This window comes from Ochotona curzoniae, unplaced genomic scaffold, assembly GCF_017591425.1.
Source record: "Ochotona curzoniae isolate NIBS_2020 unplaced genomic scaffold, NIBS_Ocur_1.0 contig_4951, whole genome shotgun sequence".
In the NCBI taxonomy this organism is placed as follows: domain Eukaryota; kingdom Metazoa; phylum Chordata; class Mammalia; order Lagomorpha; family Ochotonidae; genus Ochotona; species Ochotona curzoniae.
In genome coordinates this window covers 40-263,047 of record NW_024466434.1, presented here as the reverse complement: position 1 = coordinate 263,047, position 263,008 = coordinate 40, and the positions used below count along the sequence as shown (strand labels likewise).

Here is a 263,008-nt window from a genome sequence, read left to right as displayed (position 1 = left end):
ACATCCCAACTTACCACCTCGTGCCCTACACTTCAGACCCAATAAATGGAGGGAGTGCTTACAGACAACACAGACACAAATGTGTTTCGTTTTTAGTTTTGTTAAAAAAAAATCTGACAAATCCGGATTCGGGGGTTAGGAGTGGTGGTGATGCAAAAGAGGGAAGCTCGGGTGCGGGGTGGGGGCTGGCAGGGCAGGCGGCAGTAGTGTCTCCTTCACCCCCACGCCTGGTATCCTCCAGAAGACGCTCACATTGCAGAACAGGCGAATCCTCTACCGTGTCTGTTCAACTGAGAGAAACTGGGCATCAGAGCAGGGCATAGAAAGGCAGGGCGCCAACATTACATGCACATGTAAGAGTACTTCAAAGTTTATGACAAAAAAAAAAAAAGGCAGCTTTATTTGGGTGCAAAATGTTTTGAAATTCAGGTAGTTTGTTCTTAATGTGCATTTTCCCAAACTTTTTGAAGACCTCTATGCACAAGCAGGTATCTGCACACTATGCAGCATGGATTTTAAGGCTTAAGTGAAGGAAGAATTTGATAGAAGAGACCACACACAGATGTCACAGTAACCCAACCCCATCATGGCACCAGAGACCAGACAGGAAGAAGTGGCCGGGGCGCTCAGCAGATGCACAGTGGGATTTAAGACAATTCTTCAAGGGAATCCCAAAGCTGGGGGAAGCCACATTACTCACTGTAGGAGGAGATGTCTATCTCATCAGGCAGCTCACTAATGTTGACTTCAAATCGATCCTGTACGTCATTGAGGATTTTTGCATCATTCTCGTCTGACACAAACGTGATGGCTAAACCCTTGGTACCGAACCGGCCTGCTCTGGCCACCTGGAAGATTAAAAAAAATATATATATAAGACTATATGTTATGTATAGGATTATAGGATCCAAACAAGGGGGAAAGACCCAGAGGCAGCAATAGGCACTCTAACAGTGCACTGGTAGCACAGGAAAGGGGCTGTGCTTCCGGGGGCACAGCTTACCCGATGCAGGTAGGTGTCAGAATCCTCAGGCATGTCATAGTTAAAGGCGATGTTCACCCGCTCTATGTCCATACCTCGACCAAACAGGTTGGTAGCCACAAGAATTCGTCGTTGAAAATCTTTAAACTGCTGATACCGAGAAAGCCTTTGTGAGAAAGGAAATAAAAATGTTGAGAGTCCCTCCTCTCAGAGGTGCTGTTCCTCCCGAGGACACCTCCATCTCTAACTCACCTTTCCTCCTGGGGCATCCCACGGTGGATGGCAATGGCTGGGAAGTTCTGCTCCACTAGGAGCTGGGCCAGGGCAATGCACCGCTGCACAGACTTCACAAAGATCACCACCTGTGTGCGTGGGGGTGAGCCAGGGGGGTGGGGGTGTGGTCCAAGGTGCATGAGAAACTACTCATGAGTTCTCTAACTTCACTTCCCAAAGCCCTCCTCCTCCCTGCCACCTGAGGGCAGAGAATAATCACCAAAAGCATCAGACAACGGGTCAACAAGTCAGCTACCTCAAGGAATCCCAAGTCATAAAATCAGGGTTTAAGACTGATATTCCAGGGCCTGACATGATAGCCTAGTGGCTAAATCCTGGCCTCAGATGGGTGCCCGTTGATATTCTGGCTGCTTCCTGCTTGTGGCCTGGGAAAGCAGTAGAGGATGACCCAAAGCCTTGGGACCCTGCAACCACATGTAAGACCCCAAAGAAGCTTCTGCTTCAGCTCGCTCAGCTCTGTCCGTTGCAGCCACTTGGGGAGTAAACAAGTGGACAAAAGATCTCTCCTTCTCTCTGTAAATCTGCCTTTCCAATTAAAAAAAAGTTAAGTCCAGAAAGATTTGTGTGCCAGCAGATCACAACAGTGAAATGAAAAGAGTGCTCCCTGCTTACTATGATTAACTGATAAGAAACCTGTGGTCGTGGGATGCGGCAGTATAGTATGTGGGCCACCACCTGCAGAGTAGGCATGCTATGTAGGAGCCGGTTTGAGTCCCAGCTGCTCCAATGCCTCCCATCTCCTTCCTAATTTGCCTGGGAAAGCTGCAAAATTGGCAAGCTCTTGGGCCTCTGCATCCACATGAGACCCAGAAGCACTTCCAGGCTCCTGCCTTCAGACCAGCTCTGGCCACTGCACACACCAGAGGAATGAATCAGATCTCGGTCTCTCCTCCCTCTGCAAATCTGCCTTTCAAATAAACCTTCAAATGTCAAAACTAAATATCCAGAGCTCTAAAAACTCACTGCAGCTCTTTAAAGGACTATATTTTTAGAGGCCCATTTCACTTAAGGCTTTCATTTGTAATCAACACCCACAGAGGACAGAAACGCCATCCCTTCCCTCAGTCACTGAAGACAATCTCATTATAAAGATGCCTCCAGGGGCCCATCGTGTTAGCCTAGTGGCTACAGTCCTGGCCTTACATGCTTCGAATCTCATATGGGTGTAGGTTAGAATCCCAGATCCTGGCTGCTCCATGCTTGTGGCCTGGGAAAGCAGTAGAGAATGACCCAAAGCCTTGGAATCCAGCACCCACATGGGAGACCCAGACAAAGCTCCTGGCTTTGGATTGGCTCTGCTCTGGCTGTTGCAGCTGCTTGGGGAATGAATTAGCAGACGGAAGATCTTTCCTCTCTCTGTATCTGCCTTTCCAATAAAAATAAACACATCTTTAAAAGCTGCCTCTCTACTTCTCCCCACACCACTTAGGTGGTTTCTTCGATGAGGGCTACTTTAATACACAGGTGTCTGCTACAGCTGGAAATGTATCCAAAGTTCATTCTCCTGCTGGTCTTCTAACAACTAACCTGGTTGAACTCAAGGACATCTAGAAGGTCAAAGAGCTTCCGGTTCTTCTCGTTGTCCTTCAGTTTCACGTAGTACTGCTGCAACCCATGCAGCGTCAACTTCGTCTCATCATCCACGAAGATCTCCATTGGCTGGGGGGGAGGAAGGGGGTAGGGAACGGGAGGAGGGCAGAGTGGGGGGGTTAAACCTGGGGGGGTGGAGGAAGCTGATCTCCAATACACCCCATGGGGGGATGGGGAAAAGAGAGAAGATTGAAAACCCCACCACATCCCCCCAAAAATACCCGTTTTACTGTGGTCTCTTTCACATTAGACCCAAGTTCCTTCCTGTCAGTTGAGTTCATCTTAAGACTACCCAACTGAAAATTGGCATGGGAAAGTAAGTTTGCAAAGGGAGTAAAGGAGCAACAAAACCACCCAATGGCAAGACGCCATTACCTCAAACCGAGGTGGTGGAGGAAAAATGGGAGCCGTTCTCAAGGAGACATGACCCACACACCTGGGAAATGATGGGAAACAGTGACTCGAGGTGAGAAGAACCCTCGGAGCTGGCTTTAAGGACACAAGGCAGAGGACAAGGACTGCTCCGTTTGAGTTTTCTCTCGGCTTAGGCACTCTGATGCACATAAGGCACTTGGGTATCTTTAAGATTGGAATAATGCAAGGCACGCAGTCAAAATGCCATTTAAGGAGAAGCAAAAATCACTCAAGGTAACTTGCCTCATTTCACAAGGGAATAGTTTCAGATGAAACTGACCTCAGAACTAAGGGTCAAATCCCCTACAGGTAAGGCATCAGTGACTGGTGCTAAAAAAACAAATTCAGAGCAATAGACACACAGTTCCCTCTTAAAAACTAAAAAGCACAACCCTTGAAGGGAGTTAAGTAGCATTAAAAGACAGAAACTGACACTAATGCAAAGCCCAACTGCCCTGTCCTAATTCTTCACACTATGCTTGGGAGGAACCCAGAGACCAGGATGGAAGTTAAGTGTGTTTTAAGGGGTAAAAAACAGAAATGTGATCCCTGAAGACAGGCTGTCAAGGCAGAAGGGAAAGCCCCATGACTGCCTTCAGATCTGATCCCATCGCCAAATACAGCTCCAGAGTGAGCCATCCCATGGGAAGGGGCGCACAGGGAGGGGAGAAACCCACTCCACTGCTCTTGCGATGGGCTCTGCCTGGCCTGGCCCCTGGCACCCACCTGGCTACATCCAAGGGGAGCCATCCACTTCACCTTTCCCACTTCCCTCTCCTCTGAACATCAGGGAAAAATCATTTCAAAGAAAAAAAAAATCCACCACCCCACTCAGGACCCCCTTCCCCAAACACATATGGGGGAAAGAGGGCACAGCACGCGTTGGATCCAGGAAAAAAAAAAAAAAAAAAAAAAAACCGGGAACAGAAAAAGAGGCTGGTTTGGTCCTCAGCTTCCTGGTCAGGTTTTCCCCGCGGCCTCCGCTGCCGCCATCCACCGCCGGGTGCCGTCCGCATTCCCGCGTCGCGCCACGGTGCTTCTCTGATGCCGGCTCTCATCAACCGAGGTTCCGACGGGTGCAAGGAGGTTCGGGCAGGAAGGAGTAGGGGATCGGGGACTGAGGTGCCAAAGGCCCCCAGCCCTGGAGGTGGGAAGGGGGCAGATTCCTTTGTGCTGTGTGCTCTTCTTTCGGATGCGCCCTGCCATCTGTCTGTCCCTCTCTGGCTCTCCTGCCACCGGGAGGTGTGCGTTTTGGTGAGCAGAAGGCTCCAGCTGTGTGCTCGATGCCACTGGAGGTGCGTGGCTGTAAGGGGTATGCAGATTTGATGGGTGGGTGGTAGGGCAGAAAATCCTGCCCTCCCCCAAAAGGGAGAAGAGGTTAAAAAATGCTGTGTTTTGTTTTTTAAAAAAGTCGAACACTACCCGCTCTCACGTTATCCCGACCAAGTCTTCCGGAGTTTCCCTAGCACCCGCGCAGACCCTAACGCTAGCTGTCTCTGCCTCGGTGTGTCTCTTCAAGGAGTCATCACTCCCAAATGGGCACGAGCCCCCTTCTTGGTGCTTGATGGACAAGGGAGTCTGGAGGAAGAGGGCGAGGAAGGGGAGGAGGCGGCGGGCGGGGAGTGGAGGGAGAGAAGGTAGAAGGGTATTTACATCTTGCATGAACTTGCGGCAGACTGGGCGGATCTCTTTGCTCAAGGTAGCACTGAACATCATGACCTGCTTCTCGTGGGGGGTCATGCGAAAAATTTCCTGGACATCCCGACGCATGTCTACAATTGTAAAGGAAAATAACAAAGTCTAAGGTGGCCTGCAGGTGAGATGAGGTGAAGACAACTAGAAATAAGGACATTTCAGGACTGTGACCTCAGTTCTACCTCTATAAAGTAACCAAATCCACAATACTGTCATGATGGAAAGAGCTATGCATCTGAAATAGAACAGCTCCAGCTCAAGCTTCCTTTTCCAAACTCCTCCCCCCCCCCCCGAAGCTCCAGCCTCCAGACTACAAATACCAGTAACTCAGCGCATTCCAGCTATCTTTCTGCGACCCCGCTGCATCCCCACATTCCCACTGCCTGAGCCCAGCTTTACAGCTGCCCATCTTGACCAATAAAGATCACAGCTACTTCTCTCAGGATTATGTCCACCCTCCTCGCCCACGTGCAGTGCTTATGCAGATTTTTCTTATTAATCCCACTTACTCACGAGAATCACCCATCCTACAAACTCTCACTCTACATAACATCCGGAAACTTAAATCTAACAGTTTACTCGGATACAAATTTTGACCGCGTATGTTGCGCTAGGGAGGCCAGAGTAGACCATCTCCTTTTTCAGTCAACCATCTCCCCTGACACCCAGTATTAAAAAGTTCTGCTGGTGATACAGTATCATCACAAAACATGTTTTAGAAAGAGAATACATAGCATCTTTCTCGCCCCCAGCTGCCAAAATTGGTGAGAAGACAAAGTCCAGGGAACCCAGAGCCATCAGTCATGGGTGATAGATTAAGAGTCGTCCTCGCACTGACGTGCTCCTCTAACAAACCAACATCATTTGGCTCCTTTAAAGGGCGACTCCCGGGACCACCAGCCCTGCCCCAGTGCTGCCACTCACCGAGTTGTTCAAGCATCTTATCACATTCATCCAAGATAAAATGTTTAATGTGTTTCAGGTTGAGGCTCTTATTTCGTGCCAGAGCTAGGATCCGGCCAGGAGTCCCCACGACAATATGCGGGCAGTTCTTCTTCAGCACCTCTTCATCCTTCTTGATGGACAGACCTCCAAAAAACACCGCGACCTGCCAAGCCACAGGAAAGCAGAGCATCGCAATGAAGCAGACTCCAATCTTCTCAAAACTCCCAGTCACTCAAGTTACTCCAAGTCAAACCTTAGAACATTTCAGAACTAAATTTCTGGGCTCACCTAATCTGAAACATTCATGCAGCCAGTACTGTGGCATAGCAGGTAAAACTGCCACTAACACCCATGTGGGTGCAGGTTTGAGTCCCAACTTCCAATCCGGTTCCCTGCTACGTGTCTGGGAGAGTGCAAGATGACAATGAATCCTGTAGAGCTTCTAGCATTCTGTTGCCACTCTCTCCAGAATTCTCCAAGCACAGGCAAATGAATCAGCGTAAAGCAGCCAGTAATGAAAGCAGTCTTGGGTGGAGCATGTGGTAGTGGTTGGTTAAGTCGTGCCTTGGAAAACACCGACCTCCCACACAGGGAGTGCCTGGTATAATCCTGGCCACTGTATTTCTGTTCCAGCTTCTTACTATAATGCACTCCCTTGAGGCAACCTGTATGAGACGTCCAGACTGAGTTCCAGGAACCTGGCTTCAGCCTACCTGGCTTAGCCTTAGCTGCTTTCGGCATGTGAGAAGTGAAAATCTCCCTCCACATGCTCAAGTAAAAAACCTTGCTGTTAGGGCACACATATTTGCCATTCAAAAAAACAAACAAACAAACAAACAAACAAAACACCCAGCTGGTTAACACTCAAAGCCTGATCATGAGTTCTGCTATGCTAAATAGCATAACAGGTGTATTCACAACGCATTGAGCCAAGCCAAACTAAGGCTTCTACAAAGGTAGGATACAGCAAAACAGCTTAACTTAGAACACATATCCCAATGAACCCTATATTACTAGTAAGATCTCTTGTACACTCAACATCTGCAGGATCATCAATTAAACATATGCCAAGATTCTCACATAAGTATTTAACTTCTGTGAGACTGCTGAGCTCCCAAAATCCAATGCCTCCAACTCCCGACAGCCCTTTTATTCTCCCCAGATCGCGTTACCCTCGCTTACCTTGACATTGGGCATATATTTAGAGAAGCGCTCATATTCCTTGCTAATCTGAAAAGCCAGTTCTCTAGTGTGACACATCACCAGCACAGACACCTGGGTGAGGGATGAAAACATACAATATATATACCTCCCGACTGTCCTCTGGGAGAGTAGCCTCCAAAGCACACCTGGCAGATCACAAATGATTTAACTCTAAGAGATGCCACCACGAGCCCAACCTCACCACAGAAATTCCCCACAGCTGCCAGGGGGAACAGCCTGCATCTTACCAAAGAGCCCCTGGCTCTGAGAGCAACCACACATCTGGGACAGAAACAACCCCCCAGGACGCCTAACCGGAATGCCTTCCCCAGCATTCTCCCCAAGTACCTGCCCAGTAACCGGCTCCAGCTGTTGCAGAGTGGCCAACACAAACACTGCCGTCTTTCCCATGCCTGACTTGGCCTGGCACAGGACATCCATTCCGAGAATGGCCTGAGGGATGCACTCGTGTTGCACTAGACACAGAAAAAAAAAAAAAAAAAAAACACATAAATTTGCACCTCTTTGTTACTCCACAACTCTTCCACCATGCCGAACACAGTTCTCATGCTCAATTCTGAAAGTATTTACCTGGGTTTGGTCAACTACCAGTCACACTTACTCTGAAGTCAAAGCCCTGTGGCTCCTCCTATTCCAGCCTTCTCTAGCTTGTGGCCTCCACACTCACATTACAATCCTCTCGCCCAACAGCTCACCCTCAGTGCTCCTGTCCCTATCCTTACTGACCTTTATCTGTAAGGAATGGCAGCCACAGTCTTTCTCTTACTTAGGCTGCCATGCTTTGGTTTATGTAACTCGGCAACCTTGGATAAAATGAGGGACTTGGCGCCTGACCCAGAAGTCAGCCATCTTTAGACCAAAAAGGTTTCCAGATGCCAGAGTTGGCCTGACACAACAGAGGACAACTAAAGGCACAACCAGGCCCTTTCTGGAAATTTAATGTTAGAGGTCAAAATGACAAAATTAAGAACCAAAACTGCGTAAGAAGGAATAAGAATTACAGGAGTTTACAACAGACCTCTAGTTTACTTCCGAACTACAAGCACTACCAAGCCACCAAAGAGCAGTCTACAGAAGTCCTGCCACTGTTAAATGTTTTCTGTAATTCCTTATTTCCTAGTCTACACTACACACCAATGTTCACCACCTGAAGCAGCCACTTAATGTTTTTTCTTGTCCTAAGGAGCCCAATGAGAACCAAGTGCAACAAAAGTTACCTTCTGATGGATGCTCAAACCCACAATCCACTATGGCACGAAGCAACTCTGGCTTGAGCAGGAAGTCGCGGAAGCCAGAGCTGTGGATGGAGACGTAGGAGCCCTTGACGTCCTTCTTGGCAGGGGCCTCAGCCCCATCTCCCCCAGCTGCCGTCTCCACCTCATCCTCTTCATAGTCCAACAGCTCATTGTCCACGTCGTTTTCTGCCATAACTGGGCCAGCAGGGGGAGAAGGGGAGGGGTCTCGGGGTTGCTTCTTGCAGAATAGGTGTTAACGAGGGGAGAGAGTGAAGGTTTGCAGGAAGACGCTGGTTTCGGAAGAGCTAGGAGAAAACACGCGGGAAATTATCGGTCAGAGACAAAGCCTTCGCCAGCGCTTTCCTCCTCCACCTTTTTGCTGCTTTCCCTATGATACTTATGTGGTGAGAGGGAGAAAAAGATGAGAACTAATTTTTAACAAAAATAAAAAAGCAAACGCATCGGAGAAAAAGGGAAAAGCGGTTTCGGGGGACAAGGTTGAGGACACAGGCTCAAGGTAGCAGAAATCCAGGTATTGGGAAAGGATAAGTACCACTCTCAACAGCGAAGAAACGGGATAGGGGAGCATGGGAGACGACAGGACATGAAGGGCGCTGGAACAGCCTGCGGGACGAACCTGCAGCTTTCCCTGCTAACCTGGCTAGGTGAGGCTCCCTCCCACAGCAGCCATCAGTCCAGGGTGATAGATTCGGGTCGTCACCGCGCAGAGCGCTCGTGTCTCCGAATGCAAACATCATGTGGCTGCCATGCACCCCGCGCACCACCTCCCGAACCACAATGGCTAACGAGGAGGGAAACTAGGGAATGGAGAAAAGAGGCAGGGGCATCCCCGCGCCGGGCCTAACAGCACGTTTACCAAGTGGCATCACGTCACCCCCGCGCTGCTGCTCGGGTAGGAAAGCCTCGCCGAGAAACGCAACGACGCCATCGGAAGAGCGCACCGCACACGGAGGGGCAAGTGGAGGCGAGAAAGTCCGGGCGGGCCCCCCATCAACGGGCTCCTCCTCCCGGTCCCCTGATGGGCTGAGAGCGCCCGGAGAAAAGCCAAGGTGGGAGAACCACGCCCTTCGAGAAGGCCCGGGCCCGGCGGGCGCCCCGCGCCGCCTCTCGCCACCGCCGCAGCCTCAGGGAGGCGAGCGACCCTCCTAAGTGCCGGCAGCCCAGGGCACACAATGGCGCCGGGGCCACCATCTTGGATCGGGCCGCCCTTGTCTCCCCGTCTTCCTGCTCTCCTACCCCTCCCCCCCGCGGAGCTCTCGGCTCTCGAAAAGGCTGAAAGCCATGTAAAGAACAACTCCATCGTGTCCCCGCGACCAGACCGACGCCTATGGAACGGGTATCAGGAGCCGAAACCATAGAACCACCGGGGAGAAGCGCGGATGGAGGCGGATGGTAATGAAGGCCAGAGCTTACCTGAGCAGGGTGAGCGTGTATGGCGGCGGCAACAGCCACGAAGGAGGGAATCTGCCTTCACTTCCGGTTCCCGGCTTCCCTCCACTCCGGCCTCCCCGCCTTCTGCGCCGCCAGCGCGCAGGCGCAGCGGCCGACCGGAAGCAGGACCTGCCGCGGTTCTCGGGTTTCGCGCGCTCAGGGCTTGCCTGGGGAAAATGCCTGCCAGGTGTTTTTTGTTTTTTTGTTTTTTGTTTTTTTTTCAATCTTTTCTAACTCCTCGACTGCCGCCAGCAACAAAACACGTGTCTTTCGCGCTCTTATCTGTTCTGCCCAGTCCTCCCCCGCGGCCATCATCACCCTTTCCTGGGGGTTTGGCCACGCGGGGCTCCGGACACGCCTCTGTGGGAACGAGGTGGCGAGACGGGGCGGGGGCTGCGGTTCCCACGGGTCCTCCTGGGCCCTGGACTCGGGGTGACCTGCGGGCATCGGGGCTCCGGCTGCGGGGAGGCAGCGCTGTGCCCGGAGCCCCTCGCGTGCACAGCGCTGGCCGGCAGCAGTGCTGACCGCTGGAGCCGGCGGCGCCAGGAAAGTCAGGTGTTGTGAATCCGCCGGGCGGAGGCGGCCCTCGGCTGCTGCAAATAAGTAGTAACAGCCTGCGGGTTAAACGGCATTCTGGAAATGTGAATTCAAGAATTGCAGCCGAGTGTCCTCAACCCCGCCCCAGTGCCCCCATTGTTTCGGCTGGACTTTTTTTTCCAGAAGGAAAGGGGTACCGTCCTTCCCTTCTCTATGAGATGTTGGGGGAAGTAACAGGTGCTGCCCTAAGCATAGTGAAGGTCGCGGACCTTGGTGAAATTTTCCTTTTGAAATCTTGTTTCATATTTTTGCCTCCTTTTGAAAAGTTCCTCCTGGCGTCTGGTTTTTATAAGAACACCAGCTAGGCTGTTAGGAGGAACCCCTATTGTAATATGAATTACTGCTTCCCAGAGTTCCAGTTTTATAAGAAATGAAAAATGGTGACAGAGAGGGGAGCGTGATGGCTCAGTGGACTAACCCTCTCCTGCAAGCGCCATGATCCCATTTAGGCACTGGTTCATGTGCAGGCTGCCCCGCTTCCCATCCAGTACCCAGTTAGTGGCCTGAGAAAGTAGTGGAGAATGACCCAAGTCCTTGGACCCCTGCACTTGCGTGGGAGACTGGAAGAAGCTTCTGGCTTTAGACTGGCCCAGCTCTGGCTGTGTGGCCACTGGGGAAGCGAGCCAGGTTTCAGTCTCTTTGTAAATCTGCCTTTCCAATAAAAATAATTAAGTCTTAAAAAAGGAAAATGTATCAAAAAGTGCCATTAAGAGACTTAATCCAAGTGTTGGCCCTATTTCTTTGAATTTTTGTCAGGAGGAAGAAGATGGAGCTTCTGAGTGAGCCAAACAGGATTCTGTTCCACCTGTGACTGTTACCGTCTGTCCTGTTGTTTTGTTTTTTTTTCTTCCAATTGTGCTTAAAAGACCATTTCTACCATTCTCTCGGGTCTTGTAAACTGTCCTCCCCCCCCCGCAGCAGCAGGTGTCTGTATTTAATATCTTTAATAAATCTTTGTGCACTGACATTGTCCGCAGGAAGATTCTTCTCATGTGAGACAAAAACCGAGGTCGCCTTCGTCATCTCCCTGTGAACAACACTGCTGCTTAATAAAACCCGGCAGAGGCGAGGATTTGGGCCTCTCCTTGTTAACACATCTAAGGAGCAGGCAACATCATTTGCACTTTGTGGAAAGGCAAAACAGAAGTAAAGCTGTATATCCAAACACTGCTAGAAAAATGGCAAGCACGGGACCCCTCGGATCCTCGGTCGTGTGCTGTCCCACTGCTTCGGGAACCTAGTAAACAGGGCAGGCCTTTGGCGGGAACCCCTGGCCATGGACAGTGCCTGGACTGGGTGCCGGCTCTGGTCTAAATGCCCAGTTCTTGCTGGAGCGTGCCATGGAAGGCAGCTGATGGGGGCTCCGGTGACTGGGTCCCTGCCACCCACGCAGGACACAGGTTGCGTTCCGACTTTGGCCAGGTCAGCCCTGGCTGTTGCAGGCATCTGGGAAGTGAAACAGTAGGTGAAAATCACCGCCTGTCTCAGGCTGCCAAAGAGTCACGTTGTTTTAAAGAGTCTGGTAAATACACTAAGGATTCAAACTGCTATGGTAAGAGATAGGACTGGTCAGTGTTGTCACTGAAGGACAGTTTTCCCAACCCTAAATATTTAACTGATATCTTCTTAAACATTTTTCTTTTGTATTTATTTATTTGAAAGGGAGAGACAGAGCCCTTCCATCTGCTGGATCACTCCCCCAAATGTCTACAAAGACCAGGGCTAGGTCAGGCCGAAACCTGGAGCCTGAAACTCCAGCTAGGTCTCCCACATGGTGGTAAGGGTCCAAATACTTCAGCCATCTGCTGCTTTCCCAAGTGTTTTAGCAGGGAGCTGGATCAGAAATGAAGTGTCTGGCCCCAACTAGGTTGCTGTTCCCGTTGTGCTTAATGACCAGGTCTGTGGCAGGCTGGGTCGGGCTGGCCCATATCACCCATCACTTTGAATGGGATGTGAGGCCAGGGACAGAACTGACCAGACAACTACAGTCACCAGTGTGTGTGTAAGCTGATGTGTGTGATGGACTGAACCTGACCCTGTACTGGTTGGCACATGCAAAAGGCAGGTCTGGGGTCACCCCCTGTGAAATTTTGTTGGGTGCCCCCCCAACTCAAAACTCTAGCTACAGGGAGAATCATAGGATTTGTAGTCCGACCTTGGAATGCACGTAGTGGGACTGGGCCTCCTCGATTGCTAATGCCTGTACAGTGGATGGCATGCCCAGGTCTAGGTGCATATGGGGGACAAGATGGCCAGCTCATTTAGGCCTGCATACACTGAATGTCAAAGATGGAGAACAGAACAGGTTGGACAAATCTACTGACCAGGATTGGGCAGCAAGTGTCTGAGTGGATGCGGTAGGGTTGGACTCTGTCAGCCAATGGGCTTTGGAAGGATTTCCTCAGCCTTGGAGCAACAGACCAATGGCATCTCAGAGCTGTAAATCACTCAAGCAATACCCTTGGAACATTCCTCTGCACATCAAGGTTTCCAAGATGACATCAAGTAGACACCCCCCACCCATCTCTGGGTACTGATGTAGTTTGGCAGCTTGGAGCAGCCTCCTCCCTGCCCTCCTCCCCCTCCCCACCCATACAGCAGAAAAAGGAAGAAAAGGAAAATTGGACATTTGTCCCACACACTTTTCCCCCCCATGCCTTGACCCTCCCCACCCTAATCAGTAGTCTTCATGGGCCTGCACCCCCATCAACTGTGTAAACAACATCCAAAATACAATTTCAATAAAAGAAAAGCAGTCTGGGGCCAGCATGTGGCACAGCATGTTAAGCTACTGCCTGTGGTGCTGGTATCCCTTATTGACAATGAGTCCTGGCTGCTCCTCTTCAATCAGGCATCCTGGAAGGTAATGGCCTAACTGCTAGCTGCCCGTGTGCAAGGCCACATGAAGTTACAGGCTCCCACTCAAGTCATTTGAGGATTAAAACAGGACATGGAAGGTCTTTTTTTTCTCCTTCCCCTGGGTGAGTCACTCTTTCAAATAAACACATTTTTTCAAAAGGACAGAACAAGGGGGGAGGGGGAGTGAAGCATCTGAAGTGATGGCATTGCAGACAACAGCTTAAACCACTGTGCCACAATATGAGCCCTGATACAATGTAACTTTTTCAACAGTGTTTATCAACTGTGTGCCAATGGTAGTACTGGCTGGGATGCAAAACAAAAGGTTAAGGGAGCAAAGAGCGCTTGTTCCCCGAGGGTGTTAAAGCACAGCCAATTAAGGAACACTTGTATCTTACTGCCAGCTTTACTCTCAGTCCAGCTCCCCATCCCTGGGGAGCAGCCAGTGCTGGGTCCCTACTGCCCATGTGGGAGACTCATCTGGAGCTCTTAGCTCCTCAGCCCAGTCGCCCAATCCACCCCTGCCCAGCTGTTGCGGGCATTTGGGGGAGTGAGCCAGCACACAGAGAAGATACCTATCTCTGTCTCTCTTTTAAACCGTTGAAAGAGTGCTTGTTCCTTCCTGCCAGCTTCTCTCTTGGAGTGACCATGTTACTCCCTAGAGCTTCCCAAACCAGCAGCCACACGGTTCCCATTTTAGAGAAACCCCACAGCGCTATTTGCTGTTGTTTTTCCAGGCATCAAAGGACAGCGTTTTGGAGCATCTGTGGATCTGTGAGCTAGCACGAGGGAATGGAGGGGAATGAGAAAGGAAGCTACCAGAAGCTGTTTTGTCTCACCAGTTGACTCATTTTTATTGACTCAGTTCATTGTTACAAGGGGAATGTAAGATGAGGGTGTGGGAAGGCTGGTCATGCATTTCAAGGGGTGCATCATGGCTGCACACGCGGCAGGAAGCTGCTGAGGCTGGGGAGACAGCTGATGGAGAACACACACGAGCTGCCAAGAGGCTGAGGGGGCAGACTCCACGGGGAGTCATGACGCAGGGACTAAATGAGGCCCCCGTCCCGCCTTTCCTTGGGTCCTAAAATCTTCTGGGAATTAGAGAATTATCAGAGTCGCAGACGGAGTGGGATTAGAGAGCCGCCGACAGACGGGAGGAGACAGCTGAGTTCAGGTTTTGGCAGATGCGCAGTGGGGGAGGACACCATCCCTGGGCTCCTGGCTCTTACAGGCACTTTATAGGACACGGTACAGTGCAGCCTATGGCAGGCAGATGTCACTATGAATCCAGTCCCCTAGGAACCTCAGCTGTACGACCAGCAGGTGGCAGGGCTGGGAGAAGGACCCAAATCCGCCCACTGTGGAGTCAGCACTTTGCACATCCCTGCTTCTCCATGTTCCAATTTGCACTGCGTGTGCCTGGGAAGCTGACAATGTCCCGGGGAAGGTTAAAGAGCAGCAGGGAGATACAGCTTGGGGCAGGATATACATGTTTCACAGGACAATAGTGGATCCTGCCTCCTGCAATATTCAGGGAATGAAAATCAGAGAAGGATTGAGAGGGAATAGGGGGATGCTGTCTTGGGAGACCTCTTTCAGGGAGGAAACTAGGCAGGAGTCGGGCCATATGCCGGGTTCTATGCAGCGATCCGGTAGTTGGGGTGAACCTGGGGCCTGACATCACAGACCATGCCAAGAAGCTGGGCCAGGACACGCTCACGGTTTCTCTGCTGCGAGCTTTGCATGCCCTGCACCTGGCGCCTCGTAGCCTGCTCCACCTCAGCCGACAGGTTCCCCTGGGAGCCCATGGCCTGGGGAGGGGGAGGAAAGGGGGAGGTGGGGAAAGGGGGAGAAGAAAGAAAGGGAAAGCAGAAACAAAGAAGAATCCAGGCACATAGAAGCAAAGGTCCAGTCTGGGAGCTTGCCAACAAGAGAGGACTTCTCAGAAACTACCACTACCCAGCTGGTGGAACCATCCAGGCCCCAAGGATACCCCACCTGGCAAATCCACGCAGGCACCAGAGATCAACATCACCCTTCTGGCCCAAGCCCCAGCAGGCAACTCCATCCTAAAACAGACTGGACATCCTCCCCCTACCTCACTACCGGGGGACCCCAAACGCTCTCCTACTCCCCATAGATAACAATATTACCCCACAGGACATGTCCTTCCAGACTCCCAGACCCTCTGCATCACAGAGCCAGGGTCCCCTGCACCCTCTGACACTTTACGTTCCTAGGGAATCACCTGCACACCCCTGACCCCATGCACCCCTAGATCGGCCACTTCCCCCCAGACCCCTACAACTCACAGCCTGCTGCTTGCTCTGGAACTCCTGCTCACGCTCCCGGCGGTACTGCTCCACCTCCATCTGCGCCTCCTCCTTGGCCTGCTTCAGCCGCCGGGCCTTCCCTGAAGGCAGAGCCAGGGCACAGGGGGTGGGGGTGGATCCCCCAAAATGTGACAGTGAAGGGGTCAGTCCCCACCAACCCAGGGTCACTCCCCTCCGGCCTCGCCTCCAGCCCACTGCCCCCCAGGCCTGGGTTTTCCCACGGACTCCCCTGCCCCGCTTTCCCCCTAGACTCCCGGGGAAGGGAGCGCGGACTCACGCTTCCTGGCATCTGCCACCTTCTCAGCGGCCCGCTTCTCAGCCTGCAGCAGCTGCTGGATACCCTGGGACTGACTGGCCATCTCTGTCCTTGGGGCTGATGCTGCTTCGTCCGCTAACCAAGGTACCTGACGGCTCCCACCGCCGCCTCCAGCTCGCTGCTGCAGTCCTCCACTACGCCCTGGGTCTTAGCGCTCCCCCTTCTCGCTCAGCCTCCCGCACCCGGTGTCTCCCCCATCGGATCACGCCACTGCCGCCCCCGCCTCGCCGCCGGGCAGTACCCCGGAGAGGCCGCCGGGGGGCAGCAGAGACCAGGCGCAGGTAGCCGGTGCAGGCCGGGCCGCCGCTGCGGTCCAGCGATGGGGACTGGGGCGGAGACCCGGGCGGCGCTGGGGTGGGAGGAGGCGCGCTGGAGGACACAGCACGGGGTTGTGGATGGGATGAGAAGGTAGGAATGCCAACGGGCCGTGTGCATTGGGAAGAACATGCTGGGCGTCTCTACTCCCTCTCTCGTGTTCCCATCTCCAGCTTGCCCCCCCCCCCCCCAACGTAGTCCAAATCTGGACTGTTCCCTGTTCCCAAATCCGCACGTCTGCCCCTGTTCCCTCGGCCCTGCCCAGGGCTGTCTCCTCGCGTGCTTGCTCCGAGTCGTCCCTGCTCTGGGCCTCCCCCTGGTTTTGTGTTCTTCCCCATTTTCACTGAGTTTCATCCCTCGTTCTCTCTCTTTAGCATCTCATTTCCTCCTCTGCCATTGAGCCGCAGTCTCGCTCCTCCAGGGTGAGAGACACGCGGAGATCCGCTTCCAGAAAGCCCTCCTCCCTCCGTCCCCCTCCCGCCCTTCGCCCGCTTCGCCCTTCGCCTCTCATTCAAGTCTTTCGGTTTCAAACGGACCGTTCACTTAAGTTCCCTAGTTTCCCCCGGAGGCCCGGCTGAGCAACCACCGGGTCAGGGCGGAAAGACATCCGGGAGTGCGCTCGGCAGTTCATTTCCGCCCTTCGCCTACGACTCCGGCGACTCCATTTCCCCCAGCCCGGCGTGTCTCCGCCCTTCCCGCCTCCCTGCTCGGAGCGTCTGAAACCCGGGCCTGCAGCTCGGGGTGCTGGGCCTGCAGCTCGGGGTGCTGGGCCTGCAGCTCGGGGTGCTGGGACGGGCACAGGCCTGATGAGTAACCCCTCCCCGCAGGTCCCAGGGGGCGAAGCCTCTGCCTCTGTCAGCCGGGTACACGATATTCACTGTCTAGCTCATTATTTAAAATGGTGACTTTGCAAAAATCCAAATTTCTGCTAAAAATTGCCACCCCCATCAGGTCCTATTTCTTTTTTATGTGCTATATGTAAATTTCACTGGGGCTGAGGAACCTGGAAGCTACAAACCACCCTTTCCTCAAAATTTATGTGAAAAAAAAAAATCTGCAACTCCAGTCCCACTCAATTTTTTTCTGACCATCACCTAACGAGGGATGAGGGTTAGGCTAGGCCTTGGGTTTGTTGTTTCCTGAAGATGTGAGAAAAGGGGGACACCCAAAGGAGGGGTCATCCAAGGGAGGAACAAGAAAATATCATCAGCAGCGGGGGAGAGGGCCGGCCAGGCTGGGGTGCTCACTGCTTCCATTCTCTCCTTCCTCAGCCCAAGACTTCCATGGCCTCCACCTCGCGCCGTCAGCGCCGAGAGCGTCGCTTCCGCCGCTACCTGTCTGCAGGCCGGCTGGTCCGGGCCCAGGCCCTCCTCCAGCGCCACCCGGGCCTTGACGTGGACGCTGGGCAGCCCCCGCCACTGCACCGGGCCTGTGCCCGCCACGACGCCCCGGCCCTGTGCCTGCTGCTGCGGCTCGGGGCTGACCCTGCCCACCAGGACCGCCATGGGGACACGGCCCTGCATGCTGCTGCCCGCCAGGGCCCCGACGGTGAGTCCTCCTCACGGGGAAGCAAGGTGGTGAGCAGCTGACCGGCTCTGACGCAAAAGCCAACCAGGAGTTGAGAAATAAGAGGCTTCCTGACATAGTTGACCAAGCTGGCATATGGCTGTGACTTATGCTTTTCCAGTTCTGAGCTGCCATGGTCTGAGAGCCCTCTGGTACCAAAAAGCAGCAGGTCTTTAAATTGCACATTTTCCTAGATTGTCAGTAGCTACTCTGTGTTTTGACTTACTTCTCCGTAGTGGAGAAGGTAGGCTCTGGAAGTTTAGGTGATACTTATTTATTTAGATGGCAGAATGGCAGAGCTGTCTTCCATCCAACGGGTCTCCAAATGGTTCACTCCCCAAACGGCTGCAGCTGGGCCAGCTGAGGCCAGGAGACAGGAACTCCGCCTGGCCTCCCACCTGGTGACAGGGGCTGAATGCTGAAGCTGCCACCCACTGCTTTCCAGGCGCATTAGCAAGGGAGCTGGCTCAGGAGTGGAGTAGCCAGGACTCAAACCTCAGGATAAAGACATCTCAAGGGATGGCTTAACGTGCTGTGCCACAACCCCCACGTATATTATCTGTAAAACTTCTCACAAAGTACTTTTTTTTTTCTTTTAATGCCCTAACAAGCCTGTAAGGTAGACTCGGACATTATCTCCCACTTTCCAGATTAGGAAGCTGGGCAAAGCTGCCTAGGTAGTCACTGCACAGGGCCATCGCCCAGCAGCTCGCTGGAGCATCCACGCTCTGGACGGCTGCGTTGGCCTGTGTGTGCCTGACTGAGCAGCTGTTCACACAGGTTCAGCATGCCCATGCTGTGACATGCGTGGCCCGAGAACCATGTGTGTGCTGATAGTGAATGACACGACAGTCTGCCCTGCAGACCTGCGGACTCTGTATTTGTATTCATGAATCCAAAAGAATCAAAAAGTCTCCAGAAAAGCAAGTTACTTCTGATAGACTTGTCTCTGAACAGTACAACGTAACAACTGTTCACTTCAGGTTTACATGATTGTTTTTTTTTTTAATTCTTGTTTAGGTTTTATTTGTATGAAAGGGAGAGAGACAAAGCCACAGGGACAGGCAGAGAGCTTTCACCACTGCTTCATTCCTGGAATGCCTGCCACAGTCGGGGCTGGCACCAGCTGAAGCCAGAGGCAGTTCTCCCACGTGGATAGCCAGGACCTAGGTCCTCAAACCAGCACCCGCTGCCTCCCAGGATGTGCAATAGCAGGAAGCTGGAATCAAAAGCAGAACCGGGACTTGAACCCAGGCACTCCAGGATGGGGTGGAGGTATCCCAAATGGCTTCTGAACCAGAACGTCCAACTCCACTCCTCGTACCATATATTCTATATAACCTGAAGATGGCACATGCATAGGTTAAATATAAATACCACACCAGTTTATATACAAGACTGTAGCCTCTGCAGACTTTGGGGTCCAGGCCGGGGTGTGTCGTGGATACAGTCCCCTGTGGGTTCCCGGGGATAACTGTAATTGGAGCCACGGCACAGGAGAAGCACTTGCAGCCTCTGACGATGGTTCCTGTTGCAGAGTGACAGAGGGGGTGATGAGGAGAGATCTCTTCTGTGCTGTTTCATTCCCCAGATGGCCACAATGGCTAGGGTTGAACCAGGGCAAAGCCAGGAGCCCAGAACTGCATCCAGGCCTCTTATGTGGGTGGCAGGGCCCCCGGAACTGGGACCATCTGCTGCTGCTTTCCTAAATGCATTAGCAGAGAGTAGCTGGATTAGAAGCAGAGTAGCTAGGACTCATATGAGATGCTGGTGTAACACGCAGTAGCTTAACTGGCTATGCCACAGTGCTGACCCCTTCATTGTCAAAATTCTAAGTAGCAGGTGAGATTGCTGTTACTAGTCTGCCTACAGACAAGGCAAATTGGCCCCAGCAGGTTCCAGAACTTGTCTGAAGTCTCACAGCTGATAGAAGTCCTTTTCCAAAGCAGACACCACTCTCAAAAGCCTGGTGTCCTCTCAGGCCTTTTGTCCCACTGGTCCTCTGTCAGCCCTGCCACCAGATGGCCTTCTAGGTCCTGGGTTAAAAGGGCCAGCGCTTTCAGTTTCCGGCTGCTTTAGAGACCACCCCATCTTGGTAAAAGAAGGTAACTTCTTTAAACAGATTAAATGACCCAGGATCTCCTGCTGGGAGGTTTCCTGCCCCACCCCACCCCTAGTTCCATGTTGGGTCTGAGACAGGTACCAATACCTGCTGGAGTGACTGGGCTGGGTTATCACAGCCAATAAGATGGCAGGAAACAGCCCCACCTTTGGGTTTTGTGGAGAGTTCTTTGCAGAGCCCACCTTGTCACAGGAAAGTGGTGTCAGCTCTCAGATACCGCCATGTAAATACACCTTAGGGGACACTCTCTGTCCAAAGCAAGAGTTAGTAAATATAGAAACAGGGTCGCTTTCTCACAATTTGCCATAAGAAAGCAAGCCAGAGCTGAGCTGACATGGTGGTTAAATGTGGCCTCGGTTGTATTTCAGCTCTGGGCCAGTACCAGGCATTTACACCCATTACGCACTGCAGTCTGCACCCTGGAAGTGGGTGCTAACCCCGTTTTGCAAGGGCTGAGCCCTCCAGCTTGTGTTCCACTCTGCTTTCCAGCCTCGCCTCCCACCTCACACCCACAGACCTGCGACTCCAGCTACGCAGTCTTCTCCTGTGACCCAGACACGCCTTCCACAAGCCTGCTTTCTTGCCTCATCTCATTTCCGCTTTGCAAAGTTACTCTCTCTGCTCCACCTGCTCCCCGGAGCCCTCTCTGACCGCCTCACCTACGGTGACCCTTTCCTCCTCCAAGGCCCAGCAACCACACACAAGCTTCTGATTTTGGCATGTTTAAAAGCCATGTTCTTTTTTTGCCAGTTAGTGTGCCTGTCCCTTTTAAAGTAAAAATCATATCTTATTACAGCTTCGGAAGAGCAGTGCTTCTACCACTAAGACAAAGTGAAGTTTTCCTCCACAAAACTTTTTGATGTTTATTTTTTCCAGTTGAAAAAATGACAGGGTGTGGGGCAATGGAGACGCTGTTTGGGGCACCCAGGTCCCATTGCTGGTTCAAGGGCCTGGCTCTGCTGTCCATTCCCACTTCCTGCTGCCGTGCATCCTGGGAGGCAACAGGAGATGGCCCAAGTCCTTGACTCCCTGCCGCCCGCACAGGACAGACACCTGGATTGTGTTCAGGACTGCTAGTTCCAGCCTGGCTGTTGTGGGCTTTGGGGGGGCATGCACCAGCAGATGGAAAATCTGTCTTTGACTTTCAGATATATATAAAAAAAAAATTTTTAAGCATAACATATGGGAGGTCTTCAAAAAGTTCATAAAAATGCTTTTATGCAAAAAACTGCATGGATTTAAAAATTCCTTTTTTTCACATTTTATTATTATTGCTATCATTTTACGATACCGTTCCATATTCCCCTATCCCCTCCCCAAGTCCCTCCCCCCCTAAAAATTCTTTTACCCCAAAATAAACCTATCTTTTAATTTTTCTGTTAACTTTTTTCAAACAAAACTGTACCAAAAAATAAGTGGAATCACTCATCATTCTGAAACAGTAATTTTGAGAGACACTGTCACCTAGGACCCCGGATTCCTCTGCCACAGCCACGTCCTCTTCCTCTGCCTCGGCCTCTTCCTGCAGCAGCTTCGCTGTTCTTAGACTTTACCTTGAGCTCAACATCCACTAGCAGTGTGTTCAGAGGCAAACCATCTGGTAGAATAAAATATCGGGTGTTATTTCCTCAGATACTCAGCGTTTCCAGCTGCACAGGCTCTCTGTTCTTCCGGGTCACTTTTACAGCTTTCAGATGTATATTCATGATGACATCGACACCCATGACAGTTCCATGGACTTGTGTTCTATTCTTCAGTCCACTGATTACGGTTTCATGACTCAGTTTTGTAAAAAATCTCACAAGTTTCATCCAGGCTGCCTGACTGCCCTTTTCCTAGTCGATAATGCAGAGAATGTACCAACGCTGGGCCGACTAGGGTTGAATGGCCGGAATAGAGGAAACACTGCTTCTAACTTCATGAAGTACATGTATGTCATTAATGAACACTGGGGAAAGTTGATCTGTGTTATTAAACTGATAGTAAAGATGGTATCTCAAACACTAGAGAGGGGAAGAACTAGTTAGTAAACAATACAGGGGTTAGGGTAGGAGGAGCATTTAGCTTAGCAGTTAGGATGCCTACATCAGGATTGGGCTTTGGTTCCCAGCTTTGCCCCTGTCCCCGCCCTGCTCCCTTGCCCCTCTAGATTACTGCTAAAGTAGACCCTGGGAGGCACAGTGATGGTTCAGGTAACTAGATTCCTGCCTCATCTGAACCCACTTCCTGCCCCAGCCCTGGCTATTGTGGCCATTGGGGAACCAGACAGATGGGAGCTGTTATTCTCCATCTCAGTCTCTACTTCTCAAATAGATAAATTTAAAATGTGTAAAATAACGTATCAAAACATTTGGCTCACCTAGGGAAAAAAAGTCCTACCTGACTCAAAAGTAAATTCTATCAGATTGAACATCTGAATATGACAGGAAGCTATACATCAAATTCATGAGCAGGGTTGGCTCTACGGGAAGATAACATTTGAAAGATGGTATCAAAGAAAACTTACGTGTTACCTCTTACAGTTTCATTCTTTTAAAGTAAAATGTGGGGTGAGTATTGGGCCTAACGGTAAAGACGGAAGTTAAGGTGCTCAAGCCCCAAGCTGAAATGCCTGGATTTGATACCCACCTCTTCACCTGACACCAGCCTTCACCTGATACAGACCCTGGGAAGCAGCAGTAATGACTCGGGTACTTGGCCCCGAGAGGCCACACCAGCTCTGGTTTCAGCCCTGGCCATTGCCAGCATTTGGGAAGTAAACCAGCTGATGGAAGAATATTTGTCTCTGTCTTGCTTTCTCAATTAAATAGATAAATAGATATTTAAACCATCACCTACTACTTCCCAGAGTGCATGATAACAAGAAGCTGATTGGAAACAGAATAGCCAGGACAAATTGAGTACTCCTGTGGGATACGGGCATCCCAAGTGGTAACTTAACTGCTGCCTGCCCCTGAATTCCTTTAATTTTTAAAGAATATTTATTATTTTTATTGGAAAAATTTACAGAGAGAAGAAGATATAGAGAGAAAGATCTTCTATCCACTGGTTCACACCGCCCCCCCCCCCAAGTGGCTGCAATGGCCAGAGCTAAGCTAATCCAAAGCCTCTTTCATGTGTTTCCCACATGGGTGCAGAGTCCCAAGGCTTTGGGCTGTCTTCAACTGCTTTCCCAGGTCACCGGCAGGGAGCTGGATGGGAAGTAGAACAGCCAGGACACAAACTGGTACCCATATGGGATCCTGGCATTTGGAAGGTGAGGATTCAGCCAGTAACCTGTGGACCTTTTTTTTAAAAAAAATTTTTTTAATTAAAGAAGCAAGTAGGATTTGGCCCAACAGTTGAGATACCTGCAATCAGAGTGTTTGGATTTCAGTTCCCACCTCACTCCTGATTCTAGCATCCTGCTACTGCACATTCTGGGAGGCAACAAGTGATGTTCAAGCAGCTGGATTCCTGTCACTCACGTGGGAGACCCAGGTTAAGTTTTCAGCCAACAGCTTCACCCTGGCCCAGCCCTGACTCTTGTGGGCATTTGAGAGCAAACTAACAGGTGGGATAGTCCTGTTTCACTGCCTGTAGCTGTCAAATAAAGTAGATTTTTTTAAAGATTTATTTATTTTTATTGCAAAGTCCGATATACAGAAAGGAGGAGAGACAAAGAGGAAGATCTTCCATCCGATGATTCACTCCCCAAGTGGCTGCAACAGCCAGTGCTGAGCCAATCTGAAGCCAGGAGCCAGGAACTTCCTCCAGGTCTCCCATGCAGGTGCAGGGTCCCAAGGTTTTAGGCCATCCTTGACTGCTTTCCCAGGCCACAAGCAGGGAGCTGGATGGGAAGTGGAGCTGCTGGGATTAGAACCAGCGCCCATATGGGATCCTGGAGCGTTCAAGGCGAAGACTTTAGCAGTTAGGCCACAGTGCTTGGCCCAAAGTAGATCTTTAACAAGTTTTAAGGGCCTAGCATAGTGGCCAACTGGATAAATCCTTGCCTTGCACACACCAGGATCCCATGTGGGCACTGGGATCCCACATGGGCACCAATTTTAATCCCAGCTCCACTTATCCAGCCCCCTGCTTGTGACCTGGGAAAGCAGAAGAGGATGGCCCAAAGTATTGGGACCCTGAATTCATATGGGAGACCCAGAAGAATCCACAGGCTTTGGATCAGCTCAGCTGTTGCCATTGCAGCCACTTGAGGAATGAACCAGCAGATGGAAGATCTTTGTCTTTCCTTCTCTCTATAAAATCTGACTTTCCAATAAAAATAAATTTAGCTTTAAAAAAAGATACCTGGCTACATAAAAATTTTAATTAAAGTTTTTTTTTTTCATTGTATTTGAAAGGTAAAGAGATAGAGAAAGCTGCTCCATCCACTTTGTCACTTAGCAGATATCTGCAAACATTGTCATTGGGCCAGCTGGAAGCCAGGAGGTTGAAATTCAGTCCAGATCTCCCACGTGGATGGCAGTGACCCAGGTACCTGAGCTGCCTCCCAGGGTGGACAATATCTGAAAGCTGAAATGAGCAGCAGAGCTGGGACATAACTCCAGGTGTTCCTGTGTGGAACATGGGCATCCCCAACAATGCCTTGACCATTGAGCCAAAATCTGCACCCATCACAACTTTAAAAGATAAATGGGTGGGCGGGGAGACATACTAGGCATAAAATATTTACTTATATAAAAGACACAATTTGAAGAACTCTCCTATATAATAAATATGAAAATTTCCATAGGAAAAGGATATAAATGAGTCATTCACAAGAGAAATGCAAAAAGCACATATGAAAAAGAAAACTCCATTAGTAAAATTATTTTTACACTATCAGATTGGCAAAATCAAAGGGTTGATTATATTTAGTTTTAGTAAAGGAAGCCACAGACATGCTTATATATTCTTGACATAATCTTATTGAAAGCAGTTTAGCAGAAGCGCATATTTTTCTTTGACTCATACGTTCCACTTCTGAAAACACAAACTACACAAACACTGTGCAAGTCCTCAAAGATCTGTGCATGAAGCTGAGCACTTTTGGAAACAAAGTCTGCCAATTGGTGGTGAGGAGTTCTGTTTGTTTTGCACTCACAGTGGAACACTTAACTATGTAGCCATTAAAAAAAAAAAAAACAAAGAAAGTAAAGTGAGTTAGGCTGTATGTATTCCTGTGGAAAAACATAACTGAGGTGTTTGGCCCAGCAGTTCTGATGCCAGTTAAGCTACCCGCGTCCAGCTTCATGGTGCCTGAGTTTGTATCACAGCTCCAGCTCGACCCTTCCTTTCCACTACCTCCGGTGGCAGCAGTGACGGCACAAGTCACCCATATGGGAGCCCTGGATTCAGTTCCTGGCTCCCAGCTGTGTCCTGGCTGGTCCAGTTATTGCAGGTGTTTGAGAGGTAAACTTGTGGATGGGAGCTCTGTGGTGTATCTGTCTCTCTTAACCCAAAATAAGTAAACAACTTTTTAAAAAAGCTTCTGAATAATACATACAGTCTGGTCACATGTCTCTGAATACATGTGTCGTGTGTGTGTCTATGTAAACCTAGACAGCCCTGGAAGAGACCACAGCAAGCTATTGGTTAACAAATTTACTATTCTTTCTTCATAAAGAAAAAAACATAATTCTCTTGGGATGAAAACGTCAGTGAGATAAAACTGGAGGCAAAGTCACTAGTCCTACCACTCAGAAACTATGGTTTGTACTTACTTCTTTCTAGTTTGTGTTTCTTGCAGCATAAGATCTGGACTCTTTTGTTGTTGTTTTAAGATGGCTGTGATTAGATCCTGTATAGCTAGCTGTTCCCCACGCCACATCATTTGTAGAGGCCGTAGAGTGTTTACCCTGGGCCTTATCTTACCCATCACATTTTAGGTTACAGGCCTTGCTCTCTGAAAAGCCTCCCACACATGCTGAGCATCCGTGCACCCTCACAGCTGCCCCGAGCCCTGGTGGGGAATAAGCACTTTTCAAACAGGACCAGGTATTTGCTGCTGTCGACCTGTGACAGGTTCCAGCCCGACTAAGAAGCAGGGCCCCTTCCCCAGATGCTGATGCAATTCAGGTGGGAGGGATAGCGCTGCCAGCCCTATCTTCCTGCCTTTCTGGCTGGGATAAGTCAGCCCTCCCCCCTGGGCCATCCTTCCATACCACCAAATACAGACAAAAACTGCAGGCCCACATCCTCCTCCTGGGGGAGAGAAAGTAGGTCCACAGGAAGGGAGGCTGCCTCCCTCACCTTCCTCTGGGCCCCAAGGGACAGCAGTGGCTGGTGGCCACAGCAGGTGGGCCGGTGTTGGCTGTGAAGTACACAGCCAGGGCAGGAAAGAGCTCAGGAATGTCAGCCGCAGGGGGAGACCCTCTGTCCCTGCCCCTGCCCCTGCCCAGCAGGTCTTCAGGAAGAGCTTGGCCAGCAGGTGCTGGCCACGTTTTTGCGTCTCCCACTCCTGGCCCGCTGACCCGCCACTATCCCCTGGTAAGGCTGGCGGAGAGGAATTCCCGTGAGAGCATATTTTACTCCGTTTGTTGGAAAAGGGTGTAGAGCGCGCAAATTTCTATCTGCGTCTGTGGAGGTACAAAGTGGAGTGTACAGGTATCTCACCGGCCTGGTGTGTACATGTGGGTTAGAAACACAAAGGCTGTGCAGTGACCAAGTTTTTAAACCAAAAACAGAACAGCCAGTGGGTTTTGGTGTTGCCCTAGATGACTTGAGGTAGAACTGGAAAATGTCATTTGGCATGATAGAACTTCCAGGACGCTAAAGCAGTTTGTGATGCATAGGGCGGAATATTTTAAAATGCCACACTGTGTATGTGGTAAGACATCAGGACGTATTTGCCAGGGGTGGTTATTTCCTGGTTCCCGGGAGGGGTCCGTGTGGGCCACCCTTCGTGGGCTACCCTTTCCATTCTCTCACTACCAAGGAAGTAACGGGCGGGATTCAAGATGGCGCGGAAGCCTGTGAGTCCGGGCTGACTTCTCACTGCTCTCCCACCCACAGCCTACACAGACTTCTTCCTGCCACTGCTGAGCCGCTGTCCCTCCGCCATGGGGATCAAGAATAAGGACGGGGAGACCCCTGGGCAAATCCTGGGCTGGGGACCCCCTTGGGATTCCACGGAAGAGGAGGAGGAAGATGAGGCTTCCAGGGAGCGAGAATGGAGACAGAAGCTGCAGGGCGAGCTGGAGGACGAGTGGCAGGAGGTCATCGGGAGGTTTGAAGGTGAGGAGGCCGCTGCCAAGCCCCACTGACCACATGTCATGTGCCCGCCTCGTGAGTGCATCACACTGGGCTCCTCTGCCCTTGTTCCATATTTGCCTACCTCCAGGACCCAGCCTTTTTTTCTCACAGCCCCTCTCCAACCTCCCCTCCCAAACAGATGACGCTTCTGAGACCCAGGAACCCGAGTCCTTCTCTGCCTGGTCAGATCGCCTGGCCCGGGAGCATGCCCAGAAGCGCCAGCAGCAGCGGGAGGCTGCAGGACCCCATCGACCCCCTCGGAGGGCTGAGGGCTGCAGTCACAGCTGGCGACAGCAGGAGGAGGAGCAGCGACTCTTCCGAGAACGGGCTCGGGCCAAGGAGGAAGAACTGCGTGAGAGCCGAGCCCGAAGAGCCCAAGAGGCTCCAGGGGACCGAGGGCCAGAGGCGGCCAGGCCTAAGCCCAGGGCAGAGTCCCCCAGAAGGGCAGGGAGGGGCAGCCTGTGGCGCTTCAGTGATGTGCCCTGGCCCTGCCCTGGGGGCGGGGACCCTGAGGCAATGGCCGCAGCCCTGGTGGCCAGGGGACCTCCGCTGGAGGAGCAGGGGGCCCTGAGGAGATACTTAAGGGTCCAACAGGTACGTTGGCATCCTGACCGCTTCCTACAGCGATTCCGGAACCAGATTGAGACCTTGGAACTGGGCCGCGTGATGGGAACTGTGACTGCCCTTTCTCAGGCCCTGAATCGCCATGCAGAAGCCCTCAAATGAGCCGAAGGAAATGGCGAGAAACTGGGGCGCAATCTTGGGGGCGGGCAGAAGGAAGGATCCGGTGCTCTAGGAAGGAGGCAGATGCTCTGTGGAGAGGATATGGGGTGGAAGCGAAACCTGTCGGAGTGAGGTGTGGGTGCAGGCTCCACCACAGCCCCTTGACTTGTCGTTGCCTAATAAGACCTGGTTCCACATCTCACTCCCAGTGTCTCCACTGCCTTTTCCATTACTGTGGTTTCATCACCCTTAACATCTCCTTTCCTACCCACCAGCTGAGATCCGCCATCCCCACATACCTGTAACACACATGCGCAGGCTAGGGCTACCCTCAGCTGGAGAGAAACCCCTACTTGCCCACTCTAGGGGTCAGACCTAGGACGGCTCTCTCTGCCCTCCAGCCCCCCTCCCTCCCTCCCCTGGGGTCCCATCCATGCTGCAGATGTGAACAGAGGCAAAAAAGGAACAAAGCCAGTTCCCTCCCCTCCCCAGCTCCCCGGGGCAGAACCACATCCTCCTCCCCCATGAACACCCCATCTGCCCCACACAGGGCTTTCCCTTTGCTGAGTCACTGAATGAGATGAGTTGGGGGCAGCTGGGGCTGGTGGACCAGGAGGATGTTAGGGGAGGACAAGGGATAGAGAAAAAGGATGGAGGAAGATCGCTGGTGTGGGGGTGTGGAATTTTAGTTGCTAAAAATAGGAGCAGAGGAAGGAGGTGGAAAGGCCTAGTTATGTAACCTGGATTATCTGTTCTTAGGCAACCAGAGTCTCACACCCAAGGCTAGTCAGACTGCTAGACCCCAGCTGGCCCCGCCTTCAAGCTTATCAGTCCTGTCTCTGCTCCAGGACCAGAGTCTATGTCTCCTGCACAGGTTCTAACCCCCACTCCAAACTCAGGCCTTGACTCTGGGAACCCCAGGCTTGGCCTTCCACATCAACATCTCCTTTTCCAAGCACCAGAGGTGGAGGGAGAGGCCTGGAGCTCACATGGAGCAGGAAGTGGACTTCATTCCTCCCACTCTTCTTGATGGGTTTCCACTACAGCTCCAAGAAAACCAGGATAGGAAGTTGTAAATCACACCCACTGCCATCCGCCAGGCCACACCCTGGAAGAGAAAGGGCAGGCCCTGCTAAGCGGTGTGTGCGCCATCTGTGCACATCTGCATCAGAGAATCCTAGCATCAGAAACTTAGTCTTTAGCTTTGAGCCGTGATCTACACCAGAGAATCCCACCAGTGATAGTGGCAGAAGGTGGTAGGACGGGGTGAGGAAGCCTCTGGAAACCTGGGGACAGGGACCCAGCCTGAGACTGGAGACAAGAGCTCAGAATAGTGAGGAGGCCATGGCCTCCAAGGGACCAGGCAGATGTTCAGGGGCAGAAAGGAGGGCTGGTGAGAAAGATCCTGTGAGAGGAAGCTACTGTGAATCAGAGAAGAGACTTAACGCTGTGAGCAAGCCAGGCGTCCAGTTCCTCTCACAGACTGGAGATTTCGGAAGTGGCATGCAAAAAGCCTGGGCTTGGAGCTGGGGGTGGGGGAGGGAGCTGGCGTTAGCATCCCTAAGTCAGAGGGTTGAGAGGTAAGCAACAGAAAAGCTTAACATCAGATCTGCTCCTCTGCCCAGATCTCTGCGGAGTGAAGCACCTTGTTCCTCTTCCCACAGTGGTTGCCTGAAACCAAAGCAAAACAAGCCCTTGCTCGTGGGCCCCTCGACCTCCCTCTCTTGAGTGTCCCTTCTTGGTGTCTGGCCCCCAGCCCTGATGGGGGTTCCCCCAAGAAGAGGGCTGTTCACTTTCTCTGACCACACGGTTTCCGCTTCTGTGTCTCTTGCTTCCTAGGCTGATAAAAATACTGCGCCCTAGAGGCCCTGGCTTCCTCTGACCCCTGATGCCAGGCAGCAGGCATCCTGTCCACCACAGTAAAGGGGACAGGAAAGGGGCCCAGGGATCCCCAAGGGGTGACTTGGTGCCTCCCGTGAAGCACTAGGGAGGTGCAGGTGTGGGCCTGTCTGCTCTCTAGAGCCAAATCTCAGTGGAGGAAACATTGGGGTTCAGTGTGAGAAACCCAGTTGGTGACATTGAAGAGGCTGGAATGATGATTGGATCAGCAGGAAGGTAGGTTTGAGTCCAGTTAGGAAAAGGATCAGGCGGGATGCTCTCAGAGCAGGTAGGCTGAGCATGATGGAGCCCAAAGAGAACTGCAAACCCTGCTTCAAGTGTGTCTCCCCACCTTACTTGCACAGTCTGATGGTAAGGCACCATGGCTGCAGAGAGGAGGGAGGTGGACACCATTTGCAGGAAGCCCAGGTGTGAGAGCCTGCTGTGCAGAAAGAAAGATAATGTCAAGGTTACAGACAGGCGCTTCATGCTGTAGGCAGTGGTACTGACAAACAATTCAGGAGATCAGGAACATGCTTCAGGACATGCAGGCAGGAAATGAAGAAAACCTGTCATGGAAACCCTACTATGTGTTAGCAATCCCTTTCCCAACGTCTTGTTAGCATTCAGGAAACATGTCCCAAAGTTGGCTTGCTAAGAACTTTAGAGGAGACCAAGAGGCATCAGGAACGCACGCTCTCTCTCTCTCTGTCGCTCTCACTCTATTTTTGTCTTCCGTACTCCCCCTGAAGCAAATCATGGAAGTAACTCCTTTTTCCAAATCAGGACATAGAAACTAAACCTTTTTCCCAAAACCAGCCACAGACTCTAGAAACCTTCTAACCTTCCCCACCTTTTGGTGTAGGAATTGCCCATGAACTGTCTGACTTGCCTATCTGGCAGTTGGTTAGAAGAGTTTCATTCCAGACCAGTCCTACCTGAGTTGCTTCAAAGAGAGGCCAAGAAGAATCCGAACAGACAGGCCACACATTTCCGCCCTCCATCTGTTCCCATTCATTCATTCACACCCTTTTTGTCCAATCACATTTCCATATGCTATCCATTCTTCATCAGATCTAGACATCAAAATGGACAGTTTTCTCTGGGGCCTGGGTCTTCATTTCTGAAGGTTCCTATATCATGTAAAGCTTTGATTAAATAAATTTGTTACACTTTTTTTCTAGCTAACCTGTCTTGTTACTGGAGAATTAACACTAAACTCATCTGACTCTAAAACGTGTGTGCTTTCTATTTAAGCCCTAATAACATCAAATGACATTTTTTAAAAAAAGGGGGTCAGAGTTCACAAACTGTGAGCGAACCTTAGAACATAACAACCAATTGAATGGTCAAAGTGGGGAAAGAAGACTTATTTTTGATCCTAGAAGATTGAAAATATGATGATCCTCTAAACCGAGGCCATTTGGGATATTTATGCCATCATGCAAGAAGCCATACAGAGTTAACAACTTCAAAATTGGCCTGCTATAGAGTGATTGGATTTCGAGTCCCACCTGCAGCTGCCTCGGCAGTCCCAAAGCAGATGATGCCACCGTCTGCAGGCCAGACATGCCCCAGCCTGCTTCGCTCAAGAAGCATAGCTGAAACCAAAGCTAAGTAGCTCAGCTTCAAAGGCATTTACACTTTTCCTTGGCAATTGTTTGGAGCAGGACAGTTATTGCCAGACAACAGATATAAATGCGAATGCCACTGCCCTCCTTGCTCTGCAGTCCAATGAGGCAAACAGCAGCAGCCATACTAGAGATGGAAGGTGCACCTGCTTGGAGGAATCAAGCATGACTCTTGGGAGAATATCTTCAGCAAGTAGGTCTGAAGCTCAAGAGTTTGGACTGGAAGGGTAGATTTAGCCATCATCACCCACACAGGAGAGGTGGTAGAGCGGCCAGAAGAGCCCCGAGAATGATCAAAGGCAAACAAATCCGTAAAGCCGCAAGGCTCGAGGAGCAGTCAGAGAAGTAGGGCAAGCGGGGGTTTTGCAAACAGTCTGGCAGGCACGGCTGGGGCTTCAAAGGGCTTGAGTGGATGAGGGGGAGACATGATTCTTGGGGTTCAGGAACTAGATGATTACAAATTTTGAGAAAATAATTTCCATTGAATAAGGGACAGAAATCACTTTGCATCGGTTGAGGAATGAGTGAGTGGGAGGTGAAGAAAGGGAGGCAGTGAGTACGATGTGACAGAGGGCGAGTACAGAAGATCAACGAGAAACATTGCTCAGTTCTACCCACGGATTTAGCCAACAAGGAAAATGTTACCAGTTCCTGAAAAAGTGGTTAGGTGAGGCGGTTAATCTCCTGAGATCACATACATAGGAAAGGGAGAAGGAGAATGGACAGGGGAAAAAAGTTCAGGGGAATATATTTTGTTTATTTTCAAGAAATAAAACTGAGTACATTGGTAAAAGGGAAGATGCATGAAAAGACATACTAAAAATTTAAGTAAGGAGGAGGAAGGACATAGTAAAGACAACACAGGATAAAGGGCGTGAATAAAAGGACCAGCCTTGGAAAGGAGAGAGATTTCATCTGAACCAAGAGAAAAAGATAACAGGATTGGCACTGTTATCTCGTAGGTGAAGCCTCTGCCTGTGGTGTTGGCATCCCAAATGGGCATGGGCTTGGGCAAATCTCAGCTTCTCTGCTTTTCTTTTCTTTTCTTTTTAAGATTTATTTTTATCGCAGGCCTAGCACAATAGTGTAATGATTAAGGTCCTTTCCTTGAACGTGCTGGCATCCCACATGGACACCAGTTCTAATCCCAGTAGCTTCACTTCCCATCCAGCTCCCTGCTTGTAGCCTGGGAAAGCATTTAAGGACGGCCCAAAGCCTTGGGACCCTGCACCCGTGTAGGAGACCTGGAAAGAAATTCCTGGCTCCTGGCTTTGGATCAGCGTAGCACTGGCCGTTGTGATCACTTGGGGAGTGAATCATCAGACGGAAGATCTTCCTCTCTGTCTCTCTGTACATCCACATTTCCAATAAAATAAATAAATCTTTAAAAAAAAGAAGAAGACTTATTTTTATCTTAAAGTCAGATATATAGAGAGGAGGAGAGACAGAGAGAAAGCTCTTCCATCCGATGATTCACTCCCTAAGTGACTGCAACGGCCAGTGCTGTGCCGATCCAAAGCCAGGAGCCAGGAACTTTCTCCAGGTCTCCTACGGGTGCAGGGTTCCAAGGCTTTGGGACATCCTCTACTGCTTTCCCAGGCCACAAGCAGGGAATTGAATGGGAAGTGGAGCTGCCGGGATTAGAACCGATGCCCATATGGGATCCTGGAGCTTTCAAGGTGAGGACTTTAGCTGCTAGGCCACAGTGCCAGGCCCAGATTCTCCACTTTTAATACAGCCCTCTGGTTATGGCTTGGGAAAACAGCAGAGGCAGGCTCAAGTTCTTGGGCAACCAGAAGCTCCTGGCTCCCAGTTTCAGACCAACTCAGCTCCAACCATTGCAATTATTTGGGGAATAACCAGCAGATGGAAGATCTTTCTGTCTCTTCCTCTCTCTCTGTAACTCTGCCTTTGAGGTAAAAATAAATACATCTTTTTTAAGAAAAAGAAGAAAGGTGAAACATAAATAGCAAAGTGAAGTGAGCAGAAAAAAATTAAAACCCCACCAAGCTATCTTCCTTAGATGACCTTGAACTTGATGTCACCAACTGAGAATGGAGAAGTAAAGTGAAGAACATGGGAGGCAGGAAAATGTATGCCATACCTGCAGGAGTATAATAAGAAGTCAACAGAGTAACTGGCAACTTGATCAAGGAATACAAAGGCCTCTAGGTGGTGGCGGGGTGTCTGTCAGAGTAGGGAGTCTAGTGATGACACGATTCTCTGGAAACGTAGGCAGATTCAAGAAGGGGGCCTTTGGACTTACCTCCATAACGTATTTCAGGATCTTCCTGGCAAAATGTCTGGTAGGCAAGAAATTCTAAAACTGTAGTGAAAATGTAGTTGAAATTGTTATCTGTGCACTATGCTAAGTCACTCCTGGTGGGAGTGAAGAACCAATTCACCGGGAGGAAAAGAGTGGGAGATGCGAAAAGTGGGTGGTTGTGATGAAAGGGAAAATTTCAGAGTTCAATGTCATGAAGGTAGGGCAGACATCAGATACAGCTGCTAAGATGCTGCTTGGGATGCCCCCATTCCCTGTCAGAGGGCCAGGGTTGGCTTTCCAGCTCCACTTCCGATCCCTGCTTCCTGTTAGTGCACACACCAGGAGGCAGTCGTTCAGTTGTTTGAGTTCCTGGTACCTGTACTGGAGACCCAGACTGAATGCAGGTTTCTTAGCCCTGGCTCTTGCTGGCATTTGTAGACTGAACCATCAAATGGAAGATTCTCATATTCATTCTCTCTCTCTCTCTTTTTTTTTTTCTTTCTCTCTCTTTCAAATAAAATTTTAAAAAACAGACCTTAAAGATTTATCCCTTTGAGCCCAGCACAGTAGCCTAGCAGCTAGGGCCCTTGCCTTGAACACACCGGGATCCCATATGGGTGCCAGTTCTAATCCCAGCAGCCCCATTCATATCCAGCTCCCTGTTTGTGGCCTGGAAAAACAGTTGAGAACAGGCTGGGAACTTGGGACCCTGCACCTGGAGGAGGCTCCTGGCTCCTGGCTTCAGATTAGCTCAGATCCGGCTGTTGCAGCCACTTGGGGAGTGAATCAGCAGATGGAAGATCTTTCTCTTTTTCTCTCCTCCTCTCTGTATACCTTTTTTCCCCCCCTCTCTCTGCATATCTGACTTTGCAATAAAAATCTTAAAAGAAAAAGAGAGAGAGATTAAAAAAAGATTTAAAAGAGAGATATCCCTTAATAAGTGATACTGAATTTCAAGGTATGACTTTGCTTAGAACGGCTGCAATGGAGCAGACTCCAGCCTCATGGTGCTGCTGTTTGCTATGGAAGAATCCCATTCTGGAGCTGATTTGAGTCACAGGATCCAAATCCCTGCTTATGCTCCTGGAAAGGCAGCAGATGATGGCCCTGAGTGCCTGGGCCCCTGCCACCCATGTGAGAAACCAGGATAGAGTTCCTGGCTCCTGGCTTCAGACTGCTCGAGCCCTGACTTGTTGCAACCATTTGGGGAATGAACCAGTGAATGGAAGATTTGTTTGTTGTTCTGCCTTTCAAATAAATAAATTCATTTTAAAAATAGAATAAAATAGACAAAGAGGCTGCAGAGATGTTGGAGTGGAGAAAGTTGTAGAATCAAGATGCCAGACTGCAAAACTAATCTAATCTGTATGATTTTTAAAGTCATTGAAGATGGTGGTAGGAGATAAGATGCGGAGAAAAGCAGAGCTAGATCCGCAAGTTATTAAGAGCACAGCGTGGGGCTGAGGGAGGAGACTGATGCGAACACAGACCAGAGTAGCAAATGCAAAAGATTTCAGCCTCTAGAGAGGGGGAGGAGGAAGTTATCAATGGTGCAGGGGTTGGAAGGAGAGAACCGTGACCTCTCTCCCATGCCCTGCCCCCACAGCGATGAGGGTCTCTCTCTGCAGCCTTCACCAAAGCAAAAGCAGCAGCGGAAGGAAAAGGCCGGTGTCAGTGTGCCCAGAGGAAGATCATTCTGAAATCAAAATAGAGGATTTGAATGTGTGAGAGAGATCAAACTTCAGGGAGAAGGCAGGAGGCAAAGATAAAGCCTATAGGGCTTGGGCTGCTTCCAGAACACAGAAAAGGAGATGTGTTACACTCAGTGTGGGGGGAACATACCTGGGGTCTTGGCTTCAATGTAATGAAGAAACAACTGAGCTTTGATTTAGGTTCTTTTTTTTTCCCCCCCACAAAAATAAATTTGTCTTTTAGTTTCTATTCCCTGTGAACTCTATCAAGCCTTCTTTGATACACCTGGAAGAAATGGGGATGCACAAGATAAGGCATCTCTTTCAGTTCGTGGCTTTAAATGCCATTGCCATTGACAACTCCCAGTTTTCATTCTCTCTATCTCCTACTTTAACCTCTGAAATCCAGAAATCACATATCCACCTCCACTTACAATCTAATTTATTTTGATTCAGTACACAGCCCTTCACCAGAATCCCACTGCTCTCCCCATCACCCCTTCCCCTCCCATCTATCTGATCCATCATATAGACCTGTTGCTTCTACTTCTGGAATGGAACCCAAATGTATCCATTTCACTCCATATCTGTGGCTGCCACCATCTGCAGCATTCTTGCCATTGCTTTCCAACAAGTGTCCTTGCTCACTCTTGTACCTGATGAGCCAGGCTCAACTGCAGCTTTCCTAAAACACAAGTCATCTCTCTCTCTCTCTTTCCTCTCTTCTCTCTCCCTCTGCCTTTCTCTTGCTCTCTCTCCCCTCTTCTCTCTCCCTCCATCTCTCTCTTCCTCTCTCTCTCTCTCTCTCTCTCTCTCTCTCACACACACACACATACACACACACTCACAACCCTGCTGAGACCCTCTACAGTTGAATAAAATTAGATGATCTGCCCTGCTTCAGCCTCCTAGACTGACTCCCTGACCTCGTTGGACCCCACGGCCCATCCCTCTCCCAGGCCCTCTGCTTTAGCCCTGCTGATCTTTGCTCTGTTCCTAAGCGCCCCCAATCTGTTAACATCTCCCAGCAGTTGCAGCAGCTCTGCCATTTGCCTGGTGTACTTTGCCCCCAGATCTTCCTGTGTTGATTCTGTCATTGGACCCCAGCTTCCCTGCTACTCCCTTAGGGGAGAACTTGCTGACTTCCCCATCTCAGATGGTTCTTCAGGGGGCCAGTGTTGTGGCATATCAAGTTAAGCCCAGCTGGTAAGCCTCACATCCCATGTTGGAATGCTGCCTGCTTCTGATCCTCCTTCTTGCTCATGAGCCTGGGAAGGCAGAGAATGAATGGGCCAAGGACTTGGTCCCCATCACTCATGTGAGAGACTGAAATAGAATTCCTGGCTCCTGGCCTCGGCCTGACCAGTTCTGGCTGGTGTAGGCACTTGGGTAGTGAACCAACAAATAGATCTCTCTTTTCTTTTACCTCCTTCAGTGTTTCTCTTCCTTTGAAGCGAATAAAATAATTTTTTTTTTTTTTTAAAAGTAGTTCTTGGGCTTGGTGCTATGGCATAGCGATTAAACCCACTGTTTTCAGTGCTGACTTTCCATACAAGCACTGGTTCATGCTTCCGGCTGTTCCACTTTCCACCCAACTTCCTGCTTCTGACCTGGGAAAGCAGTAGTGGATGGCCCAAAGCCTTGGGATCCTACACCCCCGCAGGAGAGATCTAGAAGAGTTTCCTGGCTCCTGGCTCTTGGCTTCAGATCAGCTCAGCTCTGGCCATTGGGGCCACTTGGGGAGTGAAACAGCAGAGAGGAGACCTTTCTCTGTGTCTTTCCTTCTTTCCATAAATATGTCTTTCCAATAAAAACAAACAAATCTTTTTAAAACAAAAGTAGTAAATAAATCTATGTAAGAAAGAAAATGTTGTTTTGTTTTGGAGTTGATTTTTTGGGATGTGTTTTCGATTTTAGAGTTTGAGTCGTGATCTCAGTTGAGGTTAAATATGGGCTAGGGTCAAAGCTGGATTTAAATCCAAATGTAGGTTTTGAGGCTAAGTTCAAGTCTGAGGCTGCCTTTCTGGCCTCTTTGGGAGCTCTCAGAGACTTCCTGAGTTTCTCCTAGAAGTTATGACAAGATTGCATTTGCCTGAGCTGAGGGCACAAGACTGCAGTCATCAGCCCTCCCACCCAAGGAAAGCCCCAGACCAACTGCTGTCTCCCCAAGAAAGAAACTGAATTTCATACAATCTCTGAAACCGAGATTGAAACCAAGATTGGTCCATCTCGAGGAGCAGCCTTCAGCCCTTGCTGGCTCCCGTGACCCTGCACCTCAGCCCGGTTCCTGCCCTTCCTTCCTCTGGTCCCCCACCCGCACTCCTTACCTTCCCCTTTTGGTCTCTCAGTGCCCCTGTCTTCCCCTGTGCTGGAAATTTCTTCCTCTCTGGTCTTCACTGCTAATTGCATCACTTTTCTATTTTACTATGGTTCCGCTGGGTTAGGGTTATCTTATAGCCCATCTGCTCAGACTAGCATCAAAGTTGAAATTAAACCCAGATGTAGGGCCCAGCACAGCAGCCTAGTAGCTAAAGTCTTCGCCTTACACATGCCAAAATCCCAGATGGGCGCCTGTTCTAATCCCAGTGGCCCTGCTTCCCATCCAGCTCCCTGCTCGTGGCCTAGGAAAGCAGTCAAGGACGGCCCAAAGCCTTGGGATCCTGCACCTGTGTGGGAGACCTAGGAGAAGCTCCTGGCTCCTGGTTTCGGATCCTCACAGTTCCAGTCATTGCAGCCACTCAGGAAGTGAGTCAATGGACGGATGATCTTTCCTCTCTGTCTCTCCTCCTCTCTGGATATCTGACTTTCCAATAAAAATTAAAATAAATTATTATTTTTTTCCTTTATTGATTACATTGTATTATGAGACATTGTTCTGTAGATATTGGGATTTCCCCCACCCTCCCCCAATCCTCCCACCATGGTGGATACCTCCACCTTGTTGTGTAACCACAGTTTAAGTTGAGATTCCCTCACTGCGAGCATATAAATTATTTTAAAAAATAAACCCAAACGTAGGTTTTTGAGGCTAAAATAAAAACAACAGAAAAGGAAAAACCTCAAGAGAAAGGGAGACACAAAGAACTGAAAAGGAGCAGGGGGTACGAAGGCAAACACGAGCAACACAAGAGCCAGGAACTCCAGCAGAAAGGAAGAGCTGGTGCTTAGCCCGGGGTTATCACTCCTGTGTCCCCATCAGTACCTGTGTTAGATTCCTGGCCTTGGCTCCTGACTCCGGCATCTTGCTAAAGCAGACTTTGGGAGACCGTGGTGATGGCTCCAGGAACTTGGTCCATGCCAGTCCCGTGGGAGACTTGACCTGAGTTCCCAGCTCGGGTTCCAGACTAGCCCAATTGGTGTGAGCATTTGGAGAGTGGATTTACAGCTGGCAAATCCTTCTCTCTTTCTTTTTCTCCCTCCATCCCTCCCAAATAAATAAATTTACATCTACATTTTTCTATAAAGATCTATTTATATTTATTACAAAGTCAGATATACAGAGAGGAGGAGAGACAGAGAGGAAGATCTTCGCCCGATAATTCACTCCCCAAGTGACTGCAACGGCCGGTACTTCGCCAATCCAAAGCCAGGAACCAGGAACCTCTTCTTCTGGGTCTCCCACACGGGTGCAGGGTCCCAAGGCTTTGGGCCGTCCTCGACTGCTTTCCCAGGCCACAAGCAGGGAGTTGGATGGGAAGTGGAGCTACAGGGATTAGAACTGCCACCCAAATGGGATCCTGGCGCATTCAAGGTGAGGACTTTGGCCACTAGGCCATGCCACCAGGCCCTACATCTACATTTTGAAAAGGGAAAAAGCCAAATGCAAAACAAGGAATTTAAAAGACACATCCCCAACTTCCCTTGTCACACCTGGTCAGCCACCAAGACCCAGTTCTTGGCCAGAAAGTCTTTGTCCTTTCGATTTTCCTGTTGTGGCCTGAGTATAAATGCAGACCCCCTTTACCTTCTTTCCACATGCTCCTCAAACCCTGCTAACTGGGCCTCCACACTGCTGGTTCCCCCTTTAGTCCCCTATCTCAGTACTCCAGTGCCTTCTTCACATAGTTTTCAGATTCATTCTCCTTTGTCTTTAAAGATTTATTTGTTTGTTTGAAAGGTAGAGTGACACGCAGAGAAAGATATTCCACCCATTTCCCAAATGGCCGCAACAGCCAGGACCAGGCCAGGCTGCGGTCAGGAACTAGGAACTCCACATGAATCTCTCGTGTGGGTGACAGGAACCCAAGTTCTTGGGCCACTATCTGATGCCTTCCCGGGTGCAGTAGCAGGATGCTGGGATAGAAGCAGAGAAGCCAGGATTGAACCAACACTCTGATGACATGCAATGTGACCAAAGGCAACTGTGGCTTAACCCACTGCACCACAATGCTGGCCCCCAGGCTCATTTTTTTCTGACAAATCTGTCTGGTGGTTTCCTTTCTCGCTTGATCTTTTAGGTGGCTTTCCACCATATTTAGTGAAATCTAAACTTGGGGTTAAGCCCTCCGAGCTATATTCTGCACTCCCTCCACCCACCCCAGCTGCACCGCTGCTCTTTCTGCACATCTCAGCACTGCTGACTCACTTGTATCCCTTGCACACATGGATCCTTCACCTGGGCTGGCCCTCCCTGTCCATTTCCCTTCATCATTTGCATCTGACTCGCCTGTCCACCAGATCAGGACCCATGGGCTTTCTGTGTTTTTTTAAATATTTATTTTAATTTTTATTGGAAAGTCAGATATACAGAGAGGAAAGATCTTCCATCCATTAATTCACTCCCCAAGTGGCTGCAATGGCTGGAGCTTAGGTGACCTGAAGCCAGAAGCCAGGAGCTTCTTCCGGGTCTCCCATGCATGTGCAGGGTCCCAAGTCCTTGAGCTGCTCTCTACTGCTTCCCCAGGCCACAAGCAGAGAGCTGGATGGGAAGTAGGGCCACTGGGATTAGAATGGATGCCCATATGGGATTCTGGCACATGCAAGATGAAGATTTTAGCTGCTAAACTATCGTGCTGGTCCCAGATTTTCTGTGGTTGGGATTGCCATCATGGGATCACTACATTTGCTCATCCTGGGGCTCCACACATCAGGGGCCCAGCTCACACACTGGTATGCCCAATGGGTGGACAAGGTGCTTGCTACACATTTGTGAAACAGAGGAAAAGCCAAAGAGATGCAATGAGATCTGTTGGATTCCAGAACACTACACCCCAAATTCTAATGCCTGCCAAGTGGAAGGAAGACTGCAAGGCCTCGGGAGTATCCACCTTCTCTGCCTGCCCTCCTTTCTCTTGCTCCCACTCCCCTCCTTACACCTCAAGACAAATCTTGGAACCTAGAACCACTCTTTTCCAAATTCAGCCACAAAACCTAGAAACGTTAGTTGAACTATCCCCTCTGCCTTTCTGTATAAGAACTGGCAATAAGGACATTCCATGATTCAACTTGTATAATCAGCCTTTCTTCACTCCAGTGAAGTGCACCGGGCAGGCTGTTACACAGGGAACAGGTTTACCTTAGCTCATGGCTCTGCAGGGTCACAGAGCAAGGCCGGATGAGACACATCACATGGCAGGAGAGAAGGAGCACACTTCTGCCTGTCTCTCCTTAGATCGATTATGGGGGCTCCACCCAAAAACACTGAACCTAATCTAATCACTTCCCAAAGGTTCTACCTTGAAACACCATAAGTACCATTAACCTCTTCAGGCCCTTCACACAAGGCTTTGGGGACTGAATGTCAAGTCACGTTCAAACCATGGCATAGCTTGTCTGACAATGGGCTATCAGACTTCACTCCAAGAGAGGGATCCTGCCCCACAGCTGGAAAGGAGTGCCATGCAGAACAGAGAAGACTTACTGGTTCTCCTACCCAGTCTATTACCACTAGATTGGCCCCTTTTTGTTCAGTCACATTTCTACACGGATGCCCATTCATCTACTCTTTTTAAAAAAAAATTATTTGGACCCAGTACGGTAGCCTAGCCTCTAAAGTCCTCGCCTTACATGCACCAGGATCCCACATGGGCGCCAGTTCATGTCCCGGCGGCCCTGCTTCCCATCCAGCTCCCTGCTTGTGACATGGGGAAGCAGTCAAGGATGGCCCAAAGCCTTGGGATCTTACAGCTGCATGGGAGACCCAAAAGAAGCTCCAGGCTCCTGGCCTCAGATCAATTCAGCTCCAGCCATTGCAGTCACTTGGGGAGTGAATCAATGGATGGAATCAATGCTCTACCTCTCCTCCTCTCTGTATATCTGATCTTCCAATTTAAAACATATCTTTAAAAATTTTGTTTTGGTTATTTTTATTTGAGAAGCAAAGTTACAGAGAGAGGAGATAGAAAGATCTTCCAACTGCTGGAAGATGGCCCAAATGGCCATTCACTTCCCAAATGACTGCAAGGCTGAAGCTGGGCTGATCCGAAGCCAGGAGCCAAGAACTTCCTCCAGGTCTCCCACATGGGTACACAGGCCCAAGCATTGTGCCATGCTCCATTGCTTTCCCAGGTCATTAGCTGGGAGCTGGATTGGCAGGGGAGTGGCCGGAACTCGAACTGGTGCTCCTGTGAGATGCCTGCACCACAGACAGAGGATTCAGGGTACAACACAGCACCCGCTCTTCTCCACCAATTCTAAGCATAAACAGAGAAAGTTTTCCCTGGGCCTTTGGCTCTTCTGTATCATGCAAAAGTTTCATCAAATAAATGTGTTGTACTTTCTCTTTTGTTAATCTGTTACAATGGGACTGCTTTTCAAGACCTTATGAGAAATGAGGAAAGGGGTCACCTCTTACTGCCCCTGTACTACAGAATGAAAAGGAATGACATCTAGGACTAGGAAAGCTGGGGCCCAGTGGGGAGAGCAATGGGCATAACAGCTCTTGCGTGCACAGGATATGATCTACTACGGCAAGACACACAACCCCTCCTGCACCTGTGCCTGAGAATAATGCAGTGTGCCCAGTACAGTACTTGCACCAGCACCAGCCCCTCCATAACTGTCCATACAAGGCGCACCACAGCAATAGCAACAGCCATAATGATTGAGGTGACCAGTTGGTATTATCTTATATTAAACTTATCTTTAGAACTTTCCTTTCCTAGGGCCAGAAGTGCCAGCATCCTGCCTATATAGGCTTGTTTGGAGTCCTGGCAGCTTCATTTCTGATCCAACTTTCTGCTAGTGGCCAGAGAGGACGTTGGAGGAGGACCCAAGTCCTTGGTTCCCTCTACCCATTGGAGGAAGACTCAAAGGAGGATCCTGGCTCCTGGCTTTGGAACCAGCTCAGCTCTGGCCATTGTGGCCATTTGGGAATGAAGCAAAGAATAGAAGATATTTCTCTCTCTCTGTAACTCTGACTTTCTTTCTTTCTTTCTTTCTTTCTTTCTTTTTCTTTTTCTTTTTTAAGATCTATCTATCTATCTATCTATTGGAAAGGCAGATAAACAGAGAGAAGGAAATACAGAGAGAAAATCTTCCTTCTGTTGGTTCACTCCCCAAACAGCCAAAATGGCTGGAACTGAGCCATTCTGAAACCAGGAGCCAGGAGCTTCTTCCGGGTCTTCCACATGGGTGCAGGGTCCTAAAACTCTGGGCCATCCTTGACTGCTTTCCCAGGCCAGAAGCGGGAAGCTGGATGGAAAATGGAACAGCCAGAATACGGGATCCATATGGGATCCTGGTATGTGCATGCCAAAGACTTTAGCCACTAGGCTATCATGCCAGGCCCAAACTCTGCCCTTCAAATATAAATATTTTAAAATAAATTTTTAAAAATGTAAAAAGAAATTTTCTTAAAACTGATGATTTGCGAGCTAAGAGAAAACTGTTATGCTGGTTCATATCAACAGTTTTCATATCAGGTAAAAACTAATGAGGAAACCCAATGCCCACACACAGACTGGGAAGGGGTCCAGGGGAACCTATTGGGGATCTGAAAGCATATGGAACTGGGTGACAGCTCCAGAGTCACACACATTGGAAAAACTCATCATTACACAGGTAAGAAGCATGCACCTTCCTGACCTAAGTTATCCATCAACAACAGGAAATAAAAAAAACGAGACGTTGGGCCCGGCGCGGTGGCGCAAGTGGTTAAGGTCCTTGCCTTGCACGCCCGGGATCCCATATGGGCGCCGGTTCTATCCCGGCAGCCCTGCTTCCCTTCCAATTCCCTGCCTGTGGCCCGGGAGAGCAGTCGAGGACTGCCCAAGGCTTTGGGACCCTGCACCTGCGTGGGAGACCCGGAAGAGGCTCCTGGCTTTGGATCGGCATAGCATCAGCCGTTGCGCTCACTTAGGGAGTGAATCATCGGATGGAAGATCTTCCTCTCTGTCTCTCCTCTCTGTATATCCGCCTTTCCAATAAAAAAAAATAATAAAAATAAATCTTTTTAAAAAAAGAACGAGACACATTAAAACAGTGCAAATGCTGCCTCCAGGTGATTCCCTTAGCTGTACTACAACTCCTAAACCTCCTGAGGCGGGGCATGGGGCCAGGGGCAGGGTGGCACTGTGGAAGCTTCCTTTATCAGCACAGCAGGGGTCTCCCGCAGCGAGAACCCCGAGGGTGTGTTCACTCAGGATACAGAAATCTGTGAGGGCACCTGGGCTGGGATGAGAGGAAAAGTGCCCTTCTGGGTGTGTGGGAGCTTGTCACACAAGAATGCATGGGCATTCCCTGTGAATCAGGCTGCCCTAAATTCATCTTCAACCCAGGACACTTTGAGCGGGAAAGGAGGCTCCTTTTCCCCAGAAAACAGGTCCACAGCAAAGTGTCCCACACAAGGGGATATGGGAGGGGGTAATGTCGTGATTTGAAACCTGCCAGGAAGTGCCCAACGCTGGGACATGCAAGCACGGAGGCACAGGAGCTTGCATGGTCATCCTGTTAGCAGGAGGGTAGGGGTGCATGCAGTTCAGAGAACCCGGTCTCCAGCCCGCACCTCAGCTGCTCCCCGAATTTCCTGTGCCTTCCCTGGAACTCCTGGGCCTGACCTCACTACTCGGAGGGCCCAGCCCACGGTTCCCCTGACCCCCGCTCCCTTTCCCAGAAATCAGTTGCCCGAGCCCCTCGCCTGTGGTTCCCTCCTAGGCCCCAGCCTTTCCTGCCTTCAACTCAAACAGCAGCATCTTCTACACCCTGGGGGCTTCCCCGGGCCCCAACCCCGACCTAGAACCCGCCCGCCGCCTGCCACGCTGCCACTGCCGCTTCCTCTATAAAGGGACCCGCGCGTCCGGGCCCAGGGTCCCCACACAGCAGGTGAGGTTCTACTGCCCAGCTCCCTGGGCTGCTCCAGGAGCCAGCTCCTCGCCTCCTAGCTGGGCCACCTGGGCCCCTGCCCCTCCTGCGCCTCCTGCCCGGGTTCTCCCCACCCCTCCCACCTGCCTGCTTAAGCCTGGGCCTTGGCGGATTTGCTTTTGGTTTGCCCTTGAGTGTCTGCTCCTCCAGCTGTGAGTCTGTCTCTTCCCCCTCCCCCGACAACCCCGACCCTATCATGTGCATTCTGCTCCCTTCCTGCCTGTCTCTTTCTCTTTCTGCCTCCCTCTGCTCACCTCGGGGCTTCCCTGCCTGTATCTCTGTCTGTTTTCTTCTCTGTCTGTCGCCCTGTCTTTGGGGGTGGCTGTCTCAGCAGGCAGGCGGTCGGGCGGGAGGTCCCTCTTCCGCTGTGGGTCCCGCCCCACTCACTGTCTCTCTCTCTCTCTCCCTCCCTGCAGGTTCTCCCCATGACAGCACCTGGACGTCTCTACCTCCCCCTCCTTCTGGGGCTACTGCTAGCCCTGCTGCCAGGGGCCCAGGTGAGGCGGTTGGGAGGACGGGAGCTGATGGGGTGACCCAGTTGGACCTGAACCCCACAGCTTCCCTCTGCTCTGTTCTCCCCTAGGGGCTCCCAGGTGCTGGTTTCCCGTCCTCAGCTGCCCGGACTGCCCATCAGCACGTCCAGAAGCGCTTCAGCCACAGCACTCTCAAACCTGCTGCTCACCTCGTTGGTAAACATCCACCTGACCCTTAGACACATAGCCCCCGGGTCTCCTGTTACACCCCATCCAGGGACCCAAGTACAACCCATACCCTCCCCAACTCCGCTAAAAATACAAGTAGCCCACCAGCACCGCCTCCTACTCCCTACCCCTAACAATGACCCTGGCTCTCAGTCCTCCAAGCCTACTTCCTCAGGAATGAGTCCACTGACTTAGCCCCTTGACCCTGTATCCCTATCCCCTGTGGCTCTTTCCAGGAGATCCCAACACACATGATTCGCTACGCTGGAGGGCCAACACCGATCGGGCCTTTCTCCGCCATGGCTTCTCCCTGAGCAACAACTCCCTCTTGGTCCCTGTCAGTGGACTCTACTTCGTCTACTCCCAGGTGGTCTTCTCCGGGGAGGGCTGCTCCACCAAGACCGTCCCCAATCCCCTCTACCTGGCCCATGAGGTCCACCTCTTCTCCTCCCAGTACTCCTTCCACGTGCCTCTCCTCAGCGCCCAGAAGTCCGTGTGCCCAGGGCCACAGGGCCCGTGGGTGCGCTCCGTGTACCAGGGCGCCGTGTTCCTGCTCACTAAGGGAGACCAGCTGTCCACCCACACTGACGGCATCTCCCACTTACTCCTCAGCCCCAGCACTGTCTTCTTTGGAGCTTTTGCTCTGTAGACCTTAGAAAGATCCAGAAAGGAAGGGGAAAATTTTTTGTTTCAAGGCCTTCTCCTATGTTGCCTCCATCCTGTGTCAAGGATCATCGCACCTCTCCACCCCGCCCTTTGACGGTTCCAACAGTCTCAAGTCTTCTGCACTCAAGTCATCTGGTGCTGTCAAAGAAGGAATTCCAGGCACCCCAGGGGACCACACCCCCCTGAACCACCCCAATGTTCTGCCTAGAAATTCCCAGCACAGAGCAGCTCTTCCATTCCCACCGGTCTAGTGGGGCCAGGACCTGGATATGGGGCAGCTTGAGTGAAAGACTAGAAGTGGGAAGGGGGACTATTTATAAAGGGGGAAATTTAAGTTATTTATTTATGGAGCATGAAGAGAGAGCATTGAGCAGGCTGAAGGGATGAAAGAGAGTGAGAAGGCATTGGCACAAGGTTCACCTAGAGGGAGAGAGAATAGGTCTGAGGAACTGAGGGGCCTTAGAAGGAAGCGAAAGGCCCTCTAAGCCACCACTGCTTGACCAGACACCCCAGAGGGCGACATCTGCACCCTCGGTGAAGCCCAATAAACCTATTTTCTCTGAAACGCTGTCTGCCTGTGTTGTTTCTTCTTTCTGGGAAGGGAGCATTTCCCAGACCTCTCTGTGGGGTGCAGAGAGGGATGAGGGCCTCAGGGCGGGGCCGGGGGGGTCATGGCTGGTGTGGAGGTGTGTCAGGAGCTGTGTGGCCCCACACAGCTGAAGAGAAGAGACCCCAGGAGAGCCAGGGGTGTGAAGCCAGGTCCCATGGGCGTGGCAGTCAACCTGCTGCAGGGAAACCTAAGGATGAACTGGGAAAGCAGGAATAAGGGTGGCCTGGGGACTTGCAGGGGTGGGAGACGGGAAGGGGTCTCTAAGAGCTATGGACACAAGGAAGGATGGGGGATACAGGAGGTCTCTGGGGAGAAATGATCCCACAAAATGAGAGCTGTCCCGGGAAATGAGGGTGCAGATGAAGGAGTGATTCTTGCACAGGACACTGAGAAGTGTGACAGCCCCCAGGCCCAGGGGTGTGGCATATGGCAGGCTTTTGTGGACCTGCAGGGGATGGTGAAAAAAAAAAAAACTGGATTCCAGAATTCCCTTGGAAGCCAAGATTGAAACCAGTAATGCAGATCCAGGATCAGAATGAAAGGAGAAGCAAGGGCCTGGGGAGCAAGAGATGGGTGTGAATTCCCAGGGCTGATTTCATTCCCTCTGGGGCTGTCCCAGACTTGTCCCTGCTACACGCCCACTCACCAAGCCCTGCCAGGGGCCCCATGCACGCCCTGATCTGCCTGGCCTCCAGCAACCCCCCCCTTCCCCCCCCCCCCCCCCCCCCCCCGCCGCCTCCAGGGACTCAGACACCTGTCTGGGACCCAGCACCACTTTCCTCTCTGCTCTAGCTCCTCCCACTCAAGAACTCAGCCACCTGAAGCCCCTCCTGTTGCAAGTTCTACCACAACACAAGTCCTGTCTGTAAATCAGAGGCCAGCAGCCCACAAACTTGTTCCCCACCAAAGCAAGCATTGTAGGGGGCGGGAGCAGGGAGGACCAGCTCCCCAGACTACGGTGCACACATTGGCAACTGACTCAAGACGTTCCCTCAGAATCCAGGTAGGGAAGGCGAGGAGTATCCCCGATGCCTGGGTGTCCCCAACTTTCCAAACCCCCGCCCCGGAGATGGAGAAGAAACCGAGAGAGAAGGTGCAGAGCCCACTACCGCTTCCTCCAGATGAGCTCATGGGTTTCTCCACCAAGGAAGTTTTCCACTCGCTGAACGAGAGCCTTTCCCCGCCCTCCTCTGGCCCGCGGGCTATAAAGGCAGCCGTCTGCACAGCCAGCCAGAGAAGCTCACTCAGTGAGGACACCGGGGACCAGCTAGAAGGGAGAGAGGCAACTCCAGAAGCCCCACTATCAGTAACTCTTAGACGCTACCCTGCCAGAGCAGCACCAGCTGAAGTTGCTGTCTTCCTCTCTCACACACACAGCCCCCTGGCTCCACCACCTTCCTCGGGAAAGGACACCATGAGCACTGAAAACATGATCCGGGACGTGGAGCTGGCGGAGGGACAGCTCCCCAAGAAGACAGAGGCCTCCCAAGGTTCCAAGCGTTGCCTGTGTCTCAGCCTCTTCTCCTTCTTGCTTGTGGCGGGAGCCACCACGCTCTTCTGCCTGCTGCACTTCGGAGTGATCGGCCCTCAGGGCGAAGAGGTGAGTACTGTGCCGGCCTCTCTTCCACTCAGCCACCCTGACAGAGCTGACGGGAGTTGAGGGTACTGATGGGCGGGAGAAAGGTGCACAGCAAAAAGAGATGTGGGGAGAGCTGGGGACCGAAGACAGGAGGAGGGTGCTCCCTCAACACAGGCTGTGTACAAGCCAATGAATGAATGAATGTGCAAGCAGATATGTTTACAGAATGGAAGATGTGGAGAGAGATGTGGGCTGTGGGCAGAGCAATAAGGAAAAATCAGTTGATATGGACAGAGATGGCAAGATAGAGATAAGCAGAGAGGCGGGGGAATGAAGAGGGATGAAGTACTTCATGAGGGGGTTGTTGAATGGAGGGAAGGGAAGCAGGGAGGAAGGGAGGGAGGATCAAGGAATGGATGAAGAGAGGGCAGAGCACAAAGTTGGATGAGCTGTTGTTCATTTGCAGTGATTCCCCGATGTTAATCCTCCCCCTTTCCCCCAGCAGTTCCCAAAGAACCTCCATCTAGTCAACCCTCTGGCCCAGACCCTCAGTAAGTATCTTCAACACTTTTACAACTCTGGGTTTGTGGAGGAGGGAGAAAAGGGTTTAGGGGACTGGGCGGTGTAGTCCTAGGTGGAAGCAGTTGGGGGATGTGGGGTTTAGAGCTTGGGTTTTAGGAGAGAAGGAACAGAGATAAAAGTAGGAAGGTGTTGTCCAGAAAGGGTAAGGGGATCTAAACTTTCTCTTTCCCTCTTTTCTCTCCAGGATCAGCTTCTCGCACCCCAAGTGACAAGCCCGTAGCCCACGTAGTAGGTAAGAGTCTGGAATGTACATCTTGGACACGAAGGAGCAAGAGAGACTGGGAGGGAGAACTGAGGGCTGAACCAGGCTGAGGGGCAGCTAGATTTGGGGGCCACTGTGAGTCACAACCTTGGGCTGCTCCAAATAGCCAGGGAACATTACAGCTTCCTGGGGGTGCTCAGAACCCCATGGCCAGATGGGATGTGGGAAGGCCTATGGAGGGGCAGGAACCGGATGTGAGGGTGGGCAGAAGTTGGGGGCCAGGATGTGGAGGGCGAACTGTCAGAGTCACACTGACTCACTCCGCCCTCCCTCTCTTTTCCTCCAGCAAACCCACAAAAGGAGGGCCAACTTGAGTGGCTGAGCCAGCGCGCTAACGCCCTCCTGGCCAATGGCCTGAAGCTGATAGACAACCAGCTGGTGGTGCCCAGGGATGGGCTCTACCTCGTCTACTCCCAGGTGCTCTTCAAGGGTCAAGCCTGCCCTTCCTACTTGCTCCTTACTCACACGGTCAGCCGCTTCGCTGTCTCCTACCCGAACAAGGTCAACCTCCTTTCTGCCATCAAGAGCCCCTGCCAGAAGGAGACCCCCGAGGGGACTGAGCCCATGGCCTGGTATGAGCCCATCTACCAGGGTGGAGTCTTCCAGCTGGAGAAGGGAGACCGACTCAGCACCGAAGTCAATCTGCCCGACTATCTTGACCTGGCCGAGTCAGGGCAGGTGTACTTTGGCATCATTGCCTTGTGAGGGGACTGGCCGCGCACCTCTCCCCTGCCCCCTCACGCCATCCTTCAGTCCTTCTGAGCTTCTGGCTTAGAAAGGGAAACAGGGGCTCAGACCTCAAGCTTACAATTTCAAGCACCTGCACCTGGCAGTGAGGATTGTATGGCACTGGCCACACCCAGAATTCAAGCTGAGGCCTCCAGAACTCACTGGGGACTTCAGATTCAGATCCTTGGCTTCAACCTGGGACATCTAGAATGTGGGGGCCAGGGAGCTGTGGGTTCTGGACAGACGCTTCAGAATAGCCCCTGAGAAGTCCTCACCTACAACTTGACACGCACAGAGCCAGGTCTTCCTCTGCTCAGATGTTTCTGCACTCTTCTCTGAGATGTGGAGCCCACCCCTTGCCTGCCCCCTTCTATTTATGATTTCACTTGTGATGATTGACTATTTATTATTTATTGATTATTTATTTATTTACTGATGAATGTATTTATTTGGAAGGACAGAGTGTCCTGGGGTACCCAGGTAGGAGCAGCCTAAGTTCATACATGTTTTCTGTGAAAACAGCTGAACCATAGGGTGATTCCACCTGGTCTCCTGGCCTCTGTGCTTCCATTGGCTTATGTGTTTGAAAAGATATTTATCTAATCAAGTTGTCTACATAATGCTGATTTGGTGACTGACTGTCGCTACATCGCTAAACCTCTGCTCCCCAAGGGAGCTGTGTCAGTAATCGCCCTACTGGTCAGTGGCGAGAAATAAAGACTGCTTTAAAAAAAAAAATCAAGTCTCCTTCCCTCTTTCTTCTGTTTATTTGAAAAGTAGAGAGATAGCTAAAGAAAGAGCTCCTATCCATGGTTTTCTTTTCACATGCTGAAGCAAGGAGTCAGGCACTCAATCCAGGTCTTCCATGTGGGGTGACAAGAGCTCAAACACTGGAGCCCTCACCACTGTATCCCATGATCTGCAGCAGGGAGCTGGACTCAGTGGCGGAACCAGGAATCAAACCCAGGCACTTGAACATGGGACCCACAAGTCTCAACCACAGATTAAATGCCCGTCCCCGAGTCTCTCTTGAAATTGATTCTTCATCTGTCTCTTCTTGGGGGCGGGGCATGAGGGGAAGCCCACTTTCTGAAGCTGGCTCTCTCTACAGGAGTTGAGATCCTGAGGATCCCAGACTCCTGGGGTCCCAGAGACCCTACAGACACATAAATATCCCCTCTGCCCCAGGAAGCAGGAGCCTAAATCTAATTACCTCTCCCTTGGGGCTTGGGAATTTCCCACTCTGGGAATTCCAATCCCTGTTGGGAAAGTCCTGCAGCTCTTTCCTGCTATTGTGGCCTGACAGAGCAGGGGAGGTGCCACATTCTCAGGTACCTGAATCACAGCCAAGGGACTTCCAGAGATTCAGGTGTCTAGGCTCCAGATCAGTGAAGCCCAGGTCTCTTGTTCAGCCCCATCCCAACAACAACCTGCAGTAGTCATCTCCCATAATCTATCAAAGGCAGTAGGAACATCCACCACATAGAGGGTCTGGGCTCAGCACCTGCAAGGGAGACAATCCTTGAATTCTGCCTTTCTTTGGTTAACCACAGCCAATTGTCAGTGGGTGAAATAGAAGAGACTACAGAAAATAAGCAATGAGGAGTAATCCATGGGTGAAATAGCCATGTGCTAGTTCAGTTTCACTGATCATTTTTGGTGAATGATGAATAAAATGGGTGAAGTGAGTAAACTGGGAAGACAAAAGCATTCCTGCTAAAGAAAAATAAAATATTACTTCATGTTCCTCAGTAGGCTTTATCCAGGACCGTCACAATAGGTATAGCGACTACTTTCACAGGGCCTTATTTGCCGGAAGAGAGATGGAGCGCAACTCACAAACAGCCAGGGCAAATGAGACTTAAAAGCCAAGATGCAAGGCAGAAGTATGTGGAGGAGGTGTAGGGATCAGGGAGATTCTGGCTAAACTCACCCAAGAGGAATCTGGATATAGATGGCCCAAGGTGATCAGACATCGTCTGGCAGCTGGTGAGGAACTTGATCAGACATTGAGGATGATCGGGGGACGACAGAGTGGCAGTTAGATACCACTTGGGACATTTTACCCCATTATCAATGTGCCTGCATTCAAGTCCCTGCTGTGCTCCCAATCGCAGCTTCCTGGTAACGTGTACCCTGAGAGGCAGCAGTTGATCATGCCAGAGTTGGGATACCCCCACCTATGTGGGAGAGCTGGATTGAGCTCCTAGCTCCTTGCCACCCCTGGCTTGTTAACGGATATTTGAATGGTGAGTCAGTGGATTACAGAGCACTCTCTTTATGTGCTTTCCCTACCTTTCACATTTTAAAAACAAAATAAAAACGCAGATGATCAGATATGGAGAATAGAATGCAGAGAGTTTTTGCTAAATGGACTTAGCAGTGTTCCTGGCTGAAACTGGACTTAAAGGAGCTGGTGCAATGGCTCAGTGGCTAAATCATTGCCTTGCAAGTGTCTGGTCCCATAGGGGTGCCAATTCATGACCTGGTTGCTCCACTTCCCATCCAGCTCCCTGATTGTGGCCTGGGAAAGCAGTTGAGGATGGCCCAAGGCCTTGGGACTCCACACCCATGTGGGAGACCCAGAAGAAGCTACTGCTTCCAGATCAGCTCAGCTCTGGCCGTGCGGCCACTTGGGAATTAAACCAGCAGACAAAAGATCTTTCTCTCTGTGTCTCCTGTCTATAAATCTGCCTTTCCACTAAAAACAAATGAATCTTTTTAAAGTGGATTAATATATGTATATATATTGGGGCTGGTGTTGTGGTGTCATGGTTAGGCCCCTGCCTACAAAGCCAGCATCCTATATAGCTACTAGTTTGAGTCCTGGCTGCATCACTTCCATTTTTGTTTATTCATTCATTCATTCATTCATTTATTTTGGCTGTATCACTTCCAATGCATCTCCCTGCTAATGAGCCTAAGAAAGCAGTAGCAGATGGCCCAAGAAGTTAGGTCCCTGCATCCATGTGGGAGACCCAAATCAAACTCTGAGATTTGGCCTGGGGCTAGCCCTGCCAATTTAGGGAGTGCATCAGCAGATAGAAGATCTCTCTCTCTCTCCTTCTAACTTTGTCTTCCCAATAAATAAGCTAAGTTTTATCTTAAAACAATTTACTCGAGAGAAAGAAAAACCATCCACGTTCTGATTCACTCTCAAAATGCCTCAATAGCCAGGTCAGGATGAAGCCAGGAGCCGGGAACTCAAAACAGATCTCCCACATGGGTGACAAGCACCCTACTCAAAACAGATCTCCCACATGGGTGACAAGCACCCTACTGAGCCAAGCGAACAATCTTTGCCATCTGTTCCCCTGCAGGGAGATGCTCTGGACACAGATATGCAGTTAAATACGAAGGGCAATGGAGCCCCAAGGAAAGGGAGCCCCCTGTGAGCTCAGAAGTTGGGTTTTTCTTCCACCCAGGTTGCTAGGCAGGGGAAAACCAACTATGTGGCTTACTGCGGAGGTGTTGGGACCCACGGGGTGACCTAGATGGGGACGTGGGTTCTCTTCTGCCTCCTCCAACCAACCGCAGGCTGAAAGTTTGATCATGGGTGGGTCAGTCACGTTGTTTCTCACCCCAGGAGGCCCCACAATTGCCCACTTTGGGGAAAGAGGACCTAAAGTGTGAACCACGGGTGAAGTCTTTCCATCCCACCCAGCACAGGACCCTGGGGCATCAACTTCCCCCTCACACACACACACCCCACCCCGACACACACGCCCTCAGCCTCAGGCTCTCCCTGAGGTCTCAGGGCACCACTGCTTCTTCCCTTTCCCCAGCCCCACTTGGCACCTGACCCTGCTTTCTTTCTTCAGCCTCTTCACACTGCACAAGCCTCGCCCACTACTGGGTGGAGAAGGGTTGCCATGGGGTAGGAACGACTTGATTAGGGGTTCACAGTGCTGCTATCCCCTTCTGAGTGGCACTTGCCTTCCCCTAAGTGACCCTCTCATGATTAGGAGCAATGACAGACCTCGGGGTGGGGAGCCATGCTATAATGACAGTCAGGGCGCTGGCAGATGTTACCGGGTTGTAGCACAGCTCCTTCCTTCTACCCTCCAACCAGACCAACGCTGGGGCCTGGTGGTTCAGAGGCAGGAACGGAGAGGCTGGGCGGGTCACTATCTTTCAGAGCAAAACCCACACCCAACAGGTGGCATGAAAAATTAAGAGAACTTTTAACCAACTCCAGGATGAAGACACGTTAGCGCCTCAAGGTCGGCACAGCAATTTCACACTCTTTATTTCCACTCTCCTCCTGCAGACTGTTCTTACGGTCACGGTGGCGGGGGGGCCAACCTTCACCCCACCATCACGGCCCCGAAGGAGGTCTTCCCTCTCCTGTAGTCCACCATATCCGGGTGACTGATGTTGACGTACACCCTCTCGCCCCTCCGGAGCTGCACCAGGCCGCCGAAGCCCACGCTCGTGTACCACAGCGGCCCGTACTCGCGCCTGCCGTCCCAGTCCACCACGGAGGTCACGGTCTCGGCGCCCTCGAGCAGCAGCTGCGGCGCGCCCGGCCCGTAGGCGCCCCCTGCGCGGTACAGCGAGCTGCGCAGCACCACCACCGAGCGGCCGCGGGGGTCCCCGCCGGCAGGGGGCGCCCGGCCCCGGTAGCCGACGTGACAGTAGAGGTAGTAGAGGCCGTCCTGCGGGAGCGCCAGCCCGGCTGCGCCCGAAAACTGCGTCCCGCTCCGCAGAAAAGCTTCTTCTTTGTTCGCCTCCCAGCCTAGTCCCTGTCCCTTCATCCAAGAGCCTGCGGAGGGACGGGCCGGTGGGAAACGAGCCTTTCAGAGGCGCGGTCCGGGCCTGGGGGCTGCGAGGGCTGGGGCAGAGACCATAGGAGCTTTTGCCCCAGCTCCTGCAGGCCTCAAGGTGGGCTGTGTGGGGTGGAGGTGCTGCCTCTGGACATAGCGCCGAGTAGAGAGTGCAATATGGGGTACGGAGGCTGTGGTGGGACGCTCTGGGCAGGGAGGGGTGGAGAGCTACAACTGTGGGTTGAGCGGAAGAGAAGGGTGGGCGCTGGAGGTATGAGAGGTGGTGGGGTAGATGGGAAACCCCAGTCCTGGATGAGCAGAGCAAAGGGAGCCTAACTGTGGGTGAGTAGTGCTGGCGCTCTTGGGCTATTTCAATTCAGACCTGGGGTCGAGAAATCCTTGCTTACCTATGATGTGGGCAGCGGGCAGCCTAGTGCTGAGGTCCACATCGTCCTCCACCTCCCTGTCCCCTTGCCCTGGCAGCTGCTGAAACCCTGCAAGGGACAAAGAGTCCTCAGGTGGGGTCCAGAGGCCACCCATGCTTGTTCCCCCATTTAATTCCTCCACTCAGGGAGCCCAAGGATGGGGAGGATGGGAAGCTATTTGGTGCTGGGGAGTGGGCATCCCCTCTTATTCCCCAGGAGGGGGTGTCGCAGCATCTAGGAGGCAATGGTTCGCTCTTACCTACTCCTTGTTGGGCCTGGGCCCCAGGATCAGCTGCCTCTGGGACCTGCTTGGGCCGGGTTACCATGTACAGAGTTTAGATTGAGCTGATAATCAGCCCCACCCTCCCAGCAGGGACCCATGCTCCAGGCCTGGGGATGCCAGCACTATCCCCAACACACATTCTCAGGAAGGGAGTGCAAGCGAGACATGCCCTTGGGCAGAGGCGGGCAGAGAAGACACACAGCCAAGAAGGGGCTTGGGGATATGGGGACACAGGGTGTGGCAGAAGGCTGGAAAGCAAGTCAACAGCACAAAAGGCCAGGCATGTTCAAGGGCATGCCCACTGAGGGAAGCTAGCCAGCCAGCTTGACCCCGGCAGGCAGAGGCCTCGGCAAGAGGCAGCCTCCATGGCCTGTTGGAACCACTCACCAGTCCTCCCTGCTCCTGGGGCACCAAGGCCAGCACAGCCAGGATGGTGATAGGCACTGCCAGCAGTAGGGTCACCAAGGAGGTGGCCCCTGCCACAGCCAGCAGGAAGCAGCCCCTCCCCTGGGGCCTCCTCCCCCGGCCCTCCAGCTCCAGGGCCCCCATGCAGACTCTGCCTCAGGGTCAGGGCAGGAGGGCTTTCATACCTCCGTGGTGGGCCCACCCCCACCCCTCCCTGCAGACCCACACACCTGGCTGGGGCTTTCCGCACAGCCGTGCTCCCCTCACCCAGCTTCCTGTTTACCCAGAGCTGGGGTGGGGCACAGCGATGCCTGTGTTCTCTGAACTGGGGGAGGAGTTGGGGTAATGAGACCAGCTTTCAGAGGGCAAACATAGGGACCTGTGACCCAGCAAGGAGGCTCAGGGCAGGCAGGAAAGTGGCAGATCTCTAGGATGGAGTGCATTCTGCAACCTAATTCAGAAGTGAATGGAGGGCGGGCCACATCAACGTCCCTAAGGTCAAGAGCTGTGCAAGAGGTCCTGGGGGCTGAATGGGCTACTCAAAATAAACCACGCCACACCAGACTTATGTCTTCCCACTCCCTTGCTTATCCCAAACCCCTTAGCACCTGGTGAGAAAGGCAGCATTAAGCACGTCCACAGCCACAACCACTGAAGGGGGATGTTGCCTCAGTGCTGTGCGCTCCCCGTCCCGCTCCAGAGGGATGGGAGTGGGGTGTTAACTCCCATGCTGCAAAAGTAGATGTAGATGCAAAGAGAGAGGCTTCACTCCCAGAGAGCTCCACGATCCATAGTGAGCCCATTCCAGCAGGAGAACTAGAGGTTTGTGCATGGATGAGTGAAAGGACGAAGGAACGAATATGCAAAAACACTAACAAGGACCTAATGAGTGCAAGAGGTAGGCAGCAAGTGTCAAGAGCTAAGAAAACAAAGACCAAGTCCAAGGTTACTGGAGGTGGTCCCAGATCATCTCCCTTTCTGTGTTGGGGTCATAACAGAGCTTTTAGTACTGTTATTATTATATAAAACTACTTTAACATTAAATAAAAACTGCTTAGCCTTTGCTGAGCTTTCTTGAGTATTTGCTTGTGAGAAAGGGAGAGGTCCCTTCCTCTGGTTCACTTTCTGAAAGGCCACAGTGGCTGGAGCTGGAAGCCAGGCATGCTCTCCAGGTCTCCCACAGAAGGTGCTGCTTCTTAACATTTGTATTAACAGGCAGCTGGAGTCAAGAGTCAGAGCTGGGACTTGAGCTCAGCTATGCCAAGGTGAGACAGGGGCATCTTTTCTGCCAAGCTAAACGGTCACGTTATAAGTAATTGTTCATTTGAGTCTGACCAAAACACTCAGAAGCAACTGAGACATCAAGAGGCTAAGAAACTTGTGGTTGGGCAGGCATTGTGGCGCAGCAGGTTGGTTAAGCCAGCATGCAGATGTGAGATGCCCACATCTAGTCAGAGTGCTGGTGCAGCCCCTGCTGCTCTGCTTCTGATCCAGCTTCCTGCTAGTATGCCTGAGGGGTGGCAGATGAGGGCCCAATTGCTTGGGCCTCTGCTATCCATGTGGGAAGCTAGGATGGAACTCCTGGCTCTTAACTTCCACCTGGCCCAGCCCTGGAGAGTGAACCAACAGAAGGAAGCTCTGACTCTTCCTCCCTCTGTCTTTCAAATAAATAAATAAATCTTTAAGAAAAGAAAAAGAAGAGAAATGAAACTTGTCACACAGCAAATGACAGTCAGGATTTGAATTCTAGCAGTCTAGCCCCAGAGACTTAACCACAAAGCAATTAAAAAAAAAAAATCCTGACTTTAGACTGACTTTAGATTTGTGCATTTCCCCATATGAAAATTGTGTCTTCCTATAGTCAAAAAAAAGAAGAAGAAGAAATGGGGAAACAAGTACTGAACTGGAGCTAAAGACTAGCATGCAAAAGGGGTTTAGAAATGAAAAGTACTGATGCTTATTTGAAAAAAAAAAAGAGTGATTGACGATAAGTAACAACAAATATGTACAAATTGCTCATTGTAAATCTAAGTGGTAGAGATATGTTCACTCCACTCTTCCCATTTCTATCTGCATTTGAACTTTTTAATAATAACATTTAAAAAAACTAGACTATGTCATACATTAATGTTCTGCAGGGGGAACATGGAGGAGGGGACATGTGTGCAGTGGGGGAAGAAGCAGCAGAAAGCTATTAAATGTAGAGAAGGAAAGGTAAAAACAGATGGACCAGACACCAGAGCTCCTCTTCACCCACTGCCTCCGCATATCTCCCCAGGCCTGGGGGTACATACCTCAGCACCTGGCCACCTCTCCATAGCCATGCCACTAGGAGGTCTTCACCTAGATATCTGTACAGAAGGCCTCAGACCACTGCTCTGACTTATCTGAGTTTACTACCAGAAAATTGCCTTCTGCAGGAAGCCCTTTGGGATGAACCATATCTTCCTTCACCAGCTTCTCATCAACTCTGTTCTAAATCTATCAGAAGTGCTCATCGTGCCTCCTTTCATCAAGCACCCTGATGAATTCAGCTGTAGACCACCAGGCTAAACCTGCTAAAGCTCCCTGTCTCATGTGGGAGCTGGCGGGGTGGGTGGGGGTGGGGTACCATTCACACACTTCCACCAGGATCCTGAGCTCTTGGCAGATTCAGCGCAAAGCAGAAAAGTCCATCAGGAAAGGCACCTGGAAGAGGTGGGCATTCTGATCTCCACGACTCTGGCAGGAGCAAAAATGATGCTGAGTTGGGGTGGGAGCAGGCTGGGGAGAAACTGGAGCCCTTAGTGACCATCCCAAGGGTGTGAAAGGAAAGATGTTGTAACCCCAACTCTCAGAGTGGAACTTCCTCTCCCCACCACACTGGGGAGGCACCCAGGCTCCGGAAGACATTAAAGCCGAAGAAGGGATGGGAACATCTGGATGTCAACACTTCTCATCACCACCTGGGTGGCTCTGGTCATCTGGAGTGTGTCTAAGCCACCAGCTCTGGATAAGCTGGGAATACTGACTAATGGACAGACCCATCACAGAGCCAGATAAGGCTGAGCTGAAGAGAGACTTTGTGTAGGCCGGGGGTTCCTGGGACCCTGTGGGCTCTTGCTGCCCCCACATGGTACACTGTCCACTTAGGGCACTACTGGCCATGAGCCCTTCACACTTCCCCCTCCACCTGCACTCTGCTCCCTACTTCCCACATCCCAGCATTCCTTAGAAACCTGACGGGATCTCCATTTCAGCCCTTAGAGGGTACATTTGGTTCTTGAGGTGATGTCAGTGCCCCCCCATACCACCGTGTGCCCTCAAACAGGAACCCGTGGTTGGAGGGCAGGAAGTTCCTGAGGGGAAGTTGCAGGGGCCCAGACAGTCTTCCACACCCCAGTCTCAGCTCAGACATGCAGTGCCCCACTCTCTTGAGTTGTTTTGGGGCTGGGGGACAGCTCTTAGCTCCTGGGTAGCCATGGACTGCATCCGGTCACCCTCCTTTCCCAATACCCATGCTCACTGCAGACCCCACTCCTCTCCCTCCACCAGCTCTCTTACCAGCCTCTGAAACGTACCTCTGGCTGCAGAGGCTCCCGCAAACTGCCTGGTCAGAGGACAGGTGGGTAGACTCTGGAGCTGGGCAGAGCTAGCCCTGAACCCTGGCCTAGATGTCCTAGCAAAAGTGCAGACTTGAGTTTCGGGTTCCTCAGCCTGCAAATGTGCAACCCCAGTAGCCTGTGTGATTATGGGAATGCCTGGTGACGAATGAGAAGTGCCCAGCCCAGGGACAGCACAATGAAGTGCCTCAGCTAGAAGAATGATTAAAACTGGAGGCCCCTAACTTCAGATGAGGAACTTGGGACACATGACCAGCCCCAGGCCATTTAGCCTCCAGGTCAGTGCTCAGTCCCCAAGCAGCCTAATGCCAGCTTGCAATGGATAACCAGAGTAAGTAAGGGTCCTCCCTCCAGTGCAGGGAGGGTTGTGGGTGCTCAGGGAGTAGTGTGTGGTAACTGAACAGGTATTGGAGCCTTCCAGGAATAAGGAAGTGCCACCTGTACTGGACAGCTTCATATGAGAGACAAGGGAGCTGGTGGCCCTCAGGGAGGAGGGGAGAAAGCAAGAGCTGAACTGAGGAATCTCGGAGAGGACGATTTTCCACCTCTGAGACAGTAAGAGAGGAGAACTGCTGCAGCCAGAAGGCTGGGGCCAGCAGGCGTGAGCAGCGGGCACTCTAACACTAATCCTCTTCCCAGATGATATGAAATTTTACCTCTACGCGGGTTTGGGACTCACGGGGTTCCTGCTCCTGGCCATGGTCATTCTATCTGCCTGTCTGTGTCAGCTCCATAGGAGAGGTGAGATCCACCCGCCTGCCCTCCCTGCTCCCTTAAGCAATGTGCTACACAGCTGTTCCAGAAGTTTTTATCCTGACTGGCTCTGGGTATGATGGAGGAGGAGGGTGGGAAGGGGCAGGACGAAGGAGGGAGGTGTGAGAGAAGAGCATCCAAAGGAAGAAGATGGTGGGAACTGCAGGAAGTGGACGAGTATGTGTGGGGGAGTCAGTGGGGAGAGCAGGGAGGGGCCTGGGCTGAGCTGCTGCTTTTCTTGCAGTGAATCGGCTGGCGCGGAGCTGGGTGAGTCTTGGGGGCAGGGCAGAGGTGGGCCCGGGAGTGGGCAACGCGGGACAATGGCGGTGTGGACTGGGACAGAGGCTGGGGCCAGAAGAAGAAGAGAGAGAAAGAAGGGAATCCAAGAAAAGTGGACAGTAAAATGGAAAGTAAGAAGAGGAGGAAAGGAAAGAAATGACCTGAGGGTAAGAAAATGGGAGAAAAAGAAGGGGAAGAGAGACAGAAGGACAAGAGAGAGACCAGCAAAAAGGAGTAAGGAAATTAAGAGAATCTGTGAGGCCAGGAGAGAGAGCAAGGGAGCAGTGGCAGAGAGGACATGAAAATGGGAAGGTAGGGGCAGTCCTTCCTTACCCCCTCTCATTGCTGCCTTCTGCCCAGGCCCAGGCCCAGCTGTCAGCAGAGCCAGAGCTGCACTATGCGTCTCTGCAGAGGCTGCCTGTACAAAGTGGAAAGGGCACTGACCTTGACCATGGAGAAGAAAAAAGCATCAAGGAGGACCCCAATGCTGACTACGCCTGCATTGCTAAAAGCAAGCCCACCTGAGCACTCACTCATACCCATAGGACACCTGCCTCACCCCCAGCAAGCGAGCAGGGCCACCCTGAGGTTCTCCCAGTAAAGAATATGATCATGTCACCCATGTCTCTCTGGTTTTTGTCAATTCATCGCCAGCCCCCAACACAGTGGTCACCATCAAAGCCCAAGCGACATGCCCCATCTACCCATCCACCCACCAAGTTTGGGTAGCAGGTTGGGGCATGAACTCTCATGCAGGCCAGAAAGGAGTGGGTGTTTGGGCCACAGTGCGCAATGGCTGAGTAGGAATAATTGGGGATCACAATTCTCTCCCGGGTCTGCGACAGGGGTGTCTGAGCTCCACAGCAGGGGTGAGAGGGGCCTCCAGGCACCGCTGCTGGGAACTCTCCTTGGACCATTCCAGGTGAGGATAAAAAGTCAGGGCAACCTGCAGAGAGGCATTCTGGGACATGTGGTCAACAAAAAGTCCTCACAGGAGGTAATGACAGGCCAGAGACAAATTTATTGGGGCCTCTTGAAGAAGCCTGAGGCCAGGGAGCAGTGCGGTGTCTAGAGTCACTCCTCAGAGACCATCCAAGAGCAGCACGGTGTTCCCAGGGGACAGTGGCCTGGTGGAAAAAACAACAGGAGCCACTCAGTACCCTCAGCAGCCCGGAAGCTTGCTCCTTCTGGACGTCTGTCCCTCCCCCAGCTTGCCCCACAGCCCCTGGCTCCAGCACTCACATTTCCTCTGGTAGTAGAATGTGCTGCCCATGGCGACAAGGAGAAAGCTGAAGGCATACAATGCAGCACGGAGGAGGAGTAGGCCCATGCTGGCCTGGTACTGAGAAGGGTCTGGACCTTGGAGAGAAGGGGCTTGGTAAAGGAGGGCTCCTGACTCCGTGGGATGCTGGGCCTTGGGGTTCTTCACTGCCTCACCTTTCTCCACCACCAGCCAAGTCCCGTTCCCTGTACCAACACCCAGGCCCAACACCTCCACCCTACACACGTAGACACCGGTGTCATGGCCTTGCAGGTTCAATATGTAGAGCTCAGCCTGGTGGTCATAGGAGAACCGGGAAGTGGCAAGAGGGCCCAGGCGGCCCCTGAACTCAGGGGATTCATTCTTCATTTCCTTCCCTGGAATCGCCTTATCTCGGTACCACGTGACGGAGCCGATGGCCAGTTTCCCGGGGGTGGCATTGAAGCTGCAGGGCAGGATGGCAGTGGTGCCCTCTTGGGACTGAACCTCACTGGGTTGGGATACCCAGAGAGTACAGCATCCTGGGGCAGAAAGAAGACCAGAGAGACACACACCCAAGTGGGCCAAGGAGGAAAGGCAAGAGAGCTCAGCCTGGAGTTCCCCAGCTGTGCCCACATGTGGCATGGGCACAGGCATCCTACATGCCTCATTAAACCCTTTCCTCCCCACCACTTTAAATCTGTCACAAAGCTGCAATTCAACCTCCACTTTTCTGTATCACTTCTCATGTTCACCCACTCCGTCATTCTCTAGCCACATTCACCAGCAACTTCTTTGGTCCAAACTGAACCTGCCACAGTGAAGTTGAAGCTCACTAATGAAATGTGGAACCTAGCTAGCTAGTATCCTTAATCACATTCTTCCAGTTATTATTTTGATATGATTGGCATTTAGAGCAAATCACTGCCACTTTTTTGTTGTTGTTAAAGCTAATTAGTTAAGTCAATCTCCAGGGAAGACACATTGAGTTTCCAATTTAGCATATCCATATTGACGAATTAAACTGATGATTAAAATCTCTCACAGGGGGCTGGTGCGCTGTGGCATAGCTAGTAAAGCCATCACCTATGATGCTGGCATCTTGATGAGTGTCAGTTCATGTTCTAGCTGCTCCAGTCCTTGCTAATGAGCTGGGAAAGCAGCAGAGGATGGCCCAAGTTCGTGGGATCCTGTACCTATGTGAGAGATTCAGAAGAAGCTCTAGACTCCTGGCTTCAAACTGATCCAACTCCAGCCATTGTGGCCATTTGGGGAGTGAATCAGCAAATGGAACATCTCTCTCTCCTTTCTCTGCAACTCTATCTTTCAAATAAAAATAAACTTTAAAAAATTTTCAGGGACCAGTGCAATAGCCTAGTGACTAAAGTACTTGCCTTACATGTGCCAGGATCCCATTGGACACCAATTCATGACCTGGCTGCTCCACTTCTCATCCAGCTCCCTGCTTGTAGGCTGGGAAAGCAGTTGAGGACAATACAAATCCTTACAAAATCGCACCTGCATGGGAGACCTGGAAGAAGCTCCTGTTTCTTGGCTTTGGATCAGCTCAGCTCTAGCTGTTGCAGCCACTTGGGGAGTGAACCAGCAGACGGAAGCTCTTTCTCTCTGTCTCTCTTCCTCTCTATGGATCTGCCTTTCCAATAAATAAATAAATAAATCTTTTTTTAAAAAATTGTTTATTTATTGGAAAGGCAGATATACAGAGAGGAGGAGAGACAGAGAGGAAGAGCTTCCATCCAATGATTCACTCCCCAAGTGAGCGCAACGGCCGATGCTATACCGATCCAAAGCCAGGATCCAGGAACTTCTTCCGGGTATCCCACACGGGTGCAGGGTCCCAAGGTTTTGGGCCATCCTCAACTGCTTTCCCAGGCCACAAGCAGGGAGCTGGATGGGAAGTGGAGCTGCCGGAATTAGAACCAGGCCCCATATGGGATCCCGGCACATTCAAGGCGAGGACTTTAGCCACTAGGCCACCATGCCGGGCCCTAAATAAATCTTTTTTAAAAATCCCTGGAGGCCAGCACGATGGTTCAATTGGCTAATTCTCTACCTATGCAGACACTGGCATCCCATATGGCACCAGTTTATGTCCCAGTTGCTCCACTTCCCAATCTTTAAAATTTCTTTCTTTTTATTGGAAAGGTAGATTTACAGTGAGAAGGAGAGACAGAAAGAAAGTTTGCTAGTTCACTCCCCAGATGGCTACAATGGCCAGAACTGAGCTGGTCCAAATTCAGGACCCAGGAGCTTCTTCCAGGTCCCCCACTCAGGCACAGGGTCCCAAGGTTTGGGGCCATCCTTCACTGCTTTTCCAGGCTACAAGCACGGAGCTGGATGGGAAGTGGACCAGCCGGACACAAACTGGCACCCTTATGAAATCCTGATGCTCGTGAGGCAAGGATTTAGCTACTGAGCCATCATGCCAGGCCCAATAAATAAATTTTAAAAACAAACAAATATTTAAAAAGCTGGCCCTTTCCTCCCAGCACTTTTACCGATTCTTATATCTTAGTAGGAAAATGGCTGAGGAAAAGGCCCAAGTGTGACCTGACCCTTGTAGCAGGTGACCAAGTGAAGAAACTGACTGGGAGAGTCCACAGCTGTCTTCACTGGCCCCTGCAAACCTGTGCGCCTGGAGCATTTTGAATGCAGTCTCTCCCAATCTTCCCTCCCAGCCCCATACCCTCGAGGTCTTGACAAACACCCTGTCACCTGAGTGGGCCACGATAGAGAGGAGCAACAGCCTCCAGGCCATGTTAGCAGACGTTCCGGTTGGTGAGGTGGAGCTGCAGCAGGTCTAGGGAAGGTGGAACGATCCACTGCACGTGGCCAGGCCTCAGGTCAGCGGCCAGGCCTGGGGAGCTTCTTAGTACCAGCAGGTTTTGTCCATCACTTGCCAAGGACCGCCAGGGATCTCAGGCATTCCATGCCTGCTTTCTCACAGAGCAAAGACACTGTGGGCTGGGCTGTCTGGGGCTCCAGGAAGCTGGGGAGCTTGTTGGCTGGTTGCCCAAGTGTGAGGAGCAGGATACTGCTCAAGTGGTGGAGAAGGTGAGAGGGGTGAGAAGGTAAGTGAGACCAGGATGTGGTTCTCCCACCTTCTGAGGTTTAAGCAGACCAACTCTTGACCCAATGCAAGACTCCAAGAACCCTTGTGTGCCCAAAAGCTCACCTCCTTCCCCTCTCTCTTAGCTCCATTTGCTCTTCTCCCTCCACTCGGCACTCCCTAGCTAAGGGTTCCACAATGAGGGGGACGGGAGAAGCATGCCCACAGGATGGGGGAAGGGGGATTCCTTTCCAGCAACTTTGGAAGCTACATTTGCACAACTTGCTTCACTTACGTAGTGTTTAGTGTTGGTAGGTGGTTTGACAAAGGAGCAAGCTCAGCTGATGGAGAAGTTTGGATTTATTGTTACTCCATAACAGGAAGACACCCTTAGCAGAGGTCACCAGCACATCTACGTGGACTTACCACCCACCAGGAAACACACTCATTTGCTGATTGAGTCACCACTTATCTAACTTTTCTTGAGAATTCACCAAGTGCCCATTCCATGAAATGCACTTAAAAGATTTTTCAAAATTATCATCATTTTATTTGAAAGAGACAGCGAGCTTCCATCCTCTGGTTCACTCTCCAAATGGTCTCAACAGCCAGAGATGGGTCAGATCAAAGCCACGAGCCCAGAACTCTACCCAGGCCTCCCACATGCATGGTGAGGATCCAAGGACTTGAGCATCACCTGCCATTTCCCAGGATGCCATTAGCAGGAAGCTGAAATCAGAAGTGGAGTCAGAAGGGCCTGGCACAGTAGCCTAGCAGCTCAAGTCCTCGCCTTGCACACGTATGGGTGCCGGTTCTAATCCCAGTGGCTCTGCTTCCCATCCAATTTCCCTGCTTGTGGCCTGAGAAAGCAGTCAAGGACAGCTCAAAGCCTTGGGACCCTGCACCCATGTGGGAGACCTGGAAGAGGCTCCTGGCTTCAGATCGGTGCGGATCCAGCCTCTGCGGCTACTTGGGGAATAAATCAGCAGACAGAAGATCTTCCTCTCTGTTTCTCCTTCTCTCTGTATATCTGCCTTTTCAATAAAAATAAATATATCTTTTAAAAAATGGAGCCAGGAGTCAAACTCAGTCCCTTTGATGTGGGTTGGTGATATCCCAAGCAACATCTTAAATGCTGAGCCAAATGCCAGCTCTATAGAGTGGATTTTCTACAGGGCCTAATGTTGCGATGCAGTGGGTTAAGCCACTGCCTGTGACACTGACATCCCATATGAACAGAGTCCTGGTTGCTCCACTTCTGATCCTACTGCCTGCTAATGTGCCTGGGAAGACAGCAGAAAATGGCCCAAGTGCTTGGGCCGCAGGCACCCACATGGGACACCCCAACAAAGTTCCAAGTTCCTGGTTTTAGCTTGGTCCAGCCCTAGCCATTGCAGTTACTTGGGGAGTTATTTGCCTTTCAAATAAAGCAACACATCTTTTTAAAAAAAGATTTATTCATTTTAGTTGAAAAAACAGATTTACAGAGAGATGAGACAGAAAGCTCTTTCATCCACTGATTCACTCCCCAAATGGTCACAATAGCAGAACCGTCATTCATTTCTAGCGAAGGGGCAGTGACTTCCAGGAAATAGGGATCTGCCTACTTTCTCAGCTTGTACCATTACTCCTGTTGGAGCAACAGCAACTGCGAACTGTCACAGTGCAAGGGGAGAGATTTTTACTATGCTAATGTATTACAAGGAGGGCAAAACGAAGGTGGAGGTTGGATAGTGGTTAATCTGGATGCCACGTGGGGTCCAATGATGTGAATCTTGTGTGTTTTTTTTTTAAAGATTTATTTTTATTATTTTTTTTATTGGAAAGGAGGATATACAGAGAGGAGAATCTTCCATCCGATGATTCACTCCGCAAGTGAGCACAACGGTCGATGCTATGCCCATCTGAAGCCAGGAGCCTCTTCCGGGTCTCCCACGCGGATGCAGGGTCCCAAAGCTTTGGGCAGTGCTCGACTGCTTTCCCGGGCCACAGGCAGGGAGCTGGAAGGGAAGTGGGGCTGCCGGGATTAGAACCGGCGCCCATATGGGATCCCGGGCGTGCAAGGCAAGGACCTTAACCACTTGCACCACCGCGCCGGGCCCCGTGAATCTTGTGTTTTTCAGCCCACTTTTGGTGGGTGGAGGGGGACTTGCCACATATGATCCTACTTTCATTGTAGCATGATTTCTGATTTTTACAAATTCAGCTTTCTCTGAAAGAGAAGCAGAGGCAGAGAAAGAAATCTCCCCACTGGTTGATTCCTCAAATGTACCAAGAACAGCTGGGGTTAGGTCAGGCTGAAGCCAGGAGCCAGAAACTCAATCCAGGTTGCCACATGGATGGCAGGGATCCAAGGACTTGAGTCATCACCTTCCAGCTCCCTGGGTGCACATCAGCAAGAAGCTGGAATTCCAAGTGGAGCTGGGCCTGGAACCCACGCCCCAGGAATGGGATTTGAGTGTCTCAATGGCAGCATCAAACAACCGCCCTCACACTTCCTTCTCTTGTGCTTTATTTCTAAGTCTATTTAAAATGTGTCTGAGGCTGGGACAGTTCCCATCATTACAGCATAGGTCCAGACTTCTTTTGAAAAAGCAGTGGTCACAGTTGAGAATGCTGACTTGAGTCAGGTTGGGTTCTAGTGCCAGTTCTCTCATGAACTAATTATGTAATTCTGAACAGATTACTTAACCTCTCTAAACCGCCTGAACACTCATACCCACACCACCCAATTTGGGGAAAAGTGGATTCCGCTGTCCTGCTGTGCCACAGCCCCTCCCTAGAGTCATCTTGCAGGGACAGGGTGATGAGAACCTCGCCCTGCCCTGCTGTGCCACAGCCCCTCCCTAGAGTCATCTTGTAGGGACAGGGTGATGAGAACTCCAGCCAGTGAGCCATATAAGGGCAGCAAAATTATGTAACATAATAAAACTCAAAATTCAGTAAATCTACAGTAGGCTGATTTTCAAGCTGATAACTTTGCATGGCTTGAGAATGATGTCATAAATATCCAAATAATCCTTGGGGTTGGCATGATGGCTCAACTAGCTAATCCTCCACATTCAAGGGCTGGCAGCCAAAAGGGGCAGCCGTTCATGTCCAGCTGTTTCACTTTCCATCCAGCTCCCTACTTGTGACCTGGGAAAGCAGTCATGAACAGCCCAAACCCTTGGGACACTGCACCCACATGGGAGACCTGGAGGAGGCTCCTTGCTTTGAATCAACTCAGTTCTGACCATTGTGGCCATCTGAGGAGTGAACCAGTAGGCAGAAAATCTTTGTCTCTCCTCTTTGTAATATCTGCTTTTCTAATTAAAATAAATAAATCTTTTTTTTTTTTTTAAAAAAAAAAAAGAGTTACTCTATTTTTATTGGAACAGAAGATTTACAGAGAGGAGAGACAGAGAAAAAGATCTGGGTCTCCCATGAAGGTGCAAGGCTTTGGGTCATCCTCTAGTGCTTTCCTAGGCCACAAGCAGGGAGCTGGATGGAAAGTGGAGGAGCCAGGACACGAACTAGCAATCATACGGAATCCCGAGGCAAGTGAGATGAGGATTTAGCCGCTGAACCACTGCACTCCGTCCAAATAATTTTTTTTTCCCCTTAAAAAAAAGTTCTCCACCCTTGAGTGGAGGATCGAGATGCCATAGCAAGGCAACGGGTGCCCTCTGGTGGTCACTGAGTCTGGGGCGGGCTCCAAACCCCAAAAGTAGAATTCTCCATTCCACCTCAATGGCAATTTTTACCCTATCCCCTTCCCTTACCTCCCTCAACAACATTCTGTCTCACCCCCAGAGTCTCAACTTTGGAGAAGTTGTCTCTTCTACCACAAATGTGAGAAGCCCATAGTTAGGGAAGGGTGGACAGGTCACCTCCAGTGGAGACACAGAATGAGCATCAAACCTGAAGATAAAACTGCACTTTCACAGTGCACACTCCATCACGTGGTTCTAGTCCTTGTCCCAGAGCAACACAGCTTCAAATAAAACATTTGTCATTGCTAAACATAACCTAAACTAAGATGGCAATTCATTTTTTTTTCCAGTCCATTAGAAGAAGAAATTCTGACATGAAGCATCCTCAAAAAGTTCAGGGAAGATGCTGATACTGTGGCATATAGCAAAGAACGCCACCATGTTTAACACCAGAATCCCATATGGGCACCAGTTTGAGTACTGGCCACACCATTTCCAACCCAGTTCCCTGCTAATGAACCTGGTAGCAGTAGAAGATAGTCCAAGGCCTTGAACTTTGCACTCGCATGGGAGTCCTGGAAGAAACTCCTGGATCCTGGCTTTGGACTGGCTCAGCTCTAGCAACTGTGGCCATTTGAGCAGCGAACCAGTGGATGGAAGATCCCTCTCTGTAATTCTGCCTTTCAAATAAATAAATAAATATTTTAAAATGCATATTGTGAAAATTATGCCCTGATTTCAAAAACTAAATCAAAATTAAGGGTTTTTAAATCTTATTTTTGATACTTACATCATTAATCAGGGTGGGAAGGGTCTAGGATCAGGGGAAAGGATGAGACCATTGTTTACACATTTCCTTTTTCTTCTTCCTATATCCAGGGGAGAAAAAAATTCAATTTTAAAATTTGTTTTATTTTTATTTTTCTAATTTACTTTATTTTTTGACACTTTTCACACAGTTGGGACTGATATGATGGCTTAGCTGGCTAATCCTTTGCCCATGAGCACCAGATTCCCACATGAGCACCAGTTCACGTCCTGGCTGCTCCACTTCCCATCCAGCTTACTGCTTATGGGCTGGGAAAGCATGGGAGGATGGCTCAATGCCTTGAGCTCCTGAGCTTTGGATCAGCTCAGCTCTGGCCATTGCAGCTTTTCAGGGAGTAAACCAGTGGATGGAAAAACTCTATCTCTGTCTTTCCCTCTCTGTAAATATCCTTTTCCAATAAAAACAAATAAATCTTGGGCCCAGCGTGGTGGCCTAGCCGCTAAATTCCTTGCCTAGAACACACCGGGATCCCATTTGGGTGCTAGTTCTATTCCTGACAGCCCCACTTCCCTTCTAGCTCCCTGCTTGTGGCCTGGGAAAGCAGTGGCCCTGTCCCTGCACCCATGTGGGAGACCCAGAAGAAGTTCCTGGCTCCTGGCTTCAGATCAGCTCAGCACTGGCCATTACAGTCACTTGGGGAGTGAACCAGCAGACAGAAGATCTTCCTCTCTGTCTCTCATCCTCTCTGTATATCTGACTTTGCAATAAAAATAAAATAAATCTTAAAAAAAAAAACTTGTTTACATAGTTGAAAGGGATGCACATCCATGTGGGTCTCTGATTAGGTTGGGGAAGGTGGAGATATGGAGGTATCCGTGGGAGGGGCAAGAGAGGGAACCACTCTTTGCTGTCACACTACATCAGCACCCTGAGATGGGGATCATCCTTTGATGATGCCTTAGAGACCCCAAGGGGGGAAAGAGTATTCTGAGGGTGTTACTAGAGTGGTTTTGATATTTCTGAGATGTTGTCAGCCACACTGCACTAATGTTGAGAAAATCTTTCTTAGGTCTGTTGGCTGCTCAAGTCCTTCTTTTTTTTTTTTTTAAAGATTTATTTTTTATTTTTTTTTTTATTGGAAAGGCGGATATACAGAGAGGAGAGACAGAGAGGAAGATCCTCCATCTGATGATTCACTCCCCAAGTGAGCGCAACGGCCGATGCTATGCCCATCCGAAGCCAGGAGCCTTTTCAGGGTCTCCCACGCGGGTGCAGGGTCCCAAAGCTTTGGGCCGTCCTCGACTGCTTTCCTGGGCCACAGGCAGGGAGCTGGAAGGGAAGCGGGGCTGCCGGGATTAGAACCGGCGCCCATATGGGATCTCGGGCGTGCAAAGCAAGGACCTTAACCACTGCGCCACCACGCCGGGCCCTGATCAAGTCCATCTTAGTGTATCTGCAGGCTAAGGAACACGTTGCAAAGCTTAGCCAGGAGAGTGATCTAACCTGTTCTGTTTTCCGTTAAATGAACTGGCTATCATGTCCCCTATGAGCATGCTGTCCGCTTCACAGATATCAGCAGCTAAAGAGGCCCAGTCCTGAAACATGCACTCCAAGGTCAGACCACAAATATTTTGTGATTTTCCCTGTGGCTGGGGTTTGAGTCCCACCATCTAGTGGGGAAGTCCCACAAGAAACTTTACCTGGGGTGACCTCAGACTTGATTATTGTGTGTGCCATCCAGTGCAGGGTAAGGTTTGGTCTGTCAGCTGCATGAGTCAAAGTACATACCAGTGGATGCAGCTGCCTGGTCAGTTCTACTCCTAGCCACATGTCAGGCAAACTCACAGGAGCAGTGTGGCCTAGCCCAGCTTAGCTCACCACAGGCCCAGCCTTCATGCACACCAGTGAGTGCCATGGCCCAGACAGGGTGACTCCCAAAACCCCCTCCCAGCCCTGGTTTTGCATGTGCTGACTAACACGTGCTGTATTCTAGTCCAGTTCATTTCACATCCCATCTGGCTCTCAAGCACACTCATGGGTTCTTCAGTGTAGCTCAGCTTGGCCCTCCCTAAGACCAGGCCCACACATATGCTGATGAGTGCTGCTCTGGCTCTCTTGTTCACCAGCTGGAGCTACAGCCCAGCAGTGGAGTGTCCACAGTTCCTCCACCAGGTCTGTTTCCAGCCCAGATCTTTTGCCTGACAGCCAAATTTGTTTTTGTTGTTGTTGTTGTTTTAATTTTTGTTTTGTTTTGGGTTATTAAATTTTTTTTTATAAATGTCATTTTTGATGATGTTTACATAGTTGATCTGGGTAGGAAGGATCAAGGATTAGGGGAAAGTGGCTGAGACCATTGTTTCCACATTTTCTTTTTCTTCTTCCTGTGTCTGAGGGGAGGGGGAGGGGAGATAGGGAGGGAAGCTGCACCCTGCCTCCCAGCCGCCTCAGTACCCAGGAACTGCCATCCGAAGTCATCCCAGGGTCCCCGATGTGGAGCTTGCTCCAAGAATTCTGCTCAAGTGATTTTGATAATTCTGAAGTGCTGTCGATCTCACTGATCCAAGGATGAGGAAATCCTTCCAAGGTCCATTGGCTGATATAGTCCACCCTAGAGTCTCCATTCACCCAGATATTTGCTACCAATGCTTGGCTGGAGTAGTTAACCAATTTGTTCTGCCCTCCTTCCTCTGCAATGGAACCAGATGTCCTCTGCAGGCCCGTATAGACTGCCATATCCTCCATGTGCATCTGGGTGTGTCATTCACTGCTCTATCTCAGCCACTGCGGAGACCCACTTCACAGTCAGACCAGAGATACTGCAATTTTCCCCATGGTTGGAGTTCTGAGTCCAGTGGTTCGGTTGGAGGGATCCCCAAACAAACCTTGTCTGCAGTCATCTGAGACCTGACTCACTGTGCTTGTCCATATGGGGCCCAGCTCAGTCAATCACTCACATCAACCTACAAACACAATTGCAATTGCTGGGTAGGTTCTGTCTCCAGCTCCATCTCTTACATAATCCAATGGGTGCTGGGCCCAGTCAAATCCTGCCCACCACACACTCAGCCCTCACGCACACCAGTGAGAACTGCAGCCTTATCAGAGTGGCGAGTCCATAAGATGCTCCCATTCCCAGGGATTCTAGCAGGTCCATTTTCTCCTTAACTGCTTGGCTGGACTCTATCAACCTTGTCCTTGAAAACTTACTTTTCCTTTTTCTGCCTTCCAGGCTAGGAAGCCTTACCACCCACTAACCAGCTGCTGCTGCTTCTCCTCCTCCTCTTTTTAATAAGATTTATTTTATTTTTATTAGAAAGGCAGATATACAGAGAGAAGGAGAGACAGAGAGGAAGATCTTCCATCCGATGGTTCACTCCCCAAATAGTCACAATGTCTAGTACTGAGCAGGAGCCAGGAACATCTTCCAGGTCTCCCAAACAGGCACAGGGTTCCAAGGTTTTGGGTCATCCTTCACAAGGCCACAAACAGGGAGCTGGATGGGAAGTGGACCAGCCAAGATACAAATTAGCAACTATATGAAATCCCTGTGTGTGCAAGGCAATGACTTTAGCCATTAGGCTACTGTGTCGGGCCCATTCTTCTTCTTTTAGCTTAGAAATCAGAGAGACAGATTTAGATGGAGAGAGAGGTCTCCTATCCACTGGCTTACCCTGCAAAAACTTCATTGCAATCTCCCACATGGGTGGCAGGGACCTGAGTACTAGAGTCAACACCTGTGTGCATTAGCAAGAAGGTAGAATCGGGACTCCAGCCAAGGCAGTCAGGAATGGGATGCACGTCTCCCAAATAATGTCTTAATATACCCCATATGCCTGTACTGACTGGTTCTTGTGCTGTGTTAGCACCTTCAGCAATACAGAGCAAGCTTGCAGGTTTGGGGGCTACTCTTTGTTCAGTGCAGTTGCTCTCATGCTCACTATATATCAGAAGCAACTGAAGAGTGGGTGTTGAAAGTCTCTGTAAGATATTTTTATTTGTAAAACAGAGTGATAGCGGTGGAGGGGAGACAGAAGGAGAATCAGAGAGATCATCTACTATTCACTCCCCAAATGACTGTTTATGCAGGGCTGCACCAGGCCAAAACCAGAAGTCTGGAGCTCCATCTGGTCTCCCACCTGGGCAGCAGGGGCCCAGGTACTTGGGCCATCTTCTGCTGGCTTCCTAAGTCCCTTTTCAGAGAGCTGGATCAGCCAGGATTTGAATGAGTTCTCAGGAATGCTGCCTCTTTCCCCACCCCACCTCTGTCCTCAGAAAGTTCCTCTAAGCCTCTAGGTTCGATTCCACCATGGTGGCCATATTTACCATGGATGGCCAAGCCATCCTCAATGGAAAGACCAGGCTGGAAGGCAAAACCCCAGCCAGAGCAAAGGCCCAAAAAGCCCTACCCAAGCTGCCCTTAGCTGTGTCTGGCCTCAGATGCGCAGGCCTCTCTGCTGCTCCACGAATACTCCAGATACCCAGCTTGCCTTTACCTCAATACCCTTATACATGCTGCTCTCTCTGCTGGAAAATTTTTGTGCCAACATAATATTGCCATGCTAAGAATATGTTGGTCTCCATACCACCTCCTGGCTAGGGCTCCTGAAGCCCTTTGGAAATTCCTAAGTGATAAAGATGAAAAGAAAGTCTTCTATTATTCATTAGCAAGCCCCTTTTCAACCACACCTGCATTTATGTGAATCAAGTGACTTCTGGAAAGCCCCTGAGGACGGAAGGCTCATTGCCAAGAGAATCAGTCAAACCATTAGAGGGTTAGGCATTTCAGGTCTGTAACCTGACTTCCAATCTGTGCCTGCAACATGATGTCTTCATAAAACCCCAATCAGATGGGGGTCTGGAGAGCTGCCAGTCCAGTGCTGAGAGGGAGGAATGGCCTGAGAAGGCCCTGGAAGCCCCCTCCCTTTCCCTCATCCTGTGCATCTCTTCCACCTGGCAGCTCCTAAGATGTGACCTCTACAATCAACCAGGATGCCCAAGTAAAGGGTTTCTGAATTCTGGGAGCCATTCACGCAACTTATCAAACTTGAAAAAGGGGTCATAGCATCCCAACTTTATAGCTGGTTGACCGGAAGGACTTATCTTCAGCATCCTATGTGAGGAAAGTCTTGTGGGAGTGTTAAATAGTATCAGAGCTGAATCAGGAAACCCAGCTAGGGGTTCACCAGGGCCTGACACATTGGTTGGTGTGGGAGAAGCCCCACAAGTTTGGTGTCAGAATAAAGTTTTAAAAAACAGGACAAGTATTACGGTGCAGTGATGGGTGCCCACAGTAGATGTGGAGTGTCAGTCCCAGTCCCAACAACTCCACTTCCCATCCAGCTTCGCACTGATGCTCAAGGAAAGGCAGCAGGTGATGTATTAAGTATGTGGGCCTCTGCCACCCTTGTGGGAGACCCAGGTGGAGTTCCTGGCTCTTGGCTTTAGCCTGGTCAAGCTATAGTTGCTACAGTTATTTGGGGGGGATGAATCATTGATGAAAGCAAATAGTTTAAAAAACCTGGAGCATCCATATTCCCTTGTTCCCCACTGTGTGTTGCTCCATCAGCTTAATCACATCTCTTGTGATGTGATCTCTTAAGACGATGGAGAAACAGCCAGTGCGAAGCAGAGAGGGCACATTCCGGAAAATAGGAGAGGACAGAATGACAGCAGAGGGTAACCTAGAGAGGTCAGACACAGGAAAGCAGCAGAGGCAACAGTGAAGTGTTGCAGTGACTGATACCCCAGCAGCATTCAGCAGGTGGCCATCTGAACTGCACTGGCAGCCAGACTTCACCAGCAACAAGGTGGGAAGGGGCATTCACTGGGATCTCAGGAGATGAACCCAAAGAACTGCTCATCCTGTTGGTCTGTTTGATTTGACCAGGAGCAGAGACAGAGCAGCAGGTCCCAGACAGGCAGTTCAGGAACAGGGTGGGTTTCACAACCCACTCTTCCCTCTGGAGCCAAATCAGGCGCCATTTTTAATATGGAGACAAAAGACTATGGACAGTATTGCACATACACTGGACTGAACTTATTTCTGGGAGTGAACTCATTTCTGGCTCAGTGAACTGCAATAAAGTGGCATCCTACAGTTTCCCCCCAAAATAGGTCTGAGCCCTTAGACCTGACAGCTAGCAGATCAAGAAGTTAGTAGGTATGCAGTTTTCTACAGTGTGGGAAAATTTTAAGACTGGAGGGACAACAGTGAGCTGCTCATGCACCGAGTTTGAAGTGAACTCAGTGAGCTCAGTGCATTGCACTGGTCCCACAGGGAAATAATACCGAACTTGGCATTGTACAGGTCAAAACTGGTCTGTGTGGCCCTCAGACCTAATGGCCAACAGCAAGATCAATACCACCAACAATCTAGTTATATAGGACACCTGGTATCTCCCTAATCCTGGGACCTGCTCCAACTGGAAGTGGGAGAAAGATTGTACAGACAATGGTACCGCCTCAGCACGGTATCAGTAAGTGGTGAGCCAGGAGCTGGGACTGTGGAGACCATGGTGGAAGCCTAAACAGAACCCAGGCCTGGAACTCGCTGGAAGGAGTGGCACAAGTGGCTGCAAACAAAGAGCCATGTGCCAACCACAACTAATAAAATTAAATTGTAGACCTGTGGGTTACACAGCTTAGAACTTGCCCCAAGGAGAAGAATCTGGTAACTAGAAGCACAATGACCAAGAGCAAAAGAGGAGACAAAGGCACAATGAAAATTACTGAAGACTCCCTCGTAAAGGAGCAAACATCTTTACCAACCTCAGAGTTAACTAAGGAATACATAAAGAAAATGGAGGATACAGAATTTAAAACACTTGTTATATAAAACTTCTTATCAACAACGAGAAGTACATAAGAGAGGAGTTTAAGAATTTTTTTTATAAAGATTTATTTTTATTATTTTTTCATTGGAAAGGCGGATATACAGAGAGAGGAGAGAGAGAGAGAGGAAGATCTTCCGTCCGATGATTCACTCCCCAAGTGAGCGCAACGGGCCGATACTATGCCGATCCGAAGCCAGGAGCCTCTTCCGGGTCTCCCGCACGGGTGCAGGTTCCCAAAGCTTTGGGCCGTCCTCCACTGCTTTCCCAAGCCACAAGCAGGGAGCTGGAAGGGAAGCGGGGCTGCCGGGATTAGAACCGGTGCCCATATGGGATGCAGGGGTTGCAAGGCGAGGGCTTAACCACTTGCGCCACCGCGCCGGGCCCAAGTTTAAGAATTTTAAGGAACATATCACACAGGAAATGAATCAAATGAAAGCTGATATATTAGAAATTAAGAATACAGTGGAGCAAATTAAAAGTACAGTGGAGAGTCTAAAAAATAGAATAAAGGAGGCAGAAGAAAGAATCTCAGAATTGGAAGATATTTCCTGTCACCAGGAAGAAAGAAACAAAAAGCTGGAAGGAGAGCTGGGTCAAGCTAAAATAAAAAGTATTCGAGAACTGAAAGTCACTATTAAAAGGCCGAATATAAGAGTTATGGTAGGTTCGGCGCAATAACATAGTGGTTGAAGTCCTCGCCATTCACACCCAAGATCCCATATGATTTTCTTTTTCATTTCTGATCCCAGCAGCCCTGCTTCCCATCCAGCTCCCTGCTTGTGGCCTGGCAAAGCAGTCAAGGATGGCCCAAAGCCTTGGGACCCTGCACCCATGTGGGAGACCTGGAGGAAGTTCCTGGCTCCTGGCTTTGGATTGCCACAGCACCGGCTGTTGTGGTCACTTGGGGAATGAGTCATCAGACAGAAGATCTTTCCTCTCTGTCTCTCCTCCTCTCTGTACATCTGCCTTTCCAATAAAAATAAATAAATCTTAAAAAAAAAAGAGTTATGGGAGTCTCAGAAGGTGCAGAAAAAGAAGCTGGGTTTACAAATGTATTTAATGAAATAATAAGGGAAATTTTCCCTAGTCTAGAGAAAGAATTGGAAAACAACATTCAGGAGGGGCACAGAACTCCCAACAGGCTTCACCAAAAGCAATCTTCACGACACATGTTAACCAAGCTCTCTTCAATCGAACATAAGGAAAAGATCCTTAAATGTGCATGTGAAAAAAATCAACTAACATATAAAGCAATGCCAATTAAATACACAGGAAACGCAACAGGCCAGAAGAGAATGGAGTGACAGATTCCATATTCTTTTTTTTTCTTTTTCATTATATTTTAAAGATTAAAATATATCATCCTCAGAAAATCTTAGAAAATCTGATTCTTATAGGCAGGCAAAATATAGCATTTAGAACTTTCATTTAAAAATACAAGTTTTTTTGAAATTTAATTAATTTTAGATGGGAATTATAAAAGTTGATGCTGAAGAAAATCCAGATAATATATACCTTAAAATATTATGAAAAATAATGTCAAAAAAGAATAGCTGAATTCCTGTAAGACCACTAATTCTAGTTTCCAACTAGTGTCTTGGTAGCATCAGAAAGAAAATACATTTACTCGTTAACACTACAATCACCTGTCAAATAATTAGGATAGAATAAAAGTATATTGATTATAATGAGTAATAGGTATATTTTTTAAAACACAGAACTCTTTCACTTATTCTTTAGTCAAATTGGACTACACGTGTAAGTCTTACCACACTGTTCTGAAACAGCTTGGAAACATTTTCCGTATAACTCTGAAAAACCACTCTAACACCTTTGTTAACAGTCAGTAACCAAATGAAATTAGTATTTTGTGGCCTTAACAGTTTATACAACTTAATATATCTGAAAGTGTGATGACGTGGCTCCATCCTTCCATTTGTTGATATGATCTGAAATGACAGTTCTGCACAGCGGGCAGGTTTTCTCTCTGTTAAACCATAAAGCAATACACTCCTCACAAAATATATGCTGACAGATGAGAAGAATTGGTTTCTGAAATTCAGCTTGACAAACTGAACAAATATCATCCACATCTGCATGCTGTCTCTTGCTGGCAGTCAGCCCAAGGTAATGTACACAGCAAAGTTTTCCTTTGTCTTTGAAAATGAAACAAAATTCTTCCACAGTAAAGAAAAGTTAAAACAATATGTCTCTTCCAAACCTGTCCTACAAAGGATACTTAAAGATGTTCTCTTGAGACAGAAGAGAAATAGCTGGATTAAAACAACAAAACCCATCTATTTGTTGCCTATAGGTGACATATCTCATCAACAAAGATCAGCGGAAACTATACCTCATGGATTTTTATTAAAAATTTTTTTTTAGTTTCATCTCTTCAAAACATTTTCTTCCTCATTAAATTCTTCACTGACTCATAGATCATTAGTAACATTATTTTCTTCAAGAAGTTTGATTTTCTTTTTCATTTCCTCAGTGACACATTAGTTATTCACTAGCATGTTATTTACCTTGATGGCATTTTTATTTTCCTTTTTTCTTCCTGTTGTTGATTTTGTTTTGTGGGTTTTCATTTAAGAGGATCTACAGTAACTGTAATGGAGACTATCATATCCAGATGTGGGGATGCATTGCAGTGTGCATCTCTACTTCCAGATCACAGATGGGTTCCCAATGAAATTGTTAACTATATCTTGACAATAGGATGCTGGACTTTTTGCCATTGTCCATGCCCACAATGATGGACATATGACTGTTTATTTAAGAACTATATTATAGGGCCCGGCGCGATAGTGTAGTGGTTAAAGTCCTCACCTTGAACGCACTGGGATCCCATATGGGCACCGGTTCATGTCCCAGCAGCCTCGCTTCCCATCCAGCTCCCTGCTTGTGGCCTGGGAAAGCAGTCAAGGATGACCCAAAGCTTTGGGACCCTGTACCCATGTGGGAGACCTGAAAGAAGATCCTGACTCCTGGTTTTGGATTGGCTCAGCTCCAGCCATTGCGGCCGCTTGGGGAGTGAACCAGCGGATGGAAGATCTTCCTCTCTGTGTCTGCTCCTCTCTGGATATCTGCCTTTCCAATGGAAATAAATAAATAAAAGAACCATACTATAGTAATAATATAGGGGAACTTGGTAGTGGGGGAAGAAATTAATTTGGGGAGGGGGCAAGGGAAATCCCAGGGCCTATGGAACTGAATCATAAAATGATAATAATAATAATGTAAAATAAAATAATTAATAAAATAATCAAATAAATTTAATTTAATTTAATTTTTAAAGATTTACTTATATTTATTACAAAATCAGATATACAGAGAGGAGGAGAGACAGAGAGGAAGATCTTCCATTCGATGATTTACTCCCCAAGTGACCACAACGGCCGGTGCTGTGCCGATCTGAAGCCGGGTACCAGGAACTTCATTCTGGGTCTCCCATGTGGATGCAGGGTCCCAAGGCTTTGGGCTGTCTTTGACTGCTTTGCCAGGCCACAAGCAGGGAGCTGGATGGGAAGTGGAGCTGCCTGGATTAGAACCGGCACCCATATGGGATCTCAGCGCATTCAAGGTGAGGACTTTAGCCACTAGACCACACCACCGGGCCCTAAATTTAAAAAATTTTTTAAAGAATTTTTGTTTGTTTGGCTCAATGGATTGAGAAGCCTGTCTGGCATATAATAAGCACTCAATACTTGTTGACTTACTGCGGCCAGTGTTGTGGCATAGCAATGTAAAGCCACCATCTATGGTACCTGCATCCTATATGGTACTGGCTCAAGTCCTACCTGCTCCACTTCTGTACCAGCTCCTTATTTATACCTTGGGAAAGCAGCAAAGGATGGTCTAAGTCATTAGGATCCTGCACCCACATGGGAAACTCAGAAGCAGCTCCAGGCTTTGACTTAGCCACTGTGGTCATCTGGGGACAGAACCAGCAGATAGAAGATCCTTCTGTCTCTGTCTCTCCCATTCTCTATAATTCAGACTTTCCAAATAAATAAACAAAACTTTAAAAAAAAAGTTGTGGAATGAATGTATGAATAAAGAAATGATTCCACGGGAGTCGCTAAAGTTCTTGCCTTGCGTGCACCGGGATCCCATATGGCTGCTGGTTCTAATCCCAGCAGCCCCATTTTCCATCCAGCTGCCTTGGGACCCTGCACCTGTGTGGGAGACCCAGAAGAAGCTCTTGGTTCCTGGCTCTTGGCTCCGGCTTTGGATTTGCTCAGCTCCGGCCATTTCAGCCACTTGGGGAGTGAGTCGTCGGATGGAAGATTTTTCTGTCTCTCCCCCTCTCTGTATATCTCTGACTTTCCAACAAAAATAAATAAATCTTAAAGAAAGAAAGAAAGAAAGAAAGAAAGAAAGAAAGAAAGAAAGAAAGAAAGAAAGAAAGAAAGAAAGGATTCCATAGCAGGCACTGGGAGCATGGGGAGGACATGGCTGCGGCTGTCCCCTAAGGGAAAGGTAACTGCCAAAAAGGGAAGCCAAGAAGTCAACATCCTCTGCCCCGACCTGCCCAGGTCAGGAAGGGGACAGGGAAAAGTGAAACCTCCCAGATGCAGAAGGAAAAATTTGGGAGGGAGGGAGAAGACATGATCTGCTCGGCAGTGCTGGGCAGGATGGATGGAGAGAGCCATGGGTGGAAGTTGGGACAAGGACATCCCAGCAAATGGAGATGTACTCTCCTTACTTCCTCTAGCAGTGACCAGCCAAATTGTGATAATGGAGATTGAATTCTGCCTAGAGAGGCTGTTTATCAGAACTACCCTCACCTTAGTGAATTCATGGTAACCAGCATGCCCACCCAACGTTTCTCTCTCTCTCTCTCTCTCTCTCTCTCTCTCTCTCACACACACACACACACACACACACACACCCTCCAATGTCGTCAGTGTGAGTGAGCCAGTAACTCCCTCCCTGTCTCTTTGGTTCACAAATCGCAAATACTATCTCTTTCAGTCCCACTTTCAGTTCCTCCAAAGAGTCTATTTCAGTTCTCAAACTCCTGAGCTCTGTCGATCTCACTACAGATTACAAAAGAAGCAAGAAAAGAGGGTGACATCGCACAAAAATAAATAAACAAATTAGAATCCCTCATGAAGCATGTCCAACTCTCAGCGGGTCTCTCTGGATGCAGCTTTTTTCTCTTTATATGGGCCCCACGTGCCTCTCCAACACCCTCTGGCAGCTGCCAAGCAGTGGTGAGACTTTTCCCTCACTCCCAGAGTCAAGAATTTCAGCCAGCCCTTCTTCAGCAGCATGCCCAGTGGCAAGACATCTGACAAAACACAAGCCCTTGGCAAAGGGTCAAAGGCCATATGGCCTGGAGAATAAATAGCCCTGGGGGTTCTTAAAGTCCTCTCCTCACACCTCTAAGGGCTGTCAAAATATCTCCTTTGCAATCCTTTGAGCTATAAGAGGAATTTTGTAGAATTTCTTTGTCCGCTCAATTCTACACCTGTCTCTCCTTTCTGGGGTGCTGGCATCAGCAGAAGCTGATGGGGAAGTTAGGCTGGGGGGTGGGGAGTGGGGTTAGAGGAGGAGGGAATAAGGGGAAAGGGGAAGTCTGGCAGTGAGGCTCCTGGGTGTCTGATGGCACAGGACACCAGGCAGCAGGCAGAGAGACTGACTGGCAGCGTGTGGTTTCTCTCCCTGGGTCTCCCAGCACCTGCTGAGTTATGAGCCACGCCAAGGATTTGCAGGGTAGGGAAGGTGGAATACACAGGGGCATAAGATGGGAGCAAGGGAGTGGGCAGACCTGGGCTGCAGGGCCAGTTCAGCTAAAAAACCCAGGAGCGTTGACTGGGTATGCCAGGGTGTGGTGGGGAGAGGCAAGCAGGGGCCAATGGTGATGATGTTTTCTACCTTGACAGGAGGAAAAGCTTTTGGGCTGCTGAAGGCCCGGCAGGAGGAAGGCCTAGACCAGATCAACAAGGTAGCAGGAAGAAGGGAGGGGGTTGTGCCTGGGGAACAGAGGGAGCATCGCACTGGTCAGGGGGAGGTCCTACCCTTATTCTTATTTGTCTCCAATAGCAATTCCTGGATGATCCCAAATACAGCACGGATGAGGATTTGCCCTCCAAACTGGAAGCCTTCAAAAGTGAGGGTCTCCCATGGGGTGGAGGCAAGGGGGGTGCTCCTTCCCTAAGAAGAAGGCAGAGACAACATGGTGCTAAACTGACCTGTCCAGTAGAAAGAAGGGAACAGGTACTTACCATCTGCCTCCTACATAGTGGTCCCTTTCCTCTCAGCAACTCCTCTAGTGCCCTCCCCTCTTAACAGGGCCCCCCATCCCAATTTCCTCTGTCTCCCCTCCTCCTCCCACCTCTTCTCCCCACCAAGCAGGAGCCAGCAACCTCTACCCTCTACCTCTGACTCTTCAGGCAGCACTTACTCTCTTCTTCCTCCCTCACTTAGGGAAGTACATGGAATTTGACCTGAATGGAAATGGAGATATCGGTGAGAAAAGGGTGCTCCCCTCTCTGTGGTCTGGGAAACAGCCCACCCATACCCATCTGAGTCCGAGGAAGGGGAACATGAGAACAGGGAAGGAGTGGGGGCTTCCTCTGTTTCTCCTTCCCATCCCCTCATCTTTGCCCTCTGCCCTCCAGATATCATGTCCCTGAAGAGAATGCTGGAGAAACTTGGGGCCCCCAAGACTCACCTGGAACTAAAGAAATTAATCAGCGATGTGTCTGGTGGCTCTGGGGAGACATTCAGCTACCCCGACTTCCTCAGGATGATGTTGGGCAAGAGATCTGCCATCCTAAAAATGTGAGTGCCAATCCCAACTACACTTGCTTGCTCCACTCCCCTTAACCCTGCGTTCAGGAAGTACACTTTGCTTGGCATCTATTCTTCTAAGCTTAGGGGCACTCTTCTGAGGCTCTTCAAGGTCCCCACATCCCTCAGCACCTCCATCTCTGTCCAACCTCTTCCTTCCAACCCCACAACCTCATCCCTCCTGGGCTCTCTCAGCAAGCCTTTCTCTGCCTTGAGAGAAGCGTTTCCTGATCCCTGTGTCTCTTCCCCATCTCAACCAGGATTCTAATGTATGAGGAGAAAACAAGAGAACAAGAAAAGGCAACTGGTCCCCCAGCCAAGAAAGCCATCTCTGAGTTGCCTTGATTGGGTGGGTGGAGCTGGAAGGGGCTTCTAATGACCCCAGTGTGGAGACAGAAGACAAAACTGTGAGCCAAATTAAAGATTCCTCCCACTCTAGATCAAGTCAGCTGGGTTTTTATTTGGGGGATATCTTTTGCCTGGGTTTGGAGAAGAGGGATATATCTAAGGGAAGGACAGCAAGGACTTGTTTAGGTGAACAATTCATCAACAATTTTCCAGTTTATATTGCAAGGCACATGACTTTGTGCACGGAGAAGGATTCCAAATGTTTAAGTCAGTTTGGCCTGGGGAATGTGGGAAGGGGCAAAAGCTATGTACAGGTGAAAAACTGTCACCCAGGCCCAAGGTGGCTTTCCTAAGAAATGAGATGCTTTCCTCAAAACCACATTCTCTACTATTGTAAGTTCTGGGCCCTTGACCAATTGGGCAGCCTCCCTGAGCTCTTTTCTGGATAGTGTGATCTCTGCTATCACACCTGACCTATTCAGAGCCCACAGGAACATTTAAACTTAAAGCGAAAGGATGAAAAAGGTGGTGTTATTTAATGAAGTCAAGGATGACAACATCTTAAGGCCCCATAATTGAAGCATTATATGAATCACTGAGGTCCTCTTGGGACATGCTATAGAAAGTGAGTTTATGGGGGAGGGAGAGCAGCGCAACAGATTCATTGACTAATCCTCCACTCACAGGTATCAGGAAGTCATATGGGCATGGGTTTGTGTCCTGGCTGCTCCATTTCCCATCCAGTTCCCTGCTTGTGGACTGGAAAAACAGTAGAGAATGGGTCAAAGCTTTGGGACCCTGCACATGCATGGGAGACCATTAAGAAGCACCTGGCTTTTGGCTTCAGATAAGGTCAGCTCTGGGCATTGTGGCAATCTGGGGAGTGAAGCAATAGATGGAAGACTTTATCTCTCCTTCTCTGTGTAAATCTGTGAAAGAAGAAAGAAAGAAAGAAAGAAAGAAAGAAAGAAAGAAAGAAAGAAAGAAAGAAAGAAAGAAAGAAAGAAAGAAAGAAAGAGAGAGAAAGGGACTTTATATAATGAAGGGTAGAGGAGGTTGTATTGGGAAGCCGCTGGTGGGGTACACATCTGGGATGCAGGGTCTGTAAATGACAGAAGGGAGGGCTGGAGCTTTCGTGGGGATGGCCATATCCTCCTCCATGGGATCGAATGAGTCAACTCTAGCACAACCTCTGGCTGTTGTTTCATATTTCCTGATCACTCCCTCCACCCTAGGAAAGAGAATCTGATTTGCTTATGTGATTCATACCCTGAGGACAAACCCAGTCAATGAGCCAGGGAGGCATCCTAGTGGGTGAGTCCTACACAGGCACATCATGTATTACTATAATGCAGCAATGAGAACAAACCCTATCTGTACACAACTGTATGCATAATCTCATGAACAAAACACTGAGCAAAAGACACAAAAGAACTCTTATTGTACACTTGTGCTTTGTCTTAAATACAAAACAGGTACAATTCACCCACGTTGTTAGAAGTCAGGGTCTGGCATTGTGGTGACCTCACTTGGAACACTGGCTTACCACATCTGAGCATAGGTTCTAGTCTGGGCTTCTGTGCTTCAGATCAGCTTTCTGCTAATTTTCCTGGGGAAGCAGAAGAGGATGGACCAAGTATGTGGGGGACCCTGCCACCCATGTGGGGAGACTTGGATGCAGTTTCACACTCCTGGCTTCAGCCAGGCCCCAGTCCTAGCTATTGTAGCCATGTGAGGATAAAAGCCACCTTTCCTCCAATTCATCTCTGTCACTCTACTTTTCAAATAAATAAATCTTTTTTAAAAAGATATATTTTTTATTTTTATTGGAAAGTCAGATATACAGAGAGGAGGAGAGACAGAGAAATATCTTCCATACGATGATTCACTCCCCAAGTGACCGCAACGGCTGGTGCTATGCCGATCCAAAACCAGGAGCCAGGAACTTTCTCCAGGTCTCCCACACGGGTGCAGGGTCCCAAGGCTTTGGATCATCCTTGACTGCTTTCCCAGGCCACAAGCAGGGAGCTGGATGGGAAGTGGAGCTGCCGGGATTAGAACCAGTGCCCATATGGGATCCCAGCGCGTTCAAGGCAAGAACTTTAACTGCTAGGCTGTCACAAGAAGCCCGGAGATTTCATTTTCTTTTGGGAATTGGTAGAGGAAAAGTATTGACAATAATGAGGTTAATATGTGGTGCTGGGATCCCAAATGGCCACTGAGTTGTTTGTTTGTTTGTTTGTTTGGCTTTTTTGTCCTTTTTTAAAAAATTATATTTTGACAATCCTTACATAGTTAATTAAGGTAAAAAGGGCTACAGGAAAGTGGGTAAGACTATTTTTTTTACATATTGTTTCCTTCATGTTTAAAGGGGGGTATTAAGGGAGAAGGCCCCCCAATTTCCCACCCTCCCCAGGTCCCAGATGTAGGGTATGCTCTGAGGTTCTTGCTCAAGTGGTTCTGATATTTCAACAGTTATGAATCGCTGCCAATCTTGCCACTCCAAGCACTATGAGGTCCTTGAAGAATCCACTGATTGACATAGTCCATCATAGTCTCTGTTTGCCCCGTATTTCTCTGCTAAGATATAGCTGAGATGGTTGGTTGACCTGTTCTGTCTTGTTTTCTTGGTTAGGGTTCTGAGTCCAGCATTTTGATTGGGGAGATCTCCAAAGAAACTTTGTCTGAGGTGTTCTCAAACCAGATTCTTGTATGTGCTAGCAAGTACAGGGCCCAGCACAGTCCATCGCCCCGATCAGCTGGAGGTTGCAATTGCTGGGTTGGTTCTGTTTTCACTTTCGACTTCCACTGAAATCAATGGGTGTTGCAGCCCATCCTGGTTCTGCCCAGCACATACTCGGCCCTTGCATAAACCAGTGGGAGCTGCAGCCTAGTTGGAGCGACCTGCAATAACCCCCACCAGGCCTGCCCCCTACCCTGGTTTGCCAGTATGTGTAGCAGTAGTCCAGTCTGTCCCACACCCCATTCCACCCCAGCTCCTGTCCTAGCTTTATGGCCTCCCGTGGAAGTGGTAACCCAAGAGGGAGGAGCCCACTATTTCCCTCCCAGGCCTCTCCCACTCCCAGATTATACACTCTCCAGATAGTTCTGTGGTTTGACTTGACAGAACTAGCCCCCAGTGCCAGCTTCTTCCAGCTGATGCTGTGGCTAAGCCCAAACAACCCTTACCCACTCTAATTTTGTTTGCACCAGTAGGAATAATCAGCCCAGCCTGGCTAGATCAGGGGATCTAGTCCACATGAGGCCTACTGGTGTTGTAGCCCTGCCTAGTCTGTTCTGCCCCCATCCCAGCCCATGCTCTCCAGTGGGAGTAGCTGTCCAGCAAAGGAACCACCCCTTATTCCCCTGCCGGCTCTGCCCCCTCCCTTCCTTGTTCTCATGCATGCTGGTTGGGCGCTGCAGTCCCTTCCGGTATAGGCAACCTCACCTTGGCATTCTGCATTGTGCACTAGTCTTTGCTGCGACCGAACCTGGCTCGACCCACACTGTTGTGGTGCTTGGATTTATGGGCACTGATTTGTGTCCTGTCTGCTCCACTTCCTATTCAGCTCCCTGTTTGTCAAGACCCAGAAGCTCTTGGCCCCTTCTTTGGACTAGAGATGCTGTGGTTCTTCGGTCATTTGGAGAGTGAACCAGCAGATAAAAGCTCGCTCTCTGTAACTCTTTCAAGTTTAAAAAAAAAAAAAAAACAGAGTGTGTGTTAGGAGAAAAATCAGAAAGTATGAATATCTCTTAAAAATATTTAAAATATTTTTCTCAAAAGTAAAATTGGTGCAAAAACCGTTATCATAACTTGCTAGGTTGAAAGTGTGGGAAATGAACTCTAAATCAGCCTCAGGTTAGAATTCTTAACTGATTTCCTGTTAATTTTTCTGTCTTCATTGCTTCCGAGGGACTGGCCACACCAGATTCACAGCTGATCTCCAAGCCCACACGCCTTTACTCATGTGAGATGTGCACCCTCTCCTCACACTTGACTAGATCCTAACCAGTTCTTCACGCTTCGCTGAGTTCTTGCAGTATTCCTAATCCTCCTCAAGCATGTTATATTGCGTTCCTCTACTTCTTTACCACTCTGGAATGATCAGTTGGAATGGGCACCAGGTCTGATGGAGGCAGAGGGTTCTTCCGTCGCTGAGCAACAAAGGAGATAAACAGCACCACATTTTGTAACATGATCCATTGTTGAGGAAATACAAGCAGCCACTGATATCAAATCCAAGTCTACTCATGAACATTTATATTATGTTCCTTTAGGTCACTAGCTGCCGATATTTCGACCAATGGATAGTTCCCAATCTATTTTTTGTTCGATAATTTGCATATATTATGCAAGCACATCCGACTCCCCCTCGCTGCTGCCATGACAGCCCAGCCCTCGGCGTCCGGCCGTCTACCCACCTCATTTGCATGACGTGATTTAGGAAGTGCAGGCCCACCCCACTGGGGTTTCCACCTCTCGCGTAAAGACGCGTGAGCTCGGGCTCTTCCCAGGCTGCGTTACCCCACCCCCCCCGGCCTCTCCGTTCGTCTCTCGCTCTCTCGGTTTCCACGACTAAAAACTGTACGGTTTCCTTCCACTTAGGGCGTCCCTACGTCTCCGCTCCCCTATTTCCACGAACGCACGACGCACGCCCCGCCTCTTTCTCCCACCCTCCGTCGTGTAAATTCCGCGCCCCAACCGCCCGGCTGGGCAGCGTCGAATTCCCACCCCCTTAGCACGTCTCAACGGCCGACGGCCGACGCCGGTCGCCCGTCTCCTCAGCCAACCGGCGTCCTAGCGTCCGTAAGTCCCTCCTCCTTATGCAAATAGCCGCCGCAAGCTCCGTACGCCCTGCCCCCTCTTTTTTTTAAAAAAGGATAGTCTAGGAAGAAGAGAGCGAGGCTAGCAAGCGCCCCGCCCTTTATGCAAATAGAGGGGCGTGTCTAGTCGCGGAGGGAGGCGGGAGTGGGGGGGCAATCCCGGGGGCGGCGGTTGCCCGGATGGGCCGTTAGTCGGAGCCCAGCCGCGGAGTGAGCGAGGGAGACGGGAGGAGCCGAGCCCGGCGCCATCCGCCGCCATCCGCCCCCGCCCCACCGCCATCCCGCCCCGGGGAGCCCCTAGGCCCCGGTCCCGAACCCCTGCGCACCCGGCCAGGTGAGTCTGGGCGAGCCGAGCGCTGACGCCCTTTTCCGGCGCGGAGCGGCGGTGGCGGCGGCGGCGGCGACGGCGGCGGTGGCGGGCCGGCGGGGGGAGGAGAAGCTGCCATTAGCCGCCGCCATTTTGTCCTCCTGCTGCCGGGCCTGGCTGCCCCTCCCCCTCCGGGACCTCTATTCCCCGGACCGGCATCTCCAGCTCCTGTGCGAGGGTCTGCAGCCTCACCTCACCCACCCAGCGTCCTGGCAGGGAGCGAACCACCCCTCCCCTCGCTCCCGAGCCCGTACCTCCCCACCTTCCACTGCGCTCCTGGCTCTTCACCTCCATCTGGTGACCCTCTCCCCGGCCGCCGTGTCCCTGGGGTGGGCCGCGTCTGAGGGTCCTTCTCTTGCAGGGTCTCCTTTTCACCGCATTGGGTCCCCTTCCATCTCCCGGAGTGTGGGTTCCACCTTCTTGGCACCTCTGCGTCGAGTCACTCCCACCGGAACCCTGTTCTCATCCAGCATCTTTACATTCCTCGATCTTTGCCTTTCCATTTTCCCCATTCCTCGTTCTCTTTCTTCCTCATTTCCCCTTTTCTTCCTGGGTCTCTTGACACTGCCCCCTCACTTTCTACATCCTGTCTGCCATTCCTGTCTCCATCTATGTCCCACCTGCTTGCTTGCTTTTTTTTTTTAGTGCTGCTGTTAGTGTTAGCCTCTTCGCTCTTCGACTCTTCTGTTCCCTTTTCATGTATGTTTCTACAGATGTCCTCAAGCATCTACAAACATGCCCCATCCTCATCTCTTCTACCCTGTCGGAAAGTTCTCTGGTTTGGGCTTGTCTCGTTGCTTTCCCCTGCTTTTCATTTCTTTCTTTTACACTGTTCCCCATAAATGAATGTTTCGTCATTCTGAATGGACTCAGGTTGCAGGGTTTGGCCTGTTTGGAGTGAGGGGTGGGTGATTGGACAAGAATGACTGCCGAGGGGTATTTTTCTGGAGGATAGGAAAATGGAGTTGGTCTGGCCTTGGCCCTCTGGTGTACGGCCAGTGGTAACAGGCTGCTGTTGAGGTGGATCTATAAATGCTTTGTTCTTTTCTGTGTAGGAGAAGTCAGTATTTCTGTGCAGACAAGACTCCCCTCCCCCCCCCTCACATTCACCCCCTGAACCGAGAGGGGTGCAAGTATGGAGAAAGGATAGATTATTACAAAACTTCGGTTACTGTAATCTCGGGCTCTGCAGAACCACTGTTTGTTCCTTGAGGGTTTCTCTGGCACCAGCCCTTAGTCTGCCCAAGCAAGCTCATAAAATCCTGAAACTCCCAGCATGCCTTTCTACAAACCCCCACATGGGAACGTAAGGCTACTGGAGTGGGCCCTAGGGCCTGATTAGGGAGCTGGTGTCTACCAAGTAGGTCTCTAACCTATCTTCCTTGCCTGATGGAATCATGTGCCTCTTTCTGATTTTTTTTTCTGGGACTTGGACTTGCTTGACTTTTTTTTTTCTTTAAGATTTATTTATTTTTATTACAAAGTCAGATAGGAGGGACAGAGAGAAAGATCTTCCATCGGATGATTCACTCCCCAAGGGACCGCAACGGCCGGTACTGCGCCGATCTGAAGCTGGGAGTCAGGAGGTCTTCCAACTTCCAAATCTCTCACATCGGTGCAGGGTCCCAAGGCTTTGGGCAGTCCTCAACTTCTTTCCCAGGCCACAAGCAGGGAGCTGGATGGGAAGTGGGGCAGCTGGGATTAGAACAGGCGACAATATGAGATTTGGCGCTTTCAAGGTGAGGACTTTAGCCGCTAGGCAACCCACTGGGCCCTGCTTGACTCTTTTTATTGTTGGTCTCTGGCATGAGTTTGATTGAGACGGAAGAGATTGTTGTGAGGGGTAATGAAGAAGCCACTGCCCTTTATGGATTACCACATTGTTTATATTAGGAGGATGGGGCAGTTATTTCGACTGCTTTGGTCAGAACAGGCTGGGGGAAAGGGAGCATGGCATTTGGGCTGGGGAGCTGAGTGAGTGAGTGGCTCAGAGGGACTGGGCAGTTTCCATAGGCTGAAAGAAAAGATCCCAGAGGGTCACACATCTGTAAAGAGGAGAGGTTCCTGCTGGGCTTCTGGTGTAGTCATCTATAAGGGGGACAGAGACAGACTCTTGTCTGGTCCACAGGCTCCGGAACGTTTTGGGGGAGGAGCCTGCAGGACCCAACGTACTCAATGAGCTTCCAGCGCAATGTCCGATCGCTCGGGGCCGACTGCCAAGGGGAAGGATGGAAAGAAGTATTCCTCACTCAACCTGTTTGATACGTATAAGGGCAAGTCCTTAGAGATCCAGAAACCTGCTGGTGAGGGTCTTGCTACAAAGATGCTGCTAATGTTTGGAGGCTAGGCGTGGATGGGGCATTATGTTTTAGAGCCCTCTGGGGGGGAACTGTTATAATAGAGATGCCAAAAGATTGGCAGATCACTGGCAATTTTCTGGTGGGTGTTGGGCTCTGGGCAAATACCAATTATCCTCCTACAAAGGCGTGTCTATGGTACCCTGTCTTTGGACACGTAAGAATTGGAGGCAAAGAAATGTGGATTTGGGAAAGTTCTGGAGCCAGCTTGCTCTCCGCAGGTTCAAGACCAACCCTCCCACATTGAAGCATTGAATGAAATATATTTCATTTTAATAGGGATCTTGGTTTATCCAGTGCAGGGGATGGGAATGATGTCTGGGAGCAAGACATTGAGGATGTTTAAGTTGGGCCTGGAGTGAGAGGCTGTCAGATCTCCAGGGGAGGCATGTTTGACCATCTCTACTTTTTCTCCAGTTGCTCCTCGTCATGGCCTGCAGAGTCTTGGGAAAGTTGCCATTGCCCGGCGTATGCCACCCCCAGCCAACCTTCCAAGCCTAAAAGCCGAGAACAAAGGCAATGACCCGAATGTCTCACTAGTGCCGAAAGACGGAACAGGATGGGCAAGCAAACAGGAGCAGTCCGACCCCAAGAGGTAGACAGCTTTGGGGGAACCTGCAGAGATCAGTATTTTAACTTTGAACTAAATGTTAAATTGGAGTGGTCTTGGTCTGTCTCAGCCACATTAAGAGCCAGAGAGAAAGGGAGACGCCTTTGCAACCCTTTCCAAGTTTAGCTGACTAGAATGGTACTTTCAGTTTAATGTTAAATGAAGTGAGAGCTTGAAGAAACAGCATCTCCTGCAGAGTGACAAAATGTTTTGTCCTGATTGTTGGTGGTAGCAGTGCTTCAGGGTTCAGTCCCTTCCCACACCCGTTAGGAGAAGCGGGGTGGGCTTCTTGAGGCTGTGGATAACCTTTCTGTTTTGTTATCCTGTCAGTTCCGATGCCTCAACCGCTCAGCCGCCGGAATCGCAGCCACTGCCGGCTTCACAGACGCCTGCCTCCAACCAGCCGAAACGACCCCCAGCAGCCCCCGAGGTACCAGGAGAACTGGAAGGGTGGGAGGAAAAAAAGGCTCGTGGTACCTCCAGCTGTATCATCGCTTCTCATCTCTCTGCTTCCTCAGAACACTCCTTCGGTTCCAAGCGGGGTAAAGTCCTGGGCGCAAGCCAGCGTCACCCATGGAGCACATGGAGATGGTGAGTGCCATGCTGTCTGGTGAACCATGTGGGTTCCTAGGCAGGAGCCCTACACTGTTTCATTAGTAAAGCATTCTCAGTTCTCTTCACTAAATCTTAGATTCCCTATTTAGTGTTGTGGGACACATGAGCAAATTTTAACTCTCAGTCTCATGTGAGGGTTGAGAGGGTGATGAGATCCCACAACTGACCTTGTGTTTAGGGGAACATGCACTTAGTCCATGGACGGTGTTTGACATCTGTGGGAGCTTTGCACTGCGGTGATGTGTGTTATTGAATATGCTCTTGTCTCTTTTTGTGCACTCCCATCCCAAAAGGTGGAAGGGCATCAAGCCTACTGTCACGATTCTCTCGAGAGGAATTTCCGACCCTGCAGGCGGCTGGCGACCAGGACAAGGCTGCCAAGGAAAGGGAGTCTGCCGAACAGTCGTCTGGGCCCGGACCAAGCCTCCGCCCCCAGAGTAAGTGGCTGCGTTTTGGACTAGACAGTACCTACTCCAAGCTAAGTGTTGGTTTGTTCATCCTGCTCCCCGATTATTATCACTATGCTTACGTGCCCCTGAATTACTAATAATTTCTTTCTGTTTTTTCCAAAATGTAGATTCTACAACTTGGAGGGACGGAGGTGGGCGTGGCCCTGATGAGCTGGAGGGCCCGGACTCCAAACTTCATCATGGTCATGACCCCCGGGGCGGGCTGCAGCCCTCGGGCCCACCCCAGTTCCCTCCCTACCGCGGAATGATGCCGCCCTTTGTGAGTTTGGGGGTTCTTTGTGGATGCACTGGAAGCTAGAGCACCCATGACGTGGAGATAAATTGGGGGGATAGCAAGTTCCCAGAGTTAATGAGCTGCTTGATTCTCCCCTCTGAGCACCTGCTGTTGGTCCCTTTTGCAGATGTATCCTCCATATCTCCCATTCCCTCCGCCCTACGGACCCCAGGGGCCTTACCGATACCCTACACCTGATGGGCCCAGGTGAGCAGTCCAGGTCTGGGGTTGGTTGGGGATGGGAAAAACCTATTGGAGAGAGAATGGTCTTCTTTCTAACCAGTAGGTCTAGTCTTGAATGGGTTTACAACATGTTTTCCTTTTTTTGCCTTCTCCCATTTGTTTTTCTGTATGCAGCCGTTTTCCTCGTGTAGCAGGCCCCCGGGGCTCAGGGCCACCCATGCGCCTGGTAGAGCCTGTAGGTCGGCCTTCTATTCTTAAGGAGGATAATCTCAAAGAATTTGACCAGTTGGACCAGGAGAATGATGATGGTTGGGCAGGTAGGTGAATAGTCAAGGAAGCAATAACTTGGATGTTTAAAGAAAAAGCTTCAATGAGGGAAAAAATGGAGAGGGTGTATGGGAGAAAAGTATGTATCTAAGGGCAGGGACGAAAATATGAGGGCTGAGTTGTGGCAGAATCTTGGCAGTCAGTATGACAGGCATTAGAGTTGGGTCTAAACCTTAGAGGGAAGGAGCTGACCTTAGTGCGGTGTCCCAGCATCATATGGTTCTGAACAGTTCTTTTGTGTCTCAGGAAGACACTGGACTTTAGAGAATAGGTTGCTTCTGTTACTGATCTTAATTTTTTTTCTCAGGGGCCCATGAGGAGGTTGACTACACTGAGAAGCTCAAGTTCAGCGATGAGGAAGATGGGAGAGACTCTGATGAGGAGGGAGCTGAGGGCCAGTGAGTTACAGCTATTGGGATTGAATGGAGACTTATTTTTTTTTTCATGGTAATGTACTAATTTGCAGCTGATTTTAATTCCACTTTGATCTCACAGCAAGGATTCCCAATCCGCTGCTAGTGAAGAGCGGCCCCCTGAAACAGATGGCAAGAAGGGCACCTCTCCTGGGAATGAGCCGCCTCCTCCAAAGACAGCCTGGACAGAGACCTCTCGGCCTACGGAGACAGAGCCAGGGCCTCCTGCCCCAAAGCCTCCCCCACCTCCACCTCACCGAGGCCCTGCTGGGAACTGGGGTCCTCCTGGAGACTACCCAGTGAGTATCTAAAATGAGGGGTTTAGAGGGTCAGTTGTGGGAGTGTCAGCTCAGTAGTTGGAGTGGTGGTGGTAGTAGAGATGGGATGGGTGAAGTCTGAACTTGGCTATGTGAAGTAGAGATCTGCAGGGTATCTGCAAATCTTGGGGACATGGCTTAGTGTTAGAGAAGTCTAAGTGTGATAAATGTGAGAAATTAAAATGGTGGGAAAGAACAAGGTGGCCTTCAGATATGCAGGGGAGAGGGACCAGGAAAAAGCACCAGCGTTAGAGCCTGTCCCCACCCAGTGAGACCATCCACCCCAAGGGCTGGCCCTAAGGTACTGCAACTAAAGACGAATGGTTGATCTGTGAGAGATGGCGGAAAGCATAATGCCTGACAACCCTGGCCCTGCCGGATCTGTCCATTGACAGGATCGTGGAGGCCCTCCCTGCAAGCCCCCAGCACCTGAGGATGAAGATGAGGCCTGGCGGCAGCGGCGAAAACAATCTTCATCTGAGATTTCTCTGGCGGTGGAGCGGGCCCGGCGGCGACGAGAAGAGGAGGAGCGCCGCATGCAGGAGGAGCGTCGGGCAGCCTGCGCAGAGAAACTCAAGCGGCTCGATGAAAAGTTTGGGGCACCTGACAAGCGGCTTAAAGCAGAGCCTGCTGCTCCCCCTGCTGCCCCTCCTGCTGCCCCTGCTCCACCACCTGTAGTTCCCAAAGAACTGCCCACACCTCCAGCTCCTCCACCAGTGCCAACACCAGTTCCAACTCCAACTCCAGAAAAGGAACCTGAAGAGCCAGCACAGACCCCTCCTGCCCAGTCCACCCCCAGTCCAGGTGTGGCTCCAGCTTCCACTCTGGTGAGTGGTGGTGGCACTACCGGTAGCACCAGCAGTGGGAGCTTCGAAGCCAGCCCAGGTACGGAGGAGGGGATAGTTACTTTGAAGTATGGTGGCAGATGTTGGCTTGGTTTTAGGGTGCAGGGTGGTAAGGATGAGGTAAATGAAATAGAAAGCACCTGTTTTTAGTTTGTTGGATAATCAATAGTAGGGAAAATGAATCAAACAGAAGGAAATCTGTATGCTTAGGATAGAGCAAAACTGAGGAGTATTGATACCACTGTCAGTGGGTACTGAGAGGGGTTTAAGTGGGTGAAGCTTTAATAGTATAAATATTCAATAGAACCACCTCTGTTTTGAAAGACTTTGAAGTGGGGCCTGAAGTGCCAGGAATTCTGTTGATAACGTTATGTCATTCTGATCTTTGCACTGCAGTGGAACCCCAGCTGCCTTCAAAAGAGGGCCCAGAACCAACAGAAGAGCTTCCTCCTCCTACCACACCTCCAGCCCCAAAGTTGGAGCCCAAGAGTGATGGGGCTGGTCCTACGCGGCAGCCCCCAAGCCAGGGCTTGGGATATCCCAAGTATCAGAAGTCATTGCCACCTCGTTTCCAGCGCCAGCAGCAGGTGAGGACAAGTTACTCCACTTGTGTTCCTGGCCCTGCTACTTAGCCAGTTCTTGCTCTGCCATGGCACCTAGTTTCCATCTAGTCTAAGTTGTCTCATTTGAACATTCCTTTTGTTGACTGACTGAGATATGTGGCTTTTGGTCCTGTTACCCTCTCTCCTGTCCTCCCCCAGGAGCAGCTCCTGAAGCAACAGCAACAGCAGCAGCAGTGGCAGCAGCATCAACAGGGCTCTGCGCCCCCTGCCCCAGTGCCCCCATCACCACCACAGCCTGTGACCCTGGGGGCTGTGCCAGCTCCACAGGCTCCGCCACCACCCCCTAAGGCCCTGTATCCGGGTGCTCTGGGCCGACCCCCACCCATGCCTCCAATGAACTTTGATCCCCGCTGGATGATGATTCCTCCTTACATGGACCCTCGGCTCCTGCAGGGCCGGCCCCCTCTGGACTTCTACTCTCCTGGTGTGCATCCCTCTGGTAAGGGACTGTGGGAGTGGCAGAGGGCCAGAGTGCCCCTCAGTCCTAGGAGATAAGTGTTAGGGTTTCACCAGTGTGACCCTAGTGAGACTAGTCTTAGTAAGGAAGAAGGGAGGATAAATGCTCAGCCCTGGTGAAGTAGTTTTGTTATGAATATGGGATTGGAGGGAAAAACAGTGATCCCTTATTGGCCAGGATTTATTTGGTAGGGTCAAGGGTTGACTATTCTGTAGGAAAGCTGAGTGTAAGCATGCCTATTTAACAAGAGCAAAACGGCTCAGATTTAGTGGGAACTAGAGATAGGAGCTGATTAGATAGGAAAAACTAGATGGGAAAGACTTTTGGGGGTCTGGAGTGCTTGTGATCAAAGAGTGGGTTTTTTTGTTTTGTTTTAAGGCAGAGTTGGAAGAGAGATCTGATTTCACTCCCTAAATTGCTGGGGCTTGGCCAGGCCAAAGCCAAGCTTCCTTGTCTCCCACTTGGGTGCAGGAGTCCCATTCACTTGGGCTGTCGTCTACTGCTTTGCCAGGTGCATTAACAGGAAGCTGGATCGGAAGTGGAGCAGCTGGGGTTGTTTTGGCACCCTTAGAGGTCGCCAGTGTTGGTAGAGGCTTTACATGCTCTGGCACAACACCCGCCCTGGGTTTTCTTTGTTTCTACAGGCCTCGTTCCCCGAGAACGCTCAGACAGTGGGGGCTCAAGCTCAGAGCCATTTGAACGCCATGCACCCACCCTCTTGCGGGAACGGGGCACTCCACCAGTGGATCCCAAATTGGCCTGGGTTGGAGATGTCTTTACCACTACACCCACTGATCCTCGCCCACTGACCTCCCCTCTGCGCCAGGCTGCGGAAGAGGATGAGAAGGGCATGAGGTGAGTGCTGTAGGAAGACATGGGTGAGCTGTTACTGAAAGGATCTAGGCTTCCATGACAAATAATTTGGGTTACTGGTGAAGTAGTGGCAACGAACGTAGAGTGTTTAGTTAATAAAGTACTCTTCATCCCTACTTAGAGTTTTCTGTATTCTGAGATGCGTATTTCCATTCTTTTCTGTCTCCTTTTTCAGGAGTGAGACTCCTCCAGTGCCTCCCCCACCACCCTATCTGGCCAGTTATCCAGGCTTTCCTGAGAATGGAGCCCCTGGACCCCCGATCTCTCGTTTCTCTCTGGAAGAGTCTGTTCCCCCTGGGCCCCGACCACTTCCTTGGCCCCCAGGCAATGAGGAGGCAGCAAAGACACAAGCTCCACCACCTAAGAAGGAACCCCCGAAAGAGGAGATTCCACAGCTGACGGGGCCAGAAGCAGGTCGAAAACCTGCCCGTGGAGTTGGAGGGAGCCAAGGCCCCCCACCTCCACGCAGGGAAAGCCGCACAGAGACCCGCTGGGGCCCTCGCCCAGGCAGCAGTCGCCGTGGTGTTCCTCCAGAGGAGCAAGGGGCACCTCCCCGCCGGGCAGGGCCTATAAAGAAACCACCACCTGCAAAAGTGGAAGAGCTGCCTTCTAAGCCTGCTGAACAGGGGGATGAAGCAGCTAAGGCCCCGAAACCAGACCCTCTCAAGACAGCCAAGGGCAAAATGGGCCCCAAAGAGACACCATCCAGTGGGAATCTTTCTCCTGCGCCAAGGCTTCGGAGGGACTATTCCTATGAAAGAGTTGGTCCTACATCGTGCCGTGGTCGGGGCCGGGGAGAGTATTTTGCCAGAGGAAGAGGCTTTCGTGGGACCTACGGAGGGCGGGGACGGGGAACCCGAAGCCGAGAATTCCGCAGTTACCGAGAGTTTCGTGGAGAGGATGGGCGAGGAAGTACAGCAGGGGGACCAAACCACTCCTCGGCTCCCCGGGGCCGCACTGCCAGCGAGACAAGAAGTGAAGGTTCCGAGTATGAAGAGATCCCAAAACGGCGCCGACAGCGTGGCTCAGAAACTGGCAGTGAGACCCATGAGAGTGATCTGGCCCCTTCAGACAAGGAGGCCCCACCACCCAAGGAGGGAGTGCTCGCCCAGGTTCCCCTGGCACCTCCACCACCAGGAGCCCCCCCTTCACCTGCCCCAGCCCGTTTCTCCACTGCTCGTGGTGGGCGAGTTTTTACGCCAAGAGGGGTGCCTTCTCGCAGGGGTCGCGGGGGCGGGCGGCCCCCTCCTGCTGTTTGCCCAGGCTGGAGCCCTCCAACCAAGCCCTTGGCTCCCAAAAAGCCTCCAGCAGGTCCTTTGCCGACAAATAAGGAGCCTTTGAAAGAGAAGCTGATTCCAGGGCCTCTGTCTCCCATGGCACGGGGAGGCAGCAGCGGAGGTGGCAACATGGGCATGAGCGTGGAAGACGGAGAAAGACCCCGAAGGAGGCGTCATGGGAGGGCTCAGCAGCAAGATAAACCGCCTCGTTTTCGGAGGCTTAAGCAGGAACGGGAGAATGCTGCCAGAGGGGCTGAGGGCAAACCCTCTCTGCCCCTCCCAGCTCCCACTCCAGGACCTGAGGAGGCACTCGCTGCGGTCATTGTGCCCCCACCACCTCGCCGGGCAGCCGCCAAGTCTCCCGATTTGTCAAACCAGAACTCGGACCAAGCCAATGAGGAATGGGAGACTGCATCAGAGAGCAGCGATTTTGCCAGTGAGCGCCGGGGGGATAAGGAGGTTCCTCCACAAGCACTGATGGCCCCCAAGGCTGTGGGAACTCCTGGGGGCAGTGGAGGTGGAACTGGTCCAGGCATTTCAACTATGTCCCGTGGAGATCTGAGCCAGAGAGCCAAGGATTTGAGCAAACGGAGCTTCTCCAGTCAGCGGCCAGGCATGGATCGCCAGAACCGGCGCCCCGGCCCAGGGGGCAAGGCTGGTGGTGGCGGTGGAGGTGGTGGTGGGGGTCCTGGGGCAAGGACTGGCCCAGGACGAGGAGACAAAAGGAGCTGGCCCTCGCCCAAAAACCGAAGGTAGGTAAACAAGTTTCAGTTCAAACAGTTTTCACCTGTTTAACTTCCAAATACCCACAGTAACTGGGGTTGAGCCAGACTGAAGCCAGGAATCCAGAACTCCATCCAGGTCTGCAATGTGGGTGCCATTAACAGGATTAGAGTCAGAGGCAGGGCTAATAATCCAGGTTCCTCCGATGGAAATTCAGGGATCCCAAGTGGTATCTTAACCTCTAGGCCAAACCTGTATAAGTAGGGGTGAAGGCTATGAATGAGGTAAGGTCTGAGTGTAAGATGTAGGGGCAGGTGAGGTCATGAGGAAGGCATTGGAATTTGTGTGTGTAGAGGGTACAGCTAGAATAGTGACAAGTGGCTTGAGACTGTCCTGTAGACTGTGCAAGTCCTTAGGTGTATGCATGGTTTTGAGGGGGAAGAGGGTAACTTTTTAGAGGAAAAACTGAACATGCTTGACTTAACAGGTAAAGGTGACAATTAGTTAACCCTGGGACTGATGTTCTGTTCCTTTAGCCGTCCTCCAGAGGAGCGTCCTCCGGGGCTTCCCCTGCCTCCCCCGCCGCCAAGCAGTTCTGCTGTCTTCCGTTTGGACCAGGTTATCCACAGCAACCCTGCTGGTATTCAACAGGCACTGGCCCAGCTAAGCAGTCGCCAAGGGAGTGTAACTGCACCAGGCGGGCACCCAAGGCCCAAGCCTGGGCCTCCCCAAGCCCCTCAGGGCCCCTCCTCTCGGCCCCCAAGCCGATATGACCCTCAGAGGGCCAACAACGTCAATTCTGGTAAGCTGGAGGAGATTAGGATGGGAAGGTTTCCCTCCAGAGATCAGGTGCTGGAGAGGGAGGAGAGGGACTTGGGGTCCTTCCTGCTAGCTTAAGTGCAGGGAGCTGGGGTGGGAGGATTGGGAGATATCATGGGGATGAAAAGGTAGGGGGCCTTTGTAAGAGGGAGGCAGATACAGACCGTTTCCCTTTTTCGCAGACTCCCACTTCGAGGAGCCAGGGCCTATGGTGAGAGGAGTGAGTGGGACTCCACGGGATTCTTCTGGAGTTAATGCCTTCCCCTCCAAACGGCGGGAGCGGCCTCCCAGAAAACCAGAGTTGCTGCAGGAGGTGAGGGATGAGGATTGAGATTGTACTTCACTCTTTTATTGAAGGTTTTTCTTGGTTTTGTTTCATTTATCCCTGTTGCTGTCACTGTCTGCTCAGTTCAGTGCGTTCCTGCTTGTATCCCTTCTGTCTTGGCCCTGTACCTCTCATTGTGTCTCCGTGTCCTTTGTTTGCACCCTTATTCATGTTTTGTCTCTGACGTTTGTCACCTTTAGGAATCCTTGGCACCTTCTCACAGCTCTGGGTTCTTGGGCCCCAAGGCTGAGGTCCCAGGCCCTCAAGTGCAGTCTCCAGATACAGGCACTGAAGCCCTCACCCCTCATATCTGGAACCATTTGCATACTGGTGAGTTAAGCTGAATGAAGGGGAAAGGCTGATGGTAGGGTAGAGGGAGGTGGGCTTCAGAGCTGTTTCTCTTTCATTTTCTGTATCCTGGTCGGTGCTCCTCCTTCCAGCCACTAGCCGAAAAAGTTACCGGCCTGGATCCATGGAGCCCTGGATGGAACCACTGAGTCCCTTTGAGGATGTGCCTGGCACAGAGGTGAGTGGGGCATGGGAGAGAACATGAGCTGGGAATAGGTTGAAAACTTCCCTGCCTATTATAGGTCAAGTCGGGCTGATGCTAGCATAGTGACCTTTTCAGTTTTTCTGTCTGTATGTGTGAATCAGAAATTGGGGTGCTTTGTAGAAATTGGGGTGCTTTGTACTCTGGCTTAACCAGCTCCTTCTCCACTCCTCTCAGATGAGTCAGTCTGACAGTGGGGTGGACCTGAGTGGAGATTCTCAGGTGTCATCAGGTCCCTGCAGCCAGCGAAGCTCTCCTGATGGAGGACTCAAGGGAGCAGCAGAGGGACCTCCCAAGCGGCCTGGAGGTCCCTCACCCTTGAATGCTGTTCCTGGTGAGGGTCCACCTGGCTCTGAACCCTCTGAACCTCCTAGGAGACGGCCACCTTCTTCCCATGATGGGGACAGAAAGGTAAACTATGAAAGGTCAAGAGGGACACTTAGGCAGCTTCCTTTGCTTCTTCCTCTGTCTGCCCCTTTCCTTTCCCTGTATTGTGGGGATTCTTTGGCAGAGAGTTCCTTCTCTTTTCTCCAACAGCACTTTATTATGTTCCCTACTGCAGGAGCTGCCCCGGGAGCAGCCTCTGCCCCCTGGTCCCATTGGCACAGAGCGATCTCAGCGTACAGACCGAGGTGCAGAGCCTGGCCCTCTGCGGCCAGCCCATCGAGCTGGCCCCCCAGTCCAGTTTGGCACTAATGACAAGGTCGGCCATGGGCTGGATCGGACTGTGGGTGGAGAGAAGGGAGGGGTAGAAGTAGGACTTGATACATCTGAATTATGGGACAATCTCCATGCCTCATGATCACAGGATTCAGACTTGCGCCTAGTGGTGGGGGACAGTTTAAAAGCAGAGAAGGAGCTAACGGCATCAGTCACTGAGGTGAGAGAGTGTTAAGACTTCATTTTGCTGGTAAAGATCCCTTGGAGTGGCCTGGGCATCTAGGATGCCAGACATACATACCCTTTAACAAGGTCTCTCCTTTTAGGCAATTCCAATAGGCCGAGACTGGGAACTTCTCCCTAGTACTTCAGCCTCAGCTGAGCCACAGTCCAAGAATGCAGGCTCTGGGCACTCTGGTCCAGAGCCCAGCTCCTCAAGCCAGCGTCTGTACCCTGAGGTCTTCTACAGCAGTCCTGGGCCTCCTAATTCACAGGTGGGCCTCACTTCTATCCCCTTGGATCCCTGGAATGGGTAATCATACTAGTGTGCGTGCTGTCCTCCTAGAGCCAAGCCTTCATATGTTTTGAAGTTAAAAAGACTGCCCACCCCCTTGTTTTTTGTTATTCCAGTTTTCTTGCGTTTTATCCAAGTGAGGTGCCAGCTTTTTTTCCACTGCCAGCTTTCTCAACCAGAGGAACTGGGACTATTCCAACTATGCTATTTTCCCCACAGGTCTCTGGTGGAACTATGGACTCTCAGTTACATCCCAACAGTGGTGGCTTCCGCCCAGGGACCCCCTCACTGAATGCCTACAGGTAACACTAGATGTTTGGTGGACCTCATAAGGAAATTGAGAGATACCTCAGGGGCAAGGAAAGACTGAAGTTTACATGAATGGTGTAACGACTCAGACTAAAGGAGTAAATGACTAGCTTAACATCTTTGCTCACCTCAATTTCTTTTTAGATCACAGGCTCTCTACCTGCCTCCAGGCCCAGCCCCTCCCTCGGCACTTCTCTCTGGGGTAGCTCTCAAGGGCCAGTTTCTGGATTTCTCAGCACTGCAAGCAACAGAGCTGGGGAAGTTGCCAGCTGGAGGAGTTCTTTACCCTCCACCTTCCTTCCTCTATTCTCCAGCTTTCTGTCCCAGCCCTCTGCCTGACCCGCCTTTGCTTCAGGTAAGAGGTGGGCATGTACTGCCAGGGTTTAGGAGGTGTAGGGGTGAGGGAGAAGCTTTCAGAGGAGTTGCTCTTTCTTCCTGTTCCTGAGTAGGTACGCCAGGATCTGCCATCCCCTTCGGATTTTTATTCTCCTCTGCAGCCTGGTGGCCAGAGTGGCTTCCTTCCTTCTGGGGCCCCTACCCAGCAGGTACCTTTTCCCTTGACACTCTTCCTTTCACTGTTTCTTTTTGCTTTTGGTTTTGGTCACCCCTTGGTTTTCCAGCATTTCTCCCCTTCCCCAACATGCACACCTGAATTTGTTACAGATGCTTCTACCTGTGGTAGACTCTCAGCTGCCTGTGGTGAACTTCGGCTCCCTGCCGCCAGCGCCACCTCCTGCCCCACCCCTTTCTCTGTTACCTGTGGGCCCTGCTCTACAGCCCCCCAGCCTAGCTGTGCGGCCCCCACCTGCTCCAGCGACTCGGGTGCTGCCTTCACCTGCCAGGCCTTTCCCTCCTAGCTTGGGGCGAGCAGAGGTAAGGTACAGGAACCAGGGTGCCAGAACACTTGCAGAGTTAGGAGTGGGTATCTCAGGTTGAATGGGCATTCATGAATTTTTTGCTTTCAGCTGCACCCAGTGGAGCTAAAGCCGTTCCAGGATTATCGAAAACTGAGCAGCAACCTTGGGGGATCTGGGTCCTCACGTACTCCCCCAGCTGGAAGGTAAAAAGAGAATGGAACATCCCCATCCCATCCTGAAGGGCTTTCTGACTTGGGGACCAGAGATCAGATGTTAGGCTTGCCTTAAATACTCTTCTCCCATTAGGTCCTTCTCTGGTCTCAATTCCCGACTCAAGGCCCCACCTTCAACCTACAGCGGAGTGTTCCGCACCCAGCGCATCGACCTCTATCAGCAGGTGAAGAAGAAATCCTGTGGCCCCAAGTCTGAATTTGTGACTTCCGGTCCTTCCACCACCTACCACTAAGCCTTCTGTTCTACATACCTGTCCCTTAGGCCTCCCCACCTGATGCTCTACGCTGGATGCCGAAGCCTTGGGAACGGACAGGGCCACCTTCCCGAGAGGGACCTTCCCGAAGGCCGGAGGAGCCTGGGTCCCGAGGGGACAAGGAACCTGGGCTACCCCCGCCCCACTGAGGGAGTTCCCCTTGCCCCCCATCCCCGGGGCTTGTATATAGATTATAAATATATAAAGGGGAAAGGGGTGGGTGGGGAGGGGTTGTGGGGCTGGGGCCTCATTTCCCCTCCTCCCTCTTCCTCTGGTCCCCTATCCCTGGGGCTGTTTGTTAAAAAATAATAATAAAAGGATTAAAAAAATATTGCCACAAAACAGTTGTGGGGATGGGTTGGTTGGTTAGTGTTGCAAGAGCATGGTGTTAAGTCATGTTTATGTGGCTCCTGTTTAGTCGGTCTTTTTGAACTACTACAAAAAGTTTGGCCTGGGGCTCACTTGGACAAATCTGTTGGGGCCAATGGACAAGATCATTTGGGAAGTTTGTTGATGGCCCTGCTGACCCTAATATGGTTCCCTTCACATCATGTAGGGTCTTGGTACATCTGAAAGGTGGGCAACCTGCCATGGTCTCCGTGTAGCTCCTCCTGAAGGGTGTTGAAAATGTCACATTGTTGGTCCTTCCTGCAGCAAGCTAGTCGGTAGGAGAGGGTAGAACTGCAGTTGATGGCAGCCAAGAATTAGCAGTCATATGTCATTTTGTTCCGTTGGAAAAAAGTCCTGTTTATAGCTGTGCTGCAAGTGTCTCATTTTGTCAGCACACTAATGGGCTCTTAGAACGCGGTAGGTGAGCCTCAGTGTTGTCAGGCAGAACTCTTTGAGTGCCTCTATGTGTTAATTTTACTTGGGTCTGGAACTGCATTTTCTGTTGTCATGTAAGATGGATGTTCCATCTTGGGGCTAATTTACATACCCAATCATCTGGTGGCAGGCATTGTGAAGCTCAGAATTCTTATACCCTGGGATGGAGTACTCTTTGTCTTAACTTCATGGGTGGAAGTGGTAGTGACCCAAATTCTTGGGTTCCTGCAACCCTTATAGACTAGTTTTGGCTTGACTCATTCTTGGATGCTGTAGTCATTTAGGAAGTGAACCAGTGGATAGAGGTTCTCCCTTCCTTTCCGCCTTTCAAAATGTTAAAGAGATTTGTTTTAGAAGACAAGTTTACAGATTTGTGGAGAGATCTTCCATCCATTATATCAGCAAGTGGCTGCAACAGCCACAGCTGGGAGCTTCTTGTGGGTTTTTTCATGTGGTGGCAGGGCTTCAACAACCTGGGTCATCTTATTGCTTTCCCAGGCATTAACATTAGCAGGGAGCTGGATCATAAGTTGGGACTCATGCTGGCACACAAAGCAGAGGCTTAACTCACAACACTATGGCACCAACCCCTCAGAAAAGTTATGTAAAGTTAACTTAGGTTCACAGAGGAATCATGGTCATAGCTGGTTTCCTAGGGAGTGGCTTTTCCCCCTAATGCCTGCAAGAGCCCAGGACTCCACTTGTATTGTGGGTGTGGTTCAGCCTTGTGTTGCCTACTTTAGGATGCTTTAACAAGGAAGCTAGACCAGAAGTGGGACAGCCAGGACTCGACCAAACACAACACCAACATCACAAGTAGAGTTTGACCTTTTGTCAAATGCCTGGCCCAGGAGATGAAGACCAAGACGCACAAAAGAGCCAGGAAAATCCGACTTTTATTTCTTAAATACTGTGAAGGAAGAGGGGGAAGATGGTCCCCTGGTAAAGAAGGGCCACAGAGCAAAGAACTAGGGATCATCAGCAAAGGCCCGGTGGGCATTAGGGAAGCGCTGGGGGCTGTAGTTTGGATCTTCCTGAAGCCGTTTTTGTATATCAGACCGGAGCTAAAGAGAGAGCAAGCAGGTTGGAGAATCACTGATCAGGGCTATGGGACCCCAACAAGCAAGGGAGGCCATCCCCTTAGGGGCTAACATTCCCCCCACCAGCCACACACTATCCAACAGGGCACTGCAGAGCCTTCTCATGCCACCAGGGAGAAATACTTTTACCATATCTAGTGGCAGTGCAACCCCAGGCTAACCAATTGTCTGAAGGGATTGGGGAGGGGGCCCTATCCCAATCCCTCCCACTGGACCATCCCTATTCTGCTTCAAGGTGGGGGCACCTGCTGCCTGTAGCTCTCCTGAACCTCTGGTGCCTCCAGGTCCCGGCTCAGGCTCTCGGGGCTCGTCAGGGGCCGAGCTCCGGCTGCCTTAGCTGCCCGGCTCACAGCTTCTGAGAGAAGCAGCTGGGGGCCCTCACCCTGCATCGTCTGGGGGACAGGGGAGTGGGGAGGGAAAAGAGGATCACCGTCAGATCCAGTGCCACCACCCAGTGCGCCCTTTCCATCAACCAACCACTGGGTCTCCACACTAGCAGAAAGAAGGGAAATGGTCCACATGTGGTTTGGATAGCAGAAAAGCCTTCCTAATTATGTCTGGCTCTGGCCAGAGACAAGGGGTTTGAATTTACTGAACTTGTTCTTTAAAACAAGAGGGACAGAATGGGTCAAGCCATCTGGATTTCAGAGCTACTAAGCCACAAAAGAAAGGAATGTTAAAGAAAAATGAACACTAGTCATGTGGGAATTAGGTAGCTGAGGGAGTACGACAGACTGCCAGCAAAGTGACAAAGACCAAGTCCTGTGTGGTTTCGTGCAATAACTGAGCAAGAATGGGTCCAAAGGCTTCCTCACTGAACGAGAGGACTGAACTAGAAGAGCTCATTCCAGCTTTAGTTTAATTCTAAACATCAGAAGGGAACAGAGATCTTCAGAGAAGAGGTAAACCAACCTTGCGTCTCTTAGCAGGCATACCACTGAGGTAGGCGTCACTCAGAGGGGGCTGCGGTTTCACCTTCCGCTGGCTCTGAATGTCCTGCTGGATAATAGGAACCCATTCCTGGGGAGGAAAATATTTGAAAGTAGTAATTCCCACCATTTTCAGTGGCCTTAGCTCACTGGATCATCTCCAGACACTTACTGGGGGTACCGCAGCTGCCCAAGGTTCTGTTTCTGCTGAGGTTCCATCCTGTTCCTCCTGGGAGCCTCCATCAGGAGCAGGGGGTGGCCCTCGAGACATGACTTCTTCTGCTGTTGTCCCAGGAGCTGGGGAGGCATTCTCCCGCTGGGATTCAGAGGGCAGTAAGATTAGGCTTCAGAAGTCAAGAGACTGCAATCCTCCAGCCATCTCAGCCCTCCACTTCACATGATCTTGTCTTTCTACTTCTCCCTGTTACCTGAGGCTCAGGGGAGGTCCTTTCTGCTCCCTGAACTTCCATTGGCTCCTCAGGAAGTGGCTATGATGTTTGGTGGAGAAAAAAGAACACAAAAGGCCTCTTAGACCTCTCCAGTTGCCCTACCCTCTGACTTCTCACCTGAGGGGTCAAGCCCCTTACCTGAGGGGGGTCACCAACCCTGCGAACGTATCTCAGGATGGCATCAGGGCCAACGGGCATGTGCTCCAGGACCACCTGAAGTCTCAGTCCCATCATGGTGGTCAGCCAGCTCACCAGAGACGGGTTCACTCCACGAGACATACGTCGCTGAGGGGCAAAAAAATAAAGACGGGGAAGACAAAACCCTCAACCAACTTTTGGAACACAGATCTAGTGTACAAGAAGGAACCTTAAAGAAGACAAATGAAAACTCTCAGGGACATGTGGCTGGGGAGCTGAGGGGGGCAGGCGGTGCTTACAATTCGACCGTTGATGACAGCAGCAAGCTCCATCTGCTGTCCCCCTAGGCAGTGCAAGTTGAGAGCCAGGCATTCAAACAGGCCTTGGTTACACAACTCCAGCAACCTGGCCCCAAATCCACTGTCTATGGGCAAGATACAAAGAGAATGTTGGCACCTGGCAGCTCCGCACATTCACTATGTACCTCTCACCCACCCATGCCTGGCCAGCCCCTGACCTGTGCAGTGCAGCACATGAGCAGCAATACTATTAAACTGCTCTTGGAGAAATTCCAGGTTTGTCCGGATGATGTCCACTCCAGGCTGAACTTGCACCAAAGACTGAGGGACAAGACAAAGACCCCTAATTAGGATCCCCTCTCCGACACTGGTAGTGGAGAAGGCACTAAGGACAGCAGCTGTCCTGACGCAGGAGAGGAAAGGACTGTGGAAGGGTCACTCACAAAACTCTCCCGCACGTACTCCTCCAACCCTGTGATCAATGTGTGTGTCGCCATCTATAAGGAAAACAGCACAGTTTAGTCCCAAACCCTCCATTCTCGGGAGACTTTCTCCTCTGCCCTTCCCGCACCAAAACACATGCAGGTCCAGAACTAGAGCAGTCACAGCTTCAGCTGACAAACAAGCAGAGCCAGAAACAAGGCGCTGAAGGTGCAATGGGGGAGAAGTCTAAGGTGTGTAGCTTTCATTTACCCGGATGTTCCCAGGTGTGGGTTCCTGGCCCCCCAGGTAGTGCTGGTGGAAGAAGGATCGCAGCTGGGGCTGGAGCCGCTGCAGTGGTTGGAAATGCCCATGCAGAAGCATGACCACGTCCACCATGGAGAAGTTCTGGCACAGAAGAGACAAGAGAGCCCCAAAGAATCCTGGAGACAGGGGCAGAAGTTAGTGAAGGCCTTTACCCTTGGCCTGCTCACTCCCCAGCAGCCCATCATCCCCATCCTGTGCTGGCAGCCTCCCTGGCTGTCCCATCCCAGAAAAGGCCAAGGCTCCCCTTTTGGCTCACCCAGGGCTCCGTCAGCCCCAGGTTCAAAGATGTTGCTGGAGCCACTGAGGCGTTGTATGAAGGCGGCAATGCTTTCACTGCTGCCGGCACGAGCTCCCAAAGAGCCGAGCAGCGAGCTCAGCACACCCTGCACCACTGAGGTGAAGAACTCCGGGGAAAGGCTCTCTGGACTCAGGCCTCCAGGACTTGTGGCACCACCAGAAGGGGACCCTGGCGGGGGTGCAGTCTGCTGCTCTGGGGCAGGGGGTGGGGGAGGAGGTGGTGGAGGGGGCGGAGGAGTCGCCTGTGTTGCCTGGGAAATAAACAGAAGATGAAGTGAGACCCAGGTCAAGGGACACAGAAAACCACAGCAGTCTGGGGAGACAGGAGGCCAGGGCTTGACTCCATAGACAAGAACGCTCACAACAGTCAACAGCAGAGCAGGACAAGGCAACTTCTCCCCCTCAAACCAAAGAGCAGGACACTAATCACAACATTTTACTCATTCATTTCCAAAATCAGAGCAGTTCAATTTGTAAGGCCACATAGGCTGGGTCAAGAAGCATAAGGGAACAGGCAAGCCAGCCACTCACCTGCAAGAAGTCAGTCATGCCCTGGAGAAAGGCTGGGACTCCGGGCATCGCCACAGTGATAGTAGGAGAAGCCATGCCAGGCCCTCCAGACCCTGGCCCTGCAGGCCCTAGCAAATTCCCCAGGAGTTGAGAGAACTGCAGATCAGCTGTGGAAGGTTGAGGGGGTGGTGGCTGAGCAGGCCCCCCAGGGGCTGGGCCGGCTGTGGTAGCTGTGTTGGTGGTGCCAGCGCTGGCTGAAGCAGTGGCAGGAGCTGGAGGTGGAGCCATTCCTGGGGTCCCCTGAGCTGTCAGGAACCAAAAGCAAGTGGATATACGGAAAGAAGTCAGACATCACAGTGGCCTCCTGAGGTCTAACAGGAAAGCAAGAACTAAGAGAAAATGGAAAACACCAGAAATAAAGACAGAAAATAGTACCAGGATTGGCATCATAGCACTCTCTGAACTGTGAGATGGGAAAGAGCCAGGACTCACCCACAAGGACAGGCTGCATAAGAAGCTGCCCCACAAGGCCGCTCACCATCTGGGCCAATGAGGCATTGGTACCCAGCCCAGTACCCTGCTGGAGAGAGGAAGAGGAGGGGAGGATTTTAGCCCTGTCCTTTCCTCATACCAGTTTGAGGTTCTTTTCCCAAATTCTTCCCCACGGGAATTCCCCTGTCTACTCACCAGAGTCCCCGAGACTGGAGGCCCCCCAGGATGGGAAGGCCGAGCCTGTGGAGGAGTGGGCCGGGCAATCACCACCCGGGTTGGGGCTGTTGGGAAGCCTGGCACTTGCTGTCCTACGGGTGGCAGAGGAGAAAGACCGGAGCGAGCTGAGGGCTGGGTCCTTGGCCACTAGCTGACAGCACCCGTATGGACTATGCCCCACCATGGACTATGCCCCACCTCCCAGGCCTCCCATTCCAGGTCATTACCTGCTGCCGCGGAGGCAACAGCTGCCACCATGGCCTGATGAGTGATCTGGTGGGCGACGGCGTGCATGAACTCAGGGGGCAGGGAGGGCAGCTGGATGAGGGTGGAGCCTGGGGGGCGGGTCTGATGTAACCTTGAACCTGGACCCCTTTAACCCACCCATTCAGCCCTACCCCTTCTCTACCCAGAGCTTAACCTGCTCTGATGCCCTCACTCTTACCCAGGGTCTGGCCATGACCAGGGGGTCCTAGGGGGCCAGTGGGAGCACTCGGAACACCACCGGTCTGTGTGCCAGAATCTGGGCAGGGAGACAGAGAGAGTGGCCCTGAGATAGGCGGGGCTAAGACCTAACCAAATCCTCCTGTGATCAGCCACCTGCTGGCTCCCATTTTCCCAACGGCAAAGCCTGCCTTGCCATCCATCAAGACAGAGAGTAGGTGCTCCCTTCACCACAGCAACAGATCACTAAGGACACACAGCACCCCATCTTGCCCCTCCCCACACACACCAAGGGGAGCCTCTGCCAGGTTTCTCGGCTGCCGCTGCCAGCAGTCACCTTTCCCTTCCCCAGCGTCGTGTATCACAGCCTAATAGCCAGTCCTACCTCCTTCACAATGCTGCTCTTCTCGGCCATGACTGATTCTAACTCACCTTGAATATTCATGTGCATCATGACCACTGGCTCCACGCTCTGGTGAGAAATTCGGATGACCCTCGGGTGGCTGGCAGCTGGCGGGGGAGCTGGCCCTGGGGGAGAAGCCCCCTCAGCAGAGGACTCAACGGTGGTAGAAGACGGAGCCAGGGACGAGGGCTGCCCAGGACCAGAGGAAGGTGCCTCTGCATTGGGGGTCGGAGGTGGACGAGTCCCATTCCCTGTCATGGTCACAGTGGTCCCCACATTAATCTGGAAACAACAGATGGACGATAGAAATATGAAACACAGAAGCACCTAAAATAATCTACAATATACCTCTGACATTTCCCCACTTTCACCATCATGTTTCCAGAGTTTCCTCCCTTCCTAACCTCCTCCAAGCCCCACAGCTGTTCTAAGTCATTCTCCAACACCTCTCCATTCTCTCAGACCAGTTCTTTCTGACCCACCTGAATGGGAATGGCTGCCTGCTGGAGCACCATAGGTGTGGTGTAGTGAGACATGGGTCGGACCACATGGAGATGTCGTGGGGGTGCACAGGCCAGATTACAACGCAGGTCAGACAGCGCCACAAAGGTGTTGCCCAGCAGTCTCAGGCTCTCCCCCACCAAGTTAATCAACCGCTGGTCTTCTTCACGGCCTTCATGCTGTGCTCCAGGGTCAAACACAGAAAAGCAGAAAGTATCAAGCAGCAATCCACTTCACTAACAAAAGCAGTAAACAGTTGCCTTGACCCCAAAACCTTCAACTATATCCTTGGAAACAAATTCTATCATATACACATTAAAAAATCCCCTGTTCAATAAACTCTACAATGGACCAACAAGTCATTTCCTATGAATATTCTTTCTTTATAAACTTCCTAAATGATTAACTCAGGGATATAAGGTAACTATCCTTGGGTTCTGGTGGTTGGTTGGTTGGTTAGCTGGGTTTGGTTTCTGCATTTCTTAGCACATGAGAGGAGAGTATTATCCGAGTCTCAGCCCACCCGGATTCCAGAGGGAATAGGCCTATCCGAGGACTCACATTGTTGTTGTAGTCTGTGGTGGCAGCTGAGCCCAGGACCTCGTAGTAGCGCTGTAGGAAGGGCTGGAGGCGGCTCTCCAGCCGCTGCAGCTCCTGGAGCACCTCGACATACTCCGCAGGGGAGGGGTGGCTGTGGACAGTCCCAAAGGCAGTGAGCCAAGGCTTTCCTCAGTTCCTAAACAGGCAGTGCACTGCCCATCTGTCCTTGGCCTAATCCCTTCATGCACTAGCACACCCTGTACTTCACTCCCACCATAGGAGGACTAAGGGAAGAAACTGAACTGTTCTCACCCTTCCCACCACAATCCTGCACCCACAGTCACAAGACACTAACTCGAAATAAAGCGCTGGGATCCACAGGAACTTGTGGTGCAGCATCTGATCAGGCTCAGGAGGCATCACTGAGCACGGAGGGTTTCCTTGCTCAAGGGAGAACAGCACCCTCACTCAGCTATCAATCCTAGCTTCACTTACCAGCATTTGCCCCTCAACACTAACCCTATCAGTGAGACCTCCAAGCAACACTTTCATTACCATTGTATCTTTCCTGGCCCTCACACTTCACCCAAGATCCCCCAAGTCCCCTCCACCTCTCACTTGGGTGTGTTTGTCTCCGCAGCAGGTGCCGGGCCCGCTGGGGCTGGACCAGAAGAGGTAAGCTCCGGATTCTGGGATGGAGTCCGCTCCTCAACTTCCTCTGCTTCCATGGGCTCCCGAGCTGGTGCTTCATTTTCAACTGCTTCTGATGTCTGAGAGCTCAGTGTCACTGGCTCCTGGGCCACAGTTGGAGTCTGTGGGGGCGGCTGACTGTGCTGTGCTTGGGGTCCCCCTCGACACTGAAGGTGGGAAGAGTGAGAATACCAAAAGCAGGATGAAACTGTTGTAGAAGACTACTCAGGCCCAAGGATTCTGGGTGCAGAGGATGCCCCGATGAGGCTCCCTAAAGGCAGGGCTGACACTTGTGTGTCTAACAGCCCATATACTGCTGCACAAATAAGGCTACACAATAAGCATATGTAATATTTGTGATTACAAAGAACAGACTGTGGTTTACTAATCTCCAAAAGAATACATAGGCCACAAATTGCAACTGTTTCACATTAGGATATCAAATAATAAGTGAGAAATTTGACAATCGTGGGATCCTTCTTTAATTCAAAAGAAATGCTGAGAACTATCTGGCAAGATTGAAACAAACTCCCCAAATACCAGGCACCAAAGAACTGGCAGGGTCAAGGCATCCCCCAAAGAACAAAAGATGTAGAGAACAGATCAGAGTAGGAAGCTAAAATTTTATGCTTGAATCTAGTCATGCCCCTGAGAAGAGGGAGGGAAGTGCACTAAAGAGATCCTAGCCATACTTGCCCACTTACCTCCATGCGGGAGAGTAAGGTCTGTATATCCCTGATCATGTGCTGGGCCATCACCAGCCGTACCCGAGGCTCACTCTACAACGAGAGAGGAATAATCAGGGCAGGTTGGAGATGAAGCCACGAGTTCCACTGCCTACTATTCCAGGTCCCAGTCATCTCCTCAGCCATGTCCTCCCCCACCTTGTGGTCTCCTTCTCCCAGATCCCCTTCCCTGACCCTCCCAGGCCTCTCAATACCTGAATCGGGGCCTGTTCCATGTTGATGTGAACATCCACAGCAGAGCCGTCACTCTGGGGAAAGGGTAAGGGAAGTTGCTCTGGGAGAAGCCAAACACTAAAGCCTCCACACTTTCAATTCATCCCCTAGCCCCGCCGCCCCTTCCCCTCAAAGATGGAGTCCAATACTAGACCACGGAGTCCTCAAAGCTCGACTTGAAGACTGACACATCTACCTCATGAGCCTCCTGTTGCTATCAAAACCAAAACTACCTGTCCCCACAAAACACCATCATGTGAAACCCATGCTTACAGGAAGATTGAAGGTTCCAACCATGACATAGCTGTTGGCATTCCGGTCATGAACAGTGGCCCCAGGCACTCGAGTCCCAGGCAGGGGACCCCCACCATGGGCAGCTGAGGCAGACCCTGTCCCAGAAGATGCTCCCGAAGGGAGCTGAGTCTGAGGAGGAGCCCGTTCCACCAAGTGGATGACCTTTCCTCCAACATCTGTAGGAAGAAAAACACACAAACACCGAAACGTTTGTATGATCCAGCAAACCCACAGCCTCAGCTCAGCCCTCTGGACAGAAGTCTCAGCCTCCCCAGTGCCTCTTCCACCCCCTTACTATATTCCTGGAGCTTCTTATCATCTTGCAGAACTCGCCCTTGATAGATGAGCCGCTGTTTCTCAGGGGGGATGCTGACAGAGGTGGCAATATGCTCTTTAAACTCCTTTACACTCATCTGAAAGGCAGAAGAACATGCACAAGAATCAGATATTAGAGGGAAGAGGACATATGAACAGGGATACTTGTGGAGAAGAGGCAAAATCACAGAATCACTAGTCAACTGTCTTGACTACGAGGTAGTTATTGTGCAAGGCCCCGAAATCAAAAGGCAAGCAATATGCCCGGCGCGATGGTGCAGTGGTTAAGGTCCTCGCCTTGCACGCCTGGATCCCATATGGGCACCAGTTCTAATCCCGGCAGCCCCGCTTTCCATCCAGCTCCCTGCCTGTGGCCCGAAAAAGCAGTCAAGGACGGCCCAAAGCCTTGGGACCCTGCACCCGCGTGGGAGACCCGGAAGAGGCTCCTGGCTTCGGATTGGCTCAGCTCCAGCCGTTGCGGCCGCCTGGGGAGTGAATCATTGGACGGAAGATCTTCCTCTCTGCCTCTCCTCTCTGTATATCCGCCTTTCCAATAAAAATAAAATAAATCTTAAGAAAAAAAAAAGGCAAGCAATAAACTTAATGACACTCATGATTTAGACCCGAGAGAAGGTGTGGATGAGAAGAAAAAACAGACTGCCATCCCCTTCTCTCCTCCTTTACCTGGTTCCCAAGGGAATGAGCTGAGATATTAGTGACCCTTTCTCAAACACACAAAAAAATCCCAGTTTATTTACCAAGACAACCCTGTAATCGTACAGACAGAAACAACGGCAAGGAAGATGGCTTTAGGAGTCTAGAATACCAGCCAAGGAGGAGGCAAGAATGGAGCAAAACCAGGGAAAACATTTTTCTTAATTAGACAACTGTCTCTTGGGAGTACTAGATTGTTTGCATACATCGAATCACAAAGGCCCATAGGGTTTTCTTAGTAACATAACATTTTTGGAAACTGTAGATCAAGCTGCTTACAATCTTGCCACCAGATAATTTCAGCAATAAAGATAGATAGTTGTGTTCATAGTATTAAGCTCAAGAATTTAAAATTCTGTTCACAAATACAGTAATGCTCTTTACTTGTCTAATAAGATTCTACTTTCATCATGAGTTCTGATGTCTAGTCTTAGGAAAAAAAAAAAAAAAAAAAAGATGGCACAGGAAGTGAGCATTTGGCCCAGCCTCTCAGATGCTCACATCCCACAGTAAGGCCCCTGGTTTCAAGCCCCAGCTCTGGCTCCCAGTTCCAGATTCCTGGGAGACAATGGTGATGGCTCAAGGAAATCAGCACGTGGGCTTCCGGTTCCGGGTCAGTCTCAGGCGCTGCGGGCATTAAACCAACAGATGGGAGCTCTGTCTCTCCTTGTGCCTCTCAGATAAGTTCAGAAACAGTCAAAGAAAGCGGAGCATATGAGGAAGAAAAAAAAAATTGTCCAAAGAGTGTTAATACACTCACGTGACCAATTCTTGTTCATTAGAACACACTTGTTCTTGGAGGAAGTCACTACATTATTTCCAATCCCAAAGCCCGGAGCCATGGCTGCTGCTTTGGGATGGAGTGCACACAGGCTGACAGCACATTCCCCCACCCTCTCTCCTTCCTGCCTTCCTCAACAGAACCCACTGCAATTCATTCGTTTAAAAAAAAATCAAGAAACAGTGCATTAGAAAAACGAACAGAGAAATCAACAAAACTTGAGGACAACACACTCAGGCTGTTCCTCAAGTCTAAGTGGCCCCATAGAAGCCAAGAGATGTCCTCCAGAATTATTGGGGAGTCTCACCTGGGCCCCCACAATAAAGGTCCGCGTCTGGGAATCCAAGGTCTTCACCAGCACCTCCAGGCTGTCGGGCTCCTCCATAGCGGTACTGGCACTATCACTGGGCTCCATGGCCGACACCTCTCTACAGGAAGAACCCAGGGAAGGGAGATCCGCAGTCAACCCATGCGGATTTTATACCTACGAAGCCTCCCTGGGCTAAAACCCCGCCCTCTCCCCCAAAACTAAAAAGTTTCTCCAGCACGAACACACACACTCACATCTGCCCCCAGGCCCCCTTCCGATTCCGGGGCAACCAGAAACACAAAGGGCAGATGGACGGGCCCGGGGAGGGAGGAGGGGCCCAGAACGCCACTCACAATGAGGGCGGGCCGGTCGGGTGAGGGAAACAGAAAAGAAGGAGGCGTGGGGACCCGAGGCCAGTGTCACCCCGGGTCCCCGACGCCGCCGGATCGCGGACAACGCCGAGGGGTCGCGCCGGACTCGGCCGGGGAAGGGGTCTCGCGCACGCGCGCCACGCCCATCGGCCCCGCCGAAATCCCCAGCCCCGAGAGGGCGGACACTCACGAGGGCGTGCCGGGCCGGCTGGCTGATCGCCCCCCAACGTCCACCTTCTCCCGGGCTCCCCAGAGGCCAGCACCACCACCACCTAGCCGCGGCCAGACCCCATATACACAGACACTCCCCACCGACCTTCGGCTCCGCCCCCGGCTTCCCTACGGGACCGTCACTTCCGGGCTCCCCCAACCTGTCTCCGACGATCACTTCCGTTTCCCCGTTCGTCTCTGGGGATCGCGAGGCGGTACTTCCGGCTCCCCCCACCAAGGTCCCCAGCCGTTACTTTTGTGAGGCAGGATGAGAAAGTCCGCAGCCCCAAACAGTGAATTGCTGGGGGCGAGACGGGCCGGGGCCGGCCTAGATGGGAGGGAGCCGACCACCCCGAGAAGCCGCCACCGCCGTCGCCCGGGGGACCGGACTGCGCTTGCGTCAATCATGACGCATGCGTAGATGCCCTTAAGCGCTGCCTACCCAGCCACCTCCGCGGGGGTCGCTTGGCTTATGCGCGCGCCTGAGCGACGGCTGGTGGAGGTGGTCACTATAAATGCCTGGGGGGGGAAAATTTGGCAGATACGATTGCGGCTGGCACAAGAGAGACTCCGGGCAGCTTGTGTATACCTTGGAGTTTAGAGACAGGGACTCTTGCCCCGTGAATCGTATTAAAATTTGGCAGGCGGAGAATCGAAGGCGGCACTTTGCTAGCCACCTAAAGCCCTCTCCGGGCTCTCGCCCTCCCGGCAGCTTCCTTCGGCGTTTCCGGAAGTCGGCCTGGCCGCGGGCGGCTGGCGACGGCTGGCGAGGCGTCGCTGGCCGGAGGGGCGTGGGGGCCTGTGGGCGCAGGGAGGCCTGTGGCCGCGAGGCTCCCGGCGGCCAGCCTGCTCCTCTGTGAGGCCTTGCGTCACCAAGTGTTCTTGGTAGCCGACTGGATTTTGACAGTGGAGAGTTAAACGGCCTCCAGGACTTGGTTTGGGGGTCACTGCTTCCCTGCCTGTGCTTTCTGAGGATTGTTACTGTATGCTTCAGGTCCCGATACTGTTTCAATTTAAAAAAAAAGCAAAAAGTAGCACCTGCTTAGTGTGCCTGCTAATAATACCAAGGATTTGACATTAAGAAACACCTGATATTTGAGATTAATGTTACTATCTTTTATAGATTAGTATTTCTTAAAAGATTTTATTTTTTTATTGGAAAGATATATATACAGAGAGGAGGAGAAACAGGAAGATCTTCCATCTGATGGTTCACTCCCCAAGCTGCCATAATGGCTGGAGCTGAACCGATCCAAAGCCAGGAGCCCAGAGCTGCTTCCGGGTCTCCCACACGATGCAGGGTCCCAAGGCTTTGGGCCGTCCTCGACTGCTTCCCAGGCCACAGGCAGGGAGCTGGATGGGAAGCGGGCTCCCGGGATTAGAACTGGCGCCAACATGAGATCCCAGCACCTTGAAGGCGAGGACTTTAGCTATCACACCCGGCTCTAGATGAGTATGTTTAAGCAAACCTGGGTGACAGAACCAACCAACACCGTTCTACCAGACTCCAGTTCGACTTCTCCAATAAATTGTGGCATTTTACCTTTGTGTGTGTGTGTGTGCTTTTTACCTTTTTACTGCAAGAAGTGTCAAGTATCACCAAAGTAGACTAGTCAATGGACTTGGATTTAAGTTTTGAATTTGGGGGGGGGGGGCGGTAAATCACAAATTCAGAGATCAGAGCAAGCTTCAATGTCCAGAATAAGCCTTCTGGTCTTCATCCATAGGTCGAACTGATTGGGAAGGGAACCTACATCTCATTGCATCTGTAGCTCCTCCCTATGATCTCGTGAAGGCTTCTTTTCATTTCTTTCCTTCCTGCCTATCCCTGTCAGAAATGACCTGCCAGAAGCTAATAAGTGCCTTACAGGTATTTAGCATTAGTAAGTATTTACTTGGGACTTAGCCATTTTCAGTTCTTTGCTAAGGACTTTGTGTACAACATCTCAGTCAAATGAGGCTGATAATTTGCCCATTTTATAGATGGAAAAACAAATATGAAGATGAATCAAATTATCCCAGATCTAATAGAAAAGGGTTAAGAGTTACATTTAGAATTTCAAGGCATGGCTGCCTTGTAGTTATAAAAACATCATGCTAATGGGCCTGATGCCGTGGTGTAAGGGCTAGAGTCCTCGCATTGAACATGCCATGATCCCATATGGGTGCCGGTTCTGATCCTGGCAGCTCCACTTACCATGCAGCTCCCTGCTTGTGGCCTGAAAAAGCAGTTGAGTATGGCCCAAAGTCTTGGAACCCTGTACCCATGTGGGAGACCTGGAAGAAAGTTCCTGGCTTCGGATCGGTTCAGCACCAGTCATTGCAGTCACTTCGGGAGTGAATCATCAGAAGATATTTCTGTCTCTCCCCTCTGTATATCTGACTTCGCAGTGAAAGTAAATATTTTTTTAAAAAATGCAAATAAACACTTGAGTGTCCTCAAGTTTTTCCAGAGTGTATACATACTGTTTCCCCAATTGGAAACTTCAAGAGAAAACTCTGACATGACCCCCCACCAATCATGGACCCCGTGACTGGTCCGTATCTGTTGACACTGATCAGGTTGTACTGCAATGATTTGTGTACTCAGCTAGTTTTCCCTTTACTAACTTCAAGGCCAGGGGCTGTATCTGATTCATTTTTATATCCCCATAGATTAGCTAGTTCCTGGCAAACATCTGGAACTCAAAAAACAGTTTGCTAAGTGAACGACTGAAAATCCCAACGTCTCCTCAGTGCTGCTCCACACAGCAAACATCCAGTTCAGATACGGGTTGAAAGACTATGGGCTCCTACCTGAGGATTCAGCTCTTCTCGTGACTCCAAGAGGCCCTGCACATCCCAGGTTGCATGGTGGAGTGAGTGTGGGCAGAAGAGGGGGAGGAAGGCCCAAACACTAGGTAAGCCAGGCTGGGGTTGGAAAACAAGGTTGAAGTTACTCATTAGCAGGTGAAAGGGTCAAGGGTCAAGGCAAGGGGGCTGGAAGCACAGTGGACAGAGCAGCCAGCAGTGGACCGGTCACACCAAGCAGCAACTCCCTCCTGCCTTGAAGATGTTCCACTGGCTTCGGGCAGCTGTACTCTACCTGTATGGCATTCTTCTTAATTCCATTCATCAGTGCCCAGACAACAGTTCACTGACAACTCTGGAAGTGCATGGGAAAGAGGTATGGACTGAGAAGGGGTCGGGGGAGGGCACCTTATGGTGGAGGTTCAGAGGGACTCGAATGGATGACCTAGCATGACCAGGAGCCAAATTGAGAAGAAAAGTATCAGTCCACTGGCCATCAGTGTGAAGACATGGCCAAACTGAGAGTGGTTAACCAGGTTGACTTGGGGAGGGTTAGAGAGGAAAAGTCATTTAGTGATTGTTTAGTCATTGATTCGACCCCCAGTCAGGAAGAAGGCAGCCAATACCCGACCCCTAATTCTTGCTCTCTCCTGATGATTTACTTCTTTTTTTTTTTTCCAACTATCTCCAGTCACTAGAGCCCTACCTGGGCCAGTGGCACTTTATTGCAGGGGCAGCTCCCACCAAGGTGGAGTTGACGACTTTTGACCCTGTGGACAACATTGTCTTCAACATGGCTGTTGGCTCAACCCCTATGCAGCTCCAGCTTCGCGCTACCATCCGCACGTGAGTGGAGACAGAGGCACTGCTGAGTGCACCCTGCCTCTGTCTGAGCACCCAGCAAGAGCTAGGCTTTTTGCGCTAGTAAGCCAGTGTTCTTGCCCCCCAGTGAATACAGGAGTTCTGTTAGTGTCCTCTGGAGAGAGATGGGTCTAACCACATCTCGGGGTGTACAACCCAAACAGAGCTAGGTTTGAAGAAGGCATCAGGTAGAATAAGTGGAGACTACTGCTGGGTGGTTGAAAGAGCAGCCTAAGGTCCTGTTTGCCACCATTTCTGCAGAAAAGATGGACTCTGTGTGCCACGGAAGTGGACTTACCATCTGACTGAAGGGAGCGCCAATCTGACGACAGAAGGTTGGTTCTCTCCAGCCCTTACCCTCCCCAAGCACCCTCTATTTGGTTTCACATCTCTGACCTCACATGTCCCTCCACCCACACTGACAGGCCGCCCTGACATGAAGACAGAGTTTTTCTCCAGTTCATGCCCAGGTGGAATCATGCTGAAAGAGACGGGGCAGGGATATCAGCGCTTTCTATTCTACAGTGAGTAGGGGACACGAGACAGGAAGGGCCAAGGGGCAACAAGGAGGGGTAAAAGGTCTCACTCTAGGCTCTGTGACATCCTCCAGGCAAGGGCCCGACACTCCAGGTGGCCCTTGCTAGGGGTGGGAGTGAACAGCAGGGACTTTGAGGGACCTGACCCAACTCTGCCCTTGCAGATCGCTCACCACAACCTTCAGAGAAGTGTGTGCAAGAATTCCAGTCTCTGACCTCCTGCCTGAACTCCAGAGCCTTCTTACTGACTCCCAGGAATCAAGGTGAGGGCTTAACGACTCACAGAGGGTTAGAAATCACTGAGCCTTGTAGAGGTGCTGGGCCAAAGAGGCAGGCTTTTGATAGCACCAGAGGGCAACAGCCACAGGCTGCCTCCTACAGAGTGACCACTGCTGGCTCCATTCATCATAGGCTGTGACTGTTTCAGAGGGTTGTGGCTCCCGGAATGGGTTCTGGGCGACTCCAAAGAAAGGTTTCTATGTTTGTATTGGATAAAGAGGGAGGGGAAAAAGTTTCAGGGACCATTTCTTTCTAGGAATGGAAAAATGTATTTTCCCCACATTACCCCCAACCTCATTTCTCTGTCCATCCTCTTATTTTCTCCCTCTTCCCATCACAGAGGCCTGTGAGCTGTCTGTCCAGTAACCGACCTGTGCCCCCTGAGCACTTCTGTGGGAGCCAAGGTCCTGTCGGGGAAGAGAAGCTGGAGACTCCCAGCTGCCTTTCAAGAATAATAAAGTTTCCGTCCTCACCTCTTCGCTGTGTTCGTCTCCACTCTTCAGTCCCACACCTTATATTTCAGTATTCCTGCCAGCCCCTCTGCCACCTAACCCCGCAGTTGGACGGCGTCAGAAAGGACACTTGATTGGGGGTAACTTATTTTGTAGTGGTGTATTTAGGATTTAGTGTGACACAGTCATTTATTGCTAAGTGGTGATGACAAACACCAGCACTTTCCCCAGTGTCTCTGTGAGCTCTCCCTCTGGTCAATACCGCTTCCACTATCTCTATTCCCTGTGGCTCCGTGAATACCAGATTCTGTCACCTAGGGGCCTTGTCCCCTCCAGCCCTCGGGCTCAGCAGCCCCACTATTCCCTAGCTGGCTCAGATCCTAAGACCCAAGCCAGCCTCTTTATGTAGAATTCTGTTCTGCCTCTGGCCTCCTCCACTAGGGAGTTAAAAAGTAGAAAGGACCATTGGTCTTTATTCTTCACCCATGACACTTTTTTTTTTGGCTTTTAAAAAGTGGAGGTGAAAAACAACCACAAAAACAAAAAAAAAAACCAACAAAGTGGGAGAAATGTAAAAGCAAAAAAGTAACGACAGCTGGTGAATCCAAGGGTGATGGCCCCGCTACCCATAAACACAGACTCCAAATAGCTCTGTTCTCTCCTGTGCATGTGACGAGGGGCCCTGAGCCCACATGCTCTATGGTCTCCTCCCCATTCCTGAGGTCCCTGTCCTTGCAATCCCCCGCCCACATACACACACATACCTACTAAATGGCACTCTGTGTTTATCCTTTGCCCCGGCCCACAGTCACAGCCTCTTGCCTGTGTCTCCCCTTTGCTCTTCATCCTTCCTCTCTGACCCCTCACCCTCCAAGTCAGTGGCCTCCTCATCTCCACTGGGCTCCCGGAGGCTGACAGCCAGCACCAGGGCCTGTAAGAGGCCAAAGAGACAGGCAAAGTGCAGGGGATGGGCGGTGAGGAGGCTCAGCACAGCATGGAGCCCATGCAGGGCAGCCAGGAATGACAACAGCCCATGGAGCCAGAGGCCCAGTGGTCCACGTAGGCCCAGCGCATCCAGGGCTGCCCGTAGTGGCCGGGAGCACACTGCCAGCAGGGCTGAGGCTAGCAGCTCCAATAGGTGCAGGGTCAGGTTGGTGGAGATCTGCAGACACTCTTCTGGGCCTCCCAGGTACCGTGGGGAACTCCCTGGCTCCCCCTGCAGCCAACCCAGCAGCTTCTGGTGCCGACTGGGCCTCTCCACTGCAGCTTCAGGCCCAGCAACATTCAGTCCCTCTTCAGCGGACACCCCAGGTCTCCTGTTGCTTCCCGCATCCACAGGCTCTATTCCCAAAGTCCCTCCAACTTCTCGCCGCTCTGACTCTTGTGTGCTGGAGACAGCCGTGTTCCACTTGAGGGACTCCATTCCTTTGCTCCCCAGGTGCTCCGCGTGGAGCTCCTTGCTTGGTTCTGGTGTTGCTTCAGAGCTCCGCAGCATCCCTGGGGCTTTGGCCTTGGGAGGCCCCCCATCTCCCAAGGTTTCTGGAGCACTGTCCCAATCGCTGCCCGAGTTCTCAGAAGAGCTGTCCACCCACCTGGGTTCTGGCACCTCCGAGTCAGGCTTTGTTGGTTTCCGACGGCCCCAGGGGCGAGGCAGCCAACCGCCAAGCCGACGCAGAAACATGGCTGCTGTGTTAGGAGCCTCCAAATCCTGGGGGCAAGTCTTGCCACTACTTAGAATCTCAGGGTCCTCTGGGCAACCAGTCTGTTCAAGCTCAGAACAAGTATTTGCTGGGAAATTGCGTCCTCCTGTGAAGTCAGAAGTGGCTTCTCACTACCCTGAATGGCCATGCAGTCTCAAAGGTGGCCAGCAGCTGATTTCCTTTTTTATGGTTCTTCAGCAAAGAGAAATGTCCCCAATTATTGGCTCCCACACCCCACACAAGATTCCAGGAGTCTAGGGCTATGACAAGGCCTGGGTCACCCCTGCAGTGTCAGTTTCACTCAGGCCACTCCCCAAGGTGCCCCAGAATCTGGGGAGGCAGTGCTCCATCCAAGAAGGAACAGCAGTGGGTGGCCCCGAGGTCCTAGGTCCCCCTGGATCTGAAGAACTCAAACTGCTGCCCTAAGGGAGCTCGAGGAGTAGCAAGTCTCTTCGTTGGGAGGTGGGAAGGAGGTATACAGAAGACTTCCTCCAACGGCGTCAGTCCCTGTCCTTTGATGTAGGGGGCTATGAATCCTACGAAGTAGCTCGACTGTCCCGCGAGCACGCAGTAGAGACGCGGCCTCTGCAAGGTCAGGACAAAATCCTCGGAGAACCCAGCCGCGAGGCAAAGCGCGGGCCTACCTGGGAACCCAGGCGTCCAGACACTGTGTGGGGGCCGCCCTGGGCCCAGCGCCGCAGCCGCGGCCTCGCGGAGCCACCGGAGCCGCGGAGCCCGGAAGCAGCTGCTCCGGGACCGGAGGGACAGGCGGGGGCGGAGCCGGCAGTTTTCGGGGCGGACCCTGTGGATCGACCTCCCCCGTGCCCCTGCGCTGTCACTGCGCACCACAGCGCAGCGCGCAGAGCCCACAGACCTACAGCCCTAGGGACAGGGCAAGCGCATAAGACCCTGGGGCTCCAGGGCCCTGCTAAACTCGCTGCCCCACCGCTGTCCCCTAGAGTTCTCCACATGCTCCAATACTTCTTCATTTCCCGTGCCAGAAAGGTAAAAGGGAATTCTCCAACCTGACTGATCTTTCCCTATCCCTCTGTGCTGGCATTCAACAACAGAGAGTGGTTCGAGTGCTTTAGCACCTGAGATAATGGATCCAAAGGGGCCAAAGGGAGGGAGGATGTGGAAGTGGGGAAAAGAGAAGTGTAAACATATTCTTCCTGTTTTTAGGAATTTCCAGATAGCAGAGAACCCGAACTTAGGAGACTTAGGATGCCAATCCTAATGCCAGCTCAACATATAAGCTGGATAACCTTCGGTTGCCCCTACCACAGTGACTTTTTTCCAGTAAAACCGGACCTTCCCCGACTTCCTTCTTTCACAATAAAGTATTATAAACACCTCTGACTTAAAATTTTTATTTGTCTGAACATACAGTTGGTTGGGTCTGTTCACACATCTTCACCAGCAGCAAGGGTCAAGCACTTGAACTCTGCTTGAAACCATTTTGATAAAATACTTGCTAAAGAGTTTCTCTTGAAAGGCTGCCCTGACCAGGGAAGTTCCAATCTTGTTTCTCAAGATACCACAGCTGGGTTTCTAAGTGTAGTTATGACCTTCCTTGCAGTTTGTCCCAAGTACTTTGTCAAGCCTGGGCTATTTAGAAGGTGTCCAGGACTCTGCCATTGAACTTTAGCAAAATGCCTGGCCTTGCCCTCAGATTTGCTTATAAGCTTACTGTCCTCAACTGCTTTCCAAGGCCACAAGCAGGGAGCTTGATGGGAAATGGGGCTGCTGGAATAAGAGCCAGGATTCATATGGCATCCCAGTGAGTGCAAGGCCACTAGGCTACTGCTCTAGGCCTGCTTTTTTTTTTTTTTTTTTTTAAGATGTTGTTGGTAAGGTAGATTTAGAGACAGCTCTTCCATCCACTGGTTCATTCCCCAAATGGCCACAACGACTGGAGCTGAGCCAATTTAAAGCCAGGAACCAGGAGCTTCCTCTGGGTCTCTCACATGGGTACAGTGTCCCAGTTTATCCTCTACTGCTTTTCCAGGCCACAAGCAGGGGGCAAGATGGAAAGTGGAGTATCCAGGACACAGCCTGGTGCACATACAGGATTCTGGTGCTAGCAAGGTAAGGACAGCCATTGAGCCATCACACTGAGCCCTATGAGTCTTTTTTTAGTGAATGTTCTGTCATTTGTTTTCAAAAAAAAAAAAATTATGGGTTACAAAAAGAGTAGGTACAGAGGCCAATGAACTTGGGCCATTTCCTGCTGTTTTCCCAGGCACATTAGCAGGGAGCTGGATTTGAAGTGACCCAGCCAGGATTCAAACTGGTATATATATGGAATGGTGGCATAACAACAGCTTCGCTTACAACGCCACAATGCCGCCTCTGGCATCTTTCCTATTCATATTGTTGGACAACATTGTGTGATGTTCACAGAGCAGCAGTAACTACCATGATTTGTGGTATTGGGTCACAGAATAGTTCCCCCAAAAAACTGTTAAATTCCTTGTTGGTTGGGGATGTCTTTTACTTGTATTCTTTCGTTGTGATTTATCTGGAAAGCAGAGAAAGATCTTCCATTTGCTGAATTTCTCCTCAAGCGGCTGCAACAGCCCCCTGTGGGCTAGACTCATGCCAGGAGACAGGAACACCATCCTGGTTTCCCACATAGAAAGTAGGGCCCAGATACTGCATCCACTGCCTTCCCAGGCACATCAGCAGAAACTGGGCTGGAAGCAGAACAGCCAAGACTTGAACTAGCAATCCAGTCAAAAACAGGTTAACTTGTTGCAACATAATATTAGCCCATGCTTGTATGACATAATATATGACCTTCTTGTTTGTGAAATCAGTGAATGAAGAGGCTGAAGTGGTCAGAGGATCTATCCTGAGGGAGGTGATCCTTACCATGGAGCTGGGAAGTTCCTGAATCAGGGTTTGAATGAAGAAGTGAGGTAGCATCAGAAGTTATCAGAACATGGAAGTGAACCCAGACGGGAAGTGAAGTCAAGTGTTACTTGAGAAGGCTCTGGATTAGCTGAAATTTGCAGGTGGTGACATTAACTTTTTTTTTACTTCCCCACAACTTTCAGAAAAGTGAATAAACCACAACAGAGGGAGACAAATTTATTTTTCTCAGCTCAGTATTCAAAACCTGAGGTTTTACACCTAGGCAGATCCCAGAATGTGTAAGTCAAACTGCCCCAAGTTGGAGGCCTGGCTCAGATTTCTGCAGCAGACCAGGGCTTGGCCTGCTCAAGGTCAGAACTCAAGGTTCATGTATGTTCTCAGGTCCCTTTCCCAGGCTCTATCCTTCTCCTCCTGCCTTCTAGCCTCCCTTCGGTTCAGTGTAGCCACCCGAGGGCCCCTCACCCTTCCAGCCACAGCCCGGGTATCTCCAGCTAGGAAGTGTGTGACTCGGGGCTGGGGTGCTGATCCGTAGCCAAGTCCTTCCTGGTCCCTCTTGAGGATAGTGGGGATAGGGTTGGCTCGGCCCTCACCTCGGGGTCCCAGCCCCATTCCTGGCTCCCAGCCCCCTCTCAACAGCAGCTGGAAACCTGGGCTGGAGGTGGGCACCCCAAGGCGAAGGTTGGGGGGCTGACAACCCCTAGACAATGATAGCAGGTGAGCAGTGGATGTACGGTGGTTGGAGTCTTGGAAATGAGCATCACAGGTCTCACAGTACTGGGGAGAGGGAGTATGGGACCTGCAAAGAAAAAAAAAAAAAGGTTAAAAGGGAAGGGAAAAGAGAAGAGGGGAGGAATTGAGGCCTTAGTTGGGTCAGATGGAATCATTTCAGTTTAAGGAACAAATTGCCTTCTTCCCCATGCAGCAATGTGGAACTCAGAGAGGAATCATTGGGAGGAGAGATGGTATCCTGGCTCACAAAGCCCTGAGCCAGGGCGGAATAACTCTGATTGATATTTATACCTTGTAAACTGTGTGGGACACACTGTTCCAGTGCGTCACATGTGTTAACCTGTCAATCCTAACCATAACTCTGGGAAAAAGGGTGCTGTTATATAGCCCCTTTCTCAGAAACTAAGAAGCAACATGTGAACATCAGATTACATGCAAGTAAGCAGAATCAGGACTGAAACCCAGGGAATTCATGTTTATAAGCACTCTACTACACTACAGTATCAGCTTAAATTGGATAGAACCTCCCCTTCGGTTCTTTTCTGGAGCCTCTGCTGGGGAGGCTTGAGATGGACAGTGCACAGAAACGAGTTTTATATGGGCCTCTTACCGATTCTCGGGGGTCCTTGTCTCTCCAGGGCTCTCTCTGACTATGCGGGCCACCTCGGAGAAGCCAGCCTCTTCAGCCAGCTGAGCAGCGTCCTTGCCACTGAGCTCACAGACACCCACCCAGGCAGCCCCACGGCCCAGGAGGTATCGCACAGCTGCCTCTTGACCCGCACGGGCAGCACACATCAAAGGAGTCCACCAAAAGGCATCCCGGGCGTTGATATTCCCCCCAGCCCCCCCCGCCTCATGGGGTTCCAACAGCTTTCGCAGTTCTGCCAAGTTTCCCTCCTGGGCGGCCCTCAGGATCTTCTGGGTCATCTTGTCCTCAGCCTCAGGAGATCTCCACTGTTCGTGTCTTCCTGACACTCCTGTTGATGCTGTTTGTGCCACAGTCTCTCTCATCGTTCTTCTCTTCTTCCGCTTTCTTGCCAGTGCAGGTTCAGGGTGAGGTGTCTGCGGTTCCAGGGCACTGCTGTCATCCCTAATGAGGGCCTCGTAGAAAGCTCGGGCGGCAGTCCCATCCAGGATGGCCTTCGGTTCCTCAGGCTGGGACTGCTGTTGCCCATCCTTCCAGAGGTCACTGGGGTCTGTGGCTGGGGTGAAGGTGATCAGGGAGGGCTTGGACATAGCTCTTGGCAAGGACTGAGAAGACTAGGCCAGGGAAGGATACGACAAGTCAACTTCCTAGTGGCTACTACGGTGCCACACCATCTCCAGGGACCTGCTGGAAAAGGAAAAGTAGCTTTAAAGCCAAAAAACAGACAAAAACAAAACAAAACAGAAATACCACCCTCTCACCCCAAACTGACCCTACAACTTCACAGCCCAAGGACTACGGGTCTCAAAACCTTGCAATAACAGACATTCCCTTTTGTTAAAAGCTAACAGGAAAACTTAAAGAGACAGTTGTCCAACAAATAACATCAGTCAGTTTCCTTCCCAGTAAGACACATCAGTAAGAAATGTCAGCCTGGCCCTTTAAATGTCCCTTGATCCTATTTTGGGATTTCCTTGTCCCAAACAGAAACAGTCGTGACGATTCTCGGGAATATTTCCAAAAGATGCAGTCTGCGCTGCTTCCGTACAGCAAAATGGCGCTATCCTAATCAAAAGTTGCTACCATCAGATAGCCACACACAGCACGAGCACGCATGCGTAGCAGCACCACCACGGCAGCCCAGCCTTACCTGAGCGCACTGGTGCACCCCAAGGCGCTGGGTCCGGATGCTTACCCCGGACTCTTCCCCACGCGAGCCCCGGTGCTGCAGCCCAGGGACGATCCGTCGGCTGGGGGGAGGGTCTGCTTTTACATCACGCCCCTCAAGGCCCTTTGCCTCCCGCAATGCGGCCCCCATTCCAAGATCATCTTCAGAAGCTGGGGAACCTCTCTCCGAGTTGATAAAGTCCCTGAGGAGCCGGAGGGAACCCTGTGGAGTGCTGTGACACTAAATAACGCCACGGTGCCCCTCATCACCCTGTGATCAGGCTAGAAGGGCTCACCTAGGGTCCTCAGCTTCAGACCCACCCAAGCGCCCTATGAGCACATGGAGAAGTGCCAGGGGATGCACAGCGCAGTGGCTGGCGCCGCCTCAGGCAGCGGCCCTGGGGCCGTCCTAGTCAGCGCCACCGTCCTCAGCGTAGACACACCAGGTCCCTCAGCACGGAGCCCACCCCAGGAAGCCCGAGCCCGGGCCGAACCAGGACCCCGTCAGCGGTCAGTCGGGGCACCGGAGCACAGCGTACACGGGCTCCGCCGGTCTCGCTCCTCTCCCTCCCCCTACGGGCCCCTCAATCCGGAGGAGGATCCGACTCTGTTTCTCAGGCTCCCGTCCCCGAACGCCTTACTTGGCTTCCGCTTCCGGTGGCGCCTCGCTGCGCTCCGCCCCCCAAGCCGCTGCCTCAGGGGCCTCGCGACACCCAGGGTCGTGAGTGATTGGTCTTGGGATTCGTAGTTCGCTTCTCCTTCGTTTCGCCAGCTTACCTCCTTAGTAGACTCCATTTCCCAGCAGCCGCCGCGGCGCCCTGCCCGGAGCGCTTGCGCGTTGCCCTCTTCCCCCCCACCCTCCCCAGTTTCCACTCACCCCCCCACCCCACTTCGCCTGCCGCGGTCGGTCCGCGGCCTTCGGTGTAGCGGTCGCCGCCGTTCCTCGGAAGCAGCGGTTCCCCTCCCCCACCCCGCTCCCGCTCCCCGTCCAGCTGGTGAGTCAGAGGTCGTCGCGGTGCGGAGCTCCGGGTCTCCGGAGCGGCACATGGGGTCTCCGGCATCTTGAGGTGGGGGGCGAGGGAGGAAGAGACCCGGTCCGGCGCCACTGGAAGGGAGGGATGGCCTAAGAGATGAGCGGCAGGTTGTTGGGGCGCGGGGGGAGACTCGGTGAAAGCAACCCGCTGGTGCCCATGCCCCGCCCCGAGCTGTGAGCAGAGGAGTGTTGAGCCCTTGCTGGGGGAGAGAGAAACTTCGGGATCCTGAGAAGTGCCGGGACCTGCAGAGCGCTGCGGTGGTGGGCAGCCCAAACCGAGGGCTCTGCCCGAGCTGACACGGGGGAGAGGGTCCTGGCTTGCAGGAGCGGGGGTGGTGTGTGTAAGGACTGGCAGGGCAGTCCCTGCTGGCTCCTTCCAAGTGCCGGGACCCCAAGGAATTCCTCAAGTTAGAGAGAAGGGGCTGAGGTGTAAGAGGAGCCATAGAAGCATGCATGCACCGGAAGCCGGGTTCCTTTAAAAAAATATAGGGGTGGCCCAAATTCTTCCAGAGCTGAAAGACAGTGTGGGAGGAGGGAGGATGCCCAAGCCAGGGAGGGGAGAGCTTGGGCTTGACAGAAACTCCCTTTTCCAGCTGACTTGAAGATGAGCAGCTCGGAAGAAGTGTCCTGGATTTCCTGGTTCTGTGGGCTCCGTGGCAATGAATTCTTCTGTGAGGTGAGTTCTGATCACTTTTCCCATTTGCCAACTCCAGGCATTATTGTTGCTGTGTTGTTAAGATTATTTTATCAGGAAGGCAGATTTACAGAGAGCAGGAGAGATGGAAAGATCTTCTGTTCTGGTTCACTCGCCAAAGGGCCTTAATGGCCGATCTGAGCCAGGAGCCAAGAACTTCTGGGTCTCCCACGTGGGTGCAGGGTCCCAGAGCTTTGGGCCATGCTCTACTGCTTTCCAGGGTCACAAGCAGGGAGCTGGGCATCTGGTGTGGTGGCCTAGCGGCTAAAGTCCTCACTTTGAACACGCCAGGATCCCAAATAGGTGCCAGTTATGATCCCGGCAGCTCCACTTCTCATCCGGCTCTCTGGGAAGGCAGTCAAGGATGGCCCAAAACCTTGGGATCCTGCACCAGCATGGGAGACCTGGAAGAGCTCCTGGCTCTTGGCTTCGGATTGGCACAGCACCAGCCTTTGCTGTCACTTGGGGAGTGAATCATTGGATGGAAGATCTTCCTCTCTGTCTCTCTATGTCTGACTTTGCAATAAAAATTTTAAAAAATCTTAAAAAAAAAAAAACAAGCAGGGAGCTGGAAGAGAAGTGGAGCAGTCGGGACATGAACTGGTGCTCTTGTGGGATCTGGGTGCATGCAGGTGGAGGATTAGCCTGTTGAGCAATGGTGCTATCCCCATGGACAGCCATTGTACAGATTTGCCTTCTATGTGTTTGGCTATGTGCAAACTCTTTGCTGTACAGGAGGGGTCCCCTCAGGAATTGGCCCCCTCCACTGCCCTGTGGTGATGTGGCAAGATTAAGATCCAAGTTCCGATTCTGTCACCCTCCAGCAAGATAACTTTGGACTAGTTATACTGTGGAGGTTTTGTTTAACTTTTAGTTTTCTTATGTCCTAAATGCCTTCAACAGTGAAGTCTGGGCCAGGTGGAAGTCAGAAATCCCAGAAGTCAGTGTAAGCTTCCCAAGTGGGTGGCAGGGACCCGAGTACTTGGGCCTGATGTCCACCAGGGTGTGTGCTGGCAGGAATGCTGGAGCTGAAAATGAACTGGAACTTGAATCCAGGCATTCCGGTTTGGGCTGTGGGTGTCCCAGATGGTGCTCTAATTTCTTTGCCAAATGTCCTTCCTCTTTTCCTTTTGCATGAGTGGAATCATGCTGGTAGTCCCTATGTCTGGTGACTGTTAGGACGTTTGGTAATGTGCAAACGTAGGTAATTCTCACCATCCTCAGAACCCAGAATGCTCAGTTCCTGCCCTCCTCAGAGCAGCTTTCCCCAAGGAGAAGACAGGACTGCTTCCTAGGCATGAGAAACAGGCCTGGAGGCAGGGAAACCTCAGCTGTCTGTAAGAGGAGGTGGCTGTGCTTGCTTATCCTTAGAGGAGGGAAGCTGAAGTCTTCGCAGGAGGGCATGGGTACCTAAAGTGCTTAGGCTGGGCAGGGAGTGGGAGACGGAAGCCAGATGCAGTTGTATTCAGGACAAGCATTAGATCACCTTGCCTACTAACTCTTAACTCTGGGGATTCCAATAGAAGTTCCCTCTTGGGGCCAGGTGGGGTTGTGCTTCAGGCTAATCCTCTACTTACAGCGACAGCATCCCATATGAGCTCTGATTCAAGTTCCAACTGCTTTATTTCCCATCCAGCCGCCTCATAATGGGCTTGGGAGAGCAGCACAGGTTGGCTCGAGTCCTTGGGCTCCTGTACCCACATGGGTCCTCTCTTTGGATTATCTCACCTTCAGCCAATGCAGCCATTTTGAGAAGCAAACCAACAGATGGAAGGTCTCTTTCTCTGTAAAATCTACCTTTAAAAATAAATTTATCTTGTTTGCAAAGAAAGGATCTTTACTTAATTTGAACTGTAATACTGCAACAAGGTGGGGGAATCCCAGAGCCTTTGAAACTGTGTCACATAATGCAACCTAATTAATAAAAAAATAAATAAACAATAAATAAATAAATAAATAAATATATCTTGGGCCCAGCACGATAGCGTAGTGGTTAAGGTCTTTCCCTTGCACACCTGGGATCCTACATGGGCGCCGGTTCTAATCCGGGCAGCCCTGCTTCCCATCCAGCTCCCTGCTTGTGGCCTGGGAAGGCAGTCAAGGATGGCCCAAAGCCTTGGGACCCTGTGCCCATGTGGGATACCTGGAAGAGCTCCTGGCTCCTGGCTTTGGAATGGCTCAGCTCCAGCCGTTGCAGTCACTTGGGGAGTGAACCATCAGATGGAGGATCTTCCTCTCTGTCTCTCCTCCTCTCTGTGTATCTGACTTTCCAATAAAAATAAATAAATCTTAAATATATGTGTGTATATATATATATATTTTTAAATGAAGTTCTGTCTTGGTCTCTGTGTTCTAACAGGTGGATGAAGACTACATCCAGGACAAATTTAACCTTACTGGGCTCAATGAGCAGGTGCCTCACTATCGACAAGCTTTAGACATGATCTTGGACTTGGAACCTGGTAAGACACGCTCAAGGTTGTTTCACATGTGTGTGCATTTTTTTTTTTTTCTTCAAATTCCTATTTACCTCTTGAATCCCTACATTTCCTTTTGGTTCCCTGACACTGCTAATTCCAAGGTCCCTGCTTGGGTTTGATCCCCAACTTGAACTCATGCCTAGTTTTATAACATATCACTTGTTCCCTTACTTTCTGAGGTTTTTGTTTGTTTGCTTGTTTTGTTTGTTTGTTTTACTTTCTGAGTTTGTAACTGAGTTCTCTTCTGTGAATGCCAGTTTTCTCATAGATCTTGTTTACTGTCTCTTTCCCTGCCTTGCACCTTCCAGTCTAGAGTTCCACCTTCTGCATTGATATCTTTGTATTTATGTACTAAGGAGTTGGGAGGGAGAGGCGAGAGCAGAGGCTTGAAGAGGTGTGGGAAGAAGGCTGGACTGCCTGGGTTGTTGGAAGGGTCAGAGACCCCAGGGTAAAGGCCAATGTGAGAGTTGGGTGAGGCTCAAGGCGAGGTGCTGGGCAAACTGGGCAGCCAGCAGCCCCCGGGGATGGGCGGGGTGCCAAGGAAAGCTGGCAAACAAGTGGTTGCATTTGGCTGGCCCACATTTCAGATGAAGAGCTGGAAGACAACCCCAACCAGAGCGACCTGATTGAGCAGGCGGCTGAGATGCTTTATGGACTGATCCATGCTCGCTACATCCTCACCAACCGAGGCATCGCCCAGATGGTGAGGCCTTTCTGCTCCCACGGAATTCCCTCTGAGGCAGTAAGGGCAACAGGTTCCTACAGGGAGAAGTGACACATCAGCCCTGTCGAGGTGTCTAGCTGAGATGAGAGAATCCCAGCATTTGGACTGGGAAATTGTGAACACTTTGGAGGGGGTGTTCTCAAGGAAAGAGATAGGAGCTTGAGCATAGTTGTAGACTGCCTCTTCCTCAGAGAACAAATAGCCAATGGCTCTCAAAGTCTGTGGCCTCCCCGACTGGGGGAAGGCAGCCGAGGGGTCTGTGAGCCCATTTGATCTCGAGAAGAGGCAGGAGATGGGGAAAGAGTGACGTGGGTTAGACTGATGAAGGAGTGCTGCTTCTCTTCACACCTACCTGCCAATCCCTTCCATTTTATTCACCTCAGTTGGAAAAATACCAGCAGGGAGACTTTGGCTACTGTCCCCGTGTGTACTGTGAGAACCAGCCAATGCTTCCTATCGGTGAGTGTTAAAGCAGGGAGAAGAGGGCACCATCGGGCAATTCCCTGGGAAGTACCTCGGGCGCAGCAAGTTGTGAAGTAAGTGCTGGGGCAAGGAGTGGGACAGAGTTGGGCTGCGCGGCTTGCTGAGTCTGCAATGTCTCCCAGGTCTGTCAGACATCCCAGGTGAAGCCATGGTGAAGCTCTACTGCCCTAAGTGCATGGATGTGTACACACCCAAGTCGTCACGGCACCATCACACAGATGGCGCCTACTTCGGCACCGGTTTCCCTCACATGCTGTTCATGGTGCATCCCGAGTACCGGCCCAAGCGACCTGCCAACCAGTTTGTGCCCAGGTGGGGAGCAGACATAGGGTTACTGTGTGTCAAAGGAAAGACTCAGGATCCCCCAGAGAGAAGGATGGGCGGAGGGTGACCCGCTCCTGCAGCCAACTACTCTCAAAGCCAGGGCTGCTTCCTGCTGGTGTCTGAGAGAAAGTTGACCAGTCTCTTAGTTCCCTTGATCATTAAGCTGGAGTGGCAGCAGTACCTGCCTGATAGTGCTTTTCAAATGTATGAGTTTAGACTACTATATAGCACTCAAAGTACCATTTTTAAACAGTAGCTGTTACTGTCTGCCTTGAAACTGGTATTAACATATAACTTTTGGAATTTAAATTTTAAAGATTGTTTAAGATTGTTTTCAAGTACTTATGAGTGAAGAAGTTTAGGAACCATTGAGGGAGGTGGGTATGCAGGCCACTGGCAGGGCCAGGATGGACCTCACCCTCTCTGACCTGTGTCCCACCCAGGCTCTACGGTTTCAAGATCCATCCGATGGCCTATCAGCTGCAGCTCCAAGCCGCCAGCAACTTCAAGAGCCCAGTCAAGACGATCCGTTGATTCCCCAACCCAGCTGCCCTTCAGTCTTTGACACCTCTATTCCTTTGCTGCCACCCTTTCAGAAACCCTCTATGGTTTTTAGTTTAAATTAAAGGAGTCATTATTGTGGTGGGAATATGAAATAAAGTGGAAGAAAAGGCCATGAGACAGTCTGCTGGTGCTTGTGGTTGTGGAAGGGACAGTGGTGATGTGCTGAACCCCCGGAGCCCTCATAGCCCTGCGCACCCTCCTCAGGTTGAAATCTAACACAGATTTGTGCCAGTTGGGTTTATGGGATGTTTTTATTGTAGAACAGACCAAAATTCTTAGTATTAGGTGTGGGAAGTATAAATTGAAAAAGACCCATAAAAATGGAATTTCCAAGATTAGAGCTTTGGGGAGTCATAGTTGCCTTTAAACTGTGAAGGGTTTCCATCAGTAGCACTTTTTGAGTTTTGGTTTTAAAGTTTTTAAATGAACAGACCTGTATGGGGTGCAGAGGGGGGAGGCTGGTGTGGAATTGCTGCCAATGGTGTCTGTGTGCCCTCTGCTGGGGGAGCTGAAACATGCTCTTAGAAAGGACATCCTGGGTTCCCCAAACTGTTGGTGACTTGGCCTTGTAGTGAGGAGAGGACAGCAGGTGGCGCCAGAGAGACACTAATCAGTTGACCCCTGAGGATTAGGGGAATTTGTTCTCTGAGGACAAAGTACACAAGTGGTTGAAGGCCCAAGTGGTATCCCGGTTTTTCTTGTGTAGGTTGTGGTTCCCACACTCCAGGAACCAGACCTGTGGGCAGCACATGCTGTCTTCCTAGCCAAGTCGGGAACTTCCTGCCTCAGGATTATAACTGGAGCTCCGGCTCAGACCTCCTATCCCAAGCCTACTGCAGCTCTGGATCAAGGCGCGTGGTCATAGGAAGCTGGAGCTTCGGGGCATCCCTGTCCCCAGAATTACATGATGGAGGTCCATGCCCTTGTGGGTGTGCTGATCATAGTGGACCTTGTAGCAGGGAAGGGTAAGGGGACCCTGACGGGGAGAAAGGGCTGCCTGTGTTCAGGGAGGGGTGAAGGTGGGACTCCAGCTGTTCCAATGCCTTGCCCGGCAGGGCACTGGGGAATGAGCCAGTGCTCGTGTCACTCCCTTCTGTTTCCCAGCTCCTGTTCCTCAAGTCCGGGCCTGCCATTTCTGCCTCTTGGAAGATCCTGCTGTGGGATGCATTTCAGGCTCAGAGAAGTGTACCATCAGCACCTCATCCCTGTGCATGGTGATCACCATCCACTATGGTGAGTACAGTTCCAAGCAGGGGCTCTTGCTGAGACAGTCTCCGGCTTGGTTTCCTGTAGCAAATGAGGGCTTACCAGGCTCTGAAGTGTAAGGAAGATCTTGGAGGAGAGGGTTGGGGTTTTGGGAACCAGCTAAACTCATTTTCCCAACTTCTGAAGAAATCCCATGACAGAAATCAAGTATGACTCGAGAACGGAGGCAGTGGCAGGGCGCCAGATTTAAGGACTGTGGGAGCAGTGGCAGGGGTTACTAGCTGTCCCGTGTTCTCCAGATAACAAGGCTCGCTTCAACGTCCGAGGCTGTGGACAGCACAATTCCTACCGCTGCAAAGAGAAACGCAGCACCTACTTGTCGAACTACTGGTACGAGGTCCAGTGCTGTCCGTATGATTATTGCAATTCCTGGGCCAGCCCGCAGCTTGAGAGCTCCACGACTGAGCCCCACGACAGGGCCAGGCCCCTGTCGGACTTCCAGATCCAGCAGTTGTACCAGGCCTTGAACCTTTCATTGCCTCAGCCTAGCCTTCCTGCTGGGAAGGAGCCTGACGACCTGGACCTCCTGCCCCCAAAATTGGGCATGTCCATTGCTGACCTGCGCGACATCTACTTGTTCCTCAACAGCTCAGGACTTTTGGTTCTTCCCCGTGCTGGACCCTGACACGTTCCCCTTCTCTAAAGCCTTTTGGTCCAGCGTGTCTCCCTCACACCCCCAGCATACTGCGCTGCCCTCTCTGAGAAAACCTTCATTCTCTGGTCACTAATCTCTTGGGGCAACCTCCTTCATATTTCCAGCACCAATATGGCTTTGGTTTAATTTCCTCCTGAGCCCTGATGGTGCTCTTTTAAAAACCAAAACCAAAACCAAATTAATACTCAATGGGTTCTTCCTAAGTTGGCCAAGGGAAGAATATTGTTTCCTTCATCCCTTTGCCATCATCTGGTTGTGCCCTCGCTCTGTGACCTGCCATTTCAGCTCAGATCCAGCTGAGACCCAGTGCCAGGCCGAACTTGAAGCCAGAGTGAGGGATTGACTGCTGTCTCCCTTTTTAAATTTGGTGATCCGTGTTCCTGCTTCATTGTCTCCACCACCCCTTCTTCCCTCTGGCCTGCTTTTGCCTTCTGTCTCTTGTCACAGACTCTGGCCTCCTCAGCCCTAGCTCACCTTGTCTGACACACTCCAGGCATCTCATGCTGTGTTCCACATCGTTTGTTTTCCTCCGCAATAAATGGCCTGGACTGAATCTGTGTCACATTGTTTATGGGCTCAGGTTTAGGTGTGGGCAGCTGCAGACAGGTTAAAGAGGGTTCACTAACTGGAAATGAGCCCTACCTACTCTGGGCTTTTGTGGCTTTTTGTCCCCCCTTAAAAAGTACACATTTTACCCCACCTCTGTTCAGATAGAGTTAATACCAGAGGATTGTGACTCCTGATTTTTTTTTTTTTAAGATTTATTTATTTTTATTGGAAAGGCAGATATACAGAGAGGAGGAGAGACAGAGAGGAAAGATCAAAAGATCTGTCTGATGATTAACTCCCCAAGTGACCACAATGCCTGGAGCTGAGCTGATCCAAAGCCAGGATCTAGGAGCCTCTTCCGGCTCTCCCACACAGCCACAGGGCCCCAAAGCTCTGGGCCATCCTCAACTGCTTTCCCAGGCCACAGGCAAGGAGCTGGATGGGAAGTGGGGCTGCCAGGATTAGAACCAGTACCCATATGGGATCCTGGAGCACTCAAGGCGAGAATTTTAGTCACTAGGCCTCTGTGCCAGGCCCTTAAGTTTATCTTTAAGCATATATTTATTTTACTTGAAGAGTTAGAGAGGGGAGACAGGTCCTCCATCCATCCCCTGGTTTAGATCCCAAATGGCTGTCATGATCACAGTTGGGCTGGTCAGGTGCAAGGAGCTTCCAATATCTCATGTGGATGCAGGGGCTCAAGTACGTGAACTATCCTCTGCTTCCCAGACCGTTAGCAGGGAGCTGGATTAGAAGCAGAGCAGCCAGGACATAAACCAGCACTGGTATAGGATGCTAACAAGTGGGATTAGCTGACTAGGAATGCCACCTCACCATCCTTATAATTTTTTTTTAAGATTTATTTCTTTTTATTACAAAGATATACAGAGAGGAGGAGAGACAGAGAAGAAGATCTTCCTTCTGATGATTCACTCCGCAAGTGACTGCAATGGTCAGTGCTGCACCGATCCAAAGCCAGTAACTTCTTCCAGGTCTCCCATGTGGGTGCAGAATCCCAAGGCTTTGGGTCGTCCTCGACTGCTTTCCCAAGCCACAAGCAGGGAGCTGGATGGGAAGTGGGGCTGCCGGGATTAGAACCAGCACCCATATGGGATCCCGGCATATTCAAGGCAAGGACTTCAGCCACTAGGCCACCATGCCGGGCCCCCCTATAATAATATTAATGGCTCATGTTTGAGTAGAAGAGACCAAATTGATGTTCATTATTAGGTCATAAGTCAACTAAGTACAAAGAAGCAAACTGTAAGTCCCCAACTTGCTGTGTCTGCCTTTCCCCATTGGCATCTGACCTCAGCGTAAGAATGGCACAATGAGGAGCCCAAGGCTGCAGATTTCATCAAGGTCCTTGAAGAGGGACAGTGACCCTGGAATTCAAGAGATCAGGGCTCCACAATATCAACTGTCTTTCTACCTCGTTCCTGAGCTTGGTTGGACATTTTTGTGGCAATCCCTCCTACTTAAAAAACAAAAGCCTGGATTCCACAGCTCTGCTCTGACAGCAGTTCTGAGGATGCCAGCCAGCCTTCCACCCAGCGTGGGCTTCCAGTTCCCTCAGGCCCGATTTCATCAGCCTCTACCTTGACCAAAGGAGACAGAAATCAAGGAGTCTGCATGCCAGTTTATTTCAGAGCATGTTCTAGGAGTCTGGGGTAAAAGAGAGTCTGAGGGAGAAAAGCATCAGCCAAGTGAAAGAATCCAGAATGGGGTCTAGTGACTTGAGGGACGGCTGGCAGTTGGAACGGGCAGCTTTCCTGGTGGAGTCCAGGGGAGTCAGAAAGTTGGCTGACAGCCAGCAGGATGGTCTTGAAGAGTTTTCATGATCATTCAAATTGTCCTCTCTTTTCGGGGTTATTGCAGAAATCCTGAAAGCAGCATTGAGCAGATATCCAGAAGCCAAAAACGGGCGAAGGGCGGGTATTCGTGCAGTCGCTCAGCTGCACCTTGTTCCGGCAGTCGCTCACCATCACATCAAAACCACTGCCTGGGGAGGGACCACAAACACTGGAAATAGGGAGGTTCCTACATCAGAGCCCTCAGATCCCCATTCCCCCAGACCATGTCCTGGACCTGAAAAATAATCCTGGAATTGGATGGGGTCGTTTTCACCATCTCTGGAACTCTGGCAGAGCTTCCCAGGGAAGGTTGGAAGGAAAAGGTCATTTGAAATGGAGCAGTTGGGAGACACTAGTTGAGGCTGTGGGACGCAGTGGAGAGAGCCAGCACTGAGGGAGTGCTTTAAGAATTAAGAGCCTGGGTCCCTGCGCGATGGCACAGTGGTTAAGGTCCTCGCCCTGCATGCCTGGATCCCATATGGGCGCTGGTTCTAATCCCGGCAGCCCCATTTCCCATCCAGCTCCCTGCCTGTGGCCCAAAGAAGCAATCAAGGATGGCCCAAAGCCTTGGGGTCCTGCACCCGCGTGGGAGAGCCGGAAGAGGCTCCTGGCTTCGGATTGGCTCAGCTCCAGCCGTTGCGGCTGCCTGGGGAGTGAATCATCGGAAGGAAGATCTTCCTCTCTGTCTCTCCTCTCTGTATATCCGACTTTCCAGTAAAAATAAAATAAATCTTTAAAAAAGAATTAAGAGCCTGGCACAGTAGGGTAGTGGCTGAAGTCCTTGCCTTGAACATGCCAGGATCCCGTGGTATCGGCGCCAGTTCTAATCCCGGCAGCCCTGCTTCCCATCCAGCTCCCTGCTTGTGGCCTGGGAAAGCAGTTGAGGACAGCTCAAAGCCTTGGGACCCTGCACCCACATAAGAGGTCCAGAGGAAGATCCTGGCTCCTGGCTTTGGGTTGGCTCAGCTCCAGCCATTGTAGCTGCTTGAGGAGTGAACCATTGAGTGAAAGATCTTCCTCTCTGTTTCTCCTCCTCTCTGTATTTCTACTGTTCCAATAAAAATAAAATCTTGAAAAAAAAAAAAAAGAATGAGGGGCCAGCACAGTAGCCTAGTGGCTAAAGTCCTTGCTTTGCACACGCCACGATCCCATATGAGTACCAGTTTGTATCCTGGCAGCCCCGCTTCCCATCCAGTTCCCTGCTTGTGGCCTGGGAAAGCAGTCGAGGATGGCCCAGGGCCTTGGGACCCTGCGCCTGAGTGGGAGACCCAGAAGGAGCTCCTGGGTCGTGGCTTCAGATCAGCTTAGCTCCAGCTGATGTGGCCACTTAAGGAGTGAATCAGTGGATGGAAGATCTTTGTCACTCCTTTTCTCTGTGTATCTGCCGTTCTAATACATCTTTGAAATAAAAAAAAAAAAAGACTGGGAAATTATTTCAGGTATAGAAGTATTTATAATTTGTTTTCTAGGCAAAAAAAAATGTCTATGTGAGAGGGATCTTTGTGCACATGTCCCTAGATATCCTGTACATGGATATTTACTGCTTAAGAGTAAAAAGTTATGGATGGGCCTCTGCTGTAATGGTGAAGACACTGCCTTGGGTCCTGTGTCAGAGTCCCTCCTGCCCTGAGGATTCCAGCTTCCTATTAATGCACACCCTGGGAGGCAGCAGGTGATGGCCCCAGTGCTTGGGTCCCTGCCAACCACCGGGAAGTCCTAGGTTTGTGTTCCTAGCCCCCAACATTGGCCTGGTCCAACCCCAACAGTTGAAGATATTTGGGGAGTGAACCAACAAATGGAAAATCTCTGTTTCTCAAGTAAATATAAATACATTTAGATATTAAAGAAAAAAGCCACCTGTGGAGCCATCAGAGCTTTGGATCAGCTTTGGCACGTGGGCGAGGTTGACCCTCTGGCTGTGTCATCATCTGTCAAGTGGGAGGATGGTCTGTGCCCCCGAGAGGTGTATTTAGAAAAGAGTCTGGCACACAGCATGTATTCTGTTTCTGTTTGGAAAGCTAAAGGATGAAGTAGAAGAGCAGGGATGAAGAGGGGAATTCAATCAGTTCTCAGCAAGTTGAAAAAAGTGGGGATGGCCAGTGAGCAGTGTGATACGAGGAGAATGGTTTTGTGCAACAATCAGGTGAGGAGGACATAGTATGTGGCTGCTGCGTAAAACAAGGAAGCAGACAAATCCTCTGAATCGAGAAAGCAGCTAAGGACCAAACTTTGGTGAACATGAACCAATAAGGATGAAGGCGCCTAGAGAAGCTGTGGGGCAAGCTAAGAAAGGGCAGTGTGTCCGGGAGTCTCCGGGTCCACAAGGCTGAGTGCTGCGAGAGGTGAAGGCCAGTCAGCTGTGGGTTGCAGAGGGCAGCAAATGGAAGTAAAGATTGGACATGTCTGAATGAAAAGAAAGTCACCCACCGTGACAGAACAGGGTTATAGGAACAAGACTTGGGGTGCAGCTTCAGAGGCTCAGGGGAGAGGACTAGGCCAAGATGGGAGAAGGCAGCTTACTGTTCCTTATGTGGAGAGTAAGGCAGGCACCGCCAATCGGGCTGAGGCAGATGTCAGATCCCAGAGGACAGCCCTGTTCTTTGGTTTCCAGGAGGCATCGGTAACAGCGCAGGTATTTGGGGGCTCCTAGTTTCTGGTTGGCAGCAGTAGTACACTTACCTAGGATACAAAGACATGTTGACCCCAGGTCCCTTGCCAGCCTGATTTCAGGTTGACCGACTACATGTTCCCCACCTCAAAAAGTCATGACATCACTGGTTTCTTAAAGCCACCTGATCTACACTACCAGAGATTTTAGTCTTCATTAAAAGTCTCTAGGGGTGGGGATCAGTGCAGTTGCTCAACAAGCTAAACCTCTGTATGCAGTGCCGTCAGATCCCGTATGGGTGCCATTCTACTCCTGGCTGCTCCAGTTCCGATCCAGATCCCTATTTGTGGCCTGGAAAAAACAGCGGAGGATGGCCCGAAGCCTTGGGACCTTGTACCCACATGGGCAAGCTAGAGGAAGGCCTAGCTCCTGGCTGAAGGTCAGCTCAGCTCTGGCCATTGTGGCCATTTGGGCAGTGAACCAGTGCATGGAAGATCTTTAGCTCTGTATCTCCTCTCTGTAAATCTACTTTTCCAATTAAAAAAAAAAAATCTTTTGGCCTGGCATGGTGGCCTAGCAGCTAAAGTTCTCGCATTGAATGCGCCAGGATCCCATATGGGCACTGGTTCTAATCCCAGGAGTCCTGCTTCCCATCCAGCTCCCTGTTTGTTGCCTGAGAAAGCAGTCAAGGACAGCCCAAAGCCTTGAGACCCTGCATCCATGTGGGAGACCCAGAAGAAGCTCCTTGTACCTGGCTTCAGATTGGCTCAGCTCCAGTTGTTGCTGTCACTTGGAGAGTGAATCATCCTACAGAAGATCTTCCTCTCTGCCTCTTTTCTTCTCTCTATATATCTGACTTTGCAATAAAAATAAATCTTTAAATAAAACACCACTGGAATTCCCACTGCCCGTATTAGAGTGCCCGAATTCAAATTGCACCTGTGCTTCAGAGTTCAGCTCCCTGCTAATGTCCCCCTTGTGTCCCTGCCTTTACACTTAATCTTAGCCAAAAGGCCAAGACGCGATGTGTCCCTGCTTCAATGGGGAGACCTGGATAAAATTCTGGGCTTTCTGCTCTGACATGGCCCAGCCTGGCTATTGTAGGCATCTGGAGAGTAAACCAGTGGATAGTTCTCTTTTTCCCTCTGTCTCTCTTTGTCACTCTGCCTTTCAAATGAAAAAAATAGTTTGTTTTTTAAAGGAAGATTTATTGAGAAAATGAAATAGAAAGATCTTCCTTCCACTAGTTCACTCCCCAAATGGCCACAACAACCAGAGCTAAGCTGATCTGAAGCCAGGATCCAGGAGTTTCTTCTGAGTTTCCCACAGAGGTTCACGGTCTCAAGGCTTTGGGGCTGTGCCTTACCACTTTCCCAGGCTATTAGCAGGGAGCTGAATGGGAACTGGCATCCATATGGGATTCTGGTGTGTGCAAGACAAGGATTTAGCCACTGAGCTGTCACACTGGGCCCATGTTTGCTGTTGTTTTAGGTTGATAAGCCAGAATTACATAGAGAGGGAGAAACAGACAGAGGTGTTTCATCCAATGATTCACTCCTACAATGGCCACCACTGCCAGAACTGGACCAGGTCAGGAGTGAAGAGCTTCATCCGGGTCTCCCATGTGGATACAGAAACCCAAGCACTTAGGTCATCTGGTGTTTGCCCAAGGCATATTAGCAGGGAGCTGGATCAGAAGTGGAACAACGGGCCCTGTGCAATAGGGTAGAGGCTAAAGTCCTCGCCTTGAACATGCCAGGATTCCATATGGAAACCAGTTCTAGTCCCGGCAATCCTGCTTCCCATCCAGCTCCCTGCTTGTGACCTGGGAAAGCAGTTGAGGACAGACCCCAAAGAAATTCCTAGCTTTGGATTGGTTCATCTCCAACCATTGTAGCTGCTTGGGGAGTGAACCATTGGATTGAAGATCTTCCTCTCTGTCTCTCCTCCTCTCTGTGTATCTGCCTTTCTAAAAAATAAATAAATCTTACCAAAAAAAAAAAAAAAGTGAAGCAACCCAGACTCAAACCAGAGTCCGTACTGGATGTCAGCACTGCAAATGGCTGCTTAACTTGCATCAGAATCAGCATCAGCATCAGCCAAAACATGCTTTCCTAATTTATAATGTTCCAAAGTGAAAATGAGAGTGCCTAACAGGACTAGAAGAATTTGTTTCGTATGGCAAGGCAGTTTCAAGCACACCAAGGCCTTAATTACATGGTTTAACCATTGTCAGACTGACATTAATCTTTGCCCACCAGATTTGTTCTCCATATCCCTCCATAACTACATGCACACCCCCCACAACTTCCCTGTGGTCCTAAGCCTAGAATAGAATAGAATAGAATGAAAAATCCTTTGACTGCATATTCATGAGTCCCCGGTCCAGCAGCACTTGGCATGAGGTCTGCGTCCCATGTCTGTGTAGCTAGTGCTTTGCCTTTGAGAGACGAGGTTCTCGGGCTGGATCCAGCCTTGTTCTTCCCTTAGGATTCTAACCCTGTCATCTGGCATGTTCTCTATCCCTCCCCATCCTGTATTGCCCTTAGGTCACTGTTGTTGAGTGGAATGGCCCTAGAAAAGCCACCAGAAATTTCCCTTAGGGCTATTCATCATCAGTTGCTTTGTCCCCAGGCCTTTCCCACCACAGCGCCCATCCCATCTCTCTCTCTTTTTTAAAGATTTATTTTTATTGGAAAGGCAGATATACAGAGAGGAGGAGAGACAGAGAGAAAAGATCGAAAGATCTTCTGTCCGATGATTAACTCCCCAAGTGACCACAATGGCCAGAGCTGAGCTGATCCAAAGCCAGGATTCAGGAACTTCCTCCAGGTCTCCCACACAGGTGCACTGTCCCAAGGTTTTGGGCCATCCTCAACTGCTTTCCCAGGCCACAAACAGGGAGCTGGATAGGAAGAGGGGCTGCCAGGATAAGAACCGGTACTCATATAGGATCCCGGCACATTCAAGGTGAGCACTTTAGCTGCTAGGCAACCACACTGGGACCATCCCATCTCTCTTGCTGCCTGGTTTCCCTGAGCACCAGGGACAGATGTCCCCAAATGTTTGTTGTCCATCAGTTTCTCCATTCATCCAGCCAAGAGCCCCTCACACCCCTTGGAGCGACTTACCAAACAGCAAGCTCATCGTGACCAGCCCTGCTAGGAGGCCCAAGCTGAGGGCTGGGGAAGTGTAGCACCCCAGCCTCCATCTCCCTGTGGAGCCTGCTGGGAAGTACATGACTGCCCTCTAGCCACCAGTTGGGGCTTATATTGGTGGGAGAGAGGCTGGCCAAGAGGAAGGAGCAAAACAAGAGCAATTTGGGTTGGGAAACTAGTGCCAGAACAAAGAAGGAACAGACTGTCTTCACCCACAGAGCTCTGGGGCCTGACATCCTGGCTTGGGGGCAGGGCAGCAGCCCTAGGGGGACACTCCTTTCACATCCACTGGGCAGATGCTTACTGAATCCTGGCCACAGATGGTAGGGAAACAGCAGTGTGCATTGCTTGCCCTCAGAGGGTCAAAGGGACTTGGGCAGAGCAGTGTGTGATCACATTTCTTATAGAGTGTCAGGGGCTGTTGTACTTTGAGGGTTCGAGAAAGACAGCCCCTCCAAAATTTAGCCACAGGATGGTGACAGGAAGCTGAAGGCAGGGTAGAGTGGACAGACTGGGTGTGAGACTAATTGGAGTGAGGAAAAGGGCAAGCTTTTCCCAGCAGGTGATTGGTGGCATCACTTCCACGATGGGAAAGATGTACTGTCAGACATCGAAAGCAAGGACACCTGGATCCCAAGCTGTCAGTACTTGGCCCGGTGCCCTTTGTGGGGTTCTGAGGACCTGGAGCCTTCGCCCATGCCACCCCTTTCTCCTCTGGCCCCGGCGGAAGCTCAGTGGCAGGTCAGTGGGTCTAATCCCTGGTGCCCACAAGTCCCAGCACTGTGAGTTCCCCCTCCATGCCTGACTGCTCCTAGAGGATGTGGAGGCGCCCCATCGCCCACCTCAGCTCTTCTGGGCCTCAAAAAAGAGGCAGCATCGGGACCCAAGCATCCAGCCCTAATGGACACCCAGGAGCACGATGGGTTGCCTCCCTGGGGACCCATTGTTCCCCGCACCCACCTTGGCCACTAGGTCACTGCTTCCTCAAGTTGGTCGCAGACTCTGAGGGACTCAGGAAGTTCACATTTTAGGAACACTGAGGAATAGGGTTGGGGAGTCACTGATGTCCAGGAATGACAACATGTACTCCACTTTCCCATCTGGAGAGTCAGAGTGGGGTCCTGAAGTTGTGTTCCCTGATACTGTCCAGGCTATCCTAGAATCACTCAAACTCTGGGTGATGAGGGGGAGGAAATGGACATGAGACACACCCAGAAAGAGGGCCAGAAAACAAATGCACACTGAGAGTTCCCTGGGAGTCTTACAAGGAATAATGATTTAGAAATTGTGTCAGAGGAACAGCAGGGTGATGGGGAACTGGAGAGGAATCTGCCTGAACACCTGTTGGAGGGCAGATTGAGTGACCACCAGAAGGAGTCAGAGGACCCACAGGGGTCCTGAGGCCTTGAGGGCCAAGGGAGGCACAGGGGCTTCCTACAATGCCCCCTGCCCTCCCTCAGGTGTATCTGCAGCTGTTAGGCCATGTTGCTGTGGTGGGTGGGCTGCTCAAGGCCCACAGGACTTGCAGTGAAGTCAGAGGATGGTGGGCTTGGAAGGCAGGGGATGGGAAGCCAGTATGGGTAGTATTTTGGTGAGCTTGGGCAGGGCTGAAAGGGGCTGTTTTCGGAGAGGTCACACTCTCAGGGTCCTTTATCCTGCCTTGGTTTCATGTTACTCCTTCAGGTGGCAGGACTAGCCCCTGGAATGTCAAGAGCCCGGAGAATTTGTTTCCATGGTGACAGTTGCATGGAGGCTTTTCTGGGTGAAGAGGTGGAGTGTTGCCATGCTCGCCATGGCAACGGTATATCCATGTTGAGGGCCTCTCCCTCGAGACCAGGAATGCCTGGGAGTGGACTGCTGGCATTCTGAGGAGGCGGAGCCTGATGACACTTAAGGAAGTGGGGGTGACTCAAGGTCGTGTCCCAGAGAGAAACCCTGACAGGGTCTTTAACCTCAATACAGTGTAAATGAAGAGAAATAATGAGTGATTGGGTTCTAAGGGAGCCCAAATGGCTTGACTGGAAGAATGGATGGGTGGGGCCTTTGCTGTCCTCTACAGGCAGCCCCCTCTTCTGGGGCTATTCACTCTCTGGGAACCTGCCAGCTGTTGGGAAAACACAACAGCTTGGGGCAAGGAGTAAACCCTCAACCCAAAGATGCAGCTCTGGTCTAGGACGTCACCCTGGAACAGCAGTGTACAGATCCCAAGTCAGCTAGAGAGGAAAGGAGAAGCCTGGTCCAGCCTTGGGACCACCGCTTCCCACAAGGGTCTGCACCCAGGCTCCCCAGCCATCATCTTCTTACTATGCCCAGCTTCTGAGGTGCCTGGATGCTCCATTCTCACCTGGTACCCAGAGCCCCAGCAGTTGCAGGACTGCATCTCAGCTGATCATCTCCCAGGAACCCTGCTGCCTGGCCGAGGAGTGACCTGGGAGCTGGCCCCACTCTGACGTGCAGTGGGGGTGGTTCTGAAACAGCTTCTCTAAGCCTTGTCACATGGGGTATAATCTGCATCCCCTGGGTGGGATGGTCTGAGTCCACATTTTGATCCTTCCCTCTTCAATACACTTTGGGTATTCAAGGGCAGCTCTTGGCATGCATGGTTGGTTCTCTACTGCAAGTGTGCAAAGCTCAGTAGAGCACCTATAGCCATGGCCAAGAGAGGAGGTTGGACTGGTTACCCCGTATTTACATGTTAGGAGATTCCCTCCCTCAGCTGAACAGAAAACTCAGGAGGGTGAGGTTCAGAATGGGGCAGAGGAGCGGGGCTCCCCATATTGGCTCTTCACTTGCTGTTTGCTAAAATGGGGCACCCTTGAGTGGTGGTCCCCTCCCCTTTCTTTTTTTTAAGATTTATTTATTTTTTATTGCAAAGTCAGATATACAGAGAGGAGGAGACAGAAAGATCTTCCGCTGATGGTTCACTCCTCAAGTGGCCACAATGCCTGGAGCTGAGCTGATCCGAAGCCAGGAGCCTAGAGCTTCTTCTGGGTCTCCCATGTGGGTGCAGGGTCCCAAGGCTTTGGGCTGTCCTCAACTGCTTTCCCAGGCCACAAGCAGGGAGCTGGATAGGAAGAGGGGCTGCCGGGATAAGAACTGGCACTCATATAGGATCCCAGCTCATGCAAGGCAAGGACTTTACCTGTTAGGCCTCCATGCCAGGGCTCCCCTCCCCTCTTCTAGCCCTGAATTTCAGGTGTGTCGCTGAGCCCTCCTTCCAGGCGACACAGTACACCTGCCTTGAACTGCTGGGGGCAGACATCACCTGTGCCTCAGCGTTACTGAGGAGCATCATGTGCTATGGTTGGACAAAACATGGAAATTACCCAGACTATATAGGTCACCAGAACTTCCTTGTTCAAAATAACAGGCCTGTGCAAGTTAGGGGGAGGGTGTTGTGGTGTAGCAGGTTAAACCAACATGGAACATCTGTATCTCACAGAGTCCCAGCTAATATTTCCAATCCAGCTTCCTGCTAGAAGTACATTCCGGAAGGCAGCAGATGACGACTCCCTTGCCACCCATGTGGGAGACTCAGATGCAGTTCCTGGTTCCGGGTTATTCAGACATTTGGGGGGTAAATCAGGGATGGAAGATCTTGCTCTGTCACTTTACCTTTCAAGAAGATGAAGTATAGTAACTTAAAGCAAAAATCAAATGACAGGCCTAATGTGGTAAATACAGAATTTCATCTAGAAAAAAGTTCAAGGGAGGAAGGTGGTCAGGTAACAATACCTGACAAGTGGAAGAAACTCACCAGCATCCAGGCCCAAAGATTAGGTAGGGGATGGAAGTTATGCGGAATCAATTTCCCCAGGCTTTGCCTAATGATGTTCTTCAAACAGAGCTGTCCAGTAGGCAAAACACAGCTCTGGGAGGACACAGTGGTTGGCACCTGGCCAGTAATACTTGGTGGACTCTGTCTCGGTTAAATTACAGAGAGATTTCACCTCCTGAGGAGGGAGCTCAGGATTCATCATCTAGGGCATGGGGAGCTCTCACTCCCTCCATGTGGGGGTAACAAGAGCCAGAATGCTGGGGATCCTGATAACGACAGCAGGTGGGCTGGACCAGGTACAAGAAGGAACACTGTGTACAGGAAGCACTGAGGGAGGCAGGAAAGGGCTGCACGCTGGGGCAGAGGGCCTTGTGGAGGGCTTGCAGCCCCACTGCATGAAGATGGCTTAGGGCTGAGAGCAGAAGACCAAGGGGCCCACAGCAATGGGGAGAGCTACAGGTTGTCGCAGCCTGCCCCTCCCCAAGCCCAGCCTTTCAGGCCTCTGCTTTTTCCACTGCAAACCCCTCTTCCCCAGCTCCCTGGACACTCAGGAGTCACACGAGCAGCCAGGGAGTAGAAAAAATACCTTTTAATTAATTATCTGGAAGAACCCTTTCATTTAGTGCAGGGTGTATGTTGTGTTGGAAATTAGGTACTGCCACACGGCTGAGGGGACACGTGCAAGAGGAAAGGTGGCGGTAAAGGGGAACGGTCCTCCACTGCCCAGACTCCACAGTGACACAGATGGACACGCAAAACCATGAGTGCAAGGGCCCTTCCTTGTCAGTCTCTCTCAGTCCCTTCTTCAACAGCGAGTCCCAGAGTAATCCCTAGAGGTGCCAGGGCATCTGGAAGTTCGGGGCCGGGAGTGGGGTGCAATGTGTGGCCTCGAAGTTATGCAGATGTTTCCGGGCCTGGCCAAGGGAAAGAAGCAGCACAGTAGGATGGGCAGTCATGTAGGGAACGGCAGCAATGAGACCCCCTCCCCACGTGCCACCACTTGCTCCAGCAAAGCAGCCACTTTCAATGCTAGCATGGTGTCCCTGGCCACTCAGACATCCTTCCCTGCTCCCCCATCCTGAGCTCACCAGAAACAAAGCCAGCTGCCGCCGTCCGTCAGCACTCATGTCCTCCCCTGTGGAGAGGGACACTCAAGCAGCTACACACACGACTGGATGCTATCCCTGTCCCCTCCCCCATCTAGGGCTGCAGGCCACCCTTACCGACGCTCCAGGGGAAGTCAGGCCCGTGTTCTGCCTGGTAGGAGCGGAGGACTGACAGACACCAGTCCTCTTCCACCTCCCATCGGCTGTAAACTGAGGCTGGTCAGGGAGAGAGGGCGGTGGACCTGTCAGCAGCATGGCCCAGCCAGGCACCCACCCTGAAGCCGCAGTGATGCCCACTCACCTTCCTCCAGCTGCGAGGAGGCCTCCAGCCACTGCCTCACCACCCGAAGACCCTCCTCTGCCATCACACGCGGGTATCTGCAGAAGGAGTGCCGAGTCCTCCCTCCCCATCCCTGCACCTCAGCCCTCCCCTCACTGAGCTGGTGCCAGTGGGTCCATGTGCACCGCCTCGGGGTCCCCTCCGCCTGCACTCACCGGTACTGCAGGAGCTTCAGCAGGAGGTCATTGCCGCGGTTGGACATGATGTCCTCGGGCACCCTGGGGGTGGGAATGATTACCTTGGAGGCTGGGGAAGAAGGATCCGGATGCCTGGGTTTCCGGTGGGCAGGATCTGGGGAGCACTCACGTGGTGGTGATGATCTCATCCTTGGTTCTCCTGATCAGCAGCACGGGGCCCTGGTACCTTCGGAGAACAGAGTGGTGAGGATGGAGGGCTTGGATGGAGCGGGGATGCGGGTGACAACCAACCTGTCCCCTCTGCCTTGGCGGCCAGCCCTCACTCAACAGTGAGAGTCAGAACAAGTGGAAAAGTCTGGCTCTTGGGATGCCCTGGTTGTGCCAGGCATTAATCCTTGGGTTTAATAATCATGAGTCCGTCCAGGGTCTCAGGGGACTTAGACAGGGCTGGGCAGATGGGCAGTGCTGGCCCCTGGCCTGGGCTCACCTGCACAGCTGTTCTGCGTTGTTTAAATTGAGATGCTGTCTCACAGTCCTGGTCACCAGGCCCCCTGTGGTGGGATGAAGGTGAGGGGCAGAAGAAGACAAAGCCCCTGCCAACACCCAGGTTCCCACTGTCCACGGAAGAGGATATCTCCTACTTATTGGCAACCCAGACCTCTTTCTTGCCCACCCACAGCAAAGGGAAGCACCTGTGCCTGGAACAGCTCCCAGGTACAGCCCACCCTCCCCACACGGGCAGCCTGGGAGCTGCACTCACTCCAGCTGTCCGGCATGACTTTCAAGGCAAGGGGCACAAGGTCATCAAAGGAGGCATCCAGGATCACAGCACTGATATCTGGGTAGGACATGGCTGCCCATGTGGCTGGCATCAAGACAAGGAAGAAGGATGAAGATTAGGAGGGTCTTCTGTTTGCCACTCCCAGCCAGCCTTGCCCCACTGACCCCCACACTGGCCCCATCCCTCCTACAATATCACCCCCTGGTCTCTCCTGAGCCCCTCTGTCCCTTGGCCAAGGCACCAGGTGCAGAAGATGGAGAGAGCAGGCAGAGAAAGCCCCCTCATCCCCCTGACCCCAGGCCCCAACTGGCCTCTCCCGCTCACCATCAGGTACAAGGTGGAGGACACTCTCACAGCCTCCTGTCTCAGGGATTCTACTTCCTCCCCATTCCCTGAGTCTCCACCCACTTTGGAGCCATCAGGACATGATGGCCCATCTCTTTGAGAGCAGTAGGGGCAGGGGGAGAAGGGGCCTGAACATATCCACAGGGAGGGGTGGGAGGGCGGCTGGTACCAGTGAAACCACCAATGGACCAGGCATAGATGACGATGTCCTGGGGCTGGAAGCCCAGGCGGTGGATGGCAAACTGAATGACCACATCCATGGCATTGGCCTCGTTCTGTGGGAATGGCACCCCCTGCAGGAAGGGAGAGCAAAGGCAGGAGTGGGTCACCCACATCAAAGGCAAGCTCACCTGCCACCTACCTCTGGCGGCAAGGACCCCTCCACTGACCACAGAGATGGTCTGGGAAATGGTGGTGGAAGGGCCTGGGTTCTCGAAATGAGGACCCTTCCCCTCCAGCAGCACGCGCACATGCGCGCGCGCACACACACACACACACACACACACACACACACACACACACACACACGGGCTCCTAATGCTGCCTTCACAGGCCATATGTGAGAAACTCCCAGAAAGGCACACACCCTCTCTTCCCTCCAGTGACTGACCAGAGCAGCCATACCTAATTCAGGAAATGGAGGGAATCCCTGAGGGGGGCTCACCGTGCTTCCAGCAAAGCCTGGATGATTCCAGCCCAGGACTGAGTATCCAGCTATAACAGAGAAGGAGCAGGGGCTGAGGGCCAGCAGCCCACCGGCCTCTCCCAAGCACCAGTGGGAGGAAGGGCAGAAGACATCCTCTGCTCCTCTGGGCTTAGAGGCAGGTGACTCCTGGCCATTCCAGAATCAGGGAATGCCCTGAAAGTTCTGGAAGGGGGAGCTCTGTCACTGTGTATGGGTGTACACATGTGTGTGTATGTGCTTGCACCTGTGTAGGAACCGAACAAAGAGCACAATACAGCCGGGACACCACCCTGGGAAGGAATGTTGGGTTATCAAGGCACATAGGGAGTGGACTTTTCCCCAAAGGTCAGAGACTCCAACCTCACCCAGAGGAAGTGGTGATCAGGCCCAAGGGTAGCAGGTGGAAACTTTTCCATGCCAAGGGACAGAGTTAAGCGGGTGGCTGAGCTAGGGGCTTACCTTCCAGGGGTGTAGAGACGCAGCCCACCTCATAAAATCCTGCATTTCCCTCGCAGCAGATCACCTACAAGGAGGTGGGAAGGAAGAGGTGGGTGGGCTGAGCCCAGGCCCACCGCTCTGGGGGTAGGAGAGGAGGGACAGACTGCAGTCCTGCAGGACTTTGCATGCAAGGGTGCAAGGGCAACTTCCTGTCCTCTCCAAGGAGCAGAGCCCTCTCTCATGCCACAGGGTCCCGAGGAGAGAAGCCAGGAGACAGCAAAGGCTCAGCCCACTAGGCCCTGTGGTAGACAACCTGCTGCCGTAGTGCCAACTCTTCCTCAGTAGACCCCCAGGCGGTTTTGCAGTCTCAGGTCTGTTTTCCTGTGATGTTGCTGTGGTGTGGGGTGCTAATTTCCCTCTCTGGTCTCATGGTCAGATTAAACTTGAATTCAGTGGCAGCCTAAGCTCAAGCTTAGGAATGGCAGGGCTGGGATAAAGTTTCACAGTGGACAGGCAGAGCTGGGACTGGAACCTGGCTCCCTAAACTCCTTAGTGCTCTCTCCCAGGCTGTTTCAGGGAGGTGACTTTGGAGACAGAGTTCCTTGGCTTCAGCCAGCAGCTCTGCTGCTCACTGTATGACCTGGGAAAGTTACCCTGAGCCTTGGTTTTATCATCTAGGAAATAGGCCGATAGAAAACTTCCTCTCATGGAATTACTGTGGGGACTGAATAGACATATGCCTTGCACACAGTAAGGGCTGCCTCCTTGGGGACTATTAGGATGGCTATTTCTTGATCCCTGAATGTCAACTCCTGCTTCTGCTTTTTCCCTGTCACACAGTTAATTCCACATCAAGAGGTTTTCAGGGTGCAGCCAGCAGGTGGCACTGCCCCCAGTTGTAGCTCCACAAGGAAAGTGGTACTATAAGGCCAGCGTCCCCAGGACCTCAATCTACTCCCCACAGCTCCACCTTGGGGCTCCCTCTCACCAGCTTCTGTCCTTGGGGCTCAGCTGTGCCCCGCCGGTCCACAAACATGGTGTCAATCTCGTTGCCATCACAGGCCAGCAGTTTCGCCCGGCGTCCATTGCACTGAGTGGAGACAGGTTGGGGGTGGGCAGCAGCCACATCCCTGAGGGAGGCATGGCCAGCAGGGGTTCTGGGCAGGGGCTAGGTGGGGGCTTACCTCTTCCACCAGCCGGGCCTGGCCCTGCAGCAGCACAGGCATGAGGGCTTTCTGGAGCAAGTACACGGACCCTGGGTACAGCATGCGGCGCCCCAGGGTGTGAGCCACCAGGTAGCTGTGGGGAATGCAGGTTAGTGAGCCCCTATAGCCCAGAGCGGGGCTGTGGGCACTCACACGCCCTGTGACCTGCCTCATGCTTCCCTTCCTCCTGCTTCTCTTCCTCCCATGGCTTAATGGAAAATGACACATCCCAGGGTGGTGTTCTGCAGATTTCATACTTCAAGCTTCCTGAGCTAAACCCTAACAGGAGCTCCTCCATTTGCCCAGGGTTACACCCCGAGCACCAGCAGCAGTGGTGGTTGACCTAAGTCAACCAGGCAGTGAATACACCTAACCTAGGGACGGTGGTCATGCAGCCCTCCGTGAGCTAGGAGCTGTTTCCTTGGGCAGTGTCGGTGGGTGGGGCGGAGCTGGGTGAGGCTCTGCGGGAGCTACAGGCACTACCACTGTGGAGTCAGCTGCAACGGCATATTGTCGGCTGGGCAAAGAGCCAAACTCCAAAATGTACAGCATGCTTTCTACTCAATGTGTATCCATTCCACCGCATTTCAAAGAGAAAGAATTAAGTCCAATCATCCAAAGTTGGGGACCACCTGTATGTAATTTTGAGAGCTTTATGAGATATCGTTTACCATAATCAGTAAGGAAAAATCGAAGTTCTTAAAATCAAGTCTGACTCTCTGAATCTGTGTAATGACAACTTATTAAAGGTCTTCAAATAAATGCTTGGAAAAATAATGGCCGTTCAGCCCCACGCGATGGCCTAGTGGCTAAAGTCTTCACCTTGAATGTGCCAGGATTCCATATGGGTGCCGATTTTATCCTGGCAGCCTCTCTTCCCATTCAGCTCCCTACTTGTAGCCTGGGAAAGCAGTCGAGGATGGCCCAAACCCTTGGGACCCTGCGCCTGTGTGGGACACCTGGATGCAGCTCTAGGCTCCTGGCTTCAGATTGGTGCAGCTCTGGCTTTTGCGGTCACTTGGGGAGTTAATCATTGGAAGGAAGATCTTCCTCTCTGTCTCTCCTCCTCTCTGTATATCTGACTTTGCAATAAAAAAAAAAAAATCTTTAAAATGTTTTAAAAAATATGGGCCCGGCGCGGTGGCGCAAGTGGTTAAAGGTCCTCGCCTTGCACGCCCAGGATCCCATATGGGCGCCGGTTCTAATCCCGGCAGCCCCGCTTCCCTTCCAGCTCCCTGCCTGTGGCCCGGGAAAGCAGTCAAGGACGGCCCAAAGCTTTGGGACCCTGCACCCGCGTGGGAGACCCGGAAGAGGCTCCTGGCTTCGGATCGGCATAGTATCGGCCCGTTGCGCTCACTTGGGGAGTGAATCATCGGACGGAAGATCTTCCTCTCTGTCTCTCCTCTTTGTATATCCGCCTTTCCAATGAAAAAATAATAAAAATAAATCTTTAAAAAAAATGTTTTAAAAAATAATAATGGCTGTTAAATTCACTATAGTGATTTCAGGGTTCTCTAACGGGTAGAGCCCCTTAGTGTCAAAGGGACCAAACCAGGCCCCACGATGCTGGGGCAGGGAATGGGCTATTTCATTCACTGTGTTATGCCACTAGGGTAAGCATTACACCAAGGAGGGGATGAATAGATCCTGAACACATATACAAAGCTGGACAGATGACACGTGGCGAGCGGCGTGCCTGCAAAACGATGACTGACTACTTCATTTAATCCTGAAGTGGAACTTGCGCCAGGATGCTGTGCTACCCGTGCAGCATCCCCTTCAAAACCTCCAATCCGCCCTGCTCCTCTGCCCAGCCTACAAACTCAGCAGGCAACCTCAAAGACCACCCTCTCCCCTGGTAGCCTGGAACCTGCATGCTAACTCCCAGCAACCACTGGGAATAACCACTGTTACTGCTTCTGACAACACCGGCAGCCTGCCTAAGATTCACTGACTTTATGGTGTGATCTCAAACACCTGAGCAGCAGGAGCCCTTCCAGGGTGTGATCCCATTGAATCTCCTCAACAACCCTATACGGCAGGCACTCACAGATGGAGAAACTGAGGCACAGAAAGGCAAAGAAGGGGGTAACAATGGAGGAGTAAGGGGGCAGGATGGGTGCACTGCTGTGCCCTGACTCCTGCTCCCACTCCAGCTGGTTGTTCCCCCTCCACACCTCTTTTGCTTCCCCAGCTGCACTGACAGGGCAGGGCAGCGGGCAGCACTGTGCTTCCATCCCAGACCTCCAGGTGTGACCTGTGAGACCCAGGGCATCGCTGAGACTCTCACAAAGGACACATACAAACCCAGGGTGCACAAGGTCCCATAAACGACAGCTTATCTAACAATGGTGTGCCCAGGGCCCCAGTGTGCCTCCATTCTGCTGTTTCCCACCTGGTGATCTGACAAGGCAGTTTCTTAACGCGGTTGAGAAGGGTGTCTGCTGCCCCCCGGTGCAGGGGTTCTGGGCGAAGCAGCGCCACACCCCGGCGGGAGGGGCCCCCTCGAGACTCCTTCCTGAAGAAGGGAGAAAAGCAGGGCAGGATAGATTAGGAGCAGCAAGTAGGGTGCCCAAGCTCCAAAGAGGGTGGTGCTACAAGGCAGGCAGGGGGCCTGAGAGAGGTTGATGATGGGTGGGGTGGAAGGGGTGGTGGGGATGCAGAGCAAAAGCATCGGGCCTCACCGGCTGCTGGGCTCTTCCCAGTGGAAGTCAACTGGCCAGCTCCTAAAGTCGAAGTTGTAGTTGGCGAGCTGCCTCTGCAGGTGGAAAGGAGGCCAGGACGAGAAAGAGGAGGTAAGGAGAAAGAGGACCAAGAGCCAACAGCGGGCTCTCCCAGCCACCCTCAACACCACTGTCCCTGGGGGGCCTAGGATGACCATGCAGAATACCTGCTGGTTCTCGGATGGTAAGCTCTCACATCAGGCAAGATGGGATGCTGCATAAGGTACCACGCCTGGCCTGCCCTTCTCTCCTCTGGGCCAAGTACCTAATGCTTTTTCCAAAACCCCAAGACAGGGGATAGGCATTCAACACAGCCTGAGATGCCGCTTCGACACCTATACCCCATGCCAGAGGGCCTGGTTTGAGCTATGGCTTCTCCACTTCCCATTCAGCTTTTTGCCGATGTGCACTGTGGGATGTGGCAGATGATGGTTCAAGTGCCACTCACATGGGAGCCGAGGACTGAGTTCCCAGCTCCTGGCTTTCATCTGGCTGTTGCAGGCATTTGGGGAGTAAACCAGTGGATGGAATATCTGTTTCTCTTTCTCAACTTGTCAAGCAAAATAAAAACAAATAAAAATTATTTTAACCTGTTTTAAAAGATAGACTATGGAGCTAGCGCTTTGGCTCAATCTCTTCATCCTCTACTTCCAGTGTCAACATCTCATACAGGCACCAGTTTGTACCCAGCAGCTCCACCTCCCATCCAGCTGCCTGCTATGGCCTGGGAAAGCAGCAGAGGATGGCCCAGAATCTTGGGATCCTACATCCATATGGGAGATCTGGAGAATGTCCCCTGGCTCCTGGCTTCAGATCAGCTCGGCTCCAACCATTGCAGCCAGTTGGGGGGTGAACCAGTGAATGGAAAAGCTTTCTCTTCTGTCTCTCCTCTCCATAAATCTGATCTGCCTTCCCAATAAAAAGAAATCAATCTTTAAAAAAGGGGCAGAATACTAAGTATGGCACAGCTCAGTATACATGAGGATATATATATCTTTGAAAATTTATATTTTTAATTTTTTAAAGATTTTATTTTATTTTTATTTGGAAGTATATACAGAGAGGAGAGACATAGAGGAAGATTTTCCGTACAATGGTTCACTTCCCAAGTGGCCACAATGCCTGGAGCTGAGCCAATCCAAAGCCAGGAGCCAGGAGCTTCCTCCAGGTCTCCCATGCAGGTGCAGGGTTCCCAAGGCTTTGGGCCTTCCTCGACTGCTTTTCTAGGCCACAAACAGGGAGCTGGATGGGAAGTGGGGCTGCCAGGATTAGAACCAGTACCCATATGGGATCCTGGCACATGCAAGATAAGGACTTCATCCACTATGCGACTACACTGGGCCCACTTTTTTTTTTTTTTTAAGATTCATTTATTTATTTGCAAAGCTGAGTTACAGAAAGAGAGGCGGGGAAAAGACAAAGAGATCTCCCATCTCCTGGTTCACTACCCAAAAAGCTACACTAGCCAGGGCTGGGCCAGGCTAAATCCAGGAGCCTGGAACTCTCACCAGGTCTCCCACATGGGTGGCAGAAGCCCAAGTACTCAGGTCACCTTCCTCTGCTTTCCCAGGCACATCAGCAGAGAGCCGGATTGGAAGCAAAGCACACAAGCCGGCACCCATACGGCTTGCAGGTGTCAGCTAAACCCACTGCACCATGATGTCAGACCCAGTAAATGTAATGTTTGAGAAAACCTGAGCCTGACCCTCCCCTAGGAGGTGTGGCTGGAGGTGTTTCTGAGCCCCAGGGGGAGGGGCTGCTTGGCGGCCACATCCCTTTCGCTGCCCACATCACTTATACTGTGCTGCCCTGGGGGCTCAGAAATCCCCCAGCAGATCCCACTGCCAGGGTTGAGCAGCTGGAGGGAAGGCGCAGCCTCAATGGCTTCTTTGTAGGCTGGGGGCCCCCTCTCAAACCAATCCCCCTTGGACTGCTCTGTCCTCACGGCCACTGTCGTCTGTCAGCTCCCAGGGCCACACTGGCCATCCTCCTCACACTCAGCCGTCTCCTCTCCCCTCCCCCCATCTCCTCTCCCCTCCCCCCATCTCAGGGCTCCCGGCATGCTCTATTTTGAGGATAGCTTTTTACATTTCTGCTGAGAGGAATTTTTTTTTGACATTTTTGAAAAATAACTAGAAGCAAAAATGTACAAAAACGTACATGACAAGACAGAACAAAATGAGGGAAAGTAGACCTCAGCCAGGCTTTTATACCCGGATCCAGGCTCAGCTGCTTCCTGGCTCCGTGGCTCTGCATGGGCCACTTCACCTATCCTTCTCCCTCTGCCTCCTCAGAGGTATTCATAAGCTAATAATGCTGTGAGGTTGGACAGGATAGGGCGTGACAATGCCTCAACAGTAGCATCGTTAGCTCCTTAAACCAGGGCGCTGAGCACCCAGGAATGTGGCCGCCACTGTCACAGCTGTTTGATCCCAGCCCCACCTCCTCGTGGCAGGAAACGGTTTTATGGGTCCCCCAAGCCCCTATTCAAAGATAATGACCCTCTAGCACCAGCAGGCCTGGCACAGCTCCAAGGACACAATGCCCTGGTTCTGTTCCCTCCTGGCACCATGCTGTGTTGCCAGGCCCAGGAGTGGACATACCTGTCCATCTTGTCCCAACCCCACACAGAGCTGGCATGGTGCTCGATGCATACCACCAAAGCAAACATTTACAGAACTAAGCTGTCACAGGAAAGAGCCACAGAAAACTGAATTCTAAGAAACACTGTAACGTCTGAGGGATGTGTAGAACATTCCTCTGTTGGGGAGGAGGTCTTTCTAGAACAATATTCCATTAGACATGCTATGCAGGAAAAATGCGTTGGATGGACAGTGCACAAATGAGGGGAAAAGGGATATGACAATGGGGACAATGGGTGAGCAGACACCTAGTCGGGGGTTGGTACACCCGCAGCTGCTGGTCCTGGCACAAGCCGGGGCTGCTGGGTGATATGTGTATTTGGGGTGGGAGGCAGCGGCTGAGGAAGCTGCCAGCAGGGGTGATGTCTGGTGCCTTTTCTGGAATGTCTCACCTTGTTTTCTGCTGACTGGTTGCGATGTGTGGCTTCCAAGATTGTGATGAACTGCCGATACTGGGGGTTGGTCCAGCGGCCAATGCCTGGGACAGACAGAATAAGAAGCAGTGTCAGGAAAACCAAAGACCACACTGGGGGGTGGGGCGTGGAAAGAACATGAGGAGCTCAAAGCAAGAGGAAGGGAAAGCGAGGGCTGAGGAGGTGAGGAAACTCCCTCCCTCCAGGCTCAGCTTCTGGCTTTGGGCTTCTTCCCATTCTGCCCGGCGCTCCCGCTGGCTGCATTCCAGACCACCAAGCTTTCACCTTTCACCAGGGTGGTCATCAGTGGGAAAACACCATCACACAGCCTCACTGCTCGCCCAGCACCCACTTGCAAGGGAGTTCTCTTCTCTGCACACTATTTTGAGCCCCAGCCACCAGGTTTCAGTCTCCCACCCCTGTCCATAATCGTTTCCTCGCCCAATCCCAGCACCCTGCCTCCTTCTTCCTTCTGTTCAGCTGCCCACTCAGACGCCTTCCTGTCCCTTGGGATTCCTACTCTCTCTGCTTCCTGAGCCCACCGTTGCCTCCTTCCAATTCCTGAACCACTCCTATCCTGCCCCCTTCTGTCTCTGGAACCTGCTTTTCTCTTGGTTCACCCCTAGGGAAGGCATCCACTCCCCCTTCACTATTAAGGAGTCTCAAATCCCAGCTTCTCTCCTGACCTGGCAGGTGTCTTTTGCCACGCACTTTCCCACCCATGGGAGACGCAGCATGAAATGAGGCATCCAGCCCCTGGTACTCAGAAGGCTGGTGTTCTCACATATGTATATATGCGTGTGTAAGGTGGATGGTTAGAGGGAGCTGGGCAGAGACAATGAACAAGTAAACAAGAAAATAGAGTGGAACAGAGTTACAAGAAAAATAAAACCAGGATGGACTAGAGTTTTACATATAGTGTCCTAAAATAATCTGATCATGAGAGAATGAAGCAAGCTGCAAAATTATTTGTGTGGGACCAGCACTGTGGGTTAAAGCCACTACTTCTATCATTGGCACCCCATACGAGCACCAGTTCGAGACCTTGCTGCTCCACTTTCAATCCAGCTCCTTGTTAACATGCCTGCAAAAGCAGCAGAAGATGGTCCAAGTACCTGGGCTCTTACAACCCAAATGTTTTAAGCCCTCATCTATTTTCCTACTCAACCTATGGCTTTCTTTCTTTCTTTCTTTCTTTTTTAATTTGTTGAACTCTATTTAGTGAAGCATTGAGCCTCTAATTATTAGGTAAATTAAACACGATTTCTTAATTTTTTTTAATGGGCCAGGAAAAAACCCAGAGCAGATGACAATGGTTATTCTTGGGAAGAGGAATGTGGGACTGGGAGGAGTCCCAGACAAGTGTGTCTATATTAGATACATGTGTACTTATCAACGGTGTCCAAAAGCTTTATCAGCTGAGGCACTTACTGCCTGGCTTTACAATGGAGACATGCCAAGCAGGGGGACACTCAGGCAGATGGTCCTCATACATGGCAGATGGGGACCGCCTCACACAGGAAGGCCAGTGCCCTCTCAATGCTTTTGTATTTTACTAACCAAAAATAGTTGAAAATCACTTTAGCCCCCTTTAAGTATTTCATTTTCTGGCCTTTTGTTATATATAAGAAATAAATAAGACAAAAAAATTTCAAAAATAATAAATAAATAAAATAAACGAAGACAAAACTGTGCTGTGGGAGATATTCCTAGATGGGGGGCATGGAAGGCCTCTCTCTGAGGGAGAGAAACCCTTGGACACAAGACTTTTATCAGCCTATACCCCAGCCCCCCATCCTCTTCCCTATGCACCCCATAACCTGGCTGCCTTCAGATGCATCACTGGTGACAATGATCTGTTTTAACATTTTATGTTTTTTTTTTTTTAAGATTTATCTATTTTTACAGGAAAGGCAGATTTACAGAGAGAAAAAGAGACAGAAAGATCCTCCATCTGCTGGCTCACTCCCCACGTGGCTGCAATGACTGTAGCTGTGCTGATCTGAAGCCAGGAACCCAGAGCCTCCACTGTGCCACAAGCAGGGAGCTGGAAGGGAAGTGGAGCAGGTGGGACACAAACCAGTGCCCACATGAGATCCCGGCGCATGCAAGGAAGGGACCCTAGTCACTAGGCTACTGCAACACACCCTGTTTTGTGTTTTTAATGGTGAGATACAACACATGTACCTAAAACATATATCTGGTGCCTTCAAAAAATGCAAAGCCCAGGCTCATGTGACTGTCAGGGCAAGAAGGAGCACACAGCCACTTCCCACCATGGGTCTTCCCTGTCCTGCACACCTCCTGCAGGTTACTCAGCTCCACGCCCTTCTTTTCCTCAGGGTTTTACTGCAAGCAGAGCATCCCCTTGGAATTCTATGGAACCGAAAACAAACTGCACAGGTCATTTTGTGGCTAGTTCTCCAGCAGGAAATCATGAGATGCATCGTATAACTATGGTTCACCTGCATTGCTGCGTACTGCTCTGCCCAACCAGACCACCCACTGCATTTATTCATCTTCTGACCCAAACCCTTTGAGGGAAAGGTCATACTTGAGACCATTCTCAGTTATTCCTCTTCAAAGTTTGTCACCAATTTGTATCTACAGAAGAAAGTACTTACTAGTCACCCAGGGAGGGTCAGAACCACACCAGGCACCCTGTCCACCTACCTCGGAGGCAGGCCACACCTGCCAGTAGCAGCAGCAACGTCCCCGCATAGTGAGAAAATGGCACCACTTTGGATAAACTCAAGTAACCTGGAGGGGAGAGGGATGCTGTAAGAAGCACTCCACGGTGTCCCTCTGCTGCTTCTCCTCCTACGATCCCAACCTCCACCCCAGACCCTCCCTGACAGAAGAGGGAAGCCAAGTTAACCTCACTGGTCCCCTTCCTCTTTAGGCACCTGCCCGGATCCTGCCCCCAGCACCTGGGAAACCACACTGACCTTTCCTGTACAAGTAGAAGAAGGCGAAGGGAGAGGAGTAGTAAGAGATGGACCAGAAGACGGAAGCCTGCGGCAGAGAAGCGGGGACAGGCAGTCAGTACACATGGACACGTGTGTGTACACACACACAGGCACACAGGCACACACACTGCTGTGTCATTTTCAGGCCTGGGCTCTGAGCAAGGTGCGTAATTTGAGGGACATCCTATTGAACATCTGCTCTGCTCCAGCATTATACACACGGTGGGTGCTGGGTATTGGTGGCTGCATTACATGTCAGGAGCTAATGGGCTGGGAAAACAAGATACAAATTCTATTTTCTTCCTCTAATCATCTCTAATCACACTTAAAAGGCAAGTCTCTGTTGACCTGGGTTAACCCAGCCCCTTCAAGCAGCCTTGCTCAGCTCAGTCCCTGCTCTGGTCCCCAAAGAGATGCGCATACGTCACCGCAGGAGCCCTGCCAGGGAGAACAGCTGTCTCTTTAGCCAGAGAGGTTAGTTGCCAGGCAGGACAGGTCACCGGAGACTGCAGGACTTAGCGCCTGCAGATGGCCCCAAGAGTAAACATGCTTTGTGCAAGGCCCAGGAGGCCACAGGAAAGCAGTTCTACATACCCAAGGGAGCGAATGTGTGCTTGACAGCTTGTGTGTGTGTGTGTGTTGCAGAAGTCTGCAGAGCCAGAGAAGCCCCTGCTCCTCAGGGCACTGCCTTCTCTCAGGCTGGGGGGGAGGAAGCTCAAGAGGGCAGCTGGGCCTCAAAGGATGCAGCGAGTCCCAGATGCCAGGGCAGACGTACCAGTGCCAGGATGCTGTCGGCATGCTTCTCCAGGGCACGGGGCTGATAGTACGTATCCTGTCCAAACAGATGGCCGGTCAGGACTCAGCCCACCCACAGGGCCGTCCCCCTCCCTTCGCACCTGACGGGTGTCCTCGGGTTCTATCCTCCTGCACCTTTCTTTCTGGGGGCATCCCTGGCACCCTGAGCCCCTCTCATGCATCCTGCCCTGGGAGCTGGGTTTCCCACCCTTGTCCATGAAAACATACTCGGGATGCCTAATAGAGAAGCAAAAGTGAAAGCACCATGGAACGACTTTCTCTGCTTTTTCACAAGCCATTTTCTATGGTTGTGTGTGTATAGGGAGAGAGGTTTAGAACAAAGACACTGACAGAAATAACAGCAGGTTAATTAAGTTAGAGAATGTGCTTCCATTCGTAGGCATTGGAAACATAATTTGAAGCTTCCAACAGGAAAAAAAAAAAGGAAAGAATACTTAAGGGAACAGCCTATCCCCACCCACACCCCAGTTTTCATGAATGCAATGACACTTGGGGGTCTCCATGCCAGGTTTGGGAGAGTGAGAAGGCGGGTGCAGAAGTACATGAGATGTTCAACTCATTTTGAAATGCAATGCCAGGATGACGGGAAGAGAAAAAAGCCGGAGCCGGGAGAGGCACCCGGAGACTCCGAGGAAAACAGTGGAAGTTGGAAGGCAAAATCCACCAGCGTCCGTCTAAGATCTCTCCAGGACTTGGGACTCAGTTGGGACCAGCAAGAACCATGACAGGCAGGGAGGGGGGACTCGGAAACACGAAAGGACTGGCAGTCGGAATGGGAAAGCGGGGCTCACAAGGGAGCTGGCCACTCCAGGCAGAACTTGAAGCTAGGGAGCACCGAAAGCGCAGACTTTTCCAAGTGCCTTGACAAGCAGCCTCCCCTCGTTTCCAGCAATGGGCGCTTCTAGGGAGCGAAGGCCGTCAAGGGTTTGGGCCGTACCATGTTCTTAGCCAGGGGGGCACTCGACTCACCCAGGAGCTGGCAGGGGGGTTAGTGACTGAAGTTGGAGTCTCGGGGACGTTGGACGGGGCCCTTTCCGAGTCCCTCTCCCGGTAGATTTTGTAGAGCCGGGGGCCGAGGACGCAGCTCAGCAGCTTCGCCATGGCCCCGGCTCGGGCCGCTGCTCTCCCAGCAGCAGGTCCCCCTGCCGGCCCCGCCCTCCTCCGCCTCGGAGGGGTTGCGTGCGCTTGACGTCAGCACGCAGCGGCCCCGCCTCGAGGCGAGCGGAGACTCTTAAGACGGCAGCTTGCGTTGGGCCTACGGGTGCAGCCGTGGTCAGAAGTTAGTGCAAGGCGTTCGGGGCGCCGAGAGTTAAACTGTCACGCATGGTTCAATCATTTTTCTCCTCTTCCTTAGTATTGGAAGACTCTCGAGCCAGAGTGGAAACGCTGGGTCAGATTAGGAGTATTTAGCAACAGCTGAGGAAAAAAACGGTATCGGGAATGTACCTAATGAAAGACATGCGAGATGTTTTGAGGAAAGCTATAAAAAGTTCCCAAAAGAGAAAACGAAGGCTCAATTAAATGGAGAGCAGCGCCATGATCGTGGAAAGGAAAGCGCAGAATTGTTAACATGCATGGAAAACTGGCTAAATGAAAATGATCACTTACACTTGTGGACAAATCTCAAAACAGATCATCGTGCAAAGTGAGAAAAAAAGCCACACATGGTTATACAGAATATGATAACGCTGCATAAAGTTCAAAACCACGTGAAACTTAATGATAAAACAAGTAGAGGAGACTAGCAAATTTAGAAGAGTGGATACTCAAGTAGAGGATCTTTGAAGTGGTAATATGCTGTTTCTTAACACTTGACAGGCTTGTATTTGTTTTCCTTTGTACCATATGCCTATGCAAGATAAACGTTTGCTTTTTACTGTAGTAGACACGTGTATGGAAAAGTGTACTGCGGCCCACTGCAAAGGCTCAGTGGCTAAATCCTCACCTTCAAGTGCCAGGATCCCAAATGGGCATCGGCTTACGTTTTCTATTGTGAAGAGACGGACCGTCAAGGGTGTGTCAGTTTTCCCAACCCTAAATGTTTAACTGTTTTTTTAAAAACGCTTTGTATTTATTTGAAAGGCAGAGAGAGAGAGAGATCGATCTTCTATCTGCTGTATCACCCTGCCCCCCAAATATCTATAAAGACCAGGGATGGGTCAGGCTGAAACCTGGAGCCTGCAGCTTCATCTAGGTCTCCCATATGGTGATAATCAAATACTTCAGCCATGTTCTACTGCTTTCCCAGGTGCATTAGCAGGAAGCTGGATTAGAAGTGAAGTATCTGGGCCCAGCGCAGTAGCCTATTGGCTAAAGTCCTTGCCTTGAACGCAACGGGATCCCATATGAGCACCAGTTCTAATCCCAGCTGTCCCACTTCCCATCCAGCTTCCTGCGTGTGACCTGGGAAAACAGTCGAGGACGGCTCAAAGTCTTGGAACCCTGCACCCATGTGGGAGACTTGGAAGAGGGTCTGGACTCCTGGCTTCGGACTGGCTCAGTTCCAGCCATTGTGGTCATTTGTGGAGTGAGTCATTGGATAGAAGATCTTCCTCTCTGTCTCTCTTCCTCTCTGTATATCTGGCTTTGCAACAAAAAAAATACTTTTTTAAAAAAACAAGAAGTGAAGTATCTGGGTCCAGGGTGGTAGCCTAATGGCAAAAGTCCTCGTCTCGCATGCTCTGGGATCCCACATAGGAGCTGGTTCATGTTTCAGCTGCTCCATTTCCCTTGCAGCTTCTGAATGTGGCCTGGGAAAGCAGAGAAGGATGGCTCAAGGCCTTGGGACACTGCAACAGTGTGGGAGACCAGAAGAAGCTCCCGGCTCCCAGCTTCAGATTGGATCAACTCCTGCTGTCATAGCCACTTAGGGAATGAACCAATGGATGGAAAAATTTTGTCTTTCCTCTCCCTAAATTCCATAAATCTAATCTACCTTTCCAATAAAAATTAATAAATCTTAAAAAAAAGTAATAATAAGGATCACACCCATCCAATCCATCCATGTAATTGGCACTCAGATCAAGAGCAGATCATGGAGCCAGTTTTGGGTGCAGCAGTAAAAACACATTCATGGCCTGGCGCAATAGTCTAATGGCTAAAGCCCTCGCTTTGAACGCACCAGGATTCCATATGGGCACCGGTTCTAATCCCAGAGGCCCCAATTCCCATCCAGCTCCCTGCTTGTGGCCTGGGAAAGCAGTCAAGGATGGCCCAGAGCCTTGGGACCCTGCACCCGCGTGGGAGACCCGGAAGAGGCTCCTGGCTCCTGATTTTGGATTGGATTAACACCAGCTGTTGTAGTCACTTGGGGAGTGAACAATCAGAAGACCGACCTTTCTTTGTCTCTCCTTCTCTCTGTAGAGCTGCCTTTCCAAAAAAAAAAAAAAAAAAAGAAAGAAAGAAAGAAAGAAAAGAAAAAAGAAATGAATCGAATCTTTAAAATATATATATATATATTTCTAGTCTTTCAGGGGCAGAAAAATAAACCAGTGAATACTCAGGGTACCTGCTATCCTTCTTCTTGAGTAGGAAGTTAATGCACTCATCAATTGTTCTGAAATATCTATGCCAGGAGACTTTAGGGAAAATCATTCTAATTCATTTATGGGGCACTGACCAGATTTGCGATTTTATGTATGGGTTCTATAGAGACCAACATGAAGACTTGCCTGATAGGGTTGGTGCTGTGGCATAGTAAGCTAAGTTTCTGCTATGGCACCAATATCCCATATAGGCTCCTGTTTGAGTCCAGGCTGCTCCACTTCCTATCTGGGTCCCTGCTTAAGGCTTGGGAAAGCGACAGATGATGGTTTAAGTGCTTGGCCCCGAGACTTGGAGGAAACACCAGGCTTCTGGGTTCAGATTGGCTCATTTCTTGCCAAGCAGTCATTTAGGGAGTGAAGCAGAGGGTGAAAGACTTGTCTCTCATTCTCTATGTAACTCCGCCTTAAACAAAAACAAAACAAAACAAAACAAAACAAAACAAAACAAAACAAAAAAAGCAGATTGCTAGAGATTGAAAAGAGACTACAGAATATACTTCCCAGTGAGCATGTCAGAATCCTTCTACACAGCCTTCTCAGTGTGAAAAATCTTGATCTAGTCCCTCAACTCTTGTGGAGTCAGATGGGTTAGGAGGTCACCATTTTTTTTTTTTTTTTAAGATTTGTGTCCCTCGACTGCTTTCCCAGGTCACAAGCAGGGAGCTGGATGGGAAGTGGGGCCATTGGGATTCAAACTGGTGCTCATATGGGATCCCGACGTGTGCGTGCATGGTGAGGACCTCAGGCCCTTTTTTTTTTTTTTTTTTAAGACTCATCTATTTACTTGAAGGAATTTCAGAGCAGGAGGGAGAGAAAGATCTTCCATCTGTTGGTTCACTCCCAAGATGGCCACAGTAGCTGGTCCAACCTGAAACCAGGCGCCAAGAGCTTCCTCTGTGTCTCCCATGTGGGTGCAAGATTCCAAGGACTTGGGCCATCCTTTGCTGCTTTCCAAGGCCATTAGTAGGGAGCTGGAGTGAAAGAGAAACAGCGGAATTCAAACAGGAGCTCATATAGGGTGCTGGTACCACAGGCAACAACTTTGCCCACACAGCAAAGCACCAGCCCGGAGGAGGTCATTTCTGAAGCAGTCTGGACTAGGTCTTTCTTCTCCTAGGACAGAAGGGTGGCGGTCACTTTTCCTCCAACAGACAAGCTCTGGGGTCTTATCTCATCCTCTTCAGAGAGCCATGTCACTCCAGACCCGGACTTTTATCTGGGCTGTTTCCTCCCTGAGGACATCAGGTCTTGGAACAAGCGCACTCGGCAGGCCCTGACCATGGCAGTCTTACTCATCCTCCTTGTGTTTCTTCAGTGGCCCTCGCGAGCTGCTGCAGGTAAGGGGCAGGAGGCGGGCACTGCCGGGCTGTTTCCCAGGTTGAAGAGGAGCCGCAGCTGTTTCCACTGCGGTGTGGGAAGGACATGTGACTCAAGAAGGTAAACCTACCTCACTTGACCTCCCTTTATCTTGCCTACGGGGAGTTTTCAGAGGCAACTTGAGAATAGGTCTGGTTTCCTTTAGAATGCAGTCAATGAACAAGAACCAGTGAGTCAATGCTGGAAGAGATATGAGCAGTTCAAATAGCCCAGCCTTTGCCATTTAGCCCTACAGATCCTCTCACCAGCTGAGGAGTGTGGAGGAGAGCTTATTTTGTAGCTCTTCCTGGAAAAATGGGCTCACCCATCAAGGCAGGGCTGGGGCACCACAGGAAGGGGGACACCAGGGAGAGTGTTACTTTGACATATGTGTGTGACCTCATACGACCCCTCTTCCCACAGACAACATCCGGGAGATCTACGTGTCCCTGGGGGAGGCCTTGGAGCTGTCATGTCCTTTGCCACCCACCTTACAGGGGGACGAAGTCCTGTCTTGGTTCCATAGCGCTGCCACAGGCTCTTCCACCACCATGGTGACCCAAGTCCAAGTAGCCAAGTCCATCCCAGACCTCGGAAAAACTATAAAGGACTCCAGGCTCAAGCTGCTGGGAAACTATTCTTTATGGCTGGAGGAGTCCAAAGAGAGAGACGCCGGGAGGTACTGGTGTGCTGTGCTGGGTCAGCGCTACAAGTACCAGAACTGGAGGGTGTATGATGTCTCCCTGCTCCAAGGTGAGCAGGAGCACCCAGACCAGGGGCTGCTGGGAGAGAGAGAATCCTAGGGCAAAAACTAAAGGACCCCCCTTTTTTTTTTCACCCCCACAGGATCCCAGTTGTCTGCAAGGACCGCAAATGGGTCTTCCTGCACGGTCCTCCTTTGTTCCATGCTGCCCGCCAAACGCCTGGACTTCGTGACCTGGCTGGAGGGGAAGGGTCCCGTGAGGGGCCGTGTCCAGTCCTTTTGGAGCGATGGGGCTGCCCTGTTACTAGTGTGTCCTGGGGAAGGGTTTTCTGAGTCCAGGGGCCGTAGACCAAGAACCATCCGCTGTCTCATATCTCAAAACAATGCAGTCAACTTTAACCTGCCAGGTAACCTGGGGGATGGAATGTTGCCCCCAGTGCATCTCTCACCTGCTGGGTAGGGAAGCAGGTGAGATGGGAGGCAAGTCACACCAGAGTTGGGACTGACTTCTGGTGAAGTAGACCATTGCCTGGCACAGTGCATTCTTATTTGGAAATAATCCATTGTTTCTGTGAACTAGGCAATAACAGAGAGGAAGAAGGTAAGAATTACTGCTGGGGGAATTGTCTTTTGAAGGAAAGATATATGCACTGGTGTTAGAACAGACCGGCACAGTGGCATTGTAAGCCAAGCCTCTATCTACAGTGCTGCATCATGATAGTCACCAGTTTGTGTCCTGACTACTCCACTTCCCATCCAGCTCCCTGCTTATGCCTTGGGAAACAGCAGAGGATTGTTCAAGGCCTTGGGCTCTTGCATCCATGTAAGAGCTCCTGGCTTCTGGCTTTGGCTTGGCTCAGCTTTGGTCATTGCAACCATTTGGAGCGTGAACTAGTGGGTGGAAGATCTCTCTGTCTCTCCTCTCCTCTCCTCTGCCTCTGAAATAAAAATATATTTTTTTTTTTGCACAAAAGCAAACAATTTTATTTGAAGAGAGGTTTTCTACCCACTGGCTCACTGCCCAGATGACTGCAATGACCAGGCCTGGACCAGGTTTAAGCTGGGAGCCAGGAGCTCCATCTGGGTCTCCCCCGTGGCTGGCAGGGAACCAAGCACTTGGGCCACCGTCTGCTTGCTGCCCCAGTGCATTAGCAAGGAGCTGCATAGGAAGCAGAGGTTGGGTTCTGTCTAAAGCACTGAGATATGGGATGTGGGCATCTCAAGCAGCAGCTTACTCTCTGCACCAGGACACCTCTGCTGTACATCCAGATCCCCTGTGTCCTTCAGTGTCCCCCACCCTTGGGCTCCCCAGATGCCAGGTATTTCCCAGATTCCCAAACTGCCTGGGAGACTGGCCTGTTCTCTTTCCCTCTACCTACAATCCCTGGCTGTTGGAAGCCCAACGCTGGTCTCTGAAGTCTTAAGTAAATCTTAAAGGAAAAAAAAAAAAGGCCCGTTGAGAGCGAAGGCAGAAGAAGAAAGAATGTGATTGTTTTATGCTTGGAAGGCCATTGTATGAGTACTAGCAGATACAAAATAAGCCATTTCTAAGATGGGAGAGAGGGAGGGGTGAGCAGCCATTGTTTCCAGAGGCAAAGGCCAATGAATGGACACCCTCTATGTCCTCTCTGTCTCGCAGTCTGCCTAGCACCTGCTGTAGCCCAGCACAGGCTCCGGAGTGAATGGGCAGAGTGAACAAAGGGAGGGCATGTCAGTTTTTTGGACAAGGAAAATTGCCGTGATGGGCATGAGGAGGAAAGTGCAGACATGACTGGTGGCATGTTTGAGTGTTGGCAAAGGCTCATGGGGTCCAGGAAAGAGGCCTGGAAAGGGAAAGTGATGAGTGATGGGTGCTAGGAGCCAAGAAGTCTGCTATGGGATGAGGACCCCTCTTTGGGGCAGAAGGAAGCACCCCCTCCTCGCCTCCCTTCCTCCCCGTATAGCCCTCGTAGATGCCTCTCCTGTCCACTGTGCCGCTGCCATGGGTTGGGATGTGACCTGGATCCTTTTGCTGCTGCTTATTGCTGGCCAAGGCCTCACGATCCTGGCCCTCAGCGTCGTGTTGTGGAGGCGGAGGCTTCAGGCAGCTCCAGGCAGAGGTGAGTCTTCCCCTCCCCCTTAGGCTCCCCCTCCCCTTCCTGAGGGAAGGAGGGAAGGTCTTGTCTGTGTGGCCTGCGGAGGGGGTGGCAGGGAACACCGTGCTGAGTTCTCTCTGAAGATTTCTGTGCTGCACATGGCTGCTTCTCCCCAGATGCCCCGATTCCTCACTTCAAACCCGAGATCCAGGTCTATGAGAACATCCATCTGTCCCATCTCAGGTGAGGAACAATTAGGCTGAGGGGACTGGGGATGAGGAGGGCACACTGGGGCTGGCATGGGGGACAGGTCCTTGGTCCCTGGGAAGGGGGAGAACCACAGCCTCTTTCATCTATCTCTCTGCCTTGTAAACCCCCACAGTCCGCCGGTCCACAAGATCAAGTGACCCTCAGTGACACCTGCTGTGGAGAGTCACCAGCTATCTCCCAGAAAACCTTGCGGGGAGGCTGCAGTGACTAACAATGCCACCTCTTGCTATCCAGCTGGCCTCCGGCACCCCCCAAGCTGTGGGTCCAATGGGGGTGAAGGAAAGGAGGAATTTATTCTATGATGCTATCTAAAGAGTGTGCGCTCCTGCATCAGCCAGTTTTGGCAGGGTGGGGTGCTGAGCCCAGAGTACTGTGGGATTAAGGGGAGGCTAGGACAGCCGGTGAGGATGAGGAGGGTAGGAGTGGGCAGGGAAGAGACAGAGGAATCCAGACTGGAACAATGGTGGGGAACTGGTGTCAAGGGAATCTGAGAACAAAGAGGGGCTCTGAAGAAGAGAGAAGAAACTGGGTGAGAGTAAGAAAATGGAACAAAGTGAGACTGAGGGATAGAGAAAGATGGATCAGCCAGATGCCCTGCCACCTCACCATTCTTGTTTCACCCACAGAGAGAGGAAAGTGGGGCTTCCTGGGTGGAGGGGAGGCAAATGAGCGGGGCTGGGCTCCCTGCCTGACCCCATGCTTATCCCAGGCACTCACGCTCTTCCTGTGGTGCTCCGCTGTGGCAACTGTCCATCTGGCTATCTGGCTATCCGTAGGGTGCAAATAACTTATCGCCTCTCTGACCCCCCAGGAGCACCCTGCTTAACCTCCCCAGCAGAGGGTGTGGCCCCAGGGGCTGGCTGTGGGATTTCTGAGGAAGACCTGTCACGCTGAGCTCTACAGGAAGTGTGACCAAGTTTCCCAAGGTGACCATCCCCCAGGCCCAGGTAGAAATGAGAGGGCCTCCCAGCCACCCCTTGTGAGTAACTCCCCCAGGTGACCCTTCATGTGGAAGCTCAAGCTTGGGCCTCACTGGAGAGAAGCTTTGTCCTAATTCCCTGGCACTGCAGCTGCCTGAGCTAGGATGCAGCTATTAACACCGATGGAGAATGAGGGGAAGATGACCATCTGGCTCTGGGTCCAGCATCTCAGCCTGACAGACCAAGCAGCTGCGGTTTGCTTGTAGCATGTAGGTGTGCACACATATCCAAAGTGCACACATTAGGCATGGCCAGGCACCCAGGAAGCCCTTTTCAGAAGCATACCCTCGGAAGTTCTCCACCCTCTCCTTCCTGAGCACACTACCTCCCACACCAACCTTTCCTAGGGAGACTTTCCTCCCCATCCTGGTGCTCCTTCAGTTCCATTTCCCAGAACCAAACCCACAGCTCCATCAAAATGCCTGCCTTGTGGTTTGTGCAGTGGCTTAACAGGCTAATCCCCCACCTGCAAAGGTTGGGATCCCACATAGACACCGATTTGTGTCCCGGCGTTCCACTTCCCATCTAGCTCCCTGCTTGTGCCCTGGAAAAGCAGTGGAGGATGAACAGAGTCCTTGGGATCCTGTACTCATGTTGGAGACCTGGAAGAGGCTTCTGGCTCCTGGCTTCGGATTGGCTCAGCTCCAAAAGGCTCCCTAAGGCAGCCAGTTAGGGAGTGAAGCAGTGGAATGAAAGATCTTTCTGTCTCTCCTTTTCCCTGTGCATCTCTCTTTCAAATAAAAAAATAAACCCATCTTTTAAAAATGCCTGCCTTGGGCCCAATGTGGTAGCCTAGTAGCTAAAGTCCTCGCTATGAATGCACTGGGATCCCATACAGGCACTGGTTCTAATCCCAGCAGCCCCACTTCCCATCCAGCTCCCTGCCTGTGGTTAGGAAAGCAGTTGAGGATGACCCAAAGCTTTGGAACCCTGCACCCACGTGGGAGACCTGGAAGAAGTTCCTGGCTTCCTGAAGACCTGGTTCCTGGCTTCAGACTGGCTCAGCTCCGGTCATTGTGGTCACTTGGGGAATAAATCATTAGACTGAAGATCTTCCTCTCTGTCTCTACTCCTCTCTGTATATCTGACTTTGCAATAAAAATAAATAAGTCTTAAAAAAAAAATACCTGCCTTGCCAGGGACATCAGCAACAACATTTAAAAAAAAAATGAAAGAAGAGGCAGGAGTTGTGACACAGCCTGTTAAATCCACATCCCAGAGCACAGTGCCGGTCCAGATCCAGCTTTCTCTAATGCACCTGGACATCAGCAGAAGATGGTCCAAGTGCTCGGCCACCTTGCCACCCAGCTGGAGACCCAGATGGAGTTCCAGGCTTTTGGCTTCTACCTGGCGCCTACCCTGGCTGTTGTGAGCATTTGGGGAGTGAAGCAGCAGACAGAAGCATTCTCTGTCTGCATCTGTCCTTCTCTGTTACTCTGCCTTTCAAACAAATGAATGAGTTGGAAAAAAAAAAAAAAAAGCCACACAAGCCACACACAGACTATATAGAACAAGTATTCTTTATGAGCCTGGGTTCTGAGCAGGTTCCTGGGGGAACAGGAATTTAGGAATCAGGTGTTGGAAAGGGTCCATGCAAAGTCAGGTTCTTGCACAGGTCTCGGCAGTGTCTGTGTAGGTATTTCCAGGGCCCTGGGGGATGCTGGAGGAGTCCCCTGATTAAGGGCTGTAGTTCCACTCAGGGCTAGCGGAGGAAGGGGCCACCCCAGGCAATGCTAGCTGCTAGCAGGAGCATGGTGATGAGGAGAAAGCAGAGGAGCCCCTGTGGCTTGGTGCCCGCGTTGCACAGGTCCTGCTCACAGCACTCGTGCCGCATAGTGTAGGAGTGTGACCAGTAGGTGGTCTGGCCCAGCAGAAGGCACTGGGCCTTTGGGAGGCAGCCTTTGCGCTGGATGATCTCATTCTGGTCTGTGGGACAGAAGAGGAACTTGAGAAGGGGCATTTGGGGGAGGTGGGCGGACAGGGAAAAGGGCCACTGACCCAGAGTCCTACCTGAGGTGCCAGTGCTGGTGCCACAAGCTTCCCCCTCCGAACACTGCACAGCAACGGGGTAGCAGGGCTTGGCAAAGCTGCAGGTGTAACAGCGGAGCCGGTTTTGGCCAGGGGTAATAGTGAGACCTGTTGGGGCAGCAGAGTTCAAGGTGAATGCGGAGGCAAACACTCCTAAGGGTAAAGCCTAGATCCTGGAGAGGGATAAACAAAGAGGAGCGACACAAAAGGAGAGAGGGAACCCGTGGAACAGAGAGAAGGGCAGGCAGGAAGAGAAAAAGAGACGGGGAGAAGGGAGGGGAGACAATACAAAGAAACCAGGGCAGAGGCCAGGGGTTCTGGGAGATTAGAGACCCAACACAAACGGAAGCCTGGAGAGGCTGGTGCAGAGTGACAGGCAGGAGGAAGTGAGAAAGTTAAGTAGATGGCTCAGAGACAGACAGGAAGACACTGACCAGGGGCCAGGAATGGGGAGACATGCACAAAGAGGAAGACACTGTGGACCCACAATGCCATTCAAAGGGCCCTCTTCCTCTTCCTCTGCAGACTGCCCTGAGGCTCTTCCCAGAGTCCCTCCCCTCCCGCCCCAGCTCTTTTTCCCAGCCTCTTCCAGCTGCCCTCCCTCCTGCCCCAGCCTCCCACCCCCTGAGGATCCCTGCCCACCCTTACCCAGGGCCCCAGAGATGCACAGGAAGCAGAGGAAGGTGCTGGAGGGGCGCATGGCTGGCTCAGGGCTCTGGAGTCTGGGAGAACGCAAACTGCACCCCGAGATCCCTCATCTGAGTGTGTCAGGGAGGCGCCCACAAACAAACACACCTAGGGAGTGCATCTGGGAGGGGGGGGCGGGACTGAGAGCAGCTTCAGCAGCCCCAGCAGCAAGGGCCCAGTGCCTCACCCCTCACACGCCCTGCCACCTTCCAACTTGAACTTGCCCTTGCCTCCAGGGTCTTTCAGTGTCTAGGCGACTTTAGCTCCGTCTGCCGCTTCCCAGCTGTCTGTCACCTTCCCTCCAGCTCTTCTCCCCCCTCCCAACTGTCTCAAGCTGTTCTCTGCTCCAGCTCATCCTCACTCCTCTGTCTTTGTTTTTCTTCTCTGGCTTCGTGTCTCTGCAGGTCACCTTCCTAAACAGCCCTGACCCACATGGTGTGGTGCTAGGAGTGTGCAAGCATCGATGCCCTCACCTCCACACACACAACCCAGCTGGGGAAGGCTGACCCCACCCAGCTTCTCATCCCTTTGATCCCTAACCCCCCCTCCTTTACCCCCCCCAAGCCTCAACATTTCTACTCCATAATTATCTCTCAGCATTACTACCTTGGAGGAAAGGATTAATCACAAATGGGTTTGGAGAGAAGGATGCACTTCCGCTGAAGAGGGGGCCTTTGTAACCCTGGAGGAGAGGCTTTTCAGAGATTGGGAGGAGGAGAGCTGCATCTAGGGAATTAGAGCTGGGAAGCCCCCAAAATAGCAAATCTAGGAGACAGGCATGGCTGGGGTGCCATACAGACAGAGGTACTCAGGAGGCTGCAAAAGCTTTGATTTCAGGATCTCTATGCTCCTCGAAACTACTGACACCTTTCTTTACATGGATTGTATCAACATTCATTATATGAATATATTATATTATATTATATTATATTATATTATATTATATTATATTATATTATATTATTATATTAGGACATTTTGAAAGGATAGTTACCAGTTCACTTAAAAATAAAAGCAATAAATCTATCACATGGTGAGAGAACATAGTTTTATAAAAAGGTATCCTTGTTTCCTCCAGCACTGTGAGAAGAGTGGCATAGCTTCACATTTCTGCAAATGTATTTTGTCAAACACCCTAAAAGATGGCTGGGTGCTTGTAACTGTTTCTGAATTCAGTGTGTTGGGCTGTGTCACTTTGTTTGAAGCACATGAAGAAAATCCGATCTCACACAGATATGTAGTGGAAAAGCAAGACCCCCAAGGACGTGTGGAAGGACTTGAGGGCCATCAGGCGTAGTCCATAGAGTGCTGAGAGCATCCCGGGTGGGGCCACTCCTTGTCCCCATTGGGACCTCTGGTGCCTGCGGGGGAGAGGGGGAGACTCCTTCCTGCCCTTTTATAGCTCCATAAAGCCAAAGGCTGAGGGATATAAGGCTGACAGAGCAGGGCCCGGGAGGGGGGCGGGCACAGGCAGACAACATGAGCCCCCACTTACTCAGGATCCTGCTTGGCACCCTGCTGGGGGCAGCCCTAGGTAAGGTGGTAGCCCAGGCCCCTCTCACACAGACTGGCGCCCCCACTCTGCTGGCCAACTCTCTCCACCCCACCAGGGCTCATGTCCAACGCCTCTTCTCTCCTGCCAGGAACTTGCATGAGGTGTGAGGACTGTGGCGGTCCCAGTGGTCCCAGCGGTCCCAGCAGCCCCAGCAGCTCCTGCAAAGAGATCACAGCCTGTGGTGAGGGTGAACGCTGCAGCAACCCCCAACCAGGACTGGGACAAATCAAGATCTCCGGGAACCGTGAGTCCTCAGTTTCTCTGTTTTACCCCAGCCCCCACTCCACGTCTGGTTTCCAGAACCTTCCAGGCTCAGTCTGGCTCTGGGCAGATGGCGTCGCTGCTGGAGCAGGGCAGTTTTTACTCCTTCTGGCTCCTGGCCTGGAGCCCCTCCCTCCACAGCCCATAGTCCTGGCGCTTCTACCTTACTCCCTTCCATCTCTCAGGCCTGTTCTCACACATGTGAGGAAACCCAGGCCAAAACTCAACTTTCAGTTATTGGCTAAGGATCAAGAAGTGTAGGCACATTTGGTTTTTGTTTGTTTGTTTGTTTTAATATTGAAATAATTGTAGATCGACAGAAGATGACATAAATCATAAAATTCCTTCAATCCATCACTCAGAACCCTCTAAGGTAGCCTCTTCAGGGGCCATGCAATAACCCAAATAGAAAAGTGACGTTGATACAATACTTCTAGCTAATCTACAATTCAGCTGTTGCTCCTCTCATTGCCCTTTTCCTGGTCCACCACCTTAGCATTTAGTTCTTACATCTTTTTCATCTACTCCAATCTCTGTAGGTTCTCAGTGTTATTTGTCCTTCTTGACACTTTGAAAAGCCATGTTGGGTTATTTCATGTTCCTTTTATTTCTATTTATTTATTTACTTATTTATTTTATTGGAAGTGCAGGTATACAGAGAGCAGGAGAGACAGAGAGGAAGATTTTTCTGTCTGTTGGTTCACTCCCCAAGTAGCCACAATGCCTGGAGCGGAGCCGATCCAAAGCCAGGAGCCCAGAGCTTCTTCCAGGTCTCCCACGTGGGTGCAGGGTTCCAAGGCTTTGGGCCATCCTCGACTGCTTTCCCAGAGCACAAACAGGGAGCTGGATGGGATGGAAAGCAGAGCCACCTGAATTAGAGTTGGGGTCCATATGGGATCATCCCAGTGTGTTCAAGGCAAGGACTTTAGCCGCTAGGCTGTCATGCTGGGCCTTCTTTTACAATTTTTTATTGGAAAGACAGAATTACAGAGAGAAGGAGGGACAGAGGGATCTACCATCCTCTGGTTCACCCCCTAATTGTCTGCAATGGCTGGAGTTGAGCCAGTCCAAAGCCAGGAGGAGTCAGGAGCTTCTTCCGTGTATCCCATATAGGGGCAGGGTCCCAAGGCTGATGGCATCACCTGATTTCCCAGTCCACAAGCAGGAAGCTGGATGGGAAGTGGAGCAGCCAGGACATGAACCATATGAACCAGCACCACCATGTAGAGGCTTAGCCTGCCATGGTGCCAGCTCTTGTATGTTCTTTAAAAGGTATCTTTTTAAAAGATTAATTTTTTTTGGAAAGCCAGATTTATAGAGAAGATTTTCCATTTACTTGTTCACTCCCCAAGTGGCTGCAACGGTGATCCAAAGCCAGGAGCTTCTTCCGGATCATCCACGTGGGTGCAGGGTCCTGAGGCTGATGACCATCCTCTACTGCTTTCCCAGGCCACAAGCAGGGAGCTGGAAGGGAAGTGGAGCTGCTGGGATTAGAATCAGTGCCCATATGGGATCCCAGGGCATGCAAGGCGAGGACTATAGCCACTAGGCTACTACACCAACCCCAAACAGTATTTTTGTGGTAGGTTATTTTTATAGAAGGTCCTTGATTTGGATACACTCAGTGTTTCCTCATGAGGAGACTGAAATTCTGCGTTGCAGGCAGGGACACCACCCAAGGGATGTCCTTCTCAGCGCCTCGCATCAGGGCTTCACAAAGCCGAGGAGTTAACTTTGATCCTTTGGCCTCAGGAAGGAGTCTGGTGAAGGGGAAAATAATCCCTTTGGGTTCCTTGAAATCACATCTGCTCTGCCCCAGGATTTAAGTCCAGAAGCCCGGAGCCCTACACCCCGTCTCAATCTCTGTCTTGCAGCCTCAGGGACCTTGAGTCATCAGCATCCAGACTGTGTGACTGCCCATCGTTCCAATTCAATGGAAACAGTGTGCGTGGGAGGCACGATCTACAAAATTCGCAAGGACTGCTGCTTCGGACACCAATGCAATGACCCTGTGGCAAGTGCTGTGGCTCCCATGTGTAACTGGGCTGTGGCAGCCGTCACCATCCTTGCCTGGCTTTTGCCAGGACTGTGGAGCTGGTAGTGGAAGTGGGGCGTGGGCAAGAGAGTCAAGGAAGCAGGCGAGTGAGGGAGAATCCAACATCTCAGAAGACATGGACCCCTCTGTGAGCCATTAAAATCTGTTGACTACTCTGGAGTATTCTATCTTTGGTTTGTGGGAGGACTGGAGGAGTACTAAGGGGGCAATCTACTTCTAAGTGTGGGGGTTTCTGAGCATCTCACAGTGGTGCAGACCTTAGGCACAGTAAAGAATTTGCTCTCTTTGGCTACTGAAACCTCAGCCTAGCACTGAGGGTGGCTGAGAGGATTGGTCTCTGGGCTGTCTCCATACTTTGGCTGTCTGAGTTGCTTTCCTCTTTGCTGTTCCTGACAGAGGAGTATTTTGAATTGCCGAAGGCAATGTGAGGACTGTGATAGGAGAGGTGCTTGGCAGAAACTTTAGTAACCAGTCCAGGTGAGGCTTGAGGATCCTACCTAAGGCTCCCTGCCCAGACACCTCTCCCACCCTTTCTGGGGAGTTCTTGGGTGAGGCTGTACCTCCTCCTTGGCAATCCATCAGGGGCGTGTCCTACATTTAGGATAAGGGTTGTTTTTCTGAACACTGAGGCCTGTGTGCCATCCTCAGACACTGGCTGTAAGCGAACATTAAGGCTTGAAAAACCTGTTCCACCATATGCCCCAGCCCAGCCTCCCAGAGAAACTTCATGAAGGATTCTTGAATAAGAGTGGGGCCTTGAGCGTGTTAGGTTCCTGGAGAGGGGCTAACACATGGGTCAAAAGACGCGAAATACACAGTTGATTAGACACAGACATTTATTACTCAAAATGGAAAATGGTGAGTATGGAGATGGAGTCTGGATGGGAGCCAGCATTTGGAGAATCCACTCCCTAGCGTGAGGTCATCAGGTCTTTCCTGGGATCCAGGATCTGTCACTGGGAACAGGACAGAAGCCCCATGTCAGACCCGATCACAATCTCTCTCCAAGGCAGGAGGCAAGATGGGAAGCCCTTCTAGGGGCCAATGGAGGATCTAGAGTGGTCCAGAGGGAAATGGGAAGGGACTCTGGGCAAGCAGAATGGCAGGTGGATCAGGTGACCACTCTGGGGCCCTGTGTAATTAACGAAATGGGAAAGGACTGGTAGATACTTTTCAGGGCAAGGGGAGCTAGGGAGAAGCCAGACTAGGAAGCTGGGGGATTCAGAGACACAGGGCAAAAGGCTCACGCTAAAGCCTGTAGGTAGAGGGATGACCATGGAGTGAGTCTAGTGCAGCAGCCAGAGGCCAAGACCCGCCAAGGAGGTGAGGAGAACAATGGTCAGGGTTGGAGTGTGGCGCGGGGCAAAGCTGTTACAGTTGTCCTTGCTGCAGCAGGTGGTGTTGTAGATCAGGCCCAGCTTGTTGTTGGTTTGGTTGATGGCCTCACGACAGGGTTCTTCCGGTGTACCACAGCGCAGGTTAGAGAAAACCCACATCTTACCTAGGGACAAGAATGCGCAGGGAGGTCAGCTGGAATGGTGTGCCTGCCTGGGTCCTCTCTCCACCCCGTGCACCCACCCAGGCTTGCTTCCTTCCTAACTGGCCCTATCTCCCCATTCCTTATCTACTGTTAGCCTGATCTTCCTCCCTCATGTCTTATCCCGCCCCCACATCCTGGTTCTATCACCTGCTGACTGCAAGCCTTTGGGGTTGTTACCAGCTCCTGCTGCGGCTGTTTTCTCATTATAATAATAGCACTCACATCATAGGAATGTCATGAAGACTAATTGAAATAACGCACGCCAAGACAAAGATTAGTGCCTGGCACATAATCATCTTGGGCCCCATGGCATTATCACTATGATTTTCTGCTCCATCTGCATGTAAGCCCCTCCTGGACCTCAAGCCTGACAAAGCGTCTCCACCTGCCCTCTCCCCAAACTCAAGAAGGGGGGGTCCCTTACCGAGGTACACATTTGTTGTCAGACACTGGTGTCCTGGCTCCAGGCGACAGGACTGTCGATCTACACAGCCCAGAACAGGGACCTTGTAGCAGGAGTGGCAGCGAATGTCAGCTGGGGAGACAAAAGTTAGACTGGGGTGATGGGTGTCTGAGGGGCTGAGGCTCTCCAGAGGAGAGCGAATCAAGTGGGCGCTCTGTGTTGCTTGGCCTGACAGGGACAAGGCAGGTGAGTGATGCTGTGAAAGTGCAAAGTGGGCGGCAAGTGAGGGTGGAGTTGTTGCTTTATGAAAGGCCAACACCCTGAAATACCTTCCCTCACTCCACCCCACTTGGGGATGAGTCAAGAGAGACACAGCTACCAACAAAAACACGAGCTGGGCAAAGATGGAATGTAAGGATAGCGTAGAGAAAGAATGGGTAAGAAGATGGAGATTGGAAATAGGAAGACATATTTCAAACAAAAAGTGTAGAGGTTTACAATACTTGCAGAAATGGCTTAGAATTTGAGATTTGGCCACCTGTGATCACTGTTAGAGGTTGTTCTTCACCTCTTGGGGCTGCCAAGAGTGTGGGAAGAGGAAGCAGATCTGAATGGAATCCTCCCATTCCAGCTCTTCATCAGATAGTAATATCTGGGAGACAGCTCCCCAGATTCTGTCTTAGCACCTCAGCCCAGCAGAGAGGATGAGTGCTGAAGGCAGTGCCCCAGTGTTCGGCTTCAGCTAAAATTCAAGGTTGAGGCACTGGAAGGCTTGGTGAAGGAGGGGTCGGCCCAAGGTGGAGCAGCTTGCTCAGGACACCAACGTCACTTTGGGGTGAGTGATCCTGGTGTTCCCTCCCTAGAAGGCTTGGGAACTCCCTGGTTCTTTGGGAGGCTCGAAGAGGACACTGGAGCCATCCAGTAAAGCTTGCCTCCCTTGATGAGGAGAGGTATGTAACCCAGGGAGGAGCAGGGGACCACTGCTGAGAACTGAAATCCTGTGGGGGTGTAGCTAGGGGGCAGGTTGGGCCCTAAAGGAGTGCAGGTGAGAGTGGGCAGAGAATGGGAGAAGGCAGGCAAGCTGCGCCCTGGAGAACTATGACTTGGAATGTGCTGCCTGGGCATCAGAGCTTGCAAATGAGAGTATGCATGTCTGGAACCTTAATAGGCAAGAAGAATGAATTTCTCCTAGGGCTGAAGAGGAGTGTGACAGATGGAGACCTGAGTCCTTGGGAAAGGGGAATGAGGTGCATTGTCACAGGGAGGACTGTTCCTAGAGGCACAGAAAAAATGGGGGGGCCAGGTGGGGCTGAAGGTGCCCGAGGACTTGAGCGATGGGTAGCAGAGGGCCATGGGTAGAGCAAGATATCAAGGGCCTGACTTGGTGAACCAGGTCTTTGGGGCCCCTAGGTACTCACCTGCAACCCAGCAGAACAGAGCAGATAGGATGAGCAACAGCAGGCCTTTCATGGCGAGAGTCTTGTAAGTGGTGGCAGATGCAGCAAGTGGCGGAACAGATTTTCGGGGATCCGGCTCTGAGAGTTGAGTGGCCTTTTGGGAATTTATACTCTTGAAGGCCCCTCCCTTCCCTGCTTCTAGTAGCACCTCCCTCCCTCCTCATTTAAACATGGCTGACCAGGGGAAAAGACAAGGGGTGGAGAAGGCTGAGCAGGCCTGGGGACGGAGTTGGGGGATGAGGGAGAGAAGGTGCCTCCAGCTTCCCACTCATCTGGCTCATGGTTTCTGGTCAGACCCCTCCTGGCCCCCACCTGAGACCCCTGACTGCCCGAGTCCTTGGAGGAACCATCACCAGAGGTCCCTGTGATTTTCAACCGTCATCGTGCTGGCTTCTGCTGCTTCCTGGTCAGCGGATAATTAGATGTGGCCAAGTTGGTGGCCAGACTTGGTCCCTGGAGGGCATGGGTAGGGGGCATGATGGTAGAAATTGAGGACAGGATCTCCCGATGGAGATCAGTTCTGTCCCCTCGGGTCTTCCCCACTCCCTGCTTAGCCACGGGGTGGAAGGTTTGTGACTTCATAGAGGGCTGCTGTGATGTCATAGCAGCCAGTGTGGGGGCTGCAGCCACATCCCAGGCCAGGCAGCTTGTGTGCTAATGAGGAGGAGCTGCCTCCGGCTGGCTGGAGGTTCTCAGGGACCTTGACTCCACTTGGGCATGGCAGGGCTTTGGCGGTCACCCTCCAGGGAGGGCCTCTGGCTTAGGCATGGCTCAGTAGCACCTCCCCTGTCAAAGCCTGCTGACTTGGGCAGGGCGCTCAGGCGGGCACAGCGTGGGCACAGACGGTGAGGTGGAAGCTAAAATAAGAACAGAAGTAGTAATGGTAATGGCAAGCACTTAATTAGGGTTCCTGGGTATTAGCCACTGTGTGGGGCATTCCACCTGTTAATTTTATTTAGATCCTATACAATAGATTCTTCTCACCCATTGTCTAGAAAACAGATCCAGGCAGGCTAGGGGACTTGCTTACACGACTCAGCTTAGCTTAGGTAACTGCCAGGTCCCCAAATTCCCCGTATTCCCGGCAGCCTCTAGGCTGAAGAAGTTAAGGAGGCCCCATTGTTGTGTAAATTTTGGTAGTGGGCTGGCTGGCGAGTGAGGATTCCTACCGGGATCGCGGTGGCTGGTGGCTCAGTTCTAGCTCTTATCTGGGTCCCCAGTCCTGTGTCCCTCCGACGCGGCTTCCCTCCGGTGTCTCCCCTCCCCCCTGCTCCTGCTGATTCACTGGCTCCATGCTCCCACCACAACCCAGCATGGCCTTGGTTTTGCAGCTGCTGGTTCTGCTGCTCTCCAGGGTCCAGGGGGATCCCGGGGGTAAGCAAGCCTCTGGAGAAGCCCCGGAGGAAAGAATTTGTGGGGTGGGGAAAAGGGGTGCGGGACTGGGCGTGGTGAGTGTTGGGAAGATCCAGAATGGAAGGAGGGCAAATAGAGGAAAGAAAGGAGGCTGCGGGTGGTTCCTCTGCAGACTTCCCTAACAACCGCTCCCTGGCCGCCTCTAGCTTCTTTGCAAGGCCGCCCTGGTGAGAAGGTGAATCTCTCCTGCACGGGAGTCTCACATCCCGTCCGCTGGGCCTGGGCACCCAGCTTCCCTGCCTGCAAGGGCCTGTCCAAAGGACGCCGCAAGATTCTGTGGGTCTCGACGAGCGGAACTCCCACGGTGCCTCCGCTGCAGCCATTTGCAGGTCGCCTACGCGCCCTGGACCCTGGTATCCGGCGGCTGGAGCTGCTTTTGAGCACGGGGGACTCAGGAACCTTTTTCTGCAAGGGCCGCAACGAGGACGAGAGCCACACGGTGCTTCACGTGCTGGGGGACAGAGCCAACTGCAGGACCCAGGAGCCCACCCACGGTTGGTGGAAGTCACACCCGGGAGGGCCTGGGACTTGGGCAGTTGGGGGAAGAAGGGAGTTCCTGAGCGAGAGCGCTAGTTGTCACGTCTCCCTGACCTGGGCATCCCTCCCCGGCACGCTGTTTCCCCAGCGTCCGTGTATCCCCAGCTGCTGATTCCGTTGCTGGGCGTCGGGCTGCTGCTGGGACTGGCAGCGTTGGGCGTGGCCTGGTGGCAGCGCAGGTGAGCAAGAGGGGCGGGGCTTAGCCTCACGGGGCGTGGCTAGAGGTGGGTGGGGCAAGGCCAGACCTTTGCTAAGAGCTGGCCCTGGAGCGTAAGGGCCAGGTTTGAAGAGCAGGACAGGTCAGTGCCTGAGAGCCGGGCAAGAATCCGAGCGTGGGCGGGTCCCTGTGTGAGGCGGAGCCCAAGTCGCTTCACCTGTCAGAGCCTGCAAGCACCTGAGCTGCCATTGGCGCTGCCCCGGGGGCCGGGGAGAACCAGGGCAACCAGACTGGGGACCCTTAGAGACTCCTGTATGTCCCTTGCAGGCGCTCACCCCCGCACCCGCCTCGACCACTCCCCAGTTTTGGTGAGAATAACTCCACCCCATTTTCCTTCTCCCACCTGCACCTTCCCCCACCCTCCAATTTCCAACGTGAACAGTAGCTGTGGAACAGACAAGTTGGTTATTTACTGCTCATCCTTTAGTTCTGTCCCCTCCACATAGCTCCACTCGCAAAAGTGGAACCCCAGAGTCCAGTAAAGGAGGAGGAAGAGAAGGAACCACCCAACAGGTCAGGGGACCTGGAACAGGAACCGGTAAGGGACTGGTGATGGGAAGGGGACTGGACAGAATCCTTAAGAAAAGTGGGCCAGGAAAGAGGATGGGATTCTAAGGGCATGAGCCTACTGAGACCACCCTGCCTTCCTCTCACACCTTCTGCAGAGCCTGTTGTATGCGGAATTGGATCCTACTGTGCTCAGGAGGCCCCGCCGGCTGTCCACCGTGGGCCCTGGTGATGCCTCCACCGTATATGCTGTTGTAGTTTGAAGAGGCACCCACGCTGGGAGCCCTCACCTCTCCATAGCCCTCCTCCTCTCCTTGGCCCCTCCCTTAGTTAGGAGACCTGTGGTCCAGACTGTCTGCCTTCAATGTGGCTCCTTCACCTATTCCCACCTCTGTTATAGCATCCATGTCTTCATCACCAGTGACCTCTCTGAATCTCATCAAGTCCTGTCTCCCCATCTTACGACATCAGCATCCCCTGGTAGCTGCCGTAATTCTTCCCAATCAAGTGCTCCCCCCCTGCTCCACCCCCCGCAATCAAGATTTTTGAGCCAGAGCCATACACCTGATTCTTCCGTTTTCTCCTTTTGTGCTTTATGCTCATTTCTTAGCTTCTGAAATTGTTCCTCTGTGAGGTTGCCAATGATGTCCTAGTGGAGATTTTTCTTTTATTTTTTTAAAGATGTATTTATTTTTATTTGAAAGGCAGATTTTACAGAGAGAAGGAGAGACAGAGATCTTCCATCCTCTGATCCAATCCTCAAAGGACTGCGACAGTCAGAGCTCAGTTGATCTGAAGCTGGAATTCCAGGAGCTTCTTAAGGGTTTCCCCAAGTAGGTACAGGGTCCCAGGCTTTGGTCCCTCCTCTGCTGCTTTCCCAGGCCATATGCAGGGAGCTGGATGGGAAGTGAAGCCGCTGAGACATGAACTAGGTGCCCACATAGGATGCCAGCACTGCAGGTGGAGGATTAGCTCACTAGTATACTACACTGGCCCCTGGAGATATTTCTCAACATTCTGGCTTGGCCTTTGATGACCTCCTTCTTTAAATTGTTTTTCTTCACGGCTGGTGTCCTCTTTCTGGACTCCTCTTCCTGGTGCTCTTATGCACACTCCGCACCTCCCCTCTTACCCACACCAAGAACTCCCTCCAGCTCAGACCTCAGAGGTGGGATTTCCCAACTGTCTTGAACCTCGCTCCGCTCCTAGCATTTGGCAGAGCATGTCCAATTCAACTCTTTGTCATCACCTCACCCTCCTTGGTATTGTCTTGATCATCCAAGTTGCCCAAGCCAGAAACCAGAGTCATGTACTTCTTGCTTCCTGTCTCACTCCCACACGATGACACCTTTCTATCTTCATGTCTCTGTCATGTGTACTCTTGTATGTCTAGCACAGCTATCTGAATGTCCTCTCATTTCCTTCCTGGGTTGCCCACAGCCCACCTCATCCAGTTGTTCTGGAGAGATCCTCCCCAGGCACTGACTGTCTCTGACAACCCTTAGTTTAGAACTGCAGCAACTCTGGGGCCACGCGCCTGGGCCTTGGGCCAAGGTGTACAGGTGCTATGGCACTTTGTCCACTCTCCAGGCTTATCTCTGTCACTCCATGTGCACACGACATGCCAACCTTAGGCTCTCCCTAGCCCCAGAATGTGCTTTTGCTCATTGTAGAGCCTTTGTCTTGAAGACTCGGTCCCTTCTCCCCCCACCTACCTAGGGAACTCCTCTTTATCCTCAAGATTTAGTTTCTGTTATTTTTCTGGAGCCCTGTCCCTGCCTCCCCTCACCCACCATGGTGTACACTTCGAAAGAAGCAGCTTTTTGTGACTTGTTCCATCTCAACCCGCTCCTCGCTGTGTAAGGTGTTTCATGTACCGTGAGTCCCCTGACCTGAGGGGACTGGCCCCTGCCCCTCTGTCACACCGTTGAGCCTCAGTAAAGGAAAACAAATGTTCTTGCAGATATCATTTCTTCTTCTCCATAAAAGAGGGGCAGACAGGTAATCGACCAATCTCTGAATCATCTAACATGGAGATAAATTCAGCTAGTGACCCGCCCGTTTACATCTTCCTGCCCTGGATGTGCTCTCTACGACAGGAATTCTATCTTGTCCACCTGGTGTCCAGCACCTGTGACAGGGTGGGGTCATGAGTCAGTCAGTACCCAGTGCGGGCTTTGTGAATGAAGGAGGCTTCCCTTCCTGCCACTGACCCCAGCCTCAGGTTTTCTTCTTGCCCTTTGCCCCCGAGTAAGACACCAGCCACAGCCCAGTCTAAAAGGCCAATTCTAGTTTATTGATTCTGAGAGCGAGAGGACTCACCCAGTGGCCCCATCCTTTCCCCCACACTTGCTGCCCTACCCCCCATCTTGGATTTCTCCCACCTACTCACGGTCCTCTATCTAACTTCCTCCCCCCTGCTCTACTCCGAGGCTGGGCCCTCAGCTGTGGGGGCGTGTGCTGAGCACCAGGCAGAGGGAGCTGAGCCCAGCTCCAGCCTTCTCCAGTTCTGAGCATGACACAGGTACCAGGGTAACATCAGAGAGCTTCTGCAGTGCCTGTAGTGGGAGAGAGGTGGGAAGGAAGAGCTGGAGCCAGCAGCAGGCCCCCCGGTAGCCACCTCAGAGCACCCTTCCCGGGCCCCCTGCCCCACTAGGAAAGCCTAGCCTGTGGTGCAGCTCTTGCTTTGCCTCACCTCCTGGCTGTTGGGAAGGTCCCCACCTCCACGGTGCAAGAGAAAAGGAGGTGTGCCTGGCATCCCAGGTCGTAGAAAGAGACAGTCAGCAGCCGCGTCATCTGGAAGGGTCAGCGAGGCGTATGGGTGATCTGTCAGCGCTGCCATTGCCTGAGAGTGGAAAGAGGAAGTGTTCCAGTTTCAGAGATCTGCCCAGCGGAGTTGGCCAGCCCCACAGCCAGCAGCAACAGCTGCCCATGGAGTCCCATGTGGGCAAGAAGGACAGCAAGCACATAGCTCCCACTGTGTGTCACACGCTGTGCTAAGCCTGCTTCAGCCTGTGATGCACCTGTACCCTTCTTCTCCCCTCCACGAGCCCCTAGTCGTCTGTCTCATCCATCCTTTAACATACAGCCTTGGGGATTCTTCCTGAAGCCCAGGAAGGGCAGGTTCATTGCCCTTGTTCTGGGGTCTCCTAGCACTTGGTCGCAGTCTTTTAATTTCCTGTTTACTTGTGACTTCTTTCATACTTGCTGGCCAGCTCTATGACAGTAGGGGTTGCAACTGAGTCCTTAAGCCTCCCCATGTCTCTCCTCACCCGGACTGCCTTCTGTGCTGCTTCGCTGCTGCCGGCCACCACGGTGCGGGGGCCTCCCATGCCACAGAGGCCGCGCAGATGGGACGGGCCCGAGACGGGTACGGTGGAGACTGCAAAGTCCTAGGGTTGACACAAGAGGGAGGTATTCGTGGGGTTGCAAGAGAGGAAACCTGTCCTGGGATGCCCCCTTCTCAGCAGACCCTCAGGCTCCTCCGACGCCCACCCGCACCCCATGCCCCTCCTTTCCTCCTCACCCGAAAGGTATCTGCTACTATTTCAGCTCCTCGGTGATTGGTCCACTTGGAGAGGCCTACAAAAAACTCCCGGCCTGCGCCCGGAGAAGTCATGTTGATTTGAGGGAATGTGATGGAAACAGGGCCCAAGGCGATCCCGTTTCCCTAGGTTTGCTTCCCTCTGCCAAGACCCAGGGCTGCCTCACCGGTGAAGAGAACATCGGTGCCATCCAGGGTGGCGTTTTCGTCCCCCATCTCCACAATTCGGAGCCCTAGGTCCTGGAGGGCTTTGCGGACCCCATCCACCTTAAGGCGGGAGAGAGCGCCAGCTGAAGACAACCCCATCTTCCAATTCTTCCCCAAGCCCTGATCCCCAGCTCCTCCCATCCTCCCCCCACCACACCCAGCGCCTGGCACTCACCTCTGGCCTCCTGGCTGGGCTCCAGGGCCTCGTGATTAGGGCTGTGTCCCCTTGGATCACGGCTGTGTCACCAAGCAGTGGTCCCAGAGGCAGCGACTCCTCTGGAGGCAGTTCCAGCAGCTGCAGGCCCAGTCGCTGCCTCAGTTTACCACCCAGCACCCCGTGCTCTCTTTGAGCTTTGGCCAGGTCCAGCGCTGGAAGGCCGGCCCCGGCACTGTCCCCTGATGCCAGGCTCTCTGGGACCCCCCGGATCAGGGCATGGGAGCAGCGGCCCAGCCCCTCCCCCGGTGTCCCCATCCCATCCACACAGACACGCCTTCTGGTCGTGCAGATTTCTGTTTTCACTTTCTACTCGACCTGTTTGGGAGAAGAGGCAGAAAGACAGAAAAAAAGGTTTTAAAGGAAGGGGGTCGCGGGGTGTGTAAGAGCACCCGTGTGCCAGCTCCGAGCGCCACTCCCATCCGCCCCACCCCCTCCAGACCTTATTCTCTCGTCGACCCCTCTCCACCCTACTCTCTGGGTGGATCGGCTTCTTTAAGAAGGGTCCAAGGAGCAAGACCGGATCCTTAATCTCCGGAACACCTGTTGCCCCAGCCCGGGGGGCTTCCCGAGGTCCCCGCCGGACGCCCCTCTTGGCAACCGCTAGGATGCGCTCACTCCCCAAAAATGCATCGGCCCCGCCCCCTTAACCCTCAGCTGCTCAAGGCTGGTGGGACCCCAAATCCCGACAGGAATGGATCCGCAGGGGCTTCGGCCAGGAGGAGAAAGGTGGGCAGAGACAGCCCGGATCTGGGAGAACGGAGCCCTGGATGTCCGAAGGAGGACGGGAGAGAGAAGCAGGAGAGGAGAGCCTAAGGAGTTAAGCATCCTCTCTCCACCCGGGCGGGTCACGCTGCCCCTAGCGCGACCCAGTACAAACCAGCCCGAGTCCCGGAGGACTGGGAGAGGTCTCACACGAAATCGGAGAGGCGGGGAGACGGGGCGTGGTTCCGGGGCGCGCGGGCCACTCCTGGCTCCAGGACAGGCCCCCTGACCATCTTGCCCCAAGTCCAACCGCCCCGCTCTGCGCCCAAATGCCGCTCCCCTCCCTGCACTCTTGGTCGGATGCTAACACGGGCCTGGCATCCCCCAAACTCCAGCCCCCTGACGATTCTAGGAGACATCCTCTCTCCCAGACTCACCTCCAGCGGCCACCTCTAGTGCTGCCGCGCTGCGATCTTGGCTGAGGCCCCACCCCCAGAGGACGGAGTTGGTGAAGAAGGGGGCTCCTAGTCTCGAAGCCACAGGGCCTGGGTGCTCGGGCGTCTGGAGGGGTCCCTGGGTAGGCGAGCGCCGGTGCCACGATGGGGCGGGGGCGCGGCGGTCTGGCGGCTCCGGGGCATTGTCTAGGCGGGACGGGGCGGAGCCTCCCCGGGCCGCGCCCCTTCCACCCGGACGGTGCCCCCCTTCCCTGGAAGTCGGCGCCGCCCGGGTGTGCACCGGCTCAGGCCCACCCAGCTCCGGCCCTAGCGGCGGGGCTGCAAATGCGGCATGGACCACAGGGCAGCGCTATGGGTGGACGGGCAGTAGAAATGGCAGTCCCACCACAAACACCTCCCACCCTCTTAATTCCCAACCTGTGTCCTGAACGCAAAATCATCCAAAAACCCCCTTTTGTGCAAAAACGCTACATTTTCATTATGTATTTTATTACTGAAACACATTGTCCAACCCGCCCCACAATAAAAATCTCACCCAGGCCCCCTTCATTTCTGTTCACTGCCTTCCCCACCTCGGCCCCCCACATAAGTACTCCAGGTTCCCCTGTTGTTCTGAAACATGTCCATTGGGTAGCAATGTGGAAGCCCCCCAGGGCCTCTGTGGGGAGGACTGAGGTGGGTTGGGGAGCCCCAGCAGCGCCTTATTTGAGGGCTTTGGCCACTTGTTCATAGGCCAACTCAATCTCTTCATCATCTGGACAGGTGGACGCGAATTCTTCTCGAGCATAGGCGTTTCTCAAGTACCGGTGAACTCCACGGAATGCCTCTGGGATGGTGAATCCCCGGTATTTCTTACACACCACCTGGAAACAGGGAGGAGAGAGACCAAATGTTAGTCTATTTTTTGTTTGTTTGTTTGTTTTTGTTTTTAAAGATTTAATGTATTTGGACCCGGCATGATAGCATAGTGGATGTGCAAGAATCCCATATGGGCGGATGTGCAAGAATCTCATATAGGGGCCTGGCAGCGTGGCCTAGCAGCTAAAGTCCTTGCCTTGAATGCGCCAGGATCCCATATGGGCACTGATTCTAATCCTGGCAGCTCCATTTCCCATCCAGCTCCCTGCTTGTGGCCTGGGAAAGCAGTTGAGGACGGCCCAAAGCTTTGGGACCCTGCACCCGTGTGGGAGACCCGGAAGAGGTTCCTGGTTCCCAGGTTCGGATTGGTGCAGCACTGGCCATTGCATTCACTTGGGGAGTGAATCATCCGACAGAAGATCTTCTTCTCTGTCTCTCCTCCTCTCTGTATATCTAACTTTGTAATAAAAAATAGATCTTAAAAGAAAAAAAAAAAAAGAAAAAAATGCATTCATTAAAAAAAAAAATGAATCTCATATGGGTGCCAGTCCTAGTCCCAGCTGCTCCACTTCTCATCCAGCTTCCTGCTTGTGGCCTGGGAAAGCAGTTGAGGACAGTCGAAAACTTTGGGACCCTGCACCCATGTGGGAAACCTGGAAGAGGCTCCTGGCTTTGGACTGGCTCAGCTCCAGCGGTTGTGGCCACTTGGGGAGTGAACCATCAGCGGAAGATCTTCCTCTCTGTATATCTGCCTTTTCAATAAAAACAAATCTTTTTTTAAAAAAAGATTTAATGTATTAGAGAGTTAAAGAGAGAGAGATCTGTTGATTCACTCCCCATATGGCCGCAACAGTCAGAGCTGGGCCAGTCAGAAGCCAGGAGCTTCAGGGTCTCCCATGTAGGTGGAGGGCCCAATCACTTTGGCTATTTTCTATTGCTTCCCCAGGTGCATTAGCAAAGAGCTGAATTGGAAGTGGAGTAACTGGGATTCAAACCAGCACCCACATGGGATGGTGGCACCACATATTTCACTTTTATCAGCTATGCCACAGTCCTGGCCCCAGAAGTGTTAAGAAAGTCGTATTTTCTACCATGCTGTTGCTCCTTCCCTTCTCCCAAGGTCTACGTGATAAAGTCTGGTCTTCTTCCCCAGGTATTCAAGAATCTCCATCATCTCTGGCTTCTCTTCCTATCAGCAGATTTTATCTTCCATATGAATCATCTCCAATCAGCCTTTTCAACTTCCATTGTTTTGTTGTAGAATCTCCTCCGGTACTGAAATCCTAACCACCGATAGCCTGATTGCCACTTTTCAGACCTCCCTATTTGATGCTACTTTTCTCCTCTTGATTCTTAATGTCATTCACATACCAGATGATTCAATTTTCACAATGACTTTTGTCTTTTATCTTTCATTTGACTTTTAGTCATGTATTAACTTTAGTGTGAAGGTTTCATTGTCTTGTGTTAGATTTCAACCCTTGGATGGCAAGGACCAACCATCACACACGCCTGTCTCAATGCCTCGATAACAGATGTTCTTTACACCATTGCATAGCAGCCTGACAATGGACCGCATTTCATCAACTAAACTGTGGCTTCAAGCTATGATGTGGCAAATGAGCAGGTGTTGTCCCCACAGGAGGAAGTGGAGGCAGAAGCTACAGAGTTAAAGCTTTGGCTTTGGGCAAAGACAGCTCTGTCTGAGCTGGGGATTTGGCAGACACAGTGCCTGGAAGAGCATTCTTTAAAATAATCCTGGGATGTGTTTCAGCCCATCTGCATCCGTGGCTTGCATCACAGGATGCACTTCTCTCTGGGCTGGGGTCTGCTACTGGTAGCAATCTACAGAAACCACTGTAAGCAGCAGTCAGCCACCTTGGTAGTGTTGGGCACAGGAAGCTCACATGGGAGTTTGTGAAAGGGCCTTTCCATCGGCCATCCTCTGCTGCCAGGGGAACCCCCCCACACACACACACCCCTACCTGTACTATGTGCAGCTTTGGCAACAGGTTACAGTCGGCCAGGGTGAGCTCGTTGCCATCCAGAAACTTCCTCTGAGAGATGCCTTCGTCTTCGGCACTGGTCTCATCCACTTCTTCAGGGAGGGGAGAAGTCAAGTAATTGTCTAAAATCTTCAAGGCTTTCAGGAGCCCCTTCTCCAGATCTGTGTAAGAGATGGAATTGGTTAGCACAGGCAAGAGAAGTCCAAGAAGGCCCATGGGGGAAGAAGGGTGGATATTAATGGAGAGGTTGGTCCAAAATAAACAGCAAACACTAATGTCATTTTCTATGTGTTGTTCTAAGAATTTGGTTTTATTTTTATCCTAAGCATGTTAGCAACAAAACTCTTCCCCCAGACTCATATCAACCCAGGGGACAGGTAGTATTACCTCATTTTATACATCCAGGAATGAATTTACAGAGGGATTCGGGGAATTTCTCAAAGTCACATGGCTATTGGACTTTCTACAGAGGATCCTTCACAAAGTTTGTGGAAAACACATTCCATGAAGAAACTACCCATGGACTTCAACCCATGTTCTGCACCAAGATAAACTGTTAAGACCATTCTTCCATGAACTTTTAGAAGTGGCTTCACATCAAGTAGTCTGAATCCTAGGGTCCATGTTGTTAACTACAACCCTATTCTACCCGTTAACGTCCCCTCAGGGGGTGAAAGGAACTGGAAGAGGTTTAGAAATCACAACCAATGAGAATGCAGGGAAATCTAGGGGCACTGGGAGAGGTGGGCCAATATCTGCTCCGTCTCCTCAACATCTGAACTCCCTGGTGCCCTGCCGCCTCCCAATCCCTGGGCCTTCTCCACACATCCCAGGATGCAGCTTCCGACCCACAAGACTCACTGTCATTGAGTGCGGGGTTCGAATTCTTGATGTAAGCAGAGAATTTGGCAAATATGTCTACCCCAGCGGTGTTGGACTCAGGGTTCAGAGCTGCGAGCTTTGGGTACCTAAAGCCAACAGGAAAAGCCACGTCAGATAGCATCCTGGGAGGAGCTTCAGCTACCTGTTTTCCATTTCTTCCACCTGTTTCTCCACCTGCCAACTCCTCCCCTCCTCTTTCCCAGTGCCCCTTTACCTGGGAGGGCACAGTACCGCCTCCAGAAATTCCTCGATCTTGTTGGTATCTGTGTGGACTTCAGTGCCGTACAGGAGGAATGGGAGCTGCCCGCCTGGACACAGTTTCTGCACTGTCTCAGTCCGCCTGGAGAAGGGAGCAGGCATTAGGATAGGAACAGGGGGGTCAGGGAGAACCAGAAAGGGAGTACAGAGGGACACAGGAAGAGAGGGGATTCTGGATGGCAGACATGGGGTTTAAGTTAAGAAGGAAGGATTTAGGTGGGTGAGGAGTGCGTCACATGTATTTAGAGAACTGGACTCACCTCTTGGTGTCAACGGTGGTCACGTTGAAAGTAACTCCCTTGAGCCATAGTACCATGAACAGTCTCTGGGAGAAGGGGCAGTTTCCAATCTTGGCCCCATCACTGCCAGCCTGAAAAGCAAACCCCCCTCCAATGTAAGGCCTGGTGCACCCCACCTCACCCCAGGCCACTTTCCACATCTCCCATCCTGCACGATAGCTATTTGTTGTGGACTCGTGACACACAGTCTCTACAACAAGAGCGACCCTTAGAACTAGTTCTCCTCCTTTGAGCCTGGGTCAAACCTAGCACAAGAGCAAAGGCAGAGGCAGGCTTCTGGTTCCCTGGAGAATGAGGACAGGTGCAAGGTAGGCAGTGGGGCGAGGCTCAGGGAACCTAGAGGATCTGGACCCTAGAGAGGCAAGGGTGTGGGGCCAAGCCCTGGGTTCCTGGATTCTAGAATGAAGTAGGGTCTGAGTATAGGAGAGGTGGGGTGAGATCAGAAGCCATTCTGGCTCACTCCTCTCTATCCTCGCCGTTTCTGGTGGTTGGGTGGGGACTAAGGGGTCCTGAGATGAGCGGCAGGCTGGGCACAGAGGGGATGTCTTGTAAATGGCAAGTGGTGATCTCATCCCCCAAGGGACACCTCCCCCTAGGCTGAGGGTGATTCATCTCTGTGTCTCCGGCCTCAGCAGCTTCCTTCCGGACAAGGAAGTGGGGGCAGGGCCTGTGCAGCTGAGGCCTGAGAAGCTAAGGCCACCCCTCAGGTCCCCAGCCATCAGCCCCAGTGCCAGGGTCCCCTGGTGCCAAGTTCTCAGGCCCTGGATAAGATAATCCTCTTCACACAGGGCTCCGCGTCTGAATCTTTGCATACAGCCTTACCCACAGAAGCAAAAACAGCCCCGGAGGCCAGTGGGAGAGTGAGGTGGGAACCACACCTAAGGGGGTGGACCCAGGCTCCCACTGCCTTCACCAGGCCCAGGCAGGGGGCATGGCTGCCACAGAGACTCAAGCATAAAGCAGAGGGAGAAGCAGGTGGAAACATACAAAAATGAGCCAAACACAAGCACAAGGGAGAAAGTGGAAAGGAGGCTGGAAAGTGGAGGGTGTGCCAATGGGGAGACGCAGACAGCAGAGACTGCTGTAGGGACCAACTGACCAAAAACCAGAAAAAACCCAGAACCGGAGGTGTGGGGGGAGCAGGGCTGATAGCAAGCAGGGCTACGGCCGGGTTTTCATACCCAGTTGCCTTGGAACCACCTCTCTTCATCTGTACCCACAGGAAGACAGAGCTGGGGCTAATCTTGGACAACGCCCACATTCTGAATGCCTTCACTTAGGTCTTCTCCTCCCCTGGGTCTCTCTGTCTAACCTCGGGCAGCTACTGCTCAGCTCAGCACTGGCCACTGCCTCCCTTCCCCCTCTTCTGCTCTGCTCCTGCAGCTGTTCTGTTTTGCCCCTCACTTTCTAGTCTCACGTCTTGAACTATGTTCCCATTCTCTTCTCTCCTTGTACCACACCAATTTCTCCCCGTGTATGCCCACTCCCAGGCCACCCTGCTTGTGGACCGCTCACCAACAATCGCCTCTGCCATTCCCCTGGGCTTTCACTGCCTCTTCCTCTCTCTGCCCTCCATCAGCCCGCTCTTGCCCTCCCCACCCACTTGTCTCACTCCTGGCAACTCTGCCTTTGCCCTTCCTTGCTTCCTCTAGGCTGTTAGGAACTTACACTTTCACAAACTTTTCACAGTTGAGCCTACCACTCCCATTCGTTGTTCACAAGTTAATGGTCTTCCCCTTCCGCATCTCCTCCCTCTCCCAACCCCCCAAAAGATTGCACGTGGGATTGGGGGTAGAGGCGAGGGAGGGAAGGGGAGAGTCCGGGTTGGATTTGGGTTAAGCCGAAAGTTGGCTTTCAGGAGTTCGGCTGGGGGCCAAGGGAGGCAAGGTTCTTACCTTCACGAACAGTTCGACCTGCGGTTGTTCTTCAGCCATGGTTGCGACGGGTAGCAGGAAGCTGCAGTCGCTGGGGGAACTGGGAGGGGCCGGGGTCAGGGAAGGCGGTCTCACGGTTGGTTGGGGATTCTCTTCTCCGGACCACGAGCTGTCCCTTCAGCACAGCACGAACTCGATCAAATCTTCTCCCTTCAGACACGGCCTCCCCACCTGCCCGGTACACTCCACACCCAGCTTCCCCAGCTCTGTCCTCTCGGGCTGGATCAGGGAGCGGCTGACTCACCGGCCAGCCCCGCCCTGGACCTGGGGAGGGACACGAGAGGGGCGGGACCGAAAGACCTAGGGAGCCCGTCCTGAGGGGAGGCCCTCAGAAGGATCAGAAATGGGAAGAGATACAGGAGGTGTGGGCTTGAGAACTCATTTTCTTAGTCCTCTGCTGAACACACATGGTGGTTTTTTTTTTTTTTTTTTTCCCTCAGTTTCCTGCTTCATTAACCAAAGTACAACTCCGTTTACTCTTTTGGGAGAAACCTGACACCCACAGCTAGGGAATGCCCTTGAAGAACCAGGGTCAGACTCTGTGAACATAAAGGTGGCCATTAATTCTGTATTCCTTCCAGGCTCCAGTACAGAGTCTGGGCTGTAGGACTGTGATCTGAGAGAACTTGGCAATAGAACAGCAGCTGGGACTGGGAGTAAGGAAAAGTGAAGAGCAGTGTGCAGAGGATGGACAGGAGGCCTTGTGCTAGGGGACAGGGAAGGCCTCACTGGTTTGGGTGTTCCCCATCCAGGGCGTCCTTCTGTGCAGCTCACTCTCACTGACTTGGAGATGAGGTGAAGTGATGGAGTTATCTAGAACAGAGCTGTACTCTCCCTGGGGTGCAGTGGTATCTGGTCTTATCATGGGATAAAGATCAGACAGAATAAGATGACTGGAATCCTGAGAATTATAGAGGAAGAGTATCACCCACCCTCTCCAGTATCCTTAAGTTTGGAGGCTCTAGCAAACGATGCTGAAAAAGAAGCTTCCAGAATGCATCCCCCAAACAATGTTTAATTCAGCCTCATCCTGAATTTCTGTTCTAACTGTCCCTTCTCTGTCTCCTCACCACATGCTGCCAGACAAAATACCACCTGGGAGAATGCAAGGACGCTGAAGCTAAAAAGGGATGGAACATGGAGCGAGGGAGACTGGGGGAGAGTGGGAGTGGGGCGCTGTGTGGCTGTGCTAAAAGCCTGCAGTTAGTGGTCCCCCCTCAGGCTTCCTCTTCTGTGGGTTTTCTCCTCCCTAGCGGAAAGCTCATCTAGCCTCTGAGAGGCTGGAAGCATGCTTGGTGTTTGCTCCCTGGAGTCCCAACATGCTGAAAGGATGTAGGATGAGTCAGTCCATGAAGGTATGTGTGTGAATTTCCTCCATGGCCCCCTCAAAATCTGCACAGAGGCCCCTCTTCCTCCTGCTGAGAGAGGGGAGACCTAGGGTCTTCTCCTGCTGGATGTGGGCAGCGGCCACCAGATCTACCCCACAAAGATTTCTCCTCCGAGACCAACTTGGGGTAAATGGGGTCCATCTTTCAGCTCAAGCAGGTCTGGCAGCCTTTCTACTCTCTATAGTTACAGCTGCCTCAATCATCAATATTGACTTTGGCCGGCGGACATGGTTACCCAGCAGGGAGTGTGCTTCCATTTCCCAGGTGACACGCAGCGGTGCCCTTTCCTGGCCCCAGCGGGCAGCATCTCAGGGACTTGAGGCCAGGGGCTACACCTCTCCATGTGGCCTGCATCTAATCAGTTTCTCTCCCTGTCCCATCTCCCGGCCTCTGCCTTCTCCCCAGGATCTCTTTCTACTCCCTCTCCTTCCACGACTTGGTAAACCAGTCCCTAATCTCTTCACACTCCAGATTGGAGGGTGTGTCTCTCTGTGACACTCCCCAGAGCTGTCACCAGCCTCCCCCAGGTTTCCATAGTTCCATTGCTCAACAATTTGCCAATGGTAACGATTAACTCAGATCTTACTCCTCTACTTATCAAACTGCAGAAGGTCAGCACAGCCAGGTCTTCTCATCCTCATCGTCTTCCTAATTTCCTGGGCAGCATATGCCCATCTCTGGGCACCAAGCACAAAGCCCAGGAGGAAGATGTATTTAAGGAACCTTTTTTTGTAAAAAGTATAGTTTGTTTATTTCATTTTTCTTCACATCCTCCTTCCACTTCCCCTTGCCTCTAAACACTAAAAAGCAAGCCTCTTGGAGCAGGGACTCCTTATGTCGGGTTAAGTACACTTTTAGTCTACCACCTGGGCCAGAAGAGGCACTAAATAACTAAATGAATGAACGATGTCTTCTATCTTCAGGAATTGTTCATGTTTGTGGAGAGTGTGTGCAAATTATTTTCTGAATTTAGTGTATTTTGAATATTGTCACTACTTCTAGGGGCTCTGAAATAACAAATTGGGCCCTTGTAGTGTCTTCCTTGGGGTGGTCATATCCTGCACACAGGAAACTGGCAAAGTAGAGTGGAGATAGGAATCCTGCTCCTTAATATAGCTTGTTTAAAACACTCATCAAACTCTTACTGGCTTTAAGCACTTTATAAATACCATTTCAGAGACTACAAATATTAACTTAAGGTTACTGTTGGCACAAGTTGAATTAATACTTTTTTTTAAAAGGATTTTTATTTGCAAGGCAGATTTACAGAGGAGAGACAGAAAGGCAAAGATTTTCCATCTGTTACTTCACTTCCCAATGGCCACAATGATTGGAACGGAGCTAATCCACAGCCAGGAGGTGCAGAGTCCCAAAGCTTTGGGCCATTCTTCGCCGCTTTCCCAGGCCATAAGCAGGGAGCTGGACAGGAAAAGGAGCAGCCAGACACTAATCGGCGCCCATAAGGTTTGCCGGCGCTTGATGGGGTAGGATTAGTCCGTGAGCCACGGCGTTGGCCTGAGAATTCATACTGTTTGTCTCCACTCCTCACAAGAGAAAAAAAAGTGCCTCTGCCCCTTTAAGGTCTCAGCCTCGCGCTTGGCAGTCCCCTCGGCCCCCAGACCCCTTCCGGGAGCCGGCAGTCCCGCGCACTTCCGAGTTTGGCTAGGGCTCCGCCCCACGCTAATCAAACACCGAAACACTGCGGGCTGGAGCCCGGCTGCTAAGCAACGGCTGAGGGCGGGAAGTTTGAATATTCGGGCACCGCCCCGAATGCAAATAAGCCAATCAGGGCCCAGACTTGGCCACCGCGCTCCTCCTCCCTTTCGCTTTGTTGGGTTTCTAGGCGGGATCCGAGTTCTCTGACCGACCAATAGCGGCCGAGCAGGCGGGGCGTGTGCGCGCGCAGCCGGGCGCCCCTCCCGCGGGCTCGTGGCGGTTAGTCAGTGGGCTGTCTGCGCGTGACGGAAAAGGCGGGAAGGCGCCGCGGCTGGGCACCCCTGGCGGGGGCGGAGCGGGCGAGAGTCTGGGGCTGCGATCCTCGGGCGTGGTGGGCAGACATAGTTGAGGCGTGCAGAGCTTGGCCCACAGGACCCTCAGGCCTCCTGGTCCCGAAGTACCACTTCCCCTGACAGAAACGAGGGCGGGGCGCCCCGAGTTTCCGCCGGTACAGAAGCTGCTGAAGCGGGGCCCTGGAGCTTGGAACGCCCTCCCACAGTGGAGTTGGGGTTCGGGGCCCTTCTACTCCGCTTTCTGTCCAGTTTCTTTTTTTGTTTTGAAGAAATATTTTTATTTTCTCATACATTTCCACAGGCGCTTCCCTCCTCCCCAGTCGTCCTCCCCTCTCTTTTTTGTCCATGATTCTGCTATTTAGGGGTATTATGACATTGTAGGTATGAACTATGGTATTTTTGTTTTTTTATTGGAAAGGCAGATAATTACAGAGAGAGGAGAGACAGAAAAAGATATCCTCTATCCACTAGCTCATTTCCCAAATGGCTGCAACAATGCAGCTAAGCTGATCAGGAAGCTTCTGGGTCTTATGTGGGTACAGGGTCTCAAGGCGTTGAGCCACCCTCGGCTGTTTTCCCAGGCCATGAGCAGGGAGCTGAATTGAAAGTGAAGCAGCCAGGACACGAATTGACATCAATATGGGATGCTGGCACTTGGAAGCAGAAGATCAGCTTGTTCATCCAGTGCACTGGCCCCTCAGTCCAGTTTCTTGCTGATGTGCCTAGAAAGGCAGCATTTGATGGCTCAAGTATGGAGTGGTGTCAGTGCCACCTCCTTTGGACACCTGGAAGAAGTCTTAGTTCCTAAGTTTGCTTTCCTCATGCTGTCTGGTGTGGGCATTTGGGAGTGAACCAGCGCAGGGCAGAGATCTCAACATTTTAGGAGAAATGTCTGAACAGGTGCTTCCTCAAAAATGCCCATGTCTATCACGGTGCCTCTCCACGGCCCTGCAGCCCTGCACTCTCTCAGAAGGTTCTAGCGGGCCTGCGTTTCTGGGCCCCACTCTACTCCAGCTATGGTGGGAGAAATAGGCCTGTGACTGCCTTTACTCTCTTCATCCCCACAGCCTGCAAGCCCATGGCCTCCACAGCAACGACCCCAGGCAGGACGCCTCAACCACCAGGTCTGAGGGCGTCTTTGGCTAGCTTCTCCTGCCCTGCAGTCCTCGTGCCAGGCCCAGGCCCCGGCCCCCAGGAGGTGGATGAGGAGGAGGAAGATGAAGAGGAGGAACTGGCTGAGGTCTCTGTGGGAAGCAGGACGCAGGGTGTTGATGGGAAAGTCGGTGTTGAAAGGGCATTGGAAGCAGCTGGGTGTGGCACCATCCTCCTTGGGCCTCCCCAGTATTTGTTGACCCAGAGATTTAGTAATAAGGTTAAGTAAGGCATGGTAATACCCTTCACCTCTGAGTGGTTCAGAGTGATCTCCTTCTCATGGCACAGATCCATCTGTGTGTGCTGTGGAATGCGGGCTACCTGGGCATTGCTTACTACGACACCAGCGACTCCACTATCTACTTCATGCCGGATGCGCCCGACCATGAAAGCCTCACGCTTCTCCAGAGAGGTGGAGCAGAATCATTTTCCTATTTCTCCAGAATTCCTTTGGAGTGTGTTTTACTCATTTTTTTTGTTTGTTGGTTGATTTTTTTGTTTGTTTTTGATTTTTGGAGTAGGTTTTCCTCATGTGCCTGTACTAGACTGATCTATTATTTATTTGAATGTGTTACAGAGGGCCCTGTGTGGTAGCCTAGTGGTTAAAGTCCTTGCCTTGCATGCACTGGGATCCCATATGGGCCCTGCTTCCCATCCAGCTCCCTGCTTGTGGCCAGGGAAGGCAGTCGAGGATGGTCCAAAGCCTTGGGTCCCTGAACCCACGTGGGAGACCCAGAAGAAACTCCTGACTCCTGGCTTTGGATCGGTGTAGCTCTGGCTGTTGTGGCTGTTTGGGGAGTGAACCAGTGGACAGAAGATCTTCCTCTCTCCTCCTCTTTGTATATCTGATTTTCCAATAAAAAAAAAAAATCCTTAAGAGTCACAGAAGAGAAGGAGGTTTTCCATTTATTGATTCATACCCCAAACAACTGCATTCATTTGGGCTGGGCACATCAAAACAGGAGGCCAGAGCTGCTTCTTGGTCTCCCACGTGGATGCAGTGGTCCAAGGTCTTGAGCCATCCTCTGTAGCTTTCAGGCACACTAGCAGGGAGCTGGATGGGAAGTAGAGCAACTGGGACTCCAACTGGCCTAACCTGCAATGTCACAGCACAGGCCCATGAATTTATTTTTAGTAAGGATTTATTTTTAGGACACTGGCCCTGCAGGCTTACCTATGCCACAGTGCCACCCCTCTGACTGAATGTATGTGATAGTTGACTCCCAGAGGCTGTGTTTTTTTAAGGATTAACTTGTTATTCCATGCAGGTTTATTAGATGTTACAGTGTATCAGGTGCTGCAGGAATATAGTCTTGGGCACATCAGTGATATCTACTAGGAGGTCATGCCTATTGACAGCCCCAGGATCCCTTCCCCCGGTCCCATGCCAGTGTTACTGCTTTTCTGAAACTGGCTCCTACTGCACCTTCTCATGCGTGGAACACTCCTTACTCTTAAGAGGAGGCAATGCGTTTCTCAGAGTGACAGATGAGTACAAGGGGGAAGCTATAGATTCTTTCTTGGTTAAAAGATAAAGATCCTTGAACTTTCTTCTCTCTTCTTCCAAGTTCTGAATGAAATCAATCCAAGGTCTGTTGTTACAAGTGCCAAACAGGATGAAGCGATGACTCAGTTTCTGGGGAAGCTTGGTAAGTACCCGGTGAGGGAGAGGGTAGACAAGGAGAGACTGAGGTGTGGAACACTCCTAGGGGCTGGAACTGGGGGAGAGGGCCAGGGGAGAGGGCGGCAGGGGAGAGGGCGGCGGGGGGAGAGGGCGGCCGGGGCGGAGGCAGAAGCGTGCACAGTGATGGTGCTGCTTTTCCTTTCCCACAGCCTCCCAGGAGCACAGAGAGCCCACGCGACCTGAAATCATATATTTGCCAAGTGTGGATTTTGGTATCTGCTTCTTTTTTTTTTTAACCCATGTTCTGTCTCACCGTCCGGCCCCTTCTCCTGACTCCACCCCCTTATGAGATCTCCCCTCAGTGCATTTCATCAATGACACTGTTTTTCTGTGTCCCGTCATTAGTCTCCCCAAGATCTCTGCTGCTCCCGACCCTTTGATAATCTGCCACTTCATGTGAAGCCTCTGCTTAGGCATGTCTAGGACTGAAGAGTTCCCCTGAGGAGAGGGAGTGGAAGTTTTGGAAGTTTTTTTTTTTTTTTTTTAAGGATGATCTTATCTTTTTCAATTTTCGTTTTTATGTGAAAGGCAGAGTTAGAGGGAGAGCGATCCTCCGTGCACTGATTTACTCTCCAGATGTCTGCAACAACCCTGGTTGGGCCACACCCAGAAACGATAACCTGGATATTAGGATCTCATATGAGTAAGAGACTCAAGTATTTGAGTCCTTCTCTGCTATCTTCTCCCAAGGTGTGTTAAGAAGCTGAAATTGGAAGTGGAGCTGAGAAGCAAACCTGGGCATGCAGAAAGGGAATGTGGCTTTGTAAGCGGTGTCTTAACTGCTGCCCAGACACCCACCCCTGGAACAGTATTGACTGTTGGAATTTTTCCTTTGAATGCAAATCCATCTATTGCTTTGAAAAAAGGGAGACGGGCCTGGTGTGATGGCTGAATAGCTAAATCTTTACCTTGGAAGCATGGGGATCCCATGTGGGCCCCAGTTTGTGTCTTGACTATTCCATTTCTCATCTTGCTCCATGTTTGACCTGGGAAAGCAGTGGATCATGGCCCAAAGCCCTCCTGTGAGGGAGATTTGGAGGAGGTTCCTAACTCCTGCCTTTGGATCAGTTTAGCTCCGCCCCTTGCAGCCACTTGGAGAGTGAATCAGTGGACAGAGGATCTTTTTCTCTGTATCTCCTTCTCTGTATGTCTGCCTTTCCAATACAAACAGATAAATCTAAAAAAAAAAAAAAAAAAGACAGGAAATAATGCTGTATCCTAATTAGATGTTAGAATATCAGTGTTAGGATTTGGTGTGATAGCCTAGTAGCTAAAATCCTTGCTTTGTATGTGCCAGAATCCCATATGGGTGCCTGTTTGTATCCTGGCTGCTCTATTACCCATCCAGCTCCCTGCTTGGCCTGGGAAGTCCAAGTTGAGGATGGCCCAAAGCCTTAGAACCCTGCACCCACCTGGGAGTCCTGATAGAAGTTCCTGGCTCCTGGCTTCTGCTCAGTTTAGTTTCAACCTTTGGCCTCTGCTGCTTTCCACAGTGGCTTCTACTGCTTTCCCAGGCCACAGGCAGGGAGCTGGATGGGAAGTGGGGCAGCCAGGACATGAACTGGTGCTCATATGGGATCCTGGCACATGCAAGGCAAGAATTTTGCCACCAGACTATCGTGCTGGGCCCAGTCTCTTACTTGTTAAAATGAGGTAAAAAGATATTGACTAATAGACCTTTCCTTTTCTTTGACTCGCCCAAATAGGTGTGGAGATAAGCAAACAGCGCCTCCTTTCGGGAAGCTACTCCTTCATCCCTGACTCCATGACTGCCACTGAGAAAATCCTCTTCCTCTCCTCCATTATCCCCTTCGACTGCCTCCTCGTGGTGAGCTAGGTCCTAGGGATATGGGCTGGGATGCAATGTGTTGAAGAAAGGCATAGTATCTCATTCATGGGGTCAAGTTCTGGATGGTACAGGCCCAGTCCTGGAAAATAGTAGTTTTCTGTAGTGCTATCTGGTCTCTAAGACATTGGAATTTATCCCAGCTCCAAACCCATCCTCTTCCCAGGTTCGGGCACTTGGAGGGCTCCTCAAGTTCCTGAGCCGGCGAAGGATCGGAGTTGAACTGGAAGACCATAACGTCAGTGTCCCTATCTTGGCCTTTAAGAAATTTGTGTTGTAGGTGATTCACCTTAACTTCAGCCAAAGTAAGGTGGGAGGCCTGGAGAGTAAGATGGAGCAGATGGCGTGTAGCGGTGACCCAGAGGGTGAGGTACTTTGGGACACACAGGAAAACCTCAGTGAACGCGAGGCTGTGGAAATAGCACTGAAACAGGTTCAGGGAGGAGAGGCACAGGGCGGGCTTTGGAATGAACTCAGATCTCATGTACCCCAGCCACCCTCCTGTCTGCTTGCTTTCTCTCCCCAGGGCCCATCTGGTCAGCATAGATCAAGACACTTACAGGTGAGAAGGTGGAGTCAGACTGCCATCTCTGGGGAGGGAAAAGGATTAAATTTAATGCCCTAGTAATCCTAATCAGGTTCACGTTTTCCTAATCCTGGGCTATTAAAGCTATTTTCCTCCCTGAGGGAAAGGGAAGGACAAGATGACTTGATGAGAGGAAGAAAAGCACAGAGGTCACCTTTTTTGGGCAGGGATGGGGAATGTCCAGCCCCCAAGGCCATAAAGATATGCAAAATCATTTGGTCTGGCCCCAGGCAGGCAATTGCAGGCAAGACTTGAAATTCAGTAAGTCTAGAGCAGGCAAATTTTTAAGTTGGTAATTTTGTATGGCCTGTTGATGATGTTATAAACATCCAAGTGGGCCTTGGCAGAGAAATGGTTCTCCCACCTGTTCCAAAGGGAAAACTGAGGCATAGAATAGTGAAGGACTCACTCTGTCTTACCACAGGGCTTGTTCTTAAGTGGGTATCTCTAATCCCCATCCCGTTTTCTTAGTTCCCAGTCCCCATTCCTTCCTAACACTCAAGTTGCCCCAGATTCCTCTCTCCCTGACAGCGTTCTGCAGATTTTCAAAAGTGAGTCTCATCCCTCGGTGTACAAAGTGGCTAGTGGCCTGAAGGAGGGGCTCAGCCTCTTCGGTAGGTGTGCCCCGACCCTTGCCTCACACAGCACCAGCCTGCCAGAAAAGCATTGGTCCCAAAGCATTGGTCCCAGCCCCTGTGTTCTTGCTTCACGTGCACTGCCCGATGCCCTTTCCCCTCTGACCCAGCTGGGTCTTGTTCATCTCCCCATGCCTTACAGCTGTATTATGTTACTGTGTATCAGCTGTTAATGTTCCAATTCTGCTTATATGAACGTTTCTGCTACTTGGGCACCTTATGAGGGACTTTGGGAGGCCATATGTGTCAGAGAATTGTTTAACTGTGTAACTTTCTGTGATTTGTGTAGTCTGACTTCAGGGTGTATTAGGGGCATTCACCAAGTGACCACATGCTCCCTATACATATCTCAGTGGGTGGTGCCTAACTTTTATATACAAGTGTTGGGCTCTTTGTGAGTCTTTCCTAGGTCTGCTTTGCCCATTTTTCTGGCTGACTGTTTCTGAAGTGTTCATCCCTTCCCCCACCTGCATGTACAATAATCCTGGCTCTGATCTGTGGGCAGGAGACAGCTCTGACGGCCTCTGTGTCCTTCATCTGCCCTCCCCGCCCCCATGCCCTGGTCAGGTCACACCGCTGACCTGGCTGTCTCAGCTTAGACACATGCATTCCGTTCCCTGTCCTTGCCCGCCACAGGAATCCTCAATAGATGCCGCTGTAAGTGGGGAGAGAAGCTGCTCAGGTGAGTGGGTGTCACACAGGGCTCCATGCTAATGCACAAGTGTGCGTACACACCTCAGCCCACGGCCCATTAACAGCAGTGTGCTGACTCACACACCACTCCACCTGGTGGCAGTAAAACAACTTCCCTTTACCAAGCACTGGCTAAATGGATTTCATCCTTTTAGCTACCCCATATGGAGGCCATTATTCTCATTTTATATTGTCAGCACAGATACACCACTGCCCATCCAGGATATACAGGCTTGTACACATGCAAGAAGCAGAAACACAATCATAAACTACTAATGCTAACACGTGATTATGATATTACTGACAATTTCTTTAATATTTCTGATGACTCTCAAATGTCTCTCAGGCGCCAAACTCCACTATGTGGAATGCTGATTGTACGTAACTGATGCCTGCAGTATCCCCAGGCGGCTCAGACTGAGAACTGCCAAACTGTTGCTCCTCAGTGTGCTTCTCGTCCTGCAGCCCCTTTTCTGTTAATGGTGCTGCTTGTAGAACAGCTTCCCGAGCTGTGAACCCTGCACTGATGCTTCTCCTTCATGCCCATCTCTCTCTTTTCACTGTTCTAACTCTATCCTTTTAATTTATTTTTAGATTTATTTATTGTTAAGATCAGATTTATAGAGAGAAGGAGCGACAGAAAGATCTTCTGTCTGCTGGTTCACTCCCTGTATGGCCTCAATGGCTGGAGCTGAGCTGATCCAAAAACAGGAACCAGGAGCCTCCTATGGGTCTCCCATGCAGGTACAAGGTCCCAAGGTTCTTGCAAAGTAAGGATTTAAACATTGAGCCGTTGTGCCGGACCCTCTTATTTTTTTAAAGGATTTGTTTATTTATTTGAGAGGCAGAATTAGAAAGGAACACACACACACACACATACAGAGAGAGAGAGAAAACTTTCACCTGCTGATTTCACTCCTTAAATGACCACAATGGCTTGGGCTGGCCCAGGTTGAAACCAGGTCTCCCACGGGTGCAAAAAACCCAGGCACTTGGGCCATCTTCTACTATTTTTCCAGGCATATTAATAGGGAGCTGGATCAGAAGTAGAGCAGCTGGGGCTTGAATTGCTGCTTATGTGGAGTGCCTATGTCACAGGAGGCTTACTGCACTACAACACTGGCCCTGCAGCTTTCATCATTTCTAACCTGGAATATCGCATTTACTTCTAAATTGGCCTCTCTGCCTCTGATCTCTTCTTCTCTCCATCTTTGCTTCATTCGAAAATAACCTGTAACTTTTTTTTTTTTGCCTGTAACTCCTAAACGGAGATCAGAGCATGTCACTCCACTTTTTGCAAACCTTAGATAGACACAAAATGATAGGGGGTTTGCCCCCATCTACAGGATAAAGAGTGTTTTTAGGGCTTGACATGATGGTTCAGTTGGGTAAATCCTCACCTTGCAAGCTTCGGGATCCCAGATGGGTGCCTGTTCATGTCCTGGCTGCTCCACTTCCCGTCTAGCTCCCTTCTTGTGGCCTGAGAAAGCAGTAGAGGGTGACCCAAGTCCTTAGAATCCTGTACCCGCATGGGAGAAGAAGTTTTGGCTCCTGGCTTCTGATTGACTCAGCTGTGGCTGTTGCAGCCATCTGGGGAGTAACCAGTGGATGGAGGATGTTTCTTTGTATCTCTCCTCTCCATAAATCTGATCTGCCTTTACAATAAAAATAAATTTTAAAGAAAGATTAGCATTTTTAGCAGTGTGATGTTGAAGAGTTCCCCATTCACCCTGGTTATCCTTTTCAGTCTCACTTTCCATTCTGTATCTAAGTCATTTAGGGCTGCGTGGCCATTAAGAAAACATGGTGTCTGTGCTTATACTGTTCCCTCTGAGAAGTCTTTTCCATTCTCTACCTGTCAGAACCTCACATGTCTTATTCAGAGTGTAAACCAAGTGTCATCTTTCTGGTGAAGGAGATTGACAGGCACCTCCCTTCGGCTGCCATGGTGCCTGTTTATGTTTCTCTAGTTGCACTGCCACACCATGTAAGAATCCACAGTCAGCGAATCTGTCTTCAGAGTTTGAACTCTGCCCACGACCATTGCTGTTATCCTTGTGCCAGGCACATGGCCCTGTACATTGAAGCACTCAGGTGAATGAGCACAGTACACAGATGCAAGTGAGCCAGTGACATCACCACTGAAATCTCAGGATGGAAAGTTTTGTGATTCTACAGATGGACAATCCTTTCCCCACCTCACCTGCCCTGCAATCTATAGGTATCTTCTGAGGGTTAATTTTGGATCATCAGGTCATCTCTGGGTAATTGATGGAGCAATTTAATTACTCATGTTTGAGTCTGAGACTCAGCTGTACTTCTCAGTTGCAGTATAACTTTGGACAAGTTGCTTATCTTTTAAGGGCCTCATTTCTTCGGCTGTAAAATTAGGGAGTTTGAATTGACTGAGGTCTTTTCTGGCAGTGGCAGAGCATGAGTCAGAGATGCTCTGGTGTTTTACAAGCACGTCTGCATAGAAAGGCTTACAGCTCTCCCAAGTGGATGTGGGTGGTTACAGATGTGAACCTGCTGCTGTGTTTGGAGGTTTCTGTGGTAGATAGCGGAACAGAGACTTCCACAACCCACCCTGTATCCAGCTGGGTCCTCTACTACATTCTAACCTGAGGTGTTGTAGCCCAGGGTAACTGGCCAGAGACTACAATGTGAGATATACAGCCTCAGGCTCCAGAGTCTCCACACATTGACTCATAAAATGGCATGCTTGGTGGCTCATTTTAATATATCTGCAGACTCAAGTCTTTCTAGAGTCTCACTTTCTTAATAGCGAGGAAGGGACTCCAAGAATTGGACAATTACAGATGAGACTTCAGTGCCTATTTTCTAATTTGCTTAACACACAAAATGATAATAATATAAACCTCTGTAAATTCCCTTAGGCAGTTGTAGAATAAGACATTGTTTTTGTTGTTCTTTAGATGTCCCTTCCTAATACTTCTTTCTCTGCAAGCATTACCGTCATTTTTTTCCATTTTTTTCTTTATTTTTGACAATCTTTACATAGTTAATTATGGCACAAAGGTTCAAGGGCTACAGGAAAGTGGGTAAAACTATTATTTCCACATTGTTTTTTTCCTGTGTCTGATACAAAGGGGGAGGGGATAAAGGGATAAAGCCCCACCCAGTCTCCCACCCATCCCAGGTCCTTGATGTGGGGCATGCTCTGAGGGTCTAAGCATGACCATTATTATGAATATTATGTTGAATGTTATTATGAATTATTCCACATGACAAAGCTATATGTTTTCAAAGGAAGAAGGTGAAAACAAAAATGTTTGTGTTATTTCCCAAGAACATCTTCTCTGCTAACTACAGATAGGCAAACTGCTAGTTATTCACCCTTGCCTATTTAGCACAGAGCGAGTAGCAGTGTTGACACCCTAATACCTCCCTCTGAAATATTGACAGTCTGTTGCATGTCCATATGGAATGACGCATGGTCTTATCAAAACCATTGTATACAGACACGGTTGTGGTCACATCCAGTGATCTTCAATAGATACCTATAAATCTGCCTGCATGGATAAGACACTGTACTTGCCGGCACTTTCCTAGAGCAAGTGACGGGCACATATTACCACAACCCCAGGGACCAACAAACACATATTGTGGCAAATTAAGACCAAATCAATGATGAGACCAGGTGTTATGCTAGTTCTCTCCATCTTAGCTTTACCCTCTAGGCTATGGTTCACACGTCCAACTCAGGACCTGGGGGAATTGAACTCCCGACTGGATGTCATCCAATTTTTTCTGCTGCCTCAAAACCTGGACATGGCTCAGATGCTGCACCGACTGCTGAGTCACATCAAGAATGTGCCTGTGAGCCCAGCAGGAGGATGGGAGAGAGGGAAGGAGGTTGAGGCCAACCCTAGGTACGGGGTTTTTCTAGGGGAAAAGGGAAAACAGTGGTGGTCCCCTTGTCTAACTGCAGCTGATTCTGAAACGCATGAAGTTGTCTCACACCAAGGTCAATGACTGGCAGGTTCTCTACAAGGTAAGAACTCCCTTCTTGGATCCTAGGAGTCCAAGTTCAGCCCTTCGGCCCCTGTTCCAGACCCCTGTCTGACTCTTTCCTACCACTTTTTTTTTTTTTTTTTTTTTTAGATTTCTGTCTTAGTGAAAATGTCAGAAATATTTGGAGAGAATGATATAAACCAAACCCCATGAGCACCCCCCCCCATATAGCTTTAATACCTTGAATCATGTTTCTGAAGTTTTTACTTGTTTACTTGCAAGACAGAGACTGAGATGGACATATACACTGGTTCACTACCCATGTTGTCACAAGTATTTATGTGTATTTTTTTTAAAGATTTATTTATTTGGGGGGCTAGTGCAGTGGTGCAACAAGCTAATCCTCTGTCCTGTGGAACCAGCATCCCATTTGGGCACCAGTTCGTGTCCCAGTGGCTCCACTTCCAATTCAGCTGCCTGTGGCTTCAGAAAGCAGTGGAGGTTGGCCCAAATCCTTGGGACCCTGCACCCACGTGGCGGACCTCAAGAATGCTCCTGGCTTTAGATTGACTTGGTTTTGCCCATTGCATTCATTTGGGGAGCGAACCAATAAATGGGAAAAAAAAAATCTTTTTTTCCTCTCTAAAATCTGTCTTTCAAATAAAAAAAAATTTTTAAGTAAAGAAAAGATTTATTTATTTTAATTTGAAAGGGAGGTTTTATAGAGAGGAGAAAGAGAGGTCTTCTATCTGCTGGTTTACTCCTCAGTTGGCTGCGATGCCCACAGCTGAGCTGATCCAAAGCCTTGAGACAGGAGGCTCCTCGGGGTCTTACATACAATGTAGGGGGTCCAATGACTTAAGCTGTTCTCTGCTTTCTTAGGCTGCAGTTAGGGAGCTGGATGGGAAATGGAGTAGCCAGGACATTAACCAGTGTCCGTGAGATGCCAGTGCTGCAGGTGGAGGCCTAACCTACTATGCCATGGTGCCAGTTCCCCAAGCAGCATCTAGCATCTTAACTACTATGCAAAATGTCTACCACCTTAGATCGGCTTTTAAAAAATTAATCTGTTTTTATTTATTGGAAAGGAAGATAGGAATCTTCCATCCTTGAGTTTACTCCTCAAATGCCTTTGACAGCCAGAGCTAGTTCTAGAGGCCAGGAACACAATCTGACTCCAAGGACTCAGTCTGAGACTCAGATACTTGGCTTGCACCTGCTACTTCCCAGGATGCACTTTAGCAAGAAGCTGGAATTGCAGGCAGAGTCAAGATGCAAATCCAAATATTCTGATGTAGAATGTGGGGATCTCAAACACCATTTCTACTGCTGAATCAAATGTCTGTCTCTCAAGTTGGCTTTTGATACACCTTTTGGACATAGTTACCTTTTTTTTTTTTTAATTTTAGCACTTCCTAACTTGTTTTGGTCCAGGCTTATATTGTATTTGTTCTTGCACCAGTCATGTAATCAGTGTCTCATAGAAGTCCTATAACTTCTTCTTTTTTTTTTTAAGATTTATTTATTGGAAAGAAAGGTCAGATTTATGGAGAGAAGGAGAGACAGAAAGATTTTCCATCCACTGGTTCACTCCCCCAGATGACTACAATGGTCAAGAGTGGAACTTATCCAAAGTCAGGAACGAGGAGCTTGTTCCAGGTCTCCCACATGGGTGAAGGGTCCCAAGGCTTTGGGCCATTCTCCTCTGATTTCCCAGCCATTAGCAAGGAGCTGGAAGAGAAGTGGAGCAGCTGGAACACGAACTGATACCCATGTGGGATCCTGGTGCTTGCAAGGTGAAGATTTAGCTATTGAGCCATTGTTGCTGGACCCTTTCCACTGCTGGTTTTTCTTTCTTTTTTTTTTAAGTTAATTTTTATTGGAAAGGCAGATATAGAAAGAGAGAAAGAGAGGAAGATCTTCCATCCAATGATTCTCTTCGCAAGCGGCCCCAACAGCTAGAGCTGTGCCGATCTGAAGCCAGGAGACTCTTCCGGGTCTCCCATGTGGGTGCAGGGTCCCAAGGCTTTGGGCCGTCCTCGACTGCTTTCCCAGGCCACAAGCAGGGAGCTGGATGGGAAGTGGAGCCACTGGGATTAGACCTGGTGCCCATATGGGATCCCTGGGGTGTTCAAGGTGAGGACTTTAGCCACGAGGCTACACTGCTGGATCCTGCAGTTTTTTTTTTTTTTTTAAGATTTATTTATTCTTATTACAAAGTCAGATATACAGAGAGGAGGAGAGATAGAAAGATCTTCCATCCGATGAATCACTCCCCAAGTGAGCACAACAGCCAGTGTTGTGCTGTTCTGGAGCCAGGAGCCAGGAACCTCCTCCAGGTCTCCCATACAGGTGCAGGGTCCCAAGGCTTTGGGCCATCCTCGACTGCTTTCCCAGGCCACAAGCAGGGAGCTGGACGGGAAGTGGAGCTGTTGGGATTAGAACTGGCACCCTATGGGATCCTGGCACATTCAAGGTGAGGACTTCAGCTGCTAGGCCACGGCATGGCCTGGCCTCCTCCACTGTTTTTTTTAAAAAATAACTTTAACTGGGGCCTGGTGTGATGGTACAGTGGTTAAATTTTCACCTCACAAGCACCAGGTTCCCATATGGGCGAGGATCCTGGTTCATATCCTGGCTGCTCCACTTCCCATCTAGCTCCCTGCTTATGTCCTGAGAAAGCCGTGGAGGATGGCTGAAGTCTTCAAGGTCCTGTATCCATGTAGGAGATCTGGAGGAAACTCCTGGTTTCTGTCTTGGATTAGCTTAGTTGCGGCACTTGTGGCCATTTAGGGAGTGAACCAGTGGATAGAAGATCTTTCTGTCTGGTTCTCCTCTCCGTAAATCTGAGCGTCCTTTCCAATAAAAAAAAAAAATCTTAAAAAAAAATTAACTGGTGGTCAGGTCCATGGCATAGCCTGTTAATCCTCTGCCTAAGGCGTTGACATCCCATATCGGTTCAAGTTTGAGTCCTGGCAGGTCCCATTATTATCACTTTCCCTGTTAATGGCCTGGAAAGCAGCAGAGGATGACCCACGCGCTTGGGCCCCTGCATCATGTAGGAGACCTGGAAAAAGCTCCTGGGTCCTGGCTTCTGGCTTTGGACTGGCCAAGTTCTAGTCATTGTGACCATTTGGGGAGTGAACCAGTAGATGGAAGATCTCTTCTCCTTCTCTCTTCTCTCTGTAAGTCTGCCTTTCAAATAAAAGTAAAAATAATAATAATAAAATATTTAAAAAATTGTTTAAAAAATTGAGGGGCTTGTGTCATGGCAGGTTAATCTACTACTTGTGCTGGCATCCCATATCAGAGTGCCACTTCAAGTCCCAGCTGCTCTGCTTCTCATCCAGCCCCCTGGTAATGTGCTTGGGAAAGCAGTAGAAGATGGTCCAAGTGTTAGGTCCCTGTCACCCACATCGGGGACTGGATGGGGTTCTTGGTTCCTGGCCTCAGCCTGGCCCACTCTGAGCATTGTGGTCTTTTGAACTAGAAAGATCTCTTTCTCTGTCTCTATTCCCCATCCCAGTTCTCCTACCCTCTCTTTGCCTTTCAAATAAATAAATATTTTAAAACAATAAAATATATACACACATAGGTTTGAGAGATGAGAGAGAGGCAGACGGTTGGTCTAATTTATTTCCCAGGTACCCATGGCAGAGGCTGGGCCAGGCTGCAGTTGGGGGCCAGCATCCACATGGGTGTCAGGGACCCAAGTACTTGCGCCATTATTATCGACTCCCCACACTGGGGTGTATGTCAGCACAAAGCTGGAATTGGAAGCAGAGCTGGGACTCAGACCTGGGCACTCTGACATGACACCAAGCATCCTGAGTGGCGCTTTCAACTGCTGCTCCAACACCTGCCCCTTCCCTCTGCTGCTTAACGTTTATTCTCTGCTGCAGCCCCGGCAGGCTGGGCACTGAAGGCCTCTGGCTGCACTAGCTGCTGTGTTCCTGCTCGGTGCAACAGAGCAGGAAAAACCAGACACCTGAGTATAAATCTCACTTCTTCCAGTTACTCACTGTGAAACTTGGTGGATCCTGTCACCTCTTTGGGCTTCAGAGTACACATCTGGAAAATGGGATTCAGGCTAGTACTTACCTCACATGATGTGAAAGGCCACAGTGGATCTGGCATGGCGTAAGCAGCCAGCACGTGATAGCTTCTGTTCCTACCTCTGTTCTTTGCTCCAGCTCTCACCCTCTCCAGGAATGCCTTCCTTTCTGTTAAGTCACCTTATTCAGCACCCAACTCGTGTCCTTTTCCCTTCACCCGAGTTGTAGATGTGGTCAGTTCTGCTGCTTGGCCAGTTGGCTTTCTGAGTTGCCCTTGTCTTGCTTGTGTATTTGTTTCCATTCTGGCTGTATCAGAAGCTCTTTGATTTATGTACTGTATATTTCCCCTACCACAGAGTGACAGTCTGTGAGTTTCTGGGGCGAAGGCTCTGTCTGCGCAGTCTAAACCCTGGTTACATCAGCCCCTTCAGGTCCCTGCCCTCTCCTAGGAGGGTAAGCGCTCAGTAACTCCCACCCTTCCTGTCCTGCTCCCTCCTGCTCCCGTGCTGTTGTGCCTTCCCGTATACTTTTCCCCTGCCTTTCTCTTTCTCTGTACAAAACCCTGTGTCAGGAGTTTGTATAAACCTCTCTCAAAACTTCTCCCATCCATTTTTTAAAAAAGATTTATTTATTGTATCACAGAATTAAAAATAAAACAAAGGGGAAAAAGATTTACTTATTTACTTGAAAGGCAGAGAGAGAGTTAGAAAGAGATTGAGAGAATAAAAGAACCATAGAGATTAAGATCTTCCATTGACAATTCATCCCCAACATAGCCGTAGGTGCCCAGGCTGGCCCAAGCTAACGCCAGCAGCCTGGAATTGCACTGGGGTCTCCTGCATGGGCAGCAGGGCCCAAGCACTCGGCCCATCTTCTGCTGCCTTTTCAGGCCACTGCCAGGGACCTGGATGGCGAGTGCAGAAGCTGGCACTTGAGTTAGCACCTAAGACAACACCAGCTTCTTCCTACCTTGTTTCTGAATCTGCTTCTGCTTCGGCCCTTACCAGCCCTGAGCTCGTCTGGGACATGGAGTATGTCTTTGTTGTCTTTGTAGTTTCACAGTTTACCACAGCTCCTAGGACAGAGTCTTAGAGATGCCATTTCCTATTTCTATTTGCTTTTGAGATTTTTCTCTTGTTGTTTGTATGTCTCTTGGTCTTTGTTCTCAGTCCATGCCTGTCCCTTTGCTTCCGCCCAGCCTTGATGTGGGCCGCCTTCCTTAGTGCATTTCGGTTGCAGACTGTGTACAGCGCCCTGGGCCTGAGGGATGCCTGCCGCTCCCTGCCCCAGTCCATCCAGCTCTTCCGGGAAATTGCCCAAGAGTTTACAGATGACCTGCTCTATATTGCCAGCCTCATTGGGAAAGTGGTGAGTGAAGGAAAGGGGCAGAGCACCCATGGAGGCAGGGGAGAGTGATGCGGTGGAGAGCACCTGGATGTGGGGTGGGGAGATGGGGCACATGGGAGAGGCTGGGGTCAGCGGGATGACTAGAATGGGATGGTGGAGAGCATCAAGGAAGGGTCAGAGAGCTAGGGTCACGGTGGACTGTGGGGCCCTTGGGGAGCTGAGGGGCAGCACAGAGATGGTGTTGGGTAACGAGAAACTGGACTTCCCTCCTCAGGTGGACTTTGAGGGCAGTCTTGCTGAAAATCGCTTCACAGTCCTCCCCAACATAGATCCTGAAATTGATGAGAGTGAGTGCTGGGTGTGAGGATGGGCCATGGGTTCTCAGAACGCAGGCTGCCCAGTGGTGGACTGCCACTGCAGTCGGGGGTGGCCGCAGCAGGGTCGGCGCAGCAGCCAGGGCAGGGGCCTGACTTGTGAAAGCCACCTGTTTTCCACCATCTAGAAAAGCGAAGGTTGATGGGACTTCCCAGTTTCCTGACGGAGGTGGCACGGAAGGAGCTGGAGAACCTGGACTCACATATCCCCTCCTGCAGTGTCATCTACATACCTCTGGTGAGGGTGGGGGTGGTGTCTCCTTATGAAGGACACACCTTGTGGGGGAGTCCAAGGAACAAGAGCACCTGGGGAGAACCCCCCGAGGGGCCTCTGGACTTTGTCCAGGGAGAAAGATTACCCAGAAGTCAGCCCTCTGCTTCATCTCCTCTTTGCTCTCCCCAGATCGGCTTTCTTCTTTCTATTCCCCGCCTGCCGTTCATGGTGGAGGCCAGTGACTTTGAGATTGATGGTCTGGACTTCATGGTAAGACCCTGCAGCTCTGAGGGGGTGGGAGGCGACCCAGCAGCCGAGGCAGGGCGTCCACTCGTCAGCTCTGCCCCACATGGGATTGCTGCTCTGGTGTGTGTGTAATATTTATATATTAAAAATAAGATGTATTTATTTTTATTGGAAAATCAGATCAGACTTATGGAGAGGAGAGACAGAGAGAAAGATCTTCTGTCCACTGATTCACTCCCCAGGTGGCTGTAACAGAACTGAGTCCATCTGAAGCCAGGAGCCAGGAGTTTTTTTCTGGGTCTCCCATGTGGAGGTGCAGAGTCCCAATGGCTTGGACCGTTATCTTCTGCTTTCCCAGGCCATAAGCGGAGATCTGGATTGAAAGTGGAGCAATACCGTCTCGAAGTGTTCCCTTTTGGGATGCTGGTGCTAGTAGGCAGAGGATTAACTTGCTATATTACCATGCTGGCCACGCTGGCCCCTTGTCTCCTACCGTTATTTTTTAGAAGATTTAAAAATTTTTATTATAAAGACGGATTTTATAGAGAGAAGGAGAGACAGAGAGAAATATCCTCCATCTGCTGGTTCACTCCCCAAGTGGCCAAAACAGCCAGAGCTGAAGCTAATCCAAAGCCAGGCGCTTCCTCCAGGTCTCCCACATGGGTGCAGGGTTCCAAGGCTTTGGGCCATTCTGCTGCTTTCCCAGGCCACAAGCAGGGAGCTGGATGGGAAGTGGAGCAGCTGGGATACTAATTGTCACCCACATGTGATCCCAGCTCATGCAAGGTGAGGACTTTAGCCACTAGGCTACTGCACTGGGCCCCTTTCTTACCTTTCTAACCCACCTCCTGTTCCTCCTCTCTGTTCTCTTTCTTAATTTATCTTAGAGTTGTAAAGCTCTGCCCAGTGGTGGACTGCCACTGCAGTCGGGGGTGGCTGCAGCGGGGTCGGCGCAGCGAGCACAGAAAGAGAAAACCACAGAAGAGGCATGGGTACAGTAGCACACAGATTAATCCTCTGTCTGAGGAGTGAACCAGCAGATGAAAGACCTCTCTCTCTTTCTCTCTGAAAAATCTGCACTTAAAATAAAAATAAATAAAATCTTAAAAAAAAAGAAGAGAAAAATAAATAAATAAATAAAGGGAAGGTGTGAGAGGAGGACGAGGATACTGAGCGCTCACTCTGAACCTTCGTCCCAGTTCCTCTCGGAGGAGAAGCTGCATTATCGTAGTGCCCGAACCAAGGAGCTGGACACATTGCTGGGGGACCTGCACTGTGAGATCCGGGGTGAGTCTCCCCCTGGGATTCCATGTTTGCCATGAATGTCCCTGGGGTCCTGGACATCAGCCCACACGTCCCCTGCTCCCTGCGAGCCTCTATCCAGAATCCTTTCCTTTCCCCAGAGCTGACTCCCAATCTCTCCCCTTCCAGATCAGGAGACCCTGCTGATGTACCAGCTGCAGTGCCAGGTGCTGGCACGAGCTGCTGTCTTAACACGGGTGCTGGACCTTGCTTCCCGCCTGGACGTCCTGCTGGCTCTTGCCAGTGCTGCCCGAGACTATGGCTATTCAAGGCCCCGTTACTCCCCCCGCCTCCATGGGATACGGATCCAGAATGGCAGGTAAGAATAGAGGGGTGGAGATGTGGCCACTCGGACACCGCCTTCCTGGGCTGCTCTGGCTGGGCCCACAGGCCTGGTGAGATGCCTCTCTGCCCACTGCAGGCATCCTCTGATGGAGCTCTGTGCCCGCACCTTCGTGCCCAACTCTGCAGAATGTGGAGGGGACAAAGAAAGGGTCAAAGTCATCACGGGTCCCAACTCCTCAGGGAAGAGCATATTTCTCAAGCAGGTGAGGAGAGGCCCTGCAGCCTGCCTGGGCTTCCGGTATCTTCCCCACAGCGAGCCAGCCAGGTGCTGCGCCTGCTCAGCTCACATCTGCATTCTCTGCCCGGCAAGGAGCATGCTGTACTAGACCTTCCCAGGCCTGCATTCCTTCCCGCCCCTCCATACTACTCCAAGTCGTGCCTCAGTCCACTCCTCTGTCCTGTTTACTGAGTCTGAGCTGGACATAGGGGCTAGGATCAGGATGGGGGAAGGCAGCAACTGTGTATTCTGCTCTCCTTTTCCTGTTTCACTGGGTTTGATTGGATGTGTTATTTATGCCCTTAGTCCAGCCTCACTTTCCCTCAGCCCACACTGCTAGGTCCCAGTCCCTGACTCCTCTCTTATGTTTTTTCTTTAAAGGTTTATTTATGGGGCTGTTGCTGTGGGACTGACATCCCATGTAGGAAATAGCTCAAGTCCGGGGGCTCCACTTTCAATCTAGCTCACTATTTGTGGCCTGGGAAAACAGTAGAGGATGACCCAAGTTCTTGGGCCCCTGCACCCACCCAGGAGACCTAGAAGAAGCTCCTGACTCCTAGCTTCAGCTCTGGCCATCGCAGCCATTTAAGAATTGTACCAGAGAATGGAAGAGCTTTCTCTTTCTCCCCCTCTAATTCTCTCTCTCTCTCTCTGTATGTCTGTCCTTTTCTATCTGTAACTACTTTTCCAATAAAATAACTCCTTTAAGAAAAACATTTTTTTGGAAGGCAGAATTATATAGGCAGGTCTTCCAACTGCTGGCTCACCCTCCAAATGGGTATAATAGCCAGGCCTGGGTCAGGCTTAAACCAGAAGCCCAGAGCTTCATCTAGATTTCCCACATGGGTGCAGGGGCCCTAGCACTTGGGCCATCTTCCACTGATTTTCTAGGCCATCAGCAGGCAGGGAGCTGGATAAGAGGTGGAACAGCTAGGACTTGAACTGGTGTCCATAAGAGATGCTGTTGCAGATGGTTATTTTACCTGCTGTGCCACGGTGTGAGCCCCTTCCTTTTAACTTTTATTTGAAAGTTAAATTGAAAGGCAGAGTTAGAAAGATTAGTTTGCTCTCCAGATGTTCGCAACAGCCAACCTGAAGTCATGAACCAGGAATTCCAACTGCATATCCCACGAGGGTATAGGGGCTCAAACACTTGGGCCCTTTTCTGCTGCTTTCCCAGGTGTATTAGAGAAAGCTGGATGGGAAGCAGAGCAGGCAGGACTCAAGCTGGCACCCCCAAAGTGGCAGCTTACCCTGCTGCACCACAATGCTAACCTCTTCTCCCCTCCTCCCATCTCCTCGCTCATGCAGGTGGGCTTGATCACATTCATGGCCTTGGTGGGCAGCTTTGTGCCAGCAGAAGAGGCTGAAATTGGGACAGTGGATGCCATCTTCACCCGCATTCATAGCTGTGAATCCATCTCCCTTGGCCTCTCCACATTCATGATCGATCTCAACCAGGTCCAAGGGAGCAAAGGGAGGTGGGCTCAGAGGAATGAGGAACCTGAGGAACAAACCTGATCCCTATTAATAGCAGTCTTTTTTGTGTGTGCCTCTATACCAGAGGTAGGGTACACCCAGGCCAGACTGGAAGAATCAGACATAAACATTTCTTGAGACCTTGCATCCTTTGAGGTGCTGTTGGCCACGAGAGGGCGAACTAGACCTGTGTCTCACCATTAAGGAACTTTGCAGTGCCGTGAGGGGGACACAGAGGCAGCTTCGTTTTCACAGACCAACTGGGCTAACACAGCTCTCCTTTGTCCACCTCATGGCCAGCAGGTGGCGAAAGCGGTGAACAATGCTACTGAGCAGTCGCTGGTCCTCATTGATGAATTTGGAAAGGGCACCAACACGGTGAGGGGAAGAACTGAGCAGGGGGAAATGGAAGGGGACAAAACCTGGGGGTAAGGGTGGGCCCTGGGAAAACAGGGCTGTGTCGGCAGACAAGGAGCAGAGAACGGCAGACAGGGAGGGCCACATGTGGGGGCCTCTGACTCCTCGTGCTCACCCTGCACTCTGTAGGTGGACGGGCTTGCGCTTCTGGCCGCTGTGCTCCGACACTGGCTGGCACTTGGACCCAAGTGCCCCCACGTCTTTGTAGCCACCAACTTCCTGAGCCTTGTTCAGCTGCAGCTGCTGCCACAAGGGCCCCTGGTACAATACTTGGTGAGGAAACCAATGCAGCCCACAGGGGCTCCTGGGCTAAGCGTTTCCAGAGGTGGGGATTGGCTGCTCTGCTGGAACAGGGACTCCCTGAGCACGGGGACCATGTCCCTTCCATGTTCTCACTCCCCACAGGCATGCATGGGTGGAGGGCTGTAGGACAGGAAGCAGGGTGACTGGTAATACACTGTATTCTTCATTCTCTTTGAAGACCATGGAGACCTGTGAGGATGGGAACGACCTTGTCTTCTTCTATCAGGTCTGCAAAGGTGTCGCCAGTGCCAGCCACGCCTCTCATACTGCTGCCCAGGCTGGGCTTCCCGAGAGACTTGTTACTCGTGGCAAGGAGGTGTGAGGCTCAATACCCCAGCACCTCTGCTCAGGACTCGCCCTCTGTGCCCCTGCTCATTTGGGCCCACAAGATTGCTCCTCTCCCCAATTCCCTGCACCTTCCCCCTTGCTCGTTGTTCCTAGGTCTTGGACTTGATCCGTAATGGGAGACCGATCACTCCTGTCAAGGAGCTGCAAAGGGAGACGCAAATAAAGAAGTGAGTATGTGGCCGTGTGCCTTCTCTGCCCAGCACTCGGCCGCCAGCACCTTGCCCTTCAAGACCCACACTTTCCCCCTGCAGTCCCTGTGTCCTGGGGGTCCCAGGTGTCCTGTGCCACAGCCTCTTGCTCTGCTCAGGGATTCCGTGACCCATTCTCCCAACAGTCTTGGTACTCTCTCTCCCCTGCAGCTGCCAGACATTAGTGGATAAGTTTCTGAAGCTGGATTTGGAAGATCCCAGCCTGGACTTGGACATTTTTATGAGTCAGGAAGTGCTGCCTGCCGCTGCCACCATCCTCTGAGAGTTCCTGACCCCAAGAGGCTGCCAGGCCTTTTGTGTTTCCAGAGCCTTCTGTGTTCCTGGACATTTTCTCTGCATTAGGAATAAAGTTTATTTTGAAGAAAGTCATCGTGTTCTTAGGTCAACTGGAGTAGACCAGGAGGCAGTAGTGAGCAGGAGCCCACAGGAGACTGCCTGGTACCATCAGAAACACAGTGATGATGGGGGGAGGAGGGGAACCCTCTGGTCCTGACCAAGAGGACTTCATAAGAGGAAGCTATGTGAGAGAGGCCCAATATAAACAGAATATGGGGGCCCAGGGGAGTCTCTCCTGAATATGGGGGCCCAAGGGACACCCCTGCTTCAGACAGCAGGAAGGGGCCAGATGGCTGCAAGGCTGGGGTGAAGTGGGAGGGACTAGCCCGGCTACACCAGTGGGAGAGGCTCCACCCTTCCCACCTCAGAGCCATGGGGAGTCGGGGGCCTCACAGGCTGCCCCTGGCGCAGGCTCCATACACGGTCCTGCTGCTGCCGCTGGAAACAAGCCGCCAGGATCCAGCAGCCCGCAGCTTCTTTCTTTGGGTGAGTCTGAACCCCCGTAAGTCCCTCTTCCAGATCTGCCTGCCATATCTCCAGCCAACTCTGAGGCTCTGAACCCTTCCCTGGCTTCCCCTGGGAGACCAGACAGCAGGTCTGGCAGAAGGGTGAGTCAGCCTCAGCTTTGTCTTTTCCAGTTGCAGAGGATGCAGGCTCTGGAGCGGCGGCAGGATGCCCTGTGGCAGGGGCTGCAGCTGCTGGAACGTGGCCGTGCCTGGTTTGAAGATGGCCTGAGGGAAGCTCAGCAAGAGCAACTGCACCTGGGGGCCCTTGGTGAGGTGTGAGACCACCCTGGGAATGGAAGGGTTAATGGGCAGGGATCATGAATGGGAGGCGTCGGATAACGGGAGGGTTAGGTTGGTCAAATCCTTTGTCCAGCTGGCAGGGGCTGCTCTGCATTCCAGTCGGCAGGGCAGCATTTGATTTGATTTAATGGCTCCATTGGATGGGGGAGTGGCCTGGATTATTCCAATGGGGCAGGGATGGACAGGGACAATCCATAAAGGGTAGGGGAAGTGGATATTGCAATGTCAGAGATGGAAGTGGAGAACACTAAATTTTTCCATGTAATGGAAGGGTACTGGGATAAGGAGATCCCAAAGAGGAGAGGAATGATTTGTGGTGACAAAGTGACAGGTTTTTACCACTGTGCCAACTTGGAAATCATCTTTTAGGATTTTCTCACACATTCAAACTCAGAGTCTGATGGCTCCCACTTAGCCCAGATTCAAACAGTCAACACCTGTTTGCAGACCCTTATCCAGGAGAAGGTGAGTTTATTTCGTTTGGAAAGCACTGGGGATGGGGACAGAAGGGAGTTGTTGAGGTCAGCAGTGGTATCACAGAAAATGATGAATTTGCCCCTAGTTGTTCCCACGTCCATTGACCAAGGCTGGTTCCTGTGCTGCTGGGCACTGGAAGGACAGGCCGAGGACGCAGAACTTGTGGCAGCCACAGGTAAAGTGAGGGGCGTGGTGGAAGGTAGAAGGCTGGGACAAGCTGAGATGCACAGTACTGCTTTCTCATCTCCAGGAGCTGGCCAGGCAGTGGGAGAGCGCTGTCAGGTCCCAGCGTCAGCCGGCCCACAGCTGCCTGCAGGGGCGGAGGGGCGCCACCCGTGTCTGAACCTCCTCCTCGCAGCTCTCACCCTCTGGGTTACCCCACCTCGCTGCTCAGCCCCTCCTGAACCCAGCAGCCACCCCGCCGAGGTGCATCAGTGCATTCAGACATCTCTGTGTTAAGTGTCCTCTCTGCTCTGGAAGATTTCCATTTCTTCTTCGCGCTGCCTCATGTCCTCCCCCTCCCCCAATATCATGGGCATAAATTATCTTTCTTTGAAATCCCTTATTGGAGAAGACATGTTGATTGAAACTGTCCTTCAATTTTAAACACAAAAATAAAATAGAAGCTACTCTCAAATTTAAAATAAAAACAGTTCTATCACACTTGGAGCACTCTCCTACCTTACTGCTAGTCCAGGTCTTCTCCACATAAATGCCTCCCTTCCTATGCCTGGGAGAGCATAAAAATGGAGGGAATAAAGATGATATAAAGAAACGGCCACCTTCCCCCAAAATGTCTTTGGTTTGGTTCCTGTGAAGGTTAGGGGAAATGCATTGAGAGAAAATCCATTGTCCCCGATGCCAATCTTGTATTTTTTAAGAAAGAAAAGGGACATATGCATGAGGAGGAAGGCCTCCTTCCTGGCTGAGATGTAAGATTCCAGCAAGGCCTTTGGGACTTTACCAGTGGTGCAGATTGAAATCAGTGCTGGGGCCCCATCTAAGGGCTGCTGTGTCACCAGGACACAATTCCTAGCAGCAGCAGCACTCCTCCAGTTGTGTGCCACCAAGGGTTGACTGCCATCCCTCCTCCAGCACTGCTCTGAGTCACCCAAGTGGAGGGGTGAAAGATGGGGGTGGCCATGGGGAGGACAGGGTCCACTGGATGGGCAGAGACCGCGAGCTGATCCTGGGGGAAAAGGGAGAGAAAGGGTGTGCTAGAGTTGGACCCCAACGAAGCCTGCACTGCCCTCCCCTCCCCTTCCGCTGCGTGTCCTGCCATGGAGTAGGGAGCCTCACCTGTGGGGCCCGGGACAACACCAGGAGCCTGAGGAAGGCGTGGGTTGGGGACACTGGGCCGACATCTCCACCCACTGCAGTCACAGTTACCATCACCACGGAGTCCGGGGATGCCGAGTCTGGGATCTCCAGCCACAGGTGTCCCCACGCAGACTCATTCACTCCCAGGTGAGCCCTGGACAGTGGACGCTGGCATCAGGTAAAAGCTCCAGGCTCCTTGATGGGAAAATGGGAAGGCCTGGGGGAGGTAAGACTCAAGGGCCAACTGGAAGGGCTCAGGGTGGGGCTTGGGATAATCCTGTCAGCAATGGAGGTGCAGCTGGAGCAGGGATGTTTAGCCTCACCTGGAGAGATTGGAGGTGAGGGGGAAGCTGGGGTGGACAGATGCCTTAAGGTCAAGATCCTGAGGGCCGGAGAAGCTGGTGATGCGGAGGCTGAGTGGCACCCTGCTACCCGGAGCCAACAACCCCGGGGGACCGCTGAGCTGTGGAGAAGGGCAGGTAAGGAGAACAGCTGGCCCAGCTGTCTTCCATCCCACCGGCCCCTCCCCACCATGTCTCACCTCCAGAAGGACTGGCACCACAGTGCAAAGCTGGGGCGCAACTCTGTGGAGGCCCTGGCCCCCTCCATCCTGGCCGATCAGTTCAAGGGAGAAGGTTCCAGTGTTAGAAACCAGCGTGGGTGGCAGCGTGGCCACCAGGAGCCCTCGTTCTGTGGGTCCCACAGGCTCCAAGAGCAGCCTGCCCAGCTCGGTGCCCTCGGGGACCCCTCGGAGGATCACATGGGAGAAATGTGGCCGAGCTTCCCCAGTACTGTCCCTGGAGCCCATTCCTGTCACTTCTACCAGCAGCTGAGTCTGGAGACCTGGGCAGACAGGGAGGGAAGGGGAGAAAAGTGATGGATTTGATATGCAGAAAAGAAGCACTGGCTCCCAGAATGTAGGTCACCTCTGGGCACAGGGGTGGGAGAAGGGTACCTCTGAGGGTACTGGAGGGGAGAAGTCAGGAGAGAGTTGTGGGGCGCTGCATGTGTGTCTGGAACAGGGTGGTGGTGACATGGGTGTGTTATGTGAAAACAGCCGAGCTATGATCTGAAACTTCATGCCCTTTATGTAAATCATAAGTTAGACATGCATGTGCATGTAATGTGCATATACACGCATCCTACTGAAATGTAGGAACTGGGTGTGGGGCTCAGGGAACAGACTCACCTGCAACTGGCTGGCTCAGGGGGTAGAGGCCAGGATGGGGCCCGTCCTTCATGGGGATCCCAAAGTGGAAGAGGAAGTCCAGGGAGGTCTGGGCTGCGGAAGGGAAGAGGTGGTCAGAGACTGTCACCAGCCTGCTGGCACCTGCAGTTCTTCCCCCTTCCTCCTCACCTTGCACTCTAACCCTGGCGGTCCCCTCAGCTGTGATGTGGATTTCCCAGGTGCCCGTCTGTGGCGGGTCATTCACAGTCACCATCCAGAACTGCCCAAAATGGCGGGTGTGGCCTAGAGGGCCCACGCCTTCCTCCTGGCTCTGGAAGACCCCTGGTATGGGTGCGAGGGAGTGCCACGTGAGTCAATTCTTTTCCCTTGGGATCCCACCAGGCTCATCCCTGTCTCTCTTTGGAGACACCCAGGGAGTTACCTTCAGGACTCTTGACCTGGAAGCTGCTGACCTCGCCATGGATCCTGATCGTGACCTTCTGGAGCAGCCTGTCCACAGTGAACACAAGCGGCCTCCCGGGTACCACGATGGGAGGTTCCAAAGGCAGAGTGACCTTGGGGGGGCAGGATAAAGAATCGGGGAGAAGATAAAGTGTGGAAGGAAGTGGGGACAGAGGAGGAAGACTGGACGAAACCAAGTCACGCATGCATGAGGGCAAGTGAGACAGTGACACAATTATAGCCAGTGACAAAGTTGGAAGTAGAAGAGTTACGATCTCAGAGGAGATGCTTCCTTTCCCACCCTCCACTGGCCTTCCTTCTCGGTGGGGGGTGGGGACAGCCTCACCGCTCCTGGCACCTTCGCCTCCTCACCAGGCCCGCTGTGCTCTCCTCAACAATGGCCGCCACATTCTGAATGTGCTGGTCTTTGGTGAAGATCACCTCCCCTCCTGAGGCCAAGGCCACTGCCTCATAGGGCTCAAAACGCAGCGGGGATAAGGCCTCACGGCGCACTCGGCCCTGAACCCTCGTGGGATCTTCAGTCACCAGGAACGTCACCTGCACCCAGAAGAGAGAGGCCAGTGCCTGCTTGAGGAGTCCCAGGGCCGTGCATTCTCGGAAATGAGAATTTGTCTGCCCAGATTCCCTCTTGAGCTGGGGAGTGGTGGAAGCTCTCCCTGCCCAGCCTCTGGCTGTCTCTGGGGGCTCTCCCAAGGTCACAGCACTTGCCCCTGGCCTTTGACTAGTGAGTGGCCATGTGTTCAGAGCTGTCACTATATTTTACACTGGAGTTTTGGCAACTGGATCCCCAGTTCTTTGAACTGGGCAGAGTCATACATGGATTCAGCATCACTCAGGTTAGGGCGGCCCACTCTCAAAAAATATTAAAAATCTCAGGAAATGTTCTGTTCAGTGTCTGCTTCTTCCACCCCAGGCCAGAGCTGACTTGACTGCCAGAGTGTGGTATGGCGCTAGAAGAGAGACTGGTTTTCCTGGGGTCTCCCCCAAGCCTGAGGGAGCTGACGCTGGCTCTCCCATCAGCTGTGCTCACCCTGCAACGCCGCTCTTGGGCCAAGGACTCCACCCGGTTGGTGAGAAAGGCATCCTTGGGGGAGGCGTCAGTGAACACAAAGATGTCTGAGAGAGGAGGCGTGTGCAGCAGGGCCAGCTGGCAGGGAGGGAGAGAGCCAGAGTGAGAAATGGTGTGGCCGAGGACTTGGCCATGCCCACAGCCTAGAAGGGAGACTCAGGAGTGGGGCTGGTGGCATGAAGCTGGGGGCCGGTAGGGTGGGGCCCCAGGGAGGCTAGAGCACTCCTGAGGGAAGGGGCGGGGACTGGGTGGGGGTGACAGGACAGACCTCCAGTGCCGACAGGCACATCTCGGGCTCGTCTCCACCCCCCAAGGCGTGGATCTCATTGAGTTGTTGCCAGAAACGGTCAGGATCACTGGTGGTAAAGACCGGACCAAACCCTGGGGAAGGAAAAAGGGAGGTTTGGAGCTTCTTTCCTTCCTTCCCAGCTAGAATTTTCTCCCAGCTGTTGGGGGCCAAGCAGTGAAGGAACAACATTCCCTTCTATTTTGGAACTCCTCATAGACACAGGGCAAAGCTGGGGGTCTGCCTGGTGAAAAAGCAGGACCTGACTCCCTTAACAAAATGGTGCCACTTCCCTGGGACTGAGCAAACCTTTGCTGGACACTTGTGGATGCTGGAAAAACAGCCAGAAAGCCCAGAGGCCCACTGGGAGAACTTGAGGCACCGACTCTGTACCTCTGGGCCTTGGGGCTTGACACGGTGCCCAATCTTCAGTTAATCACACCTTCATCAGACGGGTAATGAGTATCAGCCACATCAAACTGCAGCCCTACTGCTGTAGAATTATCAGCCCAGGAAGTGTTTTCTCTGATTGCCGACAGGCAAGGTAAGACAGGCCCTGACCCATTGCACAGACGAGGAGACTAAAGCAGGAGGACTGGAGACCACACTGAGATGACCACTGTAAGACTGGGAGGACCCAGGCCAGATGTTCCACTTCTACTGCAGCTGGGAAAGAAAGAGGGGATATCTTCAAAAAGTTCATGGAAAGTGGTATTGGAAACGCTGGCAGAAGTGGCTGTGAGCACACAGGTGCCCAGCAGAGGCTTTCTCCAGGCACACCTTGTTAAGCAAACGGAGCGGGGCAGGCCACCTCCTCACCAGGAGGCTCTCCCCTTTGCCCTGGACCTTCCTCCCCGGTGTGCTTCTGGCCAGATGGCAGGTACCTGGGTCATGGAAAGGCACCAGGACATAGTGGCTGGGCTCCAGCAGGCTTCCTTGCCGCTGATCCGCTATGCGACGGGCCTGGATCTTGGCAGCGGTAATCTCCTCTCCCATGCTGCCCGTGGTGTCCAGCACGAAGCTCAGGCCAGAGGCAGGGCTGATGTCCAGCAGCCTGAGGAGCGGTCAGGGGACATAGGGAAGGGGCTGCACATTCAAATCCAGCTCTCCCCTCAAATACCCAGGGACAGAGGGGACAAACCACTCACCTGGAGAAAGCCTTGTCTCCCAGGCGGCTCCGCAGGAGGCCGAGGGCCTGGATGGAGGCCAACAGGGCCAGCTGGGCCGCCTGCGGGTGCAGCATGTGGTGTGGCGAGAAGCCGGGTGATGTGCTGTCCTTGTTGATGCCTCCCCGGGGGTGCTGGGAGCTGCTCTGGTCAAAATGGCCCCCGTGGCTACATTTCCCTGGGTTGGACAGAGGGAACTGGGAGGTGGAGCCTCCAGAGACAACGAGACACTGCCTAAGCTGGCCTCTCACCACTTAGCCAAGAGAAGCAGCAAATGATGAGACTTTGTGGAGGGCATGTCCTGGGTCGATGCTGAATAGGGTCAGTGGGTGTCTGGGGCAAATCCCCAAAGTTGTCCACAAGTGAGGTCACAGAGCAATGACTATGGTTGAGCAACAAGCCCTTCCCTTTCCTCAACGACCATGGTCTCCTCAGGGGCCTCCAGCCCCGGCAGCACTCCCAGCATCCTCTTCTAGAAAGTGATGCTGCAGCAGACAGGATGAGGGCCCAGGGGACTGAGGCTTTGTACATAATGGAAGGAAGTGACTGTCCCTTCTTGTGTCTGGTACCTGGAGGTTTGGGGGGATTCATTCCAAAGTAGCCAGAGGTGAGGTGTGCGATGTGCAGCAAGTTCCCGGGACAGCTCAGCTCCTCACAGTCAGAGCAGGTGGGTTCTCCCACTGGTGAGAGAGGATGGGGGCTGAGGCACCAGACCCTGCCACCCAGCCCCTTGGTCCCCATCCCTGCCAACTCCTGTAGCTCTCTCTCTCACCTCCCACCCAGGTTTCTTAACCAAAACCTGGAGTTCAAGGGCTAGCAGCAAGACTGGATATTCTGGAGGCTGAGATTATGTTAAAGAACCAGGAAGTACAGAGACACGATGTCACTTCTCAAAGTGTGACCTGGTGGCTGGGCTAACGAGCGGCTTCCTCCTCACCACCATAAGACATGGCTTACCTTGTGCCAGGCTCTGGAGCTGCGGCCTGGGCCAGAGGAGGTGTGGGTGTGGCTGCTGCTCCCCCAGTTCCACCCAGTTGCTGTGACTGTAGAAGTCCTGTTCCGGGGGACAGAGAAGGAAAATGAGGCACTGTTCTGGACTGTTCTCCTGACTCTGGCCCTAGTGTACCCCTCTTGAAGTTCCCAGTTGCTGCTGCCCATCACCCCGAGTCTCCTCCTCTGGCCTTTCCTCATCGGTCAGAACATAGCTTGGCCCAGGTGGGAGCCATCCAGCAGCCCTTCCCACCGTGATGCTGCTGCTCTTGCTCCTCCCACCCCTCAGCTACCTCTTTCACCCTCACCCCCCAGTTGGGAAGTGGGAACAAGCTCAGAGCCTGAAGATGCTGGCAAGCAGCATGCATCCTTTCTAGAGCAGGGGAGGTGCCAGCTGGAGGGTGAGGCCAGGTGCACAGGCCCCTCTGCTCCCTCCGTCCCCACCACACCCTCCACCACTCACCTGCAGGGCATGCAGGGCGGCTCCAAGGCGCTGGCGAGCCAGGGTGTAGTCCAGGGCTTTGGTGGCCACCAGGGTCTCCCGCAGAGCTCCCACGAGGTGAGTGCGGCCCTGGCTCAGCCTCTCAGCATCAAAGTGCAGGTCAGGGTTATTCCTGGCGGTTGGCAGGAAGTCCTGGGCTGCATTGGCACGGGACACCTCACCTGTGGCTGCTCGGAACCGCCGGGAAGGAGTCCCAGGGCCAAAGTAGGCAGCAAAAAGATCATCGGCGAGGAGTGTCCGGCCCTGGAGAGACAGGTGGGTGACAGGGGCTCCAGGTAAGGACCCCCAGCTGGTATGAGCCACCTTACTGCAGTGACTGGCACCTGGGGTTGAGTATGGATGGATTGAGGATACTGGGCCTTAAAAGTGAGGGTTGGTCACAGACCCTTCTGAAGAGGACTCTTGATATTTGGCCCAGGATCACTACTGTAACGACTGCCGTGAGGAAGGTAGGTACCCCTTACTGTGGCATCCAGGGCCCTCGGGGATGTGGGTCCGAGGGATGCTCACCAGGAAGTCTTGCAGTCGAAGGGGAGGCCGGCCTGGGGGCGGCTGCTCCAAGAAGAGCTGCAGGGTGATGTTGAGCACAGCCTCCTCCGTCAGGTCCTGATGAGTGACTGAGCCTGGCGCAGCCAGGAGGCTCCAGATGTTGGGGAAGAAGGCAGCTGTCGGGGACAGCAGCAGCTGCAGCAGAAGCAGCGCTGAGGGACCCAGGTGGGGCAGGGGCGCCTTTGCAGGGAGCATGGCTGAGGCATGGACCTGGGGGACAGAAGGCTCTCCAGGGAGGAGGAAGCAGCTGCCGGCTCCACAGACACCTGCTCTGGCCCCGTCTGCTCTGGTCTGGCTTCCTCACAGGCCCCTCAGCTGTCCAAACCACCTCATCCGGCCAATAAGGACATGCACCTTGCAGGAGCCCAGAACGAGGCTCCTCCCCCAGGGCCTGCCTTCCCAACCACCCCGCTGAGTGCCCAGGCCTGCCCCAGGGGCAACCCACTCCCGCCTTCCCCCTACACACACACACAGAAAGTGTCTGCTCTCAGGCCTCTCCCTTACCTGGTTGCTGGATCTCCTGGTTGCAGCGCAGGGCTGGCCCCGGGTGTGGCGTCACAGGGCACTGAGGTCAGAGTTATAATTAACCAGGCCTCAGTGGAGGGGGAAGGTGGCTCTGGGCAGCAGAGGGGTAGAACCAGGAGCCCCAGCTCCTCTGCTCATGCCTGCCCAGGGCCACAGGCAACAGAAGCCAGTACCAGGGCGGTGTCAGGGAGGGCCTCCCTGGGCTGCAGTGCGGAGGTGAGTGAAGCGAGCCGGAAGGAGCAGCATGACTCAGGCCTGGCATCATGCCAAGGATGGTCCCAGACAGACGCACCCCTCTACCCACCGGCACCCAGCGCATTGCTCCTGGTTCGCAGTTCTCCTCTCAGAGGAATCAGCAGCTGAGGTTTCAGAAACCCAGCCCAGTTCAGCCCCACCCCCTCTCCACCCCCACCATGCAGTCAGAGAGATAGCTTTGTGGTAAAATATTTTATTGCTGCCATCACCATGGCACACCACTGGGGGTTGTAGGCTGAAGCTGGGCGGGTCACAGCATCTTCTGGAACAGAGCGATGGCCTCCTCCACCTTCCTGAGTTCTGCTTCTGTCTGCTGCAGCTGAACAGGGGGAGGGAGAGTGGAGGGAGAGTGAGAACCCAGGCCCAGAAGACTCCAGCACTCAAGATGGACAGGTATGGGAGGACCAAGGACAGGCAGCTCATGGGATCTGTGATGTTAGCCATCCCCATTCCCCTAATTCTCTTCAGCCTTACCACCAGAACCTGCTCTCTCCTGCTACAGCCCAGCTTTGATCTCACCTTTTTTCCCCAGAGTGGTCAGTCCTCAGAGGGGACTAAGCCATGTACCCAGTCTCATCACCATTATGCAAGAGCGTGGGCTCCAGCAAAGTCACTGAACCCCCATCTATCAAATACACGGACATTGCTCACTTTCAGAGGCTTGGGGAGACTCAGGTGGGGTGAGCCGCCCACCACGTCGTGCCTCGTGACCATCTTCCTCTGCATCTGTGTGGCTCACCACACAGCTGCTCCTGGAAGGATCCCCAGAGGCAGGGGTCTACAGGGGAACATGAGCCAAGCCTGGCATCCCTGCTTAGCCCTGTGGGCTGTGGATGAAAGAGGTGTTTTGTTTGGGGGTCTGTGACTGCACCTGGGTCCTGAGCCCGGGGAGGCACATAGATTTTATATCTGGGCAGTAGGGTGGGCACAGGGTAGCCAATTGGCAGCTCATCTCATTCTAGGTCTGCCTCCCCTTCAACCTGCTGTGTGACCTCAGACTAGGGCCACCACTACCAGCTGCTTCTCATATGTGAGGGGAGGGGCTCACAGGGTCCCAGCTCCAGGCTGTGAGCCCTGTACTGCCCACCCTTGGTGCTCTGATGATGAAGGGAGCTAAGGAGCAGGAAGCACCTGCCCACACTACACACCTTGGCTTCATCCGCCTCCTGGACCTCAAGGGGCACCTTGGCCGAATAGCCTGAGGTGGCACGGCGCTCCTGCAGCCGCTGGGCCTGCCGCTGGGCCTCGCTCCGCTTGGCCTGCAGCTTACTCAGCTCCCGGGCTGGGTCCACCAGCCCTTGCAGCTGTAGGTGGATGGAGCAGCGGTCAGAAGCCACAGCCACAGCACAGCCCTGTGGTGCGGCGGTGCCCGGAGCCAGTACAGCCACTGTGCCTGCGCTAGCCAGTGCCTGCACATAGCCTGCCACTGTTGATGCCAGGGCACCTGTGGCCTCATCAGCCACTTCCAGGAAACCTGCCGGGGAGAGAGGAGTATGAAGCCTGGTTCTTGGGACACACACGGCAGTGGGGGGGTGGTGGCAGTGGGGATGCGAGGCTCACAGTCTGGCCTGGTCCGGGTAAGGTTGTAGTCAGCGCGCAGGGATCGCACAGCCCTTGTGATGCTCAGTGCCAGCTCGAGGGCAGCTTCTGCCTCAGGATCCCTCCAGGAACACTGTGGGGCAGAGGAGGGCGTGAGAAAGGCCTCATTGAAGGTCCAGAGGTGTCCTCCCTGCAGCACACAGCCCGTACCTCTGAGAGTTCTGGATACGGGGTGACGCAGAGGCTGGGGGGAGCTTGTGGCGTCCGGCGGGGCAGCCGCTGGAACAGCTCCTCGGTCACAAAGGGCATGAAGGGAGAGAGTAGCCGCAGGCCAATGTCCAGGCAAGTGTAGAGGGTCTGGCGGGCACACTGGGCCGCCGCCTGGTCTGCTCCGGTCAGCACGGGTTTCAGGCACTCCTGAGGGACAGGGAGGGGCGGGGCTCAGGGCCTGGGTCTGGCCTCAAGCTCCGACTGTCCCAGGAAGGCTGTGAAGAGGGCGGGTAGGCTGGGTGGACTGCCCCTTCCTGGCCCCTTCTCACCAGGTAGACGTCACAGAGCTCATAGAGCCAGAAGCTGTACTGGGCGGTGGTGGCAGTGGGGAAGTCGTAGGTCTGGAAGCCGTGGTTGCTGAGCTTCACGGCCTCGGCCAGCCGGCTGAGGATCCAGCGGTCCACCAGGCTCTCCTGGCCCCCGGGCTTGGGGAGAAGGGCCGTGTCAGCTGGTGAGGCTCACGTGCAAAGGGCTCATGAGCCCGGGCCTCTCAGTGGCAGGAACCATGGAAAAAGCTGTGGGGTCTATGTCCAGCACACAGGCCCCCAGACACCTCGGCAGAACACCCCTGCAGACAGCCTGCACCTCCCCAAAATTGTGTGTCTGCACCCTCAGATACATGGGAGTCCCTTAGGGGCAGAGACTGCCCAACATGGAGCATGGCAGGTGTGAGGCTTGTGTGGACACTGCCAACCCTAGTGCCTACGAGGCCCTCACCTGGGAGGTGGGTGAGGGCACGAAATCCTTCCCAAGACCACGGAGGGCAAACTTGGTGGCATTCCAGAGCTTGTTGCAGAAATGGCGATAACCCAAGATCCGGTTCACATCCAGGTTGATGTCACGGCCTGGGTTGGGGGTGCAGTGGTGTCCTCACCATCCTCCCTCCCAATCCTTGTGGCAGCAGAGGCCCAGGAAAGGACAGGGCAGGACAAGGCAGGGCCTCAGGCCAGGGAAAGGAGGAGGTGGGGGGGAGGCCCAACGGCTATACCTTGGGACGTGTAGGCGCAAAGTCCAAACCGGAGTGCATCGGTGCCACACTCAGGGATCCCCGTGGGAAAGTCTGCCTTCTGCAGGGAGGAAGAGGAGTGGGGTCCTCAGCTGGCCCAGCCCACTATCAGCCCATGCTCGGCCCCAGGCTCCCAGCCTCCATACCTGCCCTTCTTTAGCCTTCTCCACCTCACTGGGATCCAGGTTGCTGTTCAGTAACTGGTCATGGAGACCCTGGGGGCAGGGGGCGAGGTCAGGTGGTTACAGCCATGGCCATGGGTGCACAGCTACGCTCTCCCTGGGGGCAGAGCCTGGCCCACCTGCAGTGTGACTCCGTGGATGACGTCCAGGGGGTCAATGACGTTGCCCAGAGATTTGCTCATCTTCCGGCCATGAGCATCTCGCACGATGGCATGGAGGTAGACCTGCAGGGCAGGTAGGCGGGGTCTGTGAGGCTGAATCCCCTACTTGAGCCACAGTGCTCTCACCAGGCACCAGCACCCATCTGTCCCACCCTGAATCCTAAGTATCATGCCGTGCAGCCCTGCCCCCACCAAGCCGGAGGCAGGCCCACCCACAGCTACCCCTGTGCCCTGACCATGCCCCTGGGCCCACACAAGAAGGCAGGTAGGGTCATCAGCCATTGCCACACCTCTCTGAAAGGCAGCCTGCCTGTGAGCTTCAGGCCAAGCATGACCATCCGAGCCACCCAGAAGAAAAGGATGTCATGGCCCGTCTCCAGCAGTGTCCCCGGGTAGAATACACTCAGGTCATCTGACTGGGAAGAGACAGGAAGCAAGGCGTGAGGACAGTCAAGGGCCCACCTTCCAGATTCCCCTCATGTCCTGGCTTAGCCCTGGGAACATACCTGGTTGGGCCAGCCCAAGATGGAGAATGGGAAGAGGCCAGAGGAGAACCAGGTGTCCAGCACATCCTCATCTGAGGGAGGTCGGAGGTCAGAGGTTGGGCAGTGAGGATCAGCGCCCCGCCTCTACACCACCCCCAGCTTGGCCCCCATCTTGCCTTGCTGGAGACTGATTTTGTCAGGGCTCACTCCAAACTCCCGTGCTGCCTTCTCACGGGCCTCAGCCTCACTGCGTCCACTCACCCAGTACTGCCCATCAGGGTCCTGTCACAGGTGGAGAGGGGACCCTGGGGAATTTCTGCCTTGACCTGGCCATGACCTCAACCAAACCCACAGCTCCTCCAGAGGCCTGTCCTCACCTCCCCTGGGGGTATGGCAGGGTCATCAACGGTGACAAAGTACGCTGGGATGCGATGGCCCCACCACAGCTGCCGAGAAATGCACCAGTCCCTATGGGTGGTGGGCAAGGGAGGTCAGGTGGGGTCTGCGCCTCGCTCAGTCCCTGGCCAGCCACCCCCCTGCATGGTAAGGGGCCCTGCGCACCGGATGTTGTCCATCCAAGCATGCCATGTCCGCTGATGGGCCTCAGGCAGGATGCGGAGGTCACCTCGGGTCACGGCAGCACTGGCAGCCTGGGCCATCTCTCCGCAGCGCACGTACCACTGGGGCCGCAGTAAAGGCTCCACCACATCTTTGGAACGGCTAGAGTGACATACGCAATGAGTGGTGCATTCCCCAAGGTGCCCCCCCCCTCACTGCCCACCTGCCCTCCCTGGCCCCCAGCCTCACTTGCAAAGTGGCACCACCATGGGGTTGTCTTTAACGCCACGGAACAGGCCCTGCTCCTTTAGTGCCGCCAGCACAGCCTTCCTGGCCTCAAACCTGGGCAGGCCCTGGATGGGAGGCAAGCCTTGTACTGCAGTGCCCAGGCAGCCCCGTCTCCCCAGCCTGGACCCACAGTCCCCGCAGGCTCACCAGGAAAGGAGGGGGCACGTTGACCAGGGCACCGCGCGAGTCCATGATGGTGATGGCCTCCAGCCCATGCCGCTGCCCGACCTCATAGTCATTCTGGTCATGTGCAGGAGTGATCTTGACCGCACCTGGTTGGAGGTACCATGTGCTAGGGTCACCAGGGTCACTTCATGTGCTCTAGGATTTGTTTTGTGATCTCCCCCAGCCTACCTCCCCCTCCGGTTTCCCCCTCCTTGGAATCCACTGGGTTAGTCCGAGGTAATGTGCTTTTTCTCTGAGAGAAGACACAGGCAGCTGGGCTCTGCCGTAGGGGCTCAGCTCCCTCCCTCTCCCTGTGGCACTGGTCCCTCTTTACCTGTGCCAAACTCCATGTCCACAAAATCATCGAAGACGATGGGCAGGCTTCGAGACAGGAACGGGTGAACCACATTCTTCCCCTTCAGATGCTGGAGTCAGAGGTTACCCACTGAGTATATGAGGCTGGGGCCCTGGTGGAGCCACACCCACACCCCCACCAAGGTCCCCAGGGTTGGGAAAGGGACTGGAAGATGTCCCTAACTCAACACCTCAGCCACAGACCACAGTCCCCACCCCCACAGCCACCCGGAAGGGTGGAAGTCCCTTGTGAGCCAGCATTCCTCCCCTACTGCACCTGGTATCTGGCGTCTTTGGGGTGCACAGCTACAGCCACGTCTCCTAGCATTGTCTCAATCCGAGTTGTTGCCACCACCACCTCTTCATCACTGTCTGTGGTGACAGAAGGCCTTGTGGTCTTGGCCCTGGCCCCTTCCTGTCTCCCTCCACCCAGCATCCTGGTGCCCCCAGTGCCCACCTGAGCCTTGGACCTTATAGGCAAAGGACACAAGGACCCCAAACTCCACCTTCTCCTTGTAGCCTGGTACAGACAGCAGGGTGCGACCTGTCAGCTCCTTCTTATCTACCTGTAAGACAGGGGTTTGGCAAGGTGGCTCAGGGCCAGGGTCAGTGTAGACACATGGGGAAGTCAGGCTGGGGGAGTGAGCACCTCAATGTCAGAGATGGCTGAGTTGAGGGTGCAGGACCAGTTGACGAGGCGGGTGCTGCGGTAGATGACACCTTCTTCATGAAGCCGAACAAAAGCCTCAGTCACAGCTGTCGAGAGTTTCTGGGGCAGGAAGACAAGGTGGGTCAGGGAGCAGGGTCCTGGTGCCAGGAGGCCTCCAGGCACCTGAGGTGGCAGGCCCAGGAAGGCCTGGCCTGCACAGAACCCCACAGGTCGGCAACGACCCCTTTGAAGGGAGAAGCATTGATATTATCTGTATCTGAAAGGCACAGAGAAAAAGAGATTTTCTATCTACTGGTTGACTCTACAAATGCCCACAACACCAGGGGCTGGGCCAAGATGAAGCCAGGAGCCAGGAACTCCATCCAGGGCTCCCACGAGGGTGGCAGATGACTCAAGTGCTTGAGCAGGTACATGAGTGGGAACTGGATTGGAAAAGCAGCATCAGGGACTCAAACTGATATTCCTGCTGCGGATGCCAATGACCCAAGTGACACCTTAGCTACGGGGTCAAATACCTGCCCTAGAAGTGCTTCACTGAAGGATATGGGACTACTAGGGTGGGGCTGTTACTGAGTCAAGGACAGAGCAGAATACTGTGGACTCAGGCTCCACGGGTGACAGATCACTGGTCCCCAGGGACTCTGCAGCCCCAAGGGCAGGGTCTGGGTTCTGAAGAGGCCTCCCATGCAGGGGCCCTCCGAATGGTGCTGTGAATGGGTGCTCGCCCTATAGGGGCCTTGGCACCCACATGTGCACCTTCAAGAGAGTATTGCTCCCAGGAATGCCTCCCACGTCCACCCCAGCCTCCAGATGTTTATCACGCACAGGGTCCATGGTGAAGCAGGCTCGGTCCCAATCCAAGGAGCTGCCAAGCTTCTTTAGCTGGTGGTAAATCCGGTCACCCTTCCTAGAAGAGGGGAGACAGTGGGACTGAGCATGCAGCCCTGGGTGATGGAGCAGCGTGGGGACCACTTGTTCTCTCTGTGGGGCCCAAAGGGAACTCGTGTACTCACTCCTCCTTCCACTTCCAGACCTCCTGCAGGAAGGCCTCCCGGCCTAGCTGATGCCGGCTCAGGCCCCGCTCACGCCACAGTTTCTTCTCCACCACCACCTGCGTGGCGATGCCTGCGTGGTCACAGCCAGGGTTCCACAGGGTGGTCTCTCCACGCATTCGGTGCCTGTGGGAGGACACGGGAGACCACACAGTGGATAGGCCTGCTTTGCAAATACACATGTCTTAAAGAAAGAAAAGGAGAGAAAGGAAGGAGATAGGGAGGGACTAAGGGAAAGAAAGAAGAAAAAAAAAAGAGATAGGAAAGAATACATAAACAAGCCTTGGTTTCTACAAGTGATGAATTGCTTTGAAATGATTTAAGGGGGAGGCATTTGGCACAGAGGTTAGGTGCTCCCCTGGGATGCCCGCACACCTTACTGGGGCTTCCGAGTTCAAGTCCTGCCTTTGTTCCCAGTTCCAGGGCCTGCTTCACAGCCTGGCCTGGCCTTGGCTGCTGTGGGCATCTTGGGGGTGCAGCAATGACTATAACTTCCCTGTTTCCCTACTTTTCAAATATATATCTTTTAAATTAAAAAAAAAAAAAAACCCAATACTTTGGAGTAGGCAGGTTAAGTTCCCACCTAGGATAGCAGAACCCCACCCCAGAGTGCCTGGCTTGCATTCTGGCTGCTCTGCTTCTGAATGAGCTTCCTGCTGATGCGCAAGCTGAGAAGCAGATGACAGCTCAAGGACTGGGCCCCTGCCTCTAAGGCGGAAGATCCATTTAGATGTCTAGGTTCCTGCCTTCAGGTTGGCTCAGCTCTGAAGCAAACCAGCAGACAGACCTCTGTCTCTTCAGCTTTCAAATAAGATGAAAATTAAAAATAAAAAGCCTTTAAAAGTAGATTTGTTATCTAGAGCATTTGCACTTCACAGTTGATACTAATTTAAATATGAACAGTGGGTCCTGTCGATAACCTAGTGGCTAAGGTCCTCATCTTGCACGTGCCGGGATCCCATATGGGCTTCGGTTCTAATTCCTGCAGCCTTGCTTCCCATCCAGCTCCCTGCCTGTGGTGACCCAAAACCTTGGGACCCTGCACCTGTGTGGGAGACCCAGAAGAGGCTCCTGGCTCCTGGCTTTGGATCGGCTCAGCTCTGGCAGTTGCAGCTGCTTGGGGAATGAACCAGGGGACAGAAGATTTTTCTCTGTTTCTCCTCCTCTTTGTGTATCTGACTTTCCAACAACAATAATAAAAAAAATCTTTAAACTTTAAATAAATAAATAAATATGAACAGTGAGGAAAAATAAAAGGGAAAAAACATTTGCAATTACATAATGCAAGGACAAGAGAAAAATGTATACAAGCCAACAAAAAAAAAAATAATGTCCAGAATAGGGAATGAATACTCCAATGAACCAATTAGTAAAGAAAATCAACAGAGTACTAGAAAATGGGCAGATGGTAGGGACAGGTCAGGAAAGACAGGTAAGGCTTAGCCTCGGTAACAGAAAACACAGATGACCCAGTCTGACAACCTGAAGGCCAGTCAGGCCCAGTGTGGGCCAGGATGTGGACTGGACATCCTGCATGCCAGTCACGGGGTTGGGGAGAGGATCAGGGAAATAGTCCCTGAGGGAAATCCAGCAGCTTCCGGGCAGACTCCATGCAGAACCGTCCCTGTCCACCAAGCACTTTCACTTCTCGGTGGCAACATGACAGAAATCCCTCCACACGCATGTGCTTGAGCAAGCACCTACAGGACAGGCATTCCAGCAAAGCTTCCAACAGAGAATTAGGAACAAATAACCCAACAGCTGACTCCCCTAGGGCGCTGCCACACAGCTGAACATACAAAACTGAAGATGAAGTCAGACTATGTAAGGATAAGCCAGTCAACAGGCTGGGACAGGGAAGGCTCTGAGAGAAACTGCTAAAATTGTAGAATCATATTTTTGCTTGAGTTTTTAAAAAAAGAGAGCTCAAGTCCTTGGGACGTGCATCTACATGGGAGACTCAGATGGAAGAACTCTGTCTCTAATTTTTTCTACCTTTTAAATAAAATAAGCAAATGCTAAATTTGTCTTAGTAGAAGGGAGAAGAGAGTCTGTAGGGGGATAGCGGATGGGACTATCAGGCTAGGAGAGGAGGCAACAGAGAGGAATGCGCAAAGCAGAAGTGAATTGCCACAAGAGGGCAGAGCTCAGGGCTCAAACAGCAGAGCGGCTGCAAGCGCAGCAGGCAAGGAAGCCGGAGAGCCCAGGAGCTGGGTGAGCTCACCATCGAGTCAGGGAGTCCTGGATGGCGTTGGTGAGCGCGTGGCCCAGGTGCAGGGAGCCTGTCACGTTGGGGGGCGGGATGCACATCATGAAGACACCTCGGGGATTGGGCGCTGACAGGCTGGGACGCTGAGGGAAGAGGACAGCACGTGCTGAGACCTCACATTGCCTGGCCCGGCTCCCTTCCAGGTCATGCAGCCTCCAGCCCTGCCCATCCCACACCTGCTCCCTCAGGCCTGGGAGGCAGTGCCCACTTACCCCGTACTCTGGCTTAAAGAAGCCCTGCTGTTCCCACCACGGGTACCAGGCGGCCTCCACATACTGCGGGCTGTATGAGTCAGGCATGGGGCCACTGGTGTCTAGGGGGTGGAAGGCGGGGCTCAGAGCAGGGGCCAGGACTCAAAGATAAGGGCTCCTCTCATTCATGTTGCAAGATGGGTGGTAGGCCCAGGTACCCCTGTACAACCCTCCCCAGTGTCACAATACAGGCCAGGGCAAGAAGAGGCAAAAACTTAGGAGCAGCTGAAGGGTAATACCTTTCTTTTCCCCCGGCGGAGTTGGGAGGTCATAGGTAATGACTCCAAGATCCCGTTTCTCCTTCTTCTCAGGCTTTGGCTTCTTCTGCTCGAGAAGGGGAAGACACAGGCCCGCTGGCTCTCAGCTACCCCTCCAGGGCAGGCAGCCCCCTCCAGCTCACCCCAGTCTCTCACCTCCCCTGGCGGTGGCTGCTGCTGCTGCTGCATTTTCTGCTTCTGCTGGAATTTTTCCAGCTTTTCCCGCTTTTTTGCTTCTTTTTTGAGCTGAGCAGCTGTCTTTGGGGGGGCAGCAACCTCGGGTTCTGGAGAGAAAGGGCACAGATGTACAGGGAGGCCCTCTGGAAACAATACTGCTCTCCCCCACGGCCCCAGAGAAAGAAAGTGAACTTCACAGAAAGCATCCGGAGGAGCTGCTACCCGCCCTTCCTCACCTGGCTGCTGAGACACAGGCCTGGTCCCCGAGTACAGAACCACTTCTCCCAATACGGCCCGGAATTCTGGCTGCCGCACGCATGTGACAAACCAGCGAGTCACGTTACCCCAGATCCGGCGGGCAGAGGGATCAAGGACCTAGGACGGGAAGTGACCATCCTTAGTCGCCCTACTGGTGAGGGCTGGGGAGAGTGGGTGGGGTCTCTCATGCCTCCTCTGGCCCTGTAAGGGCTGAAGCCTGTGGGGTGTCTGTCATGCTTCCCTAGGCCTTGGAAAGGCTGAGGTCCGTGTGTGTGTGTGTGTGTGTGTGTGTGTGTGTGTCATTCTCTCTGTAATGAGGGGGGTGTGTGGGGGGATCTTTCATGCTTGCCCAGCTTCTGGGCACTCACATAGCGGAAAGGAAGCAGCAAAGCGGTGACAGCCGCCAGGTCAGCCAGAGTGGGGGCCTCTCCTGCCAGGTAGGTGTGTAGACGAAGCCACTCCTCCAAGGGGCTCAAGGCCTTGCCCAGGGCTCCCAGGGCAGCCTGCAAGAAGGGGGACAGGGCATGAGACAAGCTCCAGTGGGCCACCTTCCACACCCTCTCCAGCAGACAAGCACCTCAGAGATCAATTTCTAGGAACACTCAAGTGCTCATGTAAAACAACATCTGACTCATCCAGTAAATCTCCACTGAGCACCTGCTCTGGGTCAGAGGCAACGCAGAAGTCAGAGGTTAGAGAGATTCTACCAGGCAGCCAGGTCCACAGCATTCACAGTGGGCACTTGTCCAGGGCATGAGAGGCGACAGCCACAGAGCCCAGTGACCTTCCAGAGCCCAGTGCTTTCCAGAGGGGAGACAATAAATGAGCAAATACTTCACACATGACTCTATTTTCTCTTATGGAGAAAAAGCAAGCTAAAGGCAATAAGACATCCCAAGAAAAGAGGATGGGTCATTGTCACATGCTCGCTCATTCATTCATTCATTCATTCAAGAAATACCAAGTTTCTGCCTTGTGCCAGAGGCTGCGGCAGGACAGAGCTGGGAGTTCACAAGGCCCAGCCTGCAAGGCTGCAGAGCCACAATCTGGTGGCTTCTTCCTCTTGGGATCTCTCTTGTATCTGCCGTCTCTCCCTCATCCAGGCTTCTGCTTCCTGTCCTCCTTAGTTTTCATCAAACTCACCAAACTTTGACTCAGAAACCAGCACTGGCCTATGTGCTCTGCACACACAGGTTTTCATCGCATTACCTCAGGCAAGCTGGTATTACATCAGCTTTCGTTTCTCCTCATCGGCTCAGAGATCTTAAGAACCAAGGCTAAGTAACACGCTGGGTGACAATTTGGGACTTGACCAACGTTTTCCCCTATCTGAACCGCCCTACCATCATCTCCAACTCCTGCCTCCTTCCAGTGAGTGTCCTCCCAGCCACTCACCTGGGGGTCCTGAGCAGGGCTCCGGAGTCCCAGGGCCGGCAGCGAGGCCCCGCAGGCGGCCGGTATTAGCTCCGTGTCCGCGTAGCTGACCCACTGCTGGACCAGGACAGCTGCCCGGCTGCCTGCTGAGCCGCCGAGGCCCGCGGGCCACAGCAGCTGAGACACAGCTGTGGCGCCCCACACCCAGAGCCCACCGGGCCCCTGCTCCAGGGCCGGCAGCCGGGGCGGGGGCAAGGGAGTCCTACTGGCTGGAGGAGGCTGGAGACAGATTCGGGGGTGGGGTCCTCCCCAGCCCGGGCCTTCCCCGGCCTCCCCGTAGCGAGCGGCTATGAGCGCCCTGAGGCTGGGGAAGGCATCCGGGTGAGGGGAGACGTAGAGGATGGACATGGTTCTGCGGATCCCGGACGAGATGGAAAAACCTAGAAAGAACGGTGCAGGATGGAGGGGATCCTGAGGGGCTGCTCCGCTGCAGGCACCCGAGAGCCCCAGGACAGGGGTCCGGCCAGTCCTCAGGAGCCCAGGGGCAGGTTCTCAGAGTGACTGGGGAGGAGAGGGCAGGGCCTCTGGGAGGGCGGGAGTTCGTGGTAGCCAGCCGGCGTCCTGCAGACGCGGGTTCGAGCCGCGGGTACGTACTGGAGGGAGGTGGTCGCACAGGGCCGGGAGTCCCCCTCCCTAGCGGGAGGCCGGGGCGAAGGAGCAGGCGGGCGGAGGCGGTGGGCGGCTCTGGGCGACCCCGGCTCCCTGAGGCCGCCGGCCGGGCAGTCGGCGCCCACGTGTTCCCCCCTTTGTGACAGCGAGCGTTTCCGGGCCGGCCGGTCCTGGCGCGGGCGGCCGTGCCCCGCCTGCGCGTGAGCGCGCCGCCTGCTCGCCGCTGCCCGGGAGGCCCGCACCGCCCGCCGCGCTTCCGAAGAACCGCACGGAACGCGGGGTGCGGGGGCGGCGTGGGAGGACACCCCGCGGCCGGCGCTCGCGTCAGGCGCCGGCGCGGACACCCCGCGCGGGTCCTCGGCCCGGGGGCGGCGCCCGGCGGAGCGCGGGCGAACCAGCGGCGGAGGGCGCGGCGGCCCCCGGGCTGAGGGACCGGCCCCCGGCCGAGGTCCGCCACCTCCGTGAGGGTCACCTGCACGAATGTGGGGGTCCCGCTGCATAGTCTCTGCGGTCCGTTAATGGTGAGAATTGACGTCTCCTTTGTATACTGAAATTACCTGCTGTCTGGTAATTCCCAGTCACCACTGTACAACACAAAACTTGTTTATGTGGACGAAGTGGGTACTACTTTGGCTGCACCAAATACATTGTGGTACCTCATTGTCAAATGAACGGGAGAACTGGGGTGGGCAGTTAGCCGAGAGGGTAAGACACCATTTGGGACTCCTACACCCTGCAGCCCATATTGGAGTGCCCAAGCCCAGGTTCTGGTTCAGAGACCAGCTTCCTTCTCATGTGCATCTGGCAGGCATCTACTGCTGAGGGTCCCTGCCACCCACGGGGGAGTTTGTGCAGATGGAGTTGATTCCTGGCTTTGTCAGGACTCAGCCCTGGCTGTTCATTTGAGAATGGAGTGGACGGAAGATCCCTATGTCTCTGTATCACTCTGCCTTTCAAATCAAGAGAAACAGAGAAGGACAACAGGCATCCCACTTGTAGGTACAATATAAGCAAAAGGCCAAAAGGTGAACATATAGGTGAGGGAATATTCAGGAAACGGTATATTCCAGTTGAGGTATTAATTTTTTTTTATTTGAAAGGCAAATTTTAGAGAGAAGGAGAGACAGGAAGAGAGATTTTCCATTCACTGGTTCAGTCCCCAAAAGGCTGCAAGGCTGGATCTGAGCTGAGCTGAAGCTGGAAGTCAGGAGCTTCTTCTGGGTCTTCCAAATGAGTGCGGGGGCCCAAAACCTTGGGTCATCCTCTGTTGCTTTCCCAGGCCATAGCAGGGAGGTGGATTGGAAGTGGAGCATCCAGGACTTAAACCAGTGTCCGTATGGGATGCTGGTGCTTGCAGGCAGAGGATTAGCTGCCACGTCACTACGCTGCCCCAGAGGTATTACATTGGTCCAGGAGCACAGTGGCAAATAATGCTAGGTGACTGAGTGGACTCATGACTGGCACAGGGCTTGCATGAATGCAACATTGTTTCCCATCACCCCAGTCTTCTGCTGAGCAGCGCACTGGCTCCCACTCATGTGTTCATGCGTATCACACACACACTCACACACGCAGAACCACAACTCAAATATGCATCATAGTTTTATTCCCGATGCGGGACAGATTCTTTCCATCCCCAAAATGAATCAGGCTGTTCTAGAAAGACCCGAAGACTCTCCCACCATCCCCAGGGAGGCAGGGACTGGGGACTGGGATGGATATACAGTTTCCCAGCATTTTCTACACAGGAGAGCTGCTCCCTGCTACTACTCTCATTCCTCATCTCCTTTTACAAAAGGGGGAAAAAAAATCACTGCTAGAAAAATACACCTTGAGGGTGGGGTGGTGGGGTCCTGGGCCGGGACCTGAGGCTGTGGGTCACCGGAGGAGGGGGGCTGCCATCACTGTTTCTGCTGCAAGGCCTCTTTCCGCGCGGCGTCCTGTAGCAGCTGGGTGTCAACCTCATCTGCAGGTAACTGCACGTAGCGCACCACCGAGCCCCGGATGAAGCAGTTCTTCACTGACAGCTGCATGCAGACAGACAAATGGGAAAGCACTGCTTAAAATGCCCTCTAACCCCAGAGGCCGCCTGCTGGGGAGGTGTTTTCTCCAGCAATCCAACTTACCATGTGGGGGTATTTCTCAGGGTCTGTGACACTGATGTCGGTTAGTTTGATGTTGAGATACTAAGAAAGGAAAATGAACATCCTTAACCTGAGAGACAAGAGGCAGGTGCCCAGCCCTTTTAAGCTGCCTCCTCCCCTTGGCCAAGAGCCGAATCCAAGCCCTTGCTGTAACTCACCTGATCCACAGAATGCAGGGTCCCACAGATGCTGTCGGGGCAGAGGGAGGGAAAGAACCAAATTAGTTTGTACCCTAACCAATGAAGGGGACTTCAGAGCTGGGGAGTGAAGGATTTGAGGAAGCCAGAAAGCGGGCATTCCTAAGCCCTAAAGTAGAATCACCAGGCTGGTTATTTTTGACCCCATGCCTTCTCTCCCTAAATCCGTCCATGCTTCCCAGCTGCTACTAAACAACTCTACAGGCTGGGCCTGCATTCTTTTTTTTTTTTTTTTAAGATTTATTTATTTATTGGAAAGGTGGATATACAGAGGAGAGACAGAGGAAGATCTTCCATCCGATGATTCATTCCCCAAGTGAGCACAATGGCCGATGCTATGCCAATCCGAAGCCAGGAGCCTCTTCCGGGTCTCCCACATGGGTGCAGGGTCCCAAAGCCTTGGGCCATCCTCGACTGCTTTCCCGGGATACAAGCAGGGAGCTGGATGGGAAGTGGGGCTGCTGGGATTAGAACCGGCGCCCATATGGGATCCCGTTGCGTGCAAGGCAAGGACCTTAACCACTGCGTCACCGCGCCGGGCCCTGGGCCTGCATTCTGTACCTGTAATCTTTGGGAGCTTCGCACAAAGAAGATACTTCCAACCAGAGGATCAGAGAAGTTAGGTAACTAGCCAGAGTTGAGAGCAAACAGGATTTCTGCCTATCAGCCATGTTGAAGCGTTAATGCAGAGTTCCAGATAAAGGGAGCTGGCCTGGCTTTAACAATGCAGGCAGGCAGGGAGTCCCCTCCCTTTCCCAATCCTCCAGTCCAAAGATGTTGCTGAAGAAGGTTCTCAGAATGGCAGTGCTCTGGGCCATTCTCTCTTTCCCAGCTTCCTTCAGCAGCTTCAGCACTCTAAGTTAGACAACCTCAAATCCTGTGAGATGCACTTCTACTCTCCATGTCCTGTGAATCTCTACTGTCTGTTCATTTTTAACATTTTTGTAATTCTTTTTACAGTTTAAAAAAATTATCTGAAAGGCAGAATGATAGGGAAAGATCAAGAGATATTCTATCAACTGTTTCACCCCCCTAACGGCTGCAATGGCCCAGGCCGAAACTGGGAGCCCCCAACTCCATCTGTGTCTCCCACAGTAGTAGGGGCCCAAGCATTTGGGCCATGCTCTGCTGCTTGCCCTGAACATCAGCAGGAAGTTGAATCAGAAGTGAAGCAGAAAGGCTCAAATGGGTGCTCCAATACGAGCCGATTTAAAGCCAGGAGATTCTGGATCTACCACGTGGTTGCAGATTTCAGCCATCTTCTGCAGCTTTTCCAGCCCAGAGAGCTAGATTGGAAATGGCACAGCTGGGAATATGGACCAGCATCCATATAGGATGCCAGCACAGTAGGTAAAGGATTGCCTGGCTGTACCACAGCACCAGTCCCCTAGGTTATGGTTATTTTTTTAAAATCCATTAAAAAAAAAAAAGATCTTAATAAATGGCATTCTTTAAGATGTCTATATCATGCCAAAAATACAGCTAGCAGTTCTCTGCCGGACTCCAACCTTTGTGAAACTCAATCTGGGAGACCTGATGTTGCTCACCGTAGCCTGAGCTGCTGAAGCACCTGTCTGCAGGAGTGAAGTGATGTTAGGGTCACCTCAGTCTGTTTAGAGGAGAGGACAACACACACGTAAGCAGACTCTTCTCTAATTTAACAGGCAGGTCTCTTGCTTCGGGGCCCTGGGTTATAGCACAGCAGTCACTCCTAGGGAGGCCAGAAAGGACAAAAGGAAAGCCAAGCGCAGGTCTTACAGAAGCGCCTCCCTGTGGCCTCGACCTGCCTGCCACTCCCTGTGCCACTTGTCAGTGCCACAGACACAGAGCGCTGTTCAGAAAGGCAGCCTGTCTCCCTCATCTCCGCCATGACAGTGTCTCCCACAGGAAACTGCCTAAGCCTTACACAGCCTTGTGGGAGACACTGCTGAAGAGATAAATCACTGATCCAGTCTTCCCAACAGACAATAATAAGGTAATTAGCATTAACTTAAATGTGCATCCTATTTTAAGGATTTTTAAAATTAGGTTAAAAAAAATGTATGCATGAGAAAAAAAAATCAGCCTAAGCAACCAATAGCAGGGTATTGATGGCCACACTCCACACTGAGTATCTAAGTATGGGTTTGAGTTCTGGCTCTGTTCCCAACTCTGGCTTCCTGCTGGTGCGTTCTGGGAAGCAGCAGGTGATGTGAAGTAGTCCGGTCCCTGCCACCCACACAGCAAACCTGGATTGAGCTCCTCCCTGCTAGTGCCTTTGCAACATGATCCAGGCACAGCAGCTACGGGCATCTGATAGTGAACTAGTGGAAGGAAGGTCTGGCTCTCAAATTAAAAAAGTTAAGGGCCTGGTGTGGTGGCGCAAGTGGTTAAGGTCCTCGCCTTGCACGCCCGGGATCCCCTATGGGTGCCGGTTCTATCCCGGCAGCCCCACTTCCCTTCCAGCTCCCTGCCTGTGGCCTGGGAAAGCAGTCAAGGACGGGCCAAAGCTTTGGGACCCTGCACCCGTGTGGGAGACCCGGAAGAGGCTCCTGGCTTCAGATCGGCATAGTATCGGCCGTTGCGCTCACTTGGGGAGTGAATCATCAGACAGAAGATCTTCCTCTCTGTATATCTGCCTTTCCAATAAAAAAAAAAAAAAATGTTAGAGATCAATTTTATGGACATGGAAGATATCCAGGAGATATTGTGGTATAACTAGTCAAGCCTCTTCCTGCAACATCAGAATCTTATGTGGGTATTAATTTAAGTCCCAGCTGTTCCACTTCAGATTCTGCTTCCTGCTGACACACCTGGAAAAGCAGTGGTAAACAGCCCAAGTGGTTGGGACCCTGCACCCTCCTGGGAAGCCCAGAAGAAGCTCCTGGCTCCTGGCTTCACCATGGCCCAATCCTAGCCAATACAGCAACTGGGAAGTGAACAGGTGGATAGAAGATATGTCGATATGTCTTTTCCTAACTCTGTATTTCACATAAAAATCTCAAGAGAAATCCAGATTATAGTGTAACTTGAAAAACAGGTCTCACAACTGCAAAGAGAATATGATCCTGCTTTTTTTTTTTTAATTAAAAATAAAAAAAGAACAGTAATAACTTCAGTTCTGGCTGTGTCATTTACTCGTTTTGTACTCTTGATGTGTTAACAAAAACAGGATATGGCAGAGATAGGGAGGCAGGAATTAACACAGCAATTTAGATGCCATGTAGGGTGCTGGTGCTGTAGCACAGCTGGTAAAGACGCTCGCTGCCTATAATGCAGGCATCCCATGTGGGCCAGTCCTGGCCAGCTCACGGGAAAGCAGCAGAGGATGGTTCAAGTCCTGGGGCCCTGGCACCCACACAGGAGACCCAGAAGCAGCTCCTGACTCCTGGCTTTGCACTGCCTCAGCCCTGGCTGTTGCAGGCATCTGAGGAGTGAACCAGCAGAGGGAAGATCTCTCTGCCTTTCAGATAAACAAAAATCAGTCAATGAGAAACACTTTTTAAAGTACAGTGTCACACGGGGTTTTAAAAGGACTAAATTAACTGTATTCAGAACACTGCTTGGTGGAGAGGAGCCTTTCAATTGTTACTTTTGTTTAATCAAGCACCTACCACAGGTCTATACTGGCCATCAGGTACACAGTGACAACCTTGAGGAGGATCCTGGCCCTGTGCGGAAAACAGGCTATACACAGAAAATACACTTCTGTTAAACCACAATTTAAGAAACACCCTCTCGGAGGAAAATAGACTGTGATGGGTGAGTTGACAGGGCCAGGAGCCTCAGGAAGTCTCCTCAAAGGTATGCAATTTAATCCAAGACATGAAAGACGATTAGGAGCCAATGCTGTAAGAGGGTCAGAGGTGTAAAAGTAGAGACAAAAGGGGGTGCATTCATTTCTGTTTATTCTTTACATTAGTAAAAGGTAGATTAGGCCCCAAGTACTACTCGGAATAGCTTTTCAGACTAACACGTTCCATTGATACCACACAGGTGTGTAGCACACGCATACACGGTATAACTTCCATGCTAACCTGTAATTCTTCCATATCTCTGGCCCTGGGCACACCCACCCCTCGCAGACCTGCCAACAGACACCTACCTCAAATCATTCTTGAGTTCCACGACCACATCCTTGCCCACAAGGGACTTGAAAAAGGAGTAGAAGAGCTATCGGGCAAGAGGGGGGGAAAACCATCACAAGGGAAGGGACCCCGTAGGGAGCAGGGCACCCGCCGGTATTATAACACTGGCATTGGGATCCCCCTAGGGCCGTTAGCAGCTCCCAAAGCTTCACAATAAACACTGCGGCAGAGGAGAGAGGCTGGCGCCGGAACGACTCTGCACTCCACGGAGCCCCTCGCCGAGAGCTGCTGGAGCCCGCACTGTCCCTCGCAGGGGTCCCTCTCCCCGAATCCCGCCCGCACCCTCCCCAGGCCTGGGCTGGGCCGGGAACATGTTCCTTGGATCTAGGTTTTCAGGGTCCTGCAGTCAGCAACCCGAGGCGCAGGAACTGAGGATGGAGGCGGGAAAAAAAGACCAAACTCCAGCCCGTGGGGACAAAGCTCGGACACCCTCCCGCCCTCCAGGCCCCGGTCCCCGCCGAGCGCGCCCTTGTGACGTCACGGGACCCACCATGGTGCTGGCGTCGGGGGCCGCTGCCCACACCGGGATCAGGAGAGCGCCCGGTGCCGCGGGCCGGAGGCCGGGCGCGAACCGGAACACGAGCCGGCGCGTGGGGCGGGGCGGGGTCGCGCACGCGCGCGGAAGGGTCCGGGTCGACGGGAAGGCGCGCGGGCTCGCGGCTCCTCCGGCCGGGCGGGGAGGGGGCGGGGCTTCCTGCCCTGACTTCCTCCGGAGCCGCGGGCTCGCAGCGCGCAGGCGTGGACCGCCGCGGAAGCCCCAGGTCGGCGGAAGCCCCGGTCTGCGGTCCCAGGCAGACTCCCTTCCACAGGAGGGTGTGCGCGTTCTGCACACGTTTCTTAGCGAGGACGGTTGGGGAGCTTGTGAATACTTCGTGAACACGTAAAGGCAATGTTGGGTCCCCAAGCTCAGGGTCCACCTGAACAAGTGTCTTGATTGTTATAAAAGGTTTCCAATGAGTTATCTTCCCAAAAAATCAAGTCAAGTCTCAGTTCTTTTTTTTTTTTTTTTTTTTTTAAGATTTATTTATTTATTTTGGGCCTGGCGCGGTGGCGCAAGTGGTTAAGTCCTCGCCTTGCATGCCCGGGATCCCATATGGGCGCTGGTTCTATCCCGGCAGCCCCACTTCCCTTCCAGCTCCCTGCCTGTGGCACGGGAAAGCAGTCAAGGACAGGCCAAAGCTTTGGGACCCTGCACCTGTGTGGGAGACCTGGAAGAGGCTCCTGGCTTCGGATTGGCATAGCATCAGCCGTTGCGCTCACTTGGGGAGTGAATCATCGGATGGAAGATCTTCCTCTCTGTCTCTCCTCTCTGTATATCCACCTTTCCAATAAAAAAATAATAAAAATAAATCTTTAAGAAGATTTATTTATTTTTATTTCAAAGTCAGATATATACAGAGAAGAGAGCCAGAGAGGAAGATCTTCCGTCTAGTGATTCACTCCCCAAATGACCTCAAGGACCGGTACTGTGCCGATCCGAAGCCAGGAGCCTCTTCAGGGTATCCCACAAGGGTGCAGGGTCCCAAGGCTTTGGCCCGTCCTTGACTGCTTTCCCAGGCCACAAGCAGGGAGCTGGATAAAAAGTGGAGCTGCCGGGGTTAGAACCAGCGCCCATATGGGATCCCGTTGCGTTCAAGGTGAGGACTTTAGCCGCTAGGGTACGCTGCTGGGCCAAAGTCTCAGTTCTAACGTTTCTTTTTTTAAAATTAATTTTATTGCATTATGTGACACAATGTTAAAGGCCACCCTTCCCCAAACCGTCTCCCCATGGTGGATTTCTCCACCTTGCTGCATTACCACAGTTCAAATTCAGTTGAGGTTCTTTCAATGAGAGTATTTACCAAGCATAAAGTCCAACGTCTTATTATCCTAGTGGGCTCAACGATTTCTTGGTGAGACCATCTTTGGTCTGAAGGTAAAGCCGGCAAAGTATCATCCCAATCAATTAGAAGCTCTGATATAACATCAACAACTATTTAGTTCTAAAATTTCTTCTGAAAAATTGAGTAATATTGTGGTTCCGGGGTGGAAATAACACATTCCAGGGTGGCACTGTGGTGCTCCTGGTAGCCACTTGCCTGTCAACACCAACTGGAGTCCTGGCTGCTCGTTTCCAACTTGGCTCCCTGAGCCTGTGCCTGAGAGGGCAGCTGAGGATGGACCAAGTCCCTGGGAGCCTGGCACCCACTTGGAGGCCCAGGTGGAGTTCCAGGCTCCTGGCTTCTGTTTGGCTCAGCTGCGGCAGCCGTGACCATTACAGGAGTGAGTCAGCAGTGGGAAGTTTCCCTTTCTGTCTCTCCCTCTTGCTCGTCACTCTGTCGTTCAAATAAATAAACTTAAATGGAAAAATTTCAGGCCTGTTGCAAAGGCTCAATTGACTAAGCCAGCTCCAAGCACTGGAATCACAGATGGGCTCCAGTTTGTTTCCCAGCTGCTTCACTTCCTTCCAGCTCCCTGTTTGTGGCTGGGAAAGCAGTGGAGGATGGGCCAAAGTCTTGGGAGCCTGCACCCACACAGGAGGCCAGAAGAAGCTCCTGGCTTTGGATCAGCCCAGTTTTTCTGTAAATCTGACTTTACAATAAAAAAAAAGAAAGAAAAATCTTGGGCCCGCGACGTGGTAACTTAGTGGCTAAGGTCCTTGCCTTGCAGTGTCGGGATCCCATATGGGTGCTGGTTCTAATAATCCCCGCAAGCACTGCTTCCCATCCAGCTCCCTGCTTGTGACTGGGGAAAGCCTCTTCCAGGTCTCCCATGTGGGTGCAGGGTTCCAAGGCTCTAACCATCCTCGACTGCTTTCCATTAAGTGGACATTAAGTGGAAATTTCTTTCACAAAATAAGACCATACATCCTTCATATTAAAAGTCCTGATTTATTAGGAGTTGAAAATTTTTCTGGATGCGATAATAGACTCACAGTGCATGGAAAGGGGATCTCCCATACCCCGCTTATAGTTAACGTCAAGCAGGTTAGTGTTTGACCATAAGCGTAAACACCTAATTGCCCAAAACTGAATATGAGCAGACAGCATAGTTGACAACCGCTTCCTCTGGGCTAGAGGTACTTGAGGGCCAAGCCTTATTTACAGGACAGCACAAGAGGTTACTCTGCCACTTAGATGCCAACATCTCAGAACAGAGTCCGCGGTTTAAGTCCCAGCTGCTCTTCTAATCCAGCTTCCTATGGTTCTAGTTCTCCAGTTCCCACTACCCAAGGGGGAGATCAGCTTCTATCTGGCCCAGGAATGGTTTTTGGGTCTCTGGAATAGTGAACCAGCAGGAGGAAGAGCCATCAGCTCTGTTACTCTGCCTTTCAAATACATTAATCTTTTTTAAAACTATAGGTTCTAAACAATGAGCTCATAAAAATTCAAATTATTTGGGCCCAGCACAATAGCATAGCAGCTAAGGTCCTTGCCTTGAACGTGCCAGGATCCCATATTGGAGCCGGTTTTAATCCTGGCGGCTTCACTTCCCATCCAGCTCCCTGCTTGTGCCCTGGGAAAGCAGTTGAGGATGGCCCAAAACTTTGGGCCTGCACCCGTGTGGGAGACCTGGAGGAAGTTCCTGGTTCCTGGATTGGCAAAGCATCGGCCATCGTGCCACTTGGAGAGTGAATCATTGGATGGAAGATGTTCCTCTCTGTCTCTCCTCCTCTTTGTACATCTGCCTTCCCAATAAAAATAACTAAATCTTTTTTTAAAAATTCAAATTATTTTTCCCTTACCAGTTAAATCACTCACAGTGAGCTTACAACCAACACATGTTCACTCCCATGAACTCCTTTTGCTTACTTTCCAAGGTACACTCATAAACTAAAGATACCAGAAACGATTTCCTTTGGGAGCAGATTTACTGAGTGACAAGTAATCATGCACACTGGAAAGTTGGGGTGCCAGAAATAAATAGTAGACATCTAACATCCATTAAATGGTTCAAAGAGGGGCCTGGTTTTCCTAGGGGTCCATTTCAGAGTCACAAAACAGAATATTGGAATGTGAAAAGATGGTATATTTGAGACTCCTCTGTCAGATGGTTAACTTGAGTTCCGGTCCAGTCAATTAAAAAACCATAACAATATTTGAAGATGAAGGGAACAAAATTCACCAAGAGGCACCCTAGAACCATCCAATTTCAGAACAGATTAGTCTACTTCTTCAATGGTGGGGCCCGTGGCGGCGGGTCTTCCAGACGCATACCCCGGTGCACAGGAAGGCCCCGTGCATCCTCCCTGGTAAAGTTTTGTGATGATAGGGTTACACACCTGCTCTAATTCCTTCCTCTTATGATCAAATTCTTCTTTCTCAGCTAGTTGATTGGCCTCAAGCCATGCAAGGACCTGATTGCATTTATCCAATATTTTCTTCTTATCAGCTTCACTGATCTTGCCCTTCAAGCCTTCATCACTCACAGCACTCTTCATGTTGAAAGCATAGGATTCCAAGGCATTTTTGGCAGCGATTTTCTCCCTCTGCTTTTCATCTTCAGCTTTATACTTCTCGGCCTCCTGCACCATGCGCTCGATCTCCTCCTTGCTGAGCCGGCCCTTGTCATTGGTAATGGTGATCTTGTTGGCCTTGCCTGTGCTCTTGTCCATGGCAGTAACATTGAGAATACCGTTGGCATCAATGTCGAAGGTTACTTCGATTTGAGGAACTCCTCTGGGTGCAGGAGGGATTCCGGTAAGTTCAAAGCGCCCCAGCAGGTTGTTGTCACGTGTCAAGGCGCGCTCGCCCTCGTACACCTGGATCAGCACCCCGGGCTGGTTGTCCGAGTAGGTGGTGAAGATCTGCGTCTGCTTGGTGGGGATGGTGGAGTTGCGCTTGATCAGGACGGTCATCACACCTCCGGCTGTCTCTAGCCCTAGGGACAGTGGAGCCACGTCCAATAAAAGAAGGTCCTGTACCTTTTCAGACTTGTCACCCATCAAAATGGCTGCCTGCACTGCAGCCCCATATGCTACTGCTTCATCAGGATTGATGCTTTTGTTAAGGTCACGGCCGTTAAAATAGTCCTGGAGCAACCTCTGCACCTTGGGGATGCGCGTGGAACCCCCTACCAAAACAATGTCATGGATTTTAGCTTTATCCATCTTGGCATCCCGAAGAGCTTTTTCAACAGGTTCCAAGGTACCCCTAAACAAGTCTGCACACAGCTCTTCAAACCGGGCTCTAGTGATGGATGTGTAGAAGTCGATGCCCTCATAAAGTGAATCAATCTCCAAGTTGGCCTGCGTGCTGGACGACAGGGTGCGCTTGGCCCGCTCGCACGCCGTGCGCAGCCGCCGCACCGCGCGCTTGTTCTGGCTGATGTCCTTCTTGTGCTTCCTCTTGAACTCCTCCACGAAGTGGCTCACCAGCCGGTTGTCGAAGTCCTCGCCGCCCAGGTGCGTGTCGCCCGCCGTGGCCTTCACCTCGAAGATGCCGTCGTCGATCGTCAGGATGGACACATCAAAGGTTCCTCCACCCAAATCAAAGATCAGGACATGTCGCTCTCCCTGACCAGCTTTATCTAAACCATAGGCAATGGCAGCAGCTGTGGGTTCATTGATGATTCTTAGCACATTGAGTCCTGCAATCACACCTGCATCCTTTGTGGCCTGGCGCTGAGAGTCGTTGAAATAAGCTGGCACTGTGATCACAGCGTTGGTCACTGGGTAGCCCAAAAAAGCCTCAGCAGTCTCCTTCATCTTGGTCAGCACCATGGACGAGATCTCCTCCGGGTAGAAAGCTTTTTGCTCCCCTTTATAAGAAACCAGCACCTTGGGCTTGCCCCCTTCATTGATCACTTGGAAAGGCCAAAGTTTCATGTCTGATTGCACAACAGGATCATTAAACTTTCTGCCAATTAGACGTTTGGCATCAAAGACAGTGTTCTGGGGATTCATGGCCACCTGGTTCTTGGCCGCGTCGCCGATCAGACGCTCTGTGTCCGTGAAGGCCACATAGCTGGGCGTGGTGCGGTTGCCCTGGTCGTTGGCGATGATTTCCACCTTGCCATGCTGGAATACGCCCACACACGAGTAGGTTGTGCCCAGATCAATGCCTATGGCCATTCCTTTGGCAGTAGTCATGGTTTTCCGAGGTCTGTGCGGTAAAGAAGAAATATTGTTTTGGTAAAGTGCTTTCAGATTTTCAAAATTTTATTTATTTATTTGAAAGAGTTTTTTTTCCATCTATCAGTTCACTTCTCAAATGCTAATGAGAGTCCATACTGGGCCAGGCCAAATGCAGGAGTCCAGAACTCCATCTAGGTTTTCTACATAGATGGCCGGGAACCAAATACTTGAGTGGTCACCTTCTACCTCCCAGCATGCACCTTAGCACTAAGCTGGAATCAGGAATAAATTGGGCATTAAACCCAGGAACCCTGATAATGGGATACAGGTACCCCCAAGAGGCATCTAAATGCTTACAATCATCTCAACATTTTAAAATATATTGTCCATTCACAGTAGTGACCAGTTTATCTCTTGAATTTTCAACTTACAAACCTGAAACCTTATGGCCACTAAAATACCAACTCTTCCACCCTAGTCCCTGGAAACTACTCTTCTTCAGTGTCTGCGAATGTGACAACTCTTACTTAGTAGGCCATATAAGTGTAATTACACATGTTTATCCTTTTGTGACTTGGCTTAATTTCACTGAGCATGACTTTATCAAGTGTTACCCAAGTTGTAGCACATGTGTCATAATTTCCTTTTTTAAAAAAAGGATTTACTTAGTTATTTAAAAGAGAGAGAGAGAGGAAGGGAGAGAATCTTGCATCCAATTGTTCACTTCCTAAATGCACACAATAGTCAGTAGCTGGGAGCTTCATGTGGAACTCCCACAGGGGTAGCAGGTACTCAAGTGCTTGGGAGATGATGTGCCACCTTGCTAGGTGGATTGTAGAAAGCTGGATCAGAAGCAGGATGGCTGAGTCTTCAACTGGCGCTTTTATATGGATGTGGCATCTCCCATGTGCTTCACTGACTGAGCATCGACACCCACTCCACAACTTCCTTTTTAAGCTAAATAATATTTATTATATTTATATACATTTTGCTTGTTCATCTTTGGATGGAAATCTGAATTACTCCCACCCTCTTGGCTAAAAGGGTGAAATACTGCTAGGAACAGGTGTATACAAACATACAGAGAATCTGGCTTTCACAGCAAAGGTGTGACACCTTGGACAGAAATATTCTGTTACTCAAAGGGGAAGGGAGGGAAGTGAGTGTGTATTATGTTCAACTTTTCATAGAGCCTGAATCAAGGACACTGCCCATGTGTCTGTAACATGTTCTATTGTGGAACTTTACTTCTGCTGAACTAAGATTATTTTACATTCTGGTCTCCTTGAGAAGAGCTTTACACTAGGGTTTTGCTGCCTTCTTCAGTTCCATCACTCTCCATCAGATATTCATAGGGAGAAAAGTCAGGCCAGTCTGAGCATGGCAGCTGGAAGCCAAGCAAACCCTTACAAATTTTCTCAGAATAGGTGAGGCACTATGGGTGGTTTCTCTAGTCTCTTCCTGAATAACACTCCTATATTTTTTTCTGGAACAAATAAAAAACCAAGCAATTTTGTAAAGGGTTGTTAGGACACAGCAGGTGAAGTTGCCCCTTGGGATGCCAACATCTTACAGAACTGTTGGTTAGAGTTCAGGTTTCTTGGCTTCTGATCCAACTTCCTCCTAATATAGCTTAGCAGGAACCTGTAATGGCTCAAGTAATTTAAAAAAGACATTTACTTCTATTTTATTCAAAGTCAGGGTTATATAGAGAGAGTGCATGTGAGAGATCTTTGGAAAGAGCTGGTTCTCTTTCCCAACGGTCACAACGAATAGAGCTAAGCTAGGCTGAAGCTAGGTGCTCCATTCAGGTTTCCCATGAGGGTGGCTGAGGGCTCAAGCACTTGGGCCATGCTCTGCTGCTTTCCAAGGTGCAGTAGCAGGGAGGTAGACCAGAAGTAGCACAGCTGAGACTAAATCAGCACTCATAGGCTGTGCTGATGTTGCAGGAATGGCTTAACTCACTACACTATAGCACTGACTCCTGGCTCAAGCATTTGAGTTTCTGCCAGCCATGTAGAAGTTCCTGGCCCCTGCATCATCCTGACCCTGGTGATTTACCAATTTAGGGAATGAAGCTAAATGGTTGGACTTCCTCCCTTTGCCTGAGTCACTCTGTTAATCAAACAAATACATTTTTCAAAAAAGGTGGGAGGGATAGGATCTTTCCATTTCCCCCTCCTTTTTGTTCTGAAGCTACACCACTCCCCTTTCTTGCAGCTCTGATCTATGAAAGTTACCCTCGCGTTCTTCACAAGGACTCTCCTGAGGGGTCCTTGTGGCTTAGCTGGAAGGGTGTCACTGGGGCTCCCACATTCCATTTCAGAGAGCCCACTGGAGTTCTGGCTCTTGGGTTTCAGATCCAGCTTCCCACTAATGCCACCTGGAAGGCCTGAGATGATGCACCTGCTTTTGTGCTACTGTGAGAGATGGTGAGGAGCTTCTGGCTGCCTGCCTCACCCAGCCCTGCTATCGCTTGCATTTTAGGAGTGAACCAGAGGATAGTGGTTTCTCTCTCTCTCTGCCTTTCAAATAAAAATAATCCCCCACCCACCCACCCCAAGTGATTTCCAGAGGCTGGTATTGTGCTGTAGTCAGTTAAGCCATCATCTGAGATGTTGGCTATCCCAAATGCGAGCTGGTTCAGTTCATGTCTTTGCTCCTCCACTTCCCATTCAGCTCCCTGCTAATGCTCCTAGGAAAGCACTGGAAGATGGCCCTAATTCTTGGGTCTCTACACTCATGGAAGACCTGATAAAAACTCTTGGGTTCAGCCTAGTCAAGCTATAGCTTTGCTGTGATTTGGGGAATGAGCCAGCAGACAGAAGCTCTCTCTCTCTAACTCTGCCTTTCAAGTAAATCTCCTTAATTTTTTAAAAGGACTTTGGCAATGTCCCCATACCTTAGACATAAACCCAAATAGTAAATTCGTCATTAAAATTTCTAATGAGCACTTACTAGACTGTAACTATTGCCACCCTCCTTCCAATCAGCCCCTCCTAGCTCACCGAGTGTCTCTTCGTCTTCGATCCAGTTTGGAAATTTCAAGTTATGGAGCCCCTGTGAGCGGTGGCTCCCAAAACATCCAAACTGTTCCGGTGGCGTTCCCCCCACCCCCCACCCCTCCCGGCTCTACAACTTTTGAGCTGTATCCCATGAAGTTACAATACTCCAAAACGGCTCTGAGGTCAAAGGCAGTCCCCCCATTGTAACGTGGATAGAGGAGGTGCCTCAGCCCACACACCTCAACCCCGCCTCAGGGCGTCACCACGCGCCGCCCCCTCACAGCCGGCCCTGCAGACTACCCTAGCCTGGACACTTCCCGCACCTTTCACAATAAGACGCTGGCGGGACGCGGAATCCACAGCCACTTTCCCATGCTGACCCACCCCCCACTTTCCCCTTTCCTCAGGGACTCGTGGAATGCAGGGAATCGCAGAAGGCTGTGGAATTCTGCCGATGCCTGGTTTCGGGTTCCGGGGAGCCTGATCAACGCGAGGCAGAAACCTCGAAATAGTCAGGTCCTGTCCGTCCACTCTGACTTGCTGAGATGACCACCTCTGGAGCACGGGAACCACATATTAACTGGGAAACTCTGCAGGCTCCAGAGAGCGCCTGTGTGGACGGCAGGGGGCTGCAAGAGAAATACTAGAGCCCAGAATATGGCTTTATTAATGAGTAACATACTCCTACTACTTTGTCTTTTAGGTTTTGTTAACCTCAAAAGACTAAGAAAAAAGATGCCAGAACCCGGGTCTCCCTGGGTCTCCACTGCAGTGCAGCCCTCGCCTTCTGCCAGGACGGCTCTATAAAGGGACGTCTAGAGCCACCCCCTCCCATCGTCCGCAGGGACCGGCCTGAGGCGGCCTGGGAGCCTTGGACGCCCAGCCCACAGGTCCCAACAACAGGGAGCATGCCGGCCACGGGCGGTGGTAGGGGTGGGGGGCTTCTCCTGTCCGGTTGCTCAGCTTCCCTGTTGCTCAGGCTTGGGTTTCTTGCCCCTATTGTTGGCTGTAGCAGGAATTTTATCTTTAGGCTGGCAGGCAGGGACGGACGTGTCGTTATTATTAGGAACACTGCTCAACCAACAAACTACTCTGCCCGAGTCACCCCATCCCAACCCTGCCAGAATACCAGGCTTAGTCAGGGCTCAGGATCGACTAACCAGAAGGTTCTGTTGGTTGCGTGCCAGCCTTGCAGACTAAGGAGTAATGACGGCTCTGCCTCTTCTGTTTCTGACCTGCCGGCTTGTTCTACAGGGAAGGGGGAAGGCTGGGAGACTCTGGAAGAAGGGGCCAGTGGACCCTGGACAAAGAAACATCTACCAGCTGGTGGCTCATAATGTTCAGTAGGTCTCTTTATCCTCACCTCTTCCTCTGTGTCCAGTTGTTTTCTTCCTTATTTGAAAAAAATTTCACAGGAAGGGCAAAAGAAGAGAGAGGGGCTGGCACTAAATGTAAAGGTTAAGCTTCTTGTCTGTGTTGCCTGTGTTGCTTTCGGTGTCAGATGTTCCACTTCTCCTACTCCCTGCTTGAGGCCTGGGAAAGCAGTAGAGGACGGCCCAAAGTCTCGGGACCCTGCACCTGTGTGGGAGACCTGGAAGAGGCTCCTGGCTTCAGATCGGCGCAGTTGTGGCCACTGGGGGTGGAGGTGGGGGTTAATCCTTGGACGGAAGATCTTCCTCTCTGTCTTTCCTCTCTGGTTTTCTAATAAAGAAATCTTTTTTAAAAAACACATTTTTAAAAGATTTTTTATTTTTATTGGAAAGGTAGATATGCAGAGAGGAGGAGAAACAGAGGAAGATCTCTGATGATTTACCCCCTAAGTGGCTGCAACAGCAAGAGCTAAGCTGATCTGAAGCCAGGAGCCTCTTCTGGTTTCCCATGTGGGTGTAGGGTCCCAAGGCTTTGGGCCATTTTCGATTGCTTTCCCAGCATGCAAGCAGGGAGCTAGATGGGATGTGGAGCCACCGGGATTAGAACCAGTGCCCATATGGGATCTCGGCTTGTACTAGGCAAGGACTTTAGCTACTAGACTACCGCACTGGGCTCCCAGGAGCAATATTTTTAGTGCAAATTCTGAAAAGAGGCAATAAAGTAAATGCCCTATTAACTACTGCCGTCACCATCCTGTGAAATAGATGTTAATTCTGTGTATAGATATAAACAGATAAGAGGTATTGTCTTATATATGAGGGCTTCACCTGTAATAAGAAAAGAAAAACGGTTTCAACAAAGAAGCAGCATCCAGACTGAAAGCCAGGCCTTCTTGCAGGTGTTTTCCACACTGCCAGGAATATCCAGGGCTCCCACATCACTGCAGACTTGCAAATTGGATGTTTAGGATGCCTGCCTGTGAGCTTCACATTAGCTTTCTTGCTTTATTCTGAGTGGACTTAGGATTATGCCATCATTAAAATAAATGCAACTAAAAAATGAATGCAACTGAGAAGAAAATAGTAGTGCTTGAGAAACTATAAGAAAAAGAGACAGAAGGAAAAAAGATCTAGCAACATCAGGGGGAGGAACGTGCCTCGGCTGACTCACTGCTGTGGAAGTCATTGCTTTTACCTACTCCCTGGGCCCCTCCTCCCCTTAAAATTACTTGTCATGGGGCCAACACTGTGGTACAGGGGTTAAGCTGCTACCTGAAACACCAGAATCTGCATGGGAGACCCAGAAGAAGCTCCTGGCTCCTAGCTTCAGATAGTCTGGGCTCTGGCTGTTGCAGCCACCTTGGGTGTGAACCAGCAGATGGAAGATGTTTCTTTGTGTATCTCCTTCTCTCTGTAAAGTTGCCTTTCCAATAAAAATAAACAAGTATTTGAAAATAAATGTTCTTTTTTTTTTTAAAGATTTATTTTTATTATTTTTTTTAATTGGAAAGGCGGATATACAGAGAGGAGAGACAGAGAGGAAGATCTTCCATCCGATGATTCACTCCCCAAGTGAGCACAACGGGCCGATGCTATGGCCGATCCGAAGCCAGGAGCCTCTTCCGGGTCTCCCACGCGGGTGCAGGTTCCCAAAGCTTTGGGCGGTCCTCAACTGCTTTCCCAGGCCACAGGCAGGGAGCTGGAAGGGAAGCGGGGCTGCCGGGATTAGAACCGGCGCCCATATGGGATCCCGTTGCGTGCGAGGACCTTTAACCACTTGCGCCACCGTGCCGGGCCCGAAAATAAATATTCTTTTAAAGATTTATCAATTTTATTTATCAAAGCTATCACTTCTGCCTTGGGAAGCATCCAATCTAAAAGAGAAAACTCAGCAAATTTTCTTATTGTGAAGACACAGACATAGAAACTGATGAATAAATTTCCAGGCCAAAGAGAAAAACTTTACACAAAAGGTAGGTCAGTTATTGTACTGTAGACTCTGGGCTGAAGTGAGTAGAGGGCTGCCTGATTCCTGAAGGGCTCTTCCAATGGGTCTTTCTGTGACCTGTTGGCAGCAATGTATAGGACCTTATGACCTTGTCCACTTCCAGGCAGTGGAGAGGTGGTGCTATTTGCTTCAAACTAGTAAAGAAGTGTATTGCAGCGCAGATCTATAGACAAGGACACAGAGAATAGAGAAGTACTCTCATGGTGAGTGAAATTGAGGGTAATTGTTGATTTGGAGAAAGTTTCCAGAGGGACAGTGTGAGGTTAAGAGTGTCACCAAGTGATAACATTAGATGCTGAAGGTGAAAGTAGGGGGGGAATCCCCAGCCAGAGGCTGTGCTGACAAATGGAAAATTTTTCAAGTTTCACCGGTCTAACTAGGGGCTGTGCCTGACTGTCCAAAAAGTATTGCCTACTTGCAAAGACATGTGCAAGTATACATGCAAATGATTGTTATATCTTGCCATATATGCTTAGATCAGCAAATGAATAAATAATACACAATTAAATGCACTAAGGATAAATGAAAAACAGAGACACGGAGACAGCGACAGAAGCGGAAGGGGTTGGGGACTGTATTTAAGAAAGCTAAAAACAGGCTTTCCTTCACTGAAAACTGAATCCTCTCCCTTGTGCACAAGATATGTGGTGGTGTTAATTTTATCATGGGGTGCCAACTCAACACTTACTTCAATGTCCCTCATATTTTCTTTATTATTTTTTTTTTAAGATGGATTCATTATCAGGCAGATTTACCCAGAGATGGAGAGACTGAAAGGACTTTCATCTGCTGGTTCACTCTCCAACAGCTAGAGTTGAGCTAAACTGAATTCAGGAGCCAGGATCCTCCCTCTAGGGTGCAGGGTCCTAAGGCGTTGGGGTATCCTCTGTTGCTTTCCCAGACTACAAGTGGAAGCTGGATGGGAAGTGGAGCAGCCTGGATACCCACCGCACCCATATGAGATCCCTGTGCTTCCAAGGGGGAGGATTAGCCGATTGGGCTAACCTGCTGGGCCCCCTCACATTTTCTATCCAGGCATCTAACACGGAACCTTACAACCCCACAAGTGAGGAAGCACAAAAAGGGCAAAGCCAAATTACCAAACGTATTTATGTTTGAAAAAAGAAGGGGGCATGCAGAGCACTGGTATGCGGGGTAAAAGTCTAAATGGGTGAGTTCAGTGCATGATGAATCACCTGGGGTATTATCAGATATACAACTGGAATTTGCCTCTGAACCCCCTTGTTCCTTTCTCTAAGAGTCTGCTTTACAAGATCCACTGACGCAGCGCTGGGATACACACTGTGTTTGCTGTACAAGCAGCCTGAAGGTGCAACCTAGCCTCTGTTACATTTAGTCAGAAGGAAGAGAACGAACAACACAGCTGAGAGAACGGCAAATAAATATTAAACTGAGACACGGAGGTTGAACTGTGGCGCCACTAACCTAGCCAGAAAGCACCAGGAATTGAGAAGGCAAAGGGAGGGACGGGACAGGACACATTGGGAAGGGTGGGAGAACTCGTAAAGGACCACGAAACATTAAAGACTGCAAACTTTTTTTTCCCTTTTTTTGCAGGCATCCAAGCAGTCAGAAACAACAGGAATGACCCTGGCAGGGAGAGGAGCCCTTTCTGATTCACCCATGCCCTCCCCCGCATCCGCCAGAAACTAAGCCTTATTCGGTCAAAGACAGCTTCATTTCCAAACAATGCCTCTCCACAGAATTGTTCTCTTTTAAACTCTAAAGCACCAAACCTCTGTTTACCTCATCCAGTACATTAAAAGCAATATCCAAAATCAGAGGCATCAACCTTAGCTCAGGTTGAAACAAGACCGAAGTAGCCAAGAGGGGAGCCAAGGGCGGGGAGGGGCAGAGTGTCCCTCAGGCAGCCCACCAAGTCGGCCCCTAACAAAGTGACC

At 51.6% G+C, this 263,008-nt stretch overlaps 31 protein-coding genes, 3 non-coding genes and 1 pseudogene across 96 annotated transcripts; 15 read left to right on the top strand and 20 right to left on the bottom strand.

The window, feature by feature from the left end:
• Positions 1–84: 84 nt before the first annotated feature.
• Positions 85–9,928, bottom strand: DDX39B (DExD-box helicase 39B). Of its 2 annotated transcripts, none has more exons than XM_040988678.1 (11): positions 9,814–9,928; positions 8,362–8,684; positions 7,472–7,599; positions 7,103–7,195; positions 5,900–6,083; positions 4,934–5,052; positions 2,804–2,935; positions 1,235–1,344; positions 1,004–1,148; positions 701–848; positions 85–290 (listed from the first exon to the last, which is right to left on the bottom strand). In XM_040988678.1, the coding sequence occupies exons 2-11, from the start codon at positions 8,570–8,572 to the stop codon at positions 274–276; spliced, it is 1,287 nt and encodes a 428-aa protein (XP_040844612.1). In that variant the 5' UTR covers positions 8,573–8,684; positions 9,814–9,928; the 3' UTR covers positions 85–273. The 2 variants fall into 2 exon arrangements, with proteins under 2 accessions (XP_040844612.1, XP_040844613.1); XM_040988679.1 differs by having other exon boundaries at positions 8,362–8,574; positions 9,814–9,864.
• On the bottom strand, positions 5,768–5,844 carry LOC121161956. The gene has a single exon (XR_005884738.1). It is a non-coding gene; the product is annotated as a small nucleolar RNA SNORD83 (small nucleolar RNA).
• LOC121161955 lies at positions 9,065–9,142 on the bottom strand. The gene has a single exon (XR_005884737.1). It is a non-coding gene; the product is annotated as a small nucleolar RNA SNORD83 (small nucleolar RNA).
• A 4,194-nt stretch (positions 9,929–14,122) lies between the features above and the next one.
• Positions 14,123–16,097, bottom strand: ATP6V1G2 (ATPase H+ transporting V1 subunit G2). Of its 2 annotated transcripts, none has more exons than XM_040988684.1 (3): positions 15,901–16,097; positions 15,603–15,703; positions 14,123–15,101 (listed from the first exon to the last, which is right to left on the bottom strand). In XM_040988684.1, the coding sequence occupies exons 1-3, from the start codon at positions 15,980–15,982 to the stop codon at positions 14,928–14,930; spliced, it is 357 nt and encodes a 118-aa protein (XP_040844618.1). In that variant the 5' UTR covers positions 15,983–16,097; the 3' UTR covers positions 14,123–14,927. The 2 variants fall into 2 exon arrangements, with proteins under 2 accessions (XP_040844618.1, XP_040844619.1); XM_040988685.1 differs by having other exon boundaries at positions 14,123–15,059; positions 15,681–15,703.
• A 164-nt stretch (positions 16,098–16,261) lies between these two features.
• On the top strand, positions 16,262–30,970 carry NFKBIL1 (NFKB inhibitor like 1). 3 transcript variants are annotated; one of them, XM_040988682.1, is made up of 4 exons: positions 16,262–16,347; positions 17,526–17,802; positions 26,942–27,163; positions 27,321–30,970. In XM_040988682.1, the coding sequence occupies exons 2-4, from the start codon at positions 17,538–17,540 to the stop codon at positions 27,905–27,907; spliced, it is 1,074 nt and encodes a 357-aa protein (XP_040844616.1). In that variant the 5' UTR covers positions 16,262–16,347; positions 17,526–17,537; the 3' UTR covers positions 27,908–30,970. The 3 variants fall into 3 exon arrangements, with proteins under 3 accessions (XP_040844616.1, XP_040844615.1, XP_040844614.1); XM_040988681.1 differs by lacking the exon at positions 16,262–16,347 and adding an exon at positions 17,001–17,117 and having other exon boundaries at positions 26,942–27,118; XM_040988680.1 differs by lacking the exon at positions 16,262–16,347 and adding an exon at positions 17,001–17,117.
• On the bottom strand, positions 21,403–21,753 carry LOC121161915 (annotated as a pseudogene).
• A 13,618-nt stretch (positions 30,971–44,588) lies between the features above and the next one.
• Positions 44,589–46,602, top strand: LTA (lymphotoxin alpha). Its single transcript, XM_040988592.1, has 4 exons — positions 44,589–44,631; positions 45,087–45,167; positions 45,254–45,359; positions 45,608–46,602. Exons 2-4 carry the CDS (start codon positions 45,096–45,098, stop codon positions 46,018–46,020), a joined length of 591 nt encoding a protein of 196 aa, XP_040844526.1. The 5' UTR covers positions 44,589–44,631; positions 45,087–45,095; the 3' UTR covers positions 46,021–46,602.
• A 1,283-nt stretch (positions 46,603–47,885) lies between these two features.
• On the top strand, positions 47,886–50,247 carry TNF (tumor necrosis factor). 3 transcript variants are annotated; one of them, XM_040988676.1, is made up of 4 exons: positions 47,886–48,247; positions 48,732–48,777; positions 48,993–49,040; positions 49,357–50,247. In XM_040988676.1, the coding sequence occupies exons 1-4, from the start codon at positions 48,062–48,064 to the stop codon at positions 49,773–49,775; spliced, it is 699 nt and encodes a 232-aa protein (XP_040844610.1). In that variant the 5' UTR covers positions 47,886–48,061; the 3' UTR covers positions 49,776–50,247. The 3 variants fall into 3 exon arrangements, with proteins under 3 accessions (XP_040844610.1, XP_040844609.1, XP_040844611.1); XM_040988675.1 differs by having other exon boundaries at positions 48,729–48,777; XM_040988677.1 differs by lacking the exon at positions 48,993–49,040 and having other exon boundaries at positions 48,729–48,777.
• Positions 50,248–54,023: 3,776 nt separating this feature from the next.
• On the bottom strand, positions 54,024–55,887 carry LTB (lymphotoxin beta). Of its 3 annotated transcripts, none has more exons than XM_040988664.1 (4): positions 55,654–55,887; positions 55,250–55,288; positions 54,973–55,059; positions 54,024–54,564 (listed from the first exon to the last, which is right to left on the bottom strand). In XM_040988664.1, the coding sequence occupies exons 1-4, from the start codon at positions 55,820–55,822 to the stop codon at positions 54,107–54,109; spliced, it is 753 nt and encodes a 250-aa protein (XP_040844598.1). In that variant the 5' UTR covers positions 55,823–55,887; the 3' UTR covers positions 54,024–54,106. The 3 variants fall into 3 exon arrangements, with proteins under 3 accessions (XP_040844598.1, XP_040844597.1, XP_040844596.1); XM_040988663.1 differs by having other exon boundaries at positions 55,250–55,295; positions 55,661–55,886; XM_040988662.1 differs by having other exon boundaries at positions 55,250–55,304; positions 55,661–55,883.
• A 952-nt stretch (positions 55,888–56,839) lies between these two features.
• On the top strand, positions 56,840–60,930 carry LST1 (leukocyte specific transcript 1). 5 transcript variants are annotated; one of them, XM_040988670.1, is made up of 4 exons: positions 57,365–59,602; positions 59,920–60,021; positions 60,278–60,300; positions 60,673–60,930. In XM_040988670.1, exons 1-4 carry the CDS (start codon positions 59,599–59,601, stop codon positions 60,835–60,837), a joined length of 294 nt encoding a protein of 97 aa, XP_040844604.1. In that variant the 5' UTR covers positions 57,365–59,598; the 3' UTR covers positions 60,838–60,930. The 5 variants fall into 5 exon arrangements, with proteins under 5 accessions (XP_040844607.1, XP_040844604.1, XP_040844605.1 ...); XM_040988671.1 differs by having other exon boundaries at positions 57,892–59,558; XM_040988669.1 differs by having other exon boundaries at positions 59,546–59,611.
• Positions 60,931–61,313: 383 nt separating this feature from the next.
• NCR3 (natural cytotoxicity triggering receptor 3) lies at positions 61,314–64,569 on the bottom strand. Of its 3 annotated transcripts, none has more exons than XM_040988666.1 (4): positions 64,289–64,569; positions 61,750–62,094; positions 61,555–61,671; positions 61,314–61,439 (listed from the first exon to the last, which is right to left on the bottom strand). In XM_040988666.1, exons 1-4 carry the CDS (start codon positions 64,329–64,331, stop codon positions 61,387–61,389), a joined length of 558 nt encoding a protein of 185 aa, XP_040844600.1. In that variant the 5' UTR covers positions 64,332–64,569; the 3' UTR covers positions 61,314–61,386. The 3 variants fall into 3 exon arrangements, with proteins under 3 accessions (XP_040844600.1, XP_040844601.1, XP_040844599.1); XM_040988667.1 differs by having other exon boundaries at positions 61,555–61,665; XM_040988665.1 differs by having other exon boundaries at positions 61,555–62,094.
• A 16,945-nt stretch (positions 64,570–81,514) lies between these two features.
• On the top strand, positions 81,515–83,161 carry AIF1 (allograft inflammatory factor 1). Its single transcript, XM_040988591.1, has 6 exons — positions 81,515–81,643; positions 81,814–81,875; positions 81,974–82,040; positions 82,358–82,399; positions 82,552–82,714; positions 82,984–83,161. Exons 1-6 carry the CDS (start codon positions 81,619–81,621, stop codon positions 83,066–83,068), a joined length of 444 nt encoding a protein of 147 aa, XP_040844525.1. The 5' UTR covers positions 81,515–81,618; the 3' UTR covers positions 83,069–83,161.
• A 4,904-nt stretch (positions 83,162–88,065) lies between these two features.
• Positions 88,066–104,336, top strand: PRRC2A (proline rich coiled-coil 2A). Of its 2 annotated transcripts, XM_040988660.1 has the most exons (31): positions 88,066–88,229; positions 90,391–90,565; positions 91,037–91,214; positions 91,560–91,659; positions 91,748–91,820; positions 92,138–92,281; positions 92,422–92,573; positions 92,716–92,795; positions 92,946–93,088; positions 93,406–93,496; positions 93,594–93,810; positions 94,224–94,713; positions 95,070–95,260; positions 95,435–95,735; positions 96,398–96,608; positions 96,802–98,655; positions 99,163–99,428; positions 99,628–99,758; positions 99,971–100,100; positions 100,211–100,296; positions 100,498–100,731; positions 100,883–101,023; positions 101,129–101,200; positions 101,307–101,474; positions 101,714–101,796; positions 101,948–102,158; positions 102,253–102,348; positions 102,467–102,676; positions 102,769–102,863; positions 102,967–103,057; positions 103,156–104,336. In XM_040988660.1, the coding sequence occupies exons 2-31, from the start codon at positions 90,454–90,456 to the stop codon at positions 103,294–103,296; spliced, it is 6,492 nt and encodes a 2,163-aa protein (XP_040844594.1). In that variant the 5' UTR covers positions 88,066–88,229; positions 90,391–90,453; the 3' UTR covers positions 103,297–104,336. The 2 variants fall into 2 exon arrangements, with proteins under 2 accessions (XP_040844594.1, XP_040844595.1); XM_040988661.1 differs by lacking the exon at positions 88,066–88,229 and having other exon boundaries at positions 89,968–90,565.
• On the top strand, positions 90,734–90,865 carry LOC121161957. The gene has a single exon (XR_005884739.1). It is a non-coding gene; the product is annotated as a small nucleolar RNA SNORA38 (small nucleolar RNA).
• Positions 104,337–104,848: 512 nt separating the features above from the next.
• On the bottom strand, positions 104,849–116,082 carry BAG6 (BAG cochaperone 6). Of its 35 annotated transcripts, none has more exons than XM_040988618.1 (26): positions 115,820–116,082; positions 115,098–115,218; positions 113,276–113,393; positions 112,960–113,156; positions 112,668–112,721; positions 112,432–112,506; positions 111,656–111,894; positions 111,059–111,188; positions 110,479–110,676; positions 110,026–110,278; positions 109,595–109,672; positions 109,377–109,484; positions 109,129–109,241; positions 108,934–109,021; positions 108,463–108,746; positions 107,891–108,182; positions 107,581–107,750; positions 107,331–107,384; positions 107,106–107,208; positions 106,888–107,012; positions 106,589–106,735; positions 106,430–106,489; positions 106,174–106,317; positions 105,985–106,092; positions 105,318–105,464; positions 104,849–105,036 (listed from the first exon to the last, which is right to left on the bottom strand). In XM_040988618.1, the coding sequence occupies exons 2-26, from the start codon at positions 115,203–115,205 to the stop codon at positions 104,941–104,943; spliced, it is 3,489 nt and encodes a 1,162-aa protein (XP_040844552.1). In that variant the 5' UTR covers positions 115,206–115,218; positions 115,820–116,082; the 3' UTR covers positions 104,849–104,940. The 35 variants fall into 35 exon arrangements, with proteins under 35 accessions (XP_040844552.1, XP_040844555.1, XP_040844553.1 ...); XM_040988621.1 differs by having other exon boundaries at positions 108,934–109,018; XM_040988619.1 differs by having other exon boundaries at positions 115,936–116,082.
• Positions 115,888–120,621, top strand: APOM (apolipoprotein M). 4 transcript variants are annotated; one of them, XM_040988658.1, is made up of 8 exons: positions 115,888–115,974; positions 118,337–118,526; positions 118,631–118,847; positions 119,163–119,317; positions 119,594–119,667; positions 119,758–119,856; positions 120,033–120,131; positions 120,488–120,621. In XM_040988658.1, exons 3-8 carry the CDS (start codon positions 118,734–118,736, stop codon positions 120,511–120,513), a joined length of 567 nt encoding a protein of 188 aa, XP_040844592.1. In that variant the 5' UTR covers positions 115,888–115,974; positions 118,337–118,526; positions 118,631–118,733; the 3' UTR covers positions 120,514–120,621. The 4 variants fall into 4 exon arrangements, with proteins under 4 accessions (XP_040844592.1, XP_040844591.1, XP_040844590.1 ...); XM_040988657.1 differs by having other exon boundaries at positions 118,628–118,847; XM_040988656.1 differs by having other exon boundaries at positions 118,337–118,539; positions 118,617–118,847.
• CUNH6orf47 (chromosome unknown C6orf47 homolog) lies at positions 120,578–123,041 on the bottom strand. The gene is made up of 2 exons (XM_040988654.1): positions 122,944–123,041; positions 120,578–122,405 (listed from the first exon to the last, which is right to left on the bottom strand). Exon 2 carries the CDS (start codon positions 122,278–122,280, stop codon positions 121,408–121,410), a length of 873 nt encoding a protein of 290 aa, XP_040844588.1. The 5' UTR covers positions 122,281–122,405; positions 122,944–123,041; the 3' UTR covers positions 120,578–121,407.
• Positions 123,042–125,379: 2,338 nt separating this feature from the next.
• On the bottom strand, positions 125,380–128,351 carry GPANK1 (G-patch domain and ankyrin repeats 1). 3 transcript variants are annotated; one of them, XM_040988613.1, is made up of 3 exons: positions 127,702–128,351; positions 126,516–127,238; positions 125,380–125,972 (listed from the first exon to the last, which is right to left on the bottom strand). In XM_040988613.1, the coding sequence occupies exons 2-3, from the start codon at positions 127,139–127,141 to the stop codon at positions 125,528–125,530; spliced, it is 1,071 nt and encodes a 356-aa protein (XP_040844547.1). In that variant the 5' UTR covers positions 127,142–127,238; positions 127,702–128,351; the 3' UTR covers positions 125,380–125,527. The 3 variants fall into 3 exon arrangements, with proteins under 3 accessions (XP_040844547.1, XP_040844548.1, XP_040844549.1); XM_040988614.1 differs by having other exon boundaries at positions 126,516–127,235; XM_040988615.1 differs by having other exon boundaries at positions 127,747–128,351.
• A 195-nt stretch (positions 128,352–128,546) lies between these two features.
• Positions 128,547–134,130, top strand: CSNK2B (casein kinase 2 beta). Of its 2 annotated transcripts, none has more exons than XM_040988610.1 (7): positions 128,547–128,713; positions 129,345–129,427; positions 131,805–131,907; positions 132,513–132,628; positions 133,033–133,108; positions 133,255–133,444; positions 133,900–134,130. In XM_040988610.1, exons 2-7 carry the CDS (start codon positions 129,356–129,358, stop codon positions 133,988–133,990), a joined length of 648 nt encoding a protein of 215 aa, XP_040844544.1. In that variant the 5' UTR covers positions 128,547–128,713; positions 129,345–129,355; the 3' UTR covers positions 133,991–134,130. The 2 variants fall into 2 exon arrangements, with proteins under 2 accessions (XP_040844544.1, XP_040844545.1); XM_040988611.1 differs by having other exon boundaries at positions 128,585–128,713; positions 133,264–133,444.
• Positions 134,131–134,185: 55 nt separating this feature from the next.
• Positions 134,186–136,690, top strand: LY6G5B (lymphocyte antigen 6 family member G5B). Its single transcript, XM_040988612.1, has 3 exons — positions 134,186–134,985; positions 135,125–135,253; positions 135,526–136,690. The coding sequence occupies exons 1-3, from the start codon at positions 134,925–134,927 to the stop codon at positions 135,909–135,911; spliced, it is 576 nt and encodes a 191-aa protein (XP_040844546.1). The 5' UTR covers positions 134,186–134,924; the 3' UTR covers positions 135,912–136,690.
• Positions 136,691–138,285: 1,595 nt separating this feature from the next.
• Positions 138,286–144,098, bottom strand: LY6G5C (lymphocyte antigen 6 family member G5C). Its single transcript, XM_040988593.1, has 3 exons — positions 144,083–144,098; positions 140,864–141,022; positions 138,286–138,492 (listed from the first exon to the last, which is right to left on the bottom strand). The coding sequence occupies exons 1-3, from the start codon at positions 144,096–144,098 to the stop codon at positions 138,332–138,334; spliced, it is 336 nt and encodes a 111-aa protein (XP_040844527.1). The 3' UTR covers positions 138,286–138,331.
• A 4,363-nt stretch (positions 144,099–148,461) lies between these two features.
• ABHD16A (abhydrolase domain containing 16A, phospholipase) lies at positions 148,462–163,658 on the bottom strand. Its single transcript, XM_040988609.1, has 20 exons — positions 163,457–163,658; positions 162,447–162,503; positions 161,651–161,717; positions 161,376–161,462; positions 158,682–158,767; positions 155,609–155,682; positions 155,320–155,442; positions 152,904–153,018; positions 152,708–152,809; positions 151,741–151,804; positions 151,261–151,310; positions 150,766–150,889; positions 150,231–150,335; positions 149,958–150,021; positions 149,640–149,696; positions 149,489–149,551; positions 149,295–149,371; positions 149,111–149,209; positions 148,976–149,022; positions 148,462–148,801 (listed from the first exon to the last, which is right to left on the bottom strand). Exons 1-20 carry the CDS (start codon positions 163,586–163,588, stop codon positions 148,718–148,720), a joined length of 1,677 nt encoding a protein of 558 aa, XP_040844543.1. The 5' UTR covers positions 163,589–163,658; the 3' UTR covers positions 148,462–148,717.
• A 3,604-nt stretch (positions 163,659–167,262) lies between these two features.
• On the top strand, positions 167,263–171,868 carry LY6G6F (lymphocyte antigen 6 family member G6F). The gene is made up of 6 exons (XM_040988606.1): positions 167,263–167,369; positions 167,812–168,141; positions 168,235–168,498; positions 170,035–170,190; positions 170,343–170,409; positions 170,549–171,868. Exons 1-6 carry the CDS (start codon positions 167,312–167,314, stop codon positions 170,571–170,573), a joined length of 900 nt encoding a protein of 299 aa, XP_040844540.1. The 5' UTR covers positions 167,263–167,311; the 3' UTR covers positions 170,574–171,868.
• A 1,052-nt stretch (positions 171,869–172,920) lies between these two features.
• LOC121161932 (lymphocyte antigen 6G6e-like) lies at positions 172,921–174,192 on the bottom strand. The gene is made up of 3 exons (XM_040988608.1): positions 174,093–174,192; positions 173,427–173,552; positions 172,921–173,342 (listed from the first exon to the last, which is right to left on the bottom strand). The coding sequence occupies exons 1-3, from the start codon at positions 174,142–174,144 to the stop codon at positions 173,119–173,121; spliced, it is 402 nt and encodes a 133-aa protein (XP_040844542.1). The 5' UTR covers positions 174,145–174,192; the 3' UTR covers positions 172,921–173,118.
• Positions 174,193–175,610: 1,418 nt separating this feature from the next.
• LY6G6D (lymphocyte antigen 6 family member G6D) lies at positions 175,611–178,162 on the top strand. Its single transcript, XM_040988607.1, has 3 exons — positions 175,611–175,665; positions 175,775–175,930; positions 177,822–178,162. The coding sequence occupies exons 1-3, from the start codon at positions 175,611–175,613 to the stop codon at positions 178,046–178,048; spliced, it is 438 nt and encodes a 145-aa protein (XP_040844541.1). The 3' UTR covers positions 178,049–178,162.
• Positions 178,163–178,831: 669 nt separating this feature from the next.
• Positions 178,832–181,949, bottom strand: LY6G6C (lymphocyte antigen 6 family member G6C). Of its 2 annotated transcripts, none has more exons than XM_040988590.1 (5): positions 181,716–181,949; positions 181,365–181,481; positions 179,968–180,078; positions 179,251–179,504; positions 178,832–178,959 (listed from the first exon to the last, which is right to left on the bottom strand). In XM_040988590.1, exons 2-4 carry the CDS (start codon positions 181,414–181,416, stop codon positions 179,290–179,292), a joined length of 378 nt encoding a protein of 125 aa, XP_040844524.1. In that variant the 5' UTR covers positions 181,417–181,481; positions 181,716–181,949; the 3' UTR covers positions 178,832–178,959; positions 179,251–179,289. The 2 variants fall into 2 exon arrangements, with proteins under 2 accessions (XP_040844524.1, XP_040844523.1); XM_040988589.1 differs by having other exon boundaries at positions 181,365–181,497; positions 181,716–181,944.
• Positions 181,950–182,711: 762 nt separating this feature from the next.
• MPIG6B (megakaryocyte and platelet inhibitory receptor G6b) lies at positions 182,712–186,033 on the top strand. Of its 5 annotated transcripts, none has more exons than XM_040988601.1 (6): positions 182,712–182,777; positions 182,963–183,310; positions 183,442–183,532; positions 183,838–183,878; positions 184,017–184,108; positions 184,236–186,033. In XM_040988601.1, the coding sequence occupies exons 1-6, from the start codon at positions 182,717–182,719 to the stop codon at positions 184,338–184,340; spliced, it is 738 nt and encodes a 245-aa protein (XP_040844535.1). In that variant the 5' UTR covers positions 182,712–182,716; the 3' UTR covers positions 184,341–186,033. The 5 variants fall into 5 exon arrangements, with proteins under 5 accessions (XP_040844535.1, XP_040844536.1, XP_040844534.1 ...); XM_040988602.1 differs by having other exon boundaries at positions 183,998–184,108; XM_040988600.1 differs by having other exon boundaries at positions 183,817–183,878.
• Positions 186,034–186,205: 172 nt separating this feature from the next.
• On the bottom strand, positions 186,206–189,359 carry DDAH2 (dimethylarginine dimethylaminohydrolase 2). 2 transcript variants are annotated; one of them, XM_040988587.1, is made up of 7 exons: positions 189,185–189,359; positions 188,004–188,360; positions 187,789–187,888; positions 187,604–187,677; positions 187,350–187,469; positions 186,773–186,922; positions 186,206–186,635 (listed from the first exon to the last, which is right to left on the bottom strand). In XM_040988587.1, exons 2-7 carry the CDS (start codon positions 188,298–188,300, stop codon positions 186,519–186,521), a joined length of 858 nt encoding a protein of 285 aa, XP_040844521.1. In that variant the 5' UTR covers positions 188,301–188,360; positions 189,185–189,359; the 3' UTR covers positions 186,206–186,518. The 2 variants fall into 2 exon arrangements, with proteins under 2 accessions (XP_040844521.1, XP_040844522.1); XM_040988588.1 differs by lacking the exon at positions 189,185–189,359 and adding an exon at positions 188,485–188,905.
• Positions 189,360–189,670: 311 nt separating this feature from the next.
• On the bottom strand, positions 189,671–195,666 carry CLIC1 (chloride intracellular channel 1). The gene is made up of 6 exons (XM_040988599.1): positions 195,401–195,666; positions 193,467–193,576; positions 193,163–193,288; positions 192,928–193,034; positions 192,046–192,227; positions 189,671–190,065 (listed from the first exon to the last, which is right to left on the bottom strand). Exons 1-6 carry the CDS (start codon positions 195,437–195,439, stop codon positions 189,904–189,906), a joined length of 726 nt encoding a protein of 241 aa, XP_040844533.1. The 5' UTR covers positions 195,440–195,666; the 3' UTR covers positions 189,671–189,903.
• A 4,159-nt stretch (positions 195,667–199,825) lies between these two features.
• On the top strand, positions 199,826–220,525 carry MSH5 (mutS homolog 5). Its single transcript, XM_040988598.1, has 24 exons — positions 199,826–200,076; positions 200,277–200,400; positions 201,557–201,637; positions 201,822–201,884; positions 203,379–203,500; positions 203,685–203,794; positions 204,045–204,080; positions 204,636–204,718; positions 205,376–205,421; positions 209,134–209,272; positions 209,385–209,447; positions 214,702–214,830; positions 215,084–215,156; positions 215,312–215,421; positions 215,587–215,667; positions 216,843–216,930; positions 217,075–217,264; positions 217,367–217,493; positions 218,819–218,968; positions 219,290–219,364; positions 219,533–219,676; positions 219,885–220,022; positions 220,148–220,221; positions 220,414–220,525. The coding sequence occupies exons 1-24, from the start codon at positions 199,915–199,917 to the stop codon at positions 220,523–220,525; spliced, it is 2,520 nt and encodes an 839-aa protein (XP_040844532.1). The 5' UTR covers positions 199,826–199,914.
• Positions 220,526–220,971: 446 nt separating this feature from the next.
• SAPCD1 (suppressor APC domain containing 1) lies at positions 220,972–222,317 on the top strand. Its single transcript, XM_040988597.1, has 4 exons — positions 220,972–221,085; positions 221,238–221,378; positions 221,775–221,870; positions 222,133–222,317. The coding sequence occupies exons 1-4, from the start codon at positions 220,972–220,974 to the stop codon at positions 222,223–222,225; spliced, it is 444 nt and encodes a 147-aa protein (XP_040844531.1). The 3' UTR covers positions 222,226–222,317.
• Positions 222,318–222,336: 19 nt separating this feature from the next.
• Positions 222,337–229,610, bottom strand: VWA7 (von Willebrand factor A domain containing 7). Of its 2 annotated transcripts, none has more exons than XM_040988585.1 (16): positions 229,377–229,610; positions 228,828–229,109; positions 228,332–228,428; positions 227,944–228,054; positions 227,357–227,552; positions 227,093–227,262; positions 226,191–226,303; positions 225,884–226,000; positions 225,205–225,390; positions 224,813–224,945; positions 224,560–224,712; positions 224,392–224,484; positions 223,744–224,045; positions 223,526–223,665; positions 223,182–223,356; positions 222,337–223,071 (listed from the first exon to the last, which is right to left on the bottom strand). In XM_040988585.1, exons 1-16 carry the CDS (start codon positions 229,608–229,610, stop codon positions 222,898–222,900), a joined length of 2,676 nt encoding a protein of 891 aa, XP_040844519.1. In that variant the 3' UTR covers positions 222,337–222,897. The 2 variants fall into 2 exon arrangements, with proteins under 2 accessions (XP_040844519.1, XP_040844520.1); XM_040988586.1 differs by having other exon boundaries at positions 225,884–225,937.
• Positions 229,611–230,372: 762 nt separating this feature from the next.
• VARS1 (valyl-tRNA synthetase 1) lies at positions 230,373–242,317 on the bottom strand. Its single transcript, XM_040988595.1, has 30 exons — positions 242,166–242,317; positions 241,533–241,951; positions 240,506–240,640; positions 240,116–240,254; positions 239,859–239,986; positions 239,685–239,769; positions 239,407–239,507; positions 239,150–239,277; positions 236,887–237,051; positions 236,699–236,780; positions 235,853–235,972; positions 235,661–235,769; positions 235,481–235,575; positions 235,184–235,274; positions 234,832–234,956; positions 234,646–234,749; positions 234,400–234,558; positions 234,216–234,306; positions 234,015–234,120; positions 233,860–233,930; positions 233,644–233,769; positions 233,312–233,416; positions 233,157–233,225; positions 232,993–233,071; positions 232,722–232,849; positions 232,274–232,429; positions 231,945–232,151; positions 231,756–231,867; positions 231,344–231,669; positions 230,373–230,514 (listed from the first exon to the last, which is right to left on the bottom strand). Exons 2-30 carry the CDS (start codon positions 241,917–241,919, stop codon positions 230,446–230,448), a joined length of 3,798 nt encoding a protein of 1,265 aa, XP_040844529.1. The 5' UTR covers positions 241,920–241,951; positions 242,166–242,317; the 3' UTR covers positions 230,373–230,445.
• Positions 242,318–243,769: 1,452 nt separating this feature from the next.
• LSM2 (LSM2 homolog, U6 small nuclear RNA and mRNA degradation associated) lies at positions 243,770–249,291 on the bottom strand. The gene is made up of 5 exons (XM_040988594.1): positions 249,139–249,291; positions 248,606–248,673; positions 244,483–244,513; positions 244,307–244,366; positions 243,770–244,207 (listed from the first exon to the last, which is right to left on the bottom strand). The coding sequence occupies exons 1-5, from the start codon at positions 249,139–249,141 to the stop codon at positions 244,082–244,084; spliced, it is 288 nt and encodes a 95-aa protein (XP_040844528.1). The 5' UTR covers positions 249,142–249,291; the 3' UTR covers positions 243,770–244,081.
• Positions 249,292–252,484: 3,193 nt separating this feature from the next.
• Positions 252,485–254,723, bottom strand: HSPA1L (heat shock protein family A (Hsp70) member 1 like). The gene has a single exon (XM_040988583.1). The coding sequence runs from the start codon at positions 254,716–254,718 to the stop codon at positions 252,790–252,792; it is 1,929 nt and encodes a 642-aa protein (XP_040844517.1). The 5' UTR covers positions 254,719–254,723; the 3' UTR covers positions 252,485–252,789.
• Positions 254,724–263,008: the final 8,285 nt, after the last annotated feature.

Bases quoted from the DNA above. Each gene is read 5' to 3' on its own strand.
- DDX39B (XM_040988678.1), bottom strand. From the start codon at position 8,572: ATGGCAGAAAACGACGTGGACAATGAGCTGTTGGACTATGAAGAGGAT. The intron at 7,600-8,361 runs GTAACTTTTGTT...TTCTGTGTCTAG, and splicing joins GTTTGAGCATCCATCAGAAG to TGCAACACGAGTGCATCCCT. The intron at 1,149-1,234 runs GTGAGTTAGAGA...TTTCTCACAAAG, and splicing joins GGGATGCCCCAGGAGGAAAG to GCTTTCTCGGTATCAGCAGT.
- ATP6V1G2 (XM_040988684.1), bottom strand. From the start codon at position 15,982: ATGGCCAGTCAGTCCCAGGGTATCCAGCAGCTGCTGCAGGCTGAGAAG. The intron at 15,704-15,900 runs GTGAGTCCGCGC...CTCTGCCTTCAG, and splicing joins GGTGGCAGATGCCAGGAAGC to GGAAGGCCCGGCGGCTGAAG. The intron at 15,102-15,602 runs GTGAGTTGTAGG...CCCCCTCCCCAG, and splicing joins TCCAGAGCAAGCAGCAGGCT to GCCATGGGCTCCCAGGGGAA.
- NFKBIL1 (XM_040988680.1), top strand. From the start codon at position 17,061: ATGAGTAACCCCTCCCCGCAGGTCCCAGGGGGCGAAGCCTCTGCCTCT. The intron at 17,118-17,525 runs GTACACGATATT...CTCCTTCCTCAG, and splicing joins CCTCTGCCTCTGTCAGCCGG to CCCAAGACTTCCATGGCCTC. The intron at 27,164-27,320 runs GTGAGGAGGCCG...CCTCCCAAACAG, and splicing joins GGTCATCGGGAGGTTTGAAG to ATGACGCTTCTGAGACCCAG.
- LTA (XM_040988592.1), top strand. From the start codon at position 45,096: ATGACAGCACCTGGACGTCTCTACCTCCCCCTCCTTCTGGGGCTACTG. The intron at 45,168-45,253 runs GTGAGGCGGTTG...GTTCTCCCCTAG, and splicing joins CCCTGCTGCCAGGGGCCCAG to GGGCTCCCAGGTGCTGGTTT. The intron at 45,360-45,607 runs GTAAACATCCAC...GGCTCTTTCCAG, and splicing joins ACCTGCTGCTCACCTCGTTG to GAGATCCCAACACACATGAT.
- TNF (XM_040988675.1), top strand. From the start codon at position 48,062: ATGAGCACTGAAAACATGATCCGGGACGTGGAGCTGGCGGAGGGACAG. The intron at 48,248-48,728 runs GTGAGTACTGTG...CCTTTCCCCCAG, and splicing joins TCGGCCCTCAGGGCGAAGAG to CAGTTCCCAAAGAACCTCCA. The intron at 48,778-48,992 runs GTAAGTATCTTC...TTTTCTCTCCAG, and splicing joins CCCTCTGGCCCAGACCCTCA to GATCAGCTTCTCGCACCCCA.
- LTB (XM_040988662.1), bottom strand. From the start codon at position 55,822: ATGGGGGCCCTGGAGCTGGAGGGCCGGGGGAGGAGGCCCCAGGGGAGG. The intron at 55,060-55,249 runs GTAAGAGCGAAC...TGTCCCTTGCAG, and splicing joins CCAGGCCCAACAAGGAGTAG to GGTTTCAGCAGCTGCCAGGG. The intron at 54,565-54,972 runs GTAAGCAAGGAT...GTCCCTCCGCAG, and splicing joins GCCCGCTGCCCACATCATAG to GCTCTTGGATGAAGGGACAG.
- LST1 (XM_040988669.1), top strand. The intron at 60,022-60,277 runs GTGAGATCCACC...CTTTTCTTGCAG, and splicing joins GTGTCAGCTCCATAGGAGAG to TGAATCGGCTGGCGCGGAGC. The intron at 60,301-60,672 runs GTGAGTCTTGGG...CCTTCTGCCCAG, and splicing joins ATCGGCTGGCGCGGAGCTGG to GCCCAGGCCCAGCTGTCAGC.
- NCR3 (XM_040988665.1), bottom strand. From the start codon at position 64,331: ATGGCCTGGAGGCTGTTGCTCCTCTCTATCGTGGCCCACTCAG. The intron at 62,095-64,288 runs GTGACAGGGTGT...TTTCTGCCCCAG, and splicing joins CTCTATCGTGGCCCACTCAG to GATGCTGTACTCTCTGGGTA. The intron at 61,440-61,554 runs GTGAGTGCTGGA...TTTTTCCACCAG, and splicing joins ATTCTACTACCAGAGGAAAT to GCCACTGTCCCCTGGGAACA.
- AIF1 (XM_040988591.1), top strand. From the start codon at position 81,619: ATGAGCCACGCCAAGGATTTGCAGG. The intron at 82,400-82,551 runs GTGAGAAAAGGG...TCTGCCCTCCAG, and splicing joins GAATGGAAATGGAGATATCG to ATATCATGTCCCTGAAGAGA. The intron at 82,715-82,983 runs GTGAGTGCCAAT...CATCTCAACCAG, and splicing joins AGATCTGCCATCCTAAAAAT to GATTCTAATGTATGAGGAGA.
- PRRC2A (XM_040988660.1), top strand. From the start codon at position 90,454: ATGTCCGATCGCTCGGGGCCGACTGCCAAGGGGAAGGATGGAAAGAAG. The intron at 94,714-95,069 runs GTACGGAGGAGG...TTTGCACTGCAG, and splicing joins GAGCTTCGAAGCCAGCCCAG to TGGAACCCCAGCTGCCTTCA. The intron at 101,797-101,947 runs GTAACACTAGAT...ATTTCTTTTTAG, and splicing joins CCCTCACTGAATGCCTACAG to ATCACAGGCTCTCTACCTGC.
- BAG6 (XM_040988618.1), bottom strand. From the start codon at position 115,205: ATGGAGCCCAGTGATAGTGCCAGTACCGCTATGGAGGAGCCCGACAGC. The intron at 113,157-113,275 runs GTAAGGGGGTGG...TTCTTCCTACAG, and splicing joins TAAGAAGCTCCAGGAATATA to ATGTTGGAGGAAAGGTCATC. The intron at 112,507-112,667 runs GTATTGAGAGGC...CTCTCGTTGTAG, and splicing joins TGGAACAGGCCCCGATTCAG to AGTGAGCCTCGGGTACGGCT.
- APOM (XM_040988658.1), top strand. From the start codon at position 118,734: ATGTTCCACTGGCTTCGGGCAGCTGTACTCTACCTGTATGGCATTCTT. The intron at 118,848-119,162 runs GTATGGACTGAG...AACTATCTCCAG, and splicing joins TGGAAGTGCATGGGAAAGAG to TCACTAGAGCCCTACCTGGG. The intron at 119,318-119,593 runs GTGAGTGGAGAC...CCATTTCTGCAG, and splicing joins CTTCGCGCTACCATCCGCAC to AAAAGATGGACTCTGTGTGC.
- CUNH6orf47 (XM_040988654.1), bottom strand. From the start codon at position 122,280: ATGTTTCTGCGTCGGCTTGGCGGTTGGCTGCCTCGCCCCTGGGGCCGT.
- GPANK1 (XM_040988613.1), bottom strand. From the start codon at position 127,141: ATGTCCAAGCCCTCCCTGATCACCTTCACCCCAGCCACAGACCCCAGT. The intron at 125,973-126,515 runs GTAAGAGGCCCA...TTTTCTTTGCAG, and splicing joins ACAAGGACCCCCGAGAATCG to GTCCCATACTCCCTCTCCCC.
- CSNK2B (XM_040988610.1), top strand. From the start codon at position 129,356: ATGAGCAGCTCGGAAGAAGTGTCCTGGATTTCCTGGTTCTGTGGGCTC. The intron at 129,428-131,804 runs GTGAGTTCTGAT...GTGTTCTAACAG, and splicing joins GCAATGAATTCTTCTGTGAG to GTGGATGAAGACTACATCCA. The intron at 132,629-133,032 runs GTGAGGCCTTTC...TATTCACCTCAG, and splicing joins ACCGAGGCATCGCCCAGATG to TTGGAAAAATACCAGCAGGG.
- LY6G5B (XM_040988612.1), top strand. From the start codon at position 134,925: ATGATGGAGGTCCATGCCCTTGTGGGTGTGCTGATCATAGTGGACCTT. The intron at 134,986-135,124 runs GTAAGGGGACCC...TCTGTTTCCCAG, and splicing joins GGACCTTGTAGCAGGGAAGG to CTCCTGTTCCTCAAGTCCGG. The intron at 135,254-135,525 runs GTGAGTACAGTT...CGTGTTCTCCAG, and splicing joins GGTGATCACCATCCACTATG to ATAACAAGGCTCGCTTCAAC.
- LY6G5C (XM_040988593.1), bottom strand. The intron at 138,493-140,863 runs GTAAGCTGCCTT...GTCCCTCCCCAG, and splicing joins TACTCTCCACATAAGGAACA to GCAGTGGTTTTGATGTGATG.
- ABHD16A (XM_040988609.1), bottom strand. From the start codon at position 163,588: ATGGCGAAGCTGCTGAGCTGCGTCCTCGGCCCCCGGCTCTACAAAATC. The intron at 149,697-149,957 runs GTGAGCCCAGGC...TGTTCTCCGAAG, and splicing joins AACGCAGAACAGCTGTGCAG to GTACCAGGGCCCCGTGCTGC. The intron at 149,210-149,294 runs GTGAGTGGGCAT...CTCCCTGACCAG, and splicing joins CTCCTCGCAGCTGGAGGAAG to CCTCAGTTTACAGCCGATGG.
- LY6G6F (XM_040988606.1), top strand. From the start codon at position 167,312: ATGGCAGTCTTACTCATCCTCCTTGTGTTTCTTCAGTGGCCCTCGCGA. The intron at 168,142-168,234 runs GTGAGCAGGAGC...TCACCCCCACAG, and splicing joins TGATGTCTCCCTGCTCCAAG to GATCCCAGTTGTCTGCAAGG. The intron at 170,410-170,548 runs GTGAGGAACAAT...AAACCCCCACAG, and splicing joins ATCCATCTGTCCCATCTCAG to TCCGCCGGTCCACAAGATCA.
- LOC121161932 (XM_040988608.1), bottom strand. From the start codon at position 174,144: ATGCGCCCCTCCAGCACCTTCCTCTGCTTCCTGTGCATCTCTGGGGCC. The intron at 173,553-174,092 runs GTAAGGGTGGGC...CTGCCCCAACAG, and splicing joins GTGCATCTCTGGGGCCCTGG to GTCTCACTATTACCCCTGGC. The intron at 173,343-173,426 runs GTAGGACTCTGG...TCTGTCCCACAG, and splicing joins CACCAGCACTGGCACCTCAG to ACCAGAATGAGATCATCCAG.
- LY6G6D (XM_040988607.1), top strand. From the start codon at position 175,611: ATGAGCCCCCACTTACTCAGGATCCTGCTTGGCACCCTGCTGGGGGCA. The intron at 175,666-175,774 runs GTAAGGTGGTAG...CTCTCCTGCCAG, and splicing joins CCTGCTGGGGGCAGCCCTAG to GAACTTGCATGAGGTGTGAG. The intron at 175,931-177,821 runs GTGAGTCCTCAG...TCTGTCTTGCAG, and splicing joins AATCAAGATCTCCGGGAACC to CCTCAGGGACCTTGAGTCAT.
- LY6G6C (XM_040988590.1), bottom strand. From the start codon at position 181,416: ATGAAAGGCCTGCTGTTGCTCATCCTATCTGCTCTGTTCTGCTGGGTT. The intron at 180,079-181,364 runs GTGAGTACCTAG...TTGTCTCCCCAG, and splicing joins TCTGTTCTGCTGGGTTGCAG to CTGACATTCGCTGCCACTCC. The intron at 179,505-179,967 runs GTAAGGGACCCC...TCTTGTCCCTAG, and splicing joins GACAACAAATGTGTACCTCG to GTAAGATGTGGGTTTTCTCT.
- MPIG6B (XM_040988600.1), top strand. From the start codon at position 182,717: ATGGCCTTGGTTTTGCAGCTGCTGGTTCTGCTGCTCTCCAGGGTCCAG. The intron at 182,778-182,962 runs GTAAGCAAGCCT...GGCCGCCTCTAG, and splicing joins GGTCCAGGGGGATCCCGGGG to CTTCTTTGCAAGGCCGCCCT. The intron at 183,311-183,441 runs GTTGGTGGAAGT...CTGTTTCCCCAG, and splicing joins GACCCAGGAGCCCACCCACG to CGTCCGTGTATCCCCAGCTG.
- DDAH2 (XM_040988587.1), bottom strand. From the start codon at position 188,300: ATGGGGACACCGGGGGAGGGGCTGGGCCGCTGCTCCCATGCCCTGATC. The intron at 186,923-187,349 runs GTGAGGAGAGAC...TTCCACTCTCAG, and splicing joins CAGCACAGAAGGCAGTCCGG to GCAATGGCAGCGCTGACAGA. The intron at 186,636-186,772 runs GTGAGGCAAAGC...CTCCCACTACAG, and splicing joins ACCTTCCCAACAGCCAGGAG to GCACTGCAGAAGCTCTCTGA.
- CLIC1 (XM_040988599.1), bottom strand. From the start codon at position 195,439: ATGGCTGAAGAACAACCGCAGGTCGAACTGTTCGTGAAG. The intron at 193,289-193,466 runs GTGAGTCCAGTT...TCCCTTCTCCAG, and splicing joins ACCACCGTTGACACCAAGAG to GCGGACTGAGACAGTGCAGA. The intron at 190,066-192,045 runs GTAGGGGTGTGT...CCCTGTTTCCAG, and splicing joins CAAAGCTGCACATAGTACAG to GTGGTGTGTAAGAAATACCG.
- MSH5 (XM_040988598.1), top strand. From the start codon at position 199,915: ATGGCCTCCACAGCAACGACCCCAGGCAGGACGCCTCAACCACCAGGT. The intron at 217,494-218,818 runs GTGAGGAGAGGC...TCGCTCATGCAG, and splicing joins AGAGCATATTTCTCAAGCAG to GTGGGCTTGATCACATTCAT. The intron at 219,365-219,532 runs GTGAGGGGAAGA...TGCACTCTGTAG, and splicing joins TTGGAAAGGGCACCAACACG to GTGGACGGGCTTGCGCTTCT.
- SAPCD1 (XM_040988597.1), top strand. From the start codon at position 220,972: ATGGGGAGTCGGGGGCCTCACAGGCTGCCCCTGGCGCAGGCTCCATAC. The intron at 221,086-221,237 runs GTGAGTCTGAAC...TGTCTTTTCCAG, and splicing joins CCCGCAGCTTCTTTCTTTGG to TTGCAGAGGATGCAGGCTCT. The intron at 221,379-221,774 runs GTGTGAGACCAC...ATCATCTTTTAG, and splicing joins ACCTGGGGGCCCTTGGTGAG to GATTTTCTCACACATTCAAA.
- VWA7 (XM_040988585.1), bottom strand. From the start codon at position 229,610: ATGCTCCCTGCAAAGGCGCCCCTGCCCCACCTGGGTCCCTCAGCGCTG. The intron at 228,429-228,827 runs GTGAGTGGTGGA...CCCCCGGAACAG, and splicing joins CCGCCCTGCATGCCCTGCAG to GACTTCTACAGTCACAGCAA. The intron at 226,001-226,190 runs GTCTGTCCTGTC...CCTCCCTGCCAG, and splicing joins TGTGCCTGTCGGCACTGGAG to CTGGCCCTGCTGCACACGCC.
- VARS1 (XM_040988595.1), bottom strand. From the start codon at position 241,919: ATGTCCATCCTCTACGTCTCCCCTCACCCGGATGCCTTCCCCAGCCTC. The intron at 235,770-235,852 runs GTGCTCACTCCC...CCTGTCTTACAG, and splicing joins CAGCCATCTCTGACATTGAG to GTAGATAAGAAGGAGCTGAC. The intron at 232,850-232,992 runs GTATAGCCGTTG...CCCCCAACCCAG, and splicing joins TTGCGCCTACACGTCCCAAG to GCCGTGACATCAACCTGGAT.
- LSM2 (XM_040988594.1), bottom strand. The intron at 244,367-244,482 runs GTGAGTTACAGC...TTCCTTTCTTAG, and splicing joins CCCTGCATTCTGTGGATCAG to TATCTCAACATCAAACTAAC. The intron at 244,208-244,306 runs GTAAGTTGGATT...GTCTGCATGCAG, and splicing joins CTGAGAAATACCCCCACATG to CTGTCAGTGAAGAACTGCTT.
- HSPA1L (XM_040988583.1), bottom strand. From the start codon at position 254,718: ATGACTACTGCCAAAGGAATGGCCATAGGCATTGATCTGGGCACAACC.